The sequence below is a fragment of the Metopolophium dirhodum genome, chromosome 6, assembly GCF_019925205.1.
Source record: "Metopolophium dirhodum isolate CAU chromosome 6, ASM1992520v1, whole genome shotgun sequence".
Taxonomy (NCBI): Eukaryota; Metazoa; Arthropoda; class Insecta; order Hemiptera; family Aphididae; genus Metopolophium; species Metopolophium dirhodum.
The window spans coordinates 13,946,709-14,216,512 of record NC_083565.1 but is presented as its reverse complement, the minus strand read 5'-3'; the positions used below and the strand labels follow the sequence as shown (position 1 = coordinate 14,216,512).

The following is a 269,804-nucleotide window of genomic DNA, read 5'->3' as shown; positions in this document are numbered from 1 at the left end:
GTATTTCAAAATAATAAAAAGGATCGAGAGTTAAAAAATAAAAGTATTAACAGTCAATCCACACACATTTAAGCACACCAAAGGATAATTTAATTTAAAATATCAATTTTATAATATCATATTATACACAATATATTTTGTTATATTTAAAATTATTTAATTATATAATAATTAGATTTTAGATTCTAAGCGGAACAATGAATGTATTGATTTTACAATGGAGTGATATTTATTTAATTTTTTTGTGTTTGTTTGGATAATCTGTAGTAGAAAAATAGATTCGATTAGGGGCGGCGCTTACGTTATTCATGAAAAAGTGCGGCATTTTTAAAGGAAATTTATATTAAATTCAGAATCACGCTAGCCGTCGTCGTCGCATCGGCCGGTTCCCCCACTCAATTTCGTGTATGCAGCTCGAGGCCTAGGTGGGAGCAAATGACGACGAGTGTCTGCGGTCGGCGGGTCATAACCATCTATATTGTATAAATCACAACAAAAACCCTTCGTAAACTTCGTGCAAAAATGACTAAGTAAAAAAAAAATATTAGATCATTAAGCACTATAAAGATGTGATATCAATTAATGCTAAGTATATTGAATTTAAGTAAACGTATTTTGTTTCAATAATTTATTTACTTGGCGAGGAATTATTTCTGAAAAAAAAATTTTGATTAATATAAATATTAATAATAATATTATTAAAATAATCATAAATATCTAACGCAGCAATGCTATTATAAGGTGATAAACTCTACAAATTTGAAATTAAAAATCACCTTACAATAAAAATTACCACAATCTCGTTGCTCTAAAAACATTTTATAATTAGTTGCATTGCTTTCAGTTCTAGTAACATATAATAATAAAAATGTAATATTAAAAATAATTTACCGCCCAAAGCACTAGCTTAAAGTGTTTACTGGGAAATACGGCACTGGCCATTTAATTATTTTGTTCATCACACTTTGTTAATTCCTCGCCAAGTAAATAAATTATTGAAACAAAATACGTTTACTTAAATTCAATATACTTAGCATTAATTCATTATATCACATCTTTATAGTGCTTAATGATCTAATATTTTTTTTCTTAGCCATTTTTACAAGAAGTTTACGAAGGGTTTTTTTTTTTGATTTATACAATATAGATTCACTCTAGTGTAAAACTTTCAAAGTTGGAAAACGAAGCATTATTTCAACTACCTACTTATCGTGTACACGGAAACAAATTTTATAAAAAAAACACATCCGCTCAGAATCTAATATAAAATAATATATAATGTATACATAAAATTATTTATAAAAAAATGTAATAGTTATAATGTGTATTAGCTTAATGAACTATGGTTAAAAAAAAATCGGTATATATTATATATATAGTATATTTTTATTATAATATGATGTGTGATTAGGTACTTACGTGATTCCATTTTTTTTTACCATTATTGTCATATCGGTATCCATCATGGTTCATTGTAAAAGTGTGTATATATTTGAGCAGATATAATAAATATAATATTATAAATTTTGAATATTATAATTTATAATATTCAAAATTTTAAACTACCAACATTAATCCTCCTTGAAGTCTTGATGAAGAATGACAAATTTCAAAACTCAAAAATAAGAAATATAATAAATAACTATATACCCGTATTGATATATATAAATTAATTATATATATAAGAGGTATAAGTAAATATTATAACTGATTTAAAATTGTTATAAAAACAAAACAAAAGAGTCTAGACATTATGCTTACTTACCTTTATAGACCTACAATTGTACGGGTTACGTGGAATTAAATATTATATTATTATTTCCAAGGATCCGCTATTTCAAATTAATAAATGATACCCATTCTAGGTAACTGTTACATTAAATGTGTCTAGACTAATTAATAATAATAAATAAAATAAAATAATATAACTTAACACAAATTATTAGTTTTAATTTTTACCTTGTCTAAAGGTACCTAATACGTTTTGCCTTGCGCTATCACGATCTTGTCTTCTTGGTTTATTTCGACAACACTACGTTGCGATCGACAAATTTATAATTTATGCTACATATTTGCATTGTTCTAAATTATAGTTTTTAATAAAAATAAACGACCATGGTACCTACAGTATAAAAGTTTTTTTTTTACCAATGTAACTGGTATCGTCAAGTATTAAATAGAACCTAAAAATAATTATCTGTTTTAATTTGTTTAATTTTTAAACACATTTACTTTACTATATGTACTTCTTGTTATTTTTTTAGTTGACATAATATATGTATTTTAACTAAATAAAATAAATTTAAGAATGAAGATCATAAAACATTTATATAATAATATATAACAAAAAGTTACGTTACTTTGGGATCTTAGGGTGTTATTAGACCTGAAACAAGACAATTTTTTTTCTTATAGGCAATAAGTACTTGCATCTCATTTTTAGTTCAAATTCATCTCAAATTTAATTCTAAGTGCTCTTTTAACAAAATCGCGTTTTGGGAAAACAATATTTTTTGAAATTTTTCGCCGTTAACTTACAAGCGAAGGCTGTAAACTAGAATATTGTTCCAACGTTAACACGTCCTGAGCAGGTCTGTGTACCTACATACAATGGTATATCATGATTCATGCATGATTTATGTATGATTATATGTACATTCATAAAAAAACAGGAGTTTGTAGGGTACACGCCATGTGCCATTACATTTTGCAGAAAACATTGCATTATACAATTTCATTGTGTGTATAAAATATAATATTATAGGTAAAAGTTATAATAGTCACCAAAAATAATGTTTTTGAGTTATAATGAAATAAAAAATATCATTAATATTCATTTAAACATCTAATTTTCTCCAAGTTTCAACTTAAAATAACTATAAAAAAATCTGTGCTTATATATTTTTTTAGATTTTTTAGTTACAATATTACCCACTTATGAGATATCTCGTTTTAAATTTCCAAGCATTAAAAATTAAACATCTTATACATTTTGAACCGAAAAATGATTTGCAAATGTTCGTGATATTGAGATTGACTAATTTTGTAGAAATCTGAACTTAAAATCTTCATTGTTTATCTTCATAACAACTATTATGAAGAACCTTGTATTAATTGTTCAAGATTTTAGATTTCATTGATCAATAATAAGAAAAAAAAGTTTTCAACATTTAAATTGCCTATTATGAACATTTTATCATGTAGGTAGTAGGTATAGACAGCCTCTCCCGGCCCGTTATCAGTTTGGTACCGAAAATGGTTGAAAAATACCGAGTTTTTTTTTTAAATCAAATATTTTGTAGTTTTGTACATTGCCAGGGCGATTTTTTTCAACCTTAAAAAGTTAAAAGTTGAAAAGTTATCTAAGATCAACAATGAATGAAGTAATGTATTTTAGGAAATATTTTTATAAAAGTTATAAGTTATAACATAACTATATCAAATTCTCTGAGCGGAGCTATGAAGCTAGTGGTTTTACAATGATGTTTATTTATTTTATTTTTTTTATCCTGTATACAAAATTTCTACTAGAAGGAGTGCTTTGATTTCAATATGTAGTATCTTATCTTTTAGCAAATTGGATCAAGGCGGTACTTTAGGGACGTCATTTTTTGATTTTCTCAATAGTTATTTAATGACACGGAAAAACCACCGACAAATTACAAAAAACCGCTAAAATTGGGATTTTAATTTCTAACGCTTTGTTTATCACCATAAAAACGAATAAAAAAATAAATATATTTCAATATAAAATATCCAGACTGACAAATCATCTCCGCTCAGAATCGTTTTTCTTATACAATGATAATATTATATCATTGAATTCAAGTTGTATGTGTTCTTTATTAATATTTACCTATTTGATTAGCATTACTTATAAAAGTGTCTAAACCATATACAATTTTACAATACTAGTTATATTATTATATAGTATTTTTGAAAATATAAGTTGCTTTAGTTCGATCAAAATTAAACCGATTTTAAAATTGTGTTTTATCCATATTTAAATCTACATAACAGATTTTAAACGTTTTAAAAATATATTTTTTTTAGACATTGGGAAAAGGAGGCTATTATTCATACGATACACATACAAAAAAAACTGTACTAGAATATCTATATATTATCGAATTAGAGTAACTGACTTTCCAATTATTAAATATACCGTAGATGTATAATAATTGTATACCTAACTATTTTTATTTTTATTTTGTATCTATTTAAACATAAAAAGTACCAATATATTTTTTACCAAAACCATTGTCAAACCATTTATTTATTTATTTATTTATTTATCTCATAATTATAACACCATGTTCATAAGTTTGGACTTTGGATTCTAGTATTGTTATAGTTATGAATTAATTTTATTCGCACTTACACGAAAAGTAAAACTACATATTATGTAAAAAACATTTTTTAATTTTTTTTTTTTTTGTGTAAAGGGGCCTATTGAAAATTATTGTCGTGGGAGTCCAATATTAGCCAGCCGACACTGGGTACAGACGATTATAAATTATAATATTTTATTTTAATTATTTGGTGACAATTTTAAGTACCTATCTATGTTCAGTTGGTTTTCTTGTTGTGTTAATGCACATATTATATCATATAAAAATGTTGTTAAAATTAAAAGTTTCTACGGTGGAGCGGTTATTCATTTTTGAGTACGACAGAAAAATGATTTTGTCGATAACTGGTTTTGTGTAGAAACTACCTTTTTTTCTTAATTTTTTTTCGTTTTCATGGCGCTTTGAAACTACTGGGAATTTTTTACTTTTGAGTTTTGAGCCAACAAAGTAATGACTAGATTCACTTTCCTATTAGAAAAAATGCTGAAGTATACAATCACATAATTTTTGCTGTCCTAATAGGTGATGGTAGACACAAAATAAAAATAAAATATAAAAGCACAAATCGTTGTAAAATCAATACATTGGGCCGCGGTGTGTGTGACGGTAAATGGACATTTCCCTCCCCCCCCCCCCCCGACTGTTTTCGGTTTAGTGGGACATCCCCCCCTATATTTTTGATGCGGACATTTTTCTCCAATTTTTTTTAATTAATTATTGACTAATAATATTGAATTTAACAATATAATATTATTTATTATTTAATATGAAATTTTTTTTTTAAATAAAATATAAAATATATAAAATAGTTTTTATTTTCATAAATGTAATAGATTATAAATGTATATGTTTGATTAACTGAACTACTTACTTGAAACAATAAAAATTTAAAAAATAATAAGTAATTTATTAATTAATAATTTATTATATTTATGAAAATATTTGAAATTAGGCATAAATATATTTATACTAAATAATAATATTATATTTTTAAATAGTAAACTTTTAAAAAAAGGGGGGAATGTCCTACTACACCGAAACAGTACCGGGGGGGGGGGGGGGGGGAGAATGTCCGCGATTCGTGTGTGACATGGTGTGAGTTTAATTATTATGTACGTCGAAAGCAATCGGAGTATACGACAATACTTAATTACGTAATTACAAATATGTTTACAAAACAAGTTTTAAACAACTTGTTTTAAACATGTTTAAAACATAAATTCAAAACATTTATTTTGAATATTTCGTTAATTGTTTAAAACGAATAAAACGTAATATGTTTAAAACAGTGTAACTCCAAGTAATATTGAGTTTTTTTTGTTTTGAACCGTTTAAAAATATATACTGTTTGAACTGCTTGAAACTCAAACAATTTTTTTTGTTTAAAAACCATTTTGAACAGAAAAAAACAGTTCAAAACAAACAATTTTTTTAACATAAAAATACACCAACTGATTATTAATTGTAATCTGGTGTTATGCAAGGGGTTTAATATAGGCAATTTACAACACTTTCCGGACAAATACGTTCCGGGCAAATACGGTCCGGATGAATACGGTTTTTACCTTTTAAGAGTCCGGGCAAATACGTTCCGGTCATATACGTTCCGGAAGAATACGGTTTATACTTTTTGGATTCCGTCGAAATACGGTCCGGATAAATACGTTCCGGAATTATACGGTCCGGACATATACTTTCCGGAACTATACGTTCCGTTAAAATACGGTTTATATTTTTTGGATTCCGTCGAAATACGGTCCGGATAAATACATTCCGGAATTATACGGTCCGGACATATACTTTCCGGATTATTATAGCCCCCCACTATGCTACATGATGGAACTTTGACTATTATGACCGCATCGTATACGTCATATACACATATAGGTATTATGCGATGTTATTAATAATATAATAGATGATTGTGTGCATTTAATTACTATTGTTGTGGCGCGGACATTATATTACGGATCTGTACTTACAAAACAGCTCACTAATCAGTGACCAGTGTTTACCTATGATACTCATCCGTCGCATTTACTCTTAGCAAAGTTATGACAAACCTTAAACACACTAATTATACATACGAATAAGGTATCGTATTTACGTTGATGACGACTACGTGTCTATAATACGAACAATAAATCATGTTAAATAATATAGTTAAGCGTATACGCACTGTAAACAATTTAGTAATAACGATACTATATATTTATATATATATATTACTTGTATTGTAATTGATATCAACGACAAGCACACTTTGATATGTGTGCACAGTGACCGAATACTTTTAGTATCTAATTATAATAATATGTTTTTCGCACATACCTATTCAACATTAATCTACACCATACGGTATAGTACCTATCTTTGCCGACAATTATATAAATTATGTTTGGGCGTCAAACCACTGCTGCAGATGTAGGTAGGCACTATGTTATGATTTGTGTGTTGTGTGTTAAATACCTATACAAGTTATATTATATACATTTGATATCTATATTTATATGTACGTGTACGATATCGACATATCGTATATTAATTGTACAATAATCAAGAAATGTGTGAATAAAAATAATTGATAATTTTAAAAATTTTGAACACTTCATGAACCGTTTTTTAGATTCTGAGCGTAGCGATTTTAAGTACTCATTCAAAACGTATTGATAAGTTAAAAATGTGTTCAACGTAAAAACCGTTAATTGTATTATTATTGTATTTAAAACACACACCACACGGTCAAATGTTTTAGATTCTTACAGTTTGGGATGGGCTTCAACTTTTTTAAATATCTTAAAATATTTTTATTTTGAGTGCTCCATACCTCTGGGTATTTGAATTAGAATGTTCCATCTTGGTCTTAGAATTGTTACAGTTAGCACTTCTGCATTATTATTTACTTACAGAAACCTTTGAATACCTATAATATTGTCAATTGAATACAAAATTTAAGCAGTATGAATAGTATAGGGAATAAAATAAATAATAGCTTTTGTATAATATATGATACAATAGAGTAATAGTACTCTATTTTATGATAGCTGATATAAGTGATAACATCGGTACTAGGTAGTACAATATGATTTTACATAAGTGACGAATGATAGTAACGATTTTTTTTAGTAAGAAATGACTATCAAGTTCCGGAACTTGCCCGCAAATGACAATGGCCAATGGTGTATCATTGGATTCAAATGTCACACGCCCAGTACGGCAGTGACCTACTCAATGGACAATGACAAGATACACTGAAAACCTACTTCACAGCAGAATGACTCTCTGGATGCTTACGTTGCTTCTTCCCGATTATTTTAAAAAATTTTAAGAAATAGTAGGAATTTTACTTTAGACAACTCTAAGTACCAAGTGAATTCAGTTCGTTACCAGGAACTATCCTTAAAGTTTAAATTCACACATCCTAAAACTAACAGGAACATCAATCTCTCCGCTCAGAATCTAAAAGTGGAGGTTTATGCCATCCCTCGTATCCCCACTCACATCGACCACCAATGATGTTCCCAGGGGGAGGTTAGGGGTTATTTCTTCCGCATTGGCCACTGTCCCATAAATTCCCTTATTTGTGTCTTTACTACTACAACTCTTTGTGTACTACTACAACAATTAATCTAAATATATTATTACTATTATAACTTCCGCCCCTCCCGTTGAAAATTCCTGGCCGTGCCAATGTCGTCCATATAATTTAAACAATAACTATATAAGTATTTACCTCAATACCTGTTAAGTATATGCATAATGTATTATAATATTATATTATAAAATACGTATCGGTAGATATGTCATATATTTCATAGTTCATACGATATCTATATTCATAATCGCACAGATAATAATTTCTTCATTGTACATAGCACACAATAATATAGACTTAAAGAAAAACGCACTCTATATCACTCTATAGCTACTTGAATATTACCCGAGTGTTCGCATCTCAACGAGTAGGTATAATACTATAATATCATAATTTATTACGATTGACGAATTAACGATACTCGCACGCACGTGCACGCGTGGTAAATGTTATGACAAAATAAATGGTCAAATAACATATTATAAATATTATATTATTATCGCTTGCCATCCATCAACCTTTTATATTATTTCATACAGCGGTAGGGTAAACGTTCACTAAATGCATATGTTATGTATATATTAATATAGTCGTTTGGTATAAATGGATATTATTTGAAATACTAAATATACTGTGATCTGATGACGTGCCAACTCTGAACTTACTGAACTCGTTGTCTTAAAATATAATGTGGAGCCAAAATCACATCAAAATACTAAATAGCATAGTGCTATAGTAGTAATTAGTACCTATCAAGTATTTATATAATTTGCGACTTTTAAAAGCATTCAGCCACTGCGGCGCTCGACAATGTTCATAACAGAATGCTTTAATAGTATAATAATATGATTAGTGTTTACAGTTGTAGTGTATTTAGTGTATAATATTCCCGTAAAAAACGATTATTAAATACCATTTAAATGAGTAAGTGCATATTTTATAATCCATTAAAAATAGTACTCGATTAGAAAAAAATCATAAATAGTCAAATTGATAGTTTGTGTTTTTGTTTGAAACCCGTCCAATGCATAATGTCTAACTAACTTAAAACTCTGCAACTACCTACCATTATAAGTCTAGTCATTTTAGTTAAATGAAAAGTTGACAAGATGATAATGGACGCCCCCCACCCCCCAAAAAATACGTTAAACAGTAATTTTTTTTATTCTTGTCATAAAATACGTATAGACTATAAATTGTCTTTTGTGCGTACCTACGCAAACGGAAGAGTTTCTATATGACTATACATGACATGCAAATGTGAAAAAGTCGAATTCACATCGCACTAATTGCTGATAATAATAATATGTTAGATGATTAAGATCCCCCCTCCTTCAAAAAATGTTAAAAATCCGTTACTGCAGATTAGCAAATGTGATGTACAGCGTCGTACCTATCTACTGTACTGGTGACAAATTCTTCACATTAATTATAATTTCGCATTATTACACAGCGAAATGTGGAATACAATTTAAGGGACTGCGGAACATTGGCGGTTGTTATCGGTATAAATGGTAAAATATTATGTTTCATATACAACGGTTATTAAGTGTTAACGCTGATAATCTCAATATAGTGAAAAATATAATATCCGAACAATACAGTCTCATTCACAAGGATAAGTCTACGGATAAATTTGATAAATTTGAATATTTTAATAATATTTCCCGTTTATGTACATCCGTTTAAATATTATAATGAATCAGTCGTTACTATTATGATATAACACATAATATATTGACATATTGTTATAAACTGTATTATACTATAGTATATCGTAATATTATAATATACACCACCCCGCACTCACGGTGTAATTTATGGTGGATTTCACAGTCAAAATGATGTCGAGTAATAACGATAAGTCGATAACCCAACCACATAGACGGTGCACGATTTTGACGGCGTAATATTACTAGCGGGAACGACATGTGATGATGCATATAATATAGCTATAATACAATAGGTACCTAAATATTGTTAAATAATTATGATAGTACTTACACGAAATATCAAAAACGTATTTCGTAATATTTAAAAATAATAAATATAATTACATCGTAATATCATAATAAACCATGACTCAACAATAAATATTTTTTGAGGGCCACTTTAGACAATTTTCGGGCACTTGAGAAATTTTTTTTTTTTTTGGGGGGGGGGGGTGGGGATGAAAATTGAAAGTACATGTTAATGCAAAAAAAATGAAGGCAAAATCAAAAAAATCAAATAAAAATGAACGAAAACCTCATTTAATTCAACATAAAAAAAATAGGAATTAAAAATAATAAATGTCGTCCACGGCCATGACCGCGGATGAATTCACCTCCTTTTAATGAGTACTTAAAATATAATTTACGAATACGACGAAACACCACCAACGACCATCGCAATAATAATATGTTTGCTATAAGTATATAGAATATAATTAATATAATACTATGACTATAGCCGACTTGCCGACGCCGTGGACAAGAGGGAAGTCGCATGAGCAATATTTGCACATTTCGAATCGTCATGGTGAAATCGCGGAATATACTAACAAAATATCACATGGACAAAACACGTCCGTAACTATATAGCAGACGTATAATTATATTATAATACTGGCTGTATATTATATAATTCAAATTTAAGTATAATTAATGTTGTAGCAAACAATAATTAATAACTAATAGTATAAAAAAATGAATATGTTAAAGCAAAATACACCAGCAATATAAATACAATATAGTATACATGACTCGAATATTCGAGTATAATTAATATTTAATAGTTCCATACTTACATTAATTATTTTTAATGTTTTATTCTAGAAATAATACTACCTCATGCTAATTGCTAATTAGGGCCCTCGTACCCCCCTGGACCCTGCCACCGTGGTATCTGAAAGTGAGTGCCGATTATAGAGACAGAGTTATGTATTAAAGTAGCATTTGTAAAGTAATGAAAGTGATTTTAGTGATAGGAAGGTGGTTTGGTGATAATTATTTGTGATAAGAAATGGCTTTTTGGTGGTCTCGTTTCGAAGGCGGGAATGTTTAAAAGTTAAGTTTGAGTGTTGGTGTCTAGAAATCTCACATGGGCCATGATACGGTCCCCCGGCGTATGCCCGGTGCTTTTTTTTGTGTAAAAAAATTTAAATTTGAAATCCGTGTCTGAGTGTCTAGCAAGTCAGTCATCACCCGTCTAGGACAAAACCAGAATGAGCAATCAGCCTGCGGCGGATAGAGTGTTATGTGCTATCGCTTGTCCGGTGCTTTTTCGTATGTAAAAAGTGTAAAGTCGAAAACCGTGTTGGAATGTCTAGCAAGTCATTCACCTGAAGTGAAAATCGATTGACTTTCAAGTGGGCCATCTAGGTATTATAATTATAATTATATTTTTATACTGACGACATCATTTCGTCCATGCAGCGATATTTTACTGGCGATAATATTATATAGATTTCACGATACCTATCTAACTGTTTAAGTGGCGATGTACCAGTACCTTGGTATTTCATCAATATTACCTAGCGTACCATTTTAGATTGCTTTATTTATACGAGTTTGACGTCTTTGGCGGTTATGGTGATTTTCGGTTATATTATATTGGTATAAAATGTCAAATCCATAATTCTTTTCCCAAATATTCAATAAAAGTATTTATACACATATAAGTTATAACTATATAACCTCTAATATATGTAAAAACAAATTTCGTGTTCAAAAGTCATTACCGTTTACCAATCTAAACACAAAATTCGTTTTTACATACATAAGACATTACAACTATATGTGCACAAATGATTTATACGCTTTTATTGAACAATCGGGAGAAAAAAATTATAGATTTCACTCATTTCAATCATTTTAATTAAGTTGATAAACGGTTATGACTTGAATTAGATTTGTGTATATATAACTATTATTTTGATCGCCGAATGATAAATTCACCTATCTATGCAAAATCATTAATCTCACATCAACGAATCGTCATCGACAGTCGTACATTCCTCAGATAGTATATCATAATATTTATAAATAAAAATTCACCGTATGAATCACATCGTCTGACCGATCGAGTCATATATACTATGCGCGAGTGTAATAAAATATAATACAATATAAATATATAATATAATATATAATAAAATTATAAGTACAATATATATATGTGTGTGCGCACAAGTATAATTACGTCACTCTCGATTCGTAAAAAAACGGTGTAGGTAACTTCTATAGGTATAATACATCACGGTATAAGTAATAATTTAATGACCACATCAAAACGGCTGACGGCGAATGTCATATTATAGTAATGAGAAATTTTTAACACGTAAAATAACAAATATTACGTACGCCATCGGAGTGTATTATTATGATATTATGCCATGTGCAGTGTACTTACATTATACAGTCATATGGATGATATTTGTAATACGGCACGTGTCTCGTTGATTTTCAAAACGTTTGCATGCCGGACAGTTTATAATATATACCGGGTGATTCGTTTATATATAGACACTATCGTTATTTCAAAAAAATATTCATAATTTTCTTTTTTTTTTTTTTTTAAATAATTTTAAAGTCCAAGCATTAATTGTCTGAATAAAAACATATTTTTTACTATTTTTTAATGGTTATCATTTTTTCAACGAAAATATGCTTTTTTAATTCCTTATTCCAAAGCAAAATACTTATTTGTTGGAGTACTTTTTTATATAAAAATAGAATTTTGGACGATAGTGTGAGTTATTAAAAGTATACTTAAGCATTTTAGATGAGAGTAGTGGAGTGGTATTATAGCCTACTGAACTGATATCTACCGTATAGAGATATCCCGAAAAATATTGGTCCACTACAACTCAGCTCATCTAAACTTAGATATAGTCCACCTAACTACCAATAAACTGCTTGTCCTTAATTTGATTTTTGTAGATCGTAATACTCCGAATAACATTATGCTTCGGAATATAAAATTAAAAATATGTATGCCATCATTAAAAAAAAATATTAAACTTAAAAAATATGATTTTTTCCCAATAATTTTGTTTTGTAACACGACACAGTTTTTTTTTTTAAAACGTTACTGTTTTCTGAAATAATGTATGCCTTATGTTAAAAGTTAAATTGATTACATCCGATCACCCCGTATATTGCTATATAGATAGTAATAATCCGATTATGTTTACGACGTTTAAATAGTTAGTTTCAAATTTCTAAGATGTTTATACGACCTACGCAGTACACGAGGGTATCTATGGCGGACTGGACGTCGTGAAAAATAGGTGAAAAAATTTTCACGGCACAAATACTATTATTATATTATTAAGTATTAACGATTGAACATGATGAATAAATATTATAATTTTATCGTTGCGCTCCGTACCTACTATAGTATTTAGAATTTTTTCTTTATACAACAGAAAATTCCTAGCTTATGAGTAATTCAGTGTATTTATATAGAAGACCAGAGGGGTGTTTAGTGTGTATAATATACGATATATCTATATAATTATTAAAAATTCTCTATATTTTGTATCATTTGTTTTTTTTTTATTGTGTGGTCAAGTTAATCTGAGAACGTTTTGTTGATTCTCGTTTATGTAATTTCTTGCCGTGATTATTAAAACGTTTTAGGAATAATTATCAATATGTTTATAATATAATATATAATATATTTGTCTAAAGACTAAAATATTAATATTATAAGTAGGTAATTAAAAAAAACAACGATATAAAAAAAGTAAATGGCAAATAGATTTGGGTAGCAAAAAAAAATGTTCAGGGGGCGGAAATCATGTCGTAAATCAGTCTATATATTATGTATATTACTACATTGTACGTATTATTATCGCCTATAGCGCGTCCTGTTGTACGAGAAAATGTGTAATATAATATGCATATGACATGGTTACAGACATATAAGACCTAAAGATATTCCGCGTGAGAATTCTATACGTAATACGATACAGCTTAGCTAATGCTACTGTATTTTTGCGATTTTCAAACGATCACACGTCGCTGCCGCCGTCGGGTCGGGTTCAAAAAATCCAAAAACAATTCGAAAAAACATAAGACCTGCGCAGAAAACAGTCACGAATACGTGTCAGTAAATATAGTCTCGACGTGGAATATAAACCGCCAATCAAAAACCGATTAATTGTATAAATATATTAATATAACACCGTTGGTCAAGGCCGTGGGTACGTTTGTTCATGAAAGAAGAAGACGAACGCTGAACTGTGCGACCGAGGGCGTACATTGACGGAGCGACGTTCAAAACAATTAAGTACGAACACATTGGTCGTGTAATTTTTTTATTTATTAAACACATGTTATTTCAATTCGTATTTATATATTTACAATTATTTACGGTGTCACCTGAACAACGAAGACATTACAAAGTCATTTTTTTGTTCAAATACGTGACGTGACACATTATTAGGCCTAGAATAATTAATAGGGACTATATATACTAGCACTTTCATGTTTTTTTGGATAGGCGGTAGTAATTCAAAATATTTCTAGGTTAAATAAAACCCTGCTTAGGACGTAAGGAGTTTTTTATTATTAGAGCACATCATATACGACTTATCCTGCTTCTAGTACTTTTTCTTTGACTACCTTTGGATATTCTACAGGAAAAAATATTGTTCATAATAATGTAACATGTAAATTATTTAAAAATGTAAATATAGCTATTGCCTATTACATACCAACACTGTGTAAATATCATATGCGCTTATCGTTGCCGTTTGATTTGGAATAGCGATATATAGTTATACAAAAAGAGAAAAATTAATAATATCAAAATCATATTTTGATATTTTTTTTTGTAAATATCTGATTGCACTTATTTTTGTATTGTTTTTCAACTGAAAGTTATAAGTTATAACTAGGTATAAGCCTGTATATTATATTACATTATTATTTTGTATTATTATGTTGTATTATTAATGGTATTACCTACCTATATACTCAGGGTAAGAACTAAATAAAGTATAAAACTATACCTACAACCAACCGGCTAGATAGTAGACAGTGTAAAACTGTTAACTGATATACGTGTATCGAATTAAAACGGAATATATTAAATATGGGAGTTTGTTTTTTAAATCGATTGAATGCGAAAATAAACGAACGTTTAGTGCGTTTGGTGGTTTGTTCATAATATAAACTAGGCCTCATGCAAGTATGATTTAATTGATACCAATTAAGTTGTGTGTACTTAATAATAATTCAGTGTACGCACAACCCACACTAAAAATTAGTCACGTAATTAAATAAAATCACGTTTCTATCCATTGGTGGAAGGGGGATAAGGGTTTAGAATGTTTAGATGTTATAGGTCTTACTGAAGCGCGATTGCAAGGGGAAAACCGAACAAGTAGCTCTGCTGTATAGTAAGTGTCGAGTGAATAACTCGTCATGGAGTAGGCTATATACATAATGGATGTGTCAACTATATAAATCCAATGATGAATCATTACATACGAAAAACGATTGTGGGTGAAGTCAGCCGTTTTTCTTAATTGTTTTTTCTTTTTTATTACGTACCAGTGTGGTATAGTATCACAATATAAATAAATCGGATATGAAATCGTTTATTTGAACATTTTTATTTACGTTTTAGTTTGAATACCTTAGCTATACAACATTTTTTTAACAATATAGTTACACTGACGGCCTTCATTTAATGTGTATAATGATTATAGATACTGCAGGTGCCTGTATTATATTTAAAGACTGCAGTAGTATAGTACTTATAGAGTCTATATTTTTTCTGTAGTATTATTATCGTGGCTTAATTTCAAAAAAGTATGTAATCACTTACAAGATAATTATGTTATATTAGAACATAATAATATAAGTTTATATACGTCATATCTATATACATAATATTATAGATATGTATATACAAATCGAATAGGTGTACGTTTATTACGTAAAGGTAAATTACACGACTTATTATATATTACGCAAATAATAGGAGAGTTTCGTCAATACGACAAATATTTGACGACCAGCACGACGCAATTTCTCGAGAACAACGGATTTGCTAATGTCGAAGCTGCTGCTCAATCAACATTATATATATTGCATTCGTAGGTAATTGCTGTTGCAGCTTACGAAAAAGGCTTAGCCACAGATCTCTACACCTATATTAGGGTTGTGGGGGGAGGTTCAGTGATTGTCTCCTCGTGGCAATTTCTAATCATTGGACATAATATAAAGTACCTATTATCAATTATATACAGGGCGATTCACCAAGCATGCTCACATCCCACTTGATCGTCTAAAAATGCAGTTCTTTAAAATATGATTTTTGAAATTTTAAATTAATTCTGAGGCTATATTTTTAAATTCTTAAGACTTTTTGTACTACTTAAGGAGTGTCCCGTGTTACGGTGCAGATTTAAATTTTTCAAGTGAGAACCCCCCTCCGTTTTTCTACTGTAAATTATTTAGTGGATAATTTTTCTGAAAATGTTGACTATTAAAATAAAAATTTGAAGGAATAGTACCTACCTATTTGAGTCATTCACTTTTATGTAAATAAGTATAATGGTCCAAAATAATGGGTTTGGAAGATATATGGGCTATGGTGATTTAAAAAATCAAGCAATCAATATTAATTCATCGACGTTTATAATTTGTAAAAATGGTCCAATCATATAAATACAAGAGTCAATATTACATCTTTTTTTATATTTTTGTATAACAATTTTTAAGGACTATAATTATTCTTAGAATAAACATTTTGATAAATAAAAAACCACCTGTTTAAACTTCAAATTAGGTCGTACAAATTTTCAAAAAAAGTTACTCTCTAAACAATTTACTGCAGTAATAATAAGAGGGTTTTCTTTTGAAAAACAGAAGTTTGTATCGCCACACGAGTACAGGACACTCCGTATTTAGTATGTAACAACTCAAGAATTTGAAAACTAGACTCATAAATTAATTTAAAAAATCCAAAAATCACACTGGATTATTTATGAAAAAGGGGGTGAGTATGTTTGGTGAATCACTCTGTATATAACATAATCGACATACGTCAACTTCTTGTACGTGTAAAGCATATCATACAAAGCCTATATACCTATCGGCTGACGGCCGACGGTTATCCCCAACTTCGTGTTTTTAAATGAAAACCATCCTTTTTTAATGTAAATTATTAAGCTAATCTTGCAGTACTTGTAATTCTAAACAATTGAAAACGTATAGTCCTTGTGCTCATATTACATACTATATACGATTTAAGTCCTTATGTGCGTATATGCTTGGTGAATCACCCTGTAGAATTTGAAAGGCGGGATGTTGTATTATGTTATAGGCAACGAAGACAAGTTTTTCGACGTACCTATGTCATGTATTTTTTTCCTCCGATATGATAAACTCGATGCATCCTTACGCGTAGCATACACAATAGTATATTATACATATTACACAAAATATTATGAACGGGAAATAACTCGAATTTTCGAAAACGGTGTGAGAATCAATTTCGTCACGAAAAATTTAAAAGACCCGGCATTAATAATAATAAACTACCTATATTAAAGATATTATATATCTGTCGACGGCATAATACAAGTCGCAATCAGTCGCAAGCTCGTTTATCGGCATAACTCGCGTAACTGCACGTGCGGCGTGAAACTGAAATTGCTATTATACGCGTATATTTCAGCACGGCATGCGATGCAATGACCAACGCGAATGGTGGCGCCTAACGTAATTCAATAGTAAAACGATTATTGTTGAAAAATATTTTAATACGATCGACACGTTTCCTACAACTGTGACGTGCGGAAAACGATATATCTGCACTGAATGTCCGCGTATTATATATTATACACAGCGGTATACTTACTTTATCGAATGATGGAGACAAATGGACGTGCCCTTTTGGACGTGGCCGTTTGGACAATATTCAATACAATCTATCAATACAAACAAATATAATTAGTAAAAATAATTGGTTAAAATACAATATCAAAAACCGTTGTTTATGTCATTTATATGTATTATAAGTCGTCAAAAATCAATATAAAATATAAAAAAAAATGTATTTCTTATAATACACCCAAAATTAAAATACAATATCGAAAACAGTTTTTCATATTATTTATACTTACTACGTAATACAAATTTTCTCCACGTCCAAACGGCTATGTCCATTTGTCCTAGATCGAGCGAAGTAACCAAAGTGAAAAATATGATTATTGGCTTCTTTTTTTCTGTATAAGCATAGGGTGGTTGTATTTCTTTAATAAATGTTCTTGATGACAGCCTTCACAAAGAGTTAGTGTGCGTCACTGAGCAATCTAATAATATAATATCAAACTAAACCGTTCTACACGTCATTCGAACTGCATGTTGTTTTTTTGGCAATATCGAGTCGGACAGCTAGAACCGGGCCAGTATAGGTAATGTAAAATATAATAGACGATTGTATCCAATATAGACAGAGGTGGTAAATGTAGACGGAGTTGGTAAAAGCATCACACCCATTTATGGGCGGCATTTGGATTATAAGGGCATGGGGGCTGGCAGGTGAAATACATATTTGCCTTTTCAATACCAGAAAACTTAATATGTATAGTTAGTATAGTTGTGAGGTTGCAAAATAAAAATTAATGGTCATGGGCTGTATTCCAATGCAATTATGTTTTATCGATGACAGTTTTAACATTTTTAAAGCTCCGCGCCCCCTTGTATATAGTGCTACCTATGTGCAAACAACCACTTGCATCGTGACGAATAGTTGTAGGCTATATAACTTTCATTTACAACTCTGTTTTCATTTAATTTATATATAATTCTATAAATCTATTATTAATCATACATTATTGTAGGTATAGGTATACTTGCACAGATCCATTCTAGACTCTGGTCAAAGATTTGGTCGCTGCAGAGGTGGAGAATGCTGTGGCAGCTTTCCGTCAACTGATTTACGCACTGAGTAATGATTGTGGTCGCTCTAAATAGTCTATATAGTCTCTACACGAATATTGCATAAAGGAACCCACAAATTCTTGTCTTTATACCGAATTACTTTTACACTGATGCTCAGGTATTGAACGGTTCTATTGGGTTAAGTCCATACTCTCGTAAAACGTTTTATAGACGAAATCGTTGTCTGAAACTATACGAAAGAAAATAATTCAAGCCCATCCGATTTCTGCCACCACCACCGATTGTTTATTACCCGATAGCGGCGCGCACCTAAATATACATAGTTGGTAGATTTACATAATTATAATTTATAATAGAGAGAAACCTCCCCTAACGGATACGTCCCAATAGCGGGCGTTTTCTTGGGAACCAACTACAAACTTTCTACAATTTGAACCCTCAGCTAAATAGGAGACACATCCGATTAACTGACAAAATTTCAGCGACCAAGAGAGTCCGGTTATGTTCTACTATGTATATACTGATATATTTACTAGGTTTTTCGATGATAAAACGATTTGGCATAATATTATATACCTAATATCTGCAGACTGTACAATAATACACTTACAAATACATAAGCGTCATCGGATTTTCATCGGCCCGCGTGTCGGTCTCATGCGACAAAAGCAAACACATCTGAATAACTGACAAAATTTCAGCGACCGAGAGAGTCTGGCATTTAGATGTTTCACTATTTATATACTGATATACTTAAAAGATTTTTCGATGATAAAACGATTTCGCATAATATTATACACCTAATATCTGCAGACTGTACAATAATACACTTACAAATACATAAGCGTCGTCGGATTTTCATCGGCCCGCGTGTCGGTCTCATGCGACTTATCGTCATTAGTCATATTATTTTTATATGTATATATTTTCGCCCTCCCGGCTTTGTACGCTACAGCACACACTCACATGTTATATATACTGCAAGCTGCAGTCGACGGTCGGTGGATGATGTCATTCAATCCGCTGCCCCGTATATATACAACCGACTATATATATATAATGCACCGTTGAAGTGTACTCATAATAATAATAATAATAATAAAGAGGAGAGCTGCAAGATGACTAATAGCCCGTACAAAGGGTAAAAAATATAACGCCGCTCGCACGGTTGTTTGAAAAGGGATTTTTGGTTTGACTCATCATCTCCCCTGCAACTATATAATATACGATTGCCTCCGCCGCAGACCCCCTCTCGGCGGCGGCTGTGCACCGGTCTGTAAACTCGGGATTAAAACCTGTCGAAAATCAATCGCCGGGGACTTTGTGTATGGGTAATGTGTAAATCCACCGTGAAAATTCGGAGGGCAAAACACGCAAACACTGCTGCACACTGCAGCACAAATATAAACGCGACATGTGATATATATATATATTGCAGTGTTTATTATGTGGTGTGCGAAGAAAATTCGAATCGCGATCATGTGCAGCAGTATACAATGCTGCACGTGATAATATGTGTCGAGATTATGGCGTGTAAATCGGTTACCTATGCCCATAGGATTATACTATACATAAGTGCGATCGTTATGGTGTAAGATTTTCGGCTCTACCGCGCGGTTGCAATGCGTTCGTTGTATATAAGTGTACAGTTCAATATGTGTGCGGCTGCAGTGCACATTGTAAAGCTCATATTTTGTTGAAGCTGAGACGTAACCGTCCGAGGAAAGTTTCCGTATCTATAGTTTCCGGACGATTGTATACAACATAATATAAATTTCTCCAGAAAATCCTAGGAAATATTTGTACATTTTGTCCCGCTTACTTTTGTATTAGCCGAAAAGGTCCGCGTAGTGTATTTTATACCCACCTAAATGTATTTATTTTATTCGAATTGACGCCCGTAAGGGCTCAAGTGATAATGTTAAAGTCATAACCTATAGGCGCAAATAGTGTTCGAGATTTGCTGGTGTGTAAAATCTTAATTTTTTGGGGGTGGGGGTTATGTGGCACGTCTCCGCCCGCTATTTGTGTCTATGATATAGTCGAACCATTACAATTATGCAAACAAACTGCGTACAACAACCGGCAAGAGCAATATCATCAATATAGGTATACAATTAATAAATAATATATAGATAATACAAGTAGTAGACATTCAAAATTTTCATCTAGATAAGTAAATGTTTCATCTAAGATAAGCAATAGATAAATGTCACGATAGTTATCTAGATGAGATAATCGATGAGTAATTGTTTATCTAGGCGAGTCTCAACAATGTTCTGCAACACCTGCAAGTCCAATAAAACAATTGCTGCGAAATGATTATTGGCCACTGAAAGCTTATCAACTATCAGGCCGGCGGGGGTGGACCTGTAACATCGTTACATCTTATCACTTTCAATCGCCAATACTGATTTGAGTGGAGGCTGCAACTGTTGCGTGATTTGGTTTAAAATGTTGGTGCTTCAAACTTTTTAATTCTTCTAATCGATATTTAATCCCCTTATTTTGCCTTTCAATGGCGTCAACCTTCTGCTACAAAAAAGAGGTCTACATATTTCTTAAAAATGTTTTCATAAAAATATTGTCGAAGCTAGAGCTAGAGCTAACTCATTCTATACTGTAGCATACAAACAATATTTAACAGGTGCATAATATACGACGTAACACAGACAAATAGATTGCCTAATAACGTGATAATAATAGCACCACTCAAATTTGTAAACTTACAAACTTGAATATCGTTCGTGTTACGGAACAATTTTTAGGTACTCTTGCAACACAACAAATTACACCACTGGTATATAATTTATATTTATGTATATATAATAGAATATTACCGATGGTCGCAAGAAAAATCAAATAGGCAGTACACCATATATCATGCAAACTCGTCGGTGGTCGAAAATCATCGGCTAACATATACCGTATACCGCGTGGGCGCGTTTTCGGGGGAGATGAAAACTGGGCGGGATTTGCACGAGTCGTGATGCGCGCGAATTCCATCCGGAAACGTTCGGGGGCGGCGGAATATCGACTGCGACTGCCCACCACCGCGAATCGCTTATAAATATTAATAAAGGCGCTTAAGCGCCGGACAAAACGTTTCGTCTAAACTTTGAATGCATATAATCAAGTATAGTTTATGATAAAAACTATTCGTTTGAATTTTAATAATAGTGGGTACATCAACAATATTTTAAGAAAAATATTATTCCACTTCAGCGAGTATGAAATTAAAGCCATGGATTGCAATTAAAATAATAATGCACTATAAAATGTTCGAATTGCAAGTATAGCCAGTACTTGTATCAGATAATATCTATTAAATTTTTCAATAAGTACCTAAATTTCAAAAAAAAAAGACGCTGATACTTTTCGAATTTATAAGCGGCGTTCACTGTAGCAGCTGATAATGGCCGTATATATATAGGTACTATACATTATATATTATGTATTTATAAAAAGTTTATTCAATGTAATATATATATATTATACTATGATCTAAATTCTAAAACATTTTGGTAGGTAACCTATATATACCTACACCAAATGTATATTACCCAGATGGATATACGAGGTTATATGGCCAGCTTTAAATTGGATTCGTAGCAGGCTATACAATTTTGGATTCGTTAAAGCGCGGAACGTTTCTTTTGGTGCGGTCCGGTGCTGCGGCGATACGCGGTTATTATGTCACTTTTTTTTTTACCGAGTGGGTTATGGAAATGTGGGGCAAATATAGTGCGTATTGTGACGAGAAAAACGGGTCATAACCGTTATAAACCGTTCCTCTCGCTGGGTTCTATATATATACGACTGCAGCTAATAGTCTCCGTCTATTCACACTGCACCGGAACGGTGGAGGGATGTACCCGCGTCGGAATTTTATCCATCCGGGTCACCCAAGCACTTGCGTTCACGCTTATACGGAACGGATCACAAAAGCATTTTACAATATCGGCGAAAAATCGTAAACACATTTGTCGATGCTATTTTTTGTTATATACATACAAACCAGTAGGCATATATCTTACCAGTAATTGCAATAACTTAAAAAAAAATAATACAATGTCGATATAGTAATGGCCAATTTTTCTGTTGACGACAGCATTAGTACCACTTCTTGTTATTAATATTACTATTGTTTTAGTCGTTATAACCGGTCGGCAACAGCAATTGTATTATGGAGAAAAGGACCTATAAAAATTAAATCCCTAGACCGAATATGTACACGCTCGAACATAATACCATAGGTATTGTATCGACTTTTGTTGTTGAAATTCCTAAATCATCTTATAATACTAGTCTTTTCGATCATTTTATTTTAGCAAAATACGCAGATCATACGGCATAATATACAATGCATATAAATAGATATTATGGTATATTCTGTACAACGACAAAAGGGCATCCCAAAATATTTGAAGCGACGAAACCGGATTACGATAAAAAAAAATGTATAAAACGAATAATAACGGTTAATCGCTAATCAATATATATATATATATTAACGTATAATCAAGGATGTATTTGAGAGGGGGTGGAGATTTCAACTTACCAGTACGTTTTACAGGTCTTAGTGCCTTACTAGGTAACTCTTCAATCCATGTGATGTGATCGATCGTTTCGCAAAGGTATACTATGAAAATATTGAATTTAAAATGTTATAAATTCACACGTGTATAATGCATAAAAATCCTTATTTAGATATATTATTACATTATATAGGTATTTTTTTTAAGTTAATCGTTTTTATAATATGAAAATGTTTGATTTAGATTTTGGTTTTAAACATGTCCCGAAAATTTGTTCCAGCAGCGGCCTTGCGTGTAATTTATTTTGTATAATATACAAAATACTATAAAAAATAACAACTAATAAGGCACTCGTATAGTCGTATATATTATCATTTGTTAAAAATGTTCAAACAAAATACTGTACCAACGGTAGGCTCAGAATTTTAGATGATTGCATGAGTAAAACTAATAGTTAAAAATAAATTAAAATCAGTCTCTCTGGATTCGACTCATCGTGCGAACGATACTTTTTACAAAAATAATATGTATTGTAGTTTACTGATCAAAACGATGTTCTAGAAATACATTGATAATATTATATTTATATAAATTAAAAAATGAGACACATTTAGAAAAATCAAGTCAAAACTTTTTTTATAAAGCGGTATCGACCGTGATTTGGTTTTCCTTCCGTATCCACGCTTATATTATGACGTAATAGCGCGTATTATATATTATAATATTATTATCTACACGGCAGCGTCAATATCGGTTGCGATTGGCGTGTGTAAAGGTCCAATCACGATATTGTATTGATGTACCTACAATAGCGAACATGCGCCACTATAATTATATGATGATAGTTCCTCGAGAATCTGATTGCGATAAGTGAGGAGGACTATACCGTAAACACTGCAAGTTGGAGTCACGGGGTATAATAAATTATGCCAGGATTTTCTTTGGTAGGGGGTCTGATAATGTGTTTGCACAGAGTCGGTTTAACTAGGGTCCCCCATAAGTTTAGAATATAATATATTGATACAGAGGTTTTATTTTAGGTTTCTTCGGTTCCTGCAGTAATACGCGACTATAGGGATTTGTATTTGCAGTAACTTCCTTTCTCTCGCAGACTTTAGAAATAATTTTGTAAATCATCTTAAAATTTTAGTATAGGGACTGTGGCTCGTACATGCTCCGTGATTTTCGAAAAACGATTTTTACGAAAAAGTTCAGATGTTTTCGCTCGCTGCATGGAGAAAAACGATGAATAATCCACAATATTGTTTAAACAATAGTGTTTGGAATAATATATTATTGTATTTAGCTGTATTGCCCGACTTGGTCCGGGAAAAAATTAACAGTTATAAAAAAAAAAGGCATCCGATTGCAATGTAACTCGCTTTGTGGACAATTCCGTCCGAGGTAGGCAACCGACTGTGGCGGACTGGAATATTGGATACCACGGTTGGCGTGTATTTCGATAGTGTAATAACTTAATGGTCTAATCGCTTTAGGTGTACCTCCGCCTGCGTAAATGAACAATCATAAAATATACGGTACTTGTTGTTATTGTTGTAAGTATATAATATATAGGTATAGTAATTATAGTTTATACGGCATGTAATCCAGAAAATTATATTTTTTATAAGTTTCTTCGGCCAATTGAACATGTTTCAAACTATACTCTCTAAACCTTCCTGGTATCTCCGAATGTAACCTATATAATATCACCCCCCCCCCCCTACACACACACACTTCCCGCCATATAAAGCGGAGAAGTGACGCCACTTCAACCGCACAATATTATAGTGATGTGTTCTGTTATGATTTATACCTATACAAGTTATAACTGAATCAAAGAATGAAGTACTAGGCAGGTTAGATATATATGTTATTAATTTTTTGATTGATAATAATTGTTATTGTAATTGATGCGTTCAACAGAGCTTATTATGTATACCAATTACTTGTGCAGTACAATTATTATCGTTTTTGTAAAGCTGTGTTGGTTTATAATATATTATGCACAATAATCCATTATGCTTAATATCGCATATTATTATGGTCATTTTGGCTTTAATGCGCACAATTAAAAATAATAATGACGATATATCCTTAACAATGGTGCAGTTAAACGTAACGGTATAATGTGCAACTGTGCAAGATTGTCCGATATTATACCATTTATACCTATTATAAAAAATGTATCATTATATTCGCCGCGTATGTTTGCACAAGTGTGAGGTCCGTCGTACAAGTGCGCACCTCGAATAACCACAACACACGCAACACGTCTATTATTCAAAAGACGATTTATCAAGAATTAATCAAAAAAAAATATTTGGATTCATTAAATTATGCGCATGTGTAAATGTGTAGTGTGTATAGGAATAATCAGTGCTTACTTACCTAGTGCCTAATTCCCATAAAAAAAAAAATAAAAAATATTCGCTGTATGTATATAATGCTCAAAAAATTGTAAATAATCATTGGTTGTTTTATCGATTTTGAAGCCTTTCGTATATTATGTTCGTGTAAAATATGTCCCATGTCATACTATTGCAATTGGCAATTTAAATTGTTTTTTAAAAACTATATATAATATATATGCGTTTTTAATTATTAACGTATCACTGCCTGTATATATATCTTACAAAAGCTCAACTTAAAAGAGATACATATAAATCATCTAAACTATCTAATCATTTAGTCATATTTCACTGCATTTTTATTTTGTATTATGTCAATTATTATCGATGATTGAAAAAAATAATAGAAAAATCAAGTTCGATTCAGGATCATAACACACATACAATACCTATATAATGTATGTACCTCCTAATCTTTTGAACTGTACTATACCTATAATAACAATAAAATAGAGATGTAAAAAAAAAGAAAAAACGCACGAAAATCAACTTATTTACAGTTTTATATTTCCTCTACCCCCTCCCCCCCTTTACACTATCAAAAATCTTAGCTACGCCGTCAAACACAATATACCTAACGTATGTATTAACACACACGTGTATATTTAAATCACTTTACTCGTACACACTCACACTCACATTTTAAGGCGCCCCATTACGCACACCCATAGTCTATACATGTTATAACAATATTGTAAACCATAATGTGATGCACACATGATTCATTGTCTACGGAGTGATTCATGCGCCGCACACGCGAGCTGGTGTGTGCGTTGTTCGCGGTGTCGCGCGGCGCGTATAATACGCATATTATAATATAGCCAATAGGTACCTACTACCAATATAGACGACATCGGCGCAAAAAAACGCTATTTCCAACGTAGTAGTGTAATAATTTAACAACAATGCAATATATTATTATGTTTTCAACGATTTCGTTTTGTATTTAGATGGTAAAATATAAAATACAAATCATCATACTACATATTGACTCAAGTTTAAAAAATACGTGGGGGGGGGGGGGGGGTATACATGATCGTCATCAATTATATTTCTATGATAATATCTACAAACACAGCCTTTAATTTTTTGTTAAAAAAAAAACGTAATATTTACATCAATTTTTTTTTTTACATTAATTATTCATACATGATAATAACATATATTTTATATATAATAATAATAATAATAATAATAATGGTGTAATTAAAAAAAAAAAAATAGTAGTAGTCTCAGCGGGTAATAATACGTATATTATATCATATTATATCTTATGTACAAAATTTGCAAGACTAGATAATGCTCGTTTTTCTCGAATCGTGTCAAGTCTACACCAGTGTATATTATGATGCAGCGGCGGTGTCATCACGTCGTGTCTAAAAGTTTATATATATATATATATACATATTATATTATTGTAGCTGCAGAGAAATCGCCGTACGATAATAATATAGTTTGATGTCTGGTGAATTCGTACGGGGCACTGTGTTTTTTTTTTTTCACTCATAACATTACAAACATCAATATAATAATGATGAAAATAATAATAATAGGCACATACGCGTTATAATATACAGATATATATATATATATACTTTCACATTCTTAAACGGATACGTACGCAAGTTTATATATATACATTTAGATATAGATAGATATAGGTACTTATATTATATTACTACAGTTTTTGTTTTAATTGTTTATCTAATATTATTTTTATTTTACATATTTGCGCGAGAATGGAAAAACTAATTATTAGGAACACATTAAATAGGTTGGAATATCTCGAACGCAATTGACATACAAACAAATATTATACACATACGTATACGTATATTATACATATACCTACCTATATTTAATATTATCTTAACATGCCCGAAGCGGGGACACGGTACCTTGTCTCTGTCCTGCGCACGCGCGCAAGCACGCACATACGCGTGAACGCGAACACGTGTGTGCGTGCGTGCTTACGGTCGTCGGGTGCGGCGGCCTTTATTTTTTTATGTACTACACCCGGGCGACAGTTCGTCTGCGGCGGATTGGGCGGCGGCCCAAGACTGTCCGCAACGCGGTTGCTGCTGCTGCTGCTGCTGGTGTTGTTGTTGTTGTTGTTGTTGTTGTTGCTGCTGCTGTTGCTGCTGTTGCTGGTGCTGCTGCTCGTACTGCTGTAAGCTCTGCTCGAGCTCAAGCAGCTGGCCCATAAAGTTAAGGTTCGGCGATATGATCGGCCGAGCCGCCTTGACCATCTTGTACGCGTCCACCATGGACGTCTTCCGGTGGCGCATCACGTACGCGATAGCAATGGTCGGCGACCGGGATATGCCGGCCTGGCAGTGTATCAGCACGCTTCCGCCGGACTTCCGAGCGCCTTCTGTAAAAAAAAAACAACGAAATAGATCGCGATGAGTATATTATGAATACGATTACACGACACTGTAACGGTCAGTGGCGACCTTCTATAAAATATGATAGGATGGGTGGGCAAATGGTGGAACTTGGGCGAGGTACTACCGGTCGGGTGCGTGATTTATGCTATTATATATCGGTTTACTGTTGATTAAACATATTTATAACGTTGGCGCGTGTTCGTGTCGTATGTGCGTTTGATCCCTACAAATCAATATTGGCAGATATTATCAATATTTTGTACACACGGCAGTAGCCATCTTTTATACACAAACTACACAAGACGTGACTCACCGTCATCGATAAATGGCGTTATGGCGTGTGTTTTGAGGTTAATTTTAGCAGACAACTGAGCCAGAAATAAACAAGTCGCGAACGGCACCCGAATTTGGCTATAAAAGTACAACCGCGGTCAGAGATCTGGTAGACGTCCAGCGTTAAATCAAATCTCGGTGTGCGTCCAAACTGACGGTTTTAATTTTGGCTCTAGACACACTTCTAAACGCGTAAGTCTATTTTGAGTTGTACGTACGTTATAACCAACGTAACACACCCACACACCCACCCTATCCATCGCACGACACTACGAGTATGGTGTCATAATCGTATGAGTCGCACAAGCGGAGATCTAATTTTGAGTTTCCACGCTCAAGTCACCGCCACCACAGGATCCCACGGTTTTATTGAAATTAATAGCCCTGCAGGACTGTATAGCTATACTGTTCTATATTATACGTATATAATAAGAGGGCAACAGGAGAGCTTCCGTGACGTCATCTATTGTGACATCAACGGGTCATGCGTAGTTCTAGTACCCTCACGAATATCATACATAGGGGTTGTCACCATGTGTACGCCGCGGAAAGGGGTGACAATCACGGGGCAATTACATTACGTCCGGGAACATATATGAGTCATTAGCAGTAATAGTTTTTTTTTTTCGGGAGGAGGAGCAAGTGGTGTGCCGACGACGACGACGACGGGTAATTGGGAAAAACCTAATATGTTTATATACACATGGACGTGTGTGTGATTTATACTGCGAAAAACGAATAACGTAATCTGTACAGTGTGGACAAGAAGAACGAAAATATTTTACGAGCGCGTGCAACTCGAACAAAATATCATAGAAGCAGTATCGGTGTGAACAGCTCCGTCGAGTATACAGCGGATACGTCGTATATATAATAACACAACGTGACTCACGCGAGAGGTCGTGCGCCGATGAGCTATAAATGGCTAAACACGACCGCACCGGTGCGCTCGTCTAGAAATCCGCTCGCACAAACATTTCCCCGGTCTCGTGTAAAAACAATAATAAACATTGCCGACGTGTGTCGGTCGTCGGAGGTTCCACTCGTATGAAAAAGGGATTCTGGGCGCACCCTAGATAGGCTATTATGGTACACCTAATAATATACACGTAATTGTGTTCGCCTCTAATAGTTTCCAAGTACGGGTTTTAAATACCGGTCGGACCACCGATGTTATTGTTTTGTCGGAAGACTGAAGAGGAATAGCAAGGGCGGGGGTGGGTGGCGTGTTTCCGGACGGGTGTCCGCGGACGACGTCGTTGTCAACACGATATTAAACAGCGAGGGACCCACCACCGCCGCTGTCGCTGAAAACAATACAAACAATAAAACTCGGTCAAACGCGGGCGATGACGTCACCCATATACGTGTGCATAACGCATAGTCGTAGGAGAGTCTTGTGCGATACAGCTGCCACCGTATTTCACCGTGACTCACGGGTCCACGGAAACCTAGGGGGAAGCGGCTTCTGTTTTCCCGCCCTTTTTTCGCGGCAGAAAAAGCGACCCCCTACGAGCATGACTCCCTAACCTATACTACCGCCGTTTAATAACAATGACGAGCACTACGTATATTGTTTGATGCGCAATTACGTGTCACAAACGTGGTATCCTGCACCAACTAAATGCACAACGAAAAAGATAATGTAGTGATCGATTTGGGCAGCGAACCGTATAGTTATGTCGAAAACGGTATTGACTATAATTTTTTGGTCTATAATAATAACATAAGTCATAGACGATGGTTTTTGGGTACAAAACCCGAAATATTATATGGTATTCAGTTACTTACCGATGAATTCGAACGCTTCTTCAAAGTACTGCTTGAGGTTGGCATGCCCGTTGTCCAAGACGGAAAGTCGCTTGTACACGACGCCGGAAGCTCGGTGGTCCATAGTCGGGGACGGCGACTGTTGGCTGGTGGTCACGTTCAGCACGCGTGTCACCCCGATGGCGGTCATACCATCCCGGTCGTCAGCGTCTTTGCTGTTACCAAGGTACAAGAATGGCAGCACCTTGGTGAGTGGGTGGGTGTCCATGGACTCGCGGTCCACATCTGGAGGGCAGCTGGCGATCAGCGGCGCCGGCAGCAGGGTGTTCTCGCACATGTCCTTATGCCGAGAATGAAACTCTTTGTGGCCACCTGAATGGAAAAATAAAAAAATCGTATTAAAAAGACCGTCTGAGACTAATTACCGCAATCGGTGGAGCCGTCGAGGGCGATTATATTATAAAAGGACGGGAGGATAAAATTTTCCTCGGATAGTAGTAGATCGACTCTAAGTAGTATTATAGGTATCTACTACCTACGTACTATGTGAAATCGATCGGATAAGACATTAATTTATAGATTTTATAACAATCGACTGATATATTATCGTTAATCGTTCGGATTGCTCTAGACAATAATTATTATATTCTATAAACAAAATCGACATGTTTGTACACGCGATAATAACATAGAATCGCTTTATTTACAAACACAGAATAAGTCTTAAAGCAAACTAGTTGTTAAAATATGTTTATACAGTGTTAAACTAAACAGTCTTGGTTTTCAAGTTATATTTCGTTTGTGTAAACAAGGAAATTGTAACTTAAGAAGTCGGGAGTAACATTAAACATTTTATGGTTTTTAGAAATAAAAGCGTTAATCAACGTTGTTTGTATATAAAAATGTTAATGCACAACTTAGTATTATTATCTGTTCACTATTAATAGTAATATACGAGTATTATTGTAACTGTGAGTATCATACATATACTTGTAACTTTCTTTTCGAATATTCAAATTATCCTGCGTGTGAACAGTTCTAAATGTAAATTTCGTTTATAGTCCCGTACTCGGTGCGTAGGCAAAGTAACTGACTACCAACCATTGTCGGCACGTACTTCTGCCAAGTATCAGTAAATAGAAAAAATCAAACAGATATACGCGTATGTATACTATGTATACTTTTTTATAGGCAGTCGGTAGATAGGTATAATACTATATAATATTTATATATAATTTTAGAACTCAATATTATGATACGTTAACGATTGCTCGCAATAATAATAGAATGTGGGGGACCCGTTCGAAATGACCGTCATCGATCAATAGTTATTTGCGTACCTGAACGGATTCTACTCCAAGTGGGACAAGCGTCTAGGGACAGCTTGAGCTTGAGCGTGAGTTTTTTGTGTCCTATTGCGGCGGTCATCTTGCGCTTTTTAGATAGTATTGCGTATGTACAACACAACAGTGACAGTCTTCTATTCGGACACGCGGACACGAGTATTCGTAATAGTATTATTATTATTATTATTTATAGTTATTATCGCGTCGAAACACTCAAAACGATATTCAAAAAAATATAACTGTCGATAATGTAATAAAACGTGTATGTCGACATGGGCAATATTATATTTAAAATAATATATACTACTGAAATACAATAACTACAGTAGTGATATAATATTTTATTAAACTGTGCGAAAGATCCGGCGGAAAACGTTTGCCCGCGGAAGGCTACGCACAATAATATATTATTTTTACCACACACATATTTTCGGATACGCGGTAAACGGTTACGATCGGTTGCGTGCGACACGTTACGCGACTACAAGTCGAATGATGGCAACTGGCGGCGTTCGAATCTGCGAGCGCGGTCGCACGCGGTCCTCTGGAGCACGGAAGGCCCGGGCTGGGAGGGGCGAAGAGTGACACGGCGAGGGGCCAGAGAGGGGTAACGCATAAACACGACGTCGTACTACTGCGCGGCGGACAAACCGGCTGGTATGATATTATAATTTTATAATATCGTAACCTCTCTCGCTGTGCATTAGTCATCCGACCTTGTCTCCTCCCCCTCGGCTCACCCCGTTCCCACCAACGCCGCCGCGACTGACGATGACGCCGCCGCGCCGCCGCCGTGAATGAGAGTGTACACACACGACATCCCCCGCGCGCATATTATTATATTATTATTATTATTATTATTATTATTGTGCTTTTGATAAACAAGCGCCGCCGCCGCTATATTTTTCGCGTCTCGACGACCACCGTAATTAAAATAATTAAATAATATTGTTATGAATAATAATACTGCGTATCGAGTATTGCGCATGATGCACCGCCGTGAAGGCTCATTCAATAACACTCATCGGTCCGAAAAACGAGATCGTTTTTTTCAATATTCACTACCTATTATCGTTATAATGTCATAGCTCATAAGTCATAATATAATATTTTGATGCACTGATGCATATTATTGCTGCAATTCGCCGCAACTCCGCGGTAATGCGGAAAAACGCGCGTGCAATGTAATACGTACACTGAGATGATAGCGCATATTATATGTAAACGCCAAACGGTAAAAAAAGTCTGAGAAAAAAATTATTTAAAATAAAGATCGTTGTTTCATTATAAATGGTCCAAATATTTATTTGTTGTTTAGTCATTATTGTTAATTAACAATAAACTGCAGCGGTAACAAATTGGTTTTTTTTTACCTCTTAGGTTTAGCATATAACCGAAAAATATGTCCAGGACTTGGAACAAATGTCCATCACATAACCACTATCTCGCGTAAGTGATATAACGCAAATCATAGTCCTAAGCAAAATTATAATCATTCACCAGACCAGGTTCACTATAATACTATAAATAGCGTTGATTTTTATACAAATCCCTATCTCCAATAATATATTTAGCTCGGATAAACTTAGACATTTTTTGGAATATGCGTGCTCGAATTTTATAATATTTAGCCAAGATATTTTTTGCCATCAGACTTTTTTCTCAATATTATATCTTGACGTAAATATTTTGTATAAAAAAAGAAAAGTTCAACGTTTTATAGAATCGATAATCCGAATATCTTGATGGGTTGAATACATTTCGTTTAACTTTCCATTTAATTTAAATTACTCGTTTAGTTATAATATGGTGGGCGGTATAGCGTGTGTTAAATACTACATAGTAGTAGTACATACTATTATAATATTTTATATTTACGTTATGTCTATTGTCTATAGTTATGTCTATTAACTAACTTTGTATTTTTATTTTATTTTAATTAAATATTCATAGCCTACGGTGCAAATAATTGCATATAAGAATAATTATTGTATACTATAATATGATAATATTAACTTGAAATGTATCCAATTATAAAATACATTATTCTATATCTATTGGACAGATTTTGTAAGTGTGCCTTTACGTAAACGCGCCAGAAAACGTTTTTTCGATTTTCCCGCCCCAATTGACCGTTCGATGGAGTGTGAAATCAAATTTTGTACGTAATGATTGTCAAACGACGGTGCCGCGACACATTATAATTTAATAATATTATATTCGTGAAACGGATCGCCACCCTTCGATTTATTACCAGTTGTGTTCGCGTAAACGCAGCGTATATACGATACTATATATAAACTGTTTCTCTTATCGAAATTCGATCGTTTATCGTGCGAAATGCGAATATTAATAATATTACTAAACCGACGAGTGGATTGATATTTCCGATTTTTAATCAAACTGCCATTAGTCGGCGTGCCTCGAGAAAATAGTACCTATACGAGATATACGCTGGTAAAATGATTTTATTCATTTGTCCGGAACAAAGTTTAATACTGTAATCGAGTAATATAATAATATTTTATATACCTATATACATATAACAACGATTTATACATTACATTACTCGTCGGATATTTAATGGGCCTATATAATATATTGTTTATACTATATATACATATATACACGGGTACTTAACAACTGACGTTATTTTTTGATATATGAAACTACTTAACGATAAATAAATATAAATTGGTACAGTATATGTATATAATATAATATATTATATTATTGTTATAAAATATATATCCTCTATATTATTATAGGCGTTGAACCCCATACAAATGACGACATCGTATACATAAAACACAGTATTGCGTTTCGTCTGGACTATATTATAACGCTATTGACTGATACATTATTTTCCAAACAAAATTTTCACTAATACCGAATTCGTATTGTGTTTAAATAATGATGCATAATATACACAAATGATTAAAATAATTAAAATTGACATTCTCGAAAGTATTAAATACTATTAAAATAATATTATACGGTAATATAATAATTGTTTAAATTTAAATGAAATAATTATAAGCATATAATATAAACATATATATTATAATAATAATTCAATAAAGCATAAAATTACGAATTCAATATAATTAATAACTAATAATAATATGTATAAGATATTAAGATAACATAATAAGACGATGTCATTATACAAATATTGTATATTATTATCTATACCTATTATTGACAATTTAATCAGATTTGAGTTCAATTATAATATTTGTCATTTGCTACGATCAATTCACATTAGGTACATTAAGTATGAGTCATTCGATTAAATCATAATATAGATGAGACGTACTGCTATAATGTACACATTACACATATTAAACTACAATAGTTTTCAAATGAAAAAAATAAGTACGAGTAGCAGATAATACTATGCTATAGGTACCTATATTTTATTTTCATTTCGGCTCATGTTATGAAAATAATTTTCCCGTGCAAATAAAATATTAATTAACGCCGGCCGAGTAAAACACTAACAAGCATCACTAAATCGTATCTCGCGTAAGTTCTCGTTGGTTAACAACGATAGAAAAACCGGTTATGCGATGGAATGACAAAATTGTTTGGCCTTGATATGCTGTGAGACCTTTATGATATACACGCGCGTTTCCTCATTTCTTCCTTGCTGAATCAGAATGATCAGTCACATCGGAAGAACAACGAAAATAAATTTACTCGAAATATCAGCTATATATAGTACCATTGATCATAATATTATAATTTATAAACAATAATGATGAAACCTATATAGTTGTTATACCTTATAATAAATTGCGAAATCCTACCTATATAGGTATTACAGATGCCCAAATACCAGAGGATTCTAAGGAAAACGGTTCGAAACTTGGTGGGCGTTTATGTTTAGGAGCGTGAGGAAAATATGACAATGACAACCACATGATATGACACATCTAATCAATAAGCCTTATGGTTTGAATATTATCTCAAAAACTTTTGATTACGGTTTAATTTGTTAACCGCAGACAGAGCCTTTGCGCAGGCAACTCGATATAAACATATAAAATCATATACTATAATATACTGGCATACTATACTGATGACTGATGATGAGAATTATAATAGAACCATACGATTTTGAGGCCCATCACATTTCCAACAGACCAACAGGAAACACAGTTATCCTTAACAATATAGTATATAATATTACGCCGCAGTAGGTCGATTGAGTGAAAATCATTGAAGTTGGGAGGCAATTTATTCGCGTAATATTATTATTATTATTCATCTGAATTCGCTACGGATAAATACAATATATCGTTATTATATAACATCGTATTTGGCATAAAATTATTATGATAAAATCCTTTGTAATACATTATTTTTTCCGTAATTTATTACCACGCCTAATTTAAATGCACATTAATTTCGTAGATGTTGACAAGCGCTATAAACGTTGAGCAACATTTTGCTTTATTGGTACCTATAATAGAGCTATATAGTAGCACAGAGTACAGATCCGATCTAATGTACCTATATGTTGTATAATTGAACATATCTACCTACCTATAGGAAATTATTTTCTTTGCTCGTGAAGTATAACCGATAATATACAGATTATTATATCGTAAGCTTAACCATATCCTGTAAGAGATTATCCATCGGACAACGAAGGCTGCGCGAAGTCATCGCCCTCAAACAAATCCAAGACGGAACAATTTCTTTAGTCCGCTATATGTAAGTACTATATTGAAATTCGTCGAGAAATTGTAAATACAAATTACAATAATAATTAGAGCTAGGATTTACATGTATTGTTGTGTTATTTTTTGCAGCGTCCTTTTACACATTTTGGCCATAGTAGACAGTCATGTCCACACGATTCACCTCACATTGATGCACATAATATTATTTTATTTTACAAATTTTAAGTACATTGCATATTGTAGCATACAGATACCTATTTCAACATAATACATGCATGTTTTATAACCATTTTAAACAAAATAAATTCATGTTCCATTAGGCTACGGCCTGTACCTACTATTATAAAATAAAAAATAATTTGAAATTCATCTAAAAAAATTCGTTTTAAAATAATAATTTGTTCTTTTTATAAGATTCTTTAATTTATTGATGGTTTGGAAAATATTATTAAATTCATTGTATGTCCATATTTTATTAAATTTTAACATATTTTACTATTTCATATTGCATATAAATCCTAATAATAATCAATAATACTTGTCCTTAAATGTCGTTAATCTGACCAATCGGTGAAAACAAATACTTGAATCTTAATCGTCAAAACTACTTCAACACATAAACTCATCGCACTTCAATACTTTTCTCTTGGCCACAACTTCACTGCGTAATATTATTTACTACAGTATATTGTCTATCGTATACGAATCTACGATGATAATTGATAGTTTGATATCGATTACGATGGGAAAATAGTTTTCTGTAGTTATAATTGTATAATTATTATATTACTGTAAATGTTTACTGTAAATAATTTTCTATAGCTATATAAAACGTGTAATTGGCGAGCTGTAACACTTCAATGATGAAGTGGGTTATGGTTAATTTTTCATTTCAGTATAATAATATTATACAATATAGATTTTGTAGGGTTTTCCGTTAGTAATTTTTAAATACAACTATTATATAGTTCGAATTCAATAAGAAAAACTACTAGGAATTACGTCGTATTATTATTAGGCTATGGATGAAAAATAAACGTAATACAATCTACTTATATCAGTCATAAATTACGAGTTGAGTGTTGTATGTTTTCGAGTTAAACTAACTAATAGGTAATATTATTATAATATAATAATTAAAAATATGGCATTATTGACGTCTCGAGGACCAGTATGGTGGTATAATAAGTACAGCTAAGAATGTCGAGCCAAATAAAAAGTTTACTCGACAGAACGAACAATACCGCGTTTGACGTATTGCAAGGGAAAATCGTAAATCGACAAAAAGGCATAGGTAGCCGCATATAAGTATTAAAATAGGATGTCTGGACTAAACGTAGAATGCGAATCACATGACCGAACACATGACCGATTGATTTGATTTGATCTGAATATTATAATATTGTAGTACCGGAGAAACAGTTAAGGAAAAAATATCATCAACGACGTATGTGGAGGTAAGTGCGCGATTCTCCGAAGTAACATACACGAGAGATAATATGGCAATAAAACGCATTCAGAATTATTGTTCTCATCAGATTTCTCTCACGCAAAATTACTGCAACGAACGTAAAATTGAAAAAAGGATCGTTAATTTTTCTTCTCGCCGTCGTATTTGTGTACAAAATTTGTATGGAAGTTCCTGCGTGATTCATGACGTAATATTTCCAGCATGATATCATCATGTACACTATTTTTACACCGTTACTGCATTTCATTATTTGCCGCGATCGGCATTGTGTGCAGCGTGTGTCTTTTATCAGTACTAAATGTGTATAGAATACATCACAGGTATGCCTACGCCGACTGAGGTCTGAGAGTATTTTGACACTTTCGTTATACCGAGTTACCAGAATTACACACACGTACACTTGCGAAAAATCATAAATCTCTAAGAGATCACTAATATTTGCACACTTGCAAATATTTATATTTCACGTAATTAACGTACCTATATCATTCGATATATTTAGATAATGATTACAATCAAATAATAATATAATGGTAATAATAAACAATTATTCATATTCACGTGAAAACAAAAATGATGTCACCCAAGAAAAACGAATGAGTATTATTGACACATTTTTTGAAGTGCTTATACGAATGACTTGATTTTTTGAAACGGTGAGGAATAGACTTTACATTAGGGTGGTTCTTATTTATAGGGAATTTTTTTTTTTATTATTATTTATGATCGATTCCTCCTTTACATAGTTATATGCTCAACTTGATTTTAAAAATGTACACTTAATTACCAATAAGGGGGGGGGGGGTCTCTCATTCGGCCGTCAACCTAAAATTATATAAGTCTATTTCTTTAGAATAAAAATTACTAAAAATGTATATTATATTACTATACACATTATATTTATCAGTAAATTTAAGTATTATATTGTCAAGTCCTCTTATTTCTTATTATTTAACTGTGTGAAAGAAAATGTTTTTCTCATCACGCCATTTTTGCTTGGAACTATACGCTTTCCCGAGAAAAATATTTACTCATAGACCATAATAAGCTTCATGTATTTCGCATACCCTAAATATCCCGCTGTCTGCAGCAGTGGCGAGGCGACGTTAAAAAAATAAATCAAGCATAATGACAATATATTGATACTCATATTTAGACAATATAACACCAGAAATAAACAAACCGTAAATTAAAAACCAACCACGATGACGAGTTTGCGGTGGTCGATGACACGACGTCGAGTTAATAACGGTTTATACCTACTTAAACGTAAAATAAAACAAAAATATGAACCACGAGACATGTCTCATAACGCAACGATATGACCCTCATCCGTTTTCCAATTCCCTCAGCACACCACGCCTGACAGAATGAGACAAATTCGACATCGTCTCAAATGTATTTGGACTTAAGGTTGTCTACTGGATTAACCCACCACGCCTCGAGCCGGGTATCGCGCATTTCAAAGAATACTATATAAAAAAAACCATAGCACGTTACTCGTTATTTTTAATTTACAAGGAAAACTTTTGAACATAAATAATATGTTTTTTTCAATAAGTAACCGTGACAAAGAAAACGTCTATTTTGCAAAATCTGTTAAGAAAATCAAAAATTCTGTACCCAGCCTAAAAAAATATTTATGTTAAAAAAAAATATTTTGGCAAATAGGTACGTATAAAATATACAATTACATTCATAGGTATTACCATATTGATTATAAATACTAGTATTTATAATCAATGGTATTACATTCAATTACTAACTTGTAAAAAAATATTTTTATTTAAATATAATAAGCCCAAATTATTCTTCCATATTCTAAGTGGGTAGACTTGTTTCATTATCCTATGAATCTGCCACTCGCATTTTTAAAGAAATGGAACTCTTATAGTCAACCATTGACACGTCTAAACTTTGTGACGGATAGATTAAACGCATAACATAATTTTATAATATTTTGTCATATTTTAATAGATATGATATTGTTGGTCATGAAAATTCTTATAAACGTATCTTCAATACCATTGCAATCTACAGTGCACTTTTTTTTATTTCGTATGTAGAAGTAGGTAACACATTCATTTTTCTATGTAAGGTATAAACCATTTAGGCGTGCTCTGACCAAAATTCTACAAATGGTAATTATTTGTGAACCATTTTCAGTGTTTGGCCACCTCCTTACTAGGAAGTTATATAAACAATATAGTGTTTATAGGAGACGTTAATATTATTGAAAAAATATACGCATCGTTTTAGTGTATTACAAAACATTTTACCATCGAATAATAATAATATGTCAGTGCTCAGTTGTTCGTTTAAATAATAAATAAAGCTGTAAAGCATAAATTACTTAAATAATCATACCCAATCAATAACTATGCTATTATTTAATTTTACTTAACAGCTTAAATTATTACCTACTTAAAGATTCATTTTTTTACGACTATTATAATTTTACACTTTTACTAACCATGAACCAATATAATATAAACGATTCTTATTATTTCATTTATTATTTCACACATTTCGAGAAACTCCTGAAACACGTACCTCCAGCCCACATAGACACTCGCAAAACCTGACCTATTATATAGTTCGTATATTATATTTGTTTTTAATTCATCTTCTCGAAATATAAGCTGCTTAATATAATAGTCATACACACACTCCCATACACTCTTACGCTATTCTCGGACTACAGAACTTGTTACAGCGGTCATTCGATCGTACGGATATCATCGTATACTTAAAACAATACGCAGGAGACTGTTGCAAGTACAATAATAATATTATAATAACATGTACGCACTATCTAAAATATAATATAAAAAGCAATGCTGTACTCTGGACAATATTATTCTGTTCGTTTTGTTCGCTTTCACAACGGCTATCGTAGTAACAATAATAATGATAATAATAATAATAAGGATAATTTTGTAACAAGCCCAGGTGTATAGGTATAATAACCCTCGTTTGTAAACACTGCTGCAGCCTTTCACCTCGATCCTCGTGATTTACAAAAATATATTATATTATTCATACTGTAGTGTGGATCGAGTGGAAAGCTGAAACTGCAGTAGACGTCCTGTATCATGAGTATATTACTATATGCGACAATTTTTATTTAGCTATAGGTACCTAACTACTGATTAAACGCGAGTAATTATTATCGTTGCTTTTAATAATCGGCGTTACGTGGTCATCGTTTCCCAGAAAAACCTATTAATACATAGACAGTCGTCTTGTACGACTTATAGACAATGTCTTGCCACTCCTCCATTATAGTCCTACGACCACGACGACACTGAATCATCCAAATGGCAATAATTATTTAATGCATATAATAACACATGAATCACGATGTTTGTCATAAAATATAGGTACGGGTGTCTAATGCAACATAATACACATTAACGACATAGGTATTTGTTGCGACGTTAGACGCAAACATGACCTATGTGGAATCTGTATAGATACGCACACACAATGTGTTATTATTATAATATTAGATATTTTGATCTTATTGAATACGAAAAAAATAAAACACGTGAAACGAAATCGTTTAAAATTGTTCGACAAAAGAATGGGGTTGGAAAAATTCAATTTCAAAACGAGCACATTATTATGAAGTGCGGGCTATCTTGTTTCGTGATTTTATTCAATAGTGTTATATGGTAATTTCTCAACTCTTATATCTCATATTATTGTATTATACGTATAATACCTTTTCGTAAAACGTCTACGTTTTGTTCAGCAAAAAAACCATTAGAATAAACACAAAACATCTTTATTTTTCTCACAATCTATAATCTGGAAAACATTATATTAGGTCGTTCACAATAAACATGAGTCAACCACGTGTATGGTATATTATATTCTTAAAGCATTTGGAACGTTCACAAAGCATATCAAGTCCGATAAATTTAAAATCTGTATGACTCACGAATGTTAATGAATCGATTAAAATGATTAACTCGACAAACGCATTATTATGTGTTTAGGATAACCCTTTCGAGACTGAGCAATAGAAAAAAATATAGAAATCTAAGATAGTTGAATTGCGTTTTAATGGCATTATAATTAATTTGGATGACTACGACTCTGATATTGATACATACATTCAAATTTTCAATTATTTATTTTCATATTAAAAACTAATTTAAATATATCAGTTAGAAGTTAAAAAAAAGTTAAAAAAAAAAAAAAAAAACCACGACATCTAAAATGTTCTCGGTCGGGTGATGCTGCTGAGTGCCTGCCCACAAATGTTAAATTCTGTTACTTTATATTATTAAATATCCTATTTGCTCATTGTACAAAATGTTGTATATAGATTGTAAATTACTCAAATAAATAAATAAAAAAAAATATATATCAGTTTTGAATTCGTACATAAAAATATTAAAATAATTCAGTTCTAATCAGTGATATTAAAAAATCATTAAAATTCTATGATGAATAATAAATTTAATGGTCAATAAAGCTGATATAATCGATATATTCGCGGTATAGGTTATGAATCCATAATTTTTAAAACTTACTTTAAGCCGTATATTTATATTGATCATGATGTATAATTTACACTTATATTTTATTTAAATGTGACATTTTTACTACGACTCGGGTATATCTCCTAACACGAAATGTAAGCTAAATAACAAATATAATAGGCGCTATTGAGTTTTGTATATTGTAAACTTTATGGTAATAGATAAATGTACTTCCAATATTATTTTTTAACTCTACAGTTTAAAACTTATAAAACGATAAATAAACACCTATTTTAGACTTAAAAGCAAAACATATTAGAAAAAAAAACAAGACGTATACATTTATCTATTCGGGTAGATTTATTTTAGTGTAAAGTCATACGTGATTATTTTGATTTCACATTATATTAATGTATAATGTATCATCATAGTAGGTATATTATTTATATGTATAATTTACAACACTATTTTTTTCCTGTTATTATTTCACTTAACATAAAAATATAATGATTAAATAATAATAATTTTGTCCCGTTTAACGTTATTAATTGGCTCTATTGATATAGATTTGGACGGTAGTTACTGGTTTTACCGCATGGTATAGTTAAGGGTAGAAAATAAAAGGGATACTGTATCGTTAGTCATCATTGTATACGCGAGTGTATAATCCATTGGGATTTTTCAATTAGGGACGCACACCACGAATTTGACAACCCTCGTACAACAAACCAGATGTTTTAAGTTATATAAAAGCCGATGGTTTAAATAATTTATAAATCTGAAACAACATTGTTCGTAAAATAGTTGAACAGTATAATAGGCGTTTCCCATTCCCCCTGATTATTATGCACTAATATAGTAATATTACGGTATTTATAACTATTTTAATTGAATTGATTTTTGTTTGGCCATAATATTATTGTTGACAACATTTTATAATGTGTTCGATGGCAAATTCATTTATTTCCTAGTCGATAATACTTGAGTCATAATTAGCGTTATAGATGTACGTATATGTACGTAGTTGTTTAGAATGTTATAATAATTTGATAAAATTAACAATAAATAATGTCATAACAGTCTAGGTTGTTTTAAATTAATAATAACTATATAGGTGGTGAAAATTAATTATACGTGTCATGCTAGCGAGCAATTTATAATTCAAGGATATTTAAATGATTCAGCGTTTTAAGGCGATGGTAAACAATGCGCATTGTGGGTATAAAAATTGCAATTACCCAATCGACCATTCTTCGAAAACAACGTTAAATATAGTTAAATGCACATGTGGCATAAGTATAACAACAATACGATGTGTACCCTCTGCGAACACTCGATGACACATACACAACACTTGTAAGAAATCAGAAGGGTTGCTGGTTGGATAACTATTGTTCATTGTTTCCAGAACAAAATTCGAAGCACTCATCTAGGAAACCCCACGGTCAAAGAAAGCTATCCTGATAGGGTAGGTCTTTTTATATTATTTCCCCTCAGTTTTTTTTTCAAAAAAATCTGAAACGTTACGGAGATTAATATATTTAAGTAGTCCATATTTCTAATACAGATAGAATGGCGTATACTTTCGGTTATTCTATTACAGTAGCGTTTAGATCAATAATACAAACTACTATACAAACAAATAAAATAACGACAATCCATAAAATGATTAAAATCATATGAGATATAAAAAAAATGATTATTATACACGGAATATTTATTTTAGACGAGAACTAAGTAGGTTTATAGTAGGTATAATAATATCACGCAAATAATGAAGATTGTTTCATATTATAATGTATTAATGTTATAAACTATGCACTATTTAAAATAAACTACTCTTGTTGTTTATACAATAATAATATACATATGTGTTTATATAATATTATGTACCTATGTATATTGCGTTATAGAAGGAAAATGTACAACACATTTTTAAGTGGAGCAAAGAATATTGGTATTGGTTTTATATTGATGAAACTTTTTATTTTAGGTTTTCAAAAAATACGCTTTTGCTCAAAAAATTGTATTACGTAGTATTATAGTTGTAGTAGCACCTCTATGAATAGGAAATCAAAAGCTGATAGTAAAATATTTACATAGGTAATTAAAAATATATATTTTGTAGTATTCGTGAAAATATCAAAAACCTTTGTAGAAGTATAAGAAGTAAGGAAGTGCCCATTTTTAGACAATTCTTTAAGATTTTTTTGTAAAACGAGCCACACTTAAAAACTTAACTAGGTAGGTATATGATTTATTATTGCATTCAAACATAAAAATACCCAAACTAAATGTCTAAATCGAGTGAAGGCAGTTTTTAGTTTTTGTTTAAATAATTATTATAATAATATAATAATAGATGTTTAGGATGTACTGTTAATGTCTTAAGCACTGGAAAACTAAATGTCTTTATATTTTAAAATTAATCATTGCAATTTAAAGACGATTTTGAGTGAAGTTAAAGTTTATTATTAAAAGGTGACAAATTATCTAAATTTGTTGAAAATTAGCGATAAACAATGTTTCTTTAACAATTTTAGCAGTTCATAATGATTTTTGAGGAAACTGTTGTCAAATTAAAAAAGTATACCATCCGAGTTCAATTTTCAATCTAGAGAGGCGCTGCATGCAACTTAGTAAAACCAATAGCTCCTTTGAATTCAATCCATTCTGAATCTATAACTTAAAAATATTATCGAATTTATAAAAGTTTAGAAATATGTAAATATATATATAACGATAATTTAATTCAATTTTATTTGAGTAGGTATATGTTTTATTAATTTTCCATATTTTTTGTTGTTTTTTACAAATCTATAAGTAAAAGATTGCAAAGTTTTTTTTAACAAATTAGTATTAACATTTTTTGAAACTTTCTGTTTAAAACCTAAGACGAATTATTGTTGGCTTTATTTATTCATTTTTATATGACAGTTGGTGAAATGACTAATGAATTTTGAATTTAATCTCTTCATTCTTAATTTCATGATATCAAGCAAAACTTGTATAAGCATTTAATAAAAATGCTCCTATGCAGTGCACAAAAACAAAACAAAGGTCGTGTAAATACTGTAAGAATTGAATGTATTTTACATTTCTAAAATAAAAAAAACTATATAGTTAATACTTTTTGGAAAAATAATTGACGATTGTTCACTGATAAAAATGATAATTTATTATACAGTTATCTTAATTTATTAGTATGTCAATTAATTTTATGAAGTATAATTTAGTACCATTACACGGTTATGTATTTATGTCAATTATGATATGGTTGAAAAATAAAGTAGCAAATAACTACATACATCCGGAAACGTGTTTTTGTACTCGCTGCTCGGATTTACATGATACACATATATAATATAACAAACTATGGTCTATGAAACAGCTGATACTAGTCAGTTGGTAGTCACGTGTTGGTGTGGATTTACAGGGACTGCGTTGGGTATTATCTGTGGAATTTCTTTGTACGATGGTAATATTATGGTATTATATTATGCGTATCGCGTCGCCATGTCTGATGTTGTTCACGTCAATACTTCATATGCATTCCACCTGGAAGGGATGATGTTTGCCAGCGTACCGGATGGCAGATGCTTCACTTCGTTGTGCCAATGGCTTCTCAAAATAAACCCATATTTCTCATTCGATCGTAAATATGGGTGTCAATGACCAAAGTGTGTAGACAACTAGTAGGTGCTGGTGCCACCACGGTGCACTAAAAATAAATGTTTTTTATTTGGTCATGTCGTGCGTATACTTACTATAGTGTATGTTCATTATTCATTAATCAATCGCCGCTACTCACTAGTCTCCGAAAACTATAGTATCGTGGTCCATTCGAACTTGCAACGTACTAAGTATGTGCTCATCAGTTGATTAAAAAATAAACATATTAATTTAAATTTCAACGATCAAACGACCATGACAGTTAATAATATAATACCGTGTATTTTCAACGTTTGGGTAAATCTAAACCCTCGGTAGTCCAGCGAAGAGCCAATTATAATATACCTAATATGAGATTTAAGACTTTAAGTTGAAGTTTTACCTATAGGAAACAATAAAATAAAGTCCTTATATAATATCTAATAATATCTTATGGTAAGTAATACCTATTACTTATAACTATAATGACCGATTATATTTTCAGTATTATATGGGTTCGTCGAGAATATAAAGTTCAACATAATATTAATTCATATATAAACGCATAAGGAATAATGACGTCATACTATATTATGTTTTTCACCTAAATATTTTATTTTAATTTTATTTGTAACTATTACATATCAATATTATATACTGATAATTGTATGATGTTTCATAAAATTCTTTATACACTCGTTAATAGAAAAAAAAAAATAGAAAACGTGAATGCGATAATATTGTTAATAAACGTTAAATTATATGTATAATTTTAAGTTGTAACCAAATAGTCTATACGAATGATTATTTCATATTCTGTAATTTTTTTTCCAGAAGTTGAATGTACATGTTAGTACTACAATTTTTAGTAGGTAAGCACCTGGCATCTAGGCACCTATATAAGTATCCTGCATCAGTATCAAGACGTGTAATTTAAAACTATTTCTTCGTAACCCGTTAGAATAAATTTAAAGTATAATATTATAAGAAAATTAAATGGGCAGCCAATATTAGTTTCCATATTATAGTATAAGAATCGGCGAATACCATGAATGATGACATGATATGGATTTACGGATACAACATTATAATGTATAACATCACTTAAGACGGCGCCACACCCGCATCTGTTGTCTCTGTTTTACGAACTTTAACATATCACATTTGTGTTCAACAGTTCCAATTTTCAATCTTATGTAATGAGCTTTAATAATAATAAAGTGACCTATAATCAAACTTAAAGATAGACGATTGTCCGTGTTTTTCATAGTTATTGAGATATTTTAATTTTTAAATTGTATTATTATTTATTTTACATACTCATAACTCGCTTAAAAATGGAAATATTGTTTAAAACCCAGGGGTTATCTTAATAGTTAATAAATAATTGAGGTAGTTTGTTTTAATTTAGCTAATTCGTATTGATTTATTCAATTTTCTCAATAAATAGAATATATAAAGCTAGGTACAACAAAAGCAAAACAATATACTGTATAGATTCTTAAGTAACAACTAATAATACATAATTAGTTCTCATAACAATTCGGCAATTTTTAATAATTGTATATATTTGAGATCACGCAACGTGATTGAGATGTATTATTGTATTACGTGACATAAATTAGGTTAAAGATAAAATTCTGTATAATAACCTAGCATACAATAATATAACAATATAGTCTCATTATTCCATACCTTCTATATTATATTTTTTTAAGCTTATAATGCCATTAAAATAAATCAAATATGTTTATACCTACAGGAGAGGGTCAAAAAGGCGGCCCAGTGTCAATTAAAACACAGATACAAATTTCGTAAAAATATGAACTTGAATAGAAAATAAAAATATGATTGTATTCTTGATATTTTTCAATTTTGGTAAAAATAACTTATGAGAAACTTTGTAATATATTTTCAAGCTTTTTTACTCGTAAACAAAAATGTATTATACATAATCAAAAAAAAAATTAAAAAAATTCGAATTTAGAAAAATAAGAATTTACATAAAAATCCGGGCCTAGATACCTAAATGAAATATTTTAAGTTAGGTTAGGTGAGAAGAGTGGAATGGCGAATGGCATAAGGAAATTGTTTATTACTCCGCTCATCTAAATTTTAAATACTTAGTACCTAATCAATTATTCAATCAAAATTCCTAACCTATATTTTTGCAAGTGTGTACATTTGTCCTTAGTCCTCCTATTACGTATCTATTTAACGCCTCCTTAAATAATAGTTGTTTCTCCTCTTTGTGGAAATCTAAATTCATAACCCCAATTCTCAAAAAAGGAGATAAATCATTAATTACCAACTATCGTCCTGTATCTTTGATCTCTATTATCCCGAAATTATTTTCTAAGTCGTTAATGCCAAACTTCACGCCTCTCTTCAAAAATATTTTAAGTCCACAGCAACATGGTTTCCGCAATAACAAATCTACCATTACCAACCTAATATCCATTAAACAATTCATTCTTAATTCTTTGTATAATTATCAACAGACTGATGTTATATATGTATACAGGCTTTGAAAAGGCTTTTGATAGAATTAACCATGAACTTTTAATACATAAACTTAAAATAATAGGTTTCGCCGACCCTCTTTTATCATGGTTGAATTCGTTCTTAATTAAAATAATCCAATTTGTAAAATACAAACATTTTATTTCCAATCCAATTTCAGTATTATCTGGAGTCCCACAAGGAGATCACCTTTCCCCGTTACTATTCAATTTATTCATTAACATATCGTTAATCTTCTCAATTAAATACTCAAATATTCTTCTATTAGCTGATGACGCAAACATTTTTAAATGTATAAGCAATACTGCTGATGCTGAGTTACTTCAATATGATTTAATCAATTTTCAAAATTGGTGCATCTCAAATGCTATCTTAACATTAACAAATGTCAGTGTATCATTTTTTCTAAAAAACGTAATTTAATTTCCCGTGAATACATGTTCTCTAACCAAAATGTTTTTCGTTCAACTCCAGTAAAAGATCTCGGAATAATCTTCGATTCTAAACTTTTATTTAATCTCCAAATATTATCTGTAAAAAAGAAAGCCCTTTCTTTAATTGGCATGATTAAACGAAATTGCTCTAGCTTTAATGACCCATTTACACTAAAATGCCTATATATTTCAATTGTTCGTTCTATATTTGAATATGGACCAATCATTTGGGAAACATATAACATAGGCCATTGCGAACAATTAAAAAAAATTCAAAATAATATGCTTTGTTTTATCTGCTTTAAATGCAATCTATACTGACCACCTCACTCTGTATATGAAAATATTCTAAACTTTTTAAATTTAAAAACATTAAAGGATAGAAAAAACAATTTTATACAACCTTTTTATTCAAACTCCTTAATAATAAAATAGACAATTCTTCCCTACTAAGGAACATCATTTTCAAAACAAACAATCCTAGCACTCGAAATAAAGAATTATTTTATATAAAACCCTACATATGTCTTGTACACCTATAAATATTTTATTGTCTAGTGGAAATTCAGAAAATAATTTAGATTTTTTTTTTCTCTATCACTTAATATCTTAATACTTATTATTATAAACTTTTATATTTTATCTTTTATCTTTATTTCTCTTTATTGTATAATTAATTTAATATGTTATCTTGTATATATTTATCTTTAATATTAATAATTTTTTTTTGTCTAATTTATACACTATGTATTATGTAAATTGGACTAACGTCCGTTAAATAAATAAATAAGCAGTAAGAACTAATAAGTAATAACGGTGTGTAGATACTAAAATATACTTCATAGTGTAGGTACCTGTAATACATTGTAAGTATAGTAACTGTATAAAACGATATCTTATGGTATACTTATACATTTTTTTATATGAATAAATAATTTATACAATATTGTATCTACTGCTAATTACTGTTCTGTCAAGATAGTTTCATTTGATGTGACAATTATGTATTGCCACTTATCGAGAGCTGATTTTAAATGTATTTATTTGCTTTTCGTATTTTATGCTAAGAACCTACCTACGCATTTTGTATTTATCTTACATGCTGGTTTAGTTTTGAATTGACTATTGGAAACAAAGAAATTCACGAATAGTTTATAATATAAAAATAATAAGTGTACATAAACTATAAAGTCTTGACTCTTGCAGGCGGGGTTTGAATTTCAATATATACGCCTAGCGGGCGCATTGCATACATTATAATATACTATATAGTCTTATAATTCACAATGCTCAAAGTCTAGTAACTGTGTTCTACAATATAATGACTTACCGATAAGAAAGGATGGTTCTCTTTCATCGTCTACTAACGATGCAAGGATTAGCATCAGAGGATGGTTATGGGGCACTCTGTCTAAGTCTGTAGTCGAGTCATCGTACACCACAATTTCTCTGTAACCACGCCTCCTTAGAGCGTCTTTGGCGTCCCTAGAAGACGACAACTCCACCAAAGTGGCTTTTCCCGTTTGCAATCTACGTCTGTTAATCCGGTCGGCGACGTTCACGTTCACGGCACCTCTAACATGGCTGACGTTGTAGCATACGAAAGACCGACAGTCAATGGCCAAGACCGCTGGTCCGAAAAGTTCCAGTTTTTGTCGAAAATAATCACTGCTCATTCGTTTTACCTATAGTAATAATAACAAATTTAACTCTGTTATTGGTAATAATGATTATGACGATAATAAATAATAATAATGATACAAAATTTAATAGTAAATAAAAAAAGGATGACGTGCCATTTTGTTGATGTATAACACTGAAGCAGAAAGCAAATCTAACCCGACTAGATATTATATTCAACCTTTTGACGTTATTATAGATATAATATAATACGCACGTTATATGATATAGGTGCCTATAGGTATCAAGTTTTATAATATTTATAAATATTGTTTATTAAGTCATTTCTCGGTGAGTCAGTTTATGGCTTGTGGATGGATCGGCGATTGGTCGACACGAATAAATACTTGATAAAATATAATATAATAGGTTTACACCGACATGATTATCTACTATATATAGTTCAGTGGGGCCCATTATCTTCTTGAAGAATAAATAAAATAAAAAATAATATATATATTGGTACAGTATTGCACTTCAATACGCGTACCTTGTTTAGTATTAGAGCACTGCTTAAATTTGTACCCTCAGAATTTGGGCTAGCGGGTAAACTAGCTGGCAGACTTGGTATAGATTCCAATCGAAAACGTTTCGAGGTTGTCGGTGTAGTAACTACAGTAATCGGTGGTGTTGCTGGGCCCGGCTCACTGATACTCCTGTTCAGACTGAGCCTAAGCCCAGCTCGGGATCTACCACCGACTCCACCCTCGTAACAGACAGCCGACATGGAGCAACGTTGTTGGTGAGCTTTCAAACTGCAAACTGTAAAACATTCACGCAAATATTATAGGTTTATTAAGTATTATAAGCAGTTTTAAAACATAATATTTAAAAACAACAATACACCTGTAAAATATTTGTATTTATTACAAAATTATTTGTATCATATGTATGAGGGTGCAACAAGTGGTTATAATAATACCAAAAAAATGTGAATTTTATTTGATAATTTGTTGAATTTATTTAGAAGAAACCATTCATATTGAATATACTAAGTTATAATTACAACTCAAACATATTTACGATGTTTTTATATAAATGCATCATAGAAAATTATAAATTGTAATTATGCGAGCCATAAGGCATAAATTAGAATAAAATAACCATAATATAATATGTACTGTCAGTATAATATGTTTTAAACGATGGCAATAAAAATCCATGTTACTTAAACTTCAAAGAACATCTATAAAAATTAATTAATTGATTCATTTAATTGGATAACTCACACTAACCAACTATATTTTATATTTTCCTACAAAATGTGGGTGTAAGTACACACAAGTATAATATGCAGAGAAAAATTAAGAAAAAAATTAGTTTTCCAAAATAATAAACTTGCAACCAATAATATTTATGCACATCGATGATATATATCAAAGCAGCGGTTTGACAACTTAATTTTATAAATATATTGTATAGTACCTATTTAAAAATTAATGAACGCTGAATACCGGTGTCTTTTTGGTAATCTATTGTATTATGATTATTGATAAAAATGTTTGCTCCCGATTTAAAATAATATAAATTATACATTGAATTAGGCACACCGCATCCGTAATTAATAATTTTAATATTAGCTGTTAAGAATAGTGGTTTTATCATATATTTAAAACAAATAATTATACTCACATATATATTGATTTATAATTAAAAAATGTATAATATTTGTACTTTTGATTAAAGGGTAAGACTGTAAGTACGTATTTAGACTTTAAAGTACTGGTGTAATTACCTTATGCGTATTAATATAACATGCCTGTTATTTTTTTTTGTACAATATACATACTTACAAAATTAAAACGAAATAATGTTTATTACGTTTTAGATAATAACGGCCGGTAAACTATATTTGAAACAGTAATTATTTCATTTCAAACACATAAATGCGAGTAGAAGTGTTATAAGTACTTGTACTTGAATGATTGGAGGGAGTAACTAATATAACTTAAATTTTGTGATATAGGTAATTATATAAATGACACCATCATAAATTGTACATATTATGTATTTTTTCAAGATAATACACAATTCTTAACTCTTTATCTGTTTATTAATATATTCTTTTTTAAACTGCAAGCATTAATTAATAGATTCATTGTTAAGTTCATTTTGTACTTTGAAACTTTAAAACAGTTTATTTTTACACTTAGGTAATTAAAATAAAATTATTGGTAGGTACCATCATAAATAGTACTGCACTGCATTTTTATACAATAATTAATAATTAATAATTAACAAGGAAATCTAGATTATATACGGTTTATCGCAGTGTTGGTTAAAACAAAAATCGGATGGAAAAACTAGCAATGATTTAACCACTTAATTTATTGTTAAATCTCTCGTTGATGCAATATATTATATAATTATATTTGTCGTTGTTCGCTACCAGACCTGCTGGTTTACGCACACGTCCCACTAACAATATTCACATTTAAGGCTTTAAATAGTTTAATAATTGCAACAAGAATTTCAATTTCAATTATTATTTTTTTAATTTTTTACTTTTTTAGGCAAATACAAATTGTATTTGATTGCTAAAAATATGAAAATCCTTTTCCCGCGGGTCATCTGTACCTTGTACTCTTTAGGGCGTAAAAATAATAATTATTCTATATAAACAAATAAATAATTAATGGTGATAAATGCAGTGACTGATTAGCAATTAGCTCATTAATACTGATAATTAAATGCATACATATTAAACTGTATACTGTACTTAAAATTATATTATATTTTACTAATATTTATCGGGTTCTAATTTACAAAATTATCCGCGAAACCATATCTTAATGATTGTTAATTTCGCAGTTCAACAATAATTGTTGAGTTGGGAAAATTGTATTTGAAAGTTTATTGTATACTTTATAGTATATCGACCCAGAGTTGTAAGGCTACATATATATACGACCATTTCAAAACTCCTTCAAACGATACACCTACACTCGAAATGTATGAGTCACCTTAATAATATAAATTATAACGTGTTGAGTGAAGTAAAAATCATCCGATAACCGATAAAAAAAAAAAATACTTAAAAAACCCGTAACATCGAAGACCGGACGGTATCAGTTTTACTCAAGTCTTAATCAAACAAAAATCGTGAAAAATATAAAAATTTGTTTAAAATTGCACTGGTTACGTGAAAATGTTGAAATGTTGCCAACGGTTACAGCATGAACTTACTATACGAACGTATGTGTAAGAGTGTAAAAATAAAGACAGATTGAAAATTCTAGAAGGCAAGGAGAAGTAAAGTTTTCACCGGTCGCGAGTTATTGTTCGGTCAGTCGTCGCTGCCGAAGAGATCAAGCATGTTGCAGTGGTTGTTGCAACAGCTGAAAAATGTGAGATTTGCGTCGGGGATCGATGGCCGTATATAATAATAGCAGCTAATAAGTAATAATTATGTTGGTGAGGCAGGTGTAGGTACATTACGAAGAATCCAAGGAGGAGGAGGCATAGGATTTGTTCTCGCGTCGTCCTCATAAATATAAATACGTATTGCGTGCGGTTGCGTAAAAATAAAAATATTATTAAAACGAACGGACGACACCTGCAGTATAGGTACCTGTGGTACGGCTGTGTATAACATAAAATTATTATACTATTATTGTAACGACGTCGGGAGATTTCGCGGTGAAAGTCGACTGACCGAAAAACCGTTTCGAAAAACGTATAACGCTAATGCTGGTACCTACGATTACACACACAAACACACACACACTCACGCGCACACGCATAAATACGCACACACACAGCCACATATACATAATATGCGTACTCGTAGGTCGTAATCTGTAGTACGACACACACGCGCAACGCACTTACCCCAGTCATCCGGTCAGTGGGAATTCGATCTGTTTTTGCTGGAATATTCCCAGCACCAGTCGATGGAACCCATGTCTCGTGTGCGCCGCGCGATATGATTGTTACCGAATTATCGCGGTACAACCCGACGACGACGAAGACTTACACGGTATACTCGAAAACGATAAACTGTTTATGCGGTGTTTACGCGGTATTAAACCTGCACTACGATATCGTGTGAATCACGGCCGAGGGCCGGATTAAAATTCAAAAATCTTTCAACATTAATTGTAACATCGTACCTATCTAATAACTCATGACATTAATTATTATTATCACATATAATATTAATATACGTTGCGGTGCGCGGCGGACCTTACGCGACGAACCCGTGTGTGGATGGCGCGCACGAGTTTCGTACAGTGTCCGTGTATCGGTATTACGGTCGTGGTCTCGGTGGTGGTAGTCTTAGTAGTAGTGTATAGTAGTAGTAGTAGTAGTAGTAGTAGTAGTAGTAGTAGTAGTAGTTGTAGTAGTAGTAGTACTGGTAGTGGAAGTGGTAGTAGTGTGGCGGCGGTACGAAAAAACTCGTGGAGAACAGCGCGGGCGCGCTCGCGATCAATCGATTGTTGTCGCGCGCGGTTCGTCGTCGTCGATTCCGCGTTATTATCACTGCAACGCGGAAACTATACTATCGTTCCGCGGCGTCAAACATCGAGCGCGTGCACGGCCAGGTACGACCAACCCCACGTCCCGTGGATGCGAGGTTGTCGTCGGCGGGGGTTGGCGTCTTGGTGGAGGATCGTAGAAGAAGGGTGGGTGGTTGAGGACGTGTGCAAGACGCAGCAGCTAGCTGCATTCCTCTACACGGGCCCCAGACCGTCCGCCCCGCGACCCGAAGGGTTATTCCGCCTCCGACGACGGACGGACAGGTGCGACAAACATCGATATCAATACTACACGGTCACCGACGGCGATAGTTATGTGTGCGCCACGACGATGCGGCGGAGCGAGGCGGTGGCGGTGGCGGCAGCAGTCTCGACGATGAGTCATGCGATCACATGCCTATACACACACACTCGCACACGTACACGCACACGTACACGCACACGCACACGCGGCCCGAATCGACCTTACGAAACCGCTGCGGTGGCACTATTATAATATAGCTTTACACAGAGTAGTTTGGGTGACGGGTGGGGGGGGGGGGGTGTTGTGAGCGTGAGGACGGACTGACTGCAACCTTGCTCACGGGCCGCCGTGCAATAGTGCGCGTATTGTATAATATAATAATAATATTATGTACATGTATACAAATAAATATTATTATTATTATTACTACTATTATGTAGTTGCACGTAGTAGTTGTACGAGAGAGGATTTCACCGGAAAAACATATTATTGTTCCATAAAAATCGGGAAAAATACCGAATTTGCACTATTTGTGCACACATTAAATTTGTATAGGCCGTGCGTAGGTGCTTATCGCACAACTCAATAATATAAGTCACAAATATAAAATTATTTAGGAACACGAGTAGTTTCGTTGTAATTATATAGGACTTAAACATGATTTCTTAATTGTATTGACAACAATTTTAAGTATATTCAAAAACAATGATAATCGTATTTTCTTCATTAAATGGACGGGAAAAGTATATTTTGGAAAAAAATCGGACTTTACTATGATCAATGGTGTGTGCACTATGCTATAATCAATTTGCAGAGCAAGTATACGACGACGAATCACGAATGATTTAAATACTTTTTTTCGTGATCACTCGTGAGACTGTGCCTCGTGCTTCTGCATCATTTTTATACAGCCGGGTTAAGTCAGATGTTCCAAAATTTTGTCTTATTTAGGCTGTATTACACGCGACGCCGTGCCCAATTTTCTTCTAGACTCTAGAGTACCGAAATACCAATTTTTTTTCGTGACGACAGCAGGAACTTTATTATTATTATTATTATTATTAGTTATTACTATCACTCGAATTGAAATAATATATCGTCTCGTCCAAGTACTCGAGTTCGACGTCTCTGCTCGTCTGTTTCAAGTTTAAGTAGGTAGATAAACATCTTATTATTTTTTTGTACTATTATTAATATAGGTAAGGTACCACTGTACCAGCGAATGATGTCATCGGCCGTTATGAAATAGAATTAAATCGTATAGGTACATTTAGATACGGTAGTTACATTAATTCACGATTTACGACTATGTACAGTTTTTTTGTTCTTATCGAATGTATAAACAAAAGGTCAACAGTTCGTATAAATGACGACGCGAGACCACAACATTATACGCGAGTAATGAGTTTATTCTGTTCGCTAAATAATTTATTTTTATTATCACTTCCAATAGGTTACTATTTATATCCTGTTACGATTCGAACAAAAACCAAGTATTTTTTTGTTTAGTACGCAAACGATTTCAAAATAATTTACATTATTAAGAAAATGTATTTTTAGTATATATTTCAATAATATTTTAGATTAGCATAATACATAATATAGTAGGAACCTAGTTTTATTTAAAAAAAAGAAAAGATTACGAAAGAAAAAATTCAACAAATAGACATCGATAAAGTCATGATGTATAATTATTATTATTATTATTTTCGATACTGTTGAATACATTAATTATTACATAATATAATATTTCCAGTAAGTATAGGTATGCTTAATAATTGTGGTTATTATTTCCCATTATTTTATTGAAGAATTAAATAAATTGAAATTTTATTGGCGGAATGTGTTAAAAAATTATTTAACAGATCAAAATAACTGTGAAAAAATAATATTTAAAAAAAATGGTAATAACATACATATACAATATACATCACAATATTATCATCATATGATTAGATATAATAAGAATATGTTTATACATTTCGGTAACAAAATGTATTGAAACTAATTCAAAAGCGTTTTAGACGTTTTTGAAAGTTCGACAAATACAATTATTAAATAATATACATTTTAGCGAGTAAATATGGTAAAAGCAGCTATATAATATGACGGTCATAAAGGGGGTAAGACTGGTGCATGACTCACCTGTGACTGTGTATATTGATCTTTTGTTTTGGGGAGGTGTCTTTTTTTGGGTTTCTCTCTATCGTATCGTCGGACGGGATTGGTAAACTTTTACACCTTATCCGGTGCAATATATTATAATGGATTAACTTGCGTGTGTTGGACGTATAATTTTTACGGACGCGTACGACAATATTTTAAATACGACGCAAAAAATGTACTTTACTGCAGCAGACACGAGCGACAAAATACTAGCGAATTTTCAAGGTCCAACTTTACATTATATACTCACAGGCCATTACGCTGCAGCGGTGTATATCGTACAAACCTCGTTTATATATATATGAATTTGAACGTATAAATTATGACTCATGCCAAGAATTGACGTACAACGGGAAACGCCTGATTGGTCGATAAAATACGCGCACAACTTTGAAAAAAAAACAACATTGAAGATGAACATTGTAAGTTATTGAAATTTGAAAGTTTAAACCTAATTTTATCATCGTACAGTCTTGTACTCGTTAGGGGTATTGTATATGCAATTTAATAGCACGGCGGCGGTAATGTTTTTTTAATTTTAGTTCAAAGCATAAACTATTACGTCTTATTCAAACGATAATGTTTTTACGTATAAAAATGATCATGCTCTCTCGCATTAAAAAATATTGAGTTTTAAAGTTTTTTGACTTCAAAAATCACCCTTTAAAAGTTTAAGACATACATTTTAATAAAATGTACTTAAATAAATAATTTTAAGCTGAAACGATTTTGTTTCCAGGTACGTATATTTTATCACGATATAACCTGCACAGTTAGCTATGTGTTTAATGTATAAAATTACAATTACACTATAATTAAAATTTAGAATCAGTTATCTTTTATAATATTACACTATTTATAAAAAAGTACAACAGGAAGCATTACAATTACTCTACCATAATATACAGAATCGGCTCTAAAACAATATTGTAAGATATAATTAAGTAACTAATAGCTAGACATATTATATATTATATTATAATATATACCACTACGATGGTCACACCCATCACACCGTATTATATTATTGCACTTATATCAGACTCTAAATTCTTACTATATTATACGCAATAGTTATAATAAAATTACAATTTCTAATGAATTTAATACATAATTTGTTTTACTATTTTTTACTTACAGCGGTCATGCGTGCTGGTTGTTGTTTGTAGGGAACGTTTCCTGGATGGTGAACGAACACTTAATCTTGGTATGGCTATTCCCATCATGCTTAAGTCTGAAAATATATACAATAACAGTTTAGAAACTGACACTTTACCAAAATACAAAATGTGGTGGTAAAATCCTTTTGAGAAAATATTTTACATGTATACAATAGCGTGATTCATCAAAATAATATATGTTTATAATATTCTAACCTCGACGTTATTCAAATATAATGTATAATACATGGTAAATATTAAATAATAATGAATATGATATGGCCACATTAGATTGAATTACCATATTTTCTACTAGGTAATAAAATTCTTCATAAAGACTTAAAAATACCAACCCTCAGCCAACTAGTTAAAAACACAAAACTTTTTATTTCATGGTAAATAAAACTCTCATAGAAATTCGTTAATAATCAAATTATTCTCCTTCTCACTCCCCACGATGCAGAATATAGTCCACAGAAGACTCAAAAGAAATCGGCCAAACAGAATTTTACTTTAATAAATAATAATAAATAATAAGTCAGGTATTCAGTATAGTATTATGCCACCACACTCATTGATTGTATGGACAATGAGTATAATAAACGTTTAAAAAAAAAAAAAATGACAATACCTACTAAGTTTTTTTTGTTTGTAAAAATGTTTATCTTAAAATTATAATATACATATAGTACAGATGATATTAAGATTATGGAGGACGTCTATGTTTGTTATAATTGTCTCAATGTGTAATTTTGGATGTTAACTGAAGCACTCATTATGAATTATTTAATTTTTAATTTTATTAATGTGTTAAATAATTTTAGATCTAATTGAATGTAATTTGTTTTTAAAAAATGTATTACATTTTAAAGTAGGTAGGTAGGTAGGTAGGTACATAGTCACAGATAATTTTAATGTCGATAAATAATTAAAAAAGTTAGTGTTAAAATCAAAAGCATATTGTATTGTTCATATTATTTTAAATTTATTTGTGAAATTTCAATCGTTGTATTATTTTATGTTTCTAGAATTTGTTTCATGATTGTGTGCTATAAGAATATTATAACTCACATAAGAAACCTTATAAATGGAAGAAGGTCATAATGCACTTTAGGTCCAGTTTTATTGATTATTATAACTGGTCGATATTTATTATAACCCTTTTGTATTATTATTATTATGCACATTTCAACAAACTTATGAGTTATGACACATATTATTATGATTAACTATAGTAAAAAGATCAAACGCACGATAAAATTTGTGCCGTCAAATTTCCAAGCAGACATTATATTGTTGAGCCAAATCGTATAGTTCAGCTCAAAAGCGCCATAAATACGTAGTTGCAATCATTGGGTTGACGTTTTACCCTACGCATTCACTCGTGTTCGAAGTCAAGGGCGTTTGTTTTTTAAATAGAACAGACAGAAAATGTGTTTTAATTCGTAACACAAGATAAATTTACACCTAAATTTCTTGTACAGAATTAAACAGTGACTTAATTTTAAAATTACATTCATTTTATTATGGAATGTTCGTTGTATTTATGTGTTTTTTTTATTTTTCGGCATAATATAATGCCTATAAAATATAATAAGTATAAAAGTATAAATACTTGTGATTTAATCGGAATGGAATTTTAAGCTGGAACTGGAATACTTTTAGAGCACACGAATGATGTGTCCGTACGAGATGCATTCTTTATATATTAGACACTCGTACATTGTTTATGCTAATATTATTATAAACCAACGAATTGATCTAAAATCCAGCACCCATTAGGAATAACCCATAAGTGTATTGTGGATATTCAGGTAAAACAATAATTAGAAATTATGTATGGCAATACCATGATCTTAATTCTTAGCCTATCAAGAAATATAACGATTTATTTTTAATTATTAATTGAACCATATTAAAATAAATGATGTCCTATTGAGTGACGTTTTTAAATTCCATTCTTACAGACTTGGGTAAAATACTTTTAAAAAGTATTTGGAATAAATACTCGAATATTCATAAAAAATAGTATTCCAAAAAAAGTATTTCAAATACTTTTCACTTTTTGTTTGAAATATTAAACCAATGATAATTTTCTTCAAGACAATTTTAAATTAATGTCAACATACATAATTTAATAATTAAAAATACAATATAATTTAAACTGTTGATACTTGATTTAAAATTTTAAAATGTGTATAATATTGAAAAAATTTCCAGAAAAACAAGGAAAACAATTATTATTGTAAATAAAAAGTATTTTTTTATAGGAATAAAATACTTAAATTAAATAAATATATTCTAAATAGTTATTCACAATAACTTTGGGAAAATTACTATAAAAGTATTCCGAATACTGTATTCGAATTTTTGATTTTATTACATTTTTAATCATAAATTAATATTTTATATTGAGATATATATGTTAGTCTCGTTTTGGTTTATTATAAATACAATTTTCATTGTTAAAAATTAATTAAAACAAACTAGTTTCAAAAAAAAATTTGCATTGAATAATTAATAATAATTAATATGCTCATTATCAGTACGCACACTGAAAAAAAAACTACCTGTAATTATGAAAATATTGTCTTATTAATCTGATATATGTCACCATGACAATGTTTGTTTGTTTCAACAATATATTTGGTAATTTAACAAGTCACAAAGACGTAAAGATTGATAATATATTATTAAAATATCACTGTAAAAATTGTCAAAATAATACTATACCCTCCTAATAATTTAAAGCTATAAATAACCGGGTTTTTACCAAAATATTATAACAACTATCATATTAAAAAGAATATTATCAAGATATCGTTATAATATTATCAAATTTAATATGTTATCTTTTAATTCAACCATTGTAACTAAATAACGATTTATACTTTTTTTTCACTGTTTGAAAGCACACGTTGAAATAATTGTTACTGGTGTACTTGAAGTTTATGCAGCGGTTTTTGACATTGTGTCATTATAGTAGAATATAGTACTTGATCAGCTGTGTATGAATATAGTATATATAATATAGGTAATTAAAAACTGTTAAGTATATAGTGAGTAATAACAATTAGAAAAAGTGTTTGAAGATTTTCGCCTTGTTACAAACAACAAAGTTACACACATTTTGTGGAAGAATTTGAAGTAGGTATACAGTTATTATTGTGTAAGTTGATATTACATTTTATTTATAAGTTACCTTTTTTTATTTAATAGAATGGTTTTTAATTAAATTGGTATACATATTTACTTATTATTGGTGGAGATTGTTACAAACTGATCCTCATTTTACAGTAGGTATATCTATATTTTATATATTTATATATCTATCAGCTTAATGTAAATAGTTAACTACCTATTCAATACATTTTTAATGTTAGATATTATAATAGTTGATAAATATTTCCCAGGTTGTTAGAACGAGTGTTGTTTAGACTCTGCTGTTTACATTCATTTGAAGTATCATACAGTTATTGTTTTGTAAGTTAAAATTACATTTCTATTTACTAGTTATCTTTTGTAATTTAAAAGTTATATACATACACTTGATGTGAATATATAAATATTCGATACATTTTTAATGTTAGATATTATAATAGTTGCTAAATATTTCCCAGGTTGTTAGAACGAGTGTTGCCTAGACCCTGCTGTTTACATTCATTTGAAGTATCATACAGTTATTGTTTTGTAAGTTAAAATTACATTTCTATTTACTAGTTATCTTTTGTAATTTAAAAGTTATATACATACACTTGATGTGAATATATAAATATTCGATACATTTTTAATGTTAGATATTATAATAGTTGCTAAATATTTCCCAGGTTGTTAGAACGAGTGTTGTCTAGACCCTGCTGTTTACATTCATTTGGAGAATTTGAAGTATATAGATTTAATTTCTAAGCTTATATTAGATTGTTAACTATAAGCTACTACTTGGTTTTAAAATGATTTGTTTTATATGTGAATTGAACTTTGGAAATTGGAAAGCATTAGTATGTCATTTTAAAATATTTCATTCATTAAAAAGCCATAGTACTTATAGATGTGGCGAAGGTAAATGTAAACAATCTTTTCAGTCCTTAGCTACATTTAAAAGACATATTCATGCTAAGCACTTCCCAGAACTACAATTAATTTTTCAAATTCCTGAACAACCTTGTACCAATTCTTCACTACCATCTCTTAACGCTGAAACTAGTCATAGAAATATTCTTTTAACTGAAAATGAAAATGCTGAAATTCCATTTAATTTTGAAGTAGTTAGTGAATTGTTATACAAGTCAGCTGTAGAACTGGTTGTTAATTTACATAGTAACAATAATTTTTCTAGAGTAGACATTGTAAATATTCAAGTTGGTATAGTAGAAAAGATTTTAACTCCTATTGTGTCCATGTTAAAAAAAGTTGTAGAAGATGAAATAAAAGAGCCTATTTTACTTTCTAAATTTCACAGAGTTGCATCCGTCATCGAAAATACTTTTCTTTACTGTAGCACTGAATATCGTTTATTAGATTGGCTTATTAATAATGAATTTTTGTCCAAAATAAATCAGTTTACTATAAACAATGAAATTTGTCCAGTTCAACATATTGGTGAAACTATATTTGATGAGAAAAATACAACAGGTGCTTTATTACCATTAAAATTCCAGTTTCAAAAATATTTTGAACAAGGTGACAATTTCAAAAAACAGTTTACACGATTAAATTTATATAAAACCAATGAATGTACAACTATGGACAATTTTGTTCAAGGGACTCTTTGGAAACAGAAGGTCTCTCAGTATAGTAACGACAAAATTATAATACCTTTTTTTTTGTACATGGATGAATTTGAAATTAATAACCCATTGGGATCTCATTCAACATTTCAATCCGTTTCAGCTGTATATTATAGCTTTCCGTTAGCGGAAAATAGTTCTAAATTAACAAATATCTTTTTAGCTGCATTAGTAAAACATGTGGATCTTTCATCTTTTGGCAATGACAAATGTTTAGAAAGTTTAGTTAATGAAATCAATAAACTCGAAAGTGAAGGTGTTAGCATTTCAACAGAAGATGGATATTTCCATGTACATTTTGTTTTAGGAATAATTCTAGGAGATAATTTAGGCTTAAACAGTTTATTGGAGTTCAGTAAATCTTTCTCTGCAAATTTCTTCTGCCGCTTCTGTAAAGCTCATAAAACAGTAACTAAATTAATGCATGAAGAAGATTTATCTGCTATGCGTAATGTTCACAACTATTCTGTAGATGTTGCTAGCTCAAATTTCATAGAAACTGGAATTTATAAAGAGTCGTTGTTGAATCGAGTAACTCATTTTCATGTTACTCGAAATTTTTGTATAGATATCATGCATGACTTGTATGAAGGTATTTGTCATTATGATATATGCCATATACTTACACACTTTATTGATACAGCAAAATTATTTTCATTAGAAACTCTTAATAGCCGAAAAATGAATTTTAACTATGGACCAATAGAGGTAGGTAATATTTCACCTCCTATAAAAATTGTTCATTTAAAAAAAAGACATTTGAAAATGTCAGCTAGAGAAGTCATGACTTTTGTTCATTTTCTTCCTCTTATGATAGGAGACTTAATACCGGAGAATGATGAGTTTTGGGCACTTTTCCTTATATTGCTTCAAATATTAGACATTCTTTTATCATACACATTTACTGATAATACAATTTCTCATCTTAAACAATTAATTTCACAGCACAACTCTATGTATGTTACACTTTTTAACGACAGCCTAAAACCAAAACATCACTTTTTAGTACACTATCCAACAATAATAAAACATTCCGGTCCTCCTAGGCATTACTGGTGTTTTCGCTATGAGGCCAAACACAAGGAATTGAAAATGTATGCTAGAGTAACAACTTCTAGAAAAAATATAACATTGACATTAGCTAAAAAATACCAGCTTAAATTTGCTCAACATTTAATGGAAACAGATAAAAACATTATTTTTAAAGATAAACATAAGATTATAAGTAATTACACTGAAACTATTAACAGTAAACTTAATCTAACTTCATCACAGTATAGTTGTTATACTGAGTTAAAATTTAATGGCATTTTATATAAAGAAGGATATTATCTAACCAAAAATTGTATAGAATCATGTTTATTTAAAATCAGTGAAATTATATTTATTAATCAACCAGATACTATGGTTTATATTTTGGCTACCGAAATAAGATTGAACGAATTTAGTTCACATTATGAATCTTTTAATGTGAGTAGTAGTGAAGAAGTGATAAATTGTTGTTTTATATGTCGTGTTAATGAATTTGATGGACCTCCCATAAATGTCACAACCATTCCATCCGGTAAAAAAATGATACGGTTAAAACAGTTTTATTAATTTGTTAAGCTTTAATAATATTATTTTCATTTTCTCAAAAAACATTTTTACTGTCTAATTGTGTATGTATATTTATTTTTTATTGTCAACTTATTGATTATGTGACTATTTTTCCTATTTAAAAACTGATTTAATACTTTATTTGTAAATTTTGGTTTTAATTGCAGATTTGTAATGCAATTTTTCATTTAATATTTGTTACAATAACTTAAGTAACTAATCAATATGTCCGATTATACTCCTAATGGGTCATATTTAAATATACAACAATCTTCTTCTGTAAGTAGTTATAATAAATTAAACATTTTAAGACTATAATATATAATTTTATAAGTTCAAACTAGACTTTATTGTTTACTATTTTATCAAAATTCATTAGGCATCTCTTGGACTGCCTGAAACGTTTGATGATGATTTATTTACTAGTACTCCAGTTAATGGAAGTATTGGCAGTGGTGTATTAGATTATAATTACCCAGTGGAAGATTTGCCAAGAATGCAACAATTATTCGATTCATGGGGATTAAAATGTGTTTATCAAACATGTGTTGGTAGGAAAATTGCTATAAACTATGACTTATAATAATAAATTATAATGATAATTATTATTAATATTTTATATTAGGTTAAATTCTTGATCACTGTTTCTTATTTTTCCTATTTTTACATAAAATGGATTATTAACTAATGATTTATAGTAATTTATTCTATGTTGCTTATTTATGTAGATCAACTTATAGATATGACAACTCTTTCTCGCATGAAAAGTGAGCAGGTTTACAAACTTTTAAACAATTTTCCATATGGAATAATATTTAAGTTTGAAGAAGAACTAGAACAATGGCAAAAGAACACAAATATTTTAAATAATTGTCAAAATACAAACTCAAATGAAATGTCTTTAAACAAATCATTTGCAGAAACTCTTCAAAAACCTCATAAATCATGTCATAATTTAAGAGTCGACGAAGTCCTCACTTCATCTACTCAAGGTTCCCTGATACTAGACTATTTTAAAACACACAATAAACTGAACGATGGTATACGGGCAACATTAGTAGACATACTTATTGCACAAGTACTGTCCCAACAAATACCTATGTCAGTAAGTTTGGCAGAATCACTAGCAAACCAAATTATTGCTATGTTTAAAACAGAAGTTAAGGTAATTTGATTCATTCATTCTAGTAATACTAATAAGTAATAACTAATAACTAAGATTAGCTTAGACTAATAACTATGAAACCTACAGGATACATATTTCATGAAAATTGGTTGTAACAAAAATCCCAAAGGGAAATTGTACTCCAAGTATTACAACTCTGTAAGAAATATGAAAAATACTGGATTAATACCTACAACAATCATTAAAAACAAAATAATCACCGACAAAACACAGAAAAATGGCTGGTTCGAAAAAGACTTAGGTAAATTGTTAATATATACTACCTATTTATCTATAAAAACTTACTTTATTTATATTGGTTTTAATTATTTACAGTATCTGAAAGTGAAATAGATTCTATACTAGATGTATTGAAATACAATGACACTACATTCCCAGAACTAGAATCGAACTGGAAAGCTACTGTAAATTATAGATTGAATGATATTAAGAATTCTGGATCGACTACAGACATTTTAAAGAATTGGAAACAATATAAAGTTCCTTACGGCCATAAATTGGTAAGGAATTGAAATTTTAAATTGCGTGTTATAGATGTCCATTATAATATATAAAATAATTTTTTAGATTGATATTGATTACAATGTTCTATTTCCTACTAATATTAATATATATCAAGACTTCAAGGACAAATCGGAAAAAATTTTTAAATTATTCGATGAAAAAATCAAAGATTTAAACAGCCGAAAAATATTGGACACCTTAAAAAATACAAATGAAATGAATATTAATGATAGTAAGATATATAATTAAACTTCTAATAACAATAATGCATTTTTATTTACAAAAAAATTGTTTATAGATGTCAAAAATTGTGTATTGGTATATTTGCTGCATGCTCTTTTTGCTCCCACTTCCAGAAAACTTACCAGAGATGAAAAAGGAAAAAAGAATGTAATAAAGTATTCAATTAAAGATTCACAAGACAGTTTAATAGTATTTGGTGAATCCGTTGATGTAATGCAGCAACACTTAGAACAACTTAAAAGTCGCGGGGACCCTATCCAACCATTCATTTTAGTTGTAGGAACTATTTTTCATCCTAAAGAAATTTTAGTATATTTTGACACAATTATGTATAAAGTGCATTCTATACTAAGGGCTATAGAAGTATGTTACAAAATTTTCTACTTATTCAACTTGGAATACCCAAGTCAATCATCTATTGTTTGGTTATTCATACAAAACTTCTTTTTTGGTGTAACATCTAAATATGATACTCCTCACCCAAAATTAGTTCAAATTTTATATGACTTAAAAAATTAATAATTTTTGTATTTTTCTATAATAATATTTTTAAAAACTTAATTAAGTATCACGTCCCCTTAAGCTGAATATTTTTTATTACCTATTTATACTGAAAAGGAATCAGATTTAAAATACATAAATTAACTGATTGTATTATAAATATAACTATACTACATTTTTTTTTTACTGAATTAGTATTATAATATTATTCTATTTGTATTATTATTATAGTAAGTATACTTACTAATTAACTGATAAAATACAGATTTTTTTTTATATATATACCTAACGGCTAACAGCATATTACAAAATTTATTAAATACCTATATTATGTATAAGTATTAAGTAACTAGAGTTAAAATGTTGATTATTTTATGTAATAAATACAATTTAAACACTTAAAAAATATATATTAACCTTTTTTATTTAACCGATAAAACAACTATTTTCACAAGATAATTGTCATTTTAATAAGAATATTTATCATTAAAATTATATTTCAAAATATGATTTTAATAATGCGACTCATGAATTCAACAATTTTGAGTTGTTAATTCAAAAATTAACATTATTGTTTAAACAATAACATTGTTGTTAGTTAGTATTAATTATGATTATGATGATAAGAATATTCTCACTTTTACAAGAGTTACATTTTCATTTGAAAATAGTAGTTATTAATTCAACAAGGCCATTGTTAATAATATAAGACTGATATTCGGAATAATATTATGGTATTAACAATTAAACATTTGTTGGTTTGACAAATATCTTATGGGTTGAATAGTGACAAGATATTTGTCAAACCAACATAGATTTTTTTTGATATGATTAGGATTTTTTTTTCAGTGCATGTGTAGTATGGTTATTTATAAGTGTTTACCAGCAATAGTAGGTAGGACTTTTTTTTAGATAAAAAAAATCGATGACACTAATTATTTTTAATCATGAATAAGAACACTCTCATACTTTAGAACTACTTTTAAAAATTCTTTAAAATAACTTCAATAGACGTTATTTAGACTTGAACAATTAGTTGCCATATCGCACAAAACTATAAAAACATGTAGACATTTTGGGTTAAAAATAAATCATAAGTTAGATCTTACCTACTTATGGTTAGATGCTTTGAGGTGAACTGAAATAAAACCAATTGGGATTTCTGTGGATTGGACGACTTGAAGAAAATCGCACAAACAATAGTTTATTATACTACTAAAATAATATCAACCCGTCCGACAGTCACTGCACAGTGTTTAACAGCATAAAAAGAAATGACGCCGAGTTTTCCGTCACCACGTTACCGCGCGAATACGTAAGCCGGTCTATAATAACCTTGAGACGACAACACCACAATAATAATTGACCTTATTATTAGAAATATAAGATTGTTAATAATATTATAACCATATTAAAGGCGGAAGGACGAGCTTTATTTAACGCAATATCCATACGTATTGGTCTTTCGTTATTATTCCCGTTTTTCCTTTTTTTGCGGTCATATACGTCATACATCTGAGCACGATCTAATTTCGTACAAATAGTATAATAATATGCGAAGGGTGTTTAAGGCGTCATAACATGTATATTATGTTTAGAGAAAGAGCAAAAAAAAAACATCGAAACAAATGAACCTAATAATATATAATATATTATATTATACAGGGTCTTAAAAATGTCGTGTGACAAAAACGGTGTGTATTATGTTAAATCTAACACGATCACCACCATTTTTGTCACATACGATTTGGAAGACTCTATACCTACATTACTTATTTATTTTAATATTTTTCGGGCAGGCGCCTAGATATACATGACATAATAGATATAACAATTATATAACAATTGTGTATACCTTATAATACATATTTCGTAGTTTTGTACCTACAGGCTACAACTTACATCGTTAATGGTAGTAAAGCAGCATCTTTTGATAGTCGGCACCTAGCTCATGTAAAAAAAATATAATTTAATAGTATTATAATTTATATTCAATCACGCATGAGAAAGTTTTAAATGGTACCTAATGCAAATATTACAAATTTAAATAGATCCACTTTCCATAATGATATTATATAATATTTTTTATTGAATTTGATGGTAAATTAATACATTTTTTAATCGAACAGCTTTGCACAATACTAATATTTACCAATAATAAATGGTTGTGTTTAATATTTTCCACGTTTTGATGTATCAATATTTGATGAAAAACCTTTTTGCGTAATAATGTGTAGTTATTGTATTCGTGATTGTATAGGTACTCATTACCACTGTGAGCTATTTACAATAATAATATTACAGCATAATATGGGTCTGATTCTATAAACAATTTATTATAATACCTAATATAATATATTATAGTACGGCGACGTGTGTCGTTTGACTCATGCTCATCCATTTATGTTTCCATTTATGTTTAGTATAGGTACTGATTCTCAAGCAATTTGACATGTACCTACGTAAATAATATTAATAGCTATTCTAATACGCTTGGAATATCATGTCATTAACCTTACAAGTTGTGCTTAATAATATAAAATAATAAATTAGGTAGGTAATTTTCAAGTGTTTAAGTGTTTTTATTTTCTAAATAATAGACCTAACATAATATTGTTGTATATTGTTATATGTAATGTTTATTGTTATTATCATTATACTAAGTGTATGTACCTGCTGATTTAAGATTTTTTTCTTAATAATATTCGATCCTGAATATTATATTATACGCAACAAGTTTCAACAAAACAAAAAAGAAGGAAATCACACTCGACACTCTATATGCATATAATAATATTAACTTCCTGGTTTATTTATATTTCATGGAATGCCTATACCATAAATGTAAATAAACCTAACAACATAACCCTCATAACTAATTTCGTCCTAACTTAATCCAACTTAAGTTCGGATTTGTTAAAATTATATTAGTGAAACAGTGCAACGGTAACTATATTGACTTTCACGCTGAAACAACTCTAGATAAATAGGTACTGACTACTGGATATGAACTACACTTTACATTTCATGAAGTGGTATGATATTATATATACTATAATATAGTACAATTCAAATTCAAATTACAAAGACAATAAAGTGGTATATTATAGATTAGATAATGATACGAAACAAGGAGTGTGCAAAACCATATTGTTAAATAATAATTGCATGAAACATTTAAAATCAATGCAATTATATTGGCTTGCATGTACATTGTACATATCTGAAGTGGTAACCAAAAAATAGGAAAAGGAATATAAATTAAGGTATTATTTATACGTAGCTACCTACCTAATTGTATAGAAATCAGTTAAAACGACGATATATTACGACGATAAGTAGTAACCAATTAACAACTTTACATTTTACAAATACAATTGAAAATTACATTCGAATTTAGAGTAGGTAGTAGGTACGTACTACAATTATTGAAAATATGGTTTGAATTTATAAATGTTAAAAAATTACGTTTATAGTATTATTTTTACTTTCTATAGTTTATTACAATATTATATAGAACCGACTATAGCTTCAATATGATATGATGGCTTATTCCCAAAGTGGCCATTGTAAACTTACAACTTAACGTAGGTATTTGTTATATTTATTTCTTAGCCTTATAACATTAAAGGGCAAGTAATTCAGAAATAGTTTTTTATAGTTAAAATTTAGAATAAAATATAAATCTAAATAAAACATTAAAACGACATAAAATAAAAATAAATATTTACTGATGATTCCTAATATAATTTCTAACATTTATTATGTATCTCTAATTAGGCTTGTTCATACAATATAAGCAAGTATAAATATATAGTACATAATAATATATTAAATATATTATATTTGCATCGATAAAAATATTGTTGTGAATGTTGTTACATAATCTTATAACCTACATACTATATATTATCATAATCTTAAGATTTTCGTTTGGTACCTACTCGTTATTTGAAGTTTAACAGATTTTGTTGTCAATATTTCATTGCTCAACTTTCGTAACAATAATACTTAGTGTTATTTTTTCTACACATCAGTTGATGATGCAACGATTTGTAAACAATAACATCACATACTATACATAATATATAGGAACAAAATGTAATATACATCATCATAGTCCATATCCAATAAGACAAACAAATTAGTAAATAATGGTTACATTTCTGTGTAGACAAATAATGTTAAATGCAAAAATAATATAATCAGAATCCAAAACATGGACAAAAAAATAACAACTGACCCAATATTTAAAATATTATCTAATTCATTTAGGTTAAATTTTTTTTAGAATTTTATAAGTTTCAGTGTTGTATACATTTGAACGACAATAACTCTAAACTCCGATATCTTGCTAGAAAAATATTACGGTGAAAAATGTATCAACTATAACATAAATTTGAAGTTTAAAAATTTAATAGTTACCTAACAATAAATTTAAAAAAAACTGACGCTAGTAATTATAATTACTAGTATACTAGTTAGTGTATTATTATTTTTAATGTCAACACAACGATTATTAAATCATCACAAAAAAATAGAACACATCTATTGTTTAAATTTTATTTTATAATTATTGTCACTTTAAACAACATGTTTAAGTAATTCGTGACACCCGAGTAAATTTACCATACGGTTATACCTATTATACAAATATAAAACTTAAAGGACATACATATAGAACATTATATTTGTGTTTTTACGTAGATTTCTTCCGATATTTAAATTTTTAAATAAGTTAAGATCATTTTAAATGTGTAATATTTTACATACCAAATCATAAATCGGTTGAAATTAAAATGTTGTAAAAAAATAAACGTGCATACAAATAATATTTTTACCTTTAATTTTTATAATAGGTTAATTTACTCTAATAAAATCTGACAACACAAAATGTGTTTTGCTTAAAAGGATGTCAGCGTACTATTTGTTTTCTCTCTCTGGCCCACGCGTAATATAGACAAAATGCATTTGCGCAGAATCGTTTTTAAGTAATCTTAGAGTAAAATCACGCATTATTAAAAAAGATAGAGAATAATATTTTTGAGGGAATAACATATCGATTTCTCTAAATATTGTTTCAAAACGATTTAAACATAATTTAAATTTACAACATTTTTTTTGTTTATTTTGAAAGTCGAATACAAAGTCAAATAACAATAAAATATAAAACCGATATGTCATTCTCACTAAAATATTATTATCTATCTTTTTTGTAATGGGTGATTTTACTCTAAAATGACTTAAAAACATAGAAAAAACGATTCTGCGCAAATGCGTTTTGTCTATGTTGTGCGTGTGTCAGAGAGAGAAAACAAATAGTGCGCTGACATCCTCTTAATACGGATATGCTGTGTTGTAGGTACGTTTATAGACTGTAACAACACATGCGGGGAAGATGCCCTATAAAATAAAATTTAAAAAATAGACAAATAATTTTATTTGAAGTTAAGCGGATGTCAGCGCACTATTTGTTTTAACTCTTTGACTCACGCGCAACATATATACGTAAGTAGCAAAGTTTACGTACACAGTTATATATTTTACTATGTAATTTCTAAAATTAGAGTGCAGTAACCTCTTTATACAATTTAAAGGTAAGATTATTATCTAGAGCATAATAGCATAGGCTTTTTATTATATTTTAATTTTGAAACGAGTTATGAGTGTTTTATGATATTTAAACAATTTACCATTTTAAATTGCTCATAACTCGCTTTAAGATTAAAATATAATAAAAAGCCCATGAAATTCCCTAGATAATAATCTTAACTTTACATTTTATAAGAGGTAATTTCGCTCTAATTTGAGTAAAATGTATTATGGTGAACGTAAAATTTGCTTCCTATGTTGCGCGTGGGTCAGAGAGAGAAAATAAATAGTTCACTAATATCCTCTTAAGACAAAAGCGATATTGTGTGATTGGCATCTTCCATGAATAATCAAGTTAATATTTTTTTTCTCCTTCAAGTGTTATAATAATTATTAATTAATAATAGGTACTCATTGTATATTTATATAATTATAGAATAACATCAAAATTAAAATAAAACCGAATGAATCAACAATACAATGAATATTTAAAAATATTAAACTGATATTGTATAACTATTATCATTAACTTCCTTTAGATCATACAACATTATTTCGAATCCTTTGATATCTATAAATTCCATATTCATTTTTAAGCTATGAGTATATTATATTATTATAATAGTAATTGTCAGTTGTTGTTTTAAATTTGTTTAAATAATTTAAATGTTATAACCAATGAACACAGAACAATATTAAATTGTTGTCTATAACTGTATTTTATAATTGAGTATATGAAATCGTTCATGTATTAGATAGAAGAAATAATAATTTATTGAATTACACCTAATACAATATTCGTATTTCAATGTACCTATATTATTAATATTTATATAAAGTGCAATTATAGTGCTATATAGTATACCTGTATTATACCAACGAATATAAATACTAGTATTTATAATCAATGATTATACTTTTGGATAATTGATTGTTATAAATCAGTATTTAAAATGAATGAATTAATATTAGATTATATTATTTTATACATGAGACATGAGATACGAGAATATAATATAATATAATTTCACAAATCACAATCATTATAACTATTCAAATTTTTCAATTTTTCAATACAAACATTATATTTTTTTACCTTGTTCAATAGTTTCACGTGGTTTCAAACGACCCTTGCCAAAACACATTTTTAACGTCTTCATTCCCCAAGTGTTCCTGTGCTTATTACGAACTGAACACGGTGCACCACGTCGCATTTTCATGAAAAATAAAGTTATTTTAATCAGTGTTTATTCACAACAACGCAATAGCACACGTAATGGGATCATATTATGTGTAAATAATATCTTAGAGAAAAAAAACTTTGTAAAAAATTACAAAAGAAAAAAAAGAAACATTCGTGTGTTTCAAAGTCGGTTAGTTTAAGTATTTATGTCGGTTCCAGCTAAACGTTGTAAAGACAAACCGGTACGATTCACTTCTCATCGTGTTGACTGTTCAATTCACATTAAGCTTTTATCATTCCATGTACCCTCGTCCCATCTACCTGAAAAATTTAACCAGTCTGTAAATTAGCGATAAGATAACAACAAGAAGATTAATAAAATTACCCAGATTATTTAGGTTCTTGTTCAGGTGTTAAAAATAAGTATGAATAGAATACAATTTGTTGGATCCTTTTAAAAGTGTATAGCATAGTATAAAGTGTATATAAAATATCGTGGTTATGATATTATAGACTAATACAGCAAATTTAGTAATATGTTACTTAATAAAAATATTAATTTTTAAGTATTACATATTTTTTTTCAATCATAGATTTGTTTATTTTACTTTGAGTGAACTTTGGCAAGTTATATAACATTAGATTTTAAAATTCAAAATAACTAATAATAAATAAGTGTGGTTATATACTGTTGGGTGGGTAACTAGAACGGTTTTATTATTAAAAACAACGATAAACCAATGTGTTTGAAAAAACAATTAGAAAAATATTTTGAATTACCTAACCATAACTATTTAAGAGGACGTCGCACCCGCATATGTTGTCTCCGTCTTACACGTTATTACACGTCTTACGACAACAAATTTTACGCTCAGCCCCGTTAATTTTAAAATTAGAGTGAATTGACCTCTTATAACATTTCAAGATAAAAATATTATCTAGGGCATCTTGGCTTTTTGTTATATTTCAATTTTAAAGTGAATTATGAGTATTTTAAAATTGTAAATTATTTATACACCTTTAATACTCATAACTCAATTCAAAATTGAAATATAGCAAAAAGCCGATGAGTTGCCCTAGATAATATTCTTACCTTTAAATTTTATAAGTGGTCAATTCACTCTAATTTTAAAATTAACAGGGCTAAACGTGATCTGCTGAGCATACAATTTGCTATGTCGTACACGTTAAAACTGAGATAACATATGCGAATTGCAGGTGCGACGTCCTCTTAAGATTTTGATAAAACGAGTGTTGAGAATAGCATAATAAATAATTTGAAACACAATAATGAGTAAGAGTTTAAAATAATATAAATATATCAGTTCAAGTGTATTGACAAAAAATGTATATATTTAGCCATTTAGGTACACTTCGTTTGATTATTTCACTGAGAACAATAACTAACTAGAAAATATCTCGACTTTGAACGACTAATAGATTAGAGAAAAAATTAATAATTATTCACATAATAATAATAATAATAATAATTAATAATCATGCATCTTGCCTTAAATCTTAAATTATAAGTCACAGATGGTAAATTTTAACCAATTATGTATGCACATTGGTGGAGAAAAAATTAATGTACATTTTTAATGTATAGATGCCCGTAATATTGAAAACAAAACAAATTGGACGGTACCTACTACCTATACAATATTTTTTTTTTTTTTTATTGATCTTGAGCCCGGCAGCTGAGGCCATTAGCTATTTCTAGTTTTTACTGTAGGTTATTAAGTCGGTAGGGGGAGGAACACGTATGTGTTTAGTTTGGCAGAATTTTTGATTGGGCACCCGTAGGTATCTGGCATGCCCGGGTGGGGGATGGCGACACTTGCTCTCCGGACACCGTGACTTGTCCGAAGAAAAATGCCGCACATGGCCTAGGAATCGAACTCGGGTCGACTGCGTCGCAGCCAACGCCTTAGTCCGCTCGGCCACTCCGTCCCCCAATACAATATTTATTTAAAAAAAAGTATTGTAAAATATGATTTTCTAATAGTTGAAAGGTGATTGATCGATTGATGAAAACAAAATATTGTTAAAATACAAAGTTAAGTGAATATTGTAATATTATAATATTTAAAAGCTATTTAATGTATGTAAATATCATTTCGACGGATATAGCCCAGTAAAATTGTAAAATAGATTTAATATTACTGTTGGACTTGTTGGTAAATTTTATTTCCTACGAGTACGATCAGCGTGAATTAAATAATAATACATTATCTTTAAAGATATTATATTCGATGATAAAAATTCGAATTTGAACGTTTCACGTACAATACATTATCAAATGATAAAGGATAACAACTGGGGAACTCACTCTGCTGTCCAGTGTACCAACTACCAAGTCATTTAGTAACACCTGAAATGCATATTGTGTTAAATTTAAATTTAATGATAAATCATTGCATACGATTTTGATCGAAAATTGTCTTTTAGACTACATTTTTAAGGACATAAGTAATTTATTCATCTATTATAGTAGTACGGCGTATATTAAACTAATTTTTGCCAAAACATAGCATGTATTACATATTATTAGTTATTATATTATATATTAATATATTAATGTTATTATCAGTGATATATCTGAATTTTTATTTTATTTGAAGGGGGAGGAGATCCCAAAAATAGATTTACAAAATTTATAGCGTAGGTTTAGGTTACCTACACGTAAACATACGTCGCTGTACGTATAATCTATACCTATATACTATCTATACCTTATATCAGGTCATACCTACGTATTAAATAAAAAATAACATTCTATATTGCCGGATTGCATGAACGATCACTAAATATAATAGGTATAACAGATCAATACAGTGAGCTAATGGTCCTATAAATATGGTTTTATTTTTTTATTTTTTTTTTTTTTGTTCTGTCATCACCTTTTAGGACAGTAAAAGTGCTTGGATTTTCTTCAACAGTAACTTTGCTGATAGGAAAATGAATCTAGTTGGTACTTTGGGGGGTCAAAAGTAAAAACTTCCCAGTAGTTTTCAAAAGCGACGTGAAAAACAAAAGAAAAATTAAGGAAAAACGGGAATTTTTACGCAAAATCTGTTTTCGAGAAAATCGATTTTGGTTTTTGGTGTAACTCTAAAACAAATGATCGTAGGGACATGAAATTTTTACTGAATGTTTATAATTGCATTTCCTATACACCATAACATTTTCCAAATATTTTGACTTATTTTGAGCTGTTTACAGACATTGTCAATTTCCATTTTTTTTAGTTTTTTTTTCTATAAATATCAATAAAATTTTATCTGTTGAGTAAAAAAGCTTGAAAATTTAATAGAAGGCTCCTAGGTTATTGTTTCAAAGGCAGATGAAAAAAATTAAAAATCCTTAGTCACAGTTTTTATTTATAAGTATTTAAAGTTCAAATATTGACAAAATACGGAAAAATCACGAAAATAGCAAATTATTTTGAGTTGAGAATTCATAAAAATTTTTCTTTTTAAATCTAAGATTTGAAAATGTAATACAAGATTATCCATAAGTTTGTCTACCTCTATCAAAAAAAAAAAATGTCTACAAGAAAGTCAAATTAAATTTTTATGAGCATTTGAAATTATATACAACATTTGATATTCACTCGAATTCTCGTGTAACGATTTTCTTACTTTGTTGTAATTAAAAAACGAATGACTGTAGATACTTGAAAATTTCACTGAATGTTTATATTATCATTTTCTATATACGATAAAATTTTGAAAATAAATTGACACTTTTTGAGCTGTTTACGGACATTGTCTGTTTTTAATTTTTTTAGTTTTTTTTTTCTATGAATATCATTAAAATTTTATTTGTAGGGTAGAAAAGCGTGAACATTTAATATAAGGCTACTGATATATCGTTCTAATAGCAGTTGAAAAATATTAAAAATACATGGTCACAATTTTTTTTTATAAGCATTTAAAGTTCAAATTTTGACAACATTTATCAAATTTATAATTTATTAATTATTTTGTAGTTAAAAATTTATAAAATGTTTAACTTTTATGGCTAAGGATTTAAAATTTAAAACAAGGCTCCGCGTAAATAGGTTATATATAAATTACTTTATTCACAGTAATATCATCAAATATACTTGGTAATATCATAGGCTGACTGACCGTTTTCGCTCAGAATCGTTTTTTTTTATACAATGATATTATATCATTGAATTCAAATTTAACACCATCCATTACAGTGACCCATTTGTCACCTAATGTACAGCAGAGCGACATCCACTTATCCACCTTTTTTTGTTTGTTTTTCCCATTTATTAAGAAAAGTAATGGGAACTTTTTACTTTTACTTTCTATCAGAAAATACCTATATAATATTTAAGTTGATAATCAACGCATCGTTACTGTAGCTCATATAATGGCGTGATGACGAAACACACACACACACACACACATACACACACACTTCATTGAAAACTTTAATTGCTCCACTCGGAATCTAAAATTGATATTTTGAATTTTCACAAAGGTGGGACCGTCTGGACCTAATGGGTGCAGCGTCGTAGGTAAATTGTGCCGCTCTGCGTATTATATTATATCATTATAATATTATAGCGTTCGCGTATAGAGAGCTCAAGGCGGCGCTTACAAATTAGAACGACAAACGAAAATCGCACTCGAAGGGTAGGCAGCACCTAAGCGCATATCACGGTGTATGGGGGAAACATATTTAAGCCTAATGCGCCGTGTTTATCTTTAACCGGCGGCAGTCGGCGGTGTGTTGTTGTTTTTCCAGCCCCTTGTTTTCCGCGGGATCAGCGAGCGGATTTGGGAGGGATGGTTGTTGCAGTGTGCGATACACTTTATATAGCTGCGCGCGAATGTGTATGTGATAAATAAAACGTAAAAAAGGGACCGGCAGGGAGGGGTGTCTATACTACAAGTCCAGAATAAGACGGAAATATCGTGAGTCACCGCGCGAACGCCGCGCCGACGGCCTGCCGGTCTGCGTATTAATAGAGAGCGAGCGCGCAGGGACCTCCCACACACACGCAGCAAACATGCACGCGCGGGACACGGCGCGGCGTGCACATAAATGGACCTCTTCCGGCCGGTCCCTTGGTGACAAAAACAAAAGGTTTTCACAGCCGGACAGCAATGTTTTCTGCTTTTCTGTTTGGATCCCTATTCACACGCCCCATTTATATTAGGTATTATAACAATATACGATCACCGTTTACATATTATTATGTATTTGAGTGTGATTAATCTATATAAACCAGGGCTCGGAAGTATTGCTGCTGCCCTAAAAAAAATTATTTGTATTCTAAAAACATAAAAAATGCCATATCAACCTAAAACGAAATACCTTAAAAATGATTTAATGATCTAATAACAATATAATAAAAATAGATGCCCTAAGTGTGAGTTTATACAATTATACTTAAATAATTTGCTTATGTTTTGAATTAATAATTGCAACTTATAAACAGACAAATGTCTTCGGAGAAAAAAGTTGGTAAGTAGTCTGTCTGTTATACAAACAGTATACTAGTACAGTGGGACTAATGACTAAAGTCTCACTCGTAATTGAGCAAGTAAATGCAATGGGTGTGTTGAATTTTTAGGTACCAATTCTTATACCTTTCTAGTCACCTAGAGCAAAGAAGAACAGTATATTGAATAATATAGAAGTGCGTTTATTAAATATGTTATACACAAGTGGACAGAGTGTAAAACTCTGAGTGTAAACTCTGCCCGAGAAATTATTAATTAGTTAAATTACGACTAAGGGTCTGGACTTAAATGCAAGCGGTGATGTTAGTGCGTGGCATACGCCACAACAACAAAATTAAGTTCTACAGTATGTGATACTGGGATTTTAGACTATTTCTAATACTATGGCGTATCGAGACTCGTAACTATATACAGTCCCGCCAAGCTACAAGAGACTTGGAGGTTTACTACATGCTACGGCTATTAGGATTTTAATAAACAATCCAAATGTACACTTTTGAAACCAAAGTCAGATCTGTAGCTATATAGCTATAATGTTTAAGCAATTATTTTTAAAAACTGCCTATTAAAACCTGTTTGTATGTTTAATATTTCTTGAACAATCTGTGTTCAATGGATAGAATAGAACATAAATTATATAAAATGTTACACAAATAATAACTAAACAGATACTTACTATTTACCACTGTCCACTATCTAGAGATGTAAGTGCTGTAAATTTACCAGGTAAATTTTTACCAGTAAAAAAATTTACCGTACATTTAACCAATTTTTTTTTACCTAAAAAAATTATGTGTGGCCCCTCTAATCAAACGCAATAAAAAACGACCATCCCAAATTGCAAACAGATATAATATTTTTTATTAACCGATAATAAATACCATTACAATAATTATTATAGGTACTTATCATATTTTCTATTTTCTCGACACTGTATAAGTAATAGTTAAAAGTAAATAAATATAAATGTTTCGACTTTTGAACATAAAAAATGAAGAAAATGTTGTGGTAATTTTAATGAATAAATTTTAATTATTTATTAATTGTATTATGAATAATTAAATATTCATAATATGTACTGATACAAAACAATAGATCCGTTTTTAGTTGTTTATTGTTATTATTAGAAAGAACTAAATTTGTCAAGAATACAACAATAGTAATAATAATCACATTTACCAATAAAAAAGATGGCTCTAAGAAATTGTATTAGTTAACCTTAGATTCTATTTCACCTTTTTTACCACTTTATTGGTAAATTTACTTTTAATAATTTACCGATATTTTTTTTACGTAAATTCTCCATCTCTACCAATATTATATATATGATATATACGTGATATACGTATGTACAGTATTATAGTAGTACTACCTATCTAATATTAGTAATATGACGAGGTTGCTCACATCGCTACAACATGCATCGGGTTAGGAAAATTAAAATCAACATCATAATAATATATTATGTTATAACATTCATAAAGCGCGTCCATTCCAACGGAATATCCATACCCAATTTACCCATACGCGTTATAATAATAAATTGAGAGTTTTGTTAGAACTGTTGACATAAATTATTATTATTTATTTAATATATTATGATTACAATTTTTAACAAATTATTAAAAATTTCAGAAAAACAGTGATAATATAGGAAAATAAATGTTGATTAATATCATGGTTTACAGTTTTTTTTAAGCAACGTAATGAATTTTTAGTACGTGAATCAAAATGTTGTACTAAGTTAGAAAAGTTGTGTAATATTTATATATTATGTTTGATACAAACAGACAAATAGATATGCAATATCTTTAGTAGGTAGTTCAAACAATTTTAAACGTCTATATTATAATATAATAAAGACTATTTTATAGTTATAGTAGGTACACAGTTTATTGGTCTGTAATTATTTAGTTTATTCTGTTCGTCGATGTGTCACTCTCATTGTTTAATTTTAATAAATTCCAAAAATAGAACATTCGTTATTGGTTATAATTAAGTAGGTATTTAAGAATAATTAGGCGTGTGTAAACGTTTATAGTATCGTTATGTTATACTTGTAACGTATTATAAATTATAAGCTCAAGTGCTAAACTAATACTTACAAGTTATAGTATAAATTATAACTTAAATAAAATATTAAATACAATCGAGTCGCGATAACATGGAAGTTGAAGGGCGACGGTTTTAAATATTTTTGAAGTTTACTTAAAGGTAATCACTTTTTGGCATGAACATCATATAGAGTATAGATTAATACGTTATGCAATGAATTATATTACTCTCATAAAAAAATTCTAATACGAATCAAGGGAGACATGCATTTGCACTTAACACTTCTCCCCTTATCCGTATCTAATTGAATCATTATATAAGCGATATATTTTCATCTCAGTGGTTTTAAACTTTTAAAGGGAACTTTCATGACACTTTTGAAATTTGATTTGATAATATTATCATACATTAATGCAGCTCTATTTTTGTGTTTTTAAATACATTCACACAATAATATTAGCTATTGGTTTATTAAAATATATTATACATTTATACCTATATTATTACTTTCCATATACACCTTCCTATTCTTCCACACAAAATCTAAACTTAAATTTTTAGTAGTGTAATATATTTTATCGCATATACACAAATCCCATTTTTTAGTAAAACTGTAGAATTATACTGAAGTGTTTTTTATTCATCCCATTTAAGTTAACAGTGATTCAGAGTTTTTATTGATATAAAATAAAACAAATTTAAGTGGGTACCTAATAGCTATATAGATAAATAATTAATACTATATTATAAGTTATAACCATATTTATCTTGCACAAAATAGTCACAAGCTTTTAACTTTTGAAAAAAAGTATTTACTTTACATTTAAAATGTTTCATAAAAATAAAACATAAATAAATGTCAAATATTTACTTACAATGCATAAATTAACATAAATGCGTATCTTATGTTCTCATCAACTTCCATGCGCGTTTACACTACAACTACAATTTATTGTAGTGTATAATTATATTATCTTATACTATTATTACGAATATTTCAAAAAAATGTTCATAAGAGTTTATTGCCAGTGTTGTAGGTCATATGTGAAGTGAAACTAATTTATTTAATTACATACATGTCATCGATCCAAAATAACTTTAAAAAATATATATTTATTACTAGGCTTCAATACCTGCACTACTAATTGTATAAATTTATAATTTATTTTATTTTAATAAAATTAACTAAATAAAAAGTTAAAAGGTTATTACACTTAGAAGTGGTTGGGTAATATCATAGTTTGCAAAGCCAAAAAAAAAGTCTTTGGCTTCAGTATGTATGTATATATTATAATATAATATACTATATAGTATATACTACAAATAGCAAAATAAAAACAATCATCGGAAGTTGACAAATTAATATAACAGCGCTCAATCATTCGCAACATGCGTGGTTTGCGCGATTTATAATTGAATTTTCCCCTCTATGGATCCATACCATATGCACAATATTATTATCTATTGTATTATAATATTTGTATCCATAAAGTGCAGTGCGCAGACTCGTATTATAATTTATAATACGAATTGCGAAATACACAATAATGTACCTATATTATTATAATATCGAAATATCGTTTGTTGTGCAGTGTGTTTATCTGCGGTCGGATAAAACATAAAAGCGACACGACAGCTTTTTATCACAAATCGTTCTTTGTGTACACCGGCGGCGGTGGTGTTGAATACACGCGCACGTGCCAGTTTGTCTGCACGTGTAAGCTCTTCGCCGCCGGGCGACAAATAATCTGAGCCAACCGATGATAATGAGTCATCCTGCAGACTGCTGGGTGTGTGTAAAATAGGGAGGTTCGACTTTTAAAAATATCCACAGCGCATGTGGCGTGTATAATATAACCGTATATTCGTATGTATATGTAACGTACAAATATATTTATAACATCCGAGCTAGATTGAAACGAAACGTCTGTATACTGCCATATAATAACAATATTATAATGATGTATTAACCATTATTATTATGCTAATACGATTGAAAAATGTCTTCCAAGCGTGTCGGACTCTACTAGTCTATAAAAAAAAAAAATAAAAAAAATAATGTACCTATTCCTCGACTGCAGTATGGTAGGTATAAGCAAATAAGTTGGATACCGTAACAATAAAAAATAAATAAAAAAAGTGTAATAACCACGCATGTTTTTCAAAAATATTTGTGAAATTTCTAATCTGTCCTAGCTAATATTTTACAAACGTTGGGTAGGATAATTAATAAAATTAACTCAAGTTAGTTAAGCTGAGTTAACGTTCAGTACGTTTAGTTAAGTTAATAGTTACCTACCAAATAGAGCTGTATTATTAACTAATAGTTTAAAGTTAACACGCAGAAAAATATTTACTTAACTAGGTTAAAAAAAGTTGATTAATTTTTTTTTGTGATTATATTATACAACTTTAAAATGTTTAAATAAATAATAATTTTGTTAAAAATTGTTCCTTCTATTCCTTCTTATTGCATACGAGTATAATATATTGATATTCATAGTTTTTATGACGTGCAACCGTGCAATCATATAGTTTTATAAGTTAGGTACTTTATTTCAACCAAACAAAGGAGTACCTACCACATATTATAATGATAAATTAATGTATTAACGATGATAGGGATTTCCAAGTCAATTTATAATCTAGGTAAACATTTTGTTAATAGTGATAATATTTAGAAGTAAGTAATAATAGGTATAACCATACCTTAAAGGTATCACCCAGGTAACAGTGAATGAAATTATAATTATAATTTCTCGTACTTTCTCAAATGTAAAGTAAAGGTTAGCTACAGCCTACAATACACACATTACTAAAGACCGGATTTATATGTTTTTACATATCGTTCCTCAGTCTATGCAGGTCTTACGAGAGTAAAAAATGTGGAAGATTCGTTCAATACTGAATGCGTAGAAAAAAATTTATTTTGCATATTTGAGAATATTTCATGGGTTAGAGAATATTTAACCCATTAAGCATATTTTGGAATATTTCGTGTTAATTTTGGAAGAAAATTTGTATTTATTTTTAATTTTAATATTACGGTACCCAGAAAAAATTTTTTTGAACATTTACAACTTTTTTTTTTATAATTTCCAATTCTCACTAAAGTGCAAAAGTATTCCATTTGAATACACAACTGTAAATACCTAATTAATAACTCACTATTAAAATAATGTTAAAAAAAAATTTTAAAATGCATATTAAAGCAAATAATGATGTTAATTGATTATTTTTAAAACTTTTAAGAGAATATAATGAGAATATTTGAAGGTTATTTAGAGAATATTAGCATCATATTTTAGGTATTTTAAGAGAATATAAATCCGGTCTTTACACATTACATATAAATGTGATCATTAACTATAGGTAAAACTTGATTATTTTTAATTTAATAATATCTAACACAACAACGTAACTAGATTAATATTGTCTATTGTAATAACTTAGGGCTTGGATTTATATGTAATACAAAAGCAAAAATATGTAGATATACAGAGTGTATAACAGAAAGAACTGACTTTTGGAATAACTTTTGTTCTAATCAATATTTTTAAATTTTTTTGTTTATATAAAATTTATAGCCACTTGCGCTACATGTGTAATAAAAAAAATTAGTTTTATTTTTTAATACTAAAAATAAAAATTTTAAATTTAATTTGAATTTTTTTGAATAAATTCAAAATAGCCAATTTGTGAATCTGACTATAAGAACGATTCGGATGGTAAAAACATTTACCCAAGTCAAGTAGTTTATTTTTTAGAATTTTTTAAAATATTAATATTTTTTTGATTAAATTAATTTGGAACGCAATAACTTTTTTAAAAATATTATTTTGGAAATTTGCTAATATGGGTATATTTCTTAAACTATTTACTAATCATATAATTTTATCAATTTTTGTCATACGTTTGAGTAGTATACATTTTTTTTTTTGGTTTGTTCTTTTTGTTACACCCTGTATGTATAATTAAAATGACCAAAATATGTAGTAAAAATCGAACAATTTTTAATCATTGGAAAGTAAAACAATGTTAAACTATACAATAGTGTTTTAAATGTTTTAATGTGTTGTAAAACTACGGCGATTTGATCTTCACATTGACTTCTATCTGGGATTCTAAAATTTCATAATATTGAGTTGAAACATGGCATATTTTTTTATAGAAATCTAAATTCAGCCCAAGCATTTTTTTTTTAAATTCCTCATTCTATTTTTTGTTAAATATCGTTCAAGCTTTTGATGGTCCTTTAATATTAGGTATGCGTATCATATGCTAGTCGGTAGTGTAATCATTGAGCCTTTGGTGGTTTATAGCGCACTTATTTTTTTATTAATTTTGTTTTTTTTGCACCATCTCCCCATTACTTTATACTACTTGTCCATTAATCATGTATACGTTTCTGTGGTTGATTTTTGCAATTTAAAAGCTGTACATTTTTTTACGAGCACCATATCTTTCTTTATATATAGCCCAGGGGTCGTAATTCTATTATGAAGTCATCCACCCCTTCTATACGATGGTGCCATAGTTTGATAAGGGTGAATGAGCCCGTGAAGCAAGGCATATGACTAATGGGCTATGTTAACACCCACGAAACCCCAACAACTGAGCCCTAATTTTTAAACACTCCATTAATATGGCCGAACTATATAGCGTGCATATCTCTTACCACCGGGAATCATCCCTGGAGAATTGAACCATTTATTCTATAGATACGAGTGCCAGATTTGTTTGCATGGACTATAATCTGGAAATTTAAATGTAGATTTATGCATATATAAAATACACAGTAACAATTGTATACATTAATTATTTACTATAGTTGAAGCTTAAATAGTTATTTCATTTTACAGCATATAATATATTTAATTTATAATTGAACATTTAATTTAAATTCAAAATTATAATTGAATCCAAATAATTATTATGTATTAGGTATATTTAGTTTACAATACATTTTCATATAATTATTTATTTTAGACTATCCCACAACAATTTATTCATTGTATTTTTATATTATATATATACACCCTATACATAGGCGCAAATAGGGGGGCGGGGGCTGTAGGGGCTAAGCCCCCAAAAATGTCCATAGTCCCCCAAACATTTCCTACAGTTTGTTTTAAGCTTATTCAATATTATCAAAGTAAGGCTTTAGCCCCCTCAAATCCCAAACGCTATTTGCGCCTATGCTACTATAGCTATTTAACCAGATTTCCGTTATAAAAGCGTTGTACAGTCAACTCGTGTATTGTACTATAACCGGTTGCGTTTTTTTAACGTGTTGTGGTTATTATTCTTCACTTCTTAACTTGTACCTAACTTTGTTTTAACATTTCAATGTTTTTAACATATATTTGGCGTTATTTAAGGTAATAATATTATACTACATATTCATATAATTTTTAAGTGATATGAAATTCCAACACTGGCTTATTAGGTTAAAACCTTCACACATGACTGATACTAGCTAGATTTATTGGCAATATAGCAGCATATTATATTATTAACGATTATTAAAACCTTATTTAATATAATAACGACGGAACAAAATTAAATCAGTTTTAAATTTCAGCGTTCTAAGAATAGACTATACTTATTACAGTTTCATTGTATCTGTAATTACTGATTCATAATTTTATTTTGAATAACTAGATTTGAGAAGCGGCATATAGAAACACTGACCTTCGAAGAGTTTTTACATGGGAATATTACACTTAATTATCCTAAAATATCATTTCAAATGTATAATGACTTAACAAATTGACAATAATTTGCAACAGTATTAATTACAATAATTACAGGCCCAATAATATGTATAGTATAGACACGCGATCAGTTTGTCTACAAATATGCGGGTTGTTTCAAAATTTCGGACAGTCATTTGGAAGCTTTCTGTACGTTCGCGAAAATGGCATTCAATATACAAACATCTGGACCGAAAATGATTCTGCATAATAAAACAATAGCAGAGATGTTTATAAATCAATTGAATAACAATCAAGGTCTTTTTGGTGTAAGATATTTGATATTGTACAATGATTACGTGTATACAGTTTTATGTACATACCTACCAATATGACAAACATAAATATTATTATTTATTATATATAGGTATATATTATGTATTTTAATATTAATGTGTTTATTGTATTAATTTATACAGATCGACTGTTCTACCGGTAAAGAGTACGGTTATCCAAAATTGAAAAAAGACGTTTTAGCAATGGCTACTGTGTTTCAAAAACATGATCTTGGACACGGAGATGTTATAATGATTATAGACTATGGTTCGTACGAAGGGCAAGTAGTTATGTTAGCTGGGATTTTGGTCGGAACAACTATAGCTGCATTGGATCACAGTTTAAGAAAAAGTAATATTAATGATTTCATACTATATTATTATAGCTTGGTTTGATTCATTTATCATAAACGATATTTTACAGGTGTCTTGGCAGCGCTTATTAATGAATCCAAGCCGAGCGTATTGTTTTGTAATACTTTTAGTATAAATATAATAACAGACATTTTAAATACTATCACGCATCGACCGATATTGAAGATTGCTACTATGATCCGTGATGGATTTACTGCTTATTCGAATATTATCGTTGTTACGGCGGACGAAACTTTGTTAGTCCGTCCAATTAAATCAAAATGCCCAATTGGTCCATGTGCTATTATATATTCGAGTGGTACTACAGGAACTCCGAAAGGAATATATTTGTCGGACGATGCTATGAAATCAGCATTGATATCGTTCAAGCAGTGAGTGTCTGTATATAGTTTATAAGTCAGTGAATGAATTTTTAAAAAGAAATGTTCAAATTTACCGTGGTTATGTAATTCGGTAAAATTCTATGATATAAATTGTTTTAAGGTCATTGATGGAAGAACCTATTGAAAACAGGTTTATGATTACTTCTCCTGTATTTTGGTACACGGGAATGTTATTAATGATGCTCGGTATTCATTTTGGCAAACCAAGACTATTTTTCTCGGCAAAGTCAACCGCTGAACAAGTACTTTGTTCAATAGACAAATTTAAAGTAAACACTATTATTATTAGTTATTAGACATATATTACATAAATCGTCACTCACTGCTTGTAATAATAAGTTGTAATGTTTCATAAGTAAAATTAGGTAGGTTACTTATAAACACCCAACAGAAGGAATGAAACGATTTTACGCAATAACGCTAAATCAAACACATAAACACGTATATTAGTTTTAGAATTCCATACACGAAATGTATATTTATTTTTAGTCCTGCATTTCTAAACTAATTATAGTACAAAATTATTTCTTTCATTTTAATCTTAAGAGGACGTCACACCCGCATGTGTTGTCTCAGTCTTACAAATGTACAATATAGCAAACACTGTTAAGCGTGGAGAACTTTTATCTTTCTGTGTTTGTAATAGTGGCTCCAAAATTTCTGAACATAAAGGGTAAAAAATTATCTATGCAACAGTGGGCCTATATTTTAGATAACATAAATACAATAAAAGCTATTTGCTTCTAAACATTTCGTTTTTATTTTTTTCATTTGCTTATAAAAAATGATTGGATAGTGCTATTAAAAAAAAAGCACACTGTTGCACAGATTAAGTTTTTCTTTACGTGTTGTGAAAATTTGGTAGTTCTACAACAAATATGGTGCGAGAAAAGTAGTCCTGCGCAAAACAGTTTTGTTTTTGTCCAACTCAATGGTTGTACATTTGTAAGACGGGGACAACACATGCGGGTGTGACGTCCTCTTAACAAATACAATTTATATTAACATTTAACTTGGATATCTAGTTAAATTAGAATAAATATTACTGTTAGATATTAAATAATAAGCAGGAAAGAGGTAGAAATAAGGAAGGATAAAGGAATGTAAAATAAACAAGTAGTTCAATAAATAAGGATTAAGAAAGAATGAAAAGCAAAGAAGAAAAATAATTAAAAAGAAAGTATGAGAAGAAAAAAAAGAAGTTCCTATCTAATTTGTTTGTAGTTACGTATAATTTTTATTACACAATGTGTGGTTTCTTATGACTGTATTAATTATTTTTCCTTATGTAAATTTGATCTAATGTTAATCACGCGACACGTATCAATCATATTACTTATTATATTACATTTATTTTTAAATTAAAGTTACAGCTTTTGTCATGATAAAAAAAATAAAGCTTAAAACCTAACCTAAACTTTTTTTTATTATACCTAGTCAAACAAACATAATACCTTTTCATTGTATGCCATAATAATATGATTTACGTAAGTTTCTGTATTATAATTTAAAGCCAACATTCCTGATGACCGGTGTGGCCGCAGTCAATGAAATGATGGCTTGTCAAATGGCGAACGGTCACAAGTACAATATACACAGTTTAACGACATGCGTGGTTGGCGGGTCTCCGATGCGAGCTGATTTACAAAAGACAGTTGTAAATAATTTACTGCAGGGAAGGATACCGATCAAACAAGGGTACGGTGCCTCTGAACAGGGCATTATAGCCGCTTGGTCTATGGATTCAGATATAAGTTCCGTCAGGGCTGGATCTGTCGGGAGACCAGCAGCTGGTATTAAAATCAGAGTGAGTCGTGGAAAAAAACGTTTGTCTTGAGTAGGTAATTATATCGTAAATATTGTCTTTAGATTGTCAGCTTGGAAACTGGCGAATGTGTTGGCCCCAACACTGAAGGTGAAATTCGTATTAAATCGGTTTCCAACATGATGGGCTACGTCAACGACATGAAAAAAACGATTTGTTCGTACGACGAGGACGGTTGGTTCAAGAGCGGAGACGTCGGGTATTACACGGACGACTGTTGTTTGTTCATCGTCGGTCGGATTAAAGAGTTGATGATTTACAAGGACCAGAGGGTACGAGTGCACGGCGATACGATATTCGAATCGAATTTCGTTCGAAACACCCGCGCAATTATTACATACAATTAAAATATATAACCGATTTGTTTTCCTTCAATATGATAATATAATAAAAATGTTTATAGATTGCGCCGACCGACATAGAAACCGTTTTATTGAGTCATCCTGCCGTACTCGATGCCGGAGTGACGGGAAAGTACAGTGTGGACGGAGATTTGTTGATAGGAGTTGTCAAAGTCAAACCGGGTCAAAACGTCGAACCCGACCGACTTTTATCGTTTGTTAATGGTGAGACGGCTATACAGTCATAGATAATATTATTAATATATCTCACCGAAATGTGTTTAGTTTGTCGTTATTATTTTTTGGTAAAATATTTTTCAGACAGAGTGAAAGATCACGAGAGACTGCGAGGTGGTATAATATTCGTAGACGACGTGCCTAGATCTCCAGCCGGTAAATTGAAACGGGAAGAACTTTTTAATATTATACAATGATTGCATACAATTTATTATAATTAATCAAAATAAACGTGTGATGCAAAATATTTTACACGGTACACAGATGATTTACATATATTTAATAATTAATAGACAATAGTAAAATACGAACTTTATTAAGTGGGTGTACTATATACAGTGTACGTTCGGTAAGTCGAAGCTCACTGGGAAAAATAAATTCTACTTACTAAATTGTCGAGTTATCTAAATCTTAATGTGTTATTGTTATTTGAAGGAGAATTTTATTTGTTCGAAATGTCAAGAATTTAAAGTAGTCAAGGTTTGAGTTACCGAGAGTACACTGTAGGTATACCATTATATATTTATATAGGTACTTGTAATTTAATATTTTATAAAAGTAAAACATATTTTACTACAAATTAAAAATGACTATAAGCAGTACTTGAAAGCTGAATTATTGTAAAAAAATTAAAAAAGGAATGCAAAAGTCTAAAAGAAATGTGCATACTTGAAGATTTAAATATATTATGAATTAGGATATAATTAGAAATAATACTCTAAAATATTATGTTTGAAAACTAAGATAGACTTCTGTGTTCAACTGTGACCCCTCAATTCAATAGTAAGGTAGCAAATAATATTTAATTAAACATTGTAAAAACATTTAATATATCGATAAAGTTAATTAGTTAAATTAAATTAAAATTAATTAAATAATTAAATATACTATATAGGTAAGTCTTAGCCCGGATAGTAATATTTTTAAATATCTTCATTGACTGTAGATATACAATTTGACGTGGGTGAAAATTGAAGACAATTCATTAAACATTGAACACAGTTTTGGATAATGCATTTAGTAGAGTTTAGTACTTATAAGATGGCGTTTTTACGTAGTTGGGATTTGGGAATATGTCAGGGGTTTGGGGGTATAGTTTCTTTAGCATAATATCTTGGAATATTGGTAATTTGTAAAAAAAAAAATTTTTTTTTTTCATTTTTTTTTATTTTTTTATTTAAAAGCCGCTAGTATAGACTATGATAGCTTTTGTTTTCATTTTAAACTAATAATATTATAAATTTTAATTTTATGGTACCTATACAATTATTATTTTTTTAATCATTCACCAATAATTATATTTTATTTAAATTGTGATTTAGTGACAAAATTATTTTAAGTTAGTCATATGAATTGTGAATCTTTTTATAAAAAATGTTATATCAACATAAATAGAAAAATAAATTTCATGTCTAGATATATATATAGATTTAGAGGAAATATCAAGTACTTACCTACAGAAAACGAAATCGATTTTGACAAAATAGTATATCGTGTGGCAAGGGCGGAAATTGTCTCCCACACATTTTATTTTTTGTCACGCTTCTCGCATCTGTGTTCACCAATCACGGAAAAAGTAACGCAGGAATCGATGCAACAACTAGATTATTCTTCAAAAAAAATATTACATGAAAGAAACGATTTGGTTTTATTTATTTGCATGGAGGTTATAATATGAATATAAGATGTAACCAAAAGTATATGTTTTGTAAGCTCGGCAAGGACTATAGATTTTAGTATAAATAATAATTATTATATTCAAATAAAATAAGAATAAAGAAATGATGTAATTACGGCAAAGGTAATTCACAATTCACTATGCAGAGATCTATGCAACAATCAGATTATTCTACAAAAACAATTTCATGAAATAAAAATGTTTACGCGTCATGCAAGGAGGTTATAATATAAGTATAAGATGTAACCAAAAGTTTATGTTTTGTAAAGACCGTGGTATAGATTTCAGTGTCTGGTTGTCAGGGAAACGGCCTGGAAGAAAAATTCAGGCCGGGAAAATTTACTATCCAGGCTACATTTGACATATCAATATCTACGTCGTAACTAAGTGGGTTGCTGTGAAAGGGAAAATTTTGAATTTTCTACCAGAAACCACCATCAAACCTGAATATTGAAGCATGTTCACCATTTCACTGCTCTAAAAGTCGATGAAAGCCACAAAAAATCTAAAAAAAAACTCGTCATCATCGTAAAATCAATCGCTCCGCTCAGAATAGACAGAATCTAAACTCGAATAAAAAAAAAATTGCATACAGCAATGCTATCTAGTGACGAAAGTATTAAACTAGTGACGAGACTTCTGCAAAAGAATATCAATAGTTTTATTATTTTTTGAAACATAATATTGTACAATAAAACAGTTATTGGAGACAGGAGCGTATTTATGGGGGGCTGAGGGGGCTTCACCCCCTCCCCCCCCCCCGAAATTGTAACTATCAGATGTAAATCGTAAAAGTTCAATATAATTTTATAAAGAATTATAAGTAACAACGAACAAGTTATTCGTGTAATATGTCTGAAGATTTAGATCGTAACGATTATGCCTTTGAGTTCGGTACTTAGGGCTTAATTTTGACGTGCGGTATATGCTGCATTATCGTAATTTTGATTTATTTTACTTAGAATTGATTCACTGATATACACGCGTTGTCGAGTCTCAATCACCGTACAATAATTATACGAGCCTTTATGAGCTAAATATATATATTTATACCTCACAATGAAACTATAACTTCATTACAATATGTATTACCAAGTATTGCAGTTGAAAAACCATATTCTTATTTAAAAAAAGCTGTTCAATTTTATGAAAATGATTTATCAATGCTAAATGACGTTATAGAAACAGAGTACGAAATTTGGCAAGCTAAGTGGAAGAATATTGAAGACAACTTTAGGCCCACAACTGCTATAGAGGCTTTGAGTGTCTGTGATAATTTAATGAACCCAAACATGTATGAATTACTAAAAATACTAGTTATAATACCAGTATCTATATTTGTACACTTGGACCCTCGAATAAACACACATAAAGTATAAATGATTTTTTTTGTTTTATATACCTACTAGTACAGAAGTATAGATTTCTAATCTGGTTTTAATAAGTGGCCCCTTGAAATTTCCTGACCCACAGTCTCCTAACTCTGGATCCACCCCTGTTTAAATCAGTCTAAATGTTGTGTCTATATTCTATAAAATATAACAATATAAAATAATCAAATTTACGTGAATGTTTGGAGAGGTTCCCGTACTTTACCAACCTGGTGTAAACCAGGAAACTCCTAGGACATTTTTGACGCTTTAACGACTTGTTAGCAATAACGTGATGAACAATATTTAAAAAATACATCGTTATCCGTAGTTGATATATTTGATATTAATTAAAAACGTTATTTAAATAATTTAAAAACATAAGTTTTTTTGGTCTTTTTATGTAGCGAGTTGATATTTCAAAACTCCGAATTGATTGTCTTGCAAATATTGTTCTCGGTAAATACTAAATAGTGTAACAAATGTTTTTACTCAAACACCTCTTTTTAATACCTTTTCTCATTGGCGCAAATAGGGGGGGGCTTGGGGGACCAAGTCCCCCCAGTTCAAAATCTAGTAATTAGTACTAATTTTTTTATTCTCTGTTACTAAGCAATATGGTCTATGGGGAGGAGGGATTGAGTCCCCCCAAAAAATTTAGTCAATTTGCGCCTATGCCTTTTCTTATGTTCGCGTAATTCACATAGGCGTGAGAAGTTTGCCCCACACAGACCCTGACCAATACTGCTAAAATTACATAGTCTTAAGTTATAAATCTACAATAGTCGATACTTGAAAACTTGTTATACACATTTTAACACACTTCATATATTAATGATGAATACAAAATATATATTATATAGCTATACCTATAGTATTTTTATTAATATTATATTATCATAATTTATCGCTTAACTAATATAAAAACTAATAATCATATAACCATATTATTTGATATTTTTCATTTAACTAAGTATGGAACAAACTAGCGCGATACTTTTATACATGTCTCAGCCGATTAGTACTGATTAGGTACTTAGCGTAAGACACTAACATTGTTTTAGAAACTTTTAACTGTTTTCAAAATAATTTTAAGTCGTAACAATATAACTTATTTTAAATAAAATAACTATATTTTTTATAATATTGTTAATCGTTATTATTATTTTTGTTGCGATAAGACTGAAATGTAATCATCGTAATAATTATGTATTATAACATTGATAATTTCACAATATCAGGCATTAACAGATTATAATTTATAATAATAAGTGTCACATATATTTTTATGGTCTTGTGGTTTTCACCATTTGATCTATTTTCTAAAAACTGTTAAGTATATTGTAGAGGTAATAATAATGTTAATAATATTCGGTTTAGTAGAATCCTGAGTTCTTATGAGCTTTCTGGTGTTTTTATTGTCGACGACAAGAATATCGGATGACTGTTTGTAAGAGCCTGTTCTGTTCGATGATATTTTCGAAGCAGTAACGTACCTATATTGCCTATATGTAACGCCGTGCAATACGCATTTCGTGTAAGACACATCACTAACTATACAATTTTTTTAATAGTGGGAAATCGCTTTGCTGCTATACAGCGTGTGATTCGAGTACACCTCGTCATTGGAAAAAAAAACAAGTGGGCAAGGTGGACTGGTAATAACATTTAGCCAGGACTGTGATGATACACATTTCGTTTTTTTGCGACCTTAACCGCGGTGCATTAATAATATTGTAGTTGCTAAACTCTGGCTAAAGACTACACTCCTGTATAGACGTGTGTGGTTATAGTTGACGTGTGTAGTACTGTAGTTGTAATCAAATTTTTAGATGACCAAATAATTATTATGTACAGTTGGTTTTTGTATGTGTTTGACACGGAATATTCTATACGGTCTTTGAAGCGATTACGTTATAAGTTATATAAGCATTATGATAGTGATTAAAAAAAATGTGGATAATGTTTTATTCATTTATTAAGTTCTTCATAATATTGTGTGGCATATTATGTATTAATACTAGATAAATATAAATTAAATATTTTATTATTTTTTTTAATAATTAATATATTAACCATAATAAATGTTATACCTTTATAGTCGACAAAATTAATTCCAACAAAATTGTGTTATGACTTTTTACTGTGACTTAAAAATCAAGCACCAGCGCAAATTTTGAAAATACCATACAATTTGGTGTTAAAACGACACACATAGAAATTGTTTATTAATTACTTAATAAATAATAATATACCTAGTTTATTAGTTTAACCTAATAAATATTACCGAGTTTACCTTATCTCAATAAAATTAATAAAAAATATTGAGTGCGAATCAACTGAACAGTTTATTAAGAATAAAAAAAATAATAACATCAATTCAATATTATTGTTTTTAAAATATGCAGTAACAAATTGATAATAATAATAATTAATAATGTTTATAGAAAGATAATGGAATATTGCAACACTATTTCTAATGATTTTTCGATGCCTTCGTCCTTTTCGCGTACCTATATGTGTAGTGTGTACGGTCTATGTGCATGGAAGGGTCCTATAATACAGTATTACTACAAAAATATATTGTCATTATAGATCAAAAATAAAATTCACCGCCATACACTTGTAAACATAGCGTCGGCCTAAGTCGAAATCGGCGTAACTTAATTTTTTGGATTTCGGGATTATTGGTGATTAAAATTAAGAAAAAAAATATCGCATCGTATGATAAAGTCGTGACTGAAATTGTATCATTTTATCCTAAATTAAATTGATAATAATTAGAAATCATCGTACCTATCTCCGATGTAATGATTTTAAGACCTTAGAAAGTCATATCTCCATATATTATCGTTGTAATAAATTATGGAGATACGACCTTTGCGACTAGGCTTCACATATTACACACTATATTATAATATAGTGAAATCCAAACGAAGTTTTGTGTACAATAACATTAAATAGATAATATGTATTAAGTACCTACCTATATTTTAAGTTAAAGGTCTAGTGTTCGTTTATATAATATTCAAAATAAAACGGTGGTATGCTTATTTAAATAATGTACCTACTTCCTATGTTCCATTTTTAGTAAAAGTGTGTAGAATTCAATATTTTTAAAGAAGAAATTAGTGTGTATTGATACATATCTGTTTAAATTCATGTGTCCAATAAGTTAGACGAAAAAAATCTGTAAAACATACTTATGTACCGAGCCGTATCACTCAGACAAGACACGAGTTAGTACGCAATTACTGTGTATCGATACATTTCAAATTTTCCTTGATTGTTTTAAGCTGTTAACACAATTTTGTTCTTTTGAAGTCCGATTGGCAGTTTGAGGAAATTACTTATTTGTGGTAATTATATTACAGTGAATTACATTTCAAAATTGTAATTAAATTACTCTTATGTTACTTTTTTTATATTTGGTCAAACTTACTTTTCTTTTGAGTTAAAAAGATAATTTTATTATAATTGAAGTTACTTTTAATTTTTTATTTCCAAAGTTGCAATGGAGTTAATAATTATTATATGAATATTGAATACATTACATAAGTAATGACAGTCAATATTATCAACAAATATAACAATATTGTTTACTTGAGAATCAAAGAAAACGATAATTGTGTAATACATTAGGATTATTCTATATTAATTTTAAATTACAACGCATTTTCCAAATTACTTTAATTACTTATTAAAAATAAAACTTTTTTGTCAAATAGGTATAACAAAGAAGTTAGCTACTGTCAGAAAATAGTACTTATATGATAAATGTATACAGGGTGTTTCTAAAATGAATGAGGTAACTAGTATATGCGTACTCAGTGTGATGGTCCATAAAGATTTTTTCAGTGTTGTTCAATTTTCAATATCAAGTATTGAACTCCGCTATAATCAAATCAACTAATGTTTTTTATATAAACATTACAGTCAATTAGTTATTTTATATAGACATTACGGATAAAAGTTACTATATTTTATTACCTGTACATCTAAATCACACAAATCAATGTATGTCAGTAAATTTGATCATTTAAAACTTTTGTTAACCCTAATTTTGTTACAGACACTTTTAATTTAACTATTTAAGTTAAGAGACTGCCCAACACTGCCAATCGACGGCCTTACAATGTAATAGTTTAAAATAACCTTTTAATTCCTTACTGTGAATTATTTAATAAAAATTATTACATAACAAATTAATCAAATTTTAAATTTATATTATTTAAAATGTACAAAAAGAAATGTTTTAAAACAAATAATTATTTTCTTTTTTTTTTTAGTTTATTCATTTTCCTATTTTCTTTTCTTATTTTAGACGCCATTTTAGGATTAGCCATTAATATATTCTTGTAACGTTTTTTAGTTGTTTGTTTGAACTCGGCATCTGCTAAAAGTTCATCGACCATTGTACGTTTCCGTTCCTTATTAGTGAGACGACCAGATTTACACTCAAATGGTGAATCTACAACAGTACCAACCTAAAAATACATAACATAAATACATTTTAAAACAAAATTATTTGGATAAAATATTTTATAAATTTACTTGGAAATATTTGGGATATGCTTCAGTTTCATTCTTTTTATAAAAACGTTTGGTATCTAGTGCTGATCTCATACGAATTAAGTCAAGATCATGTCGAATATTGTCTGTCAATTTAGTTGCTGGCAAATTAAACCAACCTTTGCCTTTAGTCTTTGCTTCTTCTTTCTATACAAAAATATAGAATATACATATAATTATTAAATTCAATCATAACAAAGTATTTTTTTATAAATAGCAAATGCATATGTAAATACAACTCTAAATGATTGGGTTTCTTGAAATTTGCTAGCCATTAATTGAATCCATTATTTTAAGATTAATTGTAGTACATTATATTTTAAAATAAGATACTAACAGTACTATGTTGGCTGATGTCATATTACTACCAGACTTGCGTCACTAGAATTTAAATATTAATACAGTGCAATTTCTATAAAATGTTTAATGGAAGGATCAAAAAATTACAGGCTTAAACAGAATAATATTAGAGAAAATTCTTCTTTTTTTTAGGTTTTAGATACAGACCGTCATGATTATCAAAGATAGAAATTACAAATAGTCTAAAACTCATAATAAATACTACAATATTACAATTTTATACCAACTATAAAACAAGTTAAACAAAATCATACAGTGATTAAACAAAATTAAATCGACAAAGAGTAACTATTTATTTACCTAGTCGATTAATAAAATGATATGTTACAGCTAGTTTTTAAAATTAATGACATACATTATTGATTCTATTATTAATTATTAAACTAACGAAACAACTGAAACAAGTTCATACGATCATAGACAATTAGATTACCTGTTTAATTCTTTTAAGGATCTTTGAGCTCTTTTCGTTCACTGGTACCTTGTAATTTTTTTGGAAACCCGGTTTCAGAACGCTCTGACTCAGCAGCGCGTCGACAGCGTCCATGGTTCTAAACTTCTATAGGTACTAATTACTAATTAGTTTTTACTATTTAGTAGTCAATATCACAGAAAAATAAGTCAATATTCAGTATTTCAATCACATGTCGGAGATTCGGTTAAGTCGCTCTCTGTAGATCGCAAGTACGTAATGCGTATTGCGTATATACTATGAATTGTCTATTAGTGTAAAACTGTAAACTGTAAAGTGTGTTTCTGGATAGAGTGATAACTGATAACGATAAGAGACTCCAATCACAGAATAATTATTCTGTGCTCCAATGACCAAGGTGGATGTAAAATAATAAATTTCCACCTTGCCAAAGAACTTCAAATATATTTGTTGTGTACTTGTGTGCACAATAAACAGCAGCTGCAGATGTCTACAGAGTACCGACATCGTATAAAATTAAAAATTGTGTTTCTCGTATAAGTACAGTCTTGTACTCGACACTCGTATCTCGCTTCTAGTTAGAAACATGATAAAATAGATCGGCGAACACGATGTGTATCAAAAAGTTGCTGACATACCTATTTATTTTATCATAGTTAGAAGTCAAAATTGAAAATTTACAATTTAGATCATAATAAAATGATGATTTTTTGTATAACTGTATATGATCTAAGGTTAGATGTCTCTTAATAAAGATAACACTTTTTTATTTTTTCGTTGCCGGCCACTGAAATCTTAATAGTTAAATAGAAGTATAGAACGCGTTTTAAAAACAAAATAATAATGTCATTGTGTCGAGTTGCCAATTTGTCTCTTGGTTTTATCACAGATTATATAAAACCACGGACTAACCTAACCGTGTATAAAACTAAATACAATATTAATACCATCGTTCTTTTAGATGTCTGTGTGATAAACTAATATTATTTCATATAACCTGTAATATTATTTTTTTGTAATTGATTCGTTGATAATTCGATATGATGATGAGGCACATTCAGTATTCACAGCTATGTCGTGTGTCGAGTCGTGCGAGGGCTTGGTTATTATATTATGGTTACGACTGGTAATCAATATGGTTTGAAAGTTGAGCTGCAAATTCTTGGTATACTCGGTTGCAACCATAGATAATATTATCTTAAAGCCGGGTTCACACTACACCGTGTCGTGTAAATAATCACACGATACCACAGTAACCAAAACGAAACCATAGCTGAATATATTCAACTTCTGAACTTAAAATTATTCATTTGTTTTTAGCTATCACTTTCCCGATCATAAATGTAACCACACGGTCAAAAGTTGAATATATTCAACTATGCGGTATCGTTTGGTAACTGTGGTAGCTGTGATTATTTTACACGACACGGTGTAGTGTGAACCGCCCTTAACAGTTGCAACTTGGTTATTACATGATACCAAAAAAGTAATATCCACGGACTAAGATATATATATATATAAAGATATTATACACAATAGTATTGAAATGGAAATCACGAATTTAAGATAAACATATTATGGACAACGAATTAATACTATACATTTATACTAACAAATTCTTCTACATGAATCAAGGTGGATATCCAATCATATCACAATACGCGATTTGATCGACACGATGCAGCCTGCTGAGAATCCGTTAATTTTAATCAGGGTTTAAGAAGTGGTTTATCTCCACGACCACACATACTTACAAATATCTTAGTCCGTGGCACGAATTAAGATATGTATTTTAGTTTTTAAGTTTATATTATGGATTGATCTCTCCATGATAAAATATATTTATTATAATATGTCTATGATCCACCTTGATTCATGTAGAAGAATTTGTTAGTATAAATGTATAATATTAATTCGTGGTCCATAGGTTTATCTTAAATTCGTGATTTCCATTTCAATACTATTATTGTATGGTAATACTAGCGATATCCGGATATACAGCATAATGTTGTTTCCTCCATGATTATGAAACAAAATGGTAGACGCGGTCTATAACCTTTTTTTAACAAGATCAATAATCGATATTGGTTTTATTGAAGGTACTTGAATAATATTGAAAATATCAAAACCGTTTTGATATTTATTGGCGGGTTTTTATCGATACCAATAATATTGATCGTGTACGGGCCGCTTAATAATTTAGACATTAGACTGACACAACCACGATTTTGTAATTATATAAAAACCCTATAAAGTACCCACATTATTTGAGTTCCGTGTATTCAGTAATCACTAATCAGTTCACAATTCAGTGTGAGTGTTTCAAATGTCCATCCTATTTCAAATTATCGTCTAGTTAATTAGTTAATGAATATAATAAGGTATCAATAATTTAGGAAATTTTGAATGTTATTGAAGTTGATCGCCGATCGCGACAATCGGTTAGGTAAATACTATAAAAACGATCTATTAAATTGTATAATTAAAGATATAATAGTCTTACACCGTATTTCGATTATACTGCGATAAAAAATCAACGAAAAACGTATTTATTATATTTTATTTAATGTATAAATCTGCTCGCGAGTCCACCCTTAGTATTTGTTTAAATTAAAATCTGACAAGTGACAAACGTAGATGTTTATATTTTTATACTTCAAAGTTCAAATATTAATAATTTTTGAATTGATTAGTAAGTTAAATATATATTTTTGGAATTTTTAATAGGCCAACGCGCGATAACAATTAACCGTAATAATAGTAATACATAATATTATAGTATGCACTATGATGCAGTAATGCAGTTGGTATGTAATACGCGTATGCAGTAGGTATGCACTTGTAATGATTAGACACGACTGTCCAAAAATAATATATCATTATAATTCAGCGTGAAATCTACTGGTCGCCGATAACGTTGCACTTGGTTAATTCCATCTAAATGACTAAATCCGATCTAATATTATAATATTATTATCATCTATAAAGATTCGCCATAATAATATTATTATTGTGGATTACGTCTTGCTTACGACGCGAAAACGAAATACGATTAAAATTATTACACGTCAAGACGTGTCAACCGTTCTTCCGCCGACAAGGCGACAACACGACACGATTATAACGATAATATGGTAGGTACCTACCTATGTCGGTAATTTATGTTTTAAAAAAAAATAATGTGAAACATTTTCTCGCAAAACGCTGCCAAGGCGTGCGCCGATCCAAGTCTGAACGGTCTCGTCGCGTCGGCGTGTCACGATCGCGTAAATTGTAAAACGTCGAGCGCGGTTCAGTAAATAAAAATTATAATATAACATTACGGGTTATTCGAGGACGCGACTGCGATAGTAGAGAATAAACTCGTGGCGTGTGGGCGTTTTGAATAAGGTGGCTTACTGGTTTATAATATTGATGAAGGGTTTTAAAATTTAAAGTCGTTTCAGAGTGAAAATGACTAAAAGCAAAACCGTATCGGAAGAATTACGTCTTATGTGTTTGGTGGCCGATTTTCGATATTTCGTGATTCACCGCGAAAATATGTCGTACGACGTAGAAAAAATATATTTATAATTAAATATAATACAACGCGGATCTTTAGATACAATTCTTGAATTCTCCTGGACTTGATGTCTTGCGCCCGTTGCATTTATATTATTATAATAACGTATAAAACTAAAAAACTGTGTAGTCTACCAACGCACAATGGCCGCGTAATCGTCGTCGGCCGTCGTTCTCCTCAATGGATTTCTATGCCATTGTGTACTGTTATACCTTATACCTATTATTCTAAACACTATATATATAATATGTTATATACTTATATAATATAGTATATACACTTTGGTGAACTCCGTTCTCTATAGATCGTTAGAACATTCACAGGTACATTTCGTTAATTTCGTTCATTGGACGGTCCAGTATAATATTATTATTACATAGGTTTACAACGGATTTGTTTCGCGTTTGCCGGTCGATTGTCCGCGTCAGACCGCGTATGGTTTACAAACAGTATACGTGTGCGTTAAACATTAAATATTAATAAACTGCTTCGGAGTACCAACCCCGCTGCACTCAATACGTACGAAACTGGAAATGGTGTAGAGTAAATCTAGAGTAGCATAAATATTATCATGTGTCGTAGGTTAGGACTTAGGACTCAGGAGACAATAATATATTTCACAGTTTCAGATTTCAGGGAGGGCCCTCTGCGCCAACGGAGAGCACCCTCTATCCGCTAATCGGCATCCCTCGAAAACGCTCCAAACTGTATATTTTACACGTATGGACGGGGACACCGGTGGCTGATTTTAGCGCCCCCGATGGAGTTTTTTTTTGTTAGGGCTATTAGTATTATTAATTAAATTCTGTTTTTTACTAAAACTAATGACACAATTAAATAGCCCTAACAAAAGTACACACTAAAATCAGCCGCTAGTTTTCGTGTTCCCGAATATAATATATACGTTACGAATATTCTCGGTATTAATTGGTATAATATTCGTTTATCAGCGTTTCGGTCTGAGAATCGTAGTATTTTTTTTCTCGGAAAGTCAGAATTGTGTCGAGACGCTGACAACAAGAAACCTGTCTACATTGCGGTTTTTCCGAATTTAAATTTTTTCCTTCGAGGAAAAATAATATTATAGCCTTATAACTACAAACAAGAGGCAACAGAGTGATCGTCACGAAGTTTTATGATTTTCCGTCAATATCAAAATATGGTTAACGCGGCGTTTCGACCGCCTGAAATAATAATTTTAATAATATTATAACAACGTTCGGTTATTTCCGTTTAATAAATCGATCGTCGGCGTTCGTGTGGCGTCCTATACTACTCATTACTCCTTTGCGGTTTTTATAATATTATTATTACACCGTCGGCATCTGGCACGCGTCCTGCAGCTGCTCTGCCAAAGAACACGGTGTCGGTGTGTGTGACACGCACACTTGAAAGACGGAAAAAAAAATTATTAAAAATATTGTAGACGTTACAACGATGGCGTACACCGCCGCCAAATAATCGGCCTTACAACGGGAGGGACGGGGGTTATTTACTTTTTCGTTCGTTTCGATATTTCGTACACCGCACACGCATTAGTGTACGTATACCAATATCAATTGGCAATTAACAATATAATTGCGACGTTAAGCAACAGATAAGCTCGGACTTAGGAATTTCCGAACAAAAATACTCAAAAGTAGAAGAATGGTATCTATGGGTTATATATTATTATACAATTATTTTGTAAATATAATAAATAGTACGATGAGACGTAGCATTTTAATAGCTAAATACGAAATGTATTTACTGGGGGTTGATTACTGGATGGACGCGCGCAATATTTAAATTTGTCCTGTTATTATTTATGGAATTTGAGCACCCAATACGACAGAACACTGAACAACCACACAGGTACGAACGTACGATGAGTCGATAAATAACGCGAAGTCCGTAGAGGACGCGGTCACAGGATTTCGGATCATCGATCGTATGGTGAGAAAAACAGCAACGGTCATCACGTCATAGTAATGACCATAATACCATTATTACGAAGATACCAACAATAGTATAACATTACGAAGGACGATCGTTTGGATAAAAGGAGAGATAGCAACATATTTCGTACGACGGTATTTAGTATTTACTTATAATATTATTATATTTTACGACCACTGCGAAATGATGATAATATTATAAACGGGTGGTGTTACAGCGGCGGCCGACCAAAATATACATATATATCGTATATCATAATAAACGTTATGATATTGTTGATTTTTCCCTCCCGCCATCATGGTTGTAAACCCGCCAAAAAAAACCCAATACAAACGAATGGTAGGTATAGTAATAATAATAATAATAATAATAATAAAACGTAGAATAATGTGGAAAGAAAAAAGATGTATAAAAAGCGAGCGAAACTGTCGTATTACAGCGATGGCCGGAGGTGGGTGGTCATGAACTCTCGATGAACGACGGTCGGAGGGGTCGCGAGCGTCGTGAAAACATAAAAGCCGACCGGTGTTGCCAACCACAGAATTGTTTACCGGGCAGCCCACGCTGTTGGTCACGCCGCACTGATGTCGCAATGTCGGATTGGCTCGACCGATCGAGGTCACTGCGCATGCGCTCTAAAGGTTCAACGGTTTTCACCCACGCCGACCGGGCTCACGGAATCGCGATCGATGGCCGTTCGATTTTGGCGACTCTGGGCCCACAAAAAGCACCCAAAACGAGATTTTTTTGCAACGAGAGCCTGTCAGAAGTAAACACCCGTCGTTTCCATGTTGTAAGCAACGTTTCCGAGCACCGAATCGGGTCTGGTGACCGGCGGACGTGGTCCGGCACGACATCGATAGTTTCAGCGCGCGTCGATAGTTGAGGGTACGCGCCGCGGTCGGCGTCCGGCGGCATTCCCTCCATTGTTGCCGCCGCTACCGACGCTTCTTCTCATTCGCGAAACGCAAACGCCGCGTCTCTTCCCTTTGTCGCTCTTGCTCTACGGTTTATTTATTCCGAGTCCGTTACCCAACGCACAACACAGTTCCTATCCGCTTTTCGCTTGCTCTTCTGCCGACAAACGCTAAAAATACCGCACACAATGGCCGACGTTGTAGCTGATGTTATGTAAGTCTTTATATTACCATTATTAATAATTATTGACAATATTATTACCTTATTACTATTATTACGATTATTATTACTATTATTATTGAAAGTTTAATATAGGTATTGTATATTTGTATTATTATTGTTTTGTATCATTTATTGTCGCCGTTCTTCGCGCCGCCGCGCCGTGACCGCGGGTGCTAACGTCGCCGCCGCCACCACCACCACAGTCGTGGGGGGCCGCTTTTTTCCCCCGTCCGCAGCGATCGCGCGCCTACCTCTTAGGACGCCGACGCCAATGCCGCGCCGAGACGCTGGCTCGCCGCGAGTCTTTGACCGCTGCCGACGATCGTCGTCTCCCTCGACCCGTGACGGCGCCTCGCCCGGCGGACGCTTGGAATCGTTTGCCCACCCTCGCCGGTTGACGGAACGTTTCACCCAAAACACTTTTAAGTATTTTCCCCTATGTGACATCCGGCCTCAGGCGATTGCCGCGGTCAGGCGTGGGAATCACATGGTCGGGGCTCGGAAGCGGTTTTACCTGTCGATCGCCGACGAAACGCTTCGTTTGTTGACCTTGCCGCCGACAGACGCCGCGTCGCTTTTTTTTATTTGTCGCAACACAAGGTGTCCGTCTAAAGTGGTTCGCTTATCTGACCATGTCGCCAGCCGCGCACGCATGTCTAGACCCTCTCGAAAAAAAAAAAAAAACATTCGATTTATCGATAACGTATAATAATATTATGTGTGTTACTGCTTATGCAGTGTTACGCTCCATCAAATCACAATTTACAGTGGCTGGGCAAGTGGCACGCTGACCCCTCGTTCTTGTAATCATCATTGCCCCCATAATTGGCTCATTAGTTAGTTGTCAATATTGCTCTTAATAATTTAGTAGACTATCTATTAACCTCTGTCGACCTCATGTGTTTATTCATTCACTGTGTAAACAAATTCAATATTTGATAATTATACCCTAATCTATTGTGTTTGAGTAAGTGCATATGTTGGCTGTAGGATAAAATTATAACTTTTAACCTGTTTAATGAATAATGCAATTATTTCAACTGTTGGCAAACACCTGGACTATAAATTAAACAGTCGCTGACCACCTGCTGGAATCCTTATATAACCACTTACCATAGTTTTCCTAAATCTTACTTGTATGTAGATACATGATGATGATCGTATGACGTTTGGTTGAATCATCTATTATTGATTTTGTAACATTTAAACAAATTTTTATTTTATTATTATTATTTTTTTTTATTAGTGAAACTGTCACCACCCCAGAAAAGAAAGTAGCTGACTCACCAGTGAAAGATAAGAAGGTACCAGATTCTCCAGCCAAGAAAGTTGAGTCTCCAGTGAAAGAAAAGGCTGCTGAAAATGGATCTGCAAAAGCTGAAGAGGAAGACGATGAAGTTAAAGAAAATGGTGCTTCAGAAGAAGAAGAAGAGGATGATGATGTAGTAGAAAAAGAACAGAATGGTGATACCAAAGGTTTGTTTTAGATAATATTTAAACATATTATTTTATTTAATAAAGATTCAATTAATTAACTTTATATTCATTTTTTTAGATGACGAAGAAGAAACAGACAGTTGTCAAAAAGGTGTTAAGAGGAAATCTGGTGCTTCAGAAGCAGCTGTTGAACCTGAAGATAGCGAGAAAAAGGCTAAGTTAGAAGAAGCTGAAGAAGATCCAGCTACTGCAGAGCCCCAATTTGTCGAAGCGTAAACACATGTCCTTGACATTAAATTATTCTAGACCCTACCCTCCTTTTGTTATAATGATAACTACCAATTTTGACTTCGAAGCAGATCTCTTTGATACATGAATTATAAACTCTCCATGTTCAATTTGTAACTCTGCTCCAAATTATAATATGACGTACAAAATGTTTCCTTTTCTCAAAACTCGACAGCTCCGCGGTACTTTGATAATTAATTAATTTTAAACTTAATTTTAAGTTAATGGTTTTTTTTACGTCTTAATGAACTTGGTCAATTTTTATTTTATATCTTTTTACTATAGGATATGGTAAAATTATATTATACAAAAGTATAGTTTTAGACAAGGGATGGTTTCTTTTTAATTTTAATATTGAAAACTATCAATATTTCTCTAAACTACAATGTAAGTAGCTAGAAAATTAGTAGTACCTGTTGTGGTCCCACTAGTAGGGTTTTTGTATTATATTCTACTTTAAATTTAAATAAACAATTTATCTATAAGTTCAAAGTGGAATACATTTTTAAAACTATAATATAATATGGTTGTAATTACAATTTACCTATTTAGCATAATACAGTTCTAGTATTAAATATATTTACCAATGGTAATTATATATATATTATATAGTCTATAAAGTCCTGCCTATTTTATTTTTTTTACCCTTGTATAACACCCCATTTCATTAAATTTTTCTTTGTATAAATTTGGTGTAATTTTATGATTATTTAAAAATATTTTTCAAAGTTCTGTTTTGGTAATACTAAAAACTGTGTATCTTACACAGTCATAAATTGTACTGTACTGTATCTGTTTTAATTAATAAATTGTCTAGAATGTATAACATGCATTTGTGATTTATTAGATTAACTAAATCCTCCTCAATACCAAATTATTTTTTAATTACATTAATTTTATTTTATAAAAATGTTAATGTTAACTATAATATACAATTATTATTTTATTAAGTAATAATAATAATAAAAGAGGTACTAACAAGTTCTACAATTAATATGCTATAATATAAATTTTTCACATAAATATTATTATAATTTGTATTGTTTGTCAAGTATTAATTTTAGTTAAATTTGTAAATTAGTCATAATTAGAGAACAATTGTTTTTTGTTTTGTGACATTTTTAATACAATACGTGTAATGAGGATTTACTTAGTAGTATCCTCAAATTCATTATTATTTCAATAAAAATTTTTTTCCCCATAGGTAAATTATATTAAATAGGTTAAAATCAAAATAATCAGATTTGTGAAAAAAATATTTCATTTACAATATTAATGATAAAAAATAACATTTTCTCTTAAAATTATCAGCATTTGTTGTATTCTTATTTCATGCATAATATTTCTATGGTTAATTATATCAAAGTGATTTTGGTTTATGACACACAAACTTATTCAATTAATTTTGGTTTTAATAGTCGTGAGTTACGTAATAGATATTTGATTTTATAAGTTTATGTTTTCTATGCAGGAATTTCAATGCATTTAGCATTTTTTTCTTCTGGTAGAGTGTATGTTTTTGTACAAATTACTACTTTGGTTAAATTTTTTGTTTTAACAGAATTTTTATGGTATTTTTATAATAATTAAATTTGATAAAGAGTATTTAGAGATTTTTCTGTAAATTTATATATATTTTACTACTAATACTAACAATCAAAATTAATCTTATCTCATATTTTGAACACCACCCAACTAATAATATTGAAATGGGCAACATTATACAAATGTATAATATAATATAATGTTTTTATGATCTGATCAACCAAGTTCAATATCAGCATATTATCTTACATAATTTATTGAAATATATTTCTATCTCCCATGTATATTATTATATTTTAAATAATTGTATTCCTAATATTATATTTGTTGTAATTATTAGTTTTTAGTCCATTATTTTAAATTGACCATTTATGAATTTTTTCATTTGTCTATGGTATTAATTCCCAGCCCAAATTATAAATCTTTTAATCTTTTGTTTATTAAAATCATACTAAAAGGCTATTATGAATAAATATGCTATTAGTATTTTGTACTTAAGTAATAGTTATAAATGACAGTAATTATAATAGTATAAATAACAATAGTTCTATTTGTGATGACTGATGACAAATGCATAATACGTTAAGATTAACATTTTATTTTTTTTTGAAAATACTTAAAACTTGTTATTTGGTGTTATTTATGTTGCATTGATTATTATAACGTATTAACTTAAATGTGATGTGATGTAGTCACTAGTCACGAAGATGATTACTTTGCCCGTGATATGTTCTTGAGTATACATAATATACTACATAGTATTGTATATACCATTTGTTGTACAGAATAACTTTAAAATAAAATAAACCTTCCAACTGGTCTATTATTCAAATTGTCTATTACATTTTTAAGACATGTTGCTATTATTAAGTCTATAAGTATAGAAGTATCTAGTAGGTATAACGTCAAACGTACAACGTATAACATACTAACTAAATATTTAAACATTGTTAAAATGTGTATGTATATTTTTTCATTCATAATAATTTATGACGAAAACATAAACAACATTAAAGCTACTGTTTAGGTTAGGTAAACCTTGCCATAATGGATCTTTAAAATAACTTAATCACAATCCTTGAAGTTATGTTTGAAAGTTGTAAAGTATGAAAACATTTCGTGTGAAATGCACAATGCTTCCTTTTAAAAATCTTAAATGTTGATGTATTAAAATAATAAATAGTTTTAACATATTCCAATGTTGTGGTGCAGAAACTAGAAAGTAGAAAACGTATTAGGCTTGGCCAGGCATGCTGTCATGGAATATATTATGGTTATGTTCATGTCAAGAGCTCGGAAGATATTATATTTACTCAATTAAGATTAACTACTAAACAGTAAACTGGTTATTTTTCAGATGGCATAACGAGAGTTCGACGGAACTACTTTTAAGTATTCATTTTCGATCTAAGACGGGATAAATGTAACGTGCGTCACTATGCAGTATGACAAGAACCACACGATAATATTATGTTCAACACTGGTGTATTTTACATATTTATTAGGTAATTAATAATTATATATTATGAAAATTTAATCTCAGTGTGTAAGAGACACGTGCCAGTTTCGGGAAGCCACCGAGAGGGATGATCGGCGAGCAAGTCTGAAGAGACTACTTAATAAACTGTTTTTCACTACAAAAAGTAGTGAAGTAACTAATGAGCAGTTGATATGGTAATTTTTTTTTTGTTCGAACACCGAACGAGACCGGTCGCCATTTTGGTCGTTATTGGCGATTGCCATTCCCCGGCGGTGGCGAGGGAGACGGACCACGGACAGATCGTCGGTGCCCGGCGGTGGCATACGGGCTGTCGGGCCATGGAGTACGGGCAAGTGGCGACGGTAGTTGTTGTTGTGCTTACATGGGGTGGTGTGAAGGGAAATCATGCGGCGGCGGTGCACAGTGCGCTTTTTCTTCCAGAGTCCGGAAATCGTCTCCTCCACGGATCGCCCGCAGCTGGTCGATCGGCCATTTTGAGAATTTTTGGTCGGGGGAAAAAAAAGGAAAAATTCTTTCCCTATCAATTTTTTCTATTGACCATTTTGTTTATGTATTTCCGTGATTTTAATCCCATTACCGATCGCCGTAACTAAGTCGTTGATTAAACAATAATTAATTATGACAGTGCCCGAGCGTTTGCGAATATCGCCGTCGTACCGCCGAACCAGCCTCGTCCGATTCTGAGGTAAGCCCGTGATGATACACTATAAGGCTTGATTAACCTGACAGTATAGAGACGGTTTCGATTAAAATATAGCGTTGACCGTGCAGTGGACGTTCGGCGCAGCACACTAAAAATCAGCTGAACGACGGTAGTTAATGACAACTCGTTCGTTGGGAGCCCTGGAAGGTAAAAAAGCGAACGCAATGGGCAACGCCGCGACGGCTAACAAGAAAGGCGACTCGGCCGAGAGCGTCAAAGAGTTCCTCGACCAGGCCAAGGAGGATTTCGAGGAGAAGTGGAAAAAGAACCCAACGAACACGGCGGCCCTTGAAGACTTTGACCGTATCAAGACGTTGGGTACGGGCTCGTTTGGCCGTGTCATGATTGTACAACATAAGGCTTCCAAGGAGTATTATGCCATGAAAATACTTGATAAACAGAAAGTGGTCAAGTTGAAACAGGTAGAACACACGTTGAACGAAAAGAGAATTTTACAAGCAATCAGTTTCCCGTTCCTCGTCAGTTTGAAATACCACTTCAAGGACAATTCCAATTTATATATGGTGCTTGAATACGTGCCGGGAGGTGAAATGTTCTCTCACCTGCGGAAGGTTGGCCGATTCAGCGAGCCACATTCGCGTTTTTACGCGGCTCAAATAGTGCTAGCATTCGAGTACCTACACTATCTTGACCTAATCTACAGAGATCTCAAGCCAGAAAACTTGCTGATCGATTCGCAGGGCTATTTGAAAGTGACTGACTTTGGTTTTGCGAAACGTGTCAAAGGGCGAACTTGGACCCTGTGTGGTACGCCTGAGTATTTGGCGCCTGAAATTATATTAAGCAAGGGATATAATAAAGCTGTCGACTGGTGGGCTCTTGGAGTTCTAGTATATGAGATGGCTGCTGGTTATCCACCGTTCTTTGCTGACCAACCTATACAGATATACGAGAAAATTGTCTCGGGCAAAGTACGCTTCCCATCACATTTTGGTTCTGACCTAAAAGACCTACTGAGGAACTTGCTACAAGTGGATCTTACTAAACGATTTGGCAACCTGAAGAACGGTGTCAACGATATCAAAGGACACAAGTGGTTTGCATCAACAGATTGGATTGCCGTGTTCCAGAAGAAAATTGAAGCTCCGTTCATTCCTAGGTGCAAAGGACCAGGAGACACAAGCAATTTTGACGAATACGAGGAAGAAGCATTGAGAATCTCTTCGACGGAAAAATGCGCCAAAGAGTTTGCTGAGTTTTAAGGTACGCAAACTGTCTATTTTATTTAGATACATTTATACATTTTGTTTTTGCAACCTCAGTACACAATTAATATTAAAATAGGAGGACCAAACTGTTTATGAGAAATTCTGCTTGTATCAAAATTATTATAATTTAGTAGGTTTTTACTAAGATGGCTTTGTTTAGCCAGTGGCGTTCGCAGGAAATCAATTTTGTTCAAGAGTCAGAAAACTCAGAAATATTGTTATTACATCATTGTGTGAATATCTACACCATGCCGAACTAAAATGACAATGGTACATTTCATACATATAAATATACTTATGTATATTTATACAATATCAAAATCTTGCTCTACCTTAGATAAGATACAATCTCTTTTTATATTGATTGTGTTCTTTTGTTAACTTGTTTACAATATCTGAATTAATATATTTCTTTTGATCCTATCTTGTTGTTAGATTTTGACAAATTGGGACTTTAGAGACATAATAGATAATTGAAATATAGTTATTTGTAAAAAAAAAATAAACATATATATAATATAATATATTATAACAATAATAATAATAAAAATAAAAATAATTATTAATAATTAACTAAATTAAAATATTACTAGCTGTTACTTATATCATATTATTATTATATAGTGCATTCTGACCTCTGCGTACACCACTGCCTAAGTTTTCTCAAACCTTTTTATTTACTCAAAATAATCAAATATGGTTAAATCAACTATTAAAATGAATAGAACAATTTTTTTTTAGCCAATAATTTAAGTGTATACGTAAATAATTTTCCTCATCATAATGTATTATTTTATGTTTAAAATCGGTGCCATTTGTATTGAACCACCATTTGAACAACAGGTATCCGATTTCATTGCTTTTATTATCTGTTTAAACATTCTAAAGAGCTTGTCTAATATTAATTACTGTATGGTAATTATTATTGTTAATTATTTTTTTTTCGGAATTGGATAGTTCCTAGTGAAGTTACATTATAAATTTCCAATGTTAATTACATTTTTTGTTCATACAATAATGTTAAAAAAAAAAAATAATAATATAAAAATGTTCTGAATGATTAAATCTATTATGTAAAATGCTAAAATTTTGAAAACAAATTGCATTTAAATAATATAATATTTACTTTTATGTTTTAGTTCAAATGTAAAGTTTCTTAAAAACAAATTTGAGTAATTGTTATTTTTTGTATAGACATTTAAAAAATTTTTTTTAACTTGTTATAATATGTTATCTACACTTTTTGATGTTTTATTTGGAATTCACTAAGAACTATTCATTTTGTATTCTGTTTTGTTTTTCTTTATACATATGTATGTATTTGTTTATTTATTTTTATTTTTGTGTCGAGTGCAATGCTATAATGTGTTAAGTGGTTTTTTATGTAGAGTTCACACTGAAAATATACTACATAATATACAATAATAATTAATATAATTATAATTATAGACTTAAACAGTTAAAGATATACTAGATATTAGCATTTTATTAGGTTTCTTTAAAAAAACATTTTGTCCCATTAACTATACCTATTTAATATATAATGTTAAATTGGCTTGCCAACATTTTGTGACAGAATACTAATACCCATGTATGTATTTTTTGTTTATATATATACTAAGCTCTAACTGATATTTCATTTTTCGTGCGGAGTTCAGGGTATGTTTCCCGGAGTTAGAAGCATCTACATATAACAACTTGTACTTAACTTAAAATTATGTTTTTCTTTAGGTATCAGTCTTGAAATGGTGTCAGCTCTTATGATTTTAAGTTATAATAAAACTAAAAATAATTTTAATAATAATCGCTTTACTTATCTACTTATTTATTACACACCTACAGTCTTTTTGTGATTTCTCCTAAATTAATTACATTAATTATGTTTTATTTTAATTATTTGTTTGTCATTTTGTAAGAAGCACAATCTATGAAATCATATTCTTGTTACCAATATTTACCATGTTTAGATTTTAAATGTGTAATAATCTATAACTTAGTCTAAATGAGCATAAAAGATCCCTAGTCAGTATTTCAAAAAACTAAATTAATAATTATTGTTTTATTAATATTTCACTTTATTATTGTTTAACTTTTGTTTTTCGATTGTCTATTTTTAGTTACAATTGATGAGTATTATTTTAAATTATTATTACGTTTTTATTATTATTAATTGTGATGTTTTTGTTTTGTGTTTTAACAAATCATTAGGCTATATGATAAATTTAAAAATAATATTTCTAATATTTTAGATGGCATTTAATATTAGGTATTGTTTGTGTATGAATTTATGTTGGTTTTATTTATATTTTATTTTGTAGTGTTCTTTTAGATCTATCATAATAATAATTATTATTATAATACTATGCTGTATATATATTATATTTTATTAAAATCATTTAAAAATAATTTTTTTGTTGTTTTTATGAATACAGTTGTGTACCTACATTAACACAGTTTACCTGAAACTCAGATATTTAAGGTACAGAATATTAAGAACACAGTTTAAAATAGGAATGCTGTATTTCGACATAAAATAAAATAAGAGTTAAACATTTTAAGTCATTGAGTTTACAATTCAAATAGTCTAATTAAAAGAAACACGTACAGTAAGCAATTATGCTAATCTATAACATTTTATAATCTGTTAACATTCTACTGAAGGTGGGATAACATTCACAAAATAATGGATGGATTATGCTTATAATAATCATTGACTTGTAATATGTCTATATATATAATATAAATATATATATATTTATATTATATATATATAATTCATATATTTATATAATATTTAGTATTTATTTTAATGAAATAGTTTGTAAATATAATTTTTAACAAACTAAAAGTTTAAGGTGTAAGAAGCTTAGGAAGCATATCACTGCGACGTCGACGTCCTGGACCACCAGCAAAATTAGCCGCTGCCATGCCCATTAAATGTTTTGCTGCTTGTGTGCCTGAGTAGCCTCGGCTTAAGCCCAAATCAAGCCCACGCTTAGAACTGGAAAACAATTAAAACAATTTTAAAAGTTGAAATATTTCAAGTTGTACATAATAGGTATTAACTGTGTTTTATTCTTATTAAATGCCTGAAGAATTGATTCTCTATAATTATTGAAAGGTCAAAGTATGTAACTTAGCCTTTAGAACAACTTATTAGTAGTGAAATTTACTCACAGGTAAGTTATATAATTATATTGTTATAAACTTTAGTTTATGGATAAAGTTGTTGTATCCCCTCAGGAAGTTTAAAAGTATATCAATGTTTTGCAATGTTGGATAATAACAGTACCTATACCAACCTTTGGTTAACATACTATATCCGTTTTTGTACTATACTCGGGGCATTTTAAAAATATACCTTGTTTTTTCTTACTTGAATATTTTTTAGTCTATTTAACTTGTAGTTGTAGCTTGTACGGCTTAAAAAATTAGTTAACTTGCCTAGCCTTGAGAAATAATACCTAAAATGTTGTTTTAATTATAAAATTGTACTTCTTAAAAATTGAAGACTATCTCAATCGATGTATACAATTAATAATAATATTAATATATTATTATTTATTTAATTTAATATTTATTAATCAAATTGAGTATTCAACAAAATATAATTTCTGAATATGAGAACATTAAATTAGGTAGATATATTGGTATGAAAAACATAGGTACAACTGTACAATTATAATCATTACAACTAGGTACTTACCTATGCATATTTGTTATGATATTTTATACATAGTCACGTACATTGAGTTTTATAATTTGTTTTCATGTTTGAATTAATTTTTAATAACTATAGGTATGTGAGTTTTATATTGTTTGTGTGTGTTGTGGGACAGAGGTGTAATAACCAGTCTCTTGCAAATTTTATAATTGGATTAATCAATAACTTTTGAGATTGATGAAGTGATTGATGATTTAGCAAGTAAGAACAGAAAGCTTGATTTCATTTTATAATTTTACCATAAGCGGAACTCCATTAAAATTTAAGGGGGTCTAACATTATTAACATAAATGTGAGGGGGGGATTCGATCCCAGTATCATCCCACACATCTAAAAAAAGGAGGGGAGACTGACGGACTTAATTGTATTTAACCGTATTCAATAGATTGAAAAATTAATGTACTTATGTGTTTCAAGAAAATTACGAAAAAGAATGTAACTATTTTTCTCTAATCAAAGAATGTAACTAGAGCAGCTATCTTGTTTAAGATCTTAAATATTTCAAACTCATTTAAATCTCGTATAATATATTTTAAATATACATAGTCTTATAGTTAATTATTTAAATTTGAATAACTAGCAAAAATAATTTTCTTGAGGATTAATTAAGTTTATATTTGTCGTTTTACATGGGAAAATATTTTTTAATTTGTTTTAAGATTTATAATGACTAATCAATATAACATGATTTATTCATCCTTTCTCCACAATTATTTTCATTTATGATATAAACAACAGACTACAAAACATTTTTATGATGTTAATTTATAATATGTTTCACATGAATGTATTAATATCTATTAGAGAACTGAACAGTCAACACGGAGTAATAATATTCCGATTATGGCTATTGCAAAATTGTATCGAGACAGCTGATTAGTTGAAGGTTAGTAGTAGGTATCTGCGAAATGTAACTATTAATGATTGACCAAATTAAGTAATATTTCCATATAAGATAAAAATCACATTTTTCTATGAATACCTATATGATACCTACAACTACCTAATTATACTTATACATGGTACGGCATCAGCCTAGTATTTAAACATTCAAAAAGCTAAAATTGAAAATAATATAATAGGTACTACAAAAGTAGGTAGGGGTATAAGTATCTATCTAAATAGGTAATAAATAGATTAAAAATGTTATGAAATTCCATGGTATAATTTACCACTTTAGATTGTAGAAATATAAAAGTATTTAAGTACCTACCTATGTTACCTATTGGCATGACAAAATTTGTCATGGCTATTATAGGTATGAACGACTGTTTGTGTGCACTACGCGTGTGGTACCAAAGCGTAACTACCTTATGTGCAGTACAATTTAAAATGGTGATAGGTAGTCTGCTTTCGTAATTTAGGTACTTACCTAATTGTCCACATATGTCTTAGCCGTAAGCTAGTTACTTTTGTCACGTGGTACGGAATTTCAAATTTTGTAGAAAAAAAATTAGAAATTGAGATTTGATTGTATCTTGGTTATCAGTATTTATAATTGTTCTTGAAATTCTTGATGAAGTCATGAATACGGTAAGGGGATTGATAATAATTGACAATATTATATTTTAGCATAGATAATAATATAAGAATTCTTATATTATATATGATTTTAGCAGTATAATATATTATTATGAACGTTTCATTTTGAGATTTTGTTTTTTTTCAATTAAAATCAATGTTTTGGAACTAGGTTGGTAAACTTTATGTGTTCAATTGGACTGAGTTCAATCTAAATTTAACTAGGATCCCAGCGAGGCAAGATAGAATTGAAAGTATCAAAAGCTCCAGTTCAGCGAAGCTTAACCTTTTATTCTTAATCTGATGTGCTAACTAATAGCACTTAGGTATATACAAATATGTAGGTACGCTTAAGTTGTGTTGAAATGAAAAAAGGAACCTACCTATACTGAAAACATTTATCAAAAATATTTTTCGTAAGTACCTAGTATACCTACCTACTAAGCTACCACTAAGGACGCCCATCAATCAAACACTAGCATAGTAGGTTTACATAGTATTATCATCATTTATCAGTAAAAATATTGTTTTATTTACTACTAATAAAATGATTATAATTTGTTTTACACCCCCTAATGGTAAAGGCGCAATTTGAGGGGGGCATATATACTTAGTTTTTAAATATATTCATTCTTAAATCCACCTATTAAAAAAATTATGCGGGTCTGTATTGATTTTATAAATTTAGCCCCCCCCCCCCCCCCAAATCAGTTGTCCAAATCGCGCCTATGCCTAATAGGGGCCCTTGATACCTTTAGATTGGTTAATAGTATAGTTATTATTGTATAATAATTTATAAGTAAACTGAGTTTGATTAGCGAAGTGATGTGGCACAGTGGTACCCCTCAAAATGTTGGTACTTTTATCTGCTCATACACATTTCTAATTCTTTTAAGTTATAAGGTACAAATAACTAATTCACTAATTGTTCAAAAATTATTATAGTATATTAAAATTCTCAAAAAAAAATAATGTAATATAAACATTATTCCTCCAATTAATGTTGATTTAGATACATTAAAATTTTCAAAAACATTATCTGATTAGGTAACTAACAATTTACACTAAAAAATGATAGTTTTAATTTAAAAATAATAAGATTGTATTGCCATTTGCTACATGACATTACATAAAATCTATAAGTAATGGAAAATATGGTCTTTAAGTAAACATGAATTTCAAAAACTAGAAATTGAATATAAATGGGGTAACCATGCTTGGCGGTAAATCACTCATACATTTTTTTAACAACGGTGCTGTCGTGGTACAGTTGGGGAGATCACTAAGATTTCCTCGCTCACCTGGATCAGTGACTGTCTTATGTATTGCGCTTTTGAACTCTGCATTCTTATAACAGGATAAGAAATTATTTCGCTTATTACAGTATAACCATGTAAAACATAAGAGCAATGGCACTGAACTTCGGTCTTGCCGTATACGGGTCGTACAGTCGTTATTTTTGTATCATATATTCATAAACAAAGTTTCAATACAATGTAGCCCATTGACAACGATGGTCAGTGTTATCTACTGCTGCTAAAAATATAATATTTTCAACTTTTTGTTAGAACACTAGGTAGTAGGTACATTTCATTATTTCAACGAGTCTGTTACAGTGTTACTACTGTCTGTTAACGTTTTTGCCAATAACATCGATAGATATAATATTGGATTGAAAAGTGAAACATGTTTACTTGGAACCTATATATTACCTATATTGTCTAGACAATGATTATTAATTTAATCTAATCCCAGTATTATTATTTTATTCTCGTTTTTGTAGTATTTTAATTTTTAATTGTTGACCGCAGAAGTCCGCAGGTCAATGTTAAATTTGTTTATGTGGATTGAAATGTAGGCCGTGAGCTTATAACACATAATTGCATTATTACTTATATTATAATTGGTATTGTTTCATATAAAGTCAATAGGTATACCTATTTATACTAAATATTTTTATAGGTGAAGGTAAGTACCTACTTCCTAAATATCTAATGAGAAATATTATCGCAGATTTAAGGCCATAACTTAAACAAAAATTGCTGTTAATTTTATACATAAACCAATCATAGGCATTAAATTTGTTTGTTTAAAAAAAACATAAAAATGCATAGAAAAAAATATTATGAATTTGGGATACCTTAGGGAATAGCGCCTATTCGAATAAACAATAAAATATGTATTATATCATGTCATGCTTCCGAGTTTTTTTTACTGTTATTAACGTACAGTATTAACAAATATTATATTTTATAGTCGACTAATAATAAAAAAATCCTAAATAGTTATTTTTTTTTGTATGTATTACATAATCTTGGAAATATTAATGAATTATCTGTGTGCAGAATGCAGATTGCAGATTCGGGTATTTCATTAATAATGTTTTATTTATTTTTCAAGTACATTCGGCATTTGCATTTCAAGAAATGAAATAGGTACCTAGTAGGTAAATACAATGATAATATTATGTTGTTGATAACTGATAAGCTATTGCTGTCGAGGAGTCCTTTTTGAGTTGGAATTGAATGAAATGACTTCCGTCGTATATTATACAATATGACTTCCGTTACTACAAGCACATATGTGTGAATCATCTAACATTAATAGAACCATATGACGTACCTATCTATGAAACACCCCTTAGACACACTGTGTCAACGATGTTCAATCGCCGTCAATTGGGGCACGACGTGACAACTACATTTACCAACCGTAACAGTTTTAAAGTTTAAACGAGGGATATCAACATTTTGCGGGGTCAAGGATGCCAGCAGAAATAGCAGAGGTAGTTACCACTGTGTCACTTCACCCCACATCAGGATTCTTAGAAAAATATTCCGGTAGATATATGAAATTCAAAATTGTTGTTGTCATTTTATAGTGAAAAAAAGGTGGGCAAGTGGGTGGTGTCGCTCTGTTGTACGGTAGGTTACAAGTGAGACACTGCTAAGGATGGTGTTAAATTTGAATTCAATGATATAAAATCATTGTATACGAAAAACGATTCTGAAAGAAGAGGGTCAGTCAGCGATCAGCATTATATTAATACCTAATTAGTAAGTACATATGATGATATTATTGTTTATAAAATAATATATTTACTACCTATTTTCGTGGAACCTTGTTTTAAATTTTCAATCCTTAGCTATAAAAGTGGAACATTTTAAACATTTTTAACTACAAAAGTATTTTCAAATTTTAAATTTGATAAATTTTGTCAAATTTCAACTTTAATGCTTATAAATAAATTTCTGCATATGTATTTTTAATATTTTTCAACTGCTATTGTAACAATATATCAGGAGCCTTCTATTAAATTTTCAAGCTTTTTGACCCAACAAATAAAATTTTATTGATATTTATAGAAAAAAAACGAAAACAATTGAAAAAAAAGTGTCCGTAAACAGCTTAAAACAAGTCAAAATATTTTAAGAATATTATGGGGAATAGAAAATGCTAATAAAAACAACCAGTGAAAATTTCATTTATATACATTCATTTGTTTTAGAGTTACACCAAAAACCAAAATCGATTTCGTCAAAAATTCCCGTTTTTCCTTAACTTTTATTTTGTTTTTTCATGGCACTTTTGAAAATTACTGGGAAATTTTTACTTTTTACACAACCAAAGTACCAAATAGATCCACTTTCCTATCAGAAAAGATACGGTTGAAGAAAATCTAAGCATTTTTTCTGTCATAAATAGTGATGACAGACGCAAAAAAAAAAGAAAAACGTACATCATTGTAGAATCAATACATTCATCGTTCTGATCAGAATCTAAAATACTTATAATTGTTTATGTATAAAATATTTTTTCTTATCTTATATCCGATTAAGACGAATTCGCTTAACAATAATATATATAGGTTAACTTTATAAAATAAAAATATTATTATCCTAATAATCGTAATGATTAAATAAATAATTATAACATTATCATCTATCGAAGTAAGTTACTCACCAGTCACCAGACCAAACATGCTCATTGCTCATTGTTCATCTTGACGTTTTTTCAGTTTCTGATTTTAGAAACCTGAGTTTACAGTATTTTCAAATAGGTAGGAAAAAGTGTTCTAATGCTATTTAAGGAATGAACTGTGACTGTACAAACTTCTTTATTAAAATGGAAATCACCCTTTTTTCTAATAAATTCATAAGTTGATTATTTTTATGTTTATAAATAAAAATTAGAATAAGTAATTTCTGAGTTGTAATATATTATTATGTGCTAAGAATAATAGTCCACGATAAGTGATAACACCATTTCCATGGGAGGTTTCTTGAAAATCATCAATTGTAGGTAATTAATATTATTTAAGTACATTTTATATTTGTAGAAATATTTATATTAGGTACCTATTAGATTGAATACCTATGAGTTATTACGTATTTACATAATATTATATTTTATTTTTGATGCACAACAATTATTAAAGATTATTATTTTTATTATCTAAAGTTTAATAACTCAGAAACATGCAAATAGAAATAACTTAGAATTTGGATTTATTGATGCATCAATATTTTCAAAAAATCGTGTGCTTAACTATACACTGTAAAAAATGCTGTTAAATTTGAATATATGTCACTATGTAAATTTACACAGGATATGCACGTTAATTAATTTTGCATGTAAAAGTAGGTAAATTTGTCACAAATATTGAAGTAGCTACATATAATGTTCATACATATTTCTGTGTAAATTGAAATTGAAAGTATTATGTAAATATAAATAAATATTTCTACAATAAAAAACTAAAAAAGATTAATTCTGAAAAACAAAAAAGTTAATATTGCCATAGCCCAAATGCCTCTTCTTACATGGTATAAAACAACTTAAGCATTAGAAAATATGGTTCTTTAGTAGGTATACATACAATTTCAAAATTAGAATTTGAATAAATTCATTACTATAGGAAAAATGGAGTGAGCATTGAATCACCCTCTATAATCTATATTATCAAACTTATTTGTGTAATACCTAATATTTTTATTTCTAAAATACCAACCGGCAACCGTGTACCTATATAGTATTATTATTATTTACTGCAATGTAGTACCTACCTAATGTGAAATTAGAACTTACCTTATGAATATTTAAAATTGTTATTCAAATATAATATCAATATATTATTGTAATATTCGTAATTATATTCAAGAATCACAACTATTCTATTTTGTATTTATACCCCTGATTAATGACTATGGTAGTATGGTATCTTGTACCGTCAAAATAGTTACAAATAATCGGTAGGTAGGTACACTAAATAACTTTATATCGTCACGTATTATGACAAGCACCCAGTAGGTATATATTAACATTAGAGATAGGATTTTGATGACATAAAAAAGTATCAAAAATGACCAAAAAAATGTTCGTAAACATTTAAATTTTGAGTTTAATTTACGGTAAGAAAAATATATGAAATTATTAAAAATAAATTTAAAAGTATAATTATAATATAAACAAAAAGTTTTCATTGATTGTCTGAATGGAAATCACTGAAAATAAATAAAACATGTAAGTATCGGTACGCGTTAAATTTGGTTACAACAAAAACCCACAAAAAAAAAAAATAACAAAATCATTTTTTTAACAAATTTTCATTTTGAAAAAATGCCCGAAATTGTACAGAAACTACAACAAATGACCAATAAAATTATGGAAAAATGTTGGGACCAAACTCATTTGACAACATTAAGCGGTTGGTCATATAAACCGAAATAACCTTGTCAGTAGGTACACGTTAGAATTGGGACCAGACCATTTTGCCCATATTACGCGGATGCCCATATTTACCAGCAACCGGTGCCCACATTAGGTGGAATCCATTGTATATCTTATTAGCATAGGTATTTATCACGGTGTAGTGTGTACTGTAAAATCAAATGTATCCGAAGTGTAGCTGGCCACAGTATTTCGAATCTGTTAAACTAAACGTACCTATTTGATTCTGATCGCTCGATATACCCATAGGCCATGTATACATAACTATTATAAGCATAATCTTATTTATTTTTTTTTTATCAGTCCAGGAATCCTATACTATAGGAGAGTGACGGATGTCATAACAAATAGATACCTAGTGTCACAGTTTCCAAGGTCCGTATAGATACGACATAATAATAATAATAATAATATATACATTTTTACTTTTATATACAGAGTGATTCACCAGTTTGGCTAACCCTTTTTATCTTTTAATAATTATTTATTTTAAATTCAGATTTTAAATACATTTAAGAATTTTATTTTTATTTTCATAAATTTTATTTTCTTTTTCCTATAAATTGTTTACCAAATAATTTTAGAAAATGTTGGTACATTAAAATCAAAATTTGAGCTGGTAGTTTTTTAGTTATTTTAGTCATGTATTTAGGATAATAGACTTTAATTATAGGTAAATGTAAAATTAATAATTATTGTAAAATTTAGTTTAGTACTGATTAGTTATAATACTCAGACAATTTTTAATAACTACACATTTTTAATAAGTTAATATTAATTAACTATAATTTTTAAATCACGCTAGATATTTCAACCCAATTATCATATATTTATTATTATAAGTACACAGGTTAGTAAATTAGAAAGTACCTGCCCAATTTTAAATGTATATTCTATATGAAAATTTAAACGCTCTTTAATTGGTAGGTATAAAAGTATAAAACAATCTAAGAACTTGAATATATTGGTTTAAAGTATACCTATACTAATAATTTAAAAACGTGAATTTTAATAAACGCATAATGAAATAAAAAAATTGAGATTGAGCATACACGATGATTCACCCTGTATATTATACTCTGTATGACGTATTCGTCGCGCGTGTGCGTTGTATAATATATATTATTTTGTTGTGAAACGGCTTTTTGTAGTGATCGTAAACCATTTTTTTTGTCCATTTGACTGATGGAATATCGAACACCAATATAATAAATACCAACGACTTTACTGCAGCAGCATAGCACAGTATGTCCGCATAAAAAACGCGTTCCGGCGTTAACATATTATATTATAGGTTTTTCGTTCGATCATAATAATATAGGTATAATTGGTAACACTTAGCTATTTTGATTTTCTCACGCTAGTTTCACTCGGTGTTTAACTGTATACATATCTGCAAGCACTCACGTAGTAAAAAATATATAAAAATAATTTACGGTACGGAATAATTAAAAATATTCTATGCCTTTATACATGTTGAACTGAACAGTTATTAAACTGAACTAAAATAATATGTCAATGTCATTGAATTATTGGTCAATTTTCCTGATTATATATCGTTGGAAAACTAATTTAAAATATTGTAATATTTAAATTGAGGAAATCTATAATGAACTGAGCGTTTGCTGCATAAAATATTTGTATAACCATACTTTTTTTTTTGTTATAAACATAACTTTTATTTTATACTGTTACGGTTATCTGGATACTAACAATCTGATCAAATAATATTATTCGCTTAGTGCCCCGCGGCTGCATATGTATTTTCAGTGCCCACAGAATAGAACTATATTATTACTTTTGTACTCTTATGATCGAGAAATAAATCAATTTTGGAAAAAACAAATAAATTCCATAAAGTTGATGTCTTAAATACTTAATGTTGGCCTTACTTTTCCAATTCATTAACTCTCATGATATTTTGGCCTATTCGGGCCAATAATTCCAACATAACTTCAGGATCTCCATCGTTTTCTGATGACAAGTACGCGTTATTTTGCCTGAAATAAAGGAAATCGATTGTTATAAAATGTATTATTTTACTGTCAGAAGTAAAATGACTAAAATTGTTATAATAAAAAAGAAAATACAAAATAATATTCACATTTTTTTTTATATAGATACATTTTAAACTTTTAACACAACAATCAAGAGGTAAGTTTTGCGAATCAACGTGCTATTAAATATACATTTCATTACTATTTGCCGTACTCAATTATCTCAATCAGTTCTATTAGTAAAAAGGTTGTAACTATAAATTGTAGCTACTGGCTTAACTAGTTAACTATTTCTTTGATGCCAGAAAAATGATCAACGTTTTAATTGTATCGAAAAATGATGGTGGTTATAGGTAATTAGTTGTAGGTCTCTTTATGAGCAATAAGAATTTTTTTTTTAGTTTTTCAAAATTGTTGTCGGTAAATAATTTTTCACTCGGACATCAAACTTGTAAAAAAAAAATATATAGATGTGTCTTAAGTCAAAATCATAAAAACTTGGAAATAATTATGAGTTAGAAATTTATAAAAACTTTTTTTTTATATTTAAAAATGTAATGAAAGTTTTTCTACCTTTAACAAAGAAATAGTTCATCGGAAAATCACATACATTTTTTATGAACGTTCAAGTTAACATGTTTACGCTATTGGATATTAAATTAACAATTTCATCGAACAATTTTCTTTTTTTGCTGTGATTCAAAAACGAATATAGGTTCTTGAAATTTTCATAAAATGTTTATTTTATAAGTTTCTATACACGGTACCAATTTAAAAATATTCTGAGGTATTTATAGATATTCAAAATAACGATAAAAAAACTAAAATTTTCTCTAGGTCAAAAATCTTGGAAATTTAGTACAAGGTTCGGTAACTGATAACTTATAATATCAGCTCAAAAATACCTATTAAAGATACATAGGCACTTTTTCTTTTATAAGCATTTAATTTTTTCATCAAAATCACCAAAATTTGCAAATTATTTTGTATTTAAAAATGTATTAAAAAATGCAATTTTTATAGTCAAGCATTGTAAATTTAAAACATAGTTTCTCATAAGTATTTCTTTTTGTAGTAAAAAAATATAAAAACACAGTTTTTCATACATATTTAATTTCATATTTGGACAAAATTATATATTTAAATGACGAATAACGATTTCAGTTATATTTTTGTAATTTGAAAATATTATTCGTGAATACCTTTAATTCGGAATTTTGATGTATATTATTCTAGCTCTTATTCTTGCTCCCCCTACTATATTACAAACAGTGAAATAAATTACTTTAATAACACTATCATAAAATATACATTATACTAATTAGTAGCTAATATAAGTTGACAGACAGTCTTTGCTCAGAATCGTTTTTCGTATACAATGATTTTATATCATTAAATTAAAAATTTACACATTCATTACAGTGGCCCACACAACTTAATGTACAGCAGAGCCGTTACCGCTTATCTAACTTTTTATTATTATTTATTTATATCGATGTACGCTATTCAATTTTTTTATGATAATGCGTAGATATTTAGCAACTTTCTTGACGTTTATGCCTGTTTAGAGACTTCAGGAACACAATTTTGGATTTTCTGTCAAGTTTTATGATATCTGCAGTAAACATTCAAACTGTCAAAATATTGACGTTGGTCCCAAAAATTAATATATTTTACAGATTGAAAATGTAAAAAAAAAATATTAAATACTAAAAAGTAAGAACTTTTAAATTCTGTTTATATTTATGTTTTCAAAGGATTTTTAATCATAACTTACTATTTTCATGTTTAAAAACTTAATGTCTTAAAAGTATAGAAAAAGATATGGATAATTTTACATCTGACGTTGGAATACTTAAACCATTGTTTGACAAAAAAAACTCTACATGATTAACCTGCAATGATTAAAATTTGAAACGATTCAATAATTTTAATATAAATTTAATATTCATTAAATTTTTCACTGCCTACGAGTATGTAGGTAAATAATTTTAATAATAATTTAAAATATATTTTATGACTAATAAATAAATATAGCTAAACCAAATTAATCATGATTAAATTGCATTATTAATTATCATGGGGTATGATTGTGTTTTGTGGTAATAATATTATAAAACGTTGTCTATCTGTGGTACGGGTCAGTAACGTATTAATAGCAAACGGGGGAATATGAGAGGATTTTTAATCAAAATGGTTGATGTTAATAAGTTTGACAAGACATTTGGTTGTATACTGAGTACTATTTAACGTCTATTGAAATAAGATGTTAGTTTAATATATTTTACTTTACCAACAACCCAGTAGCAATATACACGGAACGCGCGAAACGGGATTACTTAGACACACGTATATAACAGGCAAAGTATTATAAATGTCATGAAGTAATCGAAAATAGTAGTTATACGGTGGGGCTCCGTAATAATACAAAATGAATTTAAGATGACATGCTCGTCTGCGATATGTATACAGGTTGATTATTTTATCATGAAACACTCATTATTTCAAAAAGTTGTAATATTTTTGAAAATATTTTTTTACATAACTTCAAGTTGTTAAAAAAACAACTATTAAAACATTTTTTTTATACTTATAATTTTTTAAGTTTTTTATTTTTTTGAAATATAACAGAGTTTTAATTTCATATTCCAATGCAGAATATTTTTCTAAGTATTTTTATTCATAAAAATCGAATTTTGGGCGAGTAGTTTATGAGTTATAAGTATTTAAAGTTTAGATGGGCGGAGTGGAGTGGTACGGGGTTACATCGCAAAATGTTTGTCCACTACTATACGCTTGTCTAAACTTTAAATACTTAAAACTCATAAACTACTAGTCCAAAATTCGATGTTTCTGTATCAAAATACCCAGAAAAATATTTTTCTTTGGAATATGAAATTAAAACTATGTTGCCATTTTAAAAAGTAAAAAATTAAAAAAATATAATGGTAAAAATATGATTTTTTTAAATAAAAACGTTGTTGTTTTAACAACTTGAAACTATGTAAAAAATATTTTCAAAAACATCAATACTTTTTGAAATAATGAGTGTTTTATGATAAAAGAATCACCTTGTATATCTAATATTAATATATGGCATATGCACATTATAATAATAAAATATAAATACTGAAACGGTGTGAAAACATTTTACTTTCAATTATGATTGATTTCATTAGGTATTTAGTTTTGTCATAGGTACTAAAGTTGTATAATATTGTATCTACTTAATATCAAAATGTTCCACTTGTATCGCAATATACTATGGATGTTTATTTATTGAAATTTATATCGATTTTAAATAATAATTGTACCTTATCTTTAGTAACTGCAATCATTTGTTAATCGTAGAGTCTTTTTTCCAACACTAGTTCATCCGCGTGCATACGGCGTGTGTCACGAATATTCGACATAAATATATAATCATATCATATGTAAGTAAGTAAGTACCTACCTCTAATAATTAACTAATCGTCATATCTCCTTGACGACACAGTCTGCAGTATATATAGTAAACAAACGGTGGATAATAATTCATGGCCAATTTCGGATCTCCTCCCGCGCGTCCCACCCCATCCCACCACACCCGCGGAGGACTTATGCCCTACCGGGTGTGGCGTCAAGGGACCCCATGGCAGCGGGTTCGACCCACACGGCGCATATTATACTATTGGCGCGTTTCCGAGTACGGCGCACACACGGCACGCATAACAGGTATATAGGTATACATCATCCGGAAATAAATTTACAGCACTTATAGGCAATAGTTTGGACACGTTATTATCATGGACGAGAGCCATACCTATGATATATACCCGCACGTGCGTTACACCCGTAAACAATCTCTCCGAACGATTATATTATTCGGAGTACCTCTGTTGATTTATCCGCACAAACGCATGCCTATATATATATGCACGCACGTCGTACATATTATTATAATGTATCGCAGCCTATAGACCGCTGTGTGGACCAGCTATTGTGGACTTTTAATAAACACGACACCCCAGGGATCCCCGCAATGGTTTTGCATTTATGTATAATTTATTTGATTTTTGCAATAGTTAAAATTTTAAAATTTTACGTTTTTATTTATTCACAAAAGGGCGGACGAGTAGGTACCACTCTGCTGTACTGCGTAGTCATCGAGCATGTCGTCGTAACAGATTTGTTATACATTTTAATTCACAAAAAACGATTCTGAGCGCGGAGACGTTATGTCAGCTTAGCATACTTGTAAAAATAATCAAATATTTAAAAGATTAATTTTTCTATCATAGAAGATGCTGATCTAAAAAATCGGAGCATTTTTACTACCCAAAATTTTGCTAACAGATATCATTGTAAAATAAATAAATTTTTTTGTTCCGCTCGGAATCTGAAAACTTGTACTTTGTAATATTTTTCCTGATATTCCAACCGACTGCATGTTTGTAAATTCGTTGATTGTGAGAGTATGTAATGGTTTGCTTTATTGTCTATAGTACGTCAAACTGTTAATCGCACATAATAATGGATTATGAGTATGATATGAAGTAATATGAATACAAACCAGAATTCAATTTTTGAGTATTTACACATTGTAAAATCTATTAAAACGTTTAGTGTTACTTATTTAGTTGCACTATACTGCAGGGGGGTCCATTTAACATAAGACACTTTACCGATTAACCATCTACGTATCGTATAGTAAGTGTCTTAAGTTAAATGGATCACCCTGTATAGTATGTTATATTATATTTTGAGGATATTACAATGTTTCTTTTTTATTGTTTTTCGTTTGAATTGTTTTTTCACATATTATAGGTATTATATTTAGAAAATGATGGTACCCTTGTAACAATGGATAAGGTGCAGATAACGATGCTGGGATGGTGCACACAAGTATCACAACCAATAAACCACACGCCACCGAAGCTCCCACCATCATGTTTCCTGTGAACATACTGTAAATAAATTGATTTTATTATGTATTCTATAATAATTGTAGTTTATCATATAACAAAATACTCAACAAAGGTATATAATAGATTTTGCATTTAAAAATTAAAATAAATGTCAAGAGAAAGTAGAAAGTTAAATCTAAATAATATCCTTTATACAATATGATATTTAAAAGGAACGTAGTATAACTTATTATAGCAAATGTCAGAACTATTGAAATATAATTATGCTTAAACTCGTAATTTGGTGGATTAGGATGAACTGATTTTCCGATCTTATAATATTATAAAATAAAATATAATATAATGTATGGTAAACAATTAATCGTAGTATAATAATATTATACATATTCAATTATGATAGCATCCTGCAGAAGGCACAATCGTTGTGTTAGAATAAAATAAAATATTGAAGTTTCTCAAAACGTATTGTAAAAATGTTTTATTCACATAAGTTAATGTGTAGGGTCATCTATTAAATTGAAGAATTTCTTTTTATTTAACATATTATTATTATTTTAAATATATTATAAATTTAAATAAGAATAGGTATTATAATAATAATATTATATGGTCGGGTTGTTGTTGCCGTTTTCATCACGTATGCGTAAGTGTATCACATTTGCCTATTCATGACGCCGTCTAACTTTTGTCACAAACTATTATTCATAATATCTATCAAATAATATTATTATTCTCCAGTTACAAATACACTTTTATGAGAAACGTCATATTATTTTATGTTTTAGCGATGGTGAAGTCTGATAATATTATATTCGCTTGAAACTACTTTATCGTAATTTTTTTTTTACACTAGGTATTAGTCTGTTTGATGTTTTTTATACATAAATACATAATGTATGTATATAAAAAATCCATTTATACCATTCTTCAATAAAGCAATCCAGCATGCAGAAAATATGAGTTTTATAGCAAACAAGTACCTATAGAACTTTTGAGGCATATTTCGTATCAATTTATAATAAAATGCAGTACCCTAATAACTACCTGTATAGGCATTTATTAAGTTAAATATATATATATATATATTAAATGTTTGGAAATAAATGAACTAATATTAAAGTTAATATTATAAATTCGATAAAAAATTTGTCACACATAATGCAGTGATTCTTTTAAAGGTATAATGATTCTCTCAAAAAGTATTTATATTATTTGAAGCCATTACATAACAACGTTTTGAAAATGAATTATATTTTGTACTACCATTTTTTTACCGATATAATTTTTACTTTATTGAATGACAGCATGCATATTTAATTTAATATTTTAATATTTGATAGGAAAATATTTTTCTGAGAATTATAAAATATAAAATTGAATTTTGAGCGAGTAGTTAATAAGTTATAAAGATTTAAAGTTTTGATAATCGGAGTATTTTGTGGGGTATCTTTGTGCCTCTCGGTTCAGCTCATCTAAAATGTAAATACTTGTAAGTCAATAAGCCATAACTCATTAACTACTAGTCTAAAATTTATTTTTATATTTTGTAGTTTGTAGTCGATGTACAATGTTGTTATGTGAGTTTACTTGATAAAATTATTATTCAATATTAATGAGGAGATCTAGTGTTATTGCTTATTATTCAACATACGATTTTTCAAGTTTTTTCAAAGTTTATATAGTATTGATTCATTAGCTATTTATAATCATTTTTACCAATATTATACTGTTACTAACAAATAATTATTACATTTATTAAATAAAGTGACAATATTATAGTATATACCTATTACTTAAATATTATATCAAAATATCAATGTAATTGGTTGTGGTTTTTTACGTTAACTTTGAATTTATTATAATATCGATTAGCGTATAAACCAAAAAGTGAAAGTTTAACAATATAATATTTTTTATAAGACTTAAACTAGTAATATAATATGGATAATATAATAATCCTTCACTAAAAAAGTAAAAAGTATGAATACATTGTATGACACAATATCAGTCAAGATATGTATTAAATTCATATTATTATAAATTATAATATTAATAAAGCGTGTGTTTGTTTTAAGCATTTATTTTATAAGTAAAGTTTGTATTCAAAAATAAATTTAAGGTAATATTATAACTGCGTGTGACCAAACTTATTCTTATTCTAATTATAAAAACCGGCGTGGTATGAATATTAGATTATTTTCTGAAAGTATAATTAATTTTGCTCAAGTTAACAACAATTTATGCTACGGGTATATGAAATAAATCAAGCCACATACGAAGCAAATGTTATTTCTGTTTCATCCAAAAGTTATTCCATAAATATATTCTTTAATATCTGAAAAAACTCAGTATAGTTGTTGTACTTTTATCAGTCCGGAGAAAACAGTTTAAACATAAATAGGAAAAATAATCAATTTTAGATAATATTAGTAAATATAAATAATACGCAAATCCTATTACAAATCACTACATAAACGCATATGGATCTACGGAATCCAAAGCTGGGGCTCATCCAGTAGTTCCCAATAATGACTAATCACATCTAAACCTTTCGGTTGTTACATACTACATGATCCACCTGCAAAGCCCCATTACTCATTCTATGTTTCCAATCACTCGAATGACCTTTGTATTACTCCTGTACGACATGAAGCAAAAGTCTTTTATACACTTTATTACTACGCCGTCTGCTAAATTACCGAAACCCTCTAGTCATCGAACTATCATCTGCCACTCGGGCCAGATGACCTAGTCTAAGATGCGTATAATACAACGCAATTAGCGCTGAGACCTAACTACGCGACACAAAACGTGTGCCGTATTATATCGTTCATACATATGTTATTATCGAAGGATTTAATAATACCTATTATGCATTATAATTTATAACATAAGGGTAGGTACCTAATAATCTACCACACTGAACTGTGTTGGAAACGTCTGTCCGGTTCCGCAGCGGTTATATTATTTCCATTTAATTATAATACCCAGAGCTCGGTTCACACGTGTACCGCAGTTGTCACGCGCTAAACTATTGAAAAGTAAACGCCCGTACCAGACGCATTGCACATAAGCTTAGTCAATATCGTATAATAATAATAATAATAATATAATACGTCGTGTGTTTGCCCGTTGCGGCGGCTAGGCGTCTGAAAACAATGGTCCGCTGCTAATAACGTTGTAAATATTAAAAGGCCCGAGGGATCAGTGGGTCGGCCACATTCAAATAATTAATATTCCGTGCCGCATCTAGCTGGCTCTAAACCAGAGAGTCTACATAGATAACGTAACATCGTTATATTATCATATCACATGTTTTGTTGACAAAACGGCTGTGGTGCTCAAACATTAAAATACAGTTGCACAGGTGGGTAGGTATCTAATAGTATTGTAGGGGATCGGATTTCATGTATAATAAAGCATATATTTCTTATATAATTAAATACCAAGAGATAATTGTGTACGTCATACCGGTGTGTAAGCAAAAGGTTGGTTTGTTTGCGGCAAGGAAAATCTAAATTTTAAATAGCTTCGCTCAGAATTTAAAATAATTTAATTTTATCTTCAATTAAATTAAACTAACTTTTTATCGAGTCGTCACGTAGTTTTTGAATCTATTTTTGAATAGATACTTGTATTATGTGCAATATGTACATACCCACATAATATTATCGTGTTCTCCAATCGACTCATCTCATCTGATTCATTTTAATTATTCCTATGAATCTTTTAGGAAATATTCATTGATTTAACAATATTTAGTAGATACTAACGTTAAGCTCAAATATTAAAATATTTTTAATCAAAAGCATAAAATAGCACCTAAGATAGTAATGGAATATTTCATATGTTAATGTATTCAATTGAATGAAATAAGTAAGACCAAACCTCCTTAATATTGAAAATATTTTTTCAGCTGAAGCTACAGATATGGGTAGTATTATGCAATATTATGCAATACTATTTGCAATGTAAGCAAGACTCTGAATATTAACAATTGACTTGGTGGAAACAAAAATATAGATAATTTCAACTACAATACTATTTTTATTATATGACGGGAAGACTCAAGACTACATCCAAGATATAAAGGTGTAATTATAAATAAGTACACCTTAACTACACTGTGATTGAGGATTTCAATAAATCACTTTTCGAATATGATAAGTGATATAAAAAAAATATATAATAATGTATTTGTCAAAAACAAGATGATTAAAAAATACAATTATTATAATCTAGTACCATCGCGTTTCCGATATGATTTTAAATAAGTAAATTAGTCATCGATGAATATAAATATATAATGGTTTGTTATGTTTGTATAATATAGGTACGTATGAAATAGTGGAATAAAATTAAACAGGTAGATTAAAAAAAAAACCCAGTTACAACATTTCATCATAAATTATTGTTTTTAATTAGAATTTTAAATTCCTATCCAAATTACATCGTTGCGTATGATTGATTTCAATATTTTGTTTATATTTTAATACGAGATCAAGTTATCATTATAAAATAAAATCAGTTTAATTAAAACGTATAATATTTTAATCCGCATAAATTATCCATGTAAATGTCATTGTAATAAATATTATTATTATTAAAATAACCAAAGTAAATTAAACGACAGAACTGTTGGTCAGCAATTATAATTACAATAGTCGTAATGTCGTTTACTGCTTGTATTCCTGTGATTAGATTTGACGTCGGTTACGACTAGAGCTCTCAAATTTTAACGTGAATTAAGATTCACGTGATCACGTGTTTTTTGTTAAGTGTATTGAAATTTAAAAATCTGGGAATTTAATTCACGTGTAATTAATTACTAATTACGGATATTTATTTCACGTGTATTTAAAACATTATATTTACTAAACGTATAAATTATAACAACATATTTAAAAACGATATGTTAATAATTTCCGTAAAAACTAAAAATATCTGTACCTACTATTCTGAAAATAAATGTTTCATAAACAGTACTATCGTAAAAAGGCAGGAAAATGCCATTCTACAGTGTCTATGGTGAGACCTTTGCTTTACAATAAGTTATAGAAAATCATTGTTTTTAAATGTATGTAAAATGTAAATAAATGTCCTAATAGATCATAACTGTCGAAAAAACCTCATTCTAAAATATTAGTTTTGTGTGGAAATTCTTGTTCAAATTAAATAATTATCACCGATCACCACTATGTATAAACTAGAAAACCGTTGGAAGATACTAAATGTATTGAAAATAAAATTCCACATGTAATAATATTAAACACGTGATTTAATAACGAAATTCATGGATTCACGTGAAGGTATATTCACATATTCACGTGAAATAAATTCACGTGATAAGCAACAAGAAACAGAGACCTCTAGTTACGACAAATTGTGCGAAAATGAGTTCTATATAGTATTTAATCGACTCGGTTAAAAATTGGTATTTATTAGTGATATTTATTTCGTGTAAATATTAATCGAATAATTAAAAACGATTGCGGCGATTTGTATATTAAATGTACCTACCTACTAACAAATTAAGCGTGTAAATTATAGCAATAGATCAAATGACTAGCACACGAGAGAATTAAGAGGATTATTAAGAACTACGCAGTGTAATGTTTATTGTCGGCTTTTGTTGTAAGCATCCCACGAAAACCGTGAATTAATTACTTGTGCATTATACATATAATATATCAGCCGCGGAACCAAATGCCACGAGAACCAAAGGTTAGGTATTATTCAAAGCTGTTACCACACTCAAGCCCGTTTGTTCACCTCGCAGATATTATGTTATAATAATATCTGCCGGAAAACAAAATACTAATAATAGTTACAAAAACCTATCACATAAACTGTTTAATCTCAAGACCGGCCTTATTCGTTTGTATTATAAAAGCTCGCTATAGTGAGTGTTTGACCTACATTACATTTTTATGTTGTTATTAATACATAACAGTTTTTTTTCCGCAACACATTAAGATAATAATATCTTACAAAATAATTACGTAATCGTTTAATTTATTAATTATTATTAATATTAAGTATATTTTAGTATAATCATGCACATACTATGCTAAGGATAGCTCTGGAATATTTTAAATATAATTAATCATAATTAATTTGTTTTGTAGATACCAGTTTTCTTAAAAAAATTTAAACAAAATAAAATAATAACTGCGGTTAATAATTTGAAATATTATACTCTCTATTATAATTAAGACATTCTAATATAGGCACACGGTGATCGCCCTTGTTCCTTAACCCTTTTAAAATTTCATGTATTCTAATTATGATTTATGGAACTTATAAGTACACTTAAAATCATATTTTCAAATACTTGATATTTTTTATACCACTTGTACTCCATGTCTCTATGTATCTCTCTTGTACCTGTTGTTGTATATTTTTTTTTTTTAATTGAAATCTACCATTATTTTATTTAATATTGCTAAGCAGATAATTTTTCGAAAATGTTGATGTTAGTGCATTAGTACCTACATCGAAATTCTAACGAGTAATTTTTTGAATTATTGAATGTTATGCGTGCTTTTGTTGCAACGGCTCAGGTGATCATTTTTTTCGAAACTATAATACTCGTATTTAACTATTACATCCTAAAACGAATAGCTTTTTCCCGTACAATGATTAAAATTTAAAGAATATTATTATGTCATAGCACTTAACTTAAGTCTAGTTTTGAGTGCTTTTGTATTAGTGTGCTAACTTTATAATCACTTAAAACTTAATAATCATGTGTCTTAGCAATTGCGTCAATTTACCAAAGTCAATCATCGGATAATACGGATTGACTGCATTTAATTTGCTTTGGACTCTCAAACGAGTTTGACATTATTCATGTCAGATGAAACGTTTTTGGTAATTTACTCGCAACGAAATTACTATTTGGAAACTACGTCATGCAAGAGTTTTCTTGAATAATCCCAGGAATAATAATACTAAAAAAAACCACTTTAAATGATTTAGCTAGGTATTTAGTTTCTTGCACAGAGTTGTTTGTGCTGTAATAATGATTATATTTACAGTGTTGGCAATAAATCCTTCTTGAGGGTATAATTGTGTATATATATATATATTTAAATACAATTTATTCTTTGTCTCGTGCTCAGTATTGAGCACATTTCTTATAGTTGTTGTAAGCGTGTTTTTTATTTTTACACTTCATTGCTAATTAATTTCTTAGACCATAGCCATTATTCCTCACTTTTCGAGAGTTGTTAGACACGTTATATCCCTAAGTCCTACAGGATATAACACTTTCATAAACAACCGTCATTTTGTTAAGTTATAATATTTAAATCGTCATTAAATAATTATGTTTACCGATCTCCCCCCTCAAAAAAAAAACTCGTTATAGATGAATATTATTAATTTATAGCATATTATATTACTATGGAACGATTTGTTATTATTTTAAAATTATTTATAAATTGGAATATGATTGATTCTACTTTTGGAGTCCGGTTTTTATATTCTTGGTCTCAATCTGGGAATGAAAATACATTTTTTTATCGATATAAAAAATATTCTATGTTTGATTCTATTTTTAACTGTAATTTTTATGTCTTATACATTTACGAATACTATTTAAAACATTCGCAGCGCAGTGGTCATGTGATTCAGTTTACCCTTTTAAAACGTCTAAGCTTAAAAGAATCAAATACAAATAGGCAACATCGTCATGCTAAATTTCGACAAAAATAATATGTCCGCCTCTGCGTGTCGCATAAAATATACAATATTATGTTAACAATAATTTTATGTTAACGTTGATTTTAATATACATTATAGGTACTACCATAGTGCCATACTATTTATTATTTATAATCAACGATGTATGCACTCGCGGTTGTTGCAGTGAGGAACATTGATGGTATGTAATAACTTTTTGAACACAAAGTACCGGGCAAGTATATAGGTACGACCGACAGTCCTATATGCATATTATATACATACTAAAACCAACGTTGCTCGACTATTATAATAATATATTGCATTATGGCCGTGCTATAACGTTTCGGAATTGTATTTCAAACATTATACTATAGGTTGTATGAACTTGGTGAAATTGGTTGCTCACATATTATGAGGTATGTATCTATATTATGCATATTATACACGCACGCTTGTAAGAGTATATCATAAACCGCTAAGCCTCAATGGTAGTTGAATTTTGAAACGTACGTTTTCATGTATAGCCAATAATGAACAGCGAACCGTCGTATGATGATAATATTTTTGTTTGCGCGTAGGTACATGTACTGATGATACTGTTGCAGTTGTTTTCCGTATTTATTTGTTATGTATTTTATTTCAATATTTTTGTTATTTTTTTTATCGACAATACTGATTATTTTCATATTTTTCCTTGGTGCCCTATTTATCGATAGTAAAAATTGGTCAAAACTACAGTTCTAGAAAACGTTATACTTTGGAATATTATAATAAAAATATATGCCATCATAAAAAAAAAAAATGACAGTTAAAAAAAATAGAAAAACTATAGTTTTTAAATTTCTTTTTGTAATAAATAATGACTTTAAATTATGTAATACAAAACGTTACAACTTTTTCGAAGAATAGTATTTCAAACATTATACTAGGTAGGTTCTAGTGAAATTGGTTTCTCACATAATAAGATATATGTCTATATTATACATATTATGCACGCACGCTTTAAGAGTATATCATAAACCGCTAAGCATCAATGGCAGTTGAATTTTGAAATGTACATTTGTCTGTAGCCAATCGAGGCCGGATTGGTTAGGCGAGCTACCGAGAAAATCTCGGTGGGCCGCTTAAAGTTTGGTCCGGTCGTATGAGTGTGAGTGAAAATAAATTCATGTTTAAAATACGATTGGCCGCATATAAGCTCGTAAAAATTATAGACGTAATTTTGGGTCACTGAATATGTAAATGGGCCGCTTATAGAAGTGAAAATCTTGATGGGCCGATACATACCAATCCGGTCCTGTAGCCAATAATGAACAGCGAACCGTCGCATGATGATAATATTTTTGTTTGCGCGTAGGTACATGTTCTGATGATACTGTTGCAGTTATTTGCCGTAATTATTCGTTATGTATTTTATTTCAATATTTTGTTATTTTTTTTATCAACAATATTGATTATTTTCATATTTTTCCTTGGTGCCCTGTTCATCGATAGTAAAAATTGGTCAAGACTACAGTTCTAGAAAATGTTATACTTTGGAATACTATAATAATAAATATATGCTGTCATGAGAAAAAAAAAAAAAAACTTTAAAATGATAACGAAAAAAAGATAGAAAAACTATAGTTTTTAAATTTCTTTTTGCAATAAATAATGACTTTAAATTATGTAATAACAAAACGTAACAACTTTTTGGGGAAATGATTATTAACCTTGAAAAGAATCACCTTGTATATAATAATATATATAATATGTATATTGTTCAGAAATTTTCCTCGTTAAGTTTGATATTATTCTAAACTTTCTTAATTTCAACAGAATTCTGATTTTTGTATTTTTCAGTTTGGCCTTACAGTTTCAAACGTTCAAATCGGCAATTTATTCATTATCACAGCAATATATTATATTATTCGGCGTGTTTGTGATCAATATTAATTAAATATTAATGATTGTTGTTAAATAAAATAAATATGTCGCAGTGTGTACACTGTACACTGTACCCAATACAATTTACCAGATACAAATTGTATGATAATATTGTACCTAGTCAATTTAATGCTAATCCTCAGTTTTCCATTTAGATATTATTCAAATCATACACGATCGGGATTTTTTTTTATAGCTGTGAAACACGATGATAAAAAACAATATTGTGTAAATATAATCTCATATTAGTTGGTGGGTCTTTTATGTAATCATCGTAGGATGATCGTAAAAACTTAATTTGCACAATAAAAGTTTTATTCAGTCATTGTAGAGACAAAGTTACGGGCTTCTTACTGGGAATGTGTTGGTACTCTTGGTTGTTATTTTATATTTATCAGAAGGTAAACAATTTTTACATCGTTTTATAAAGTTTTACACGTATTATATGATTTCATGTTGAGGGAAATTAAGATTAATGTTTGATTTAAATATGTTTTTGATATTGTTTTAGTTTTTGTTTATTATGTAAATTGCCTCTATAATATAATGATTTATAGTTTCTAAACACATGGTCGAAGATTTATTATAAATATTTAAAACCAAACATTTTTAAATAAATAGCTACTTACGTAGTTACCACGCCTAGCTAAATATATAGATGGGTTATCAATAATTTGGACTTGCATAATATTAAGTTTAACATCGTATATAATTTGATCTTATTGTATTATTGAATTGTCAGCCTGCAATGATAATTGAAAGATGTTAAAATAATAGTGCAAGTGTACTTCAGGCTATTTAACGTGGAGTTCCTGTTTATCGTCCTTAGGATGACATAAATCATTAAATCAAGTAAAATATCTGTCAAGTAGAGTAGTCCGATGCGAATTTGTATCTATTAAAAATGGCAATTGCAATATTACATATAATATAAGTCATAACTACTGTATAACGAACAAAATAATGTAATTCTTTAAAAAAAAATTGCTTTTTCAGCCAAACAATATTATAATTCACCTTACAGGTGTAAAAATTCAATAACTATTGGTCAAGTATGTTATGTAAAATTATTGCATATGAGCAGTGGTAGGCGTTTGAATTCTCCGGGGGCTTAAGAAGTTTAAATGGATTTTTGCACCTGCAGCTGAATACCCGGCGAAAGTTTTTCGGAAATAGGTACGTGAGGGACGAAAACATAAGAAAACAACTGGTGCAAGAACAGCGGGTCAACAATACACCGACCGGAAATCGTCCGGAACTGATATGTGGCCATAGTTCCCCGCGGATACATATTATAATAGTTGAACCGACGGCTGAATTGTCATCGGTATTGTGTTTGTTCTCGGGCATCACAACTCGTATTCCGATTTCAGCGGCGATATTTGTTTACGCCGTCTGCTATAATATGGTTCGGTGTTTTTTCCTCCGAAATCTAGAACACGCCGATTTTCATCCCTCGGGATTGGCCCCGATTGTCATTGACTGATATACCGGAAAAAGACAATACGCGTACGAGATAATACGAGCGCAGCCCTAAACGAAAATAAAAAAAAACCGAGCACGTAACTACCTATATGACGAGCGCACGTAACCGCGACCGTGGTATATAATATATTATTATTTTCATCATCTGGCCAAAGATTTTTTTCTTCCGGAAAGTCCGCTATCACAACAGGTCACGGTGATTTTTCTTCGATATTGCACGCGCCCTGTGCCGATTAAGGGTTCGTGTGTCCAATTCTCATGAACTCGTACGGCTGCTGCGACCGGAATTAATTCACACGTCTTTTCAATATATATAAACCATTTTTTCTCCATTATACTACGCGCGGGCACACGTCACATCAAAAGTCAACGAACTACCTATAACTATATTCAAGGCTGGGCATTAACGAGTTAAAAAGTTAAAGTTAAGTTAAAAAGTTAATTTTATTTAAACTTTTTAACTTAACTGGTTACTTTTGGCTTTTCGTTAACTTAACTGTTAACTTACTAAATTTCTTTCCTAATTAACGTGAAATTAACGAGTTAATTTTTCATTTTAAAAAGTAAGTTATGTTGATTTATTTTGTTTTGAATTTTATTATATTTCACTATTTCAGTCTATTTGGTTTTCATGTCAAAAAAAATGTATCGTAAATTGTTCAAAGTTAAAAATTAAAATCATTCGAATCTAACTTATGAATTATAAACACTATATCCTATAATTTAGTTTTGGGTTGGAAAAAATTAAGTACGCTAGCGTTTTATAAACAAATTAACTTTTCTTTAAATTATTAAAAAGTTAACAAAAAGTGTGTATTAACTTTTAACCCAACTGAGTTAAAAAAAATCATTAACTTACCCAGCCTTGGTAATATATTATGGCCATATATAGGTACACTATTTAACGCGAAGTTTAAGCTTCACTGTTAAGTCGAGATCTTACAATTTCGCATATATTTACTAGGTATTTAAAAATAATTTAAAATAAACTAAAACTTGTATGGTTGTTCTGTAACTATATTCATAGGTCCTATCCACTTTTTAGTTCTTCATACTCACAAATTTATTTACCTCTTTTACGTTTCCATACGATTTTTAAGAAAATAATATAGTTTACTGTGGATGATTAATTTATATGAATGTTTACATTTTTATCTTTGGTTCAAAACAACTTACTATATTTTATTTCGACTTTTTAAAGTTGTAATGCGATGCGAAAATAACCGTGATAAATTATTCAAAAGTTTCTAAACCTAAGTTAAATTAATTTGACATGAAATGTTTTGAAAAATCTATCAGACCTCTGGCCTTTAAAAACACAAACATCAAACAGGAAACCACGTAGAAGTTATTCTTCTTGGAGAACTTCAACTTTTTAGAATAGTTATTATCCGAAAACTTTTTCAATTTGTTGATGATAATTTATTTAGACATACGAATCGTACATTGCACACTGCACAGTGAATAATGTTTACACAAATATAAGACTGTTAGTGAAAATGGTTTTAAGTTTTTATTAAAATATCAATATAATAGCCAATAGGTACCCTTAATAATTATCCAACATATTTGAATAAATGAAAATACAAAAGAGTAGGTAGTCGTCGATTGGCTATTATTTGTTATTAATTTATTATTAACATATAATGTAAGTATTATAAAATTGCGACAGCAATTTTTTTTGTTGCCAGTACACCGATATTACTATGTGGACTGTTACGTTTAGTGCGTGACCTAAATTTGGTCCAAAATTTGAATAAACATTTATTATTTTAAAATTTAAAAGTGATCATAATATGCGTGTAATAGTATATTGTGTGGCAAGGGCCGCATTTCGCCCAAGACTGAAATTTCCTTCCCGCACGAGCCACACATACTATTTTTTGTCACGCCTCTACATTAATCGATCACGGCAAAGGTAATGCAGGGATCTATGCAACAACTAGACTATAAATTCTACGACAAGAATATTTCACGAAATAAACGATTTGGTTTTATTTATTTTAATTGTCACGCATGGAGGTTATAATATGAATATAAGATGTAACCAAAAGTTTATGTCTTGTAAGGACCGTGGTATAGATTTCAGTGTCTGTATGTGCAAGGTATAGGTACGCGCGTGAAATGTGCGCGCAGCACTTTTGGGGATCTCCACTTTACCGCCCGCTGGACGGAAAAAGGACGCTTTCCGACGATTCAACCGCTATCAAAAACCAAACTTTCGGCGCAGGCGTGACAAAAAATTAATTAAATCTAATAAAGTACAAGTCAGTGCTTTTTAAACAACAAACAATAATAAAATATAAGTGAATAATCGAATTCGTATACATATAAATACATAGATCGATATGAAATCAAACAGCTAAACATAGACATATAATATAAATCTTCGCTTTTAGCCAAATAAAAGCATGTCAAGTCTTATTAACGGAAACCAAAAACTGTATAAAAAAATTCTCAAAACAATATCGCCGTGAAATTATAACAAAGAGCCAAATATTTACAAATTGTGTTGAAAACTATTGATTACAAAATAATAATTCTAAAAGTTTTCTAAGAGTATGGTCTCCCACGTAATCGGTTGGTTAAATCGATAGTTTTTCACATTTTCAAAGTCTATTGAAGATTACTAAAATATTTCATAAAGATAAAAGTAATATATCTATAATCCACGCTAGTTTTTACTTTGCTGTCTTGTATTTATATTCAAAAACTTTATCACGTCAAAGTCATACTAACTAAACAACTCTAAAATATCATTGAAAATCGAATAGTGTTCTTACTCCGAATCTAAAGCAAATCAAATAGGATAATTAATTATGTTTAAAATCAAAACTGTATTCCTAATTCATTATAAAAATTATACAATTAACATTAACATTTAATGTAATTTAAATTATATAGTTTATTGGTGACATAGATGAATTAAATGCGTTAGGAATAAAATATTATCATTTTTTTATGAATTAGGTTACTGAAAACAAACTAAGATTAAAAGGTATGTAGAACTTATCAACACGCATTTTTGAACAAAATTAAAAACAAATATTCTAAAAACTGAAGGAACGGGAAAATAATTTTGATCTCAGCTATGATAATTTTTTTTAATGCATCTTATTTGTAGATTAGTTACGAAAGTTGTAGAACACGAATAAACAAACGCCATGTCAAGTAATATTTAATTTTTTTTATATTTATCAGATAAAAGTAAATGTGTTAAAAATGAAAACATGATATCAACCTCGGGTAAAATGTATGAAAGAGATAAACAGAACAAACGATATATTATTTATAAATCAGTCGCTATTCATATTTTTCACCAATTTAAATTAAAAAAAGGTGATGACAGACACAAAAATAAAATAAAAAAAATAAAAAAAAAACACACATCATTGTAAAATTAATACATTCATCGCTTCGCTCAGAATCTAAAATATTTATTTATTTTATTTAACATTAATTTTTTATTTTACCAAGTATTACAAATAATCAGGATTTTTAGTGTAAATATAATTTCTATAATAATTAATAGTCACAAGCGAGCTCGTTACACTTTTACATTATGTGGTCATATAATTCGATGAAGAAGAAAAGTTAAACTGTATAGTCACTCAATTTATTTATATACCTATATAAGTTGATTCACCAAGCATGCTCACCCCATTTTTCATTTAATTGTGAATTTATTCAAGCTCTATTATGTATGGAAATATAAAATAATATGTTCTTTAGGTTAGATTCTTTAGATATATTTAATAATTCCAAAAATTAGATTTTGAATAACTGAATTATTGAAGAATAAAAGAGGGTGGACATGCTATTGATGAATCACCCTGTTTATGTAGAATCATGTGTCCATGTCCAACTATACTGAACGTTATTTTGTTCACTAAATTATGTTTGTTATTTTTTATTCATATGTACAACCTTTAACAATTTAGGTAAATATGTTATTAAAATAATGTATAAATGTATGTAATAAAAATGCCCAAGTCCAATTAGAGATCAATTATGAACTGTATGACTTTTAAGTTTTTTTTCTTAAATTTTATTTCAATATCGAAAAAAATAAGTTTGTTTTTAATGGTCCTTTTAAATTATTATATTTTTCCTGGTTATAACTTATAAATCATCTGAATACAGCAAAACAACGAATATCGGAATAGAATAACTTTTTAAGTAATAAAATTAATCCTGGAGTTTAATTTTATATTTCAATTTGGCTGATCTAAATTTGGTGGTGTATTTTCAATTAATATGACGTTATCGTTACTTTGTTAAGTATCTTAGGAATATGAGATAAGTTAGTTCAGAACGGAAGTTTTAAAATGTGTTCATTTAATTTGGATTTAATTTGCCCTCGTGTCGTCTTTCCGCCATTAACTTCTTCTAAGTACCAACTTGTTAAAGCTGAAGACGTAAACAAAATTTTAATTAAACGCCATCCCTGTAGAATACCTAAGTTATTTTCGATATTCAAAAAAAAAAATGGTTACCTACGAAGGGTATATTAATTTCTCATGTGAGCTGTCATGACTCATGAAATGCAAGTGATTTCAATCAACGGCTTGAACGAACATGAATAACTTACTTTGAGTAATAACAATATCACTTGTAGACGTGTGATGTTAATATGCGTAATTATTATTATATTTTTGCTTGATTTTTTTTTGAGTTTTTTTGGTTAGATTTTTTGGCGTGAGCGTGATGTGACGTTGGAAAATACGAAATTAATTTGCGTTTATGCATTTATTGCAGCTATGACAGAATTTTTTTTTATATAAATTGTTTTAACAGCAATAAAAAAAGGGGAGTAAGTAATTGCTCTTCTGTAGAGTAGGTATCAAGTATACCTCGTCATTGAGTAATTCACTGTAGGGGATGGTGTTAAATTTGAATTAAATTTTGGTCATTGCATACGAAAAACGATTCTGAGTAAAGACAGTCTTTCAGTCTTTAAGCAATCGTTTGATACAACATAAGCAGTTTGTAAGGAACCTTGTATTAAACGTTTAAGGCATTTTACTATGTAAAATTTTAGATTTTAGATTTTAGATTCATGACTCAATTTTTCATGTAGTGATTTTTGTATTTTATTATAGTTCAAAAACGAATACTTTAAATTTACACCATATGTTTATTTACCAATTCCTATACTCAATACAATTTAAAAAAATATTTTGACTCGTTTTGAGCTGTTTATGGACATTTTAAATTTTTTAGTTTTTTTTATTCTATAACTATCACTAAAATTGTATTTATTGGGTCAAAAACCGTGAATATTTAATACGGGGCTACTGATATATTTTTAAAATAGAAGTTGAAAAATATTAAAAATTAAAACATCAATTTTCTTTTTAAGCATTTTAAGTTCGAAATTTGACAAAATTTATCAAATTTAAAATATAAAAATGATTTTGTAGTTAGCTATAAAATGTTTAACTTTTATAGCTAAAGATTAAAAATTTAAAACAAGGTTCCACGTAAATAGGTCATTCTGTAACCAAAAAATTTAAGAACATAGTTTTTTTTTTAGTTCTTTATTGTTCTTCCCAATTATTTTAAAAAGTACTGAGAATTTTTAATTTTGATTTCCTTTAAGAGAACCAACTAGAACCAATTTTTTACCAGAAACTTCGATCAAAGATGATGATTAAAGCATTTATTCTACTAGAAAAAGTGTCTTCAGACACTAAAATAAATCGTTATAAAATGAATACGTTTATCGCTCTACTCAGAATCTAATAAAATACGTAGTCTTATTTGGTACACGTTTGTTGATCAAACTGTTCATCGTATCTTTTGCTCATAGTAATTTTTTTGTGTACAACAATTTATCACTGAAGTCTAATAACTACTATGCAGCAAAAGTGAGCTCTTCAGTTTTTATAATAATGACAGGCGTTTATCATTTACTCAAGGAGTTCAGAAAATTATGATTTTTTTTTTTGTATAAATGTGTTTTCAGGGTGGATACTTTTGTTTCTAACCGATTTTTTGTGTTCATGGTCATTTATTAACAAAAACATATATTTTATCATTCATAGACTTTCCTTGTAGAAGATGAGATACTCACTCCACACTATGTTTTTTTTTCATTCAAAATCATAAAGTGACCTTTACTAAGAAAATATCCTTTATACTTAGTGCTTTTCTATGGACATTTTGTACACTATTCTTGTTACAGTTTTTTTTTCATCCGCTCTTAGGGGCTCTATAGACTTTGGAGACGACTAAGCTCCCGATTTCTACCAATGAGTAGAACATGACATGTAATCCATATCCATATTGTTTACTATAGTCGTCTATAGGTAAAAGCTGGTCAGGAAATTTTTTTTAACAAAAGACACGAAAAAATACGAGTCGTATATAACGAGAACAGATTAAAGATCGATGATAAAATTGTATTGTACACAACGGCCAGTGCCGTCGTTTCATTTTATTTGATGTTTTATTCAAACGGTTACGCGCTGGTTCGTCGGCAAAAAGGTTACCGGCTTTACTATTAAACTATATAAAATGTGGTACGGAATCGTTCTCGGCGCGCGCGTACGAAATTGGATTTGAGTCGGACGCGCGAAAAACAAGAAAATATATTAACTGTATAACTACAAATTTACTGCAGAACTGTGTGTGTAACGGGGGCGAGTGCTGCTGGTGTAATATGAAATGTCGGCGATTGGTCGAAACACAATTTATCGGACGTTTCGCAGACTATCACCTATATTAATATTAGACTCGTATATATTATATACCTACAGGTTGATTCTTTTAACAGTCCTTTTTTATTTTATAAATTAATAATTTTTATAAAATTTTTTTCACACAAATTAGAGACGTGTAATGTCACGAAACGACATTTTTGAAAAAAAAAATTCTATTTTTAACGGTATAGTTTGTTTTACATTTTTAAGGAGTAATGCATAATACGTTTTAATTTTGTGCTCCGAAGCAGAACGTTTTTCAAATAGGTTTTCGATTAGAGTTCATAAATTAGTTGAGTATTATGCGCAATCAATAACGGAGTAATACATCAACATTTTTTGGGGACAGTAAAAAATGTAATTTTTTTATTAAAAATGTTAAGCTGTAACTTGTAATAAAATTCAAATAATGTAAGGAAAGCGTAAAGAAAAAATACATAAATACCTAGTTCACAGATAAAATAATTGTATATTTACAAATTAGGTACATATTACCATGAGAGCATTATATCAGGGTTATTTTTCTTTAATTACGCTCTTCTCTTTAAACTGGGAATTAACTATGTAGTTCCAAATTTCCAAAACTTTAGTTGAATACTATATTTAGGATCACTGAAGGAATTTTCACGGCATTATCAAGCGACTTCTTTGCGAGTTACTCCGCTTTATATATTATATTCCTACTAAGAATTATTTGCCTCTCACTGAATATACGTTAGTAAAACTTTACAGCATGACGTAGGTGTTGGTGCGTTCACGACGCCTATTATACGTCGTAACAATAAGTCATATTGCTGTTTCCTATGTCTTACGACAAAAATTATTTCTCGGATGAGGTATACAAAAATTGGACCACGGTAAGTGATTGTTTTTTTCTGTAAAACGCCGTTTAAATCTCTTCCGATTATCGTAACCATTAATAACGGCTTATATTTAATATTCATTATTAGTACCTACCAAATAACAATAACTGTAATTCGTGTTGTTCGCGTCGGTAGATCTGCTGCAGCAGTTCCGGACCGACATGATTCGCGTGACACCATCAAAAGTGATACAAAGTAAAAGATTTCGATATTTGACAGGCGTTTTTCGCAAGCATAAAATTGTGAGTGCCCACGCAGGTTAAACATTTGGTTGTGCATATCTACTGATCAAAGTGAAAAATTAACCAAATCGATAAAATTGACGTATTCAGCCCGTGGCTAAACTTTGAAAATCGCGGACGCTGTCGAATCCGTCATTAATCGCTTATGACTGTAGTTGGTGTGCAACGAAATGAAATAAATAACGGGCACAACAATCAAACAGAAAAACTCGTCACGTTTTATATTATTTATAAATATTCCTCGTTTTGCGCGGTACAAATTAGTTTGGTCCGTCACAAAAATATATTTCCAATAAATGTAAAAACCAATTAGACTTAATAATCTTTCAGATTGTATTATGTTTTTTGTCTGATTCGCGGACAGATCGTGCGTTCATCAGAGATTCGTCAACACGATAACCGTGATATAAAACGAGCCTAACCTAACCTAACCTAACCTAACTAAAATAATCTCTCTGTAATAAATGTCAATTGTTTAAGATAATTGCATAAACAAATTTGACATAGAAAAAGTAGAAATTATCAACCAAGTCTGACAAGAAATATCAATAATTACGAAAATATTATTGAAAACAGAAGCAGTGAAAAATCCATGTAATAAAAATGGATTACCTAACGACGAGAAAATAATATGCTCCGATCTGAATAAAGGTAAAGCAATGAGATATTTATGATTTCATTTTGATAATTAAAAACGCTAATATTATATAAAAGTGCAATAGTGTCGATCAACCCCTCACCCATTAGGTACTCCTAAATACGTCTCAGGCGGGATATTATGCGATATAATAAAATATGAGTCGTGTACAATAATTATGTAATTTTTTTTTCACTTCACGCGGTAATTATCGTAGTAAACGTAGTGCACTCGATATACATGGAAATTTACAGAAAACAATCTTCTGCGGTTAGGTATATGAAATTAAAAACGTATATGTCATAATTTAAATACTAAAAACAATAACTCAAGACACGATAATGATAAGGAATAATATAAGATATTATATCTATCATAATATTATTTTTTTGCAAAAACATCGATTTGCCGAGAAAATATTACTGTTCATAGAGATAAAAGAATCAGGAATACGGTATAAACAGTATTTCAGTAATGCAATATAAGTGCTGCCGTAATAGTGGTAGGAGGGCCCCAGGGGAATAGTTTCGTTCGTCGAAAAATAAACTATTTTCAACCGTACACGTTTTCGAATAGGAGTCGGTCACACGTAAGTACGCATGAAACGTATACCAAAATGTGTATACATAGGTACTCGTACACCTATCGGGTGATCCATTTAACGTAAGACCCGTATTATTTCAGAAACTATTAACGTTAAAATATTTCTTAGCCGTTAAAAAACAATAAATTGTTCTAATACAAAATATTTTTTTTCTCTAATATTTGTCGTTATAATTTGTTTTTTAATTTATTATTATTTTTTTTTAATGACAACGTGAATTTTTAACACCTCATTCCAAAGCACAATATTTTTTTGAAGTACATATTATGTTGTATATTGGTGGAGTATTTTCAATTTTGTGAGCTATAACTTATTAGTTATAAGTATTTAAAGTCAATACGAGTGGAGTGGGGTGGTACATCTAATCCGTTAATCTAAACACATATGTGAATATATATAGATGAACATATACTCCGAACAATATTTAGCTTCGGCGAATATGAAAGTAAAAACGTATGTTTTCATTCAAAAGAGTAAACGACCTAAAAAATAGTGATAAATATGATTTTTTTCCAAAAGTGCTTTGTAAAACCGTGCGAAAGAACTATTCTCTAAAACGTTATCGTTTTCTGAAACAATGAGTGTCTCAGGTCAAACAGACCACTCCGTATATTATGTTTGGCGCGCGATCCGCAGTATAGGGTCGTTACCGAAAAATCTCTGGAGACCGTCAAATACGCACTTTCGGACGATCCGGTCCCGAAATTTTCCGTGCGATTCGCAAGCCACCGTTTAATGCTTGCAGGCACGTGTACGATATTATAATATTATTATAGTAATATTATATTGTTCCTTCCCCGCGAACCGAATGCCTCGACCACACGCTCGGTCGGTCGTCGCCTGGGGAGAAAAAACCCTCGACACCCGCGTGGGTGCATGGAGGGGCCGCGGGAGGAGGAATAACCCGTTTAAGACGCACAGAATTGATTGACGGGCCGGTTAATTGGTTTCGGCAATGGTCTAATCGAACAATATTATGCCATTTAATTATAACGTCAAGTCCCACGTTTATTGTTCCGACGCGTATGCGATTCGTACCTGTACGTAATAATATTATATAACATGACAAATGCGCGTGGCTGAAGAGTAGTTCGCGTATTATTCGCACCGTGGCCGCCGGTTAATGTCTTTCCATCCCTCTAACTCTCTCTCTCTCTCTCTCTCTCAAATTTATTAGGAAATGTTATTTCGATTATTCAAATATTATATTATTATGCGTTCGTATTATAAATCGTGTCCGACGCGAAATCTGCGCGTGTTCGGACAACTTAATCGAAAACCACCGTGGCGTCCGTCCCCATTTGCATATTATAATATACTATACGCCCGACGTTCCCGAAACGGTAATAAAACACCTCATCATAATATTGTTTGGGCAGTAATAACATTACGCATTAGTGGAAAATATAGGTATGTATACTGAAGCAATGACATTAATTCTTTTACAAACACTATATTATAGTTGTAGTGACGTAATTATATACGATCGACAAACACCGCGTGAAACCTCGTCGGTCGCCACGCGGTAATACACCGACAATTAAATACGAAACAAAATTATGTCTGTTCCCATGACTGTATATAATATTATGTTATAGTTATATTTATTGTAATGATCTCTGTTAGAATATTCGGAGAACAGATAAACTTAAAAGTAATATACCATATTAAGAAATACGTAAGACTTGACTGCAAAAAAAAAAATGCCAAAAGAATTTATTTTATCCTCCGTACGGCCGTGACCTCTCCCCCTCCATAAATACAACACTGGGTAATATAATGAGTTATCCAAAATGTAATTTTATTGTTTGAGACATTCCTATGTACCTGGCAGTAGCGTTACCATTGCTGTTACAAATTTCTCAAATTATACTTTACGACAAATAAAATATAATCATTAAGCTAAGCATTTCAATTAGATTGAGTTGATTAGACCCAAATTATGATAGTTAATAATTGAACCATTTATTTGAGAAACGACGTAATAAGTCACAAAATATCACAAATTGAGAAAATTCGTGGAATTTGTTATCAAATGATAGACGGATCATGTGTGAAAATTTGCAAAAAAAAATATTTAATTTTAAGAATGATTCATTACTGTAAATAAACCAGTATGGAAGAGAAACAACGTAAGTCCTGGACTTGTAAAATAAAAATAATATTTTAATAATAATATTATATAGTCGTAATTAAGCTGACTTCTCTTGTTTGAGTATAAACGTAAGTCCAGTATGAACCTATAGAAATTCATCCAAGAATTTACACCATGGAGAATCGTTTATTGTAAAAACAACGTAAGTCCAGAAACTTCAAATGGACCCCCCCACAAGGCCAAATAAAGTTTTTTTTTTTAATGTGTATCTCGTGGAGTCTAACAATTAGACCCATGGGCGTAGTTTGGTATAATTATCTGTGGGGGCTATATAGAACTAGACAATTATAAAAACATTTAAAACTATAATTTCGGATAAAATGTAAAAATGAAAGTAAACACCACGAGGGGGCTACAAAAGTTTCTGTGGGGGCTGTAGCCCCCATAGCCCCCATGCATACTACGCCCATGATTAGACCTAACGGTTTATCTACCATACATCACTGGTAGCGTAAAAACAGTTTTTTCTTGTTATCTCCGAATCATCTTTTTGTGACTTACGTCGTTTCTCAAATAAATGGTTCAATTATCGTTACATTTGGTAGAAATCGATTTTTTTTTCGCAATTAAAACGAAGCAAACTAAACATTTCACATGATAAAATTAGTTAAGGTTATTAAAACAAACAGTCAGTGAATATTATGGTGGATTGAATGGAGATAATAAATGGGTTGCGTAGTATTTTGAAGTACCTACCACCTAATTGTTTACACCACCGATTAGTCCTAAAGGTTCAAAAAAATGTACTCAAAAAACTGCAATACTATCACGTAAAATCCGGAATAACTAAATTACACACCGCGTGGTTGATTTCGCTCGTACAAAAAAAAAAAAAATGTAATTAAAAAAAATAAATATTTCAAACATTTATATACCAGCCCCTATTCGAGTATATTTAAATTACATAACAATAATATGTACACATATATTTTTATTGTAATAATTTTCCACCGTATATATTCCGACGTTAACGACGTGCTGCATCAATTCACACGTATTGTAATACTGGTTAGGTTACATTATAATATTTGGATTCACTTCGCGGTCTACATTCCTTTATTATACAGATTAAAAAAAAAAAAAAATGCCAAATATTTGAATTTATTTCGACGTTTAGGGTATATAGGTACACAGTCGCGCATTTATTATAACTCGTGATCAGCCATTTATTACGACCGCCAGCACGAGTTTTAACATAACAATTTATAACGTTGAATTTACCATATTTAAATTAAACGGCGGTGCATATAACGGCGCTGCTCCCTAACCATGAACTACATAGAAATAGACTACGTATAACAAAATATACGAATGAATAATTCATCCGCGAGCGCACATTTCTCTATTCATTCGACTTCGAAACCTTCGTGTTTATATACCTATACTACACTTGACCCCCCCCCCCCCCCCCCCGAAGATGGTTTACGCTTTTGATGTTTTTCAACAATATATTATATGATATTCGTCGTACGTGTTGTAAATGTAAATATTTTATACAGTTTTATAGAAATTGTCGAAGTGCCATTACAATATTCTGTTTTGTATTTCAGCGGTAGGTAGGCGTATTTGACTTGTTCACACGTCATAAGAAAATTTAATATGTTCTATTATATTATAACTACGGCGGTGGGCTTGTACGTTGTAAATAATATAATAATGTGCCCGTGATAATAGCAATTCGTAACACAAGTTAACGTAATAATATAGTGATGGAATATTGTAGGCAATTACACTAACTAACCGACTTGACTAACACGCTGCATAATATTATACTGATTGTATGACCCGTACGACCACGATTTAAGATAGGGGTAGTCTATCTCGTGCGTTCAACCAAAACATACGATAACATTTTATTTGTCTATACCGACACCGTTTCCGTGGTTGTTTTATTACCGTGGTTAGATAAAGGTCCAGGGCCGCATTTAGGGGGGGGGGGGGCTGGGTAAAACTGCCCTGGGTGCCAAAATGTTGTGGTCAGAAATTTGTTTACTTGTGAATTATTAAAATTTTATGATTTTAATTATTTTAATAACAGTATTATATAATATAATTTAGTATTAAATATATAGTATTATGCTGTTTGAAATTTTTTTAACTCTCATTAATTTGCATAGTTTTATATAATTTTATTTTATTTATTCATGAAGTACCTACAACCTATTTAAATATGTTAAAAAAACAACTTATATGATGAATTATAGGTAAGGTTTAAGAAGTGACATAAATTCAAATGTATCTTTGTGGAGAGAGGATTAAGCAATTACTAAACAATATTTTTAAAAAATGCACACATTGCAAAACAAATATTCTTTTTGTGGTCAAAATCTAAAAGGTTAATGAAAAAAAAAATCTCCCATATTTTCCGTGGGTAGGCCCTTTAGGGGGGAGCAATTTTTTTTCACCGGGGCTTAAGAAGCGCCAACTTTTTTTGCACCTGGGTGAAAAATGCTTAAATGCGGCACTGTAGAGGTTATATTTTCTACAGTGTTCAACCCATAGACTAGATATTATTAATTTATATGGTTTATCTACCAAATTTATTGGTATAACACTATATTTTACATAAAATGTCTGTGACGACTGATGAAAGTCCAAAAAAAAAATCACGGGTAAAAATAGACTGTTCAAAATATGGATTTAAACGTTAATTTATAGGTGCTGTATATGGGTGATTAAAAAAAATAATATCGTATTCCTTTACAATGTGGCGTAAATTAAGTAATTATTATGATGTTAAGAGTACCACCTTCCTAGCTACCTACCTACCCACCTGTACAAGTTTTGTTATTGACAATTATTATAATAAGTTAATTTTTTTTTATCTCTGGCAGAAGGTTATATAATTACATTACACAGCTGTAAAAACTAATAACACGTTTTACATAATTACAACCCTGCAAGCATGGGCTCTCGGAAAATGGAAAAATTAATGTAGGTATATATTGTTTTACGAAAGTTCGTTAACAGTTTACTATATACTCAATAGACTAATAATAATTTATAAAATATATCCATGAAAAATCGTCTCTTTGATATTTAAAATCAACGCACACGCGCGCATTACACGTTAGACTTCTTCAAACAATTTTAATTACAGACTGAAACACTATACGGATTGATATATTTTTATAATAACGATTTAAGCTAAAACTCTATAACGACATCTGCGATGTAAATGTGCGAAACGCTTAAATACAATTCATCACTAGTGGATCCCTCACTTTCTCAATCTCTCTCTGCCCCTGTTTTCTTTTTTTTTTTTTTTTGAAACAAATGTTTAACTAGACAGTAGATATTTTATTTTAAAAGTTCAGATTATTTTTTTTTTCACCAAACGCACTTTTTAATCACGACGCGTTGAATCCAATTTAATTTTGTTTATAGTTTTAAATAAATGAAAACTAATGTTTATTATTATATATACGTATATCGCAGAGGAAATATAAACGCGCACGGAAAACTTTACCATTTAAGTCCATTGGTTTTTGTTTTCGCAAAGACTCAAACGCATCGCGCATGTATTATTTTATGCGCATTATTGTCAGTCTAATAAATTCAGATTTATTTCGGTCAACAAACTTATGCGTTTGGTCCTGTTTTAATCTCATAGCAATATGTTTTCACAACTAGTGGAAAATATTATGTACGTTGATTAGAACCGTCCAAACTTACGAGATTAAATTTCAGAAAACAAAAACATCGTGACGCCAAGGGAGTTGGATGGGAAGTTACTGATTGAACGGCAACGTGGAGGGGCAGAGTGATGCCAGTTTCCGTCAAAATAATGTTGAACGTCCCCACTAAAAAAATGATTGGAAACCAATGATTTCAATTTTTAGCCAATATATTATATGCGCCAAGTAATATAGAGTAATAATGCTTTGAAAGTTGTAAACAATTGCAAAGTCCGTAATGTAATATACAGCGATAACTGCCATTACAGGAAATATAAGTCAACCGTTTAATATTATGCAAGTTTTCAAAAACCTGAACATAATTGTGCATTTAATTGGCTTGTGCATATTTTTATCTTTAGGTACAAATTAAATTATTAATCATGACGGAAATGTGATTTTTAAAAACTATAATTTATTTGTATGACTTATTGTATATTAAAGAAATTCAACCTGTGCAGGTACCTAATATTAATATTTGTACTGTTAACGAATTCTGTTACTGCAGCAGTACGATGATATTATAAAGATTTTTTTTTAAATCCAAATATTATTATTTATTAATAAAATATATTTATGTTGATCATAATAATATGCAATTTTAAGAACACTTTTTATTTTTGTGTTCACACATGATAATGTTACATTTTTTCACAATTTCAAAGTTCCTAAACATAATTTTAGCTATCACATCTTTTATATAAAAAAAATAAATACATTTTAGTGGACACAGGAATTAAACATATTTCATTTTTGGCGGGAACGGTCTATTCATAAATCTGGTAGCGGTTTTTTTCCGGGAAAGGTTAGGGCGTCAGATCGGACTTTTTTTTGGTAAAAATCGTCAAAACTTAAGACGATACTACCATATAATATAGGTACTCTGCCATCGACGTTATTATATGTATTTATTTAATTATGAAATATAAGGGTGTAATATTATTAACCGAGTGATGGTGGAATTTAATAAAATGTATTTTTTTTTACTGCACAGCTGATGTTTCGAATATAGGTTAATTGCAAATATTAATATTCAGTAACAAATTAGTTTATGTTCTGTAAGTGGGTTTATTACTGGTATATATTTTACTTTTTTTTTCACTCCAGGATGAAAATTGTCTGCTCTCTTTAAATTACACAGTGATTAGTCATGAAATATAATCACTTCCAGCGTGTATTTTTTATAATTGATTAACAAAAACAAAAGAAGCTAAAACAAAATATATTTCGTTACATATTTGGTTTTTGATTTTCCGTTTAAATAAATACCTTACATTTAGATTTGTGTGTAGTTTTCGAGGAAATAATCTAAGAATAAAATCAATTTAATATTGTGTTTAATTTTTCCAATTATTGTTTGACAATTTTTACTAACGTACATTTGTTATCACTTTTCCTTTATAGTAGTGTCCACACACACAAATAGGTAATTAAATGAATAATATTGTTGTCTAATATATTTTTGTATGTATGTATATTATTTATCATTAATAAATACACAAAATATTCGCTGCGAGTCTACGTTTAGGTATTTATTTTTGAATAAATCAGAGACCCGTTAAAATATAAACCTTTTATTATGTATGTATGCGTGTAAATAACTGTAAATCAAATTAATTATTACTATTTGAACACCGCTAATAATTTATCTCCGTAAGGCTACTTAGTAGAACACTAGAGTCTAGAACCTACCTTGACTTCCTTTAAATATTAACTTAGGTAAATTCTGCGTATTTAAAATATCATAGGTAAGTAAAATATATTATTTAAAACACTTAAATTCGTTCAAAATCTGATAATTATTTTATAATTTATTGTCGCTTTAAAATTCCAACTGCGTTAGAGAAAAAAAAAAATAAACGTACCTCCAAAAAGTCTCCATGCAATTTTCATCGATTATCACTCGAAATCCGAAGACTTTCCGTAGGTACTAAAATACTATTATGCCTAACGCTATTTTTCTTAGCTGATGAGGAAACTCAATAGATCATTGTAATGTGATTATGACACTGTATGTTTGACAGGATATATTATGCATTTTTGTCGATTCATCTCGATTTAAGTTCTGTTAATTATTTTGTCGGGATATGTGACACATTAATAGCGCACGCCCTCGCGGCCCACGGCGATCACGCGTCTAATGTTGTCACGTCTGTGACGGTGATAACGGTTCAGTTAATCAAAAAACCGTAAGTTTATTACGAAATTATATTATACTTATATACAATAATAACATATTGTGTATAGCGTAAAACTTAATCTTACCAGACGTCATTATGATAACCGTCAAGGGTTGACAACGATGTGGCCGAATCACATTAATTTAACGGAGCTGTTTCAAATAAACCGAGTGTTTAGAATTTGAGATTGCATTTTAGCGCATATTCGCTACACGCTATATATAGAATTTTCTTCATAACGACTTGCTAGTATACCTATATATTTTAACTCCGGTGGAATTTTATTTCGGCGGTGATTGTTTTATATTCAAAAACATTTTTTTTTTTAATAATCTGAACATAACTACGCGTTTTACGCTATAAATGGAATTGTTTTTAGTTCTCGCGCGTTTTAATTAGGTTTTATTTTTATTTTAAAAAATGTTCAATCCCAACGTTGTACAGTGATTAGTCCAGCAATCAAACACTCGAGTCACGATCCGGACGCCGTTGATTGCTGTCCGGTAGTAATTAAACCGTAACTGCAAAATACGAGGGATTTCCATCGTGAGTTCCATGCGTGAGTACCTATATAGCAATAGTGTACAATCGCACGAAATGATAAATTTTAATTTTAAGTTCACCTCCCACCAAAAATACTAAACTCGACCGGGGCGTTAATATTATTTTAGTGTCATGATATACGAGTGTGTTTATATAGTTTTTCGTATAGAAATTGAATCCGTGACCTCAAAAGCTAGCTGTCGGCGATACTGCTTCAGGCATCAAATGTGAACGATTTTTTTGCGCTTTTATTTCCAAGACAAGTACCTTCGTTGTGATTGACGATAGAAGTGTATACTTTTTTTATCGTTAGTAAAAACATATAATTTTCGATTATTGTCATAAGTAATAATGAGTATAGGTACATCAGTGGTGTATCAAATCATCGATCATCAGAAGTTTCTTATAACTTTGTAAAGTAAACACTAAATAATTGTTCTTAAGGAATTTATAACACAACATAATATTAGGTATGTAAAACGTTTGATCAGTATTTAATATGTTTGTTTAATAATGTTTAAAAAGCGATGCGCACATTTCCTATTTAAATGTTAAGCCACCTATTATATTGTACCTGCACCCGATGAACCATAGTCGCACCACTATATGGAAATGGTTTATCTGGTATACCAGTGGTATACACCAACTGCAGGTTACCAGACCGTTGACTAAGCACGCCAAAAACGAACAAAACCGTATACCCTCGTTCATTATTTGCCCCTTGATGCAGTAATGCTTGAAAGCATCATGCGTGCGTAGGTACCATCTTGTGAGATATTTCTGTCCTTTTGTCCCGAATAAATACACCGTGCGTCGGATATCATATTTTTATAATAAAAGTTTCCCTTTCTTGTTTGACGAAATTCCCGAGAGAAAACAATAGGAATGTCACCGGGTATATTATGTTACATGCGGGGGAAAACCTTGGCACAACCTTGTTTCGATTGTTGTTTACACGGTTGACTTTCGTTTGAATTTACTCATCTCCCGTTCTCGTGTAGGCGAATTAAAAATTTATACCTTGGTATTGAAAGACGACCGTACATCTTATCGGCTAGGCTAGCCGTCTACGAAGTCTGTGAAAAATTTTGAACAGAATACTATATTATCATATATGTGCAAAATAAAAAAAAAACAAATCGTAAACTTTGCAATTTTAACGAAACCAATATTATCGGTGAATGTGTTTGTCACTAGTGTTAGGACTTCTAGGTATTTGCATGGTTAGTATAATTATTTACATTTTACCAGGGGTTAAAAGTTAAACTTTTTTTGTACATTTTATATATTTCAGTCATAAGTGCATATTTTATTAAAACCGCATAATCTATATTTTATATATAATACCTATATTATCACTCTACTGACCGATACCGACTATACACAATCGTGAAGGCTATGTATAATTTTATTTTATTTGTACCTGTGTGGCATGTATATATTCTATGTTGATCAGACCGTTATCTAAATTAATTTAAAAAATATTAAACATCATTAACAGAAGTTTTAAATGACAAATAAAATTGTAGTATAATAGTTACTGTTGTATTAATATTCACTTCTCTTGGCGGGCATGTATTGAAATAATATAATAATAATATACTTATAGTTAAGTAATTAACAATATATTATTAAGAAGACGCTACACAGGCATTTGTTATCTTCGACTTACAAATGTGTAACATAGTACCTAAATTTACGATCAGTAGATCACGTTTAGCTCTGTTAGTTTAAAAATTAGAGTGAGTTGACCTATTATGAAACTGTTTTATTTGTTTTTTTTTTTTACTAAAGTTCAATTTTTTATCGAGTTTTGCGTAAATAATAGCGTAAATTAAAAATGCTCATAACTCGCAAACTGAATTATTGTAAAAAATCTACATACAAACACAGCTGATAATGTTGTTATCATCAAATGCACTTGTAAGACGGAGAAAAAAATGTCCGTGAGGAGTCCTCTTAATTAGTAATTACTACAAATAGGAGTAAATAGTAAAATACAATTCGTTTAAAGTGTTTAAACTGCAAAGACGAGGGCCGTATGTTTGGAATGCAGCCGCGTACGTATGCCATATACGTATATAGAGAAAATGTCTGATTGCCTTTTTATTTTCAGCAAGTGAGTTTTTGTTTTGGAGTAGTTTCTAAATAAATAACGATGTTTTAGACAAAACAATATTATAGACGACTGAGTTCCAAAAAAAACTCCACCGGAGCGTCGTATCGGCAAACGACGCAAATCTTTTGTGCAACTTCTGTAATATAAATCCCACTCGAGATTTGAGACCCAAAACTGTATTATAATAGTGCCTATAGTAGTTAAACCTACTGCATAATATCCCCAAGATTTGAACGCACATGGAAGGTACCTATTTTTTTTATTCAATCCGAAACCTCCGAAGAAACCATACTGCACAATTGTATTGCGATACTCATATGGCAAATCAGTGATGTCGAAATTTTAAATGTGGTTGGGGATAACGAATAACGCACAAAAATGCCGTCCAGCTCGTTTATCGATAAACATTAATCATAAAAATACAAAGTATCAAAAAAATAACGTTCTTTTGATGATAACTGTGAGTTAGGAAAGCTCACTCTGAGAGCATGCTAAATTCACGGTGGCTAAACGTATTTTAATATAACGATATAAACTATAATTTCGTGTGCAATTAAAAAATAATACTTTGGTAATCTATATATTTCGGTTCCAATTTTTTTTTCAATACTGGATAATAAAAATGTATTTTTAATAGAACCGTTATACAATTTTAATATAAACAATCGTAACTATGTACAGTGACTACTAACGACGGACATGGAATATCTTAATACCAACAATCGTAGCTACATATTATGACGGACACGACGGGGATATTATAAGGGGCTCTAAACTTATGATGTTTAGAAAACTAAAATTACTTCAATAGTATAGTGTGTTAATATTTTTGTTAAACACAACTGGTTATACTTAAAGCATCGCTGTTATTAATTATTATTGTAACGGCTAACGAGTATTTAAACTTTACACAATAATAATAATAATATGTTGTTCGAACGAGTATTACACACACACACACACACACACACACACACACACACACACACACACACACACACACACACACACACACACACACACACACACACACACACAACACACACACACAGACGCGTCACCGAATATTCAATTAAACGTTAAACTGTAATAATGATTTAGCTTCGCATTATGTGCACGGTGTAAATTTTCCCACTCTACGTACATCACGATCTCACCACAAAGTGTCAATTCAAAAATAATCATTTCGCGCCAAAACCTTTACTAAGGCACGTATCCGTGATCCCGACGGACCAATAATATAAACAATTTCCTAAGCCGTCGTTTTACTCGTACTACGACGTTATTAGATGGCGGATGTCGTGTAGGCATGACGTGTATATGCACGGTGCACATGTGTACGCATGTTATAAGTTAACTTAGGCTGGGTCATCACTGTTTAGTACAGAAATGCGCATTAACATTGTTAATATTGTGTTCGGATTACGCATAAACAAAAATTAACGAAAAACAAACAAGTACCTAACTATAGTAATTATCTACGATCTTGTATCATAGGCACTGTAATACCTTATAATAATAATTATTTGATGCTGGTCTGTTATCACCCCACTGTAATACCGTTAATATATTATTATATCGTTCGTATATTATATTATATTTTACTTTATTAAATATTACAAAAACGGCAATGATCAAATATTGAAAAAAAAAGTATTATTTAATTTAAGATTACGGTGAATAAATTAATAACGGATGTTAAAATACTGAAATATCTGATAAAACGTGTTCGACAGAAATGCTTTTCACTAAGCTTTGGACGCCATCACATGAACTCTGCCAAATAGGAATCAAGGAAATGTCGACCAGTAACACGACGTAGTTTGTTTCCCTCGTTTTGACACATCACACATTTTATCCACGTTTTGGTAGTAAGCTCCAGATATAGGGTCTACAAAATTGTACTTATGGTTAACTTGACCATGAAATGAACGATCTACTGAATATTATTGTACGATTTCCAGCAGTCCAAAAATATTATTCATCAGTCACGGCCGGGCGATAGCAGACCAGTACTAATTATTTTTTCAGTGAAACATGTAAAGTATCGCGAAGGTAAATAGTAATTGACTGTCAGAATACAATAATACATTTCGATTCAGGATTGTGTTATTATCATATTGTATTTAGCACAGGAAACAATAATGTTTAAAACGTGTCCAAAAGTGAACACTCTGCCGGTCTCTGAATATTGTGCCGATTATTAGGTACCTATAGTCATAATTAGGACTAGAAATTCAATGCATTATGGTATTTTTGCTTTTGGAATAATATATATAATATATACAAAGCTACAAATGTATTTAATGTGCATACTATTGTAACGTGGTCGGGGGAACGACCAGTTAAATATAAGATATCCAGGGAGAATCGTAGGATCCTACAGATATAAATACCGTAGCCAGGTGGAGATATGTAGATATCAGGATCTTAAATATATTTAAATTACTAGGATTCCTTTTCAGTTATAATTATGTTTTATTGTCTACTAAACACTTACAAATATTAATACTCACAAATATATCAACTATGTTCTATTATACTATGTAACTGTATCGTAGTCATACGGAGTCCGGTAATCGTAGTGTGTATTGAGGTCTAAGGTGCACACCGAACTAACTTACTAATACATTGTGTGTGTTGGCCATGGGCCTTACAATTATGTGTGTGTTTTAATATTAATGTATCGGTCAGCAGTTAATCGTACATACGGTAGAGTTCGTATTATATACATAGGTGTCATGTAACATATTTATATTTATAATATTGTTACACTATTATAATAACGAATTATTTTTATAAGGGTTTTCGTTGTTTTTAAAGATTTAGAGCATTTTCTATTGTTTTTGTGGACTATTTTCGGTTTTTTTAAAATCTATTTCTAAGTATAAAATATATTTTTAAAATTTTGTTTCAGATTGAAACACATTATATTTTCATAATTCAAATTATATATAATAACTAATTATTTTTTTATTAAATATAACCATATTATTGTAATACCAAAATTTAAAATAAAATATATTTCTTTTTGATTTTTTTTGGTGCATTATTTGGATTCTTAAGGTAATAAATTTATATATATGTGATTAAAATATTTCAAAACATTAAAATTCAAGCCCTAGTCATAACATGACTATCCATGTTAAATGCACAATAACCGATTAATATTAAAATAACTGTCGATTGCTAAATAGGGTTCAGAATAAATTTGAAGTAAATAAATAAGAAAAAAAAACCATTTTAAATGTAAAATAATAACCTCAAGTGTTAAAACAAATGTACAACAATATATTTCGATAAACGGTTTTCCAAAGAACGTTAGATGGTAAGTTGTTAAAATGATTTTATTCATAGAAAATAAAGACCTATCAACATTCACGTTTGTTATCGGTGCGGTATTTCATAGAAAAATAATTATCTATGTTACCAGACACTAGACAGTACCATAATATATTACCAAGGCTGGGCAAGTTAATGATTTTTTTTAACTCAGTTGAGTTAAAAGTTAATACACACTTTTTGTTAACTTTTTAATAAGTTAAAAAAAGTTAATTTGTTTAGAAAACGCTAACGTACTTAATTTTTTCCAACCCAAAACTAAATTATAGGATATAGTGTTTATAATTCATAAGTTAGATTCGAATGATTTTAATTTTTAACTTTGAACAATTTACGATACATTTTTTTTGACATGAAAACCAAATAGACTGAAATAGTGAAATATAATAAAATTCAAAACAAAATAAATCAACTTAACTTACTTTTTAAAATGAAAAATTAACTCGTTAATTTCACGTTAATTAGGAAAGAAATTTAGTAAGTTAACAGTTAAGTTAATGAAAAGCCAAAAGTAACTAGCTAAGTTAAAAAGTTAAAATTAAATTAACTTTTTAACTTAACTTTAACTTTTTAACTCGTTAATGCCCAGCCTTGTATATTACCATTATAAATTACGTTACAATGAATACAGACACAATACTTATTTTATATTCTACACGGAAATACGAAACATAAAAAAAAAATAAATATTTAAAGGGACAAAAGCAAAATCATGTTTATTCTGTTTTAATGAAAATTATAAGAAATACATGTGTATATCATAATAATAATTATCTTTAAATATTTAAAAAAAAAAAATCATTTGTCTAAAATCAAATTCCTAATAATAAATGATGAAGGGCTGTTTATATTTAAACACTGCAGCTCGATTAAAACAGACGTATTAAGAATGTTAATCTAGGAATTTTAAAAGAAGGTATATTATGGAAAAGAAATATATTTTATTGATTATCAATAACTATACCTATAGTAATAAAAATTTTACGGATCAAAACATGCCATGCAATCGAGTAAAATATTTTTCTAGTTGAATTTCAACGCGATGAAATATATTTTGGTCGATCGAATACAGTTTTGTCCATATCTCTTTCAACTCAACAATGCGAGTACAACACACTCGAAAAATATCACATTTTTATTAAATTGAAAATACCTATTGTTTTTTTAATTAATAATATTTGTTTTCGTTTGAACGTATTTCGGTGGTTTCTTGGAGAATTATATATAGAATCACAGAATTCAACGCACCGAACTGAAACTCTGAACCTCATTTGATCTTTTCTAACTACAGACATTTGGACGTAAGTGGGTATCTATCTATATACCTAACATTTATGTTATTATATTACACTTACAATGAATACCGAGTTTACAATATCAATTGAAAATAATTAATTAAAATTCGGATTCATCGTTGCTATTAAAATGTATCTTGCCGCAACGCGTTATTACTAAAATCCATTATTGAACTTTAATATTCTTATTTCATTATTTTTTCAACGATATCAATGATTTTTTTTCATAGCCTCTAGCTAATATTATAATATTTGTCTGCACGTGAAATATTTTGATAAGATTAACAACATTTCGATTTACGATTCAAACTGTTATAAATTATGATATTATGCATGCGTGAAGGTAGTATAAATTGTATGAAACCTTTATCGGGGCCGCACTTAATGAGTAAATTATTAATTTATGGACCGGAATATATAATACAATTATTATTTATACACTCGCATTGTTACGCCCGTGTAGATTTAATTCGATAGCGAAATCTGTTCACCGGGGATTTTGATTACTTTCTAATAAGTACGTAATAATAACACACTGACGCGCCGATTCTTAAACAGTGTAGTAAATAATATTATCTTTGAAAAAATTTAAATGTTTCCATCATTACATCGTTATTTGATAATTAATTCGTTGGTTTTAATTTTATGTTATATTCGATTGACATTTTTAATTCAACAAAACCTCTACAAACATCCAAAATTAATTGACGGCGCTCATTTGGCACGCACTTTATTAAAAGTACGTTCATATTATATTTAACACTGTTCAAATGTAATTTAATGAGATAATATATTACATTTCAGCACATAGACACTTAGTACTTATATGCAATTTTAATGAACCGTACAAATATTATTATTATTGTGAGTCATAAACGAAAAATTAACACGGGTCGCTTGCAAAAATTAGATCTGATTGAACAAAATAATGAAAAATTTGTTCACGTGTTTTCTGTTAAGTAACTGAAAAGCAGGTATAGAATGGTAATCCCTTAGTTTTAGCACAATATATTCCGTAAAAGAAAATTATGTATAAATAATTATTTTTAATCAAGGCATAATAAAATCAACAATCGATCAAAATATTAGCCCTTAAACTAACGCATACAAATTGTTTTATCCATAAAACGATTCTGTTTTATTAAGCTAAAATAGGGTATATACAATTATAGTGTATGGAAATATTAGTTTACCTAATTGATAATTAAAAACATTTTAAATGAGTTGAAGATTTAAAAATTAAAAATGCATAGGTATTTTATAATATTATAAATAAATTATACATACATAATTGTAGTTCATTTTATTTTTTATTTTAGACTTTTTCATCAGATTTATCGATAGAATTTATTTTAAGAGTGGTTTTTCGTATGATTTACAATATGATATAAGACGTAAAATTAAAGAATTATTATTACATAATACATTCGAATCAAGTACACATAAATTACTGTAAATGGACATAAAAAATATTGGACGGTTGATGGTAAATAATTTATTTTTCAGTAAAAACAGGGAGAAAAATTGGTTTGATTTATAACACGAAGTCATGAAATCGTAGGTTTTTAAGCTGACAAAAAAACATGTAAACCAACGTATAAGCCTGAGAAAAAACGTCTCTACAGGATAATCTTTCATACGTCAATTTCCATAACCCGATGTCTGTAAGAATAATATATTATAATAATTACTAATATAGTTTGTAGCCATGTAAGTACTCAATATTATTAGATTCTGAGTGGAGCAATGAATGTATATTTTTTTTGTTTCTAGCAGATTGCAACGGCTAACGTATATCATTATAATTTATAATAACATAATAATATTATAAGTGTTATATTTATTAATTCTTAACTATTATTATTGCCATACATACTAAAAAAAAATATTTTATCCATATTTATATAAGCTATTTAATTTATACCGTTGTTAAATTAAGCATGTACACACAGTTATTTTGTATTTTGCTAAAGGGTTCGAAATCCGCTTTTACATATAAAATATTAGGTACAATAATCAATATCATCAAAAATAATAACTTTTTTATGTTTAAAATTGAAATGGGTAAATAAATGTATAGATACAATCATTTGAAAAGTAAAATAGATTGTAATTATAGTTTTTAATTTCACATAAAAGTAAACAAATAAAAATAATCAACTATTGATAGTTATTACTTATCATACTATCTCTGTTAAAATTATTTCTAATAGTAGTACGCATACAGTGTACTAGTTTTTACGAATAGTATTGATTATGACTATTTAATTAGGAGCATCACACGCAACTATATTATGCAATAGTACGATCATACTAGAAAACTGGTGCTAATATCGGAGCCTAAGTAAATACTTTGTTCAAGAATAACTTTAATACAATCACTAGAATACTTTACACGAATCATTATAATAATAGTAATAATATCGAAACTTATAATAGAATTTAACGGGTCATCTTCGTGATGGTCACAGTGTTTTTGGTTCAAGTATTGTCGTGATGTATTTTTACATAATATTTGGGAAGGTATTGTTTTGTCTTTTTTTTTTTGGATGGTTTAAAAAAAACAGATCGCTTATATCAAATTGTGTTTCATGATCTAACGATCATGTATGTAGATTATACAATTTTAATCTGAAAGTTTAGCATTTTTAATTAAGTACAAAACTAACTAAACTCGTATATCTTATATACATTTAAAAAATAACATAATAAACATTTTTGGATTGAAGAAAAGTACAAATTACTGAAATCCAAAAAAAAAATTATTTTGAATTAACCGCATACATGTTTATTTTTTTAAATCACGCATTTATAATTTTTCTTTTTATTTTAAAAATGCAATTTTTATTGGCATGTACCTATCAGATATGAATATTATGATAACTGTATCATTCAATAACAAACGTTGTACTTTGGTTTTATATCTAAAATTTAAGAATTCATCGATCATCGTTCTCGAAAGCATAATAATGTTATTATCTTATTGTTTTGGTATTTTTAGGGACGTATATTACATCGGGCGTCGACGTGGTACCTATAATAATATTATAATATTTTCGTCGGGGGGCCACACACACCTGCCCTAGCCAAGTTATGTACAGACACAGGTACGTATATATGGGTACTTACCGATGAATATCCCGACTGAATGCGAAGTCCGCTGCTGTAGGAGGTATACGTGTAAAGAGTGGCTGTTGCTCCAACGACCGTGATACTTGTGAAATGCCGATCAACTTGTGGCGCTCGTTTATACTCCGCGCGGTGAAACTCGCAGGGCCTTCGGGGGGGGGGGGGGCGGCCGGGCGGACCGTCCACGGAGGTAGGGTGGCGACGGCAGCGGGGGGACGCTTTTCCGTCTACGCCACAACGACAACGCCGCCCGACCAATAGGAAACCGTCGGACGTTTCACCCGCAACCGCGTACAACACGTTAAGCCCCCTACACCCATGTATAAGGGACCACGACGTCATCGGCTCGCACTATACAACAATAATATTGTATTGTGATGATTACGATGATATTAATGTGTTATACAGAATTATGATGATAATAAATAATAATACGCAGAATGTGAATACACATTATGGTTCGGATTTGAACGCTCTAACGAAGTAAAAAAAAAAAAAAATGTATATTCTTTGCAACCCGAAAATGTTTAGCGTTCCGATCTTCTCTATTGTTTCTCTATTATACGTTTCGATTCCTATATTATGCGAGACTTGTAACAAGAGTTAAGATTGCCGAAGTTCCGTTTTTCAGTTTTTGAATTCATTGAGCAATTTGTTCATTATGTATGTTCTAATAATATACGTATTTTAAAATGTTCCCATAGATATTATAACATTGGATTATTTAAATAATTTATATCACACCCAAACGATGAGAACGGATTTTTTTCGTCAACACGTTTCGCCATCTCGGCAGGCAGAGATATAATATTGTATTACGTTCGCAAAGAAAAACGTTTATACTTCGGAAAATAAGGCGATAACGTTAAAAACAATGCACGCGTATCTCATCTTAAAAACACCACCACCACCAAGTCCTCGTCCTTCACCTCGTCGTGTACATATAAATCATCGCGAGACGTTTCGTGGTGTGTGCCGCGGGGACTCTGTGTGTTATATTATCGCACTCGATTTTTTTTGTGAATTACATAAAAAAAAAACAATTGTTTTCTTTCCATTAACTCGTGTTTACACGTATAGACATTTAATACCGCGACTACGCGACGGGCAAGAAAGTCTACCGCGGTATATGCACATCATGCATGACATATACATAATATATACAATGTCGTATTATACTTACCGGCGTAAAGTGCTTTAATACCCTATATCGCGGATCGTATGCGTATATAATAAAAGATTATCGAAAACGCGATTCCGCCGCTATATATTACTGCTGTGGCGTCGAGGATTTCCAAAAACACATACTTATAACTCGCTTAGGTATACATAATATAGTCAACCAGTAATACAGTGTACCTACCCGTTTTCTACATAATAATATATAATGATACGCATAATAATGGTGTGAGAGTGCGGCGTGTGTGATGTACGAGTTTGGTTTATGATATACTTACGAGACGGATTGAATTCGTTTGCGTAAGTTAAGACAAGCAAAAAATTGTTCGGTTCTTTCCAAAACTTATCGCTATATGGCTCTAAATCTGTAGAAAATCGCATTCGGCAAGCTCGTTATTGTAACAAATAGCTGCTTTCCTAGCACAAAGTTTGAATTACGTAACGATCGATTCAATTATATATCATCTAAATATTCTTTTCTGTGACACTTGCTAATTTTGATATTTTTGAAATTTAAACAAAATATGTAAAACGCATATTATTATCGTGTATTGATTCGAATTTTAAATTGCATATTTTAGGGATTTCGAGTGCAATTATTAAGGTTTGGAACTGATTTCCAGTCCATTAAATTCATAGCTCTATACTTACCATTCTGCATCGATCGATATTTAACACATGACGCGTATAACGGTACAATTATAATATTATATACTCCTTCCAAGGATGAATATCCTTTAATCATCGAAGTAAATAAATAAATACAATAACGATTTTCATATTTATTTATTTACCTAGGCATATCATGTATAAAAAAAAATTTTATATTTTAAAACAAGAACTCAAAATAATTGATACGTAGGTACTCACTAAATATTTTTAATTTTATTATAATCAATATTACATGTGTTAAATTTAATATTCATGTTGATGAGTATTATTTTTGCTTTTATAATTTTGTCATTTAGTACTGAAAAACAAAAATAAGACGAACGATATAATAGGTAGGTACATCGTTATTCGTTGCATGAACATTTATTTTAGAAAAATATGTATTGAGGTAAAATATTTTCTCTTGCTTTGTTTTATCTCTAAATAATGTATTATGGTCTTTTTAAATACTACGAACTATCGACTAACCATAACGATTCGAAAACCGATGGCCCAGCCGACTCTTCTGTGCGCATAATATAAAATAATTTAATATGTATATACGTATGGCGTGGAAAAAATATAAAAACCTACACAATCGTCAAGGTAATAGGTACGTACTTATTTGCTTGGAGTGGAAAAATACGATTGTGAACGTTCTTATATTATTTTCAAACTACCTTTAAGTTATTACTATTGAGCTTGCAATATTTACAATATTCAAAACGCTGTCAAATACATATTATTTTCATTATTATGACGTTTAAAAGTACACATAAAATGAATAAAATATTATGTCGATTGCAACTCTGAAGAAGGTAGAGCGATTGTCAGCTACTCCGCGGTTTGCTTAGTAGATACAATATAAATATTGAATGTAAATTATGTAATTTATGTAAATAATAATAAACATTTGTAAGTATGTAGATAATTTTAGTTTGTGTGTGGTGACTAAATCCCATTTTCTTTTAAATCTATATTATTATGGGAGGGAACCACCCCCCCCCCCCCAAAAAAAAAAACAACAAAAGTGTGCGCTATATCAACGGTGAATAGCGAGAAAAAGTGTTTTAATAAAAGCTTGAAGTCTTCAACTGTTGATACAGAGTTTTGCGGAACGATCGAGTTTCTCGTAAGACGAAACTTTATTAATATATCAGACTTTTGTCTGACAAAAAAAAACAACACTTATTCGTACATTATAATTATTCGAACAATGATAACACTATAACCTACACACGTCAAATTCACACGGGTCCTCATCTGATAGTTATCGTCGTGAAAGGGATTCAATGTACTTCGCGCTGCAGCGATGTATTGAAGTGTTTAATAATTCTTATTTACAGAGTGAAAACGTCTACACACAACAAAATGTGTAATTGTTTAATGAGAAGTATAAAGCATGCCGTGCATTTATGATGGATTTTATCACTTGTATAAAAATAATATAATATTACAAATTACAATAAAACTGTTATCGTTATATGATATTATTAGATCCTGCGAGCATTTATTGTATTATTTTCTCGTCAGATAAATACGGCATTAATGTTAAAATCGTCAATCTGCAGACTTTATTACATAGAATAAATGTTATAAAATAAGAACACCAAATTTGATCGTGAAAATCTTCGACAAATCACTCAGATATCTCAGATATAACACTATACATTATAATATAATATACAAGCGGTGATTCTATTAAAGATTAATACTCTTTTTATCGAAAGTGTTAAAGTTTTTTGGAAATATTTTTTTTTAACACAATTTCAAGTCATAATAAAATAACGTTTTTGAAAAGAAATTATATTATTACTTTTTTTATCATTATTATTTTTGAAGTTATTTTTGTAAGATTTTGAATGAATATTTTTAAAAGAATTTTATTCATATTATATAAACATCGAACTTTGAACAAGTAGTTAAATAGTAATAGAGTATAACTACCGTTTAAAGATGTGGGGAAAAGAGCTTTACCACTCATCTAATTTTGAAATACTTTTAACTATTGAGTATTGACTATTTAGTTATTAACTACACGTTAAAAATACGATTTTTAAAAATATAATGGAAATTATCTTAAAAATATTCTGTGGACTGTGAACTACTTAAAAAAATATCAAAAGCGTCAAAAATAGTAAGCCACTTTATTTTCAAGAATGTTGTTATGTAATGCCTACAAATTATTTAAACATTATTTTTTTTTTCAAGTATAGGTTAATAGATACTTTTCAACAAAATAAGTGTTTACTCTTAAAATAATCACCCTGTAAATATAAATATAATATATTGAAATAATATCTCATCGGTAAATTATTATTATTAACAAACGTGTACCTGACTGCGCCATTAAACGCCGCCTTACTCGTTTTATACGCATAATTTATACGACTGCAATAATGCATACCTACTAATAATTTAAGATTATTATTAAATTTCGACTTTGCTTTATGTAGTATAGCTAGCAGTATGCCAGTATTAAACCGTGCATATTATAGGTAGTAATATCAAAGCTTTTATGTATTGTTCAATTTTAATGAATATATGGACACATATACATATATCGCATAATATTTTAGTATATTATTAATCTGAGAATTTTTGAAAACTCTATTTCTCCTGTCGTGAAAAATTTCAACTCTATAATATAATATAATATAATATAACAAAAAACACTAATATTTTTGTTATTTTGTGTACAAAAATCGAAGAATAGAACTGTATATTATATACGCAATGCCAATATTTTGAGTGGCACCTTTAAAAAAATAAGATTAGTAAGAAATTTTATTTAGGTCTTATAACGAGATTATGATTATCTATTACTCGTGCATATAGGAAACTTTTTATCCAAACATATTAAAATGTATTAAATATATTTCAATAGATTTTTAAATATATTCAATGACATTATATGCTCATTGGGAGTGTAGAAAATTAAAATTGAAGTATTTATAGATGTATTTAACTAATTATTTTGTTTATATCATTATTGTATTGTACTAAACGAACAAATAACAAAAAAAAAAAACAGTAGCTCACATTATTTACATGTGATATTTTCATAATGTATTTGGATATTTTTATTAATCTGGATCGAAGGTCACAGAAAAATTTAAAATTCAATTCTGTATTATTTTGTGATGCCAGCGATTTGAGTGAACATCGATATGGGGTTGACACGGGGTGTATAATAAACACAAGAGAGACAGATCTCATTGGCCAATTTAAATTGCAATGTGTTGCTATAGTGTTGATTGTGGTTTACGAAAGCGTTTTTTATTCGTGAGGTATGAAATTTCGTTGCATTTAATTGTATTAGGTATTGACAAATTTAATAAAAATTTTAAATGTATATTATAAAAAACAGGAAACCCGATCTGCTGTTTTAATAGTAGGTGTTGTGCGAAAAACCACTTATCATTTGTGATACATCAATACATTTATCGCTCCGTTGAGAATTAAATTAATTATATATATTTTAGTACTATAGAACTAAATAAAACAACTGAATAAATAGTCTGTATAAGAATAACATTTTAAAAGATGATGTATTTTCGAAATGAAGTGTCAAATGGTTTGTCTGTATATTATTATAATGTCATACGAAATTAAAACTTCTGAATTCATGTATGTGTATAGTGTAATTTTGACTTATTATGACTTTGATAATATTGCCAAATACGTGATTTGAACTAGGGCACTAGGTACGTAAACGGATGGTTTTTGGGGATTCACGGGACGTCTTAAATATCCAACGAAATGTATTCGTCTATCGAAGACAATAACTGAAACAGGTAAGAATTTATTATATTTTCTAATATAGGTACTTACATATTGTTTAAAAATATAGATTTTATTTGTATAGGTGCTCATGCATTTGTTGGAAGACAAATCGATGAGTTGAATTTAAAACTATTTTTACGTAACCATAGTTTTTATGCATAATATAAACTAATTAATTAAGCGTAGAAATAGTTTACCCTTTATCACGCGTATTAAACATTTTAAGTATCAACGTTTGATTTAGATACAGTATAATGTTTGGTATGGATTATACATACCTAGTTATAATAAACATATAAATAACATATAAATAATAAATTGTTATAATACTTATGTAAATACATAGGTACCTATTATTATTTCGACTTTTAGATAAAAGGTACATTACAACGGGCGGCCCAGTCTCCTAAAAATAATTGGTCATTGAGAAATACTGTTGTAGTAATAAGTCCAAAAATTAGAATCATTATTGCCTGGAAACTGTTCTACTATCTTTAGTACCAAATAGTTAAGGGGAAAATTAATTTTGTTGAGATAAAAAACAACAAGTACTGCGTGCAATAATTATTCAGATAATTAACAACACAAAAATCTATCACATATTCACATCCCCCGAGTCTATTAGACAGCTAGTAATATCCAATGATTAAAGCCATTTACTGAGTGGTAGTTAGTGGTTACGATTTGTGATTTGATATTTATGTATACCATACCTTTGATGATAAATCCAAGTTCTCACGTCATTAACCCGGATTACATCATAGAGTAAGACTCTATGGATTATATCAACATCTCGATTTTCGCAAAATACTGTTACCAAAACTATTGAAAACATTTAATTTTTAGTCGATATCCTTAAACAACAACAATCGAGATTTCCAAAAACATGAATTTTAAAGGCCAAAAATATTATTCTGAGACTAAAAAAACCACATGATTTTGAATTTTGTCATTAAAAATTATACAAATTTCCAGTATATTATAATATTGGTAAATAATAATAATAATAATAATAATAATAATAATAATAGAGATTATAAGAAACAATATTGCTATTAATTGTGAATGCATAATTTGTTGTATTGGGTATTTGGGTATATACCTAATCCAACCATATTATAGTAACACGTGGGCGGTAATGAACACTAAATGTATACTTTATGACGTACAAAGGTAGTTTTAAGCCTTAGAACATGTGATATAATATAAATTATAATAATTGTCTAAATCAGGAGTCCGTCCGAACTTTGAAGCGATGTGCAATTTTGGATTTTTAATGTAACTATTGTGGTCCAAGAGAATAACTAAACTAGTTTTATAACAAGACGTATAATTTATTATTTCTTTCAGCCAATAAAATATAATATGTAATATTATATAGAATTTATGTATTTTCTCTGCAGATTAGACTACTATTTGGGACGTGATTCAAGAGTGTTTTAGTACTATACCACTATATTAACTTACGATTATCATGCAGGACATTACAGCAAATATTGTTTGCATCACAATGTTAATTGTCTGTGTTCGAGTTTTATAATATATTTATTTTTTTACATTATGATTGGTGGGGCCACTTGAATTTATTCTGCGATTCAGTGCCAATACAAATTTAAATAGTCGTTTTATTATAATGACACGCATTACGCATTATTAAAACAATATTTTCGAACATTTTCATTCATCATTATTACGTATAGGTACCTACCATAAAAATTGAATAAATCGTTATAACATTAGGTATAGGTAGTAAAACTACACCGGTATTAAAGTTTTGAGTGAAACGAGATGAATTTTCAATTTTTCAATGTACAGTATCTGTATCCTTTCTGATGTTTTTTCATCGTACCTGTAGTGCTATTTGTATTGTTTTTTTATGTGTATGAACATATTTCTACCACATTATGTTTTTACTTTTTTAAATATTAATAGTCGACTCCAAAACTTAAATTATTTACAGATCGCGTTGCCAACAATGGTTTTTTCTTCGACAAAATAATTTAATTCTTGTATATATTATAGTATTATATACGTAGGTAACTGTGTCAAACCTGACGGTGTATTATTATATGTATCAACTTGGGATTTAAATTTTTTAAGACGATTTATTATTAAACCTCTCTAGAGAAATACATTTCGTTATAATATTAAACAAACTATAAGGCAACATATGTCATCATCTAAACTACAAAAACGACTTTAGTCAAAAATTGACCATCAAAACGATGGGTAAGCAAATTATTTTTGTTATTTTACAAATAATATATAATTATATCGACACCAAAAATAAAATTATGTTAAAAAAAAAGATAATAATAATCTCTCAGCTTATCTTTGCACGTACGTATTAAAGTTCATCAAAAGCGTAAGAATTCGTAGGAAAACCGCGTCTAAAGAATAAAACATTCATGTTAAGACGATAACACAAGATACATACCTTTATGTCATATATTATTTAGTTGAATCTTATAAACTTTGTTCGTCGGTTCACATTTAAGTTACGCTATTTGGGCGCATTTAACTTTTAAAATTTCGTTTAAGCCGAACAGGTTCATTATTCGTTGTTATTACATAAAAACGGAATACGCGACGTACCTGCTTAGGGTTAATAATTTCGCATTAAAATTTAAAATTAATTAATTTTGAAAAAAAACGTATTGTTTAAATATTATGATATTTACGATCGTTAAACAATTGATGGCAATAATATATCCTGCGAATTCCGTGATAACACCACCGAGTACCTACGGTTGGCGAATTGTTATTCACAGAATATATTATTATTATGAACATCTAGGGGCAATTATTTCGAAAATCACATTACCATTTGTGTCCAACTCTCCTAATTAATAGACATTATTTGTGCGTTGTTTATGTATTATTATTGTGCCGGAAACTCGCGCGTGTGGAGCACTTTTATTGGCTTTCCAGCGGCTTAACGCGAAACACAGTAACCACAATAATATCGTAAGGCCATTAGGCGCCACGCTTGTGGATATACCAATACGAGTCATATAATACCTATACCCAATACCCATAATAACGCAGATTTGAATAAGTCGGATGAGTTTTAACCGTCGCGCCGGTAAACTATGTATAATATTATATCATAACATAATATTTATTAAGCGTAATATTATGATCACGTGACTACAAATTATAATAACCATTACCGGTAATTTATATTAACGTAATGCACCTACGCAATATCGTGTTGTTTACGTACAATGTATATTATAACTTACTGTTCAACTCGGTGCCGAACGGCAATCGGTTGCGCGTACCTATAATATGTGAAATCAGACCGAATAGAATAATATTGTAAATTTATTAGGTACGTATAACGCACTCCTAAACACATCGAATTTCCACATGTGATTACCCGTATTATCCCCATTAAGCGCGTTTATTCAAATTCTGAAATTTTTTTTAAATTTTTTAACCCACGTAAAGACCAATTTTCAAGTACATCGGTTATTTTAAAATAATCGTATATATAATTTATGTTAATCTATATGATCGTAATATTTTTATTCGTAAAAGTTATCCGATTATAATAAGATCTTTACTAAATATTATTAAGTAAATCTATTTTATGTATAACTATACGATAGGCCGATATCTTCTAAACCTACTCTCAGCGCACTATTTGTTTTCTCTCTCTGGTCCACGCGCAGCATAGACAAAACACATTAACGCAGAATCATTTTTTCTATGTTTTTAAGTAGTCTTAGAGTAAAATTACCCATTACAAAAAAATAGAGAGTAATATTTTTGAAAGAATGACATCTATTTTATATTTTATTGTTATTTGACTTTCTAAATAAACAAAAAAATGTTGTACATTTAAATGATGTTTAAATTGTTTTGAGACAATTTTTAGACAAATCGATATGGCATTCCCTCAAAAATATTATTCTCTATCTTTTGTGTAATGGGTGATTTTATTCTATGATAACTTAAAAACATAGAAAAAATGATTCTGCGTAAATGTGTTTTGTCTATGTTGCGGGTGGGCCAGAGAGAGAAAACAAATAGTGCGCTGACATCCTCCTAAACATTTATCTTTGTTAGGTAAATAAAGTTTAATAATTTAGAAAACAACCGTTTGAATTTGATGTAGACAAATCAATATTTTTGAAAAAATTATCTGCTTAACATCTAAAGGTACCTACAGTCAAAAAGGCAGGTAAATCGGCACTCGTTCAAAAGAGTACTCATTAAAAAAAAAAAAATGTTATCAACATCTATAGGATACTTCTTAAATGTTAATATTTAATTGAAAATACGGTCTTTAAGTAATCTTAAAAATTTAAACAATGTGTTATTCGACAAATGATTATTATTAAAGGATAAATAGTCAGCGTGCTTGGTGAATCACCTTATATAATGTGTATAATTCATGTGTATAGTTCATGTGTATAATTAATTTAGCATGATGATATGTATAATAAGTAGGATTACCTTAGCTGCTGGGTCATGACCCCAAAGTGTAACGGACCAAAGTTAAATCGTTGAGTACGCAGTCACAGTCCAGTTTTGTAGTATCCTCAGTCGTATATATAATGGGTATGTACGTATTAATTATACGTTAGGTTGGTTAGGTTAGGTTTAGGTGTGGACGAGGTGTGGATATAAATACATCTGAAATAGGGGGGTTGGAGATTTTTGGTACATAATAGATTATAATATTTAATATTAAAAATAAGATTTTATAACAATATACCTAAACATTTTTATTTGTATTTTAAATTTATGGATAACGTATGAACAGTTCATACTAGAGATGGAGAATTTACGTAAAAAAAATATCGGTAAATTTACCAATAATGTTGTAAAAATGGTAAAATAGCTAAATCTTAGAGCCATTGTTATTTTTTCCTATTAGACATTAGTAAATACTAAATACGATTCGTATTAGGTACTAATGTTGTATACCTACTTGTTAAATCTAGTTCTTTCTAATAATAACAATAATTAACAAAAAATTTAAAAAATGAATCTAAAATATCTATTGTTCTGTATTAGACATTAGTAATTAGTACATTTTATGAAATATGAATATTGAATTATTCATATTACAATTAATAAATAATTTAAACTAAACTAAACTATCAAAATTCACATTACCTTTATTTCTTTTTAAGTCAAAACATTTATATTTAGACTTAACTTTTGTATTAATAATAGTATATTATCAATATCACATTATCTGCATTCTTGGTATCTCCCTATAAAATCTTTCCTAATTACCTACTGATATTTAATGTTCTAATATATATTAGGGGTGGCAGAATATTGATTTTATAGTATATAACAAACTATACATATAGACAATAACAAGTATATAAATTATAAATATTACAAATGATAATATCACAGAAGTTCCTTTTTCGGTTTACCTACTTTGGTCCAACCTGTTTATTATATTAAACTTTAAAAAATATATCTCCTTACAATTCAGACTAGGCGTTTTCGATTTCATTTGATTAGAGAGGTCACACAACATTTTTTTTTGGTAAAAAATAATTTACCGGTAAAAAAAAATTGGTAAAATTTACGGTAAATTTTTTTACCGGTAAAAATTTACCTGGTAAATTTACTCCACTCACATCTCTAGTTCATACTATTTAATATATAAATAAATTCACAATTATACATAAAGCCTCTCCCCCTTTGATCCACGACTACTGCATAATGGTTATGATTTTCGGGGGCAACTATAGAGTTGAAGATTTGTAACTATACGGATATGAGCCTAGCCTAAACTACGCAAGTCCAGTACCCTAAGTATTGGTGTAGATAATCGTTTCGTAATATTTTTCCCGTAAAATTTCACTTGGCCGATCGTGCGCGTCGGTAATAAACAACGGATATTCACACCAGAACTACATGAGTTGACGCCGTTCCGGAAAAACACGCTAAATGATTTAGTTTCAGAGAGCTACACAAGGAGGAAAAATTACTTGTCCCTATAGCGTTGTCCTTATATTATAGTCATATATCGTGTGTGTAACGCGCACCAGCAAGGTTATTATGATAAATTATATTATACATGGTGATTCACCACTATGCTCTCCCCAATTATTAATTATAATAACGAATTTGTTCAAATTCTGATTTTGAAATGTTGAAATATGCATTAAAATAATATTTTCAAATTATTGATATTGTTTGTACCTAATAGGTACTTAACGAGTGTCCTGTGGTGAAACACACTTTCTTTTTTCAAATGAAAATCTCTTTATTACAGTAAATCGTTTTGTGGATATTTCATTTTTAAATGTTCATGTGCCTAATTCAAAATTCAAACGATAAGTTTCTGACAGTTATTGACGTTTTTATACTAAGCAATAAGCATTATATAGTCTTGAAGTATCGAAATACAAAAATATAAAATATATGTAATATTGAATCTAGTAATTAGTATACTTTTACCATTTTTATATTAGTTACTACTGTTAACGGAACCCTTCCATGATGATTATCATCCATATATTTCAAACTCGCAGCATCATGGACTTATTGTCCTTAATTATAGACAATGTAAATAACTCAAAAATTCGTTTGAGTTTTGATTTTGTTATGTCAAAATGTGTTCTGAAAAAATATCCATTGAATACTAATTTACTGCTGAAGAAATCGGGGGTTTTTATTTGAAAAACAGAAGTTTGCATTTACACGGGAAACTCTTTAAGTAATACAAAATATTTCATGAATTTGAAAATAATAATATGGTCTTCAAGTTTCTAAAAATCTAAAGTTTTTGAGCAACCGCATTATTGTAGGAAAAAAAAGTCGAAGATGCTTGGTAAATCATACTGTATTGTAGGTACATGCTGTCATAATATATAACAGGGATGGGCAACTCAATGCTACTAGAGGGCCAATTTTAAAAGTACAAAAATCTAGTGGGCCAGAGAACATAGAAAGCAAAAAAAAAAACCTCATGTTAATTGTTTACTATAACACTATAAATAATATAATATTATTTACATTTAATAGTTCAATACTAGATAAGAATTTATATCTACGTTTTCCGATAAATATTATATGGATATATTATATTATGATGAAATAAAATACAGAAAAATCTTAAAATTGTATATTTTTATAAACTAAATTGAAATGTAGCACGGACCGGTGAAAAATGGTACACGGGCCGCCAGTTGCCCATCCCTGATATATAATAATACCTATGTGGTATCCTGGTACAGACTGTTTGAATTATTGCATATAGTGACGTACATGCAATGCGCTCACTGTGCATGCTTTCACGATAATAAATATCGCGTGTTGATAATTGTTTACACTGTTGCGTCGTCCATGACAATGATTTGGACGTAGATGGAGCAGTCTATTTTGTTGTCGATGGTATAGGAACTTCAGTTAATAATAAATACCGAAAACGTTTTTTCAATATTTTTAACGGCACAGTTATATAATAATGCAGGGACGGCTAGGCCATGCATAATACATCCACCATAAAGTTTTAGGTCGCACAGCAATAATAATATCGTCCGTGACCAGTGGTCAAATAATTCCAATAATATTTTTATCTTCGTCTTTTAAGCGGTTAAATATTGTAAGCTATTGCAATCTCTTTACGATATTTATCAATTTAAGATCATCGCACACACTGCTGTGCTTGTGTGATCATACACAATTTATATATATTTATTTTATTTGTGGCAACGACTGCAATTTTTACATTATAATATAACCCTGTACATTTCAATTTTTTAAGATAAGAAATCATGTTGCGGGGGTTCGATAATGGACTAATTGCTTCATATAAATTGTCCGAAATGGTAAATTAATTTCTGGCTTCGTTGAAGTTTGGGCAGTGGACGATGATTGGATGATGTGCTTGATGGCGTTGTTAATAAGGGTGGATCTGTCCTTGTCATAAGGTTTCCATGTGTGAATTTAGTGTGGTCAATTCTTAGTCGATTGATATTTATATATTATATACATATAGGTATCTACCATCCATGAAAAATTGTAAGTGATATGAAATGTGTTTTGAAAAATAATTTACGTCAAAGACGGTGCTATAATATTTTCAGTAAAATATATTTTATCGAACGTTTAAATTCAACAATTATTCTAAAAATTATTTTTTTGTTAATTAATCGCGTCCTCTTTGTTTTCAGTAAATGGTCGATTAATTTTCCAACAATGACACGCTATATAGAATTAGTAACCTACAATAGCAAAGTCAATAAATATCCAATTTGTTTCTGTTTCATTAATAATTGGATGAACAATTTAGATTGTAATAATATTATTTTATATACGGAATAATCAATTAGGTAGTTAATCGTGTTTGGCCGCACATGGCTCATCGGCCATCGGATTGATTTTTCATGAGATTTACCGAACCGTGCCTAGTAGGATTAAGAATATTTTAGGATTCGATTGTTCTGAAAAATAATCAATGTGTTAACTACCTACCCATTTCGACGAATTGCGTTATAATTGAATTGGATTCAAGTTACACTCAAAACAAACCAACTGTTTATTTATTGAAATCATTTTCAGAGATTGAAACACGGTAAATAATAATATACAAAAGGTGTAAACACAATTACGCGTAAGAGAAGAATTTAAATTCTATAATTATTACATTATAAGTATAAAAATATTATAATAATAACCAAAATAAATACTTTTAATATTATATATGTATATATATTTTTTTTACCTTCGGCATCATGGCTCGTTGGGTTTGTGGGGTTACAGTTAGGACCATTGGAACGCGTGTATTTATGAGAGGTAAGGATTCGTCACAAAGAACCCGGTTGGTCACCCATCCAGTCCGGGAGCCGGCCGGTGCTTGGACATAGAACACATTAGTGACTGCGGCTAACCACCGGCGCACACCAGACCCCGATAAATATTTTTTATTCTGCACAATAATTGAAAAACGTCGTTAACAAAAACAGTTTATAAAATCAAAAAAAAAAAAATGACTTTGTATAGCACCATACCTATTATAAAGAAGTATAGGTATGATATAATAAATTATGTACAATCGTACTTAACCGTTTTATTCGTTTTATTTTAATCATGTTAATTTTAATTAAATTTGCCCGTAACAATTTTATTTACTTTTGTAAGATTTAATTAGTCAAATCAATTTAATCAGTTTAAATATAATTTGAACTACATATATAATAACTACTCAATCATACAGAAATATAAATGAAAAATATAAAAACATAATCAATTTGTATTATTAGTACAAAATGCAAAATGCAAATAAACCGTACTGTTTATATTTGATTTGATTTGATTTGTATATATGTAAAATATAGCCTATAGAAATTAAATTATTTCACTCGCAGTTATAAATTGATAAATTATTTTAAAAATGGAATAATGATAATTTCCTTGGTGTACTTTGTATTATGGTCTCATAAATTAAATATGAAAAGTTATTGAGTGAATAACTATCCGCGTTGATATTAGAGCTGTAGGTAGATGTGGTTAATAAAATTTCTAACCTAACCTTATCTCTATCTAGATACATTAGAGTTGCATTATCTTTATCTTTATCTAGATAAAAAACTACTTATCTAATCCGAACACTGCCTATAGGAAATTAGACCAGATTTTAGATTTTGAGCGGAGCAAGGAAGCTTAATGGTTTTACAATAGTGTTTTTATTTTTATTATCCTTTATACAAAATTTTTACCAGAATAAAGGCTTCAATTTCAACATAATAGTATCTTATCTTTTAGAAAATTGGATCAAGATGGTACTTTAAAGATGTCATTTTTCGATTTTCTCAATAGTTATTTAATGCCACTGGAAAAACCACCGACAAATTACAAAAAACCGTTAAGAACGGGATTTTAATTTCTAACGCTTTGTTTTTCACCGTAGAAACGAATAAAAAATTATTATATTATTATATTATTTCAACTTTCAGGCAATAATAAATAATAACAATATAAAATATCTAGACTGACAAACCATCTCCGCTCAGAACCATTTTTCTTATACAATGATATTATATCATTGAATTCAAGTTTAATACAATACATTTTACATTGATCCACTTGTAACCTACTGTACAGCAGAGCGACATCCACTTACTCGCTTTTTTTATTTTTATTTTATAGTACAGTCTATTAACCGTACAATTAATAGCATCCGTTGTTCCTATTGCCATCAACTAGTAGATAAAAATATTTGATGGTGCGTACAAACACTTTTCGCAATTATAAAATAATTAAAATAACATGCCGCATAATTAATGAAGAGCATCTATTTTTAACGGCCGTTTGAAAAACATGGGAATAACGTGTCGTGATATACATATTATATTACATAGGTATTATATTTTAAAAGGGCCCCGCTAGACGCTACGGATCGTAGACAGGGATTTATCTCGGACCATTATTTGTTTAATTAATTTAGCGTCTTAGTATAATCGTATATATACGTATACGCGTATACTCTATATAAAGGAAATTTGTAAGCCGAGCACTCTTTCACGGCACTTCTGCAGCAGGCCGAAAGCATTATAATATAAGCAATTCGAAAAACGTAGGTACTTGACGAAATTACTCGGTTATTTCATTTAGTATGAAACAAGCGTGTACGGTGCATTTGTAAAGTATATTATATTATTCAGTTTTAATAAAACGTTATCTCACGGCATTAGACGAAATATTAATAATTACAGTGGTTTGTTATTCGTGTTAAATTTAAATTTGAATAGAATTGAGTATAAATTAATATTTCTGGTACTTAAAGTCGAGTATTATGCAGCTATTACTTGAAATATAAACTTTTTAGTTATAATACGTACACAGTTTTTAGATTTTTACATGCATTTTAAGACTGATCAAATATGGTGAAAATGATTAGTAAAAAAATAAAAACTAAAAACGGACGTGAAAACACAAATATCAATAATATATTATGCAACTCTCATATTGATTCAGCCAATGCCAAAACACACAAAATCATATCATATTGATACATTTACAAATATTATTATTATCATTGTTTGGTATATTATAGTATAAGCAAGCAAATAAAATTAATAACAATAAAAAAATTAAAAATTAAATACCTAACGTTAATACATTTTTGGTAACTGTAAAATGTATAAGAAATATTGATGCGTTCTTTTTTAAAGTTTAATGTCTAGTGCTTTAATCCTATTAATTTCATCATCCATGGCATCGTAAAGTTCCCGTATTGGGAATATATCGAATGACTCAGGATTAGATGTTTTTCATTCTGATTTCCATTCAGCTCAGATTCTTCAACATTAGGAAAAATATTAATTGAGAGTGCACACCGCATATCGTGTTGAAGATCAAGGCGATTTATGAATATTGATTTAATGACCGCTAAAGCAGAAAACCCAGTTTCACATTGGTACGTTGTTGGGAATGGCAGTAAAGAATTTTCAGCATATTTTGACAAAATAGGTTTGTCTTTGAGCTGTGCCCAAAAAATTGAGTTAGGCACATTTGTAAAAAAATGTTCTTTTGAAACTAGGTTTATAGCTTGGAGTTCGAGAAGTTCTTCTTGAAAACCACAAATATCCTCACCAACTATGCAGGCAGAAACTTCAAATGGATTTCTTACCCAACTAAGTTTACTGAGTTCTACATATTTTTGTGGTATGTACCGGTCGAGTTCAAACTGTAATTTTTCCAAGTGTTCTTGAAGATGGAATTTAATGTCATATAATGTAAATTTTGACGAATCTTTGAGAAAATCACTTAGAAGAGAAAATGTAGCAATTTTTCTTCGAGCTAATGTTTCCCACCAAAATATGAGTTTAAATTATGATATTTATTCACCAATATCAACCATTGTCCGATTTTTCCATTGAATTTCATCATTCATCTCATTTAATCGTTCAAAAATTTCAACTTGGCTACCCACACATCATCATTAAATTTGTTTTTACTCTTAAAAGTGACGGTTCATTGTAACCTTATGTACCGTCAGATATATGTATAAGAATACAATTTCATTATGATACCGATAAAGAACTTCTCGCCGCAGCTGTGTATGATAATTCCACGTGTAATATCACATAGAATTATGGAAGTTATTTTTGAGAAGTTAAAATGATTGATGGTATGTGACACAACAGCTGGTGTATTAATCAATGTGGGAAGAACAGAGTTAAGATGCCTTTTGAGTTTTAATTTACTAACTTTCATAGATTCGTTTGATAAAACTTGCAAACAGTACACACATTGAGAACGCACTAAGTACCTACTAAACTCGGTCGATCTACGACATCCGTAAAACCAAACTTGAAAAAATCGCCTTTATACGGCAGAGCACGCTCAGCCACTATAAAATTGATAATTTTGAATTTGAATCACGGATATGAATAACACCCGAATCTAAATAATATAGGTACGGCATGTACGAATGAGTGATGCATGTGGTCGATATGCGTTGTAATGTATTAAGTTCCAGTAATAATAATAAAACGTCTAATACGGTAAACGCAGGAACGCGCTATAATTTTCATGACAATATTAATATCAAATATAGCACAATAGCACATCACCGAATTTCCATGTTTTTCGGTGTTTGGACACCACTCCAGATGACCTACTGCAATAGTTATATAGTGACTACCTGAAATGTTTTAGATCTTGCGTCTACCTATTTGTTCATATTATAATTTATAAGTATCTGCCTACTATTTACAAATTGTCTACGATTCCATTATTGTTCAATGTTTTTTTTATAAATCGCATACATAAACTAATATGCGTCTATGGCGAATATATATATGTATAATATTTAAATACACCTATAATATAATTATTAGAGTAGATGATTGAAGTTTTCATCCGAGACAAATTAATATTAATAACGATCTGTAGATATTTTTTGTCTTGAACAGCCTCAACACTGTTTGTTTATAGGAATTTGAGTAATAATGTGCGAGTAGCCTAATGCATGGAGAGTGCGTCAAAGTGTATATCAAAGTCGACCTAAAGTCAGCTTACATTCGGCGCAAAACTTTTTACTTTACCGTACACGCAGACCCTCGAGCTGTCTCTTTAATCCGCCGGATGACAGTGGTTACGCGAACACCCAAAGTTTTGTTACTGCAGAGCGTTATTTTCGGACAAAGAGTCAAACATTTCGGCGGTCGTGTAGCAAAACGTACATAATAATATTATATTGTACTCAAAAAGGTCTAACACGTGCGCTTGTTCACAATAAGATTATTACCCGGAAATTTCACATGTTTGTGTTGTTGTGGCATATTAAACAAATGAGCCGAATTTATCAAATATCGAGGAGTATAGCAAAAATAAAAAAAAATTTCCCCCAAGACGCAAGCCCCAAAATATAAAGTGCCCCTAATTCATATATTTAAAATGTATAAATAATAAATAATAATAATAATATTATTACGTTTGATTCAAATAAAATTAATACAAAAATAAAACACTGGGTGGTGGATGTTTATGTTCAACAAAAAATTGAAAGAAGTTGAGTACCTATATCAAATAACTTGAACCCCCCCCCCCGTTTTTTCTAAGTTCACCACTAGATTTGAGTGGTTTTCTTAATCGTAGTGTATACATAAAATATTCTATAGTATAAACAAGATTATTATGTAAACACGATATAGTAAATAGGTCACAATATGCTATACATAATTTATAATATTAGTTCATGATTATCGAATTTACTTTTGCCTTAATATATTTGTACTAAAACTTAAATGTTGAATATTTGCGATTTGCATGGACATTTGAAAAAATTACTAATTTGGCTATAGGTAGGTATGCGATATGACTAGGAAATACTATAATATAGTTAGTACTCACTGTTTCAATGTATTATACATTTTTTGTATCAACACGTGTCCATTCATACATGTGGTGATTGTAGGTTGCTAGGGTAACTGGTAAAGTCGTTATTTATTAATAGTGTAGGGCCGTTTGTAAATCTCTAGCGATCTTTGGAATTCCAGTGAACAAAATTATAGCTATTAGACTAAAATGGATTTTTTTGATTTCGCTCGATGATCATTAATTAAACCTTATAATCAACTTTAACTTACCTTGGTTAGCTGGAAGTTCGTTATCTCTTTTAGAATAAGTTAGTTTACGTTACGGTCAGTGTTTGGTTAAACAAATCATCATTAATTAACGGATGATTGAAGTTTATGGAGATCATATCTATAATTCAAGATTAATACATTTTAATTAACATACCAATATTAGTCAATGTTATAATTTTTTTTATACGAGTGGTTTCCAGAACTATCTCTAAGGCTCACACACAATTTTCTTGTTATAACTTTCCGTATCCAAAGTATTCAAATTTTATCCACCTCAGGAACCCTTTACATTCATTTTTACCACATTTTTCCACATCATTCTCAGGGTTCCAAACGTTTTTCTTTATCTGTTCCAGCACCGTTTGAATTTTCAATCATAGAGCATGGAGTGATAATAATATCACTAACATTTCTATTTTTATAACCCTGTAGGTTTCCAGATTAAGGAATATTAAACTTTTTGCGGTAAAAGAATCATTCTGTAATATTAACGCCAACGGACACATATTTACTTCATACGACTAAGTATGTGATTTTTTTAATCAACCAAGTATCATTTAATATATAACATACGAGTAAAAGTATATAGGTAGCAATCCGCACTCAGATTGATTAACTGGACAATGTACATCTACATATTATATTATCAGAATTCAGAGAACAATACAATAATTATCGTAACTGTTGAAATATGTCACGATAATTTTTTTTTACGATTGATACGGCCGGTTAGGAACACGTGTATGTGTGGCAAGGTTTTTGAGCACTACAAACCCAGGTGGTCACCCATCCGAGAACTATTGTCAGCGGCCGTTGTTTACTCTCAATCACGTCGCGTGATTGATTTCAGCCATTGCGCCACGCCGAGCCATCTCGATGATCTTATACACGGGAGTTGTGTATAAATAGTATAAATGCCATGATATGAATTGTTAGTTTAGGGCTTGGATTTTTGGCAAAATAAATCGTTAAAATGGCAAAACAATATTCCCAATAAAGTATTTATTTAATTTAATTTCATAAAATACAAAAAGTAACTGCAAAGAAACAAAAAATAAAAATAAAATTATATACTATTTAACAAAGTATAAAATTGTTATCAGTCCATTGGGCATTAACACATTCTCACCGAATTCTCTCAAAAGTTATTTTTATTTTTATTTTTCGGAATTCTACGTCATATTTAAATTTAAATTTTCTCTAACCATTTTCAGATTTACTGATTGGTGTTAACCGATCATCTTAAGTATTTGAACGTGTTATAAAAAACACGCTATGTTTACGACAATATAATACGATAAATATGTTTTTATTTTCAAAAGTCCTAAATCCAACCATAATTACGGTCACTTGTACAAAACTATGATTCCAGTACTCCCGGTTAATTGTTTTATCAGCAATATATTATATTATGACGATTTCACTTATTTCTGGAAATAATATAGTGGGATAATAAAATTATAGAAATATGTGAAATTATCATGAACATTAAGTAAAAGTTAGGAAAAAAGAATTTAATGGGGAAAAAAATAAAGTTTACTTCAATGCAATCAAAATGATTCAACACGTATTGTAATATATTAGAAGTGTATTTCTATCACACTCATCTGCAAAAAAGCATTCGCTACAAAATCTGAGCTCTAATAGGTAATTATTATAGATAATACATTTTTTTAGTGCGACCCGTAATTCATTAATATAACAATACATATTGGTTTATGGACAATAATAGATGTTTATTTTAATAGGCACATTTTATATGATATATTTATTCGAACTTGAACTAATATTTATGCGCAACACTAACAAAATTACCTCCAAAAGTCAGTTTAAATTCATTGCACGGATTGTTCGGAGCTTGGAACATAATGTTCAATAATAGACAAAAACGATATGAATTATATATATTTTTTTAAATTTAAAAAGAGTTCCCAGTTTTAATCAAATTTTAAGTATTAAAAAAGTTAAATAAATTAATATCTTTTACCTTGTAAAAATTACAAAAATTCGAATTAAAATAAAAACGACGTAATTATTCAGAGCGATTTGTTAAGTGTACCCATCCATTTATTTTGCGGCAAAGTATTATAGTGGTTGAATACAGTTTATCATTATTCCGCCACAAAAATGTTGACGCACTTTATGAATTACGTCGTATATATTTTATAGTTAATAATTTTTTTATCATATAATAGCTGAACGGTAGAAAATGTATATTTATTACTGCTTTATTACTGTGTGCGCAAATTAAAGTTGTGTCCAACGATCAAGGTTTCGTGAAATATTTCGAACGAATGACTTTAAATTTGATTTGGTTTTTTTTACTATATAAACTACAAAATTACACTTATGTTATTCGAGAAATTTAAATCAGGGATTAACCTTTTTTTGAATTGCAACCCCCCTTTTTGAGTTCGAATTTGAATTACATATTATTTGAATAACTTTGACTTATAATGTTTTTTCTGTGTTAACATTTTACTGATTGAAAGTGAGTTTATGTTTCAATTTATGCATGTATTTATTGCATTTTTAAGTGTCAATATACCTACGGTTTTAAATAATGAAATTCAATCTCAGACTAAAAAGGGAGATCATACAAAATGAATAATTATTTTCTAAAGCATAATGCTATTATTACACTTGTTTGAGTTTATTTTCCGTTTAACTATTTTTTTTTAAGCAACTTTGAATTTTTAAGTGTAATTTTAATGTGTATAGGTATATTATATTTCTTATGTCCGAATGTAAGTATTCAAAATCTTTCTAAACGGCTAGTGATTTTGAGATTTACAATGGACATTATTGTTTACAAATGGTTGCTAATGGTTGGATAGGAGAAATAATTAGCAGAAATCAGTATTTATTTTTGGTTTCCTTTGGTTATTCGAGCAGACCAGGTACAAACATGGATTCGAATAAAATTGACGTAGTCGGATTGTCTACCAGAGTGTCTGAATTGCACTTACTGCAGCAAGTTACACCCAAAATGAGTTGAACAATAACAATTTTTTTAAGAGTTGTCATTGTTTACGGGCAACGAAGGGCGCGGGATCAGCTTATTATAATATAAATATCTTTAAAGAGTGTACGTATCTAATAAATTAATCATAATTCATGCAATATTTTATTTATTTTTAAGGTCGTAATTGATTTACCACAATTGCTATACATCTAGTTAAAGCATAATTACCTATGTTATCATAATCTATATAACTTTTTTTTAAATCACAAACATTTCCTTGCAAATTTTAAAGTAAAAAGAATTTTATATTTTGTACTGTTCTCATAAATTCAAAGTGTTCTGTATTTTGAAAAAACCAACTGATTTACCTTGTATACTCCTGAGTACAACGTACCGCGTATCACGTGTGTGGTATATACATTTCTTTCACATGCATACACATGTATAATCTGTTATATATCGTGAAATAAAATTTTGCGAGAGATTATGACGAGTATAAACATTTTTCCATATACATTTCTTTGAATAGTGAATATATGTTTAGATTAATAAATTATGTATTTGTAATTTGTATACAAATAGTTTTTTTTTTACCATTTGTTTTAGATGATCTCATTTTATGTACCAACATACAAATCGAGCCATGGAAAGAAAAATAACAAAATTCGCAAAATTCTTCAAATATGCCGTATTATCCGTAAAGTATATGCATTTATATTCCTGTATTCATTTTTTCTATGCGTTCTCTACAAAACAAATCTTTTATATTTCCCGTGGAACTGCATATCGTAATCTGAACAAAAAAAAATACGAAAATGCATACAAATCCGAACTCCATTCAGTCATAAATACAATATGTTACTTTTAAGTGCTTCGATATCCGATGTTTTTTTTAATATTTTATTACTAAAGAAATGTTTAGAAATACACCTTTTGCTAAAAAGTGACTAAATAACAATGTTAATTAAAAAATCGTATCTTATTGTTTGTTAATAGATCGGTAGCCGTACGTTGTCCGTGCATAATTTAGATAATAGTCTTGGCAGATCACATACTAAACTCGATTTTCTCTCTGTAGGTCACATACTAAACGAATACCAAAATATATTGTAGTACCTACCTTAAGAGGTTGTATATTGTTGTGTATTTCGTATACAATTTTGATTGAAATATTTTATGAAACATTTTTCAGTGAATCGTGGAATTTTGTAAAATCAAAATTTCGTCACAGGTCCGGAAGATTTTTTCGTCATCTTTTTTATAAATGAAAAACTCAAGAGTTTAAAAAACGTCGAATCCAACGACGGCTTGATCGCGTGCTGTCGAACAATTTTCGGTATTCAATTTTAGTAGTTATCCATCATTCTAGACACTCTGCCGACTGGATGGTTTCTGGATTATTATATCCCGCGATCAAAGGTTTTTGTGACATATTTCATTCTTTCGTAGAATTTATCTTTTTTTTTTTATCTAGGACCCCTGCCGTTTAATCAAAGTCCAATATGGCAATGTGCACCTTTATATATATATATATTATTTAATAGTCGTTTTCTAGAGATAGAGACGGAGAGGCATTAAAAATATCACTTAAAACACGCCGAAACGATTATTGAATTTTAGAACTATATACGCATCGAGAGCGGAAATTTATCTCCCTCGGATAATTTACTTTATTTTCTTTTTTTGCTTTTGTGATCTATTTATCCACATCAATATTGTGTCTGTATACTATTACTTTTAAAGTTGTGGAAATTCCACGCAACCTAAAAACATTCAGAGTTTCATCTAGATAATGTGGTATACCTACCTATATATTACCGTAACTAGTTATTGTATAACATATAATTATTATACGTAATAAAATCGCGATTTAACGACGACTATTATGTCAATTTATGTCTCAGACACAGTAGTCATGCGGACTAAAGATTTTACCGTACGATTGAAATATATTATACGAATGATGGACATAAATTATCATTACCAAATTATATACGTTGTACTATAACAGTTTACCTACAATTGCTACAGCAGAAACTTTAAATTATTATTATAGTTATTATAGCTATCTGAAATTATAATGCTTGTAAAAATTAAATAGGAAATGAATATCATGTTTCAGGTACCTGTACTTATAAATTGGTATTTACTATTTTGTACTATTGCAAACGGGGCCACTGAAATTACACCGATTATAGGAACTTTATAATATATATTATGATATGTGCGGTCTGAGACATTAACATCCATTAGGAGGTAGTTATCGAAGACCGAAGGTTTCCGGTCTCACTATAAAACGGTGAACGAATCTTCATTACCAGGCACCTAGAATATAGCCAGCATATGTACCTATAGGAAGTGGCTGGTGTACAGTGTTGGAAAACTGGACACGTCGTTGGAAGTATAATCTGCAGAAACGCATCGGATGCGTCGATTGTATTCGCTACGCTGTGATTTGTGAATATCTGTGAAATAATGTCTTACACGGGACGATTACTGCGTAGGTACTGGAAATATTGGGAGATATCTCACGGGAAACGTATAAGGAGTTTTAAGATCGTAAGTAAAACTATTATACTGGTTTAAAGATATACACATCGTTGCGTATGGAAAATCGTAAAACGGCATGGACGTTTGAAAAATAAATCGAAAACCCGATCGTGCCCCGCAAGATTCTGGCCTGTTCGCCACCCTCTGTGTCTATACACCAGACAGTAAATTATCGACAATGTATTATAAGTCTACGAGAAAGGACGCAGACACGTATTCCGCCGCCCATCGAAGATTAAAATTTTAGACACACGTGCGGCGTATTACCTATGAATTATAACGATATTATTGTTATTGCTTAATGCTTATTATATATTATTGTGTATAGATAGGTACCTCCTATTATACGTAAATCGTACTTTCTCGTACGTTATATTATACATTTATGATTGTATATGGTGAGGGGTGAATTTTATTTTATCGTCGATTATACTATTAACCCCGTGGAAGATTGGTCTGTTATTCACGCGCATAGCATAATATTCTTAATAATATAATATTTTATATAATACGTGCAATAAACCACGTGGTAACGACTGTGTGTTTTTTCGGCACGCCAAAGTCATTTTCATAAACATTTAATTTAGTTATTACTTGATTCAGTTTACACATACGTCTGCACGACTGCATGATGATAACAGCTATATCACGAGTACCCAACTAGCAGTAGGGATTCGAAAGTTACAAAAGTGTACGAGTCATTTCCAACGAACTAAAGTACTTACTATTTTTTTTTTTTTTATAAATAAATGATTTATTTTAACGACATTCAATATCTGCAGATGGGGCTAAGACTACATAAGTATATTTCGGTAATACATAATGTAATACACTTCAAAGAAGTTCTGCTTAATTTAATACGAGCAAATAATTCTCAAAATATTATATGCATTTATATTCACTAAACATTTTATTTATATATTCTCTGCTAAAAAAATGTTGTAATTTCTTAGTACCAACGAAGATCAAACTGCATAATATTATACTCTGAAATCTGAACAAAATAAATAATAATAAATAAAGATACACACAAATTCGGATTTTACAACACTCACATATCTCATAACTTAATGATCTTCAAATATAATATCTGCAGTAATTTAAAATATACACATCTCTCTATAATATTTATTATCTTAATCAAGATTTAAAATTGTTTTCTTTTCTTATATCGCCGCATTATTATTACTTTTTGACGCTCAGTTATTTTCATAGATTTTTATTCGTCAGATAACTTAGATACTCTCATTCTACCTATAATCTTTAAGTTCTATATTATGATCTATAGGTACATTTAAATATGTGAAATAAAAAAATTATGGAAGATTATTATTATTATCAATTGTTTATATAATGTGGACGATATAAATGTACAAAATATTTTTATATTATAGAGAGATGTAATATATTTATAGGTAGCCTAATTACAAATGCTACATTTTTAATCAATTAGGATTAAAATAAAATTATATAAAAATTTATCAAAAGAGAACATTTACACTCTTATGCACAGTTCAACATTACATCGTCATGGATTTAATATTATTTATTTATTTTATAGTTTTTGTATCGACTTCCCTATAGTTTGATAATATATCTGAGACCGAATTTAAATTGATCACGAAATTAACTTGAAAACGTCTTCTTGCATTATTAATTTAGTAGATCTCAATATGATAAATATTTAAAAATTCTTAATATTAAAAATTTAAAAGTCAAATTATAAAGGGTTTAAGAATTCAACTAAAAAAGTCGAATAGAAGTTAACTTCCGTGACGAATTCAATTATGTTTTTCAGAAGTTTTATCCGATTACTAGGATAGTCAGTACGGTTTTCATACGATTTTTTGGTAGAAAACATAGCCAGGAATATTAGTGAACAGGTTTTCTACTTTTACTCTAAGATCGACCTTTTTTGTATACACTATAGTACCTATAATAAATAATATAATATATTTTCACTTTCCACCAAAAAAATTTCCATTTTTGATTTAGGTAACCCCTTATTAAGTGTACGTAGAGTTCTTGATAATTAGTAAAGATTTAAAAAATAACTTTAAATCTAACTTAAATAAATAAAGGTAGGTAATATATTATTGATAAAACAATTATAAAAATATCACATTCAACTATTCGAGTAATACTTACAAATTAAATAAATATATTAGATTACTTTATTAATAATTGTTAAAAAAAAAATAATATACGAAATAAATAATAAATTTGAATTTTATGCACATATAACACGCGTTTTTAAGTTATTCAAGTGGAACAAACTTCTATTTGTTATAACATAATAAAACTATAATAACACCTTACCTTAAGTGTTCGTTAACGTAATATTTTCTCTCTTTCCCTTAAATAGAGAACAGACACAAATTGTGAAAAAATTATTTATTTGATCTATAATTAAATAAATTATTTCAATGAGGGGTCACACAAATCTAAAACCTGAAATTCGTAGTAGCGGAAAATGGAAATATAATATACCGGTGCCTATTACCATACTGGCAATAAACGGAGAGGTTGATTTTGGACGAAAAAAGCGATGATCTAGTAAAAAATAATTTTCTTTGGCCGATAAACGGTGATAACTGTAAACTGTATATGTATTATAATTACGAATAATAAAGCTTAAAGTCGTTAAATTGATAAAGCAGTAATTGAAGGGTCCGATACAACAACCAGATAACTACAATTTTTTCAGAAATAATTTCCAATTTATTTAAGTATACATAGTATTTTTAATTTTTATTTAAGAGCGTTTTGACAGTAAAAAATAATCCTATACGGCTGGATTATTTATAAAATGTTTCTAAAAGGAAAAACATAAAAACATAAAAAAATATTAATTCATAAAGTTAGCATCATACTATTACGTATACCTATTGTATATTTTGTAATAATATGCATAATGTAATCGGGACCGTCTCCGCGGTGCGAGTGGAACGACGATTAACTCTAATTTTATTTTTATTCGAATTTACCGTTATTTCTATATTTTTTTTTTACAGTTATTACCGGATTATATACTTACCCGATAATGGAACTCTTATAGGGCTGTGTGGGTACTATTGTATATTGGTTAGATATTCGGAATCGATATGGGTAGGTATATTATATTTTATTTCTTTTTCTTCGCTGTAGGTTTCCTATTATAATATTATAATATAAAGTTTACGGTTTTTTACGCATGGCGATGATTTTAAATAATAACTATTACCATACCCAATCGTTTCCTACTATAAGTGGTTTTAACACCATTATAATAATATAATAGCGTCGATTATTATAAGAGCAAAATTAAAATAGCTTTGTTTTTATTATTTTATTATAATAATTCATAACTAATGCAATGTATCACATGTTCACCCACTATTATAAATGAATATTACAGATTTTAAGCGAAACCATTATTATTGATTTTACAATAATGTGTGCTATTCTATTTTTATTTTGTGTCTAAAGACACTTTTTCTAGTAGTTAATAAATACTCTAGTTATAAACTTTGATGGAGGATTCTGGCAGAAAAATTAGATCTAGTGTGTACTTTTAGGAGGTCAAAATTGAAAATTCTCAATTATAGTTTAATTATTATAATCGGGGCAAAAACATCTACCAAAAAGTTAAACTATTTTTGCTGGTTTGATCATTTTTAGTTGTTTTTTCTGTAAACAGTGACAAAAATATTTATTGTTGTATACCCACTAAATATTGTTAATTATGTTTTAAATATTATTAAAAAGATAAATTGATTAAAAAATTATATTATAATATAATATTCTTAATAAATTGAAATGTTTGTTTAAATCATTATCATTTAATAATACAAAATTAACAATATTTATGCGTCTGTTTCATGATATTGACGTGCGTAAATTCAACAGGAAATCGTCAACACAGTAATTATAACGTGCGGCGGAGTGCAATTATTATTAATTACTATACATAGGTATTACCTATACGCGCAAATTGTGCGTAACAATCCCCTGCGGTGCTGTGAGGCGTCGAGGCCTCTCCAGTGGAAGTGTGTTGTTCTACCATAACTTCTAACCATAACAATAAATAATAGTGTAGTCTCCGGGAAGTCTTGTCTTTCGCATTAAGTTTTGCACAGTCGGCCGTTCGCACTCGAACAACGAGAGAGGCCGTCGAATCTACGAACTCACGTCTACCGCGTACGTCACGTCAATAATAGAGTCGGTTCGACAATAATCAAGTTATTCATAAGTAAATACACGCCACGACGACCGCCCAAACAGATAGCTAGTTAGGTATAATATATTCGACGAAAGCGGATATGAATATGGAAATCGAAAAGAACAAATCATTCGTCTTGGCGTTTTCGGGGTACTCTTATATTATACCTATACCCTAGAGGCATGTTGATTTTTTTTTAGTTTATAAAAATTGAGTATACATATACGCTGCACAAACGGAAGAAAAAATTGGAAATTAATTTTAAAAAAACTATTATTATATTTCATTATCGAATTGCGATTTTACCGAAAGTTATATTGCGAGTATAATATGATCGAAACTTTATTTTTTCAATTCATTTAAAGCTGTACACGTATCATTCGGCGCTGAAATGTTATGGTAACAACAAGTTTTTCACAAAAGTTTTCCGATCGTGTGGTGCAGGATCACATGTTTTTATCTTGACCTCAACTTATCCCCTCGTTTGCTTTTAGTATACCGGGTGATAAGTTTAACAGTAAAAACGTATAATATTTTTTTAAACTCTCTGTATAAACTTTTTTCAATATTGTCTGAACAAATAATTTAGAAATACATGAAAATCCATCATTTTTTTGTTCACTTTTGGTACCTATATGTTCTATAAATAAATCACTCTAGAGTAATATTCTGCTTAAGAATATTAAATTTAAAACGTATAGTAGGTTAATTTAAAATATTAACAAACTCAAGAGACTAAAAACCATAAAAATAGTAAAAAAAAATATTTAGAGATAAAGAGATATCGAGATAAAGAGTGTTTACTGTTATATAATCACCCGGTATAATAGTTTTATAAGAGTTTTACACGACTCAAATACCATGACACTTAAAGAATCCGACGATGTAATATTTTTATATGACATACGAGGACGATCAGTGCTATGTGATATTTCCCAGGTGGAAACTCTTATAAAACAATACCAATAGAGGTATAGATATCGGAATATCGGCAATTTCAAGTTGTTCCGGTTGGAAGTGATTTCTGTAGGGAATTGTGAATAATCTATATATTATTATACAAGGTAGTTGTTTTATCACTAAAACAGAAATTTGCTAGGCAAATGTATGTTTTTTGAAAAAGCAATTATTTAAGGTCACCACAATGCACTATTTAAATTTATATTTTAGATTCTGAGCGGAGCGAGGAAGCTTAATGGTTTTACAATAGTGTTTTTATTTTTATTATCCTTTATACAAAATTTCTACCAGAATAAAGGCTTCAATTTCAACATATAGTATCTTATCTTTTAGAAAATTGGATCAAGATGGTACTTTAAACATGTCATTTTTCGATTTTCTCAATAGTTATTTAATGCCACGGGAAAAACCATCGACAAATTACGAAAAACCGCTAAGAAAGGGGTTTTAATTTCTAACGCTTTGGTTATAACCATAGAAACGAATAAAAAATAATAATATTATAATATTAGTTTAACTTACAGGCTATAATAAATAATAAAAATATAAAATATCCAGACTGACAAACCGTCTCCGCTCAGAATCATTTTTCTTATACAATGATATTATATCATTGAATTCAGGTTTAATACAATCCATTTTATATTGACCCACTTGTAACCTACTGTACAGCAGAGTGACATCCACTTACCTGCGTTTTATATATTATGTTACCGTAAATTATTCAAATTAAGAAATTAATGTTAATGACTACCTATACAGCACACAACGATATTTCCGATTAAATTAGACAGTATACGATATTGAATAACGTTATTACTTATTGTCGATTATAAATGCATATTTTAGCAATATTTCCTGGTTAATGATTATAATCCAGCCTTTTTCAGCTTATTATTGATAAAAATGTTTATTAAACTATATAATATAGGAACTTTCGGGCGTTATCATACGTAGACGATCATAAAGTATTATGTAAAAGATGTCGACATCTATCGGATACATATATTATATAGTTGGTATACAATACACCTAAATTGTGATAAGGGACAACTTATTTTTTATAATGTGTACAATTACACACTCACTCGTGTAAGAACATTACAGAATACAAGACCGTGGCCGGAAAAAGATATTGTGTGATGGGGAGGGGGGGTCTCAACCCTTCCCCCTACCCCGCCCTGATACGGCCCTGACATAACATATAGTACCTATACCTATATAATATATCATAGTTATAGACTATATTATAGTCAATCGATTTTCCTGTATACTGTGCGGCGTTGTTTTAAATTTAAACCCAATTTAAATATTTTGTTAAACGAAATTGTGAACGTTGTGTATCAGTTAGTATAGTTATTGACATTAATGCAATGTCCTATTCGTAACATTAACTGTTCATAACTATAATGATTCAGATTTTTGAAGGATCTCCGGGAAAATCACCCAAAAGCGCCGGAAGACCGTCTCCAAATAAACAAAGTCTCCGTGGATATAGCGTTTGGACCATCACACACCCCCAAAGTATCGACTATCGAATGAAAGGGGAAAAAATTCAATATATTTGTGAATCAATAATTTGAAACGTGAAAGTAACGTACGCTTTGCCGCAAACGTTTTACATTTTTATTGATTGTTAAATTTTTAACACGCTGTTATTCGCAGGCACGCGTAAACAATAAAAATAAGTATATACCAAACCATATAAAATATTTTATACAATATTATACGAAACAACCTGAGATAAAACTTTATTACAACTCTAAAATGTAAATTTTTAATTATTTCTACAGGACTTATAATAAGTATCTAAACCTAGCTTATACGCGCGTTTATTACACCTTTTCATTTTAATAACAGATATATTATGTATAATAATATTAATTATAAATATTTTTTTTAGATTACTCTGCGCGTTACACGAAATGCTTTTGTAAAGAAGTAAACATTCGTGGCTGCGTTTATTATTACATACTATTAAATCACAGATTCACGTGACAAATAAGCGTAGAAAAAACAAAACAAAAAATTGAATAAATTAATTAGTAAGTAAACAAACAAATAATTAATAAGATAAGTTTAAAAAAATTATTTTCCAAAAAAAAACGCAATTCATTCATAATCAATAACTGAGAAAATATTTTAATTTCATTTTAAAATTAATACTTATAACAGTATTGTTCAAAATAGTTATTAATCTCTTTTAGAACGACCAAAGTATGTCACAGTATTGAGTATATAATGCGCCATTCATTTTTGAGGTATATTGCAAAATGGAAATTTTTTTTTGAATAGTTATTTATTCGAAAAATTATTCCGCTTAGTACTACATAGTACATACTACATACTACAATTCTGGTGGTATCCTTTGACATACAAATGAACGGTGGATTTAGGAGACTGTGATATACCTACGGCTAGTAGGTAAACATTTAGTAGTTGGAGGAGTACGGCTTGATTTTGATTTGAACATAGAACACAAATACAAAATGACATATTGTTAAACTTAGAACATCCATTATAAGAATAAAAGGATGAAGAGGGTAAAACAGCTTAAACTATTAAAATAATTAAATTTACATGACACAAAAGTAGTTTTAGATAAGTTACCATTTAGTTTTTTGGAATATGAGCTTGACCTGACTTGACTGAGACAATCTTAGGAATACTGTTGAAGTAGTGGATTGAAGTATTTAATTCACCATTAAATCGTCTAGTTTTTGATAAGTTTCACGAATAAGTTGACGTTCTGAGGGTGGATGACCTCAAAATAGTGATATTGTTTTTAAAAAGGTTTGTAGAATTCTTGTGTAGAAACAAGTAGGACATAACTATGGAATCGGCAGTTTCGTGAGAGCTTAGTAAAACTTTTATTAGCCATGGTTTACCAACTCAGAAAATGTTTCCGATGTATAATAACGTTACAGGATGGTCGAGTTTTTGAAGTAAGTTAGAAACACAATGATTGTCATTTGAAATTCTTTTAGATGGAAGTGGATCTATGGATTCAGGTGCACCACGGATAATAATATTCCCACCACTTGAAGTCCGTAATTGTATCTCATAAGCAATGCCGTTAAGTGAAGAAGTTTTTGTGGAAGATAGTGAAATATTAGTCACAGCTAAGGTGTTTTCAGTGGCAGTGACTCTGGTCTCAAGAGCAATTAAGTGCTTGCCGTGGGACTTATCATCATTTTTGATAGTAGATAATGAATTTACCGACTGGTCAAGGGATACTATGCTTTTCCTTGGTTGTGACACTTGATTGCTGAGAAGTTTGACTGGAAATTAGATATTCTTTAACGTCTAATCTAACTTAATTTGGTTTTTTAGCCTGTAGTTCTTTAAGAATAAGATCGAGACTGACTTGTGTAGCAACAAGAACGGGAGAACTCATACAAGAAATACCATGACAGGTTAATCGAAGATGATTCAGAGCTATGAGATGAGTAGTCTGAGTAGTCTGATATAGAGTAAAAAATATTCTTGCATATCAGGCAAGTCACAGTTTTTTGGTCACGTAGACGAGGTTCCACAATTGGTACGATCTATCAGTAATACTATTGTAGTAGTTTCCCCTCAAAATGAATGAAGCTACTAAAGATTACAAGAACGTAAATTAGTTTATCGCAGCTGAAAAATTAAAGGCATGTTGAGTGGAGATAGTAGACCAGTTGATGCGAAAGAACGGAAGTATAATGAGGTATAATTATCAGGTGGTCAAAAAGTAAATAATATTATGATTAGTAATTAAGAGTACAAATTCCATTCCAAATTAATGAAAGCATTACCGGATTCGAGTACAAAGTCGAATCCACTGATAATTCGTGTGGTTGATAATAACGTACGGTAAAGAAAGCAATTATAAAAACCAAAAAACCAAATTTTACCGGCGTTGCAGTGCATATAAAGAGGATGAACCACGTACTTTGAAAAAAAAATAGACTGACCTTGATACTAATAAAAATATTATAAAAAAAACCGTTTACGCACAAGCATTTAATAAATAAAACGGACAAAAGCACAATTTTGTTGTAATTTGTAATTTGTATATTTATAAATTATAATTGTAATTATTTTATTGCCCCCTTCTATCACATCTTTCAGTTTTTTGTTTGTTGATTACTGAAATCACCAAATTTATTTATTGTTTTTAATTTTACATGTTGTAAAATATCTATTTATACATTTTTAATAAAAAACAAAAAAATATCTTACGGTAACACCCATATAAGGGATTAGAAGACATTTGAAGAAGAAATTATAAGTACAAGAAGTTAAAAAAAAGTTAGCTAATGCAGAAAATTGTTACTATATTATAATATTATTTTTTAGTCATCACACCAGAAAGCTTGGCTAAATAAAAACCATGACGATTCTGTATAATACCCAAGGTATAATATACTCATCAACCACACGATGAAATTGTATAATGATTTCAATTACTAAATTTACAATATACGTATACAATTTATATATAGCCATTTTATATATAACCTAGCCATTTTATATATAGGTATATCACCTGTCAGGTTCACAAACGATTTTGGCCAAAATGTAAGTCTGTTATAGTTGCTACACGGGTGGTTAAGTGAATAATAATCGTGTAACATTATAACAGTTTGAATGAAAGTCTTTGTACAACAAAATAATATAATGTATTAATAAATTCAAGTTTGGTCGATTCAAAACAGGAAAAAAATTTAGAACAAAGTCTAAAACGTTATGTAAGAATTTACATAATACCTATTGATTAGGTATATAAATCAATATTTTGGTAAGGACATAAAGACAAATTTATACGAATTATTAATGTAGGTAATACAGACGGTATAACAATGAATTTAAGGGCTGCGGTCCATGTTTGATGCTTATAAAATATTTTTTTTCTCAGTATCGTTAATCATAAATATTAATTCGTATTTTTTGTTAAGACTTTAGGTAACCAAAATTTTACTATATACATGTATATACACTCATTTGGTCTATTACTGTATTACTAATTGTATACTATATCCTTTCTAACACTCTACAGTAGACGGGTCAGCGATCGTAGTTCATTGAACGACTTTTGGACACAAGCATGAATTCGAAATTCAACGCCATGGTCATATTATCACTGTCAGTATCTACCGAAATAATATTAGCACTTACCCTTTTCCAATAATTACTCACGTCTTCACCAACTGTAAGAGTTGGATGAATTAATAAAAACTAATAATCATAATAATAAAACAATTAAATATGATATTATATTACCATAATATGTTTAAGTAAGTACAATTGAATTACAATAAACAAAATGTTTGACTCTTAAGTATTTTTAATAATTCTTATACTGTACAATCCGCTATAATAATATGAAAAGACGTACAATATAAAATATTTTCCATTAAACACCGATTTTATTTCAAAATTATTATAAATTATAATATTTCATTACACCAACTACTTTTAGGTCTTACATATGTCATATTTATTAGCTTCAATTCTTAGATACCTACACCTCCCATGGTCTTAACAATTCTATCTCATAAGCCATGCAGCCAACTAGTTTATTATCTTTTGATTTTACTTTGGCTACAAATTTATATTTTCCATAAAAGTACACTTTAGGCATGTTGTTGTCTTCAAGAAGTGATGTGTCATAACCCGTTGATGTACTATAAATACCCTGTAAATATTCAATAATAATTACAGTTACAGATGATCATTTTTTTCTCGATCAAACATATAGTTAATGTTTTTATACTTAATATATTATAACGTTGTTAATTATATAATTTCATATTATTTGAATTTACCACATTATTAAATAACATAAATTACCATTGGTACTGGACAATTTCCACCTGGAATATGAAAAGCTTTGGCAAATGTACCCCAAGCATTTCCTGCGATGAATTTTCCTTTAGAACAGGCATTATTGGTTATGTAAACATTAGAATTAGGTTTCCAACCTCCAGTTAAACTCCAAGATTCAATATTTGTATCGAGCTAGGTACACGACAAAATAAAAACATATATAGTATTATATAGTGAATAGTGAAACATTTTGAAGGGTCAATCGAAAATAATTAAATGTAAAATCAATATCTATAATAGAATAATTGAAAAGTTATATGTTCGTGTTTATTATATTATATTATAACTTATTATTTGTACATAAGTGCTTTTGGTTGATATTAATTAATAATTATCGAAAAGAATCTTATTATAATTATTATAGCTGAGATCTAAATGAGCTTTTCACATGTACAATTTAATAATGAAACGTTAAATCAATTGCAAGGTATTTAAATATTTTGAAACTTATTTCACTACATCTATACTAAAACGTATCATGTTCAATTTATACTGGCACAAATTTCATAAAATTAATATTTTTTGAATACCAACAAAGTAACTTATATTTCCATTCAAAATTATAAATTTCTAATTTAGTAAACTTGGAACATTATGTCAATGAAAACAGATTGTGCATGCATCTTACATATTATACATAACGAGGTTTAAAATGATAACAAAAACCACTTATGGATGAGCATTGTTTTTAATTTCAAATGTAGTTAATGAAAATTAGACCTCTTGTCATCAGTATGATTAATTTATTACATTAACATGTACCACGTAAGCATTCAAAGCAAACCAAATTTTAAACAAAAAGAAATAAGTAATTTTTTATAAATATCGTAGTATCGTAAATTCCCGTTATTATAAAGAGTTCCATTGCAAACCAAAATATTATATTATTTAAAATTCACTTACTATTAAGGAATCGTCAAAAGGTACTCCTACTGTAAAATTACCCTTGAATTCTGTAACATTGGATGACTTTCTATTCAAATATAAACGCACTTGCATTGGTAGATGGTTTGTGTTCTCACATTGGTGAATTGATTTGATAACCAATCGAAATTTTCCCTGTAATTAGAATATGTATGTATCATAATTATAACATAATACAAATTATTACTAATTTTTAACAGTAAATAAAGACATAATATGATTTCCCTTTAAAAAAAAACCGTAGAATTTTTAATTTACCATAGGTAAGTTAGGCCTAAATAAGGATTGTGCGTTTGAGATAAAAATAAAACCAATACAGATATACAATTTTATTAGAATCATTTTTATATAACAGTTATATCTTATATTATAACATGATCAATCAATGTTGAGTTTGAATGTAAGTGAGAATTACATTTTGTAACTAAGTATAATAATATGTTATTGGTGCAGTTAAAAATAATATTCATTTTGGCTATTTAACATGAGTAATACTCCTAACTGACAGATTGCTTATCACATAATTGTTATAACAATGTAAATTATTAGAGTAGGATTTTAGTTTGATAACTATATAATTATTAAGTTATGAAGTTATTATAACAACACATATTAAATACTTAAAACACGACTAGCAATAAAAAACCTCATAAAAAAATTGAAATAACTTATATAATACAATAAAATTGGTTCTAATTATCATCCTTCCTATTCATTTTAGATTCTGATTTCTGATTTTTTTAATTTAGGCTGAGTAGAGTGATGAATGTACTGATTTTACAATGATGAATGTTTTTCATATTTTTATTTTAACATAGATATGGTTTTGGCCTTGATACAGTATTTTTCTAACTGATTTTTTTGTATAACGTTTTGTTAATCGCCATAGAAACGCAAAACAATAAAATAAAATATATAAGATACCAAAAATCAATAAATAATTCTTAATTTATTAAATTCGTTACAAAATGTACCATGATACTAGATATTTTTCCACTGCACTTCACCCAAAAAAATATCTATGGTTCGTCAGTATTGCTAGCAGATGAGAAATATCTAATCTTTATGTACACGAAATGTAGTAGAAAATATACTTAGTAGTTCTAACTTTGAGTGTTGATTCTGATAGAAACCTGTATCTAATTCATACATTTGAAAGCTGTTAATTGACAATTTTTAGTACTTTTTAAAATAAACGAGGGGAAAAATAAATAAATTAAGAAAAAACAAGAAATTTAGACAAAATCTGTTTTGTTTTTTTTTCGTGTTACTCGAAGGTTAGGTTAGCTTTTATATTGTATTTTAAAAGTGTCAAAATATAAAAATAAATACAATTTGTAAAACATTTACCATATTGATACAATAATAGTATATTCAAATATTGTTGTTTTTGACATGCATGAATGATAGCCTCAAATTATGGGTCGGCGTATTTTTTTATTGTGTAAATAATTTATTTATATATGAGCGTACGCCGTACAGTTAGAATATTGATTTAATCTATAGGTATAATTAAAATAACTTGTCCTGAACGTCTGATTCATCATTGCCTTTTTTTTCCATAATTATGGTATCGAGGACCAGGGGAGGAATAATTTCTGTCGGCAATACTTCTCACCCGGCCAACATCAACCTAGACTTTCCTCAGCGAGTGCTAGTAAAATATAATATGTCCACCAGGGAGACAGGCTCGGAAGGCTTACATCAAAGACTGTGTGCTATAAGGTCGGTGACTTGATCTGCTGCTGCCTATACTGCGGCCCACGAGAGAGTATTACTGTTTTGCGCATGTAGACTGTAGGCATTCCCCCACTCTGTGCCATTTAGTGTATGTCAAATACGTGGCAATGCGTGGAATCGAACGTGTTTTCGTCGAGTGACAGTAATACTCTCTCGTGGGCCGCAGTATAGACTTCTCGACCCGGCTCGCTACCCAGCCAGTCTTGGTTTCACGGCCCAGCAATGACCACCAGCCTGGAATACTCGAATAGGAGGAAGAAGCTGCGTCTGAGGTTAGATCGCCCTCATTTTTCAATGACCGTTGAATCCACTACTTCGTGGATTCCAACGAAATGTCTTTTAATTCATCCACAGACCTCAGAATTCACACATTGACAAGTTTGTTAACGTATAAATGTTTATTGTACAAATATTGATGTATCCAAACATTTCAAAAAACATATTAGGTATAGGCAGTTATATGAGCGCATATTACATTAATGTATATATTTTCTATTTATGTTTTTTGACTCTGGTCGGGATCCTTATTATGATTCGTAATAGTTTCAAGTTAATGAAAACATTGTTTTTGAATACATTTGAATATTTGATAATTATTATTACATAGCTGTGGTTGAACGTATTATAAGAATCACACCGTTGTCTTAAGAGGACGCCATCCCATGCGTTTGTTATTTCCGTATACAGACACATACCTACGGTTATGACTTAGCAAATTTTCGTTCACTAGTTTCAATAGTGTGCTGTTTGTTTTTATATTAGAGTGAACTGACATATTATCAAACTTCTAGGTAGGTAAGAAGATTATCATTCTGTGTTTAAGCGTTGGCGAGTTTTTCGATATTTTAATTTTCAAGCAATATAATGCATTGCGTCTCTATCTGCAGCTTTTGGGGCAGTACAATTGCTTCGATTGCTTTTTTATTTCAGCATCTTTTCTGGTAGGAAAATGAATCCAGTTGGTTTTCTGGTGATCAAAAGTATAAAATTCTTAGTAGTTTTCAAGTGACTGGAAAACAAAAATTAAGGAGAAATGGAGATTTTTACGCGTAACCAGTTTTTGACAAAATCAATTTAGTTTTTTTGGTGGCAACTTAAAAATTAATAACCATATGATACTTTCACCAAATGTTTGTAATCTAATATATAAAAATCTCGTGTCACGGCGTTTGTGGTCGCGCGCCTCCGAAACGGCTCCACCGATTTTTATGAAATTTCGTTTGTATATTTGGTTGGTATGAGAATAGGTCGTTAAGAATTTTTCACCCTCTTTGGTCCAACCCAGGGAGGTGCTCAAACGGGGATTTTGGAGATTTACGGTGAAAATTTTCGTTTCTAAATTGTTGCTATTGGTTATGGGAGAATTAACTAGTAAAAATTAGTATTTATTATCTGGTTATTAGGCAAATCAGGTGCAAGAATGCATCAAATAAAATTTTCACACATTGCCCACTTGATATGCTGGCACACGTTATCCGCGATCCAACGTAGTCGGATTGCCTAAGCGGTCATAGTTGCACCCAAAAGGAGTTGAACAATCACAATTTTTTTTAAAGTTGTAATTTTTAGGGGCAACAGAGTGCGCGGGATCAGCTAGTATAATATAATATCTTAGAGACTTAAAATATACTTAGATATATTATATGCTGGTAGTCATCATCTTCGCACAAAATCGTGTGCAGTGATTTTATATCATTGAATTCGAATTTAACACATCCGTTACAGCGACCCTTCTAGACACCTATACCTACTATGTACAGCAGATCGGTACTCACTTGCTCACCTTTTTCAATATATGTATCATATGCAATATATAATACATCCGTACATAATGATGAGAAATATTATGTTGTCTATATGAAAATTAAAAAATATTATTAGATTGCATTTCACCTTTTTCGAACGCCTTTATCGGGAGCAAATTTGGATGTGTGTCGCCTAGAATAATTCGGATGCAGTCGTTTTAAATATATGCTTATAGGTAATAAATACGTTGTTTGTATAAAAAAGTAACTTAATATTAAGATATTTCATCTTTGTATGAAAAATATTTGTGATTTCCGTTTTAAGTTTGTACGAACAACTTTAATATCTTCTGAGAATAAATTAATAAAATACAATATACATCCTTACTCGTGTTGTAAATTATGTAATTAGTCGGTTGCGTTTTTAATTAGGTTTATGCGTGTTGTCGAGTGCTGTTCAGAATTTAAGTAAACCTTAAATAGATTTTTAACACGAAAACTTGCAAACGCGGACGTTATAGTTTTGGTCATGAAACAAATTTATAATATTATACGTGCTAAGACTCGAAAACGGATGAGTACAATACGCAGCGTGCGGTATTTAAAAAATGAATCAAAAATTTTAACTCAATTAGCGAGAATTTGTGCGTCGATATTAATTAACACGCAAAGTGACGTGTTTCCTTGATAAGAAACTTTGCCGATTATAATTTAATTACCCAATATTCTAAGATATTCAATCATTAATACCGAACTGTGTGTCCCCATTTATATAATATATTATTATTCACTAATGAAAGGAAGTAGGTATATCGTCGTTATTAAATTAAGGTTGTTATGATACAGAAACGAGTTGGGATTTTCAAACAAAACTTTAATATATTATATGATATCGCTTATTATTGTTATGCGTTTTGGGAATGTAAATTGTACAGAGAAATAAGTCAACGGGTATTGACAAAATGTATTTGTAAGAGAATCAACAATCGACATTTTGTATCGATTAAGTCTTAAACGTTTCTTTCGTCGGTATGGTATACACTATACTATAATGACATTATTTACGATTTTACAAGGTGTACTTAAATGCACAGCGTGGCATATTTAACATTTAAATGTAAAATTGTTAGATCTAACGGAAACACTTTGTATGCATGATAATATTATGTTTGAACAGCGAACGGCCAGCATATTATGTTTTATGCTATACCTACTAATATAAGTGGGAAGATTGAGATATTATATCGTTTGACGGATAATGATATTATATGGGATACGTTAAACGATAATATTATTATAACAGTAAAATAATATTTAAATTTTGTTCTAATCGTAAGGAATAGCTCGTGAGGTCGACTTAGAAATTTAGAGATAATACTAATGGAAATTATTAGCATATTATAAAAAACTAATAGTGATTATCGTTATTGATTCGTTGAAACGGCCATGGTACGATGAAATCGCTCAGTGCCTTTCCCCCGTAAATCATCGCGGAAAGTTCAAATCACTATTGCGTAATCCTTCTTCATACGTGTCACTCTGTTTCGTTTCATTTTTTTGATTTTTTACGATAAATCATTTTCAAAATAAAATATAATCGTCATCATTCATCTCATACCGTACCACAATAAACGTATTGGTATACATTTATTATAATATATTATTGTAATGCAAACGACTGTATCTTTACGAGTTCGTAATATTATGATGTGCACCATAGTATATTAGTGAAACATGTTCTGCTGTAATTATTGAATATCTATTTATTTTTTCCGTCGATATTTTATTTTAATAGTTGTGCAGGCTACTCTGTATAACTGCTTTAGTGTGGTGGCCAAACTCTTTTCGATGAAAATCTATCGAGAATAAATTTTCCCTTTGGATATACAATTTATGTGACGACGAAACGGGACTGTTCCATCTAATTATTGATATCAACAGCATTACAATTTTTTAAATAAATACGTTTAAACGAAATAAATTTTCATAAATTATAAGAAGTAGAGTCACAAGAAAAGTAAAATGAATATAAAATATACTTGATACATTTTTATTTATAAATTATAATTGTAATTATTTTATCGCCCTCTTCTATTGCATCAGTCAGTTTTTGTTTCTTTCTTATTATAATTATCAAATTTTCGTATTGTTTTTAATTTAAAATATTGTAAAATATCTATTTATTAATTTTTAATAAAAAAAAAAAAAACAATTATTTTATGATAACACCCATATCGGTACTGCCGTACTGGATTAGAAGACAATTGAATAAGAAACTATACTTGACGTTAATAAAAATTCAGCCAATACAGGAAATCGTTAGTGTATTTTAATATTTTTGTCATCACACCAGGAAACTTGGCTAAAAAAAAACTGTGTGAGCCTGTAGAACTACTCACTGGGATATTATTTTTAAATGTAAACATTTAAACACATTTCGAATGACACGGGATGTATGGTGTATAAAAACGATTCTGTATAATACACAACGTATATCCTCAGCCTATTCGATATGAAATGGTAAAATGATTTTGATTACTACATATTTTACAATAAATGAATAACATTTATACATGGGTAACACATGTCGGGTTCACAAACTATTTTGGCCAAATGTAAGTATGTTAGTTGCCACATGGGTGGATAACTAACTGAATAATTGTGTAATATTATAACAGTTTGGATGAAAGCATTAGTACAACAAAATAATATCATATAACTCAATATAACATACAAAATAATTAGCACTTACCCTTATCCATTATAGTTACTTCACCAACTGTAAGTGTTAGGGGAATTAATACGTAACATTAATAATTATAAAAATAATAATAAAACAGTTGATTATGATTTTATATTACCATAGTCCATAATACAGGGTGATCCATTTAAGTGAGTACACTAATTATTTCCAAAAGTATTAACATTTTTTTTTTTTTTTTTTTTAACTCTTAGTTTTAAGCTTTTCTAAAACTGTTTAATATTTTAATTTTTTTCACCCTTATATTTGTTGGTGAAACGACTATCAACTTTTTATTTTCAAATGGTAACATATAATAAAAAGGTCATGAATTAGTAAAACTTTTTTTTTTATGAATTTGTGCGTTAAAATTTTTATGTTTTGTTCATTCGTTTGCGAGATACAGCTCCTCAAAATATTGGTGGTTGAAGGAGGCATTATAGTCAGTACCTCTGCAAAAATCGTAAAGACTAGGAGCTATAACTGATAAATTCGATACCATTCGACCTAAGGTAACAAATAGCAATTAATAAATGATAACTATTGTACTTTGAACCCTTATCATTTATTAACCTATCGACTAATTGGATATATGGAACTACCGAGGAATGATTAGTGAAAAACTGAAAGTCTGGAAATATATTATAACAAATTTATTTTAATCACAGTTTCACAGAGAATTATTTAAAAATTAAAATGGTATTACCATAGAATTCTATCGTATAAGTGTATTTCTATTTTCTATAATTATTATATGATTATAATATTATGCAGAAAGTAAATAATAAAATATGTAATATTACAATCTATACAACGTTATGTACAATGAGCAAATAGGATATTTATATAGTATAAGTAGCAGAATTTGACATTTTTGGGCAGGCACTCAGCAGCACCACCCGACCGAGTACATTTTAGATGTCGTGGTTTTTTTTATTTTTTATTTTAGTAGGTCTCTAGGCCACTGTCTTTTGAGTCTTCTAATTACATTGCCAGGAAGTGAGGTGGAAGATATCAAAAGGATTATCAAATCAAATAAGAATTCATTAAAAAATACACAGTTTACCGTCATTGATTAGTGCTACTATATGAAAATTATATTTCTATTATTATCAAAATCAGGCTTACCTACATTATAATAATAGTTATACATTATAGTTTTTGGCTTAAATTGAGAAGTATGTGATAAGTAATAACTATTATAATTAATAGGTAAATAAAGGAGTATAGAATATAGAAGCGCACTTGATCGATTACTACTACTACAAAGAAATGCACAGGTAACTGTAGCCAAACATTTATGAAATTTGATAGAGCACCTGCTGGATAAACGCCCTTCAAAAATGTTACCATAATTTAAAAGCCCAGGACTATGATAAATCTATTCCAAATTAAATGATACAGTTAGATCAAAATATTCGTTATGCAGTAATGCAAAATATGAGTTAAGATCATAACATGTATTCAAAAAATTGAAACAAACTCAACTTAACCCCTAACTTAAAAAAATACAGTAAAATTCAAAAATGGGACTAATAATATTTTAACTTAGATTTCGTAGGTGGTAATAAATAGCTAACAACACCAACCAAACAGAAGGAACTATTCAGTTGCAAAACACTAATACAATATAATTTTAAATACAAATATTTTTATGATACATAAATATTAGGATTAAGACATACCTACCTAATATTATAATAAAATAGTTATTTAAATATAATGTTTTATAATAGCATGTATAATAATGAAGATGAGTAATTTATGATTTTTTTTTTAATTAATAAAGAAACATACATTTTACCACCGATTTAAGTGTCAATTACTGATTGATGTTGTTAGCTAAATTAACTTAATTGTATAATATTTGTTTAAAAAAAAAAAAACAATAGCATGTACTATTTTCATTTAACATATTTTTAGTTTACTATATTATTGGGATTAAGTTTCTTCTGGAATGCAGATTTGATTTTTTATCTTTTTTGAAATTAACTTGAGTAGTTGAGTATTTACTATCTAATAAATTGAAAAGGATAAATATAACCAAATAATTTGATGGTTAAAAAATATGTTTACATACTTAATTCATTTTGTAGTCTCTTCAACTATTAAAATAGTATATGGGAAACAACAATTTTATTTGTCATTGTTCTCGTTTAGAAAATGTAATGGAAGATAGAAAATTATGTGATTTCAATATCTATCTCCAAATCATTTGGCCAAGTATATTTGTAGTAAATACAGATAAACTTAGTTCTTAATAATAATAACTATGCCAAATGTAAAATTTGAATACATGCAACTTATAAGTACTTCTGATCAGAGAACATTATATTTTTAAATATGTATATGTAGATAGACAGCCATCTTGTTGTGTCCAAGTAGATGGTAATAAGTAAATTAATAATATATAAAGTTTTATTAAGTTTGTGCTATGGTGTATTGGTGTCGGCCAATAATTTTAAGAGTAAAACAACTTTTGTGTTATTAAACTTTGAATAACATTTATTGGTGGTGTAACTGAAAATTTAAATAAAAACTGTTAATACGTCATAATAATGTATAATAATGTATGTACAAATTAATGTATTAATCATAACGACTTATTTTTCTACGTATACATTTTAAGAAAACTTACCAATAAACTTAATGTAGGTACAAATGTTGTGCTTTCTAAGTGGTAGGTATTATCAAATTTACACCACACTTAATAATATAAACTTAAATACATAATTTTAAGTTCAATGGAATATTTTTGACAAACTTAATGATTCAACAACTATTTTGTTAGGTATATTATGCTATTAAAGAAATTTAAACTGTCGGTATACTTATAACGGTTTAAAACATACACTATTTAGTTACATTATTAATTACATTATACCTACATTCAATATTTAACTATTTAAGTAGTGCTACGCTGCATGGCCACATGGTTTACAATTAACATTTTAGTATTTTACTTTACAAGTTTTAAAGTTTAGTATCAGTTTATAATAACTGATTGATTTTTTTTTACTATTATCATTAATTAATATTTTAATCAATTCTATTATCTTATAAGACTGTGTATGAATGTATGATTATTATTGTTCTATGGTAATATGGAGGGGATCTGGTGCGACAGCCAAGGTCAATAAAACTTAGCTTAATGGTCAAATTAGTATATAGGTATTATACCATAGCACTAATAGGACATTCAATTAATCAGCTTCAAAGTACAACTATTATCAATATGTTTAATGTTAGGTACCTTAGGTAGTTAGGTCGATCAGTATCGAATTTATCAGTTATAGCTTCTGGGCTTTACAAATGAAAATTTTTCAGCGGTACCGACTATAACACCTCTTTCAACCACCAATACTTTGGGGAGCTGTATCTCGCAAACCAATAAACAAAAAATAAAAATGTTAACGCATAAATACATAAAAAAAATGGTTTTATTAATTCATGATCTTTTTACTATATGTTACCATTTGAAAATCAAAAGTTGATAGTGGTTTCACAAATAAATATAAGGGTGAAAAAAATTAAAATAGTATACAGTTTTAGAAAAGCATAAATGTAACAGTTTAAATAAACAAAAAATCAAAAAAAGTTAATACTTTTCGAAATAATTAGTGTACCCACTTAAATGGATCACCCTGTATATTTAAGTAAGTACAATTTATTTATTGAATTACAAAAAGACAACATTTTAATTAATATAATAATATGGTGAACACTGTAGGTGGCCTCATTTATGAGAGAGACACCTTGTCTTGTTCTAAAATCTCGAAATTTTTCGTGTCGTATGTTTAAAATAATTGTGTTTAACATAGTGGTGTGTTACAGTGTTAATAAATATCTATAGAATGATAATTATTATACCAATTTTTTTTTTTTTTTTGGTTGGTTTATTTTTAAAATTAACTCATAAATATTTTTTAATATTTTTTTTTTTTTTTATTGATCTCAAAAAAATTAACATCGACAGTAAAGGCCATTAGTTTACAAATAAACATTAATTAAATACTAAATAATAACATTTTTTTTTTTTTTTTATATAAGATTGAACAATTTGGTTTGTTTCATAAACTTTATTAAATCATTGTTTTTTTCATGATTGGGTCCGAGTGAAGAGTCTAGGTTGTAGGATATCTTATGTGTGGTCCGCTCTTGGTTGAACATTAAACAGTCTGATATTATATGTTTGACGGTTAACAAGGTTCCGCAGGTTTGACATATGCGAGATTCCTCTCTTGCCATCAGGAAGCCGTGAGTCATTCTGGTGTGACCAGAACGGAGTCTATTGAGAACCGTATCTTCTTTACGGTTGATGTTAGGGTTTGTCCAACGATGTATGTCTTTTTTTATTTCGTTTAATTTGGTGTTTTGTAAGTTCCAAATTTTTTGCCATTTATATTTTGTGCGCTCATTTATGATTTTTTTTTGCGTCATCATATGACATTTTATTAATTAAGACGGTATCTTTGTTGTTGATGGCTGTTGAGGCGTGTTCGTCGGCTACTTCATTACCTATTATTCCCGAGTGACCAGGTATCCACATGATGACTATGTTTTTACCTAGACCGGACGCTATGGTGAGGTTGTTCAGAATTTTTTTTTTTTTTTTTAATAATTTGTGTAACGTATAATATGCTATAATATGAACAGACATACAATATAAAATATTTTCCATTCAAACTGATTTTATTTCAAATTTATTATAAATTATTATACTTCATTACACCATAGCTACTTTTAAGTATTATCTATGCCCTAACCTTAGATATCTGATCCAAATGATCTTAACAACTCTACCACATAAGCTATGCATAGCCTATATTGGTTTATTATCGCTGTTTTTCATCTTAGATACAAGTTTATATTTTCCATAATAGTAAACTTTAGGAATGTCGTTGTCATCAAGAAGTATTGTGTCATATCCCGTCGAGGTACCAAAACCAAAGTACCCTGTAAATATTTAATAATAATTGCGGATACATTTTTTATTAACGATTAAACAGTTTATACTATTCAAATGTAGTTGTTAATTATACATATTATAATTTCATAATACGATATTTGAATTTACCACATTTGTAAATATTATATAGCTATTACCATTGGTACTGGACAGTTCCCACTTTGAATATTAAAAACTTTTTGAAATGTATACCAAGCATTTCCTGCGATGAATTTTCCTTTAAAACGGCATTATTATGGTTACGTAAACAATAGACTTTGGTTTCTAACCTCCAGTAAGACCCCATGATGCAACATTTCCATCAAACTAGGTACACGACAATATAAAAACTTACCCAATATTATATTGAACAGTGAAAAATATTTAAGGTTTTATCAAGAAAAATTAAAAGCAATTGAATAATTTATAAGTTAGGTATATATTCATGGTTATTGGTTATTGTATATTATTATATCAAAATTCGAACAATTCTTAACATATCTAAATTAATAATGTATGTATCAATTAATGTAATATGATGTATTAGGTTTGTATGATATAGTTCAATTGTTTTTTCTAACAATGTGTTTTTTTTAACCATGTTATATGTTTGTTGTTATAGTTAGTATATCATAGTAAGTTTATTTTTTAATTTTAAAAATATTATATTTGCAATAATAATATTAGTGGAAATCAGTTATTTTATGATTTATCTACTAATGCGATAATACTTTTAAAAGATCTGATTTGAACTCATTGTTATGTCTACTTGAGATCCATCAGTACACTACAATGTTTACTGAAATATTGTGAGTTTTATTTTGTTATTTTATTTTTATTCAAGTTGTATTAAAAATTAAAATTTTATATTATTTTAGTTGAGAAATGACATTAAAGATTTATTAATTAATAAATATTATCTAAATAGTAATTACTAATAAATTACATTATTTATAATATAATTTAAAAAAAAATTATCTATTTTTTTATCTAGATAAATGTATGTGTATTTTTATCTTTATCTAGATAAAAAAAATGATGTTATATTTTATCTTATCCAGATAAATTTTGAATGAATTATCTGTTATCTTATCCAGATGATTTTTTGGTTATCTTTTCCCAACACTGATTATCAGGTAGGCAATCTACCTGCGGTAGATCACGGACCCCGTGCTGTTTGTACGTAAGTGTATGATTTAATTCAAAAATATCAAAGTTATACCAAGTTTGTCGTATTTTACCTCTGGTGGATTAATATAATCAATTAATACAAAATCCTAACCTAACCTGTTGCGTCACTGTTGTTTTTTTGACATCCAGATTTCCTACTTTTCCAGTGGATTTGAAGAAGAAAGAAAAAAGAAGGAAATCGGTATTCATTTTTATATATAGAGATAACCTGTAAGTTGAATTAATATTAAAATATTGTTATTTTTTATTCGTTTATATGATGATAAACAAAGCGTTAGAATTAAAATCCTATTTTTAACGGTTTTTCGTAATTTGTCGGTGGTTTTTACCTTGGCATTAAATCACTATTGAGAAAATCGAAAATGACCTCTCTAAAGTACCATCTCGATCCAATTTTCTAAATAATAAGATACTAAATGTTGAATGGTAGAAATTTTGTTTACAGGATAAAAAAAAAATAAACACCAATGTAAAACCACTAGATTCCTTGCTCCGCTCAGAATCTAAACAAATACAAATCTTTGACCGGGCAACTCTAGATGGGGCAGCTAGTAAAATTAAAATTGGTTCTCATCCTATTGAATAAATCGAAAGCAATGTGTAAGATTACATTGTACTAGTTCCAACATCATTATAATCACTTCTTTTAACTTTGTTCGAGACCTAGGGTTTCATTTTTCTCCAAACTTGTCCGCAAATTGCATTCAACGTATTTTATCTGAATTCAAATTGGAACGCGTGTTAAAAATCCTTTATTGCTCTTTAGTCTGAAGTCTGGAGTACGGATCCGTTTCTTTGGGAACCTCAATTATCTATAGATACCATAGCGATTGAAAGGGTTCAACGAAAACTCCTGTCAATTACTGTTTATTATTTTTAAAGATTTCTTCTTCTCCACACGCTTATGAATCTATTCACAAGGTTATATTTATCCAGCCTGGCTGAACGTAGGAGCTCGGCGAATATATCATATCTTTCTAAACTTTTATTAAATTCAGTTGACTTTCCTACACTTCTTTCACAAATCAATTTTGAAGTTCCCCCTCCTAATTCTAGATTTACTTGTCCCTTTGTTATTCCATTTACCACTTCTAGTTAAATACCAAACTCCCAACAATCACACTATATTATCATCTTATGCGTCTTTCCACTGAATACCCGCTTATAACTATCCATAAACTATTTATCTATACTGGGTCTTTTATTATTATTATTACTACTGTTACTATTGTCAATCAAACTAAAATATTCGTAAAAAAATGTTTACATTATCATATTTCAAACACTTTATGTTATAAAAATAAAATAATAATCATCATTATTTTAAATTATTTTAAATTGAAAGAAATTTACTTTTAATAAAAAAACAAAAAACAATTTTATGGTAACACCCATTATAATACCTATATAATATAAGGAATATTATATTCCTTATATTTCTTATATTATAAGGAAGAAGACAACATTTGAATAAAAAATTATACACGAAATTTAAAAAAAATATTTTGATTACTAAATTTACAATATAAATTAATAATAATAATGATAAAACAATTGATTATGATATTATATTACCATATATTTAAGTAAGTGCAATAATTGAATTACAATAAAACAAAATGTTTAACTCTTGAATATTTTTTAATAATGTGAGTAGGTAATGTATAATAGGATATAATATGAACAGACATACAAAATAAAATAATATTTCATTACACCACAGCTACTTTTAGGCATAACCTATGTACTAAGTATTAAGTTTCAATTCTTAGATAACTACACCTCCCATGGTCTTAACAATTCTACCTCATAAGCCACACAGCCTAGTAGTTTATTATCTTTGGTTTTTACTTTGCCTACATATTTATATTTTCCATAAAAGTATACTTTAGGAAAATTGCTGTCTTCAAGAAGTGCTGTGTCATAACCCGTTGATGTACTATAAGTACCCTGTAAATATTCAATAATAATTACAGATGATAATTTTTTTACTCGATCAAACGAATAATTTATGTTTTTGAATATATTAAAATGTTGATAGTTATGTAATTTCATACTATTTGAATTTACCACATTTGTAAATATTATATTTTACCATTGGTACTGGACAGTCCCCACTTGGAATATTAAAAGCTTTTTGAAATGTATACCAAGCATTTCCTAAGAGGAATTTTGCTTTAGAACAGGCATTAGTGGCAACGTAAACAATAGAATTTGTTTTCCAACCTCCAGTAGAACCCCAAGATGCAGCATTTCCATCAAACTAGGTAAACGACAATATAAAAACATATCCAAAATTATAGTGCATGGTGAAACATTTTTAAGATTTAATTGAAAATAATTAAATGTAATCGAATAATTAAAAAGTCTTATTTTCGTAATATTATATATTATAACTTATATTCTGTACATATCATGTGCTTTTGGTTGAAATTAGTTAATAACTATCGAAAAAAAACTTATTATATCTTAGACCTAAATGAGCTTTTCATATTTAAAAATGAAACGTTAGATCAATTGCAAGGTATTTTAATTATATTATATAAGGTACTATTATATATACATATATTAAAATATCTTTAACATTCACGTAAAAAGTTTAAAGTTAATATTGATATTTTAGTAGAAAAATATATTTTTGAAACTAATTAAGGTATAGGACGTAACAACTTTAGCTTGTTAGTATGCCTTTATATTTTATAAAGCTTGTATATATTTTAGTGCTGCAGTGAAATCTCACATCAGAGTAACTTTGGATGCTGACCTGATTTTTGTCCGGTTTAGTCGGATTGATCGTACTCCTCGATTAAAACAGTTTTTGTCGTCTGCTTGTTCATTGTTGTATTAATCTAAGCAAATTGCAAGCTATAGCCAGATTCTCGAATAGAAAAGGGATAGAAGCGCTGAGGTTACTTTTATATAAAACAGAGTATATATCCTCTAACTAGTGAACATGAAAGTTTCCAAATATTTTAATCCACATACATTTTTAACCGTTTTTAATTTTTGTTATTTGATTTAAAAATTGACCAATAACCCGAAATTTATACCAAATACTATAATATAACAACAAAAATAGCAATCTATTTTGTATCAATTTCAACCTTTATTCTACTTCAATGGTATTATAATTTATATTCGGTATATTTTGAAGCAATTTATTTTATATTATATTTAGTATGGTTTGCTTATCAATATGTGTTGTTTTGGACCTAAAGATATTCGATGGTGTGAGGTTGAATGAAGAACTAATTAAAATGATTTATATCATCAATTTTGAAGAACGAACTATAAAATGTAAAATGTTATGTGAAGTTATAACAACCACATGATAATTATTTTTTTACTTCAGTAGAGGTATGGGTCATGGCAGAAGAAAATAAATACAAGGTTTCATTATCAAATCTCTTGACCAGTATGATTGATGAATTACATTAATAAACATTACGTGAACATTCAAAATAACCCAACTTTAAACAAAAAAAGAATAGCATTATTTTTAATAAATATCTTATTATTGTAAATTATCATTATTATAAACAGTTCCATTGCAAACCAAAATATTATATTTCTTAAAATTCACTTACTACTAATGAATCGTCAAAAATTACTCCTCCTACTGTAAAATTACCCCTGAGTTCTGTAATATTGGATGACTTTTTATTCAAATATAAATGCACTTGCATCGGTAGATGTTTTGAGTCTTCACATTGGCGAATTGCGTTGAATACCATTCGATATTTTCCCTGTAATTTATTAGAAAACGTATGTATCATAATTAAAACATAACTCAAATTATCAATAACATTTAATAATCGATAATATGTTAAATGTCCCTTTTAATAAAATGCGAGAACTTTTTAACTTACCAAAGGTAAGTTAGGCCTAAATAAGGATTGTGCGTTTGAGACAAAAATAAAACCAATACAAATATACAATTTTATTAGAATCATTTTTATAAAACACTTATATTAGATGATCAACTAATATTGAGATATATTGAGCTTTAATGAATGTGAGAATGAAATTAAGTAACAAAGTATAATAATATGTGATTGATACATTTAAAAATAATTTTAATTCCGGTTATTTAATATGAGTAGTAGTTTCAATTGATAGCGACTACTTAACATATAATTATTATAACAATGTAAAATAATACAATAGGATTTTGTGGTTGATATCTGTATAATCATTAAGTTATTATGTGATTAAAATAACACACTGTTGTAATACTAAAAACCCGACTAGCAATATATAACCTAATAAAAATAAAATACTTCAAATATAATACTAAAAAATTGGCTCTAATCATCGTCCATAAATTCTATTTTTAAATTATTATTTTATTGTTTTAGTTTTAGAGTGGAGTGATGAATGTATTAATTTTACAATCATGTGTGTTTTTCATATTTTTATTTTAACTTAGATAATATGTTTTGGGAATGGATCCAACTTTGATTGTATATTCTGATAGAAAATTGGATCTAATTTGTATATTTAACAGCTGTTAATTAAAAATTCTGAATACTTTTTTAAAATAAACTGGAAAAACAAAACAAAAAAAAAAAGGTGGATAAGTGGATGTCGCTCTGCTGTACAGTAGGTTACAAGTGGGTCACTGTAATGGATGGTGTTAAATTTAATATCATTGTATAAGAAAAACGATTCTGAGCGAAAACGGTCAGTCAGCCTATGATAGGAGCCTATGAAATAAGTATATTTAATAATATTATTGTGAATAAAGTAATTTATATATAACCTATTTACGTGGAGCCTTGTTTTAAATTTTCAATCCTTAGCCATAAAAGTTAAACATTTTATACATTTTTAACTACAAAATAATTAATAGAGAAAAAAAAACTATAATAATTGAAAACTGACTATGTCCGTAAACAGCTCAAAATGAGTGAAAATATTTTCAAAATTTTATGGTGTATAGAAAATGCTAATATAAACATTCAGTGAAATGTTCAAGTATCTACAGTCATTCGTTTTTTAATTACAATAAAATAAGAATATTGTTACATGAGAAATCGAGTGAATATCAAATGTTGTAAAAATATAAATTTCAGACGCTCATAAAAATTTAATTTAAGTTTCTTGTAGACATTTTTTTTTTTTGATAAAGGTAGACAAACTTATGAGTAATCTTATATTACATTTTCAAATCTTAGATTTAAAAAGAAAAATTTTTATGAATTCTCAACTCAAAATAATTTGCTAATTTCCGTATTTTGTCAAAATTTGAACTTTAAATGCTTATAAATAAAAACTGTGACTAAGGATTTTTAATTTTTTTCATCTGCCTTTGAAACAATAACCTAGGAGCCTTCTATTAAATTTTCAAGCTATTTTACCCAACAAATAAAATTTTATTGATATTTATAGAAAAAAAAACTATAATAATTGAAAACTGACTATGTCCGTAAACAGCTCAAAAAGAGTCAAAATATTTTCAAAATTGTATGGTGTATAGAAAATGCTAATATAAACATTCAGTCAAAATTGCATGTCCCTACGGTCATTTGTTTTAGAGTTTTTCGATTTTATCGAAAACAGATTTTGCGTAAAATTTTCCGTTTTTCCTTAATTTTTCACTCGATTTCTCATGTAATGATTTTCTTATTTTATTGTAATTAATAAACGAATGACTGTAGATACTTGAACATTTCACTGAATGTTTATATTAGCATTTTCTATACACCATAACATTTTGAAAATATTTTCACTATTTTTGAGCTGTTTACGGACATAGTCAGTTTTCAATTATTATAGTTTTTTTTTCTATAAATATCAATAAAATTTTATTTGTTGGGTAAAAAAGTGTGAAAATTTAATATAAGGCTACTGATATATCGTTCTAATAGCAGTTGAAAAATATCAAAAATACATGGGCATAATTTTTTTTTATAAGCATTTAAAGTTCAAATGTTGACAACATTTATCAAATTTATAATTTATTAATTATTTTGTAGTTAAAAATGTATAAAATGTTTAACTTTTATGGCTAAGGATTGAAAATTTAAAACAAGGCTCCACGTAAATAGGTTATATATAAATTACTTTATTCACAATAATATCATTAAATATACTTATTTCATAGGCTCCTATCATAGGCTAACTGACCGTTTTCGCTCAGAATCGTTTTTCTTATACAATGATATTAAATTTAACACCATTCATTACAGTGACCCACTTGTAACCTACTGTACAGCAGAGCGACATCCACTTATCCACCTTTTTTAAATTATTTTTATACACATTTTTTAAGTATTTGCATGAACTCACAGTCCAACTCATAGTTTATTGTTGTATTCAACTACAAATATGTATAATATTCAATGACTAGGCAGAAGTGAACAACAATAACTCGTTCACCTTGTCTACCCCTTCCACTAATCGTTGTTGACTATACACATCTTAATTGATAACAAACAGTACCACTCTAAACCTATTTAAAGTACTTGGGTGTATAATATGGCGGAATACAGTTGAAACTTGTAATGAAAACAGACGGTTGTCTTTTAGGTTATACTTGAATAATTCGTTTATTTTCATCAACTAATATTTTAACAATATTTTTGATCCAATTTTTACAATATTTTCTTTTACTGATCAATATTAAAAGAGTTTACAAAAATACAAATGATTTATCTGGGAATACATTTAGTGGTGGGAATCATACATTGAACTCACGATGTGGGTCTGTGGATTGGTATGAGGTATATGTCTGTGGGGCAGCCTCGTGGATGTCGTACTGCTCCGGTCGTGATGGTACAACGGGGTACAGTCGGGTGACGGCGGCGGCGACGGCTCGGCGTTCTCGGATAGACCTACGTAACGGGTTGGACGACGGCGGCGATGGCTCGACGTTCTCAATAATGGTAGCGGCACAACTGGGTCCGGACGGCGGCGGCAACGGCTCGGCGTTCTCGGATAGACTTACGTAACGGGTTGGACGACGGCGGCAACGGCTCGGCGTTCTCGGATAGGCTTACGTAACGGGTTGGACGACGGCGGCGATGGCTCGACGTTCTCAATGACGGTATCGGCACAACTGGGTCCGGACGGCGGCGGCAACGGCTCGGCGTTCTCGGATGAACTTAGCGGCACAACTGGATCAGACGGCGGCGGCGATGGCTCGACGTCCTCAATAACGGTAGCGGTACAACTGGGTCCGGACGGCGGCGGCAACGGCTCGGCGTTCTCGGATAAACTTAGCGGCACAACTGGATCAGATGGCGGCGGCGATGGCTCGACGTCCTCAATAACGGTAGCGGTACAACTGGGTCCGGACGGCGGCGGCGACGGCTCGGCGTTCTCGGATAAACGGGCGTAACGGGTTGGACGACGGCGGCGATGGCTCGGCGTTTTCAACAACGATAGCGGACAGGGTAGCCAACTGGACGGATGAACGTCACTAGTTGGTGGGAACAGTCTGTGGCATCACCGTATCTGCCGGTCATTAAATACCGGCCGGCTTCTGCAGACTGGAGGCAAGGCGCTGTTCTATTGTTTGGCGGAAGTTCCCGTGTCTACCGGTCACAAAGTACCGGCCGGTTTACTAGCTCGCCGCACTCAGCGAAGGGGACGAAGGGTGCTGTTGCTGTGCTCGTTGGCCCATACTTATGTTAAGTCTGGCCGTAGCGATAGGGGTGGTGTTATGGTAGCGGTTTTGGTCTCTTTGGGTGGTCCGGTCGTACCTAAAACCACTTAAAATATCCTGGGAGATAGCTCTACTGGTCTGGATTCTGGATTACTTTCAACTTTGGTTTTAAGTTGAGGGGTTTTTATTTAATCAGTGATTTCCCGGAGGGCGGCAGGCGTCCGGAAATCGGGTACTGCATGGGCGCTATCTGTGGCTGTGCGGGGCGGTTGGGTTTGGGCGTTCGCCGATGTTTCGCCGACTCTGTAATCGCACGAGCGCGCGGTAGTCTTTGCAGGTGACGGTGGGGTAACGGGCCACGAGAGTGCGCCACCTAAATGGGCACTCCGTTTTATCCCGTTACATAGTCCCCTTTTTTAGTTTTACATGAATAGTGAGATACGAGTTATTCTGTAAAACTAAAAACTTTAGATGTGGTGGGTTTCTTCATTGCCGATGTTGTTGTTTTAACGATTTTATCTGTCTTGTCTTTTCTTTGTACATCTGTATTTTGAGCTGGGTCTTGGACATTCCTTCGAACTCTTTCATGAATTTCTTTGCTGTGAATACTGTCTCCTTGAGCTTACTATAGGCTCCTTGATCCCTATTCCACATCGTTTGCACTGTATTCTTTAGATGCTCGGTTTCTGGGCTCTCACCTCCCGGGCTGCTGTTCTCTGGTTCGCTGTTCCTTTCGAGTTCGCCGTCACTCTCTGGTAGGTGGTCACTCTCGGGTAGGGGAGACGTGGTTATCTTGATGGTGTCTTCGGGTTCAAGTTCATAGCTATCCGTGACGATTGTGCTGGTGGGTGAGGTGATCACCAATTCTGCCTCGGTATTGGCAGGTTTGACCTCGATGACGGTTGGGTTCCTGACTGCTAATATTGTCTCCGGCATCGTCCAGGTGGGTTCGAGGGTATATTTAGTTCTCTTGGCTGCTTCTTCCCGATAAAACTTCGCTACCCTTTTCTTTTGTTCCCCATTGAGGTGTTGGTCAATGTGGGTAACTTCTAACTTATTGATGGGTCGGAGTTTTCCCAGGGGAATCCGGATGAACATCTCCATTTTATTTTCCTAAGGGGAAAGGTGTTAATTTCATAATTTGATTGGTTAGTATCACAAACAGAACATAAAGTAGTTAGCCACAGTTTTTTTTTTTTTTCTTTTTTTTTTTTTTTTACTTTGTTTTTTTTTTTTTTTTTTTTTTTTTTTTTTTTTTTATTGTATAATTGTTAATGTTCAACTGGTACCCCATCGGGCAGTCCCACTTCGTGGTACAGTTTGATATTTTTTAAGTTGTATGTGCGTTGGGTTCCACTCTGAGTACGTATGGTTACCGTATTGTTTTGGTGTACTTCGTGGATCTGATAGGGCCCGTGGTACAATAAGAATAACTTATGCGTCTCGTGGTCCTCAGCTGACGATAGCCGGTGTTCCTTGACTAGTACCTTCATTCCGACTTCGTATTTCGGAAAAGTTTTGCCTTTGTCCTTTAATCTGTTTCGCAATTGTGCCTGTTTCTGAGTCTTCTTGATCACTATTTGAATGACATCCGGGACAGGTTGATCATCTTTGTATGGTGGGAAAGTGACGAGTTTGGTGATGGGCAGTTGGGTGTTTTGTCCAAACATCACATATTGAGGCGTGTAGCCGGTGGATGAGTGATTGGTGTGGTTAACCCAAAATTCAATATTGTTCAACCATCGCAACCAGTTGGTATGCTGTTTGTGACAATATGTTCGTAGTAACCTACCAATTTCTCGGTTCGTTCGCTCCACCGGGTTACTTTCAGGGTGGTATCCCGTGGTATGTACAATTTTGACTTTTAATCCTTCCATGATCCTGCTCCACTTATGGCTTGTAAACTGCGTCCCATTGTCCGTGAGAATCTTCTGGAACAGTCCAACCGTTGGTATGTAATCCGTCACTATCCTCTTGACTATAGTGTCCGTTGTTGCGCGTTTTAGTGGATATAGCTTAACGTACTTAGAGAATAGGTCCAAAATGGCTAGGATGTATCGGCACCCTCCTTGTCCCCTGGGTAGTGGTCCCATCAGGTCTGCCGATACCATTTCGAGTGGCTTCTCTGGCAACAGACTTAGTGTCGGTCCCCTGGCTATCCGGTTGCTGATTTTGGTCCGCTGACAAAGATCACAGGTTTTGATGATCCTTTTGATCGTTTGATACATGTTTTTGAATTGGTGATTCTGTTGTAGCAGTTTGTATGTTTTATAAGTACCGCAATGTCCGTAGATCTGGTGCGTCTCGACGACAAGTGATGGTACGAGTTCTTTCGGCACAATGACCTGATATTCCCCTTGGTGGGATTTGCGGAACAGCAATTGATTATGCTCGATTAAGTTGTGATCTGCTCGGCGATCTAGTCGCTGTCTCAGCTTGGTAATATATTCGTCGGCTTGTTGTACTGTGTGCAGTTCCTTGAATTTCTCCCTTAGTTCTGGACTGTAGTTTAATATGGCTAATTTGTTGATGACGATGGTCCGATCTTTTATCGACATTTCGTCCGTGGGTGATTGCGGGTAACGAGTCAATGTGTCAGCTCCGACATTTTCTCGACCTGGCACATGTGTTATCTCCAGCTGGTATTCCTGTAAGAATGTAGCCCACCTCACCAGTCTTGCATTTAACAGCTGACATGTGTTTAGGAATGTCAAAGCATGATGGTCTGTCAATACGTTGACTTTGTGTCCTAACAGATAGTGACGGAACTTTTTGCAAGTGAAGACTATCGCTAACAGCTCAAGTTCCGTTGTGTTGTAGTTCCTTTCAGCAGCATTAAGGGTTCGGCTGGCGAATCCTAGGGATTGGTGGTGTCCGTCTTCCTCTAGCTGGTACAACTCGGCTCCAACATGGGTGGTGGATGCGTCCGTATTGATATAGAATTCTTTGGTAAAGTCGGGAAATTGAATCATGATGTCTTCCAGAAACTTTGATTTAATATTTTCAAAAGCCTGTTGTTGTTGATTTCCCCACTTCCATTTTGCATCCTTTTTCGTCAATAAGCTTAACTGTTCGGTGTCTTGAGATAAATCCCTAATAAATTTACGGTAAAAGTTTATGAATCCTAAAAAAGATTGGACTTGTTTCTTCGTTTTCGGAGGTTGAAAATTTTGTATTGCTTGGACCTTATCCGGGTCCATAGTAATCCCTTTTTCGGATATTATATGTCCTAAAAAGACTATTTGGTTTTTTAGAAATTGTGATTTTTTCCTGTTGATGGTGATGTGATGTTGATTCAATTTTTTAAAGATACTTTCAAGGTGTTGCATGTGTTCCTCGAAGTTACGTGAAGTGATGTGGATGTCATCCACATAAATTGCTGCAAATTGGAGTATTTCTGGCCCTAATACCTGGTCGAGTATTTTCTGGAACTCTGCCACAGAATTGATTAAACCAAAGGGTAACACCTTAAACTGGTAATTCCTCCCTCGATGTAGAAAAGCTGTTATCTCCCTACACTCCTCTTTTAATGGACATTGCCAGTATCCGGCGGTGAGATCAATAGAACTAAGATACTTCATGCCGCGGAACTTCATCAGTGTCTCCTCCATGTTGGTGGGGCACTCCCGGTCTGGTATAATCATGGTGTTGATTTTCCGTGCATCAAGACAGAGCCGGATGTCGCCATTTTTCTTCTCTGTGCAAACAATCGGTGATGACCATGGTGATGTAGACTTTTCAATAATTTCTAATTTGAGCATTCTCTGTATTTCTGCGTCCACTTTGGGTATCCTGGACACTGGTATGGGATACTGTTTTTGATGGATAGGGTCCCCTGCCTTCACTCGTATCTGGCACTGGAATGTTTTAATTTTCCCTGGTTTGTCTGAAAATATTTCATCATATTTGTCGAGTAATGATATAAATTGTTGTTTCTCATCACTGGTAAGATCTACTTGGTCTTCTTCTGGATTTTCGTTTATCTCTACATTGAGTAAGTGCTCCTGGGCGCTGATCACTCTTGGGTTTTGGTTGGCGAACGGTATTTTGTGTATGGTCTGGTCAATCTTGAATTGAATAACTTGTTCTTTGAATTTGATTTGAGCGTCATATTTTTTCAATATATCAGCTCCAATTATCCCTTTTTCATTGAGATTCTCCACCTGAATGAAATTGGTTTGGATATACTCGTTCCCTATTTTGCACTCACAGAAAATCTGCTTTGATACTTTGCATATCTTTTTTCCGACCGCGTTACTGATTTGGATCCCGGTCACTGGAAGCTGTGGGATTTTTGGATTTTTGTTAGTGATAATATCTACCACCTCCTTCGTCAGTACACTGATTGTCGCTCCAGTGTCGATGAGTAGGGTGACTTCCTCCCCTTCTATTGTACATTGAATATACGGACTAACTGATTGATTAGTGGTATTCAATGAGTTGATTGCATGTTGTTCATTGCCACTAGATCCTGCTTGCTCTTCACTATTCGTTGCCACCTGTTGGATTTTTTCCGTTTGTGGTGTGCTGTTTTGTTGGGTCTCTCCTCGCTTGTCATTGCTGCGGTATGGTTGGTTGTTCCAACGGTTATTGCGTGGTGGCATATTGCTCCAACCATTACTCCGCTGGTTGTTCCAACTGTTGTTGTTTTGAGTATGGCTGTTGTTGTTGGATTCGTTTTGGTTAGTTTTTTGATTATTTGCTTTGTTTTCCGTGGGTTGATCACTTTGCTCTTCCTCACCTAGTATCTTCATGGCTGTGAGTATCGTACATTCGGGTAGTGACACCAATATTGCTCTGAGGTATCCTGGGTAGTGTCTTGCTATGTGCTTTACAATTTCGTTCTCAGACAATCGTGGTACTTCTAAGTGTCGAAGTTTGGTTGCCCACGTGGCAAAATGTTCACGGTAGTTGGTGTTGTTTGGTATGTGCTTTGTACTCAGACATTGACTCCATACCTGGATTTGTATTTCCCTGGACCAAAATTCGTCAATAAACGCCTTCTTGAAATCATCATAATTGGTGAGTTGGAATCGGATGGTAGAAAACCAATTTGATGCGGTTCCTTTTAAACAATCACCCACAATAATTATTTTCTCACCGACGTATGATTGTTTTACTGCAAAATATTCTTCCAGTCGGTACAGAAAATCTATTGGGTGTCCATCGCGGTTGTTTCCATAGAATATCGGACGCGATATCTCAGTGTTGTGTATTTGTTCCTTTTTATTATTACAGTCATTATGTACTGGTTGTCTACTGCTATTCTCATATTTCAGTTTTATATCATGGAGTTGAGCTTCAATCAAATCGATTTTCCTTTCGTAGTTTTCCACAACTTCTCCGATTTTCCGGTTACTCTCGTCTTCTAGGTTGTTGCACTTTTCTTCTAACTTGTAAATTTTCTGCAACAGCTGGTCAGCTAAATATTGACCGTTTCTCTCCACTTCCGCTCTGAACGCGTTGAAAGCCTCTTCGGATATGTTTTTCTTCGGTGCCATTGTTAGAGATGTAGTTTTCTTCTTAATCGACACGAAGTAGTTTTTCTTCTAAATAACGATGTAGTTTTCTTCTCGTAGGTCGAAGTGGAATTTCTTCCTAATCGAGCACTGCAGTTGGGCGCCAATGTAATGAAAACAGACGGTTGTCTTTTAGGTTATACTTGAATAATTCGTTTATTTTCATCAACTAATATTTTAACAATATTTTTGATCCAATTTTTACAATATTTTCTTTTACTGATCAATATTAAAAGAGTTTACAAAAATACAAATGATTTATCTGGGAATACATTTAGTGGTGGGAATCATACATTGAACTCACGATGTGGGTCTGTGGATTGGTATGAGGTATATGTCTGTGGGGCAGCCTCGTGGATGTCGTACTGCTCCGGTCGTGATGGTACAACGGGGTACAGTCGGGTGACGGCGGCGGCGACGGCTCGGCGTTCTCGGATAGACCTACGTAACGGGTTGGACGACGGCGGCGATGGCTCGACGTTCTCAATAATGGTAGCGGCACAACTGGGTCCGGACGGCGGCGGCAACGGCTCGGCGTTCTCGGATAGACTTACGTAACGGGTTGGACGACGGCGGCAACGGCTCGGCGTTCTCGGATAGGCTTACGTAACGGGTTGGACGACGGCGGCGATGGCTCGACGTTCTCAATAATGGTAGCGGCACAACTGGGTCCGGACGGCGGCGGCAACGGCTCGGCGTTCTCGGATAGACTTACGTAACGGGTTGGACGACGGCGGCAACGGCTCGGCGTTCTCGGATAGGCTTACGTAACGGGTTGGACGACGGCGGCGATGGCTCGACGTTCTCAATGACGGTATCGGCACAACTGGGTCCGGACGGCGGCGGCAACGGCTCGGCGTTCTCGGATGAACTTAGCGGCACAACTGGATCAGACGGCGGCGGCGATGGCTCGACGTCCTCAATAACGGTAGCGGTACAACTGGGTCCGGACGGCGGCGGCAACGGCTCGGCGTTCTCGGATAAACTTAGCGGCACAACTGGATCAGATGGCGGCGGCGATGGCTCGACGTCCTCAATAACGGTAGCGGTACAACTGGGTCCGGACGGCGGCGGCGACGGCTCGGCGTTCTCGGATAAACGGGCGTAACGGGTTGGACGACGGCGGCGATGGCTCGGCGTTTTCAACAACGATAGCGGACAGGGTAGCCAACTGGACGGATGAACGTCACTAGTTGGTGGGAACAGTCTGTGGCATCACCGTATCTGCCGGTCATTAAATACCGGCCGGCTTCTGCAGACTGGAGGCAAGGCGCTGTTCTATTGTTTGGCGGAAGTTCCCGTGTCTACCGGTCACAAAGTACCGGCCGGTTTACTAGCTCGCCGCACTCAGCGAAGGGGACGAAGGGTGCTGTTGCTGTGCTCGTTGGCCCATACTTATGTTAAGTCTGGCCGTAGCGATAGGGGTGGTGTTATGGTAGCGGTTTTGGTCTCTTTGGGTGGTCCGGTCGTACCTAAAACCACTTAAAATATCCTGGGAGATAGCTCTACTGGTCTGGATTCTGGATTACTTTCAACTTTGGTTTTAAGTTGAGGGGTTTTTATTTAATCAGTGATTTCCCGGAGGGCGGCAGGCGTCCGGAAATCGGGTACTGCATGGGCGCTATCTGTGGCTGTGCGGGGCGGTTGGGTTTGGGCGTTCGCCGATGTTTCGCCGACTCTGTAATCGCACGAGCGCGCGGTAGTCTTTGCAGGTGACGGTGGGGTAACGGGCCACGAGAGTGCGCCACCTAAATGGGCACTCCGTTTTATCCCGTTACAAACTGCGCACTTGGATCTATACTTTAGTACACGAATGTTTTGGAAAACTCTTTTCGTTTTAAAATAATAACAATAATTACAACAGAAATATTTATAGATCCACGCGATTTCGTTACAACATGATTGACGTGATTTCGAGTTCGATCATCGGACTGTTAAGCTCCGTGTACGTATTATACGCGGCAGTCTTTCTGTCGATCGCCTACTACTTTTCGACGTCCACGCACGACAAATGGCACAAACTGAACGTGCCCCACATAAATCCCTTACCGCTGTTTGGCAACTCGATGAACATGGTCTTGACCAGGGAGCACCCAATGGACTTTTACGCCGGTATTTACAACCGATTCCCGGACGAAAAGCTTTGCGGTTTCTATCAGATGACCACGCCGTTCTTGATGATCCGCGATCCGGAACTGATCAACAACATAATGGTTAAAGATTTCTCGTACTTTACCGACCACGGTTTCGAAATTGACCCGTCGGTGAGCATCTTGGCCAACAGCCTGTTCATGTTGAATGGCGATCGGTGGAGAACGATGAGGCAGAAGCTCAGCCCCGGGTTCACCTCGGGCAAACTGAAGGACACGCATGACCAAATCAAGGAGTGCATCGACCAGCTAATTAACGTCTTCGACAACAATCTTAAGGTTAGCGATCACTTCGAAGTACGAGAGATAGTTGGAAACTTCTCGACAGATGTCATCGGTATGTCGGCTTTCGGTTTGAAATTGGACACGATAAGAAATGGAAATTTGGACTTCCGCAAGTTCGGTAAGAAAATATTCCAGGCGGACTTCAAACAGCTCTTTGTCCAGGCTTTGCTGTTGTTTTGTCCAAAGCTGGTGTCAATGCTTAAGCTGAAACAGTTTCCGGACGACGCCGCTGAGTTCTACGGATCTATGTTCAGAGACGTCCTCGAGTATAGGGACCGTAACAACGTCATCAGGAACGACGTCACGCAAACCCTGATACAGGCTAAGAAAGATTTAGTGACAAATAACGACGGAGACGACTCGACATCCGAAAGTATATTTACAGCATAATATATACCATAATAATAATAGACAATAGTACATAATGCCACGAACAATATTTTAAAACACTATTTATATTGTTGTTATGATGAAATATAATATTATCTAATAGACACCTACTCGCGATGATCACCATAATATTATTATGTTAATAAACCGGATTTTGTTTCACAGACAAATGGACTGAAATGGACATAGTCGGAAACGCGATACTGATGTTTGTCGCTGGTTCCGAAACAGTTTCTATCACGATATGCTTTTGTTTATACCAGTTGGCATTAAACAAAGACGTCCAAGACAAACTGCGCGAAGAGATAGTAACGACAAATGCGAAACACGGTGGACAGCTGAACAACGACTTTTTGACCAATCTCCATTACACCAATATGGTTTTAGAGGGTAATGAATAATAATATATAAATGTATATTTCAGTACGGCATCGATACTTTAGTTTCAAATCGTTTTATTTTGGTCAGTTGCATCAGACCTGTTGGTACGTGAGAATATAATATATTCAGTGTTCGGACTTATCTAGATAATTATTTGTTCATCTTTTATCTTATCTAGATAAATAGTTACAAGGTATCTAAACGTTAATCTTAGAACATTTTTTTACTTATCTAAATGAATTCATCTAGATACATTTTTTATTGATAAAATCGCGAATTTGTACAAACGCATTTAAATATTTATACAGATTATCAAACCAAGTTTATGGTTTATAAATAATGTAATTATTTTTATTTATATCATCATTATTAATATTATGGTCTTAGTGCCCAACTAAAATATACCTAAATTTAAAACCCATTAAAAAAAATTGTATTTTTTTTTTATCCAGATAAAAAAGTATTTATCTTTATCTTTATCTAGATAAATATGAGTTAAGTTATCTTTTATCTCTATCTAGATACATTAGAGTTGCATTATCTTTATCTTTTTCTAGATAAAAAACTACTTATCTAATCCGAACACTGAATATATTATATTAATATTCCTTTTTGCGTATATAGTGCTACGGTGCGTTGTAAGTTGCGTCCCGCATTAAAAATAAACAAACGACCTAATAAATAACTAAACGTATATGAGTTGCGATTAGATTGCATACAAATAATATTATATTATAATATTACAGTTTAAGAGTTGCACTTAAATCTAGAAAAATAGATAAGTATCTCTGAATTTTTTGTTTTTAATCTCTAAACATTATTGTTACTCGATAGTAATTGATACCTATTTCGTCGTTTGTCAACAAACAATAAAACAGTTTTCTACAAACTTATCTGAGTAGGTACCTATAGGTACACCTACATAATATTGTCTATAAAATGATTAAAACAATATGTTGATAACATTTAAAAACATAAATATATTACCTACCTATTTATTTGTAACATATAAATAATATAAAAAATAAATATATTTAATACCTATGAATCTTCTAGACATTGACATTTGTCCATGCAAATGTTATTTATACTACATAAATTGTGGACCAGCATTTCCCTATGTACATCGGATACCTAAATAGTGGTGAAAACCTCAGGGCTTGACAGTGATTGAAAAAAATTCTGTTTCGATTTTGTATACCGGTTTTTAATTTTTTTGATTTTGGTTTCAAATTTTGAAACCGGTTTCAAGCCCTGGTAAAAATCTTGAACCCTAGGTAATAATAATAAATAATTATTAATATTTTAGAAGTCTCGCGTATGTATTCCATCACCATGATCTTATTCAGACGAGCGACGAAGAATTACCAAGTACCCGGTCAGTCGTTGGTCATTGAAAAAGGACAACATATCATCATACCAACGTATTCCATACATAATGACCCGAAATATTACCCCAATCCCGGCACTTTTGATCCTGAAAGATTTTCGACTGAAGAAAAAGCCAATCGGCGTAATGGCACTTACATTCCGTTTGGCGACGGGCCGAGATTGTGCATAGGTACAACTATGCTACCTATATACATTTAATGTGCACCGTTACCATTTTTAATCGTAATGCTCTTATAAACTATTTTTTAATAACAATTTTCAAATAGGTAAACGGTTTGCGGAACTAGAAATGAAATTGGTTCTATCAAAAATATTGTTGAAATATGAAGTCTTACCGTGTGAAAAAACAGAAGTACCTCTCAACATACGAGGTCCGGGAAGTATCGTCAATCCGAAAAACGGTATTTGGTTGAGCTTTAAACCAATCGTCGCAAATTAGCAAATTCTTTCAATACTATACATAATGACTGTTTTTTTTTTATATTATAATACTAATTACACTTGCAAAATACAATTCTCTAAACGCATGTATAATTACACATTTACACGTATCTATTATAAAAATAATAATATTATTTTAGTTTCATTTGTAAACTGTTAATTTTATTATAATTGTTATTACTTCAATTTAACTTATTGTTAGTTACGATTGTGTTTTGAACCCAGGCCTTTGTGTTATCAAAAATAAAATTAAAAAATAAAAATATCGATCTGCCGCTACTAATAAAATATACCTTGTCAGTTACTGCTCAGATGACGCAGTTTGATAATGGCCCTAATAATTCCATTGTAATTGTTAAATGACAAACAAATAAATATCACCACTGTTTATCTTGTAGTGTTCTCACACAAATCGATGTGCCACACCATTTATTTTTAGTCGGTGGTTCGAGCGTGTCGTGACACCTCGATTCATATGAGAATTTTGCAAAAAATACAACTTGACCATTTATTTTTACTGTAACGGATGACATCCGTTAACTCCTACGCAGTGTTGAGCCCAGATAACAAAAATAATATCTAGATAAGATAAAGATAATTTCGTTAACAATTATCTAGATTTAGATTCAGATGATCATTTTTACTTTTATCTAGATAAAGATAAAGATACATATTTTTTTTATCTAGATATCATAATAGATATTTTTATTTTTTGTTTAAAATGCGCAAAAAATAAATATATTGCTTAATTATTTTATACAAATTCTTTTAGTATTTTACTATTTTATGACCATTAATTTTAATAAACAAATTTTTCTATACAATTCCTTATTTTAATTGTTAAACAATGATTTATTTCTGTGTACCTACTTTTTTACTTCAACTCAAACTGAATATGGAAATACTGTAAGACTTATTAATTTTTTTCAATCATCACTAATTGGTAACTTATATTATATTTTTTAAGAAGTCAAAACTCAAAACGCTATACCTACAATTATTATCCTAATTTAATAAATAATAATTGCATGCAAGTATCATTAGGATGACATCCACTTCAAAATAGAATTACATGTAATAAATTATAAAAAAACAATTGGTAAAAACATTTTTAAATGTATCCAAACATTGAAATATCAAAATAAACTTTTTAATTATCAATAAACTTCAATAACATTTTGGAATTGTAATATATAACTAGGTATATAAGTTTAGTATCTTAATTAAAACAAAATTCCATTGATATGATGTTTAAATATAATATTTATAATTTTAAATATCAATTAAACAAAAAGTATTTTAAAAAAAGATTTTTTTTTAATATACATAACAAATTATTTTAAAATAAATCAGCTGACAGTACAGTTTACACTTTACAGCTAATATGGAAGTATACATAAATACGTTCAAGGTTGAAGGTTCAACGTTGAGCGACGACTGCGAGTGAACGTTAGCAATTGAATAAGAATATAATATTATTGTTTTCGAGATATACCAAATATTATTATGTTCTGAGCTATTTATGTTCGATTTACTCTCCGGACACCGCCTCACTATCCAAAAATCAAGATAATATTATTATTATAACGTGAAGTTGTGAACGTCTAGCGGGACAGTGCCGAATTCCGAAGACTATACTATACTATAATTTATAATAATATACTACAGGTTAGATTATAATAGTATAACTATATAGAGTATAGAATATTTCCATTACGAGTTCACGAAATAATGTGCGCTTTTGAGTCTCCTACGTACATTACCGGGAATTGAGACTGAGGATAGTTGTTTGGTTAATGGGTTACTGTGAGAGTTTAATTTAATATGAAATTTAAAGTAATGTAATTTTTCTAATTGATTAAGGGTAGGAATTGTCAGGTGTTTGTGGAAATTATTGTTTGTGAAATACCAAGGAGAAGACGTTATACTAGTCGTCAGATGGATTGAAACGCTTGAAGCGTTTAATTGGATGGCCTTGCAGTACATAGTAAAATGCATGCTCGTAATCGAAATTTGTTCAATCTACTACGATGGCTGACCCGTCCTCTAAGTGATAGAAAGGACCATAATAAATACAATAAATGAGTGTATAGTTAATAGTTATGATCCTTTCTATTGCTTAGAGGACGGGGCAGCCATCGTAGTAGATTGAACAAATTTTGGATACGAGCATTCATTTTAAATTCATCAGTATGGGCCAATCACTGACATCAGTATCTACCAAAATAATTAGCGCTAAACATTTTCCATTAATCACTTCAGTAACTGTAAGTGTTGAGAAAATTAATACAAAAAACGATTAATAATAATAAAACGAAATATCACCATATATTTTAGTATGTATAGTTGAATTACAATAAGACAAAATATTTATTATCGTAATATGGTAGACACTGGGGACCTCTTTCATAAGAGGGACACCTCTGGCTGGCGCTAAAATCCCTACATTGTTCGTGTCATATGTCTAACATAATTTTGTTGTTTTGAATAAGTGTTAATAAATATATATTCTCAATACTGAATACAATAACTTTGCACGTTATTTTTATTTGTTTTGGTTGGTTTATTTTTAAAATTAACTTTTAAGTATTTTTTTAATAATTTGTAATGTATAATACGCTATTGTATGAACAGATATACAATATTATATAATATTTTCCATTAATATTATCCGATTTTATTTCAAAATTTTTACTAGTTATACAATTTCATTACACCACAGCTACTTTTAGGCATTACCTATGTACTATGTATTAAGTTCCAGAACTTAGATACTATACCTCCCATGGTCTTAAAGCTTCTACCTCATAAGCCACGCAGCCTAGTAGTTTATTATCTTTGGTTTTTACCTTGCCTACATATTTATATTTTCCATAAAAGTATACTTTAGGAAAATTGTTGTCTTCCAGAAGTGCTGTGTCATAACCCGTTAATGTACCATAAGTACCCTGTAAATATTCAATAATAATTACAGATGATAATTTTTTTACTCGATCAAACAAATAATTTATGTTTTTGAATATATTAAAATGTTGATAGTTATATGTAATTTCATACTATTTGAATTTACCATATTTGTAAATATTATATATTACCATTGGTACTGGACAGTTCCCACTTTGAATATTAAAAGCTTTTTGAAATGTATACCAAGCATTTCCTGCGATGAATTTTGCTTTAGAACAGGCATTATCGGTTACATAAACAATAGAATTTGGTTTCCAACCTCCAGTTAAACTCCAAGATGCAGCATTTCCATCAAACTAGGTACACGATAATATAAAAACATATCCAATATTATAGTGTACAGTGAAACATTTTAAGATTTAATTGAAAACAGTTAAATGTAATCGAATAATAATTAAAAAAGTCATATTTTTGTGGTTATTATATATTATAACTTATTATTTGTACACATTATGTGCTTTTGGTTGAAATTAATTGATAATTATCGAAAAAAACTTAATAATATATCTAAGACCTAAATGAGATTTTCACATTTAACATTTAATAACGAAACTTTATATCAGTTGCAAGCTATTTCAATTCTATTATTTTAGGTACTATCAAACATACCTATTTTAAAATATCTTTAACATTCACGCAAAACGTTTATAGTTAGTATTTAAATTTAAGTAGAAAAATGTATTCTTGACTAATTAAGGTATAGGACGTAACAATTATAGCTTCTTAGTTTGTTTTTAAATTGTTTAAAGCTTTTATATGTTTTGTAGGTGAAGTCTCATATGATCATATCAGAGTAACTTTGGATGCTGACTGATTTTTGTCCGGTTTATTTAGTCGGACTGATCGTACTGCTCGATTAAAACAGTTTTTGTCGTCATTGTTGTATTAGTCTTAGAAAATTGTGAGCTATAGCTGGATGCTTAAATAGAAAAGTGTAGACGTGCTTGAGGTTACTTTTATATAAAACAGAGATAGAGGTATGGGAGTAGAAAAGAAATACAAGGATTCATACTAAATTTTGAATGAACATTATACCTCTTGTCTCCAGTGTGATTAATGTATTACATTAATATACATTACGTAAACATTCAAAGCAAACCCAAATTTACACAAAAAGAGAATAGCAATATTTTTAATAAATATAGTAGTATCATATATTACCGTTATTATAAAAAGTTCAATATTGCAATCAAAATATTATATTTTTAATAATTAACTTACTATTAATGAATCGTCAAACGGTACTCCTACTGTAAAATTACCCCTGAATTCTGTAATATTGGATGACTTTTTATTCAAATATAAACGCACTTGCATCGGTAGATGTTTTGAGTTTTCACATTGGCGAATTGCGTTGACTACCAATCGAAATTTTCCCTGTAATTAGAAAATATATGTATCATAATTAAAACATAACTCAAATTATCAATAATTTTTAACAGTCGATATGTAATATGTCCCTTTGTAAAAATTTGAGAACTTTTTAACTTACTAAAGGTAAGTTAGGCCTAAACAAGGATTGTGCGTTTGAGACAAAAATAAAACCAATACAAAGATACCATTTAGTTAGAATCATTTTTATATAACACTTATATTAGATGATAAACTAATATTGAGTCTTAATGTGAATGAGAATGACATCGAGTAACAAAATATAATATGTTATTGATTCATTTAAAAATAATATTTAACATGAGTAATAGTCCCAACTGACGGATTGCTTAATATCATGATATAATTGTTAAAATAATATAACAATGTAAAATAATACAGTATGATTTTGTGTTTGATAACTGTATAATCATTAAGTTATTAAGTTATTAAAATAACACAATGTTGTAAATGTTGTAATACTTAAAACCAGACTAGCAATAAAAAACTTCATAAAAAAATATTCAAATATAATACAACGATATTGGATCTAATCATCATCCTTAAATTATTATTTTATTATTTTAGTTTCAGAGTGGAGTGGTGAATGTATTGATTTTACAATGATATGTGTTTTCATATTCTTATTTTAACATAAATAATATGTTTTGGGGATGGATCCAACTATGATGGTAGATTCTGATAAAAATTCGGACATTTGACATTTGACATTGAAAATTCTCAACACTTTTTTATAATTAAATTCAGTTGAGGAAGAAAGACAAAATCTATATCATTTTTATTTGGGTTACTTAAAGGTTATATTCAATTTTATACTGTGTTTTAAAAATTGTCAAAATGTAAAAATAAATACAATTTACAGATTATTAACATTGATACGAATCTTTATTATATACTGAAATCATTTATGTGATTTATTTATGAAAAACTCCTTATTTGTCTTTTAAAAAATGTAATATGTACCTAAAACAATAAGAATTATTTGTAATATAAGATAACCCTGGGCCTCCACAAGAGTTTTTCTCAGTGAGGCCAAGTAATCTTTCAAAATTAATTTAAATTAAAAAAAAATAATATTGAAATGTTGTTGATATTTGACACGCATGAGTGATGTCTTAAAGTATTATGGGTTAATGTATTTTTTATTGTGTAAATAGTTTATCTATATCTATGTACAATGTACATTAGTACAATTACAATTTTGATTTAATCTATATAATTAAAATCACTTTTCCTGAATGAAACAGTTTCATCATCGCCTAGCCGGAACTGCCGAAGCTGTGGGTATGAAATTTGGCCAGTAGTTTCGTTTTATGATGTAGATACCCACTAAGAAAATATTTTTCAAAATTCGCATTTCAAAGAGAACCTCAATTAACGATTTTGAAATTTACTGTGGAAGTTGAAACTTTTTTTTGTTTATAAATGGTGGCTTTTGGATGCTGATTATAATTATTTATTTATATGTATTTTTTGTTTACAAATGGTTTCTATTGGTTACTCGGACTAATCAGGTATAAGATCATATCAAATCGTCGCGTTTGCATAGCCCCAATTATTGATGAATCTATATCTTAAAACCCAATATATATAGGTAATTATAATTAAAACAGTTTGCCAAAAAACATTAGGTACATTGAGCTTTGAAAATTGGATATAATCACGAAGGGCTTGTAATATTCTTTAAACCATGTATGATTAAATTCATGATTTAATAACTGCATATTAATTTGACTAATTTATATTTTTATTAATACATTTTATAATATATAAATATGATAGGTCGTCTACGCCGTAGAGTCTATATACATCTTAGCTTTACGCCTCCATCCATTCCTCAGTTTGTATCAGGAAAGTCCTGCATTATATAATCGTACAACTCTGTTTGTATTTTGAGACGGCCTTAGTCAATTGATAATCTGCGTTAGATATCACATTGACCATTTTCTTTAAGAGTACTACCTACGCAGCCAATAGGAATATACTATGTTCGACAAGACTCTGTTCCTCCTTGACTCACACCATTTCGGTAATCAGGTTGTTTTCTCTCAGACGTATGCTTAAGCGACAAGCGTTCATAGTTTCCGAATTTGGAACCTTGAAACGGATCTGATGCTTGTAACGGAGCAACTCCAACTAGCTTACCTACGCCGTGACAACTAGTGGTTATGCAATAAGGGACACACCTCAAATTATCTCGGACAATCTCAACTTATCAGGCAACTCACCAACCACCCGGTCGTCACACATACTCTGTAGTAGTACTTATAGAAAGGGGAGGTTGTACCAAACACGGGGATACAACCACCATCCCTGTAGCTTAAGTAGCAGCGGAAATATAAGAAAAACAGTACCGGCAGGAAACACAACTCGAGCGACAATATGCGACGTGTTTACTAGACGTCAAACGTCAAACGAACAATCTTCTCTTGAATCAAAACGTTCAAGTTACACCACCGCGATCTTATCATACTCTTATCTTGATATTATCCTTAATGGCCCAGAATGGCACTGTGTACGATTGACTGTTGAGGAGAGAACGCAGGCGCTAGTTCCGTGTCAATTCAATAGGTATATTTTTCGTTTAGTCGAATCTGTTATTCCGAATAAAATACAATTTTTATTTAAATATTGTACCTATACTTTTGGATTTCTTAAACTGTTTGTGATGACTGTGTCTCTGTTGCTTGCGGATAAAATGTGTCACTTGCACAGTTACACAGTAAGAAACAACGCTCCGTAAATAATGATAGTCAACTGATTATTTACAAGTGAACTTGGTTATGGAAAAAAATACCAGTGGAGGCGTGGAGAAATGACTAATGTTTTATTTGTATATTGAAAAATATTAAATAACGTAATCTTATATCCAAGTTACATCGTTATACAATACTATACAAACACCCAAGACGTCAGCTTGGGCACCATATATAAGAATATAGTATTTTAATCATTCACACACTTTTTTTTCATAATACATTTTAAACATTATTGATTGACTACAAAATAAATTAAATATGTATGAACATTTTAAATTTAATATTTTACTTATTTTTATAGATAATTAAATTTGTAATTCTTTTATTATTATTTTGATTTAGCTAGTAAAGTTAACTTATCAAAATACACTTATACAATATACAATTGCAAATAAATGATTTTGCAAGACACTTGGAATATGTTGGCCTTCCAGGTGATACAAAGTTCAGTTCGACATTTTAGGGGTGACGAAAAAAATGTCATAATAATGGAGAGGTCTCCTGCAATACCTTTAGAAATATTGGTCCAAATAATTTATTTTTATTTTTAATCATTATATTATTGAGTTAATAAAAATATTCAATAATTTAAACTTTAAAAAAAAATGTAAAATTAATTTGGTCTAGGAAGGGCTACTTGCAAAAATTAACTCGACACTCAAAGGGCTAATAATTAATATGATATCTTTTAATATCGTAATATTACTATACAAGCAAATAAATTGCAAACCAAAATATCAAATTTTTTTAAATTCGCTTACTATTAATGAATCGTTAGAATTTACTCCTACTGTAAAGTTACCCCTGAGTTCTGTAATATTGGATAACTTTTTATTAAAATACAAATTAATTTTCATTGGTAGATGTTTTGTGTTCTCACTTGGCGAATAGCGCGCGGAATATCAATCGAAATTGTGCCTATAGGCTATAATTAGAAAATGTATGTATCATAATTAAAACATAATACAAATTATCAATAATTTTTAACAGTAAAAAAGACATATTATGTCTCTTTTAAAAAAAACTTTTTAACTTACCAAAGGTAGGCCTAAATAAGGATTGTGTGTTTGAGACAAAAATAAAACAAGTACAAATATACAATTTTATTATAATCATTTTTATATAACACTTATAATAGCTGATGATCATCCAATTTTGAGAAATTTGAATGAAGTGAGTATGGAATCAAGTAACTAAGTGTAATTATATGTTATTGGCACATTTAAATAATATTCATTTAGACCATTTAACATGAGTAACAGTCCAAACTGACAGAGTGATTCTGGTTTTTGTTGTAACTAAAAATTACATTTTCACAGAATATTTATATTAACATTTTCTATGCACCATTGAATTTTCAAAATATTTTGACACTTGTTGAAGCTATTTACATTTTATGGGCATATGAAATGTTTGCTTGGTCGAAAAACTGAAAATTGTAATACAAGGTAACTTCTAACTTGTTTTTAGTAGAAATTAAAAAAAAGTTGAGTGAAAATCCACAATTATTTTTATGAGCTCTATTTTTATTAGTTTGAATTTTGACAATATTTCTAAAAATAACATGATTTACAAATTATTATGAGTCAGAAATTTATAAACATTTTTCTTCTTATATTTAAAATTTGAAAATCCAACACGAGATTTCTGATAACTTTGTCTACTTTTATTGAAACCGAAATGCAAATTACATTTTTAGGAGCGCATTGACTGATTTTCTTATTTGTTGTAATTCAAAAACAAAGAACCGTAGATATACGATATTTTATCCATTACAGTATTATAGTGACTTACACGACACCTACAACTGTACAGCTGCAGAGTGGGTCTTCTTACCCGCCTTTTTTCCCCCAGATTATTTTTAAAGTCACTTGGAAATTATTATTATTTTTTAATCCTTCAAGTACCAACTAGATCCGATTTTCTTCCAGAAACCACCTTCAAAATGGAAGATTGAACCACTATTATGCTCCGACAGACAACTCGTTAATCTTTCTTATATCAAAATCTAAAAGTGATAAATTAATGATTATATTATTTAGGTGAATTTTATTTTAAATTCTATTCGTTTCAAGTCAAATATTTGTATAAAACTATGACTTAATTGAATATAACATATTTAAGTATGATAAAAAAAGTCATCATAATATCAGCTAGCATCTCCCGAACTCATGTCTGGTACTGCTTATGATGGCCTCTATGAAACAATAGTTTGATTTTATTTTACATACCAATGTAGGAACTATATAGGCTACATGTATACGTAATAATATAGTAATATTACATTATTTTTTTAATGTTTCAGAGCGCGTAACGTTTTTTTTTTATTGGATTCTCAGTCTCTCAGATATAATATATGAGTAGATGTAGGTAACGTTATTATGTAACCTGCTTATGACGAGCGTTATAGGTGCGTCGTAAATATATCCAATAAAAGTTTCATCATAAATTTCAAATAAAATTAAGAATATTATATAACTTCCTACCTAGTATATACCTACGTACAGCTGCAGTATATTATATTTGCGAACACATAATGGTATATTGTAATAACTTATTACCAATAAATTATAGGTAAATAATTTAGTCAATGTTCACAAATAGACGCAATTTTAATAAAAAAAAAATGTTTATCACTCTTGAATTCTGTATGTGAACCCTGAATCAACACTATTACACTTGCTATAATATAGATGACATAACGACCCCAAACGTGTCTTCTAAAATAAACAAAATCATAAAAAAAATCCATGCTAGTCCGATGCGTTCTTTGTTGTGAACTATTTAACGATCTATATCTACACCCACACTCGATATTTTATTAGCTAATATGATCGAACCTTTAGTGCGATTTGTAATTTATGATTAGATTAATTCATCGTACGTGTCGCAACGCATTTAGTGAAATCGATCTCATTACCAAATACATAATAAGAGTTTACACTACATGATCAATTATTAGTATTTCATCCACATTCTGATTCTGACATATTATTTTTATTTTTTTTTTGGTGTCATTTCCCACATAAAATGCAAAATGTTGTAGTGCTACAATTATTATATCATTCAATAAATTAATAAATATAATACACATATTAGATTCTAAGCGGAGCTAGGAATCTAGTGGTTTTACAATGGTGTTTATTTTTTTTTATCCTGTATACGAAATTTCTACCAGAAGGAGTACTTCGATTTCAACATAATATAGTATCTAATCTTTTAGAAAATTGGATCAAAATGGTACTTTAAAGAGGTCATTTTTCGATTTTCTCAAAAGTTATTTAATGCCACGGGGAAAAACCACCAAAAAATTACGTAAAACCGCTAAAAACAAGATTTTAATTATCACCATAGAAACGAATAAAATAAATAAATAAAAAACGATTTAAAATAAAATATTTAATAAATGTTTGTTAATAAAAAACATATACCTCATATTAAAATATTATGTATAAATTCATATTTTATTGAACGACCAAATAAACGGAATAATACAATTGATGATCGGAAATTAAACTTATCCAGTCCTGATATCAGGGACACTGGAGTTGAATAGGTCCGACATACACAAAACTAGATTATCTAAACCTGGATTAAGCAACATTACAAATCACTATATGCCTGAAAAAAAAAACAAACGTATCAAAAGCCTCAAAAGCCAGAGATCCATGTATGAAATAAATTACACTATAAATTGCACACGCACCCAGACCAACTCAACATCGTACACCACACATATCTGATTGCTGCATTTGAAAAAAAATTCCGTTTTATGTTATTTACAATTAAAACGTTACACAATTTTGCGTTAATCGTTTTTTAGAATTAAAACGTCATTCAAATTTTGCGTTAATCGTTATTCAGAATTAAAACGTTAATCCAAGATTTGCGTTTATCGTTATACAGAATTAAAACTTTATCTAAGTTTTGCGTTTATCTTTATTTAGAACTAAAACGTTATACAAGTTTTGCGTTTATCTTTATTTAAAATAGTGTTAATACCTATTAAAATTAAAAATAATAACTAATGCAGGTAGTTATTCCCGAATACGGAATATAATATAATCAGTTCTTAGATTTTTTGCATAAGATAAATGTTTCAACAAAACCAATAGACCTTTTAAATAAATAGATTTTGAAATATTTCGTTCTGCGTTATTTTTCGGTCAATGATATTCTATAAATTACGTTTTGCGTTATGTTTTGTTTAATGATATATGTATAATACATTTTGTTAATCGTTAGGTTTTGTTTTGCGGTATTTCATTATTTTTGATTATCACTTTCCGTTATAATTACGTTTACAAATTACAATCGTTTTTTGTCAAATATAACGTTTGCAAGCCCTGCTTCAAACTACTTTAAGATAAAAAATAATCACAAATCATCTCACATCCGCGTGTCCGATAGCAATATAAATATGCCAATCACGCCATGCCAGCCAAATAATATTGTAATTATCTAACCACCAAATATCAAATACCTATACTCACAACCACCTCGCCGGTGCAAAGAACGTGTAAGAACGCCTCCGGGCGAGTCGACTCATTTTTTATCAGATTTCCAGATGTGCAACCATTGGTGAGCCGATTCGCGCTTAAAAAATATCAACGTCGAGTTAAGTCGATTTGGTTGGAAATGTGACAATTCATATTAATAGCTTTCCGATTGCCGGATTGCCGATAGGAAATCTTTTATTGTGTAATGAGCTCGATAGGGTTGGGCAGCTACCGTTTCACCGATGATATAAATTGGTTCATTATAATCGGATTTTGCTCGTTTTGTGAAATAATAATAATCATTATTATTATATACGCTATAGTATTATGACGAAACGCGTGTAAATGTTTACAGAAGTAATTTTCCCGAAATTGGTGTACATTTTTTTCGACATACATGTATAACATAATACATTTGGTATATATTTTAGTACATATATTATCGAGGTCGCAATTCGCTATTATAATATTATGCTTGTTGGTGCGTAAATTAAAGAATATATTATTAAAACTAATCAGGTTTTTAAATAAAAAATGCATTGGAACGGCTGTAGGTACATGGAAATAATGACGAACACAAATCGTATGCGGAAAGTATAAAATAACAATACTTTAAAACCATAACAATATGTTCATAAACCTTAAACGAATGTTTAAGACTCAATAGAAAGTTGTATGTTCATAAACATTAGAAACATTTGTAAAATTCGATAGAAAGTTGCATCATCGGTATTAGGTCCAATTTAATATTGAAATAACTATCATTGTATTCAATGTCCGATATCGGAAAATTATTTATGTATTAAGGGAACCTCAATATTACTACCACGACGATTAACAGTGTTTTTTGATTTGTGTGATTACAATTTTTGTTTCGTGGTTTTTTAAAAATCATTTAAGTTTATTTTTTCCACAGAAATAGTACCCTAGAGCCACCGTGCAATCTACGGTCCCATGTTTTAAAATTTATAATAATAATAATAATAATATATTATACACACATGATGCATTAGCGAGTTACAACAATACTAATATGTTTTGTTTGTAATTTGTATTGTTTGGAGTTGAGTTGTGTTTTAATTAGTTATATTTGTCCCAGCTATAGTGTTTTAGAACAGCCCCGAACACAGTTACAAGTAGGTACCGTTAGCGTCGTAAAATTAAAACAAAATTGCAAATCTGAAAAAAAAAAATTTAAAAAAATTATTAGATCTGAGATCACATTATCTCGTCTATTAATTTCCATCTGATTTTTCATTTTTTTTTTTGAACATCTTATCCTAACCAGTGAGTTTTTGCGTAGTGTGGTCGAGCATTAAGACAATTAAAATAATCGCACCACATTCAAATATTTAAAATAAATTATTAAATGTATTAGTATGATTGTGTTTAAATCCTAACAATACAAATAAAATATTATTAATTATATTGATTGTGCAATAATGATGTGTTGTTTTTTTTTTGTCTGAAGACACTTTATCCACTAGAAAAAATGCTCTGTTCATCAACTTTTAATAGGAGGTTTCAGGTACCAAATTGGATTTATTTAGTACTTTTAGAAGATCAAAATTGAAAATGTTCAGTAGGTGCCTACTTTTCAAATATTTGGGAGAAAAAAATTACAAGAATATTTCTTAACACTTTGATATTATTATTAAAATAATTGTTTGATAAGTAACCGATCTTGATTACTAAAAAGTTATACCGTCTTCACTTAGAATCGCTTTTCATCTTACATAATGATTTAGGGTACACGTAATTTACAATTATATTGAATTTCTTTATACAGGCCTTACTTATATAAAAATTTGTAGTGATGCTATTAAATACCACGAGCGGAAGATTTATTGTGCATATAACTTTTAAATTCGTGAATACTAAATATTAATTTAAAATGTAAAAACAAAAATTCAATGTTAATTGACAACTGTTATAATATGTTTACACCTACGTAGAGCTTATCAAAGGGTTAATACCTCAGAATAATAGTTATTCAATGGTCTTATACGTTGCAGCTCCATCCTATCATAGGAATTCAATACGTAAGACCTAAGCCCTACCCATGCTTATGCATTGTACAAAATTCCTGACCTTAAGGTTAGGTTAATTTAAGCATCCAGTGGGGATTAGTTATAGTTATTTATAAAATAATTAATTTTGAAACGATTTATATTATTTACTGACTAAATAGTATGAAAAAATAATATATTCTGACCATAGTGCGTACCTATAATGAACGTATCAATAAATAAATAATGATACAAAAGGATTAAATGGAATTATTTTTTCCCTAGTAGTCTAATCGAACCTAATATTGATACGATACATATTATGAGATTATTATAATTATTAAGGGTCGATTTGTTTTACATAAATGAACAGTTAAAAAATTTGAAATTAAGAACAAAACATTTAAACTAATTACATTCAAGCCTATTCTCGATTAACATTTAAATGATTTTTTTCTGGTTAAACACGAATAATAGACGGCAAATTATAAAAATATGAGATAGTTGTAGATAATTGGTAGATTAGATGAAAATAATTAATTAATAGTTCGAAAGTAGTGATTAAAACATGAATTTTTACAAGCTGATCCCGTGCACTTAATTGTTGCCCGTAAACAATGACAACTCTTAAAAAAATTGTGATTGTTCAACTCCTTTTGGGTGCAACTTGCTGCAGTAAGTGAAACTAAGCCACCTTGGTAATCAATAAATGAAAATTCGATTTGATGCATGTTTGTACCTGATCTGATCGAATACCCAAAGGTAAGCAATAATAAATAAATACTAATTTCTGTCAATTATTTTTCCAACAGCAACCAATAGCAACCATTTATAAACAAAAATTTCCATCGTAAATCTCAAAATCCCTGTTTGAGCACCTCCACGGGTTGACCCTACCGGGTCCAATTATGAATCGAAACCATTCAATGACCCACGCAAGCACACACAAACAATTTCATCAAAATCGGTTAGGTTTCATATATTAAGATCTGTCAATACAATAATAAAATTGATGTATACTTTTTTTAAAACGTTCGTATATTCCTGAACTCTTATTGTATCTACGTAGGTATAAATCTAACTTAGCTATACTTCACGATTGATCATTGCGTTGTATTCATTATGAACAAAATATTATTTATAAGCAAAAATCATTTTATATTTCTCATTCATGTAACTCTTAGTAGGTTAATGTTTATTGACTTGTGGAAATCATAATGCATGTTATGTTACATATAAATTAAGTATTGTAGCATAGTTTTTTTTACCATTTCATTTAGTTTTGTGATGACTTGTAAAGTATAACTTAATTTAAAAATTGTATTCATTTGATATTTATTATTTTCATGAAACTTGGATTTAATTAAATGTTGTGACTATTTACTATTTAGTATTTTCAGTTAATAAAAACAGGATGTTTTATCAGAGTATTGATCAAACTAGTTTCCGTTAAATATAAACGTTTATTAAATAAAATGAAATAAATTTCAAAACCTCTGCACGAGCTGTAGCAAGTTGATTGGCCATAAATGACACAAATTATTGTTTAAAAATAAATATCTCTCGAAGTTATAAAAAAAACATCGTTAAACTTTGACTTGATCGTCACACGTACTAAAAAAAAAAAATCGTTTAAAATGTTATAGTCTTATTCTCGAAACACGGTATAAACAAATTTCTCATACGCATGGATAATTATAAAGTTCGCGTCGTTCCAAGGGCTTTTAAACCATTTTTACGCCCGGGAAATTAATTATTATTTACATTTACATTTAAGTTCCATTAAATATCTAGTCGTTTTCTAAACCATAAGAGGTTATTACTTATTACATTGTAGTGTCTAGAGTATTAGTTGTGCATGTGTGCAACGTTATTAAACCTTGTTTGGTGAAGACATAAAGTTTCCAGCTTGAATCAACATTCGAATAATAGCTAGCCAGAACGTTTGATAACATTCACCGGCCGAATTAAATCTTTGCCCTGCCATTTTCCCATACATAAACTTTGGGTTTATTCACGGGGATCTTTTATACTGTTATTAAACGAGCTTTGAGTTTATGGTTTATTGTTCGCTTTTATCAGTTTTATCGCATGTGAAATAATATAAATCATTATTCCGTCTGTCACTGGCGAGAATTGATCGCAACATCATACAGACACGTCATATAAAAAGCTAATTGATCTACTTACTAATTTTTCATTTCGATGATATTAAGTACTTACAATCTTTTACGATGATTAAAAACCCTAAAGTCGTTCACACGACTATAAATAACAATACATTATATTGGTGTAATACGGTTTTCCCCGTTTCACGTTTAAGCGTTTAAATTTTCTATCAGTTTTCGTTTTAATTGTGTTATAGCATTCACTAATCCAACCAGAATTGTCATCACTGATTATAATACCCACTACAATAGTTATTATTATAACTAAACGTGTTAGCACAAAACATTTTATTTTGTATTCTAAATTTTAAGGCTCGTCAGTCATTACTCATATCGACTAAAACACTAAACTATAATTAACACGGGATGCATATACCATGCTGGCAATAGTGTCTGCAGTTAGTGTAGGTACCTATACAATTATTTTAATTGTTAATTAATCCACGGTGTCTATATATACCATTCGGAATAATAATCGATATCGTGTAATATAATAATTATGGTTTGTGATCGATTGTCACACATTTTCACACACTGCAGGCCAATTATCGCGCATGAATAATTTTTCCACTAACCTATATAATATTCCTAATTAGAACGGACGTTTCAAATTTGTATTTTTAAAAATTCGATCGGTTAGAAATGTTTACGGTTGAACAAATTAATATATTATAATATGTTAAATTTCCTTTTATAATATATTGTAGCTATACCAGGTATAGGTTATAGGTAGGTCCTGTAGGTCCTATAATCTACATATTTGGTATCTAATAACTATTAGCACAGTATATTATTATCCTGAGTGTTTATGACTTATTTCCCTCGCAAAACGATTGTAGAGAGTTTTTTTTTTTATTTTGTACACATATTAAGTCTTATAAGTATACTTATGGTATAGACATCTTAAATTAAATTGACGTTCCGATTTAAATTGTATAGATAGGTAATCATATTCAGATTCATAGTTAGAATTAGCATAGATTTTCATAATAGTTATTTTAAAATGAACTGAAAATTAAGTTGATACGAGATTGACAATAACTCATCTTCACCAAGGAATGTAACCATTATTTTTTCTAATTTTAGATTCCGAGCGGAGAGATGAGTGTATTGATTTTACAATTATGTGTGTTTTCTTATTTTTAACCAATTGCAAGCAGAAATAAATAAATATGCGATCATGTTTTTAATATTTACTAGCGGGTAAGCCACCCTAAAATAACTCGTTCAATCAATGATCCAATCCTTTCTCGAAACATCAAAATCGGTCGAATATTTTTTGACTCTGTCAGTCACAGCCATACTATTTATTTAAAGTGTAATTATTTAAATGAGTAACATTCCTTAAATTTTTCAATACTAATATTAAAAGTAATATGTATTACTGATATTAAAATAATTAAAATAATCTATGAAAAAACGAGTAAGTAAAAATAATCATACTCCGTCGTAAACCATTGTCCGTGATTAACTTTATTTTTTATTAATTACCTATAAAATATTTTTTTAATGTTGTAATATTATATATTATACTAATCCATACAAGTATTGATAAACTTAATGTATAATTATTTTATATTATATTTTGAATCATAATTTTCAATAATTATACATATTTTATTGAATTTATTGCAGGCCACCTGTTGCGCATATATGATATATAATCATATGTTTATAATATATTATATTAAATTACCCTTATAAACTTAAATCATCGGTTAACCATAGAGTTTTAGTTCTTACAAAACTGAACACAAATCATGCAGTATTGGTTTTGACAAATACCAACAACGACAGTGGATAATTTTATTCCACATATCAATATTCTCGAATCAAATCATATAATATTATATTATATCGTCGTGTCATGACCACTGGCAGCATGTAATGAAACTTCCATCCAATTAAAATCAAAAATATAATCAAGCGAATTATTAAATATAAGTAAGTACATTTTCCTTCTTGGGAGAAGACGGATGACTAACCAAATGGGAGAAGGGACATAGTGTATAATAGGTACATGGTTGCAGAAAATGATCAGTATTTTGTGAACTTATCGCGTACAAATTTATTTGAAGTCTTGAAGAGTCATTTCCTATCAAAAACTTGACCTCCGTCAAACCCGCACGGCACTTGGGAAGTCCGAGCTTATATAACTGTCACACGTCGAGACGAGGGAAACTCGATACTGTCTCGTTGTTTCGATTCAATATTAAAAACATTATACACACGCAAGTCAGCCCACGACCGAAACCTTGCATGTCCGAAACGATTTCGAGTGTTATGGTCTGAACTCGGGGTTAGCCGTCGCATATTCTCAATTATTAAGGTTACTTTAAAATAATCTAAGTAATAGATACGAATTTATTTCATATTATTATACTACAGTAAACTCAAAAATAAAATTTTTTTTTTGTATATTTTATTAAATGTTTTTAATCTAGTAGTTTTACAATGGTGTTTATTTTATTTTATTTTATTTTTATTCTGTACCTATACAAAATCTTTACCAGAAGGAGTACTTCGATTTTAACATAGAGTATCTTATCTTTTAGCAAATTGGATCAAGATAGTACTTTAGAGAGGTAATTTTTCAATTTTCTCAATAGTTATTTAATGCCACGGGAAAAACCACCGACAAATTACGAAAAACCGCTAAAAATGGGATTTTAATTCTAACGCTTTGTTTATCACCATAGAAACGAATAAAAAATAACAATATTTTAATATTAATTCAACTTACAGGCTATAATAAATAATAACAATACAAAATATCTAGACTGACAAACCATTTTCGCCAGAATCGTTTTTCTTATACAATGATATCATATCATTGAATTCAAGTTTAATATACTCCATTATACATTGACCCACTTGTAACCTACTGTACAGCAGAGCGACATACACTTACCCACTTATTTATAATTATTATACATATTAAACAAATACTGATTTTATACTAATTTAAATTTTAATAAAAACCCTTGTATTAAATAAAATTCAATTTTTATAACTAAATTAATTTTGCGGTCCAATGTTTATAGTTATATAGTTTTATTTCGATATAAAATAAATCCACTACGCGAGGCCAGGGGAGGGGCTTGGGTGTTTAACTCCCCCGCCCCGCGATTTACCTTTTCCCCCTAATAAATGTATTATTTATACTTTATACTTAGACTCCCCTCACCCATTTCATATTCCTGCAGGCTACGTCACTGCCACTGAGTGTATATAGTATACGATTTACTGTGTCTCCCGTTCTACATACTACCCGTGTCGTAGAACAAGAGTTTTGTTATTTAAAACAAATTGATTTTGTTCGGTTATAGGTATTTAAAAGTTGATCACAAAAAAAAAATAAACAATTTAAATATTAAATGTTCTGCGATGGACCTATAGAAAAAAGGAATGATTACAAAAAGAGAGGTCCGGGACAACACTATGAGAAAACGATAGAGTACAACTTAGTTAATCTATACCTACACATTAATAGCGAGAGAAAGGAAATTATTTGACGATAATGATAACAATAATAATATAAAAGGATAGCACATATACACTTTAGGACTTTAGGTCTCATCACATGTACAGGTACCTATTGAATATCTCTTTTTAACAATGCCAAAATTTGCATTGCGCTTTTCACGAATGAATAATATTTTTTAACATATTTTAATAAACACATATAAAACAACTGTTTATACTGATACAACCAAAGAGTGTCGTCGTTTTAAATTGATTTTACCAGACTCGTTTTGTGACTGATTTTATGCGACGCCGTCGTGCGAATAATATTTTTGATTTAGTTTTAGGAATATAATTTTATGGTTTGAATAGTTTTTTTTTAAAATTAATCTCTTCGCACGGAAACAGTTCTTACAACAGTAATTTGCTATTATATTATGCTCCGTTAAATCGAACCGCATACCAAAAACGTCACAGAATGCACACTACGCCTGAATATAATATAAAACGGATACGCAAGGTTTATATGTATAGAGACTAGAAATATGTTAGAATGTAATCTCGACAAAAAAATACTTCCGATTCCATGCTGTAACAAAAGGATATTTAATTTGTGTCACACAAACACTGTAGTATCCCCAATTTTTTTTTTTACTCATTTTAACCTTTATTTTTTAATTCTTATTAGTTTAATATACATATTAATAAAAGTCAATATTTGTGTGTGTGTGGTTGTGTAAAAGACGTGATCCACAGCCAAGTCTGTATCGCACTATGGTTCTGAAATTTGGTACATAGGTAACCCTATATACCCTAAAATGTGCACCTCAAAACCAACGTTTTAAATTTTGTATCCGCCGAGCAGGATCAGCTTTAATTAATAAATATATATACTATAATATATAAAATCCAAAGGCATAAGACGGACGACCTTTAAACGAATCCAGTGTTCGACCGATTTTCATAAAATGTTCGTCAATAGATTCAGTAAGTTCCCCCATAGTGCCATAGGTTACTTTGTATTACAAACTTTTTACTTTTAAACACACAAATGTTGAATGTAGTTAACTCACGAAAATCTATGTTAAAATTTAAAACTATATTTTGTTGCCATAGGTTACAGAAAATATAAAATAGCTATTATAATCGGATATGATTTTAAAACTGTGTTTTATTTTTATACTCGGTCCAAACAACCCAAATAACTGTAAATTTGTGCGGTTAACATTTTACAGGGCTTAAAAAGGAAGGGAAATTCATTTGTTACGCGCGCACAGCACCGTGTAGGGTCAGCTAGTCCTTAATAACTTACGAAAAAAAAAAATGTCCACAAGTAATGTATAATTGCAACGGTTTCCCGGACAAATGCGGGTAAGTTACACTAAACACGAGTTTATTATCATAAATATTATGTTTTAGGGCTGGATAAACAGAATAAAATGTTCCTGACCAATTTTTGTAAGGTTTTCGTTGTCGCGGTTATTAACTAACAGAAATGTCGAGTAGCATGCTACGGTTTTTTATGTTTAGTGCCTAATCGCATTATTTTACTAGACAGCTTTTTAAATCTTCCAATTCGCTGAAACATAACAAACTCATGTTTAGTATAACTTATTCATATTTGTCCGAAAAACCGTAAAATATAAACCACACAGATTTAAAACACGAGTGTATTATGTTTTGACGAATTGGAAGTTTTATAAAATTATGCGATTAGGTACTAAACATAAAAAACCATAGCACGCTACTCGATATTTTTGTGTATATTTTTAGTGTTTAAGACATAATTATATAGAATTTTGTCACCTATTACCTTTTAAACTACACATTTTTTTCTTATGTCACATTTTTAAAAGATCACTAGATCTGCGTTGGAAATAGCGCAAAACAACAACTAAACGTACGTGTATTGTGTGTGACATGTGCATATTAAATGCGAAAAATATGAATATTTTCACCGTTACTCGTTTACAGCCGACAGTAATAATTTCACGTCGAAAATGGGATATATAAAAATTGTGTATTATTGAATATTATACCACGGGGACTGAGTTCAAATGTATAGCCTCGAACTAGTGTTGTGAAATATTTTTAAGAGAGAAAAGAATTTCTCAAATAATATTATTATTGCTTGAAATATAATATCGGACGAAAATCTTTTTTTATTTTTAATATGTAGTCGTAGATTTTTTCAACTATAAGCATCAAGTCTTTCGTTCAGCCAAAAAAAATCTAAACGATAACAGAGTGCTATACAGCTGTATTAATAACCACAGCGTTATTTAAATACGTTAGGTCTGTAGATTCTGCGTCGTTATTTATAATTTTTTTTTGTTTTTACTTTGCAAGTAAAAAATGTTATCTCGATTCGGGTAATTAAATCCTGACCTGCATTTTCGGAACGAACCTTTTAATTGAAGCGATTGTCCGAGTAATTTATTTATCTGGTACTTTAGTCCAGCATTTTATATTTTATGCTAATTGCACTTATTATATAAATATACATTTCAAACGAAACGTAATTCGTTCCCAAAATCATGATTGTTGAACAATATGATTTAAACAGTCGACGGGCATATTTGAATAGAAAACAATTAAACGAAACTTTTTTGTCTTTTACATATTATTATATTATATTATATTTATATACACATTTATTAAAACTATATTTTTTGATTGCTGTTGAAACAAGCGTAATCACCATACATACAATTCAAAACGAAGACTATTGTGACTTGTAATATATGATTATATTATGGACGGCACTATGTACTGTACATTATAGATGTCAGGGCAATCAACCTTTTTATACTAGTATTAGCTACACTTGAAATTTGCAGTTTTCAGGGTTCAAGATACTTTTTTTAACATTTGACAGTGGATTTTTTGTAATATTATAAGTGTGATACGTTTGAAAAAAGTTTATACATAATATCATCGAATGCATGTATATTATAGTTATGTTATGACAATCGAGTTATTGATTGAAATATATCTCGGTTGCACTGACACAATCAGGAGACCCTAATAACAATTTCCCGTCGATATTATTTTTGATTTTCACCAATATTTTTTTATAGATATAAGTATATAATACAAATATAGATTATGAATATGACCGAAAGAGAATGAAATTATACCACTTTATTACGATCAACCTTTCTTGAATTTAAAATCGAGGTCAACTAGTAGTGTGGGGGGGGGGGGGGTTCTCGCGCTCGGTACGTGTTTAATACTGAAAGTGCGAGTATTATTGATTAGGCTTTTTAGACGATTTATCAAAATCTAAACTGGTATTCCTTAAAAAATAAAATGTTTACAAACTCCTTCTCAAATCTTTATGGACATAAGGCATACAAATTAAGTGCTTCAGTAAAAAATCCTACTTAAACAAAATTAAACAAAATAATCCAAAACAAACCCGAATAAACTCAAATGAATCTTTTGATGTTACGAATTGAACATTACAGCTTACACACAGACACACGAATTATAACAATTATTGCGGAAACAACTATAATGTTACATGCAATTATTGTATACCCGTTTTTTATAAGTATTTAAAAATGACCATTCAAACATTGTAGGGAAAAAATGATCTTAACCATTTCCCTGGAAGTTGAAAAGAACTACTGGCGTCCATCTCCAAATCAAGTGTTTTTTTATTGTTGAACCGTTTTCGTGAATGTCTCTTATACTTTTATCATACATATAATTTGCATAGATAGTGTAAATCGAACGAAGGAAAAAATGCGCATAAACGTACCTATAAAAAAAAAACAAACATTTTTTCCTGAGGTTTTTTTTAAACATACATTTCCCACATATTTCATCCTCGTAAGTTATATTATTAGATGCGAGCAAAACCACATGCACTGTATAATATAATATATAGTTTAAACAACATATTTTAAATATATATATTTATATCTCATATGCGTATAAAAAACATAGGTAGTTATTATTTTAATTATTTGAAAAACACACAACGCACTTTTTTTCATTAACTTTATGGGTGCACTTTGTTCCCATTGAAAAACCTTTTTACACAATATATTATATAATACGTATGGTTTCAAAATAGTTTTCAAGCATTTGTATGTGTGTGCAATTATTGCAAACGTAATAATTACTATAGTAAATGGAAAAAAAAATAATAATAATATGCCTATGCAATGAATTAAAATTAGTGGTTAAATTAAAAAACGCAATCAGTACAAAAATTGGTATAATACATACTTGTGGGGATTTATACTCATGGATTTAATAAATGTTTAAAAAATACTCGAACTTCAGTATAAAATATTATTTTTTCTAGCCAATATTATAATAGTTTTTATTATTTTCGTATTCAATTTTTCCATAACTTTAACGGACATGACATTTTTAGTTTTTAGTTTTATTAAAATGACGTCTCTCCGGTTGAATTTGATTTCCAATCAATTGATATGTGACACAATGACATTGTCTACAAGTTTCCATTGCCAAAAAGTAATTTTCAAAAAAAATATTCATCATTTACACATCACTATAAATCCTAAAATATGAACTATATAGCTGCATGGATCAAAATGCTAATTCGAACATATTTCCATAAATTTTAATATTTGAATACCTGTTCAAAACTTACTGTTTTTAGTATACATTAAACTTGCGTTAACACATACGCGATATTATTGAATTCGGTCACACGTTATAGGTATGCAGATATTTATAGATTATGCGCATCATTACCTAAATATATTCAAATGATAATGTTATTTAAATGTCGATTTCCGTATTAATGTGTTTCGAACGATATTTTAACCCATGAACCCATGAACGGGTCTTGTCGTCTCGCAATTAAATAACCCAACGAGTGATATCCGATTAACTGGAGCGATAAAACAAAATGGTTATTGTTCTATCGACAAATGTTGGCAGGAGAATAATTTCAATGAATTTAATTCATATACGGAGTGATCCATTTAAGTGGCCACACTTTTCTTAATTAAACGTTGGAGTTCTGAAAAAAAAAACAAAAAAAAATTTTGTATGTAGGTACCTAGAAGCTAATTATAAGATTATTATTTTTAATATTATTATCTATATATCACCAGGTTCTAGTTAGGTTACTGGCCTGTCGATTACAATATTATGTACATTCAAAGTGACACAAATAATCGGTGAATGGTTACAATTTTATAGTAGGTACAATTATATAATAGGTTCTAATTAATATTGATATTAAAATAAAATTAGGGCAGCATTAATTTATAATATAAATATATTGAGACTTTGGATTAATGAAATTATGGAAAATAATTTAGGAGGTATAGTGCATTTGGCAATGAAATCATTTAGATTCTGCTGATAGGAGATAGATTATTAACGATTGAATTAAATATGAAAGATAATCATTAGTCTGAAAATAATTGAGATAGTTTTAGGATAAGTATAGATCAAAATAGACGGATACGAATATAATTGTTAGTGTCTTTTCTTTGGTTGCATGTGTGTAACATGATTTTTTTCTTGAATTATTATGTCTGACCTGACATGAAGTCATAATATTTGAAATTAAAATACCTACTACATTTTTACAAAAGTATTTTTCTTTTGATACTTAAACTAAATAAATATAAAGGCAGGTGGTTGTCATTAATTATTTTTTTTTAAATACAAACAAAAAATTATTTATAATACTGCAGTATTTTATATATCTAGTCAAACTAGGTAATATGTTTTTTTTTTAAATTCAAAAATTTAATCTTAAAATATAATTCATCTAGTTTTCATTCGTATTACTCTGTATATTGGGGTAAACGAGTGTATAATATACATTAATGCCGTATCGGAGATAATGGGTTTTAAGAGTGTTTTTTTTATCCTTTCGCGAGCAATCATTTATAGACGATATACATTTTTATTTGTAATACGTGCTTGAAAATTTATATTTCAATAAAGCCGCGTCAATATAATATAAAGACGGGAAATCGATTTTCTACGTGACTGATATATATTTGCGCGCCATGAAAATTAAACGGCCGACGATGAGATTAAATCCGTCGTAATAATAATCATAGCTGTTCTGGTTTAAGAAAAAAAAAACAATAAAACAAATATTTATGAATGAAAAATATTTTTAAAAAAAAAACCACGTGACAGTTTGTTTATTTTTTGTATACACCACGAGTGACTTTAATATTTAATCCGAAAGAATAAAATATGCGAATCGTCATTATATATGTATACAAATATATTGTGCGCGTTTCAATTGTGTTTGGTAAACAATATTATGTAATTTAATAATGCCCATGATAATAATATAATTCTCACTTTCAACAAAAGGTTTTTATAAACGGTATATTTTTTACCTACCTATACCATAGAATTGATTTAGTGAGTATAATATGTGTAATACTGTAGTATAGGTAATTTAGTTTTGAAAAACGATTCGGTCTTCTCTTAATTATTACATCAGCTCTACATACTTTTTTAATAGTTATAAATTCCAATTTGATTGGCAATAGAGTTAGGATTTGTAGGTTAAACTTAACTATGTTTTCACTTAGTACTTTTAAGTTTCAACTTATAAATCGAATCATGCGTGGTTGCGTAACAACTTAATCAGGCCACTCAGTTTTTGATTCAAAGCGTAGTGATTAATTTATTGGTTTTAAAATAATGTCTATTTTTTTTTTAATGCAATTTTATTTTAATAAAAAGTTAAACATAATATACTGAGTGAAATTATAGAACATAAAGTGTTTTCTACAATGATGTCTATGTGTATACGATTAATCACTAATGTTTGTTAAATATTTTTGATACGTTCGAATTATAAAATAATTTTTACTTAATACCTACTAAGATAATTACATTCTGTTATAAATGTATAATAACTATATGTCTACATACAGTTTTCGAGCTTTTAAAAATAAATATGACTCAAACATCGGCATATTTTCAGATTCTAGAAAATTTCAAAAAAAAAAATTCTTAAAAATAAAAAATATGTCAAAGTATGCGCTTATAATTTTTAAATTTCAAATCCAGATTCCAGACATCAAAAAACAAATTCGTATCGAATCAGATTCATTCCATTTACTTTCCGAACAGATATGTAAATAAATCAAGTCCCGAGCATCATATTATCAACTATATTATTATGTTATAAGTATTCGTAAATTGTAAGGTTTTTCGTAGACTTTGTTGCCGACGTGGCGTGTTTTTAAAGTGTATTGACGATCGAAACCTCGCCCTTCGTAGTATTTCGTTTTGTCTATTGCAACCTGCGAGCTACTGTTTAGAAATAAGTATATACATAGATCTAATACAAACGGTGAATTTGTAACTATATTCCGTCTGGGGAACACCTCAGCGCATAGATATTGTCCAACGACATCGAATTAAATACATATTAGATACGGCGTGGACAATTTTGAGGGAATTCCCTGCACAAGACATCCGCAGAGAATAAAGCACAATATTATATACCGTCTATTATGCCTACAAGTCGATCAGATATGCAGTGCTTGTTTAGTGTATTAGTGCACTGCATTAGTGTTGTTTTCGACGTTATATACTTAGAAGGTTTCAATGGAATAGATTGTTTCCGACGGGATGCATTCTGGATTGACTTCCTCTCAGACACAACGTGAGATTGGTCACGATCGTAGTGTATAATAATATAATATTATAATAGGCGTTTGCCTGCACACCCGAGTATTTATAATATACCTATACAGCACATAATGCTATAATAAATTCTTGTTAATAATAATTCGTCGCTTGGCGTGATATTATAGCTTCTATATCGATGGCCCATCGCACCCATGCTGTAAATTACCTTTTCGTAATTGTTCAGGAGACCGATTATAAAGTTTAAGCTGTTGCAACAATTTAAGAATGTCACACATTTAAGTATTTAGCTATTATGAACTCTGTACAAAGACAAACATACAAAGTAAGGTTAATTCATGAAAAAAAAGACGAGTTCTATAAAAAAAGTTCCTACATGTGTTATATTTGACGTATAAATTTAAAAAAACGTATGTTTATATTAACCTCATTTGCATAAGGTATAGTGGTACTTACAATAACTTACAATGTGTCACATTTACCAAAAAATTACGATTTCGTTTAGGCGTACCATATATTATGTGTTACATAATTTATATTATACATTTTAAAATTGTGAAAAGAAAATCTTACGATATCGGTGCTATATTTAACTTAACTAATCGTATACACCACTCGTAAGTTATAACTTACAACAAATAATGTGTTGTATATTAACCCAATATTTATAATATATAGGTGGCATTACTTTGATAAATTTGAAAGCTAAAATTCCTACAAAAAAATATATATAATTCAATTAATGTATAATTAAAATTAAAATACAAATATATTAATTTTATAATTTTATAAGAAAAACGTCATATAGTAATCTTATATCAATATTCAAGTCGGTGAAAAAAATACTTTAAAATGTAACCAAAGGTTTTTACTGTTAATCTTTTTATTTTTGGTTTTTTTTTTTTATTGCCCAAAATTATGTATTTACAATCTGTAATTACATGTTATTCAATAAGTAAATTTGATGAGATTTGATTAATGGGAGGGAGAAGTCACCCAGTGGCGGTACCCTGTAATTGTTAATCTAACAATTTATTTTACATAAATACGACTTCCTTAGAAAATTATACCTTAAATTGTTAAATTGGTTTCAATTGATTAATTATTAATAAATTAATCATTGGTGAATTTGAAAAAGACAACGCCATAGCTATACAAGAAAAGTGAAATATTTGGCGTTATATACCTAATAGCAATATAATGCAGACAAAGACATTAGCCAACTTTGTATTCATAAAGACAACTATGGAAATATACCAAGTTGTATAACATACTTTGAAGTTTGAAACATTAGGGGTATTCTTAGCTGAGGAAATTGGTATTGTAAATAATGCAAAAGCTTGTATTTTAAACAATACAGGTAATCAAGGCAAAATAATACAGAAGAAATTAAAACTTTTCAACAAAAAAACAAAAATTTGGTACCTAACGCTGTAATGGAAATAAATTCAAAAATCTTAGAAGGCACGGAAACTACTCTCACAAATACATATTTCAGAAAAATTAACGCCAGAATCGTTCGTTACTTTTAATATACGTTTCTTTATATCTGTAGTTGTTGAATGGAGCTTTTCCATAAATAAAAATATCCTCTCAGACAGTCAGACAACAGAAGATCTTTGGTGCATGAAAATAAACAAAATAGGATTATTCGATGCGATGCTCATAATTATATTATAGGGAATTTATATGTACCAGTTATTTACAACTTGTAAAAGTTGAAAAAATGACCAGGAACTTTTGAAGAATCTCTGGTCTTGTCAATCTTAGACGAAATAAATACAATATTGATAACTATTATTCGGTATCTACTTTAGTCTTTAAGTGTCCAATTCAAGGCAGATAGTCGTGGTTAATAGTTATTGTGATAAATTTAAAAAGACAACGAAAACCATTTTCACCATTTCCACGATATTAATAATTATCTAGTTCAATTGAACATATTAAGGCATATAATATACATCATTATTATGGCTCGGAAAATATTATAGACATATTATTATTTACTATCATAACTAAACTATAATATTGTATTATTATTATTATTAACATTATTATCATCGTCGTCAACAGTATCATTTTAATAATAGTAGATATAGGGTGTACAATACTGTACATTATAATATGATGTAGGTACATGTATATTGCTTTTGTTTACAATACCATTATCATCACCAGAGTTCGGAAATTCATACATTTGCATGTTTTTACTGAATGGACCAAAACATTATTACATCAATTACACCTATACAAATCCAAAACTAAAATTTTACTATACATATTTTTGCATATTTATAGGTTTTTTTTATTTATATGCATATTTTCAAATGGGCTTTTTTTTAAGGCATTTATAGTGCTTATATAATTTAATATGATAGATCGTTAAAACAAATTATTTTTAAAAAGCAATTTGAGTACAATATTTATGTACTTAAATAGAAAATAATCAAATAATAAACAAAATATATATTAAAGTTATGTTGATGGCTAAATATATTTTTGACCACAGTCCATAATATATTTTTATTTTTTTAGCTGACGTGGAGCTAAAAGTCGACAGCTTAACAGTAAACAAAAACATGTTGGACGATAACCGGTGATCGTTATCGTTTACATCTGAAAATGTATCGAATTTTTGATTGTAAATTGTAATGTTTAAGAAAGAAATGTATGTATTTATAATAATTTTCTATTTTCTATTTAAATTGTATTTGAAAATGTATAAAAAAATATTTTTAATTATCAGTCAAATAAATTATAAAAATTGAAAAAAGTTTATTTTTACTTATAATATTATACATAGATAATATGCATAAAAAATGTACGGGCATATTTTATTTCGGTATTTTTAAGCTCATATATCAGTGGTTTTTACTTTTTAGTGCATATACTTTCTTTCTTACTATCATCATAACTTTCTTATACTTATACTTTGGCATATAAATTATTAAAAAAAAAACCATTGGCTGTACTGTCCCGAATTTCACGGGTGCTGTTCAGTGTTGGGAAAAGATAACCAAAAAATCATCTGGATAAGATAACAGATAATTCATTCAAAATGTATCTAGATAAGATAAAATATAACATCATTTTTTTAAAAATTATATTATAAATACCTAATGTAATTTATTAGTAATTACTAACTAGATAATATTTATTAGGAGGACGGAGTGGCCGAGTGGACTAAGGCGTCGGCTGCGACGCAGTCGACCCGAGTTCGATTCCCAGGCCATGGGCGGCATTTTTCTTCGGACAAGTCACGGTGTCCGGAGAAAAAGTGTCGCCATCCCCCACCCGGGCATGGCAGATACCTACGGGTGCCCAATCAAAAATTCTGCCAAACTAAACACATACGTGTTCCTCCCCCTACCGACTTAATAACCTACAGTAAAAACTAAAAATAGCTAATGGCCTCAGCTGCCGGGCTCAAGATCAATAAAAAAAAAAAAAATATTTATTAATTAATAAGTCCTTAATGTCATTTCTCAACTAAAATAATATACAATTTTAACTTTTAATACAGCTTGTATCTAGATAACTTATCTAGATAATTCCCAACACTGGTGCTGTTTATCGATATTCGAATAGCCTTTTCGATCGTCGTTGTTTTTTGAGCAAATTTTAGTGGTACACGTTTGCACGTGTATATTATTATTGTCATGCACCAGCCATCGTAGTTCAACGTGTGTACCTATCGTCGTATAATATTACACTATATATGTACCTATACTCATACGACGTGTTTGAATTCCGAGCAAATAATTGTCTCATTAAATCGTGAAAGCGCCGCCGAGGAAGTCGCATGGGCCGCCATCGTATGTGCATAGGTACTATTTTATTGTATGTTTTGTAGACGATTCGGAATTTAACGCGACAGACATTTCACATTTTCCGATTGCATAAGTTAAATCTAAGAAGTTCAATAACGAACCGTCGGGTGTAGGTGTTATGATTAAGCGCGATATACGTTTCTCAGGAAAATTATCAACGTGGTAACAATATATAACATCATAATATTAATAATATTATGTATGTGTGTAAATCAACATTCGGGTAGATTATTATCTTTTGGATATTTTAACACCCAGCACCGCACAGAACATCGGTTCAAATATGAAAATAAATAATTTTTTTTTTGTCTCTTATTTTATCTTTCGATCCAGTGAACCGAGAGTTCAACAATATTCTGTTATTTACATAGCGCGTAATCTGTTCGAAATAATTATCATAACACAAGTTGAGACCTATGCAGATTTCACAATATAGTTTGTATGTTAAATTCGCAGGCATTATTATTTATTATGCATGAATTGAATAGAGTCGTCTTTAGAAAATCGAATTCGTGATATTATAACGTCGTTATTTTGTTTTTATTTTTTTCATAAGAATAAGAATTATTATAACATGTCATTGGATATTTTTGCATACAGAGTGTCACAAAAATCATAATAATTGTTTAAATACACTGAATATGAATTGTTTTCGTTTACTATGGGTACACACAAAAATTAAAAATAACAATATATATAGATAGGTACAACCGATCTAAAAATATCTGAATGAGTAGTAAAAATGAAATAACAAAAAGTTTATGCGTGGCGATGATCAGAAATTCTGAGTAAGTAAAATAAGTATAAGTTATTCATTTGTTGTATTTGTTTATATTATTTATTTGTAAAGTTTGTGTAATTTTTTTTAAAAAATCGATAACCTTTTGTATTATATATTTCACTGAATTCATGAAATTAACAACACCATAGCTATTAATTTCATAAATTATTTAAAATTATTTATTAATAATAAAAAATATATCAGTCAACATAATATGTTTTATACCAAAATCATTAATCTTAATATAATACATAATATATTAATTAATAAAAATAATAAATTAATAGACTATTCTACACTTACTATGGGTAAATTATTACTAAGGGATGAATATTAAAATTTTTTTTTTTGGTTTAGGTTGATGACATTTTTGTTTCTAAGTTAAAAATTAAATTAACAAGGTTACACACAATTTTTTCTTACAGTATTGTCACAATTTTGATTTATAATCGTTTGAAGTTCAATTCTGACAAAAATTTTCAAATTATATTTTGTAGATAAGAATTCATAAACTACAATACTAGGTATGTATATAACACCACTACGTATGTTATTATTTTCTTTACACAATGTAATGTTGGAAATACATTAATTTATTTTAACCTATTTATACGTTTACCACGAATCCATTCCATTCACACTAATCTACGATAGGAACTTTGAATAAAATAAAATAAAAAAAATACACATTTAATTTAATGACCTAAAATTTAGCAACTTCACAAATTAAGCGTAAAATATTATCATACAATTTTACCGACACAATCTTATTTTTTTCTTATTAGAAATCATCCTTTTTTTATGAATTTATTCAATCAGATAATTTTGTTGAACATTTTAAACCACAATTTAAACGAGTAGTCGTTTTATAATATACCAATACTAATGGTCTTTTATCAGTTTTTTTCACCTCTGTAAAACATTATGTGATGTATAAATACGCATATTGCCTAACCCAACATATTGTAACGTATTTTCCACCGTAATTCCATTATGCATAGGTGGTTGGGTTTATATACGTATATATGTATATTCCGTACAGAATCGGTCTTATGGGTCGTTGTCGCGACCATATCTTCGCACCATATACACATGTGCATATATATAATATATAAAACATATATATACGTAGGTACGATAGTATACGATACGCGTGTGCGGTTAGAACTTTGGGGTAGATTTCGAAACGATTACCGCAAAATACGAAACGTCGATGTAGACCTTTACAATATTAAAATGAGTATAGGTACCCGCACAGTACAACTATACAGTACATGTACGACGTGGAAAACAATATTGTACAACGGCTGCGGAGGGACGCGACTTTCCACAGTATTAGGTAATAATATGTATAGGTATAATAGGTAGTAGGTACAAAGGGGGTGAGTGTCGGGACGCGGTCATTGCAACGCGATAAAACCCCTTTAATCCAATT

The 269,804-nt window shown here is 30.1% G+C and overlaps 12 protein-coding genes across 18 annotated transcripts in view; 5 read left to right on the top strand and 7 right to left on the bottom strand.

Annotated features, from left to right (window-relative positions):
- Positions 1-481, bottom strand: part of LOC132946879 (uncharacterized) — a 4,421-nt gene extending 3,940 nt beyond the window's left edge. The window contains exon 1 of one of the 2 annotated variants that reach the window (XM_061016986.1): positions 302-481. The gene's annotated coding sequence lies outside the window, so the exon portion shown is untranslated. The other variant, XM_061016985.1, reaches the window with a different exon arrangement.
- Positions 482-26,898: 26,417 nt separating this feature from the next.
- LOC132947947 (dual specificity protein phosphatase 10-like) lies at positions 26,899-74,496 on the bottom strand. Of its 5 annotated transcripts, none has more exons than XM_061018209.1 (6): positions 74,142-74,496; positions 58,612-58,707; positions 51,076-51,347; positions 50,236-50,590; positions 30,318-30,668; positions 26,899-28,177 (listed from the first exon to the last, which is right to left on the bottom strand). In XM_061018209.1, the coding sequence occupies exons 1-6, from the start codon at positions 74,263-74,265 to the stop codon at positions 27,807-27,809; spliced, it is 1,569 nt and encodes a 522-aa protein (XP_060874192.1). In that variant the 5' UTR covers positions 74,266-74,496; the 3' UTR covers positions 26,899-27,806. The 5 variants fall into 5 exon arrangements, with proteins under 5 accessions (XP_060874192.1, XP_060874193.1, XP_060874194.1 ...); XM_061018210.1 differs by lacking the exon at positions 74,142-74,496 and adding an exon at positions 68,563-68,676; XM_061018211.1 differs by lacking the exon at positions 74,142-74,496 and adding an exon at positions 68,567-68,585.
- Positions 61,267-67,740, top strand: LOC132947057 (uncharacterized). Its single transcript, XM_061017235.1, has 8 exons — positions 61,267-61,780; positions 62,047-62,116; positions 62,461-63,313; positions 66,012-66,184; positions 66,272-66,446; positions 66,521-66,705; positions 66,773-66,941; positions 67,008-67,740. Exons 3-8 carry the CDS (start codon positions 62,584-62,586, stop codon positions 67,469-67,471), a joined length of 1,896 nt encoding a protein of 631 aa, XP_060873218.1. The 5' UTR covers positions 61,267-61,780; positions 62,047-62,116; positions 62,461-62,583; the 3' UTR covers positions 67,472-67,740.
- Positions 74,497-87,662: 13,166 nt separating the features above from the next.
- Positions 87,663-92,633, top strand: LOC132947949 (uncharacterized). The gene is made up of 8 exons (XM_061018214.1): positions 87,663-87,794; positions 87,945-88,152; positions 88,225-88,546; positions 88,659-88,827; positions 90,072-90,365; positions 90,428-90,655; positions 90,787-90,949; positions 91,046-92,633. Exons 1-8 carry the CDS (start codon positions 87,690-87,692, stop codon positions 91,156-91,158), a joined length of 1,602 nt encoding a protein of 533 aa, XP_060874197.1. The 5' UTR covers positions 87,663-87,689; the 3' UTR covers positions 91,159-92,633.
- Positions 92,634-98,214: 5,581 nt separating this feature from the next.
- LOC132947361 (deoxynucleotidyltransferase terminal-interacting protein 2) lies at positions 98,215-99,701 on the bottom strand. The gene is made up of 3 exons (XM_061017632.1): positions 99,375-99,701; positions 98,564-98,728; positions 98,215-98,496 (listed from the first exon to the last, which is right to left on the bottom strand). The coding sequence occupies exons 1-3, from the start codon at positions 99,486-99,488 to the stop codon at positions 98,278-98,280; spliced, it is 498 nt and encodes a 165-aa protein (XP_060873615.1). The 5' UTR covers positions 99,489-99,701; the 3' UTR covers positions 98,215-98,277.
- A 6,090-nt stretch (positions 99,702-105,791) lies between these two features.
- Positions 105,792-108,565, top strand: LOC132946760 (parathymosin-like). The gene is made up of 3 exons (XM_061016818.1): positions 105,792-106,005; positions 107,261-107,490; positions 107,570-108,565. Exons 1-3 carry the CDS (start codon positions 105,980-105,982, stop codon positions 107,725-107,727), a joined length of 414 nt encoding a protein of 137 aa, XP_060872801.1. The 5' UTR covers positions 105,792-105,979; the 3' UTR covers positions 107,728-108,565.
- Positions 108,566-111,257: 2,692 nt separating this feature from the next.
- LOC132946231 (cAMP-dependent protein kinase catalytic subunit 1) lies at positions 111,258-114,903 on the top strand. Its single transcript, XM_061016113.1, has 2 exons — positions 111,258-111,470; positions 111,543-114,903. Exon 2 carries the CDS (start codon positions 111,605-111,607, stop codon positions 112,709-112,711), a length of 1,107 nt encoding a protein of 368 aa, XP_060872096.1. The 5' UTR covers positions 111,258-111,470; positions 111,543-111,604; the 3' UTR covers positions 112,712-114,903.
- A 315-nt stretch (positions 114,904-115,218) lies between these two features.
- LOC132946233 (diuretic hormone class 2) lies at positions 115,219-169,304 on the bottom strand. The gene is made up of 4 exons (XM_061016114.1): positions 169,187-169,304; positions 130,522-130,635; positions 125,585-125,692; positions 115,219-115,718 (listed from the first exon to the last, which is right to left on the bottom strand). The coding sequence occupies exons 2-4, from the start codon at positions 130,632-130,634 to the stop codon at positions 115,568-115,570; spliced, it is 372 nt and encodes a 123-aa protein (XP_060872097.1). The 5' UTR covers position 130,635; positions 169,187-169,304; the 3' UTR covers positions 115,219-115,567.
- A 35,635-nt stretch (positions 169,305-204,939) lies between these two features.
- LOC132947305 (uncharacterized) lies at positions 204,940-215,548 on the bottom strand. 2 transcript variants are annotated; one of them, XM_061017562.1, is made up of 4 exons: positions 215,459-215,548; positions 206,325-206,480; positions 205,386-205,553; positions 204,940-205,230 (listed from the first exon to the last, which is right to left on the bottom strand). In XM_061017562.1, the coding sequence occupies exons 2-4, from the start codon at positions 206,418-206,420 to the stop codon at positions 205,057-205,059; spliced, it is 438 nt and encodes a 145-aa protein (XP_060873545.1). In that variant the 5' UTR covers positions 206,421-206,480; positions 215,459-215,548; the 3' UTR covers positions 204,940-205,056. The 2 variants fall into 2 exon arrangements, with proteins under 2 accessions (XP_060873545.1, XP_060873544.1); XM_061017561.1 differs by having other exon boundaries at positions 215,209-215,540.
- A 4,937-nt stretch (positions 215,549-220,485) lies between these two features.
- On the bottom strand, positions 220,486-222,714 carry LOC132946224 (uncharacterized). Its single transcript, XM_061016106.1, has 4 exons — positions 222,579-222,714; positions 222,297-222,455; positions 220,805-220,972; positions 220,486-220,659 (listed from the first exon to the last, which is right to left on the bottom strand). The coding sequence occupies exons 1-4, from the start codon at positions 222,660-222,662 to the stop codon at positions 220,486-220,488; spliced, it is 585 nt and encodes a 194-aa protein (XP_060872089.1). The 5' UTR covers positions 222,663-222,714.
- Positions 222,715-233,621: 10,907 nt separating this feature from the next.
- On the top strand, positions 233,622-237,141 carry LOC132946307 (probable cytochrome P450 6a14). The gene is made up of 4 exons (XM_061016231.1): positions 233,622-234,645; positions 234,828-235,052; positions 236,353-236,604; positions 236,702-237,141. The coding sequence occupies exons 1-4, from the start codon at positions 233,736-233,738 to the stop codon at positions 236,872-236,874; spliced, it is 1,560 nt and encodes a 519-aa protein (XP_060872214.1). The 5' UTR covers positions 233,622-233,735; the 3' UTR covers positions 236,875-237,141.
- A 2,509-nt stretch (positions 237,142-239,650) lies between these two features.
- Positions 239,651-241,419, bottom strand: LOC132946138 (uncharacterized). The gene is made up of 4 exons (XM_061015978.1): positions 241,336-241,419; positions 241,065-241,220; positions 239,972-240,139; positions 239,651-239,824 (listed from the first exon to the last, which is right to left on the bottom strand). The coding sequence occupies exons 1-4, from the start codon at positions 241,417-241,419 to the stop codon at positions 239,651-239,653; spliced, it is 582 nt and encodes a 193-aa protein (XP_060871961.1).
- Positions 241,420-269,804: the final 28,385 nt, after the last annotated feature.

Excerpts from the sequence above, each read along its gene's own strand:
- LOC132947057 (XM_061017235.1), top strand. The coding sequence starts at position 62,584 with ATGATTTGTTTTATATGTGAATTGAACTTTGGAAATTGGAAAGCATTA. Across the intron at positions 66,447-66,520 it reads CTGGTTCGAAAAAGACTTAG|TATCTGAAAGTGAAATAGAT; the intron begins GTAAATTGTTAA and ends AATTATTTACAG. Across the intron at positions 66,942-67,007 it reads TGAAATGAATATTAATGATA|ATGTCAAAAATTGTGTATTG; the intron begins GTAAGATATATA and ends AATTGTTTATAG.
- LOC132947947 (XM_061018209.1), bottom strand. The coding sequence starts at position 74,265 with ATGAAAATGCGACGTGGTGCACCGTGTTCAGTTCGTAATAAGCACAGG. Across the intron at positions 51,348-58,611 it reads AACCAGCACGCATGACCGCT|TTTGCAGTTTGAAAGCTCAC; the intron begins GTAAGTAAAAAA and ends AATGTTTTACAG. Across the intron at positions 28,178-30,317 it reads AGAAGCGTTCGAATTCATCG|AAGGCGCTCGGAAGTCCGGC; the intron begins GTAAGTAACTGA and ends TTTTTTTTACAG.
- LOC132947949 (XM_061018214.1), top strand. The coding sequence starts at position 87,690 with ATGGCATTCAATATACAAACATCTGGACCGAAAATGATTCTGCATAAT. Across the intron at positions 88,547-88,658 it reads GCATTGATATCGTTCAAGCA|GTCATTGATGGAAGAACCTA; the intron begins GTGAGTGTCTGT and ends AATTGTTTTAAG. Across the intron at positions 88,828-90,071 it reads GTTCAATAGACAAATTTAAA|CCAACATTCCTGATGACCGG; the intron begins GTAAACACTATT and ends TATAATTTAAAG.
- LOC132947361 (XM_061017632.1), bottom strand. The coding sequence starts at position 99,488 with ATGGACGCTGTCGACGCGCTGCTGAGTCAGAGCGTTCTGAAACCGGGT. Across the intron at positions 98,729-99,374 it reads TCCTTAAAAGAATTAAACAG|AAAGAAGAAGCAAAGACTAA; the intron begins GTAATCTAATTG and ends ATTTTTGTATAG. Across the intron at positions 98,497-98,563 it reads CATATCCCAAATATTTCCAA|GTTGGTACTGTTGTAGATTC; the intron begins GTAAATTTATAA and ends ATGTATTTTTAG.
- LOC132946760 (XM_061016818.1), top strand. The coding sequence starts at position 105,980 with ATGGCCGACGTTGTAGCTGATGTTAT. Across the intron at positions 106,006-107,260 it reads GACGTTGTAGCTGATGTTAT|TGAAACTGTCACCACCCCAG; the intron begins GTAAGTCTTTAT and ends TTTTTTTATTAG. Across the intron at positions 107,491-107,569 it reads ACAGAATGGTGATACCAAAG|ATGACGAAGAAGAAACAGAC; the intron begins GTTTGTTTTAGA and ends TCATTTTTTTAG.
- LOC132946231 (XM_061016113.1), top strand. The coding sequence starts at position 111,605 with ATGACAACTCGTTCGTTGGGAGCCCTGGAAGGTAAAAAAGCGAACGCA.
- LOC132946233 (XM_061016114.1), bottom strand. The coding sequence starts at position 130,634 with ATGTTCACAGGAAACATGATGGTGGGAGCTTCGGTGGCGTGTGGTTTA. Across the intron at positions 125,693-130,521 it reads CCTTATCCATTGTTACAAGG|GCAAAATAACGCGTACTTGT; the intron begins GTACCATCATTT and ends CCTTTATTTCAG. Across the intron at positions 115,719-125,584 it reads AGAGTTAATGAATTGGAAAA|TTCTAAGCGTGGGCTTGATT; the intron begins GTAAGGCCAACA and ends ATTGTTTTCCAG.
- LOC132947305 (XM_061017562.1), bottom strand. The coding sequence starts at position 206,420 with ATGCAAGTGCGTTTATATTTGAATAGAAAGTCATCCAATGTTACAGAA. Across the intron at positions 205,554-206,324 it reads CTTTTGACGATTCCTTAATA|CTCGATACAAATATTGAATC; the intron begins GTAAGTGAATTT and ends TCGTGTACCTAG. Across the intron at positions 205,231-205,385 it reads GAAATTGTCCAGTACCAATG|GGTATTTATAGTACATCAAC; the intron begins GTAATTTATGTT and ends GAATATTTACAG.
- LOC132946224 (XM_061016106.1), bottom strand. The coding sequence starts at position 222,662 with ATGATTCTAATAAAATTGTATATTTGTATTGGTTTTATTTTTGTCTCA. Across the intron at positions 222,456-222,578 it reads TTAGGCCTAACTTACCTTTG|GGAAAATATCGAATGGTATT; the intron begins GTAAGTTAAAAA and ends AATAAATTACAG. Across the intron at positions 220,973-222,296 it reads TTTTTGACGATTCATTAGTA|TTTGATGGAAATGCTGCATC; the intron begins GTAAGTGAATTT and ends TCGTTTACCTAG.
- LOC132946307 (XM_061016231.1), top strand. The coding sequence starts at position 233,736 with ATGATTGACGTGATTTCGAGTTCGATCATCGGACTGTTAAGCTCCGTG. Across the intron at positions 234,646-234,827 it reads AGACGACTCGACATCCGAAA|ACAAATGGACTGAAATGGAC; the intron begins GTATATTTACAG and ends TTTGTTTCACAG. Across the intron at positions 235,053-236,352 it reads CACCAATATGGTTTTAGAGG|AAGTCTCGCGTATGTATTCC; the intron begins GTAATGAATAAT and ends TTAATATTTTAG.
- LOC132946138 (XM_061015978.1), bottom strand. The coding sequence starts at position 241,419 with ATGATTCTAACTAAATGGTATCTTTGTATTGGTTTTATTTTTGTCTCA. Across the intron at positions 241,221-241,335 it reads TTAGGCCTAACTTACCTTTA|GGAAAATTTCGATTGGTAGT; the intron begins GTAAGTTAAAAA and ends TTCTAATTACAG. Across the intron at positions 240,140-241,064 it reads CGTTTGACGATTCATTAATA|TTTGATGGAAATGCTGCATC; the intron begins GTAAGTTAATTA and ends TCGTGTACCTAG.